Raw genomic sequence first — 288,358 nt, 5'->3', positions numbered from 1 at the left:
CAGCCCTGAGGGAGCAGGGGGGGGGGGGGTGATGGAGAGTCTTTGGAGAAAAAGAAAGAAGAGACAGAGGCATAATAGGCCTCTTGCTGTTGATTTCCTCCATGCAGACCAAATCCACTGCTATCAAGTCGATTCTGACTCAGCAAGCCTGCTGGACGGAATAGAATGGCTCCTTAGAGCCCCCAAGGCTGTAAATCTCTATGGGAGCAGACAGCCTCCTTTTTTTCCTGAGACTCGACTGATGGCTTTGAACCAACCACTTTGCAGTTAGCAGCCCAGTTTGTAACCCGTGATACCACCTGAGTACCTGCTTACTTTCTTGTGGGCAGAAAATGAAAACAAAAAGCTGTCTCCAAACAGAAAGGAGCCACCTAAAGCGCCATTGCTGGTTTGTGAGCAGTCAGCGCTCACAGAGGAGGCCCAGGGTACAACTTTTTCTTGTTCTTTTTTCACCCATTTGCAACTTACTCAATAGAGGTACTGTCCAGGAACCACTGGGGGTAGGGGGGAATGATTAGGATGGGCTGACTTTGGAGGAGGGTCAATAATGCTTACACAAGAGGAATAAATTGCCCTCTTAGCGAAACACAAATCTGACCTCAGCCCCCTCCAAAGAGCTTGTGGAGGAAAGTCCCCCTCGGCTCCCGCACTCTCCAAAGGATCCCGTTTGTTTGCCAAAGTAGCGACAGAGGACTGAGGAGAAGGAAATATAGGCTTTGATGGTGGCTTGGCTGTCCCCACCAAAGAGAGAGACCTAGAATTGTTTTTAATAAAAGTTCTTACTGAAGGAAAATTGGAAACCCTCCCACTTCTCACTCAATGTCTACAAATGGAGAACCTACTTTTAAGCAGCCTAAATGAAGCCTTGGTGACATAGTAATGGTTATGCTTTGGGCTGGGATCTGCATGGTTAGCAGTTCAAAACCACCAGCAGCTCTGCCGGGGGAAAGCCTGGCTTTGTACTCCCCTGAACTGATGCAGTCTCAGAATCCCACAATGGGTCGCTGTGCGTCAGAATTAACTCACTGCAGTGAGAAATCAAGCAAACACCAAGTTTTTGTCACAAGCGCCAAGGAAGTTCAGTGATGATGTTCCAGCTACTGTCTGCCTAGGTCGGATCTTATCTGACTGGGTCTACCTTTGTCCTCCGAGGTGGGAGAAGAGAGTGGTGCAGAATGCCTTACGCTGACTTGGAAACGCGGTGCCTGCGTGAAGCTTCTGCGTGACGGAGTGAAGGAGAGTTGAAACTGTATTGGCAAAAGATTGTCGGTTGGAAGGGGAAGATTACAAGGATCAGATCAGGGATATTATCCTTAGAGCTGTCCTTTATAGACATTCTTAACACGTCCAAGGGCAAATGCAAAGTATCGTGATGTTTTTATTAGGATCTAGTTTATGCAAGCACAGCATTATTCCAAACACAGCAGTGTTTAAAGATGTCTCTGCATACGGTGGATGGGTGTACACAAATAGCACACTTGTCTCAGGCTCTTTAGGGTGCCTTCCGATAAAGATTTCAAAACCAAAAAAACAGTGATTCTGAAGGGATCAGATAGGCCAATGAAATGCCAAGCAGAGCGGTTAGCCCAGGAGGTGGTGTGACTGTGCTTGGGGCTTCCTCCGGGGGTAATCTTGATAGATTTCCTTGAAGGACGAAAGGCAATCACGGGAGGTTGTGAAGAAGTGTGAAGAAAAGTGGAACCGGCCCGGGAGAGACAGAAGTCAGGAAAGTTGCACTGAGGAAGGTGTTTTCATTCACAACAAGGCACCGGCTCCTTGTTCGAGAACAGCCAGGGCTGCCCTCTGAACATTTCATTGAGGAACCACTCCCTGTTCCTGCCACATGCCACAGCCTTGATCTTGCCCTGTCAGACTTCTTCCTGTTTCCAAAACTCCAGGAACATTTCAAAGGCACACAGTGTGAGTCCCACGGAGATGCCAGACTGCCACTTGGATGTGCTGCAAACTGAAACGTGAAGAATTCTCGGGGAAAGGGTAAAGAAAGGGGACGCTGCCTTCAACACTGGAGAGACCAGGATGGAAGATAGGTTGAGAGCTTCACATTTCGATATTTTCCTTTATTAAAGGCTCCTATGATTTTCGTAGCCATACATCTTCACTTTGTCCCATACATTAAGATTTGACATCACGGTGTTGCACCCTCAGGTACCCCAACTTGTCTTCCATGATGTCTAATGTTACCATGAAAAACACATTATTTTGGATTAAGGCAATAGAACCCCAAGAAGTCTTACCTAATGTATTCTTTTCCTAATACTGAAACAAATTACCATACATTTAGTGGATTAAAACAATAAAAATATCTTATCTCATAGTTCCAGAGGACAAACATCTAAAATCAGGCTCAAACAAAGGGCTGTGGTCCTTCTAAAGGTTCTACTGGGGAATCACTGATTCCTTCCCCACCTTCAGAAGGTTGCCCATGTCCCTTGGCTCATGGCCCTGTGAGTCTGGCCTCACTTCTGCCATCACATGTCCCTCTCTAGCTGTCACCTCCCTCTCCCTCTTATAAGGACCCTGCAGCGATGACACTGCCCCGCCCCTGAGATGATCCAAGATGGTACTGCTTCGTCGCCATCAGGTAGATTCCTGGGTGTGCCCAACAGGACTGCTCTGCAGGGTTTTCAAGGGGACCCAGCAGAAGTACAACATCAGGACTATCTTCTGAGGCCCATCTGGGCGGGTTCAAACCGCCAACTTTTTCATTGCTGGCAGTCAAACCATTTGCGCTACCCCAGGGGCTACTAATCCAGATGCATCTCTTCCTCCCTCTTTTTAAATTCGTTGGGATTTAATACATCCAACATATCATTCCACATTTCAATAATGTCGAGTAGAATTTACAAGTGCTACCAGTTCCCTACCATTCTTTTCCACATGACTCCTTGACATCGCCTCATTTTAAACGTGACTGATTTGCACACCTATTTTCATGTGAAACTTTAATTTGCCTTTGTCATATAAGGTAACATATGCACAACTTCCAGAGAGTGAGACGCGGGCATCTTTGCTGTGTTCTTAGATTCCAGTCAGTCTGTCTGACTCATGGTGACCCACTGCACAACTATAAGTTGTCCTGCCAACTCCTCACGGTGGGTGGCTATGTGTGACCCCATTGTTGCGGTCTTGGTGCCCATGGACCTTACTGAAGGTCTTCCTTCTTTTCACTGACTCTCTACTTTATCGAGCATGATGGGCCCTTCCACAGACGGTCCCTCCTGAGACTGTGCCCAAAGTGGGTTAGACTAAGTCTTACCATCGTTCCTTCTAAGGAGGATTCTGGCTGCACTTCTTCCGAAATTGATTTGTTTGTTCTTCTGACAGTCTGTGGTGTATTCAGTAATCTTCCACGCCATTCGAAATTCTTCCAACACCATATTTGCTCAGCATGCAGGTTGCATAAGTATGGGGAAAGGATCTGCCTTTCCTAAACAATTCCCTGTCCTCTTGTCTGTTCCAATAACTGACTCTTGGTCTAGATATATGTTCTGCATGAGCACAATTAAGTGTTCTGGAATTCCCATTCTTCACGATGCTATTCAGAGTTTATTATGAGCACACAGTCTAATGCCTTTACATTGCCAATAAGGCACAAGTAAGCATCTTGCTGGTATTATCTGCTTTCAGTCAAGATCCATCCAACGTCAACAATTCTCACCCTTGTTCCCTGTCTTCTTCTGAATCTGGCTTGAATTTCTGACAGTTCCCTGTTGATATACAGCTGCCACCATTTTTTAAATTATCTTCAGCAAAATTTTACTTGTATGTGAAATTAAGCATGTTATTTGATAATTTTGTTGGATTGTGGGATTATAAAGAGAATTTCCCTCAGCTTTGTCTCCCCCCTAAAGACATACCAAACATTAGAGGCTTTTTGTCAGCATATGGTGGGAGGTCAGATGCTTAGAGACATCCTCCCTGAAGGCAGTCAGTTGATAAACTACAGTCTGGTCCCACCACAGCTAGATCCCGCTTCCTGCTGTTAAGGACAATGGGCTACTTCTCCCTAAAGCCTTGTGACCATTAGTCCTGTTCCTGTAGGTGGGGTTTACACCCTACTGATAATGGTTTCTATGGAGCTCCAGAGACCAGGTCAAACCAGCTCAGTGATGGCCAAAGTTAGGCTACCATCCTGAATCTAGGATCCGCCCTTCTTGTCACAAGTGTGCCCCCAATCCCTCCCCTTCCTATTGTGTGTATATCAGTAGATTGTCCCCCTCTGATTACAACCCCTTTCTGTGACATATGTCTTTACCTGTAATTAGTAGGCTTACACTCCCCTCAGAGGTATATAGGCCTGGGTTAGCAATAAAGAGCTCTCTAGCGCTCCCCTCTTGGCCTCTCATGGTTGGTTCCCCCTCTCCTCTCCCATCCTTGCTCCCCTGTTCCCTTTCCCCTTGGCCTTCTTCCCCTCCCCCTCTCTTCTGCCCTCCAGTCTCTCTCTCCATGTGGACCACCAAGTAGGGCTGAGGTGAGCATGTTACCATGAAATGTGTCTGACTCCATTATTTCAATCTCTCTTCTATCTCTCATGTTCTCTATGATTTTATTATAATCTTCATGTATCTCAACTGTACAATTGCGCCTATCAAACCTGCAATTAGTTGTGAGGGGCTGGCATTTACCCCCACAAAATACCAGCAGGGTCACCCAGGGTAGACAGTGGAACTTCGAGACAGTCCACTTCTCAGGGATTAGCCACTGTAAGCTTATGAATAGCAGTGGGACACTGAACATCTCTTGAAGATCACTATTGTGCCGCCACACCTGGCTGGCCAAATTGTTACCTGGACACACAACCATAAAACAAATTAGCTGTCACTCAGGACAATACATGTATTTGAGGTTCTAGGGTTCAGGCCAGGCATTGTGATGAAAAGAGGAAATTTAAAAAGGGTTATCATATTGAGTATGTCAAGGTCGGGCACCCTAACAGGTGTGCAATGTCAAGAGTGTGAAGATGTGAGAAAGCAAAGGACAGACCCACAGTCACTCCTGCCTCTTCTTTACTCCATCTTTTGGGATGTGCCAAGATTCTTGACCTGGAAATATATATATATATATATATATATATATATATATATATATATATATATATATATATATATATATATACACACACATATTTTAATCATTTTCTTGGGGGCTCATACAACTCTTATCACAATCTATACATACATCAATTGTATAAAGCGCCTTTGTACATTTTTTACCCTCATTATTCTCAAAACATTTGCTCTCCACTTAAGCCCCTGGCATCAGCTCCTCATTTTTAACCCTCCCTCCCTGCTCCCCCTTCCTCATGAACCCTTGATAATTTATAAATTATTATTTTGTCATATATTACACTGTCTGATGTCTCCCTTTACCCACTTTTCTGTTGTCTGTCCCCCAGGGAGGAGGTTATATGCAGATCCTTGTAATCAGTTCCCCCTTTCTATTCCACCCTCCTGGTATTGCTACTCTCCCCACTGAGCCTGAAGGGATCATCCGCCCTGGATTCCCTGTGTTTCTGGTTCCTATCTGTACCAGTGTACATCCTCTGGCCTAATCAGATTTGTAAGGTAGAATTGGGATCATGATAGTGGTGGTAGGGGGGAACATTTAGGAACTAGAGGAAAGTTGTATGTTTCACCATTGCTACACTGCACCCTGACTGGCTCATCTCTTCCCCATGACCCTTCTGTAAGGGGATGTCTCAGTTGCCTACACATGGGCTTTGGATCCCCACTCCGTATTCCCCCTCATACACAATGATATGATTGTTTGTTCTTTGGTGCCTGATACCTCATCCCTTCAGCACCTCGTGCTCACACAGGCTGGTATGCTTCTTCCATGTGGGCTTTGTTGCTTCTCAGCTAGATGGCCGCTTGTTTACCTTCAAGTCTTTAAGACCCTAGAAGCTATATCTTTTGATAGCTGGGCTCCATCAGCTTTCTTCACCACATTTGCTTATGCAACTGCTTTGTCTTCAGCAATTGTGTCAGGAAGGTGAGCATCATGGAATGCCAGTTTAATAGAACAAAGTATTCTTGCATTGAGGGAGTACTTGAGTGGAGGCTCAATGTCTATCTGCTACCTGAATACCAAACCTATAAATATATGCACATAGATCTATTTTCCCATCCTCATATATAAATATATTTACATATGTACATGCCTTTATTTAGACCTCTGTGAATGCCCTTTGCCTCCTAGCTTTTTCCTCTATTTCCTTTTATTTTCCTCTTGTCTCACTATCCTGCTATCAGCCTTTATTTGGGTTACAGTAATTTCTCTCAGTTACATTACCCTTGATCATGGCCTACCAGGCCTTCTACACCCTCCTCACCACTGATTTGGATAACTTGTTGGTCCCTTGTCCCTGGGTTTGTTAACACCACTTCCTTTCCCCCCCCCCCCCCACCTCCCTCTCTCCTTTAGGAGTCTTTTCCGGTCGAGTCTTATGGGATGCCAAGTCCCGGCCCCAAAGTCTATTTTGACATTCCCTGGGGACTTCACTGCTCTATTCCCCTTGCTGTTATGTTGCAAGCCCTTAGTGTTTTGCCTCGGTGTGGTGGGATCAGGATCAGATCGGGCACAATTCCCACACTGTGTCTCCAGCCTTGTCCCCTGTAGGGCTATGGGTCAGTGAGTGATGCCATGTCTCATAGTGGGGCCAGCCATATGGTCGGTCTTCTCTGCACTTTGGCTGCTCTGTGAGGGAATGTTTTTCTCAGGGCTTGGTGAGCCAGGATGTGCTCCACTCTTCCTCCCCCTTCATTTGCTCCTGTGTTCTCTGATCAGACATGTCCCTCTCCCTGAGCTGCAGTTTCAGTGCTGTCCTCTGAAATAAATTCTTCTGGGGGCAAGGGCAGCTGTCCATGTAGTTGGGATTGGGGCCAGCACCTCAGACCCCCCCCCCCACTGGTTCCCTACTCCATGCCGGCATGTTGTATTCCCATCTTGGAGGACCGGAGCACTGGATTGAAGTCTGATGACCTGGAAATATTTTAACCACCCATTTCAAATACTCTCAGTACCAAGGCAGCTGGTTTCCTCCCTCAAACATAACATTCTTTGTTTCCTAATCTGATAGAAGAAGAAAAAGGATATTGTTTGGACCCAAAAAATAAATGCATCCAGAATTTGGCAGAATTAGTCAACAGGGCTTCATCTCTGTTTCTCAGTGTGTGGCCAGCAACCCCGCTGCATCAGAATATCCTTATCCTACTTGTCAAATTTTGGGGGTACAACCCAGGAATCTGCATTTAAGGATATTCTTTGATGATTTGAAAGCACACACACAAAGATTAGTAGTCATTATTTTTCAGTGTCTCCATCTATTTACAGTCTCTCCCAGCTCTTGGCACTGCCCATAAACTATTTGCTCAATCAGTGCCCTATTGCTACCATGATTTTTAGACATGGAATATTGTCAACAACATAAATTCTCTTGTTTAGAGAGGGAAGAAGAGACAACATAATATTTTAGTGCCGGTCTATGATCCCTAACTGAGAATCTCTAAATATAATATATCTTAAGTCCCAACCAACAAAATGAAAATGAATTGATGCACAATTTATTAGAAGAACCAGTTGACCCAAAAGTGCCTTTCATAATTTAACAAACTGACATCAATTATTTTAAAACTTATAAAAAGGAGGTGGTGTCTTGTTCTGGTTTTTGTTGTTGTTGCTGTTTATGTGTGTGTGTGAGTGTGTGTGTGTGTGTGTGTGTGTGTGTGCGTGTGTGTGTGGTGTTGAATTCCGATATTAAGCCTGGCTTTGAAAGAGCGCAGGATAAGAAGGAAACGAGGTATCATAGCATTGCTACCATATCACTGACCACAAATGCACCTGACCATGGCAATGCGCCTCTTAGAAGGTAAAAACCTACAAAGGATAAAAGCCATTTCAACAGGGGACAAAAGGCAAAATATTTGAGAACAGATGTAAAAACAGACTGGGTGTTTATCATTAAAACTTTAAGTAATGTTAACAGGAACGGAATTATTCTTCAGAATAAAAGAAAACAAAATGCCAGTGTAATTAAGGTAGGGTTATTTGCACATGTAATAGTCCTTTATTTTTTACTTTCGATTTATGTGATTTTTGTAATCTTTATACACCTTCACCAATTAGCTGTCTCTAAAAGCCTTCATAAATTGGCTGACACCCTGAAGAAGGCATGAACTTGGGGTTCCAAGTTCCATCGAGTGACCTTCTCTTTGAGAGAAGACAAGCAGGTTGGTTTAGTAATTAACTACAAAAATATTACCAGTATATCTATCTTACAAAAAAATTAAAGTAACATTGCTGAGAAAGCCAAAGGCCCCTTTGATGATCTCCCCAATTAGTCCAGTCGCCTCTCCTTACCCACAGATGTAACCACCGCTTGACTTGAACTGCTGTCTCTCAGACCGCGCTCCGTGTGATTAACATTTGCGCTGAGTATCTTTTTACACATAGTGTCATGGTATGTGTAAACCGTTCGCTTATTCGCTGCTATCCAAAAGGTTAGCAAGTTAAATCCACTCTGGTGTGCCTCCAAAAAGAAGCCTGGAATTCCACTGCCATAGACTCAGCCCGTGGAAGCCCTGGAGAGCACAGTTCTACCCTGACTCACCTGGGGCCACCATGAGTTAGAATCAACCCACTAACAGCTGGTGGGTGAGTGTCGGACAGTACACGGTCTTCTACCATTTGAATTTTCCCCCCTGCAACGTGCCTTCAAGAGCTCTTCCCGTGTATAGCAGTCGCAGCTACCATTTACTGTACATGAACCAGGAGCCAGACAGTGTCTAAGGACTGACTCCTGTTATCTAATGTAGTCCTCACAGAAACTCCTAGAAGTAGGGATGATTAGCATCAGCATTTCATAGACAAGGAAACTGAAACACAGAGAGTTTAAGAAAATACAAAAACAAAGCTCACTGCCCTCGTGTTGCACCCCGCTCACGGTGAATGCACCTCACTGCCATCGGGGAAGTTCTGACTCACAGTGAGCCTGAGGGGCAGGGTAGAACTCCCCCTGTGGGTTTCTGAGAGTGCAACTGGTTACAGGACTAGAGAGGCTCATCTTTCTCCTACAGCATAAATGGTGGTTTTGAACGGCTAACCTTGCGATTAGCAGCCTAACAAGTAACCCGCTAGCCACCAGGCCAAAAACCCACTACCTCTGAGTTGATTTCAACTCATCGAGACCCTGGACAGGGTTTCTGAGGCTGTGAATCTCTCCAGGAATGGACAGCCTCTCCTCTCTGTCCTGGAGCAGCCACTGTTACTGTGCCCCCACCCCACAGTGGGTTCCGACTCATAAAGAGCCACGGGCAACAAGCGCAGCACTGCCCCTTCCCATGCCATCCTCAGAGTTGCTCTTATCTTGGAGCCCGTGCAGCCACTGTGCCGATCCATCTTCTCCCAGGTCTGCCTTGTTTCACTGGCCTTCTCCTTTATTAACCATGATGTCCTTCTCCAAGGACTAGTCTCTCCTGACAACATATCCAAAGTACATGAGATGAAATCTCACTATCCTTGCCTCTAAGGAACATTCTGGCTGTACTTCTTCCAAGACGGTTTTGCCTGTCCTTTTGGCAGTCCCTGGTGCTTTCAATGGTCTTCACCAGCACCACAATTCAGAGGCATCGATTCCTCGTCAGTCTTCCTTGGTCAATGTCCAATTTTCACAGGCACATGGCTGTGTCATGGCTTGGGTCAGGCACACCTTAGTCCTCAAAATATAACATCCTTGCTTTTCAACACTTTAAGGAGATTGTAATATTTTTGTGTGTGTGCCAATATGGCATGTGTAAGAAGATATGGGTGGAGTTTTGCCTGTCAATCAAACCTTTGGAGGTGTAACAGAGAGAAATGGCTCTCTGGAGACTAGTGTCTGTGGAGGCCCTCACCTTCCTGTTGACGAGCCACGGCGAGAACTGCAGGAGCCCTGTGATGTAGCCACTGCCATTGGATCCACAAGACTCTGCCCCCACCAGCCTGTGCTCTTCCTGCCCTCCGCATCATTGCATGTGGCTGTGTGAGTCTGAAGGACTTATGGACTAGTCCAGGACTTATGGACTAGTATCAGGCTTATGGACTTGAGTTGGACTGGGCTGCGATGTTTTATTGGTGTACAATGACTTCTTGATATAAAGCTCTTTCTTATACATATATGAGTGTCTCTGGATTTGTCCTCTAGCCTAACATAAAGGTTTGTACAGCAGCTCGTAGGTTTAAACTGCTGACTTTGCTTGTGAGCAGGCCAAATTTTCCTGACTCCACCACCAGAGTTTAAACACACACAAACATTTTAATTATATTTTCATTTTAAATTACCTTAGCTAAAATAAAGTTAGGGCAATAAGCAAGAAGTCAACTGCTTCAATAGCCAGAGCCTTCAGGTGATACCAGCTTATTAAATAAATTTCATAAATTTCCAATTAACCTTTGTCATGACAGGCATGAAGGAAGCCCAGTAAGTCTTTAAAGTCCAGTTACCATGAGGGTCAATTCAATCCATAAGGATTTTGCATCTTGGCAGCACCCACTTTGAAATCTTACTCCGCCTGCGTTGGAAGACCAATATTGCGTATGGTGTGAAATTCAAAGACTTTGACATATCTCCTGGCGGTCACGAACGCTTGTTCAAAATACAACGTCACATTTTACAGAGTGCTCATTGTAGAAAATGACGCTTCTCACAAACATGGTAAGTCATGCTTGTCCACTCTGCCCGCCACTTCAACCTCCCGATGACTGACCTCGCTGCTCTGCCGCTAATGAACGCAGCCAGGACAGACCCACGCTTAATTAGGAGTACAGCTGAAGGCAGTCTTCCCTTTGATAAAAGTATTTTACAGTACAATAGAATGACACCGAGTACAGACAATAAAAATTATAATGCAGAATTTCCACTTTCTTCAAAGTGGCGGGGCTTGTTTCAAATACAGACAATCTGACTCTAGAAAAAAATGCTCGAACCCCCTCCACAATGACCCGACTATATTCTCAGACTCCAAGCCTCACTGCTATCCAGCTGGTGCCATCTCATCGTGACCTTACAGGATAGCCCCTGTGACTTTCCGAGACTGTAAGTGTTGCTAGGAAGAGTAAGGAAGAGTAAGCCTCAGTTTTCCCCATGGAGCTGGCTGGTGGTTTCAAACTACGGATCTTGCATTAGCGGTTGTACTTATCACCACTACATCACAGAGCTCCTCAACTAGATTCCCCTCACTCTGTTCCCCGGTTACTGTCAAGTCCATGCTGACTGCTCCGGACCCTAGACCTGTGCTCCCTGAGGTCTTCAGTGGCGGGTTTTCAGCAGCCTTTTCTCTGAGGATCCTGAGTGGACTCCACCTCCAGCCTTTCGGTTAGCAGCCAAGTGTGCTAAATGTTTGTACCACCCAAGGACCCCTGACTCCTTTTACCTACTGTATAATAAATACACCCTGGGAGGAACGGGATCCCCATGGATTAGCCATTTTACTACCAGTCATCTAAACTGTCCGATGTTGTCTGAAATCCTAATATTATCGCAAGAATAGAACGTGCACTCTTCTCCGCGCCTCCTTGGACTGAGCCAGCATGACTCCAGAGAGCAGTTCCTCCACGTGAGCCCCTGACCGGCATCATTGAGATCAGCTGGAACTTCCCATCCCAGGTCCACTGAATCAGAAACTGGCATTTCGGCCTGGCCTTCCACGGGATTTGGATGCACGCTTGGGATGCTTGGGAACTATCACATTCGCAGTGCCAGTGGTGAAACTACTAGAACATGGGAAGCTCTTTTTTTTATATCAAAAATTAACCCTTTCCAAAATAGCAAGTGAAAAGATAACATGTCAGAAATATTTGGATTTTTATCTGAGTTTTTTGGACAATAAATAAATAAATTGGAGTGAGAAATCTAGTAAACTTGCCTTAAAAAATCAAGATTAGGTTCAGAATTCAAATATTCTTTCAGCCAATGCACAGAACCGGGGAAAAGTACATTTGAATTTAAATTTTATATTCAAAGATTAAGAAAATATTGACGTTTAGGATCAATTGTGGTTCAAGATCATTGATCTGTGAAGAAACAAAGTGCACAGAAGTTGACTATCTCTTGCAAGTCCACTTGACCTTGTGAGAGACAGAGTAATGATAAGAACTGTGAATCTTTGGCCCCAAACCAGTACACTCAAAGTAGTAGTGTGAATTTGCACTTAAATATAGGGTTACCATGAGTTGAACTCAATTCAATGGTAGTGAGTAGTTGAGTTTAACTAGTATCTTCAGTATATTGAATAAACTATAAAGAAGGAAGGAAAGACACAGACAGCCCTTGACCTCAAGAGTTAATAGAGAATAAAATTTAATGAATTGGCCTTGGAAAACTTCATTTTTCCACCTGCAAAATGGAAATAAGTATATTTGTCTCTTGGACAGGGAATGTAAATTAAAAAATGTGAGATGTGTGGGTAAATACATTTACTTTTTAAAATGCAGCCAGATCATTTCTAAGAATTGTTCAACTCTAGTGGGAAGTCAAGGAGTTACTGTCAGTGAAAAAATGGGGATAGCTTCCAGGGGCCAGCCCTCTGCCCTGATAGTCGTCTCCCACCAAAGGAATGAAGAGGCGATGGGCAACTCCAACAGAGAGGTAGAAGCTCACATTGATGGATAACAAGAAAGAACAAGTTTATTAGCCAATTTATTTACAGTGAGCAATATATCTGTCAAGATACTCAAGTCCTCTGGCTAGCACTGTATCCCCGAATAGGTCAAATCTGCTAAGATGGCAAATGATACTGAAGAAGGCTGCTTGGTGAGGCTGGAATCAGACCTTCAGAGTGAGCTCCGTGAGTCAGGCAAGAGTTGGAGAGCTGCATCTCCGCCCAGAAGTATCAGATTGTGGCCTTAAACCCAGGCAACCTCTTGGGACAGGATTTAGATGGTCCCTGCCAACATTCTGAAAATTTTGCTCTTTCTTGCTCCTTTGGCTGCCCGTTCCTCCTTCTCAATGATTTGTTGTTTCTACTTCAGAGGTGTAAATGGCTGAAATCAAGTTCCAGGCAGGTTTTGTTGCTCTGGGAACCATTAAGATGACTCTCTGTCTTTATCCATTATGTACTGATTGATGGTGCCACTCGCAAGTGAATAGGTTCCCTCACTGCTGTTTCTATCTTACTACTATAATAATACGATAATCAATTCACAAAGTGTCATCACACCAGGCACTGCCAGACTTAATACATTTCTAATAACACAAATAACTAAGGGCACGGTACTTGAAATGACATAAATATTATTTGACTGTAAACAGATCCTTCTAAAATAGGCTCAGTTTAATCTCTTTAATAAGATAAAGTGTATTCCAGAAATCATGCATAAATGATCATTTTATTTGGCAATCCTTATCTTCCTAATTTACACTTAAATGTTAGCTTAACTTTATGCTGTCAAACTTTAAAAGACCTTGAATTAAATGAGTCCAGGCTGTGAAGTTTTAGCACATTAGTCTATGAATTGAAAACAACAACAACAATAATTTCATGTCAAAAGTGGGTTCCTCTCCTCTTTGGCATAAACTCTATTGTAACTCCACCAAAGTGATTGACAACGTCTGGATTTTCACTTTCACTTCCCAGGACACGCTAAGAACCTTATTTCTTCATTGAAAACCCTGTCCAGGCATAAGAGCTTAACCCAAAGCTCATCTTAGCTGTTTTTCATTCAGAATTATAGATGTAAATTATTTCAGAGATTTACAGGGACAGAAGATAGATTTGCAATTGTCTGGAGGGTGGGAAGTGAGTTTTAATGGATATGGGGTTTCTTTTGGGAAAGACAAAAATATTCTAGAATTGTGTAGATAGTGATGCTGGTCGCACAACTTTGTTGACATGCTAAAAACCATGGGATTGTGGTTAAGATTCACTTTTTAAATTTTATTTTAATAAACCATTTTATTGGGGACTCTTACAGCTTTTACATCAATTGTATCAAGCACAGTTGTACATATGTTGTGATCAGCATTTCCAAAACATTTTCTTTCTACTTGAGCCTTTGGTATCAGCTCCTCTATTTTTCTGCTCCCTACCCCACCCTCCCACCCTTGTGAACCCTTGGTAATTTATAAATTATTTTTATTTTATACCATCTATGGTCTCCCTTTACCCATGCTTCTGTTTTTCATCCCCATGGGGGTGGGAGTGGGGGTTGTATATCAACCATTGCAATAGGTTCCCCCTTTCTCCCCCTTCTGCTCCCTACTCTCATTATTGGTCCTGAAAGGTTTATCTGTCCTGGATTCTGTGTGTCAAGAACTTTTATCTGTACCACTGTACATCCTCTGGTCTAGCCAGATTTGTAAGGTAGAACTGGGGTCATGATAGTGGAGGGGAGAAGCACTAAAGAACTAGAGGAATGTTGTGTGTTTTGTTAGTACTATACTGCACCCTGGCTGGCTCATCCCTTCCTTGTGACCCTTCGGTGAGGGGATGTTCAATTGTCTATACACGGGATTTGGGTCTGCATTCTGACCCCCCTCCTTTGTATTGAAATGGTTGTTTGTTTTGGGTCTTTGGATGCCTTATCCGTGATCCCATCAACATATTGTGATCACACAATTTGGTGTGTCTCTTCCATGTGGGCTTTGTTGATTCCCTGATAGATGACTGCTTGTTTAACTTCAAGCCTTTAAGACCTCAGATGCTATATCTTATGATAGCTGGGAATCATCAGCTTTCTTCACCACATTAGCTTATGCATCCATTTTGTCTTCAATAATCTTGTCAGAAAGATGAGCATCACAGAATGCCAAGTTATTAGAACAAAGTGTTCTTGAATTGAGGGAGGACTTGAATAGTGGCCCAATGTCTGTCTACTACCTTACTACTTAACATTTAAATATATGTACATAGACCTATATCCCTATCATTATGTATTAGTATATTTACATATGTACATGCTTATGTTTATACCTCTATAAGTGTCTTTTGCCCCCTACTTCTTTCCTCTACTTCCTTTTTCTTTCTTCCTGTCTCACTATCATGTTCAACCTTCATTCAGTTCTCAGTAATTCCTCTTGGCTACATTGCACTTGATCAAACCCCACCAAGCATTCTATGCCCTCCTGGGCATCATTTTAGATCGCTTGTTGTTCCCTTGCCCCGGAGTTTGTTGGCTCCCCGCTACTTATATTCCACTTCCTCCTCTCCCTGGTCCCACCTGGATCCATCAGTCCCATTGTTTTCTCCTCAGGATTGTTTATCCTGCCTATGTTATATAGATAGACATGAAAATAAAGAGGAAAACTAGCCTATGAATAGTGTGTTAGTCTGGGTACTTTAGAGAAACAAATCCACAGAAACTTATGTATAAGAGTTTTATATAAAGGTTAAGTGCACATCAAGAAAAGTTCCCAACCCAGTGCTGCCCAAGCCCACAAGTCCAACATTAACCCATATGTCTGACATCAATCCACAATGTCCTCCTCCATCTCACAAAACACACACAATGATGCTGACAGCACGAGGAAAGCTGAGTCAATGAATGCATAAGCATCTCAGCACCGGCTGGGGTCTCCACACGGGTGCTCCAGCACCCAGGGCTGCTGCAGGGTAGGTCCATCTGTCTTCTCCTCGGGGTTGTCTTGCAGGAAGTCAGCCTTGCCAGCTGAATCAGGGAACTGGCTAAAGCAGCTGCACCCTGGTCAGAAAGCAAGAGCCCCAAGAACTAGAAAGGCAAGGCTCACTGAGCCATTTATCCCTCTGCCCTTCAACTAACCCCACAAGTGTTTATCGGCCAGGTTGGCACAATAAACTAACTACCTCAAATAGTTTCAGGTCTATCTGCTGACTCTTGTGAATGTTTTCCAATCAGGTCTGATGCAGTGCCAACCTCTACCCTCCTAAGTCAGAACTCTATTTTCCGGACTCCTTGGGGACTTTGTTGCTTTGCTCCCCTTGCTGCTCTGTTGCGTTCCCTTCATGTTATGCCATGATTTGTGGGATCAGACTGGGCACAATGCCTGCACTGTGTCTGCAGCTATCCACTGCAGTGCTGTGGTCACTGAAGGTATGCCGTGTCTTGTGGTGAGGCCGACCCTACGGTCCTCTTTGTGCATTAGCTGCTCCAAGCGGGAATATCCTCCAAGCTTGGTGGATAGAGATGCTGTGTTTTCTCTCTCTCTCTCTCTCTCTCTCTCTCTCTCTCTCTCTCTCTCTCTCTCTCTCTCTCTCTCTCTCTCTCTCTCTCTCTCCTTTCTTTCCCACTTAGTTTACTCCCCAGGCTGTATCTTCAGTGCTGTCCCCTGTAGTGCATTCTTTTGGGGAAGGGGGTTGACATAGTAAAAAGGGTAAGTTTTATAGTGTGTGAATTACATCTCAATAAACCAAACTAACTTCACTGCCTTTGAGTAGATGCCAACTCATAGCAACCCTATAGGCCAGGGTAGAAACTGGCTTGTGGGTTTCTGGGACTATAACTCTTTATAGACGTAGAAAGTATCATTTTGCTCCCACAGAGCTGATGGTGGTTTTTAGCTGCTGACTTTGCAGTTAGCAGCCCAATGCATAACCATTATGCCACCCAGGTGCCAACAAAAATGCAAACTCACTGCCATCTAGTAAATACTGACTCATGGAGATCCTACAGGGCTGGATAAAAATGCCCTTGTGGGTAGATGGATGGATGGATGGATGGATTTTGATGAGTTTTATAAGCCCCCATGAAATGATTTTAAAAGAAAGAGGGGTGGCTGGGTGGGAGGGGGAAAAAGAAAGAAAGAAAGAAAGAAAGAAAGAAAGAAAGAAAGAAAAGAAAGAAATGCCCTTCTGAGTTTCTGAGACTGTAATTATTTACAGGAGTAGAAAGTCTGGCCTTTCTCTCACAGAGAAGCTGGTAGTTTTGAACTGCCAACCACCAAGACTTCAATAGAAAAAATTCATTCAGAATAATAATACTGAATTTGGACGTTGCTCATTGTTATAAAAACACTTGCTCAAATAAGTCTGATTTGAAAAAGACTTTCACCTTTAAAGAAAAGTAGACTCCACATCCGTAGCAGGCAATTGAAGCCATGGAAACCTCTGCAGAAGAGTCAGAAGTGAGAACACTCTGGCTGCCTAGATTCTTTGGAAATTAAGAGAAAATGGCATTATTGACTTCAAAATGGCAAGGTTAGCAATAGTCTATGAATGATATTAAGACATAAAGAATCAACGCCAGGCAGAGAGCCAGGATGGTCATCAGATTGATCCACCCACCACAGTGCTTCAGAATTCAAACCAGCGCAGTGCAGACAGACCATGCATAGGAATAACCTAGATGGCAATAAGATAGACACTCAGAAGACATATACATTAGATTTCTCAAAAAGTGATCCATAACCTGAAATTGTATAAATGGGATCACCTCTTCTGCACTCATTTACATAAAGATCTCAGAAATGCTTTGCTAGAGATGGTAGTGAATGGGGAGGGGTGATATTTGGCCTCAAGCAATAGATATGACTTGCTGCTAACATCATCTAGGTTTCTGACAGGCAGTAACAAGTGTTCTTTTAGCTCTATAGACATGGAGGAGGCAAAGCAAACTACGTGCAGGGGGAAAATGCTGAGAATAACTTTCTCGTTCTCAAACGTCATTCAAGAGCTTTCCAAGAAGTTGATGGAAAAGTCAAATGGAAAAATAATGGATTTTTCCCACAATCTTTGAATCCCACTCATATGCAGAGGCCACCGGAACAGTGCAGAACAAAATAGATTCTACATACCACAGGAATGGCCAGACGAGAGTGGGGGTGGGGAAACCGTCAGGAACCATTTTACTAAATGCAGAACATGTTTCCCATGCCCTGCCCCCATATCTGACACGACCACTGTTAAATACTTGTTATAACACAAACAAGTTTCCTGATTCTAGGAATTCTCCATGTACGGAATCTATTCACTAAATATTGGATAGATTCTGAATGCTGAAGGGAGCATTAAAGGAACATGGCAGGAATACACAGAGTCACTATATCAAAAGGACAGTGTGATAGTCAACTATTTCAGGAGAAGAAAATGACCAGTAACCAATAATATTGCTCAGTCAGACTTGGCTTGGAGATGATTCCAGAAGATCCATCAAGATGACCACCCCAGGAGAACCCCAAGTCCAGTTGGAACCTGTACTGCTGGGTGATGGATGGAAAATGACATTCATGAAACATCTTCTGACTAGTGAATTTGAGAAGTATGTCACCACCTTGGCATTGAGATCCATCCTCTTGTGTTCCCTACTTCCAGGGGACATATGAAATTCAACATGTGGGAGACATTTGGAGGACTCAGGTGGCTATTACAATCAAGCCCTGTGTGCCATTAGAACGGCCAGCGTACCTTCAAGAGTTGCTTACAAGAACGTGCCTCTCTGCCACAGGGACCTGGTGGAACTATGTGAAAGCATCCCCATCACGCTGTGTGGTTACCAAGGACAGAAGGTTGAGGCAAGGTCCATCAGCTTCCATCAGAAGAACCTTCAGTAATGAGATAGTTCTGACAAAAGTAACTACAACTCTGCAAAGCCCTGCCTTTGACTTGCTACGAAACTAACTGGAGATCATGACTTGGGCTTGGTGTCATGCCTGGACCCGGCGTTGGCAGCACAGTAGGAGCATGAGTAAGAGCTTGCGCAGACAACCACTCTCCCGGATGAGGATGATGACCTGTGAGAGAAGGAAGCTGGAGCCCAGAGTCAGAAGTCTAGTGTTACAGGCAACTGTCCTATGATGTCAGTGGTTCAGTGTGTGTAGCTAAGCAGAATGTGCTTGCTAGCTTGGGAATGCTGAAGGAGATGAATGGGCTTGGGAATGCTGAAGGAGATGAATGGGTTTGGAGATGCTGAAGGAGATGAATGGGCTTCTGAATGAGCGTGGCCTGAGGCAATTTCTTTATCATTGTTTTCAAAACAGAGTTTACTTTATATCATTTTAAATCCACTGTGTTTGACTCAGTGAGATTCTTGTAATTTATTAACTATGGGGGGGGGGAAGTCTTCAATTTATAATTCTAGTATATATTACTTAGCTTAAAAATAATAAATATATGGTTCCAGGACCAATGAGTGCTCATTAAGGTCTCAAATAATTCAAACAAATGTAGAAACTCTTTTTTCAGCGAGTGTCCACTAAACAAAATTGGTGTAAGTTCTTAAATTCTCAGTAATTTTTATGTTGTTTTATAGGCATATAATTCATATAACATACAATCTAATCATTTAATCACATTAGCAAGCATCACTACAATCAATTTCAGAATATTTTCTAGCTCCCCATTTCTATCCAGCCTACCCTGCCATGTCCATAAGTAATTATTAATTCAGTAACTATAGATTTACCTTTCCTGGATTTCGTATACAGAAAACCATACAAAACACAAACAGGAAGCAAACAAACACTAATAACCACAAGGACAAAACAAAATAGAGAAAAACCTCAATCAAAATATTAAAAAATGAAACCATTTTAAAATGAGTCAAATTGGGAGATGAATGATATTTTATCCTATCTATTTCTGCCATCATCAATTTTACAAGGCTCTCTGTCTGACGGCAAGGATGTTCACAGGCCTAGACTGTGGTCAGAGGAGATACCAGTGGGGACCCTGCAAGTGGATGTGGGGCCTCCCTTGTCATCCATAGCCTTCTGCTAACCGGGTGTTCAGAATTTAAGCTCTGATACCATTATCTGCTGGAGATTTGGATTTTATTATTTACAATCCTTGGATCACACAGGCTGATGTGCTTCTTCCACATGGACTTAGTTGATGCCTCACTTAGATAACTACTTGTTTAAAAATAAGGTTTTAAGACACTGGACTCTATTCTTTCTGATAGCCAGGCACCCTCTGGTTCCTCTATCACACTTTGCTTGAAGTGGATATCTTTAAGTGATCGCTTCATGAGGGTATTGAGTAGGGTCATGTTAAAAAGGCTAATTTTTCCTAGATTAGGGACATGATTAAGTGCAAGTCCCAACTCCATTCATATATCTATTGTTTATATAGGCCTCTGGTTCATGTTAGAGATATCATTGTCATTTCATGAGAGAGACCATTTTAAGTCATCCCCATGGGGCATAAGGAATTCTATTGATAGTACCATTAATTTAGCCAAAGATATAGAATTTAAAATACTCTTGATAATAGGAAATTATTTGTATAGGAACTTTTCAAGCCACAATACATGAATTGTTGACTTGTACAGATCAAAAGCTTAAGTGACTGAACAATATTTACATGAACAATGAGGGCTGGGAAATAGGGAAAATTTTCAGTAACACTCATTCACAACTGTAGGACCATGGCTTCCAGACTAATCTATATCATAAAAAAGCAAAGAGAGTATTTAAATGGTTGATGTATGGTAGTCCCAGAGCACCATTCATCCTCAAAGCAAGAGATCCAAACCAAAGTTTGGATCACCAATTCCATAGCTTTGGGGTGTCGGTCATCTGCTTCTTCTCACACTAAGGCATTTCAGCCTCAAGGCCAAGGGAGTGTGTCAGTTTCTTTAAATCTGCTACAGTTGAGTTTAAAGTAAAGCCCAGTTCAGTCAGTGAGGTGTCCGCACTGAACGCATCTGGTGTGGTCTATGAAGGATATTGTGAACTCAAAAGGACAGGGTCTAAAATCCCATTTGTCCATAGCACACAGCCAGTACCACCAAGGGCTGGATAGAAGTTAGTTTAAAAATGTGGCAGCCTACTTCCATAAAAAATTACAGTCTGGGAACCCCTGTGAGGCAGTTCTACTCTGTTCTATAGGGTCATTATCATTCAGAGTAGACTCAAGGCCAATGGGTTTATGGATCAAAGTTCCCTCAAGTTATACCTCCTCCCTCCCAAAATGAAAAATCATTTTACAGGCAATCCTCACCACCAGAAATCCCCTTCCCTCCTCATCCTTCTCTCCTTACAGTCTCGCTGAAAGGTCACCAGACAAGTCTCATATTAAGGGCCTTCAAAATGTTTGTGGAAATGTGGAATTGAAAGGTAATGAAATTTTTCATAAACTTAAGTCCCTTTGTACAAAGTCACTTGCTTCCTATTCTGTCTCCTTTCTCCCTGATGCATCTGTAGCTTTCAGCATGCCAAGCACTGGAGACATGCCTCCCCACCCCTGTCCCCCTAGGCCTCCAGTGCCCGTCTACCAAGATCCTCTGAAAGAACAGACTTGCCCTTTCCCTGATTCGGCCTGCCTTCCCCTATGCTGTCCTCTCAAGTGCAACCCTCTTCAGAGTCCTGGCATCTTTGGAAGCAAAGTTTGTCTTCTATATTGGTTTTCTTGACAGATCAAATGCATAAGATTAGTCGTGTCCTCTCTGGGCCTGCCCCTCTCCTCTTAGCTGGGGTGGGAGAGATGGGACCACCTTAATATTTTTGCCCTCTCATCTGCCTTACAGAATTACTCTTGCTACCATCATTGTCATAGGATTACACACAATTCCCTTAACCAGGTTATTAGAATAGAGTGTTCTTGTGTTGAGGGAGGGCTAGAACAGAGGCCCAAAGTTCATCCACTTTCTCCATGTATGCCTGCCTCACAGGGTTGCTGGGAGCTCCAAGAGATGCCTCTATCTGTAGAGGTATTAATTAAATGAAAGTTATTACTGTCAAAATATTTAAGACCAAGGGAGCGGCAAGAAAACAATGCCATAGACAAGGGAGCAACTAGGGAATTAAAATCAACAACCAGGAGGATGTAGAGATCCTGGGGGTGTCAGAACAACAGCAGTCTAGTTGAGAGGCAGAAGGGTGAAAGTGATAGGGGGGAATGAGGAAGGTAAAAGGATGGAGGAAATATCTAGGAAACAAAGCTATGGATAGAGGTATAAACATAGATATGTACATATGTAAATAGATTAATTCATAAAAATAGAGGTATTGGCCTAGCTACATATATTTAGATGGCAATACATTGAGAAAGTGGATGGATTTTGGGCCTCTGCTCAAGCCTTCCCTCAACACAAGAACACTGTTCTAATAACCTGTCATTCTGTGACGCTCACCCTTCTCACACGATCGCTGAAGACAAAATGGGTATATAAGCAAATGTGATGAAGAAAGCTGATGGAGCCCGGTTATCAAAAGATAGAGCATCTGGGGTCTTAAAGGCTTGAAGTTAAACAAGCGGCCATCTAGCAGGGAAGCAAAGAAGTCCACATTGACATCAGACATCAGAAGACCCAAAACAAACAAACAACCGAACAAAAGCATATTGTTGAGAACAAGGTGGGGTCGGAGCAGAGACCAAACTCCACCTGTAGACAACAAGATTGCCCCTCACAGAAGGGTCACAAAGAAGGGATGGATCAAACAGGGTGCAGTAAAGCACCGATGAAACACACAATATTCCTCTGGTTCCTTGAGGGTTCCTCACCCGCTCCCCACCCCTGCCACTATCAATACACTGGAGCATGTGCACAGGTATAGATAAGAGATAAGAGCTCATGACACCTGGAATCCAGGAACACAAATGGAAGTAGTGATACCAGAAAAGTAGGGGGGAGAAGAGGAGAGGAGGGGAGGAAGGGGAAACCGATTACAATGATCAACACATAAACACACACACACACACACATACACACATACACACCCTCCAGGGGGCTGAACAACAGGAAGTGAGACAGTGGTGTAAGATATTAAAATAATAATAATTTATAATTTATCAAGGGATCTCGGGGTTGGGGGGAGGGAGAAGAGGAGCTGATACCAAGGGCTCAATAGAAAGTAAATGTTTAGAAAATAATGATGGCAACATATGTACAAATATGCTTTATACAATCGATGTATGGATTGTTGTAAGAGCTATAAGAGCCCCCAATAAAATGATCTTTTAATAAATAAATTTAAAAGAAAGAAATATTTAAGACCAGATGGGACTAAAGTTCATGACTTAAAAACAGATGCAGTGGGTTTGCAAAGAGAAGGCGGGGTTCCATGTGAAACACTGACGCCAACTAAGTGTGTGAGCTCCAGCACCAGCACTTCGGTCAGTCATTCTAGATGCAGCAGAAATACGTCTACAGAAAACCGATTCGTTTGAGATTGTTGAACGATCTTTGCCAGCGATGAGCCTGTAATAGCTAGTAGAAACTGTTTAAGACATTGCCCCTCAAGGGGCACCCAGCACATGTCAATACTTCTCCGACCTTAGAGATGTCTCTGCTTATAGCACCCTCTTGCATGTATTCCGGGTTGTCCTAATGAAGTTTTGTGTCAATGTGACTGGACCAGGGTTCTCAGTAGTTGACAGTTGGGGTCTCCTCCATGATAGGACCTGACATAATATAAACAACTTCATGATGGGATCTTCTGTGAGCAACCAAGCAGTTGTGGGAAGATTAGGGAGCGTGAAACTCCTTATTTAGATCAACTCCCCCCAATAATGGTGTCTCTAGGATGTGGCCTAATTCACATATTCATGCAGCTGTTCTGGAGAACTTGTTCACTTCTTGATGTCTTGCTGATCTGGATTCTGCATCTGACTCACCAACCTCTGATTCTTGGGAGTTGAGCCAGTAGCACACCATATTACCTGCCAACCCCGGGAGCCATCAAAACCTGACATCTGACCTGCTGGTATTGAACCCCTCTACCTCTGCACCCACCAGTCGTGGCATTCCTATGTCACCTCCCCACTTCCTGGTTCATTATCCCTGGCAATTATGCAAGTCAGGAAAAGCCTCCAGCCTAGCAGATAATCCATGGACTTGAACCAGAATGAATTACCCATTTCCATAACTATATAAGCCACTTCCTTGGTATAAATGTATATAAAGATAGATACACAGATATATAGAAAGAGACAGAGATACTACTTTTTTGTTTCTCTAGAGAACTCAGTCTAACATAATAACCATATTATTCACAGAAGAAGATAAGGAACCTGAATCAGATGATCACATGAGGACTTTTCCAGCTTTGAAACTAATTGACAATGCTTTAAACATAATTAAGTATTCAACATAGGCTAGCAGAAGAGAAAGCACTATTAAGGTCTTGAGACAATTGTACAGTGAGAGAAGTCTCTCCCTAAGAACTTTGTGGTACATAATGCCATGTCAACTTCATAAATAAGTGTAGGGGTGGAGTCTAACCTGCCAATCAGGTCACAGCCTAATGATGCCTCCTTTTGGGCATGGACTTCTCATGAGAATTCTGGGAACTTCCTCTCTTTCTCCCTGAAGGCATGACACACACACTCTCTCTGCTTCACCTTTCCGTTGACAAGTCTCCCTGAGACCTGTGAGAGCCCTGGAGATGCCTCTACGGCCACTGGATCCACAAGACTTTTCACTCACTGGCCTGTGATCTTCCTGCATCTTGCATCATTGGATGTGCTGTGTGAGTCTGAAGAAGGATTTATGAAATAGTATCAGACTTATAGGCTAATATCAGACTTACAGACTTGATCTGGACTGAGCTGAGATTTTTCCCAATATACAATGGCTATTTGATATAAAGCTCTCTCTTATACATATATGAGTGACTCTGAATTTGTTTCTCTAGTTCAACCTGGTCTAACACAAAGTTGCTGTAAGATTTAAAGACTGGGCAGTGTTTGGAGACAAGAACTGGAAGATACACATTTCAGGAGGGAAAACAGCATGAACAAAGGTGCTGAGAGGGGAACATGCAAAGTCATGTGTTTTGCAAGGTTCAGATCTCCTTGATGTCTCTCTGAGGGCTCACTTTGGCCAGGTGACTGTTTGATATCGGACTGTAGTTAATACCGTATATACTCGAGTATAAGCTGACCTGAATATCAGCTGGTGCACCCAATTTTACCACAAAAACTACATTAAAAATGTGTGGGAAAACTCGGCTTATACATGAGTGTGCACGGTATTTTTTAGAATGTCTTTTCAGTCTGTAGCGATTCCTTTCCCTTTTTTGTTATAAAGATTTGTGTAACATATAATTTGACAATTCTCTCTCTCCCACATGTACAATTTAGTGACACTAATTACATGTATCAATTGCAATCATCTTTGCTATCTGTTGCCAACACAGAGACCTCTAGGTTCCCTCTTCCTTTCCATGGGGGTGAGATCCTAATTAGCTTAATTATGAAAACCCTCTGGCCCAGGTGAACCAACAAGATGTGGACCCTAGACCCATTAGAACCAATAAGAAAACTTTAAGATGTTGAAAATAAGACTTAGAAGATCGCTCCAAGAATCTGGGACTGAAATATGACTGTGGTGGTGGAAATCAATTGCCAGGCAGTTGGGCTGATGGCAGAGAAAGCTGGTGCCATGGGAATGAAGAATAAAGTTGGAGTCAGGATCAGAAGCAGTGAGAGTATAGGCTGCGTTTCCCACACCCTTCCAGTGCCCGCTCTAGTCCTTCTTGAGGTGGGGTTGCTTGTTTAGCGTGCAGTTTTGTGAGATGCCCCGACAGCTTTTGAATATGCTTGCTTCTTGAATTAGCTAAAGTTGGTTTCTAGTGCTTCATACCCTGTTGTCCCTGCTGTTCGGTGCTCTTGAGCTGGTTCTGATTCACGGGGACCCCATGTACGACAGAACAAAACACTGCTGGGTGCTGCACCGGTCTCACAATCACTGCTGTGTCCAGCGCGTTGGTCCAGCCACGGTCCCCAGGGGTCTTCCTCTTTACCTCTTGCTCTACTGCACCAAGGATGGTACTCCTGCAGCTTCCAGCAAACAAAAGCCAAACACACTGTCATCAAGTGAGTCCAATTCACGGTGACCCTGTAGGACAGAGCAGAATTCCCCCTTCGGATTTCCTGGGAGCTGGTAGGATCCGGCTGCTAGCCTTGAGGTTAGCGGGCCAATGTATAACCCACTATGCTTCCTGGGATCCTCTCTTGAAACCTAGAGGGTCCTAGATGAGAAAATATCTGAATGAGGTCTATCTCTAGAATCGTGACAGTACCACTGGCAATTTCCCCCTCTGCCGGGCCAGAAAATGAGAATAATACAACTGGCTGTCAAAAGTTGATGCTTAAAAGAGCCAACAGATTAATACAAATTGGAGTGTTAACAGAATTCAGGACTCACTCAATATCTCAATATCTTCAAGACACCAGCGAGACTGGGTAAGGATGGCAAAAAGCGTGAGTTTGTTGTTGAAAATTGTGTAATCTGAAGGATATTTGGAACTTATTTGCAGGACATGGCCCAATCATTAATTTGTTCAATAAATATTTAGTATGTACCTTCTACCTATCAGACACTATGTTAGCACTGGGAACAAAATTGTGAACAAGACAGAAAATCTATCCCTGTATTCTAGTAATGGGGTGGGGGAGGGTGGGGCAGGGATCGATATGTTTAAACATTTTTTAAGTAAAAAAATAAAATTATGATAAATACTAAGACGGAAACAATGAAAAAGTTGACATGGAAAAATACTGGGATAACCAGTTTTAATGATGACACTCAGACAGGGACTTGCTAAGGAGTCGTATTTAATCTGACAACGGAAAGTCATATGAAAGGCTTGTTGTGATGGGGAGCAAGACATATTCTAAGCAAATGGAACAAGTTGAAGATGTCGACAAGGTCATTGAATTGTACATGAATGGAACACAAGATGAGTAAGAGATTGGTATGTTCCTGAAGCCAGAAGAAGGTCGGGGTTAAATGATAGTGAGAAGGAGGAAAGGCAGCCTCAGGTGAAGAGATGCAGACAGATGCCTACAGTGCCTTCCCCCTCTCTACCCCATCTTCCCTCTACCCTCCCGGTATCACCACTCTCACCACTGGTCCTGAAGGGATCATCTGTCCTGGATTCCCTGTGTTTCCAGTTCCTATCTGTACCAGTGTACATCCTCTGGTCTAGCTGGATTTTTAAGGAAGAATTGGGATCATGATAGGGGCGAGGGGGGGCAAGCATTAAAGAACTAGAGGAAAGTTGTATGTTTCATCCTTCAATTGCATATTTTTTAAAGAATGAAATACCAGGATTGTAAGAATACTTATTAACAACCGGCAATAGGCAGAGGATGTAATTTTACTTGCTGAAAATGCTTGCTGATGAAATCAAGGATTGCAGCCTTCTGTATAGGTTCTACCTCAATATAAATAAAACCAAAATTCCCACAGCTGGATCAGTAGGGTAACATCATGATAAATGTAGAAAATATTAAAGTTGTCAAAGATTTCATCTTGACTGCATTCACAAACATTGCTCATTGAAACATAGTCACGAGATCAAAAGACATGTTGAATTACCGTATATACTCGAATATAAGCCAACCTGAGTATAAGCCGAGGTACCTAATTATTACCTGGGAAACCAGAAAAACTGATTGACTCGAATATAAGCCTAGGGTGGAAAATGCAGAAGCTATTGGCGAGTTTCAATAATCAAAACAAATGAAAATAAAATTCCTAAAAATTGAGACATCAGTGGAGTAATGTATTTAAATATTTATTTTAAATAAATGACAACAAGTCCTTTAACATGAGTAAACCAGCACAGTAAGTAGAAAATAGGCTCGACCAAAACAGTAAGGTATCAACAATGATACCTTAAGAGTACTATTCCCTGAGCTCAATCAGCAACCAAGCTAAAATGTAGAGTTAAAATCCTTCAAAACTGGATTCCTCATCATCATCCATATCCCAATGCAGAGCTTCAGCTGATGTGAGGTCATCATAGACGCTGTCCTCACTGAGATCGCCGTCATCACCATCACTGCTGTCATTTTCATACAAAGCATAGTCTTCACTGCCATCCATAGCATTGCTAATACTACATTTCTGGAAGGCATGCCGCACCATGTCTTCTGGAATGTCTTCCCATGCTATTAACTCTATGTCCGGTTTCATGAGATTTCCTCCTTTTGTTAGGCGGGCTTGACCAGATGACATCCATTCATGCCACTCACCTGTGTATAAGCTGAACCCCAGTTTTCCAGCACATTTTTTGTGCTGAAAAACTTGGCTTATACATGAGTATATATGGTAGGTATATCTTCTAAACAATACCTCTTTAAATTGTTGAAAAGCAAGGATGTTACTTTGAGGACTAAGGTGTACCTGACCCAAGCCATAGCATTTTCAGTTGCCTCATTTGTTTATGAACTAAAAAAAATTGATAGATTTCCATTATGGTGCTGGAGAAGAATATTGAAAGTACAGTGGATGGCCAAAAGAACACCCAGACCTGTCTTGGAAGAAGGATAGCCAAAGGCTCCTTAGAAACACCAATGGTAAGACTCTTCCCACGAACTTTGGACATGTTATCAGCAGAGACCAGTCCCTGGAGAAAGACATCATGCTTGATAAAGAAGGGGGGCAGTGACGAAGATGAAGGCCTTCAACCAGATGGATGGAAACAGAGACTGCATCGATGGGCTCATAGATCTGACAATTGTGAGGATGCTGCAGGAGCGGGTGCAGCATCTTTCTGTCGCTCACAGGGTCGCTGAGTCAGAGGGGACTCAGTGGCATGTCGCAATAACCAGACAAAGTACTACTGCAACAAATTTTACTTGCATGCAGTTCTTTAAAGTATCATTTGATAATTTCCACATTCTTTTGGGTCACTTTTATTTGGACTGGGCACAAATGTGAATCTTTTCTGGTAGGTTAATCAGGTAGCTATCTTCCAAGCTTCTTGGTAGAGATGAATAAATGCTTCCAGCCCTGCATGAATAAAGTCTTTCCTATCATCATTCAAGAAAGACTTTAGCAATTTTATTGACATATAATTCACATATCATATAATTCAATGGTTTTAACATATTAAAATGGATTGTGCAATCATCACCACAATCAATTTTAGACATTTTCTTTGTTCTTGCATTCATTATTAGCTCTCCATTTCTTTGCAACCTCCCCTGCATAAACCTAAAAAAAACGATTATTCTGATTACTATCTCATTAGATTTACCTATATGGATTTCATACACAGAAAAAAACAACAACAATTAACCAAATAAAACAGAGAAAAACCTCAATTGAAGAGAAAGTATAAAATAATAAAAAGTAGAACAAATTTAAAAGGAGTCACAAGGGAAAAAATGATATAGTCTTATATTTTAACCTAACCACCTGCATTAATCCACTTCCCAATACACTCTGCCTGATAGCAAGGTTATCCACATTCCTGGTGAACGGCCAGAGGGTGTTCTCCAGAGGCTTAATCCATGTGGGAACCTTGCGAATGCCTTATACCTCAAGAGAATGATAGGCAATGTTCTTATTTGTATTTCTTTAGCTTTTTTGTTTTGGGAGTTTTGTCTGTTTTTATATAGTTCTTGTTCTTGTTGGTTTTTATTTCTGTCATAATATAACCATCAAAGTAAAGCAGAGTCATTAATAACCCATGGACAGGGAGATGCATTTTAAGCTCCTGCCTTTTCTATCCCTACTCCAAGAATGGTTAGCTCCTATAACACGGTCCTACTCGATACTCGCCTTCAGAAGAGATCCCTGAAAATAAGGTAGCTACAGTAAAGTATGGTGAACAAAGCAGATGGTGCCCAGCTATCAATTGCTCTAGTGTCTGGGGGTCTTAAAGACTTGTATTCAAACAAGCAACCATCTTAGCAAGGAATCAACTAAGTCCACATGGAGGAAGCACAAAATCCTAATATGATGAAGGGAAAGGCATCAGAGTTTAAACTGTGAACACCCAATTTTTAGAAGGCTATGGAGGACAGTGGGAGCCCAAAATCCATCTGCAGAGAATCTACTCAGATCCCCTGCAGCCACAGGCAAGGGACTCAAAGAGCCTTGCTATTGGACAGAGATGACTGTAACCTTGATGATGGTAGATAGAACCTCGGTATAATATGGTACTTGGAGAATTGACCTCCCTCTTGACCCAACCTGAATTTGCCCTAGGTTTAACTATTTCTGACTTGTTCCCTGACAGAAATTTCTTCTCTGTGTTTTAAAATATTGTTGTAGGTCTTTTCTTTCTTACTCTTTATTTTTACCTTTATATTATTATTATTTATGTTTCATTTTGGTTTTGTTTTTTATTGTTCCTGTTAGGTTTCCCAGTTTATGAAGAACCAAAGGAGTGGGTGCAGAAACAATACTGAGACAATCTTTTATTGGGGGTGGGGGGGACCGGGAATTGGGGAGCAAACAATGAATGCATGGAAAGGGGGAACCAATTACAAGGATCTACATATAGCCACATCCCTGGACGATGGGCAACAGAAAAGTGGGTGAAGGGAGACATCGGACAGTGTAGGATATGAAAAAATAATAATAATTAATAAATTATCAAGGCTTCATAAGGGAGGGAGGGAAAAAATGAGGAGCTGATACCAAGGGCTCAAGTAAAAAGCAAATGTTTTGAGAATGATGATGGAAACAAATGTACAAATGTGCTCATCACAATGGATGTATGTATGGATTGTGATGAGAGTTGTACAAGTTCCCAATAAAATGATTTTTTAAATGAATGCAGGAGGGAGAAGGAAGCACTGCAACTGATTATGATGGTGTATATACAACTCTTTCTAAAGTGACTTAACTATGGAAGCGTATGATATATGAATATTATATCAAGAAAACTATGGAAAAAAAAGTTGTTATGATGGGTCAAGGAAGAAGAGTGCTTCCTTTGAGAGAATTGCATTTATGTAAATGGTGGGGAACTAATATGAGAAAGGATACTAATACATGTTGTAAAACATGAGGAGTATAATCAATGGCACTGAATTATTCATATATAAGTTATTGAACTGGGGAATGTTTTATTGTGTATATATATGCCACAATTTTTTAAATCATTTTATTTGGGCTCATACAACTCTTATCACAATCCATACATACATCAATTGTGTAAAGCACACTTATACATTCGTTGCCCTCATCATTCTCAAAATTTGCTTTCCACTTGGGTTCCTGGAATCAGCTCCTCATTTTTCTTTTACCCCTCCCTGTCCCTCCCCGCTCTCCCTCCCTCATGAACCCTTAATAATTTATAAATTATTATTTTATCTTATCTTACACTGCCCGGTGTCTCCCTGTACCCACTTTTCTGTTGCCCAGCCCCCAGAGAGAAGGTTATATGTAGATCCTGTGATCAGTTCCCCCTTTCTAACCCCCCTTCCCTTCGCATATTGCCACTCTCACTGCTGGTGCCACAATTTTTTAAAAAATGATTAAACTGATAGCAATGTGTATAAGAAAGAAGAAGATTTCTAAAATGTATTGTGGTAATGATTGTACAACTCTTCTTGATAGGATTGAACTATTGAAATTATATGATATGTGGAAGAAGTGCCAATAAAACATGTATTTAAAAAGAGTTACGGTCCCACTATCATGTTCAGCCTTCATTTGAGTTTCAGTAATTCCTCACTTACGTTGCCCTTGATCAAGGAAATAGAGGAAAGAACTAGGTTGCAAAGGGTATTTATAGAGGTCTAAATACAGGCATGTCCATATGTATATATAAATATATTTATATATGATGATGGGGAAATAGGTTTATGTGCATATATTTATAGGTTTAGTATTTAGGTATCAGATGGACATTAGACCTCTACTCATATACTCTCTCAATGCAAGAATACTTTGTTCTATTAAACTGGCATTCCATAATGCTCACCTTCCCGACACAATTGCTGAAGACAAAGTGGGTGCATAAGCAAATGTGGTGAAGAAAGCTGATGGTGCCCAGCTATCAAAAGATATAGCATCTGAGGTCTTAAAGGCGTGAAGGTAAACAAGCAGCCATTTAGCTGAGAAGCAACAAAGCCAACATTGAAGAAGTACACCAGCCTGTGTGATCATGAGGTGTCAATAGGATCAGGTATCAGGCATCAAAAAACAAAAAAAATCATATCATTGTGAATGAGTGGGAGTGCAGAGTGGAGACCCAAAGGCCATCTGTGGACATCTGGACATCCCCTTACAGAAGGGTTGCGGGGTAGGAGACAAGACAGTCAAGGTGCAGTACAGTAATGATGAAACACAACTTTCCTCTATTCTTTAATGTTTCCTCCACTCCCCCACACGCTATCATGATCCTAATTCTACCTTACAAATCTGGCTAGACCAGAGGATGTACACCGGTACAGATAAGAGCTGGAAACACAGGGAATCCAGGACAGATAAACCCCTAAGGAGCAATAATGAGGGTAGTGATACCAGGAGGGGAAGGGGAAGGTGGGGGAGATAGGAGGAACCAATTACAAGGATCTATATATAACCCCCTTCACTGGGAGATGGACAACGGAAAAGTGGGTGAAGGGAGACATTGGTCAATTTTAGACATGAAAAAGTAATAATACTTTATAAATTAGCAAGGGTTCATGAGGGAGGGAGGGTGGAGGAGGGAGGGAGAAAAATGAGGACCTGATAGGGCCCAAGTAGAAAGAAAGTTTTGAGAATGATGATGGCAACAAATGTACAACTGTACATTGACACAATGGATGCATATATGGATTGTGATAAGATTTGTACAAGCCCCCAATAAAATTATTTTATTTTTAAGTTACAGTCTTGGAAATTCACAGGGGCAGTTTGACCCTGTCTTAAAGAGTTGCAAGGAGTCAGTACTGTCTTGTTGGCAGTGAGTTTAGATTGAGGTTTATATATATATATATACTTTGCACTCATAAAAGTTAATTGTTCTTAGTGCAGGGTTTATGATTAAGTGTGAGCTCAAAATCAAGATATACTGTTTTTGGTGGTAGATAAGATTCCATTCCTCTTAATTGTGCCATTTACTGCCCAGTAAACCTATAGGATTATCTCACTCAAGATAGCCAATAACAGCCCATTTCAGCTCACTTATGCCGAGGCAGCAATCATTTTTCATGACTTCCAATGTTCCTAGAGTTATGCTTTCCATTCCATCTGACAATTACCCATGGATGCTTGCAGCTCTTTCTGCTCATGTTGAGGTAGGGCCCATCCACCAATGAAGGTCCTGCAAGCTGTGCTCCATCCACAAAGGCTGACTCTACTTTGCGAAGGCCACTCTGCCCTAGACATACTTTGAGCCTGAGGGGCTCACTTTCTGAAACTACATCAGACAATATTTTGTTGCTATTCATAAGATTTTCAGTGACTAGTCCCTCAGAAACAGGCCACCTGGTTCATTCTTCCCAGTCCGTTCTGAGTCTGAAAGCTCTGCTGAAACCTGATCATCATAGATGACCCTGCTGGTGGCATAAGGTGCCGTATCACAACAGCATAAAAGTTACCACGGTACGGCAAGCTGGCAGACAAGTGGGGGAACTATTTCTATCACACTGTGTTGATAAAATAAGTCACTAAAGTCAACTTGAACTTCAGGATAAGGGAATTAGGTGCTACCTTTCAACAGAAGAAATATCAGATAATCTGTGCCCCTCTTTGATCAACTACAATACCAAGGCTGCTGGCAAGTGTCCACATTAAAAACAGCATTAAACTATTTTCTGCTAGATTAGATCCCAAGGAAATATCAATGAGAAATAGAAACAAGAATCTGATCTGATGTTTTACAGTATTCAAATGGTAACTTTAGGATGTACTGCTATGGGATGTCTTCCTTTCTCAAGAGTCTCGTATGAAGGAACTGGCCACGGTCGATCCTAATCTTTACTAGTGCAGCGATAAATACAAGATTATGAAGGGAAATCTGTAAAACCTAAGAAAGGAGGTTTTAGAGAAAGTGTACCTATTTCATAGAAGTCTGAGGATTGACTAGACATTTTATATGCAAAGTGCTTAGAAAGTGCCTGGGTATAAATTTAAAAAATCAGAAAGTAACAGGGAGGAGGTATGATGAGATCGAACTCTTATCCAATGCTGGTGGACCTGTAGATATATACAGCCTTTATGGAAATTGATTTGGCAATATCTAAAACAGATGGAAATCAAGCTAACACATGACCCAGCAAGCCCCTTATTGCACCTATACCAAGAAAAGGCAAGAAACAAACCACGGCCAGACATCTGTGCTCCAATGTTCATTGCAGAGCAGTTTACAATTTCAAGGAGTTGGAAACAACCAAAATTTCCATCAACTGATGAGTAGATTAAAAACTGGTACATACATACAGTGGAGTACTACGCATCCCTAAAAAGCAGTGATGGATGCATGAAGCACATCACTGCATGGGAAGAACTGGAGGAAATTATGCTAAGCAAAGTAAGCCAAGCACAAAAGGACAAGTACAACATGAGTGCACTGAGGTAAACTTAAAAATGCAAAAGGGGCATAGAGGAAAACCTACAATATACATACATTCTTGGGGTGAGGTTCAGGTACTATGGCAGGGGCCAGACTCAATCCAGGGATACATACGGCATTCAACTCAAAAGGAGGGGGAAAGAAAGATATGGGGTTGGGGGAACAAGGCACTCAAGGGGAGGGTGTTATTTATAACAGAAGAGGGAGAAAGGGACCAAACTTCAACCAGGTGGGCCAAGACGTAAATACAACATACAACATGCCAGCATGTACCAGGGAACCAGTAGAGAAGTCTGTGGGGCCAGCCCCAATCCCAACTATGTGGAGCCCCTCCCCAGAAGAATGCACTTCAACAAGACAGCACTGAAGCTACAGCTCAGGGAGAGAGGCGCGTCTGATCAGAGCACACAGGAGCAAAAGAAGAGGGAAGGAAAGAGAGTGGAGCACATCCTGGTACACCAAGTCCCAAGGATGATTATTCCTGCTCAGAGAAGCCAATGCACAGAGGCCAGCCATAAGGCCAACCCCACCACGAGACACACCATCCCTCACTGACCCATAGCACTACGAGGGATGACACTGGACACACAGTGCAGGAATTGTGTCTGACCTGACCCCACCACACTGGGGTGAAACGCTAGAAGTGTGTAGCAGGGGGTGGGGCGGGGGGAGGGTGCGGCGGGCAGGGGAGAAGCAAAGCAATGAAGGCCCCGGGCAATACCCAAAATGGACTTTGGGCAGGGCTTGACACCACATCAGACTGGACTGGAAAACACACATAAAGGTCAACAAACAGACCTGGAACTATCTATAGGCTTTTCTTTTGTTGTAGTTGTTTTGTTTTCCTTTGTGGTTTTGTTTTACTTAGTCTTGTTTTTGTGCTTTTTGTGGTCTCTGCATGTCTATCTAGGTAAGATAGGCGGGATAAACAATCCAGCAGAGAAAACAACAGGACCAACAGTTCCATGGGGGACATGGGAGAGGGGAAGGTGGAGGAAAGAAAGGGGAGTGCCAACAAACCCAGGCACAAGGGAACAACAAGTGATCCAAAATTGATGGCAAGAAAGGTGTAGGATGCCTTGTGTGGCTTGATCAAGGGTAATGTAGCTGAGAGAAATTACTGAAACCCAATTGAAGGCTTACAATGATAATGGGACAAGAAGAAAGTAAAAGGAAATAGAGGAGGGGTCTTCAAACTTTTTAAACAGGGGCCAGTTCACTGTCCCTCAGACCTGTTGGAGGGCCAGACTATAGTTAAAAAAAAAAAACTATGAACAAATTCCTATGCACACTGCTCATATCTTATTTTGAAGTAAAAAACAAATGAGGCAAAAATACCCAGCATGCCAGATAAATGTCCTCGGTAGGCCTCATGTGGCCCGCCAGGTGCAGTTTGAGGACCCCTGAAATAGAGAAAATAACTAGGAGGCAAAGGACACTTATAAAGGAAATACAGGCATGTACATATGTAAACATTTATATATAACAATAGGGAAATAGATCTAGGTACATATATTTATGTTAACTATTAAGGTAATAGACAGACATTGAGCCTCTACTCAAGTACTCCCTGAACTGCAAGAACACGTTGTTCTAATAACCTGGCATTCTGTGATGCTTACCTTCCCTGACATGATCTCTGAAGACAAAATGGGTTCATAAGCAAATGTGGTGAAAAAGCTGATGGTGCCCAGCTATCAAAAGATATAGCGTCTGGGGTTTTAAAGGCTTGAAGATAAACAAGTGGCCATTTAACTTTGAAGCAACAAAGTCCACATGGAAGAAGTACAACAGCCTGTCTGTGTGATCATGAGGTGTTGATGAGATCAGGTATCAGTAATCAAAATCCCAGAACAAAAAATCATATCCATGTGAATGAGGGGGAAGGTGGAATGTAGACCTAAAGCTCATCTGTAGATGACTGGACATTCCCTTACAGAAGGGACACAAGGAAGAGATGAGACATTCAGAGCTTAGTATTGCTCAGACAAAACATACAACTTTCCTCTAGCTCTTTAATGCTTCTCCCATGCCACCCCACTATCATGATCCCAATTCTACCTTACAAATCCAGTTTGACAAGAGCATGAGCACTGGTACAGATAAGAACTCAAAACACAGGGGATTCAGGACAGATAAACCCCCCAGGACCAATAATGAGAGTAGCGATACCAGGAGGATCAGGGGAAGGTAGGGGGAAAAGTGGGGGACTGATCACAACAATCTACATATAACCCCCTCCCAGGGGGATGGACAGTAGAAAAGTAGATGAAGGGAGACAGGGAATGGTGTAAGATATGAAAATAATTATAATTTATAATTTATCAAGGATTCAGGAGGCTAAAAGGGTGAAGGAGGGAAGGGGGCAAAGAGGAGCTGATACCAAAGGCTCAAGTAGAAAGAAAATGATGATGGCAACATATGTACAAATGTGCTTGATACAATTGATGTATGGCTTGTTGTAAGAGCTGTAAGAGCCCCCAATGAAATGATTTTTTTTAAAAAGAAGAAAATGACTGGCTATCACAGTTAGTGCCTTACAATATTACTATCATCATCATATTTGATGGACCACTCAGGAACATTTCTAGCCTTAGCTAGACATCAAAGTTTAATTCGGAGGCTGATGTTTAGGAGTGTAATGGAAAACAAGGGGAAGAAGGAAAGCAGTTTACAACCACTTTGACTCCATTTGTATACAAATTACCAACAGTAATTTATTCAGGACTCTCAAAGTACATGCCTTTCATTTCGATCTGTTATGTAATAAAAGCAGTCATGTCACTTTAAGCTCTCAGGTGCCTGTTCCTATGGAAGTCACAGAAATGGTCAAAATTCATAAGGAAGTGATGATCAAGGTGACCATTTTGTGACACGGACCACTTTTCTTGCACTTGCCAGAGTACCAGAGAGTCTAGGTGTACGCACTGCAGCAGGAATAAATCGCTCACCCTCTACCAGCCATCAATGTCCTGGCTTAGCCTAATGTCAAAACTTACCTCGTCTGGCGGGGTGGACAACAGAGAAGTGGGCGAAGGGAGATGTCGGACAGGGTAAAATATGACAAAATAATCATTTATAAATGATCCAGGGTTCATGAGGGAGTGGGGAGGGAGGGGGGAAATGAGGAGCTGATACCAAGGGCTCAAGTAGAAAAAACTGCTTAGAGAATGATGAGGGCAACAAATGTACAAACGTGCTTGACACAGTGGATGGATGGATGGATTGCGATAAGAGTTTTATGAGCCCACAATAAAATGATTTTTAAAAATTACCTCCTTTAGCCAATTGGAAAACAATTCGCTTCTTGGGAAGTGAACCTTCTAGATTCCATTACTAGGTTTCAAGGTTCCACAAATTCCTGTGATTGCTATCATTTTGAATTCCTACAAAGAAAGAACCCTAGCATGATCTGATCGTACAATTTTGTGTGACCCACCTGTTTGGCAAGACACCTGGAGTTGGTTCTAACACGCGCTGGGATGGTTCCCTGCCATTTGCATAGAGTTATTTGCATAGAGTTATTTGCATAGAGTTATTTGCATAGAGGTAGTGTCCATGAAGAGGCAGGGATGCTAGGAGTGCCTGGCAGAGCATGAAGGAGGAGCTCAAGCAGCTCGGGAAGACGGGAACGGTCGCATACATGCATTGTATAGGACCTGAAAACACAGCAATGGACTATTTCCTAGAAGACATGCCCTTTGGGGGGTAATAAAGAAGGCCTTGCTGTGAGAAATATTTCAGAATCTTGACATGAGTTGTCTCTGAAGGTCAATGTTGAAGATGGGTGAGACTGGCATTGAGCTGGGCTCCGCAGCACAGAGGATCGAAGAGGATCCTGGGGTAGTGAATGGGAGTATTTACAAGGTAGCTCCAATTACCACACTGGTAGCAAGGCTGGGGTGGTAATTGAACACCAGGGATCTGTAGCAATCAGAGTGTTGCAAGGAGGGATGATCTATGGAAAATAGACCAGATAATATTTTATTTACAAGCAATAAAAATAAGGGGCTGGAGAGGTGGAATGTAAGTGACTGAAATAATGGAAAACCAGGAATGTCATTAAATGGTTACTCTAATTTCTACAGCGGTAACACATACAGCTAGTATATGGACTACAACAGATCATCACAGCCTCTGACATTTGGTATGTGGCCATTAATCTGGCAAACAAATTTTTCTTAATTGATATCAGTGAAGATGATCAAAGTGAACTTTTCCCAAGGGAAGGTGTGAAGTGCACCATCACTATTGACTAAGGCAGTGGTTCTCAACCTGTGGGTCGCGACCCCTTTGGGAAGGGAGCGAGTGAATGACCCTTTCACGGGGGTGTCCGATTCATAACAGTAGCAAAATGACAGTCATGAAGCAGCAACGAACGCAATTGTATGGCTGGGGGGTCAGCACAACCTGAGGAACTGTATTCAAGGGTCGCGGCAGGAGGACGGTGGAGAACCCCTGCTCTAAGGGCTGTCTTTCCCAATGGAGGCTGACATTCTGCCAAAAATCACATTTGCTCTGCCACCTTGGCAACATCAATGCCCATTAAACCTGGGGAGCAAGAAGTAAAGTCCTTTAGATGCACAAGTGAGAAACACGTGTGCCAGTGTAGAAGCGGAAACAACTTTGGCAGGAGCCTGCTATGTGGGGAACGCTTGTAGAGGTGTAATGACCTGCACCAGGGGAATCCTCGCGAAGGAGGAAACAAGTTATGGTCCCTTGTCATCCTTGCCGTTAGGAAGCAATGTGGTGCTTAGCAGACTGGGCTGAGAAGCAGCACATAAGCACGCGGGAACATAAGTTCCAAGTTTCCGGTTCGAGTGGGGCCCAGAGGAAGAAAGAACTCTGCAGTGCCTCAGACTAAGGGGTAGGCTGCCTGTCCCTTGAGCTGGACACTCCCATGAAAACAATGGGCTGGAGGGATCTGGAGCTCTGGAACAATGCCGGGTTCTCTGTGGCAGAGATGTATCTTCCCTTTGTGGAAAAGAAAAAGAGAGAGAGAGAGAAACTCCGGGCAAGCTCCTGAGCATTGGTAGACCTCGAGGAACCAGGTGACAGGGCTTCGCATCAAGAACTGAACATTGCCAGAGCCATCAAATCAAACCATCGGATGGCTGCAGCAGCAATCCATTGCTTAGAAATTGTGCATTCAGGATCGGGCTTAAGCAAGTTCAGGAGGCAGAAATAAATTATATGAACAGATGGCCCAGACTCCCAGGGCACCTAACTTGTGTTTCATTAACAGCTGTTCCTTAACACACACCTTCGCTCAGGCTCTGTTCAGAGGTGATGTCATCAGTAAATGGACTAAAAACAAAAGCACTCATCCTCCGTTAGTCAATTCTGCCTCACAGTGGCTCTCTAGCATATGTCCGTCAGGCATAAATGGGCCATGTCGGCTGTAAACTCACACTCAGAGGTGACTCTGAAGGACCGTGGTGAAAAGAAAACTTTTCCAAAGGCAGAAATGGGAATGTTGTACTGGCTGAGATTGTCGCTGGTTCGCAGGTGGACTGGTCCTCTGATAGAGCAGGCTTCCTGGGGAGAAGAGACTCTGATCAAGACTACTGAACACGGTGCTATTCCACTCCCTGGGCACACTGCACCTGCTGCCACAGGGACTCAGCCTTCAACCAATTTCCATAAAAAATAACCGAGGAATGCCTTATCTTGAGCCACAAAACCCAACCCCTAAATTTCTTGCTTCAGAGTTTCTCTAAAGCTGTTGGGTCAGGTATGAGTAGGAGAACATTAGAAAAAGCCTTTCTCTACCCCTCCCTTTATTGTCTTACCCTCCCCCCTGACCAGCTGAAAACTCCGTCTCCACCACAGTTAAGGGAGACTCTGGGTCCCCCCAAGAGGGGTCCCCCGTGGAGTTCACCCAGGAGTTCAGGGCTCCCATCTCCCTGTTGGTAAATCCCTCCTGGGAAGCTCAGAATAAACTTCCCCTTTTCTTTCTCTCTGGTTTTTCTTTGTGGTGAACTTAATAAAAGCCCTCGTGGAATGCTCACTGAAATCTCAGTGCCCCTACACATACACCCCCAGAAGAGCAGAGAACTAAACGCCGAGGGGGGTGGGAGCTGGCTGCCCTTAGCCAGTAGAGGGTACAAAATTGACAGATCAATGTCTCTTCATTTTGTCCCAGGAAAAAGCCCTAAAATGTTTTCACAAGATTCCCCCAAAGTGGCTTCTGGACTATTGCCATAGTCACCAGCAGTTGTGGCCAACCCTGTAACACTTTTTGGTGCTGGCTATCCCTTGGTGACATCCTTCCGGGTCATGACAGTCAATTGTGTACATCTATTCCCAGCTCCCCTGCTCAGTGACATCAATTGAAATTGGCCATGGTAGGAATATGTACACCATAAACCCAAACAACAACAACAACTTCACTGCCATTGAGTCCCTGCAGGCTCGGAGTGACCCTATAAGACAGGGTAGAAGGGCCCCTGTGGATTTCCAAGAGTGTAACTCTCTACAGAGTAGAAAACCTGGTCTTTCTCCCTCAAAAGCTGCTGGTGGTTTCAAACTGCTCACTTTTGTTCTGTTTTACATCATTTTATTGGGGGTTCTTACAGCTCTTATCACAATCCATCCATCCACGCGTCAAGTACATTTGTAATATGCTGCCATCATCCTTTTCGAAACATTTCCTTTCTACTTGAGACCCTTGGTATCAGCTCCTCATTTTTTCCTTCCCTTCTCCACCCTCCCTCCCTCCCTCATGCACCCTTGATAATTTATAAATCATTATTTCCATGCACCAACCACTTTCTCTCTTCACCCACGTTTCTGTTGTTCATCCCCCTTGGGCGGGGGCGGGGTTATATGACAATCACTGTGATCGGTTCCCCCTCTCTCCACCCACCTTCCCCCTACCCTCATGGTATCACTACTCCCATTCTTGTTCCTGAGGGGTTATCTGTCCTGGACTCCGTGTGTTGGGAACTCCTATCTGTACAGTGTGCATGCTCTAACCTAGCCGGATTTCTCACTTCATTGATCACAGCCCAACAACGTGTAACTACTATGCCACCAGAGCTGGCATGTGTCACCAATAAGAACGGGGGTTGTTTTCCTTGTTTCCAGAGATAAATATTTATCAACCTACCACCGCTTCCTGTCCCTCTCTCTCCATTCCTCCTTTCCCAACACTTTAATTGCCCAATAAACTACCAGGCCATGAGACTTTGAATCAGGCCCTACCTGCACAGACAACTGAACTAAGACAAATATCTACCCCATCTTGCTATTTTGAAGTTAAGCGATATAATATTGTAGCAATATGACTATCGCCAAACTGTACAGTCAGTACCTATTAAGATGTGCCCACCTTAGATGGTCTAATTCTCCTTAGTGTCCTCTAGTCTTCCAAGACCAAGATACTCGGAATTTCAACAGCCCAAATCCTGAGACACTAAATAAGGTGGGCGTCAGGCTGGAGGTCACAGAGACTTCCTCCAGTCTTAATGACTGGACAAGGTGACCAGGAAAGACTGACAGATGGATGTCAAATTATGGTGTACAGAGGCAGGCTGAACTAGCAGCTTCTTTGAATGGTTTCTTATTCTATCCTTGCTCCTCTGCCCGGAACTACTAGGAAGCCTGAACCACAGCCCCTTCAATGAGGAACACAAAGGACCTGTGTTGACCTTTGGTCTTGCTAGAGAGCTAAGTTCGAGCTCAGCATGTGGCTGGCTCTTCACTCTTCCACCACGCTTTGTGGGTATGTAGGTTTATATGTCGGTGTGAGGGGGGCCTGAGAAAGTGGTGATGGCTCAAACAGTAACCAATAGTCACAGGTAACGGTTTCTTCTCAATGAATTAAAATAAAATGAAATTTAGAGGTCAGTGGACAGACCTGGAATTATGTATGCTTTTTTGTTTGTTTGCTAGTTGTTATTACTATATTTTGTCTTTTTATCCAATCTTTTGTTTTCTTTTTGTTTGGTCTCTGTTATTGTTGGTTTGCCTACTTATATAAGATAGGCATGGGAAGCAAGCTTGAGGAGAAAATAATGGGACCGACGGTTCTGGAGGAGGTACGGAAAGGGAATGGTGAGCAAGCAACGCCATAGACAGGGGAATAACTAGCAAATTAAAATCAACAATGAGGATGTAGAGATCCTGGGGATGTCGGAGCAACAGCAATCTAGTTGAGAGGAATTACTAAAAGACAGAAGAAGGGCGCGCATGATGGTGGGGCAGGAGGAAGGTAAAAGGAAACAGAGCAAAGATCTAGCAAGAGAAGCTATAGATAGAGGTTGATCAGCAATCTGGTTTTATCACTCTAGAGAACCCTGTCTACTACAGAGGTATAATCATAGGTGTGTACATATGTAAATACATTAATTCATAAAATAGAGGTATTGCCCTATATACATATATTTCAAAGGCAATACATGGAGGTAGTGGACAGACTTTAGGCCTCTGCTCATGCCCTCCCTCAATGAAAGAACACTTTCTTCTAACAACCTGGCATTCTGTGATGCTCACCTCCTCGCATGATGGATGAAGACAAAGTGGGTGCATAAGCAACTATGGTGAAGACAGTGAATGGTGCTGGCTATCAAAAGATATAGCATCTTAAAGTCTTGAAGATAAACAAGCGGCCATCTAGCAGAGAAGCAACACGCCCACATGCAAGAAGCGCACCAGCCTGTGGGATCATGAGGTGTCGACAGGAATCAGGCATCAGAAGACCCAAAACAAATGAACAAACAAACAAACAAAAACCCATATTGTTGAGAACAAGGAGGCCTAGAGCAGAGACCCCAAGCCCATCTGTAGACAATGGGACATCCCTTCACAGAAGGGTCACAAGGAAAGGATCAGTCAACAAGGGCACGGTAAAGAACTGATGAAACACACAATATTCCTCTGGTTCCTTGAGGCTTCCTCACCCCCCACTATCATGACCCCAGTACTGCCTTTCACTGAGCGCTAGACTGGTGCATGTGCACAGGTACAGATAAGAGATAAGAAAGAGCTCACGACACATGAAATCCAGGAACCGGAATGGGAGTAGCAATACCAGGATGGTAGGGGGAAGGTGAGGAGAGGAGGGAGGAGGAGGACACCAATCATAATGACTGACATATAACCACCCACCCACAGCCAGGGGGATGAACAACAGAAACCATGTGGGGAGACAGCAATCAGTATAAGATATGAGAATAATTTACAATTTATCAAGGGATCACAAAGGTTGGGTGGGGGAGGAGCTGATTCTAAGGGCACAAAAGAAAGTAAATGTTTAGAAAATAATGATGGCAACATACATACAAATACGCTGGATACACTTGATATATGGATTGTTATAAGAGCTGTAAGAGTCGCTAGTAAGATGATCTTTTAATAAATGAGCCTTTGAACCCTAGACCAAGAGTGACACAAAACAACAGTAGCTGAAGGTGGACGGATGCTCCCTAGTCTCCATTTCTGAAATGCTATCACCAAACCTCTGGGCTACCCTCTGCCACCAAAGCCTGAGAACTGCACTGGCCCAGGATGTACAGACACAGAACAAAGGAGGAATATTTTTTTTTCTTTAAAAAAATCATTTTATTAGGGTCTCATACAACTCTTATCACAATCCATACATACATCAATTGTGTAAAGTACATGTGTACATTCATTGCCCTCATCATTCTCAAAACACTTGCTCTCCACTTAAGCCCCTGGCATCAGTTTCTCATTTTTCCCCTCCCTCCTTACTCCCCCCTCCCTCATGAACTCTTGATAATTTATAACTTATTATTTTGTTATATCTTACACTCTCTGACATCTCCCTTCACCCACTTTTCTGTTGTCTGTCCCCTAGAGAGGAGGTTATATGTAGATCCCCATAATCGGTTCCCCTGTTCCACCCCACCCTCATGTTATCGCCACTCTCACCACTGGTCCTGAAGGGACAGTCCATCCTGGATTCCCTGTATTTCCAGTTCCTGGCCGTACCAGTGTACATTCTCTGGTCTAGTCAAATTTGTAAGGTAGAATTGGGATCATGATAGTCGGGGAGGAGGAAGCATTTAGGAACTAGAGGAAAGTTGTATGCTTCATCATTGCTACACTGAACCCTGACTGGCTCGTCTCCTCCCGCAACCTTTCTGTTAAGAGGATGTTGAGTTGCCTACAGATGGGCTTGGGTCCCCACTCCATACTCCCCCTCATTCACAATGATATGATTTTTCTTCTTTGATGCCTGATACCTGAGCCCTTCAGCACCTCGTGATCACACAGGCTGGTGTGATTCTTCCATGTGGGCTTTGTTGCTTGTCAGCTAGATGGCCACTTATTTACCTTCAAGCTTTTAAGACCCCAGACGCTATATCTTTTGATAGCCAGGCACCATCAGATTTCTTCACTACATTTGCTTATGCACCTGCTTTGTCTTCAGCGATCGTGTAGGGAAGGTGAGTATCGTGGAATACCAGGTTAATAGAACAAAGGATTCTTGCATTGAGGGAGTACTTGAGTGGAGGCCCAAAGCAAAGGAGGAATATTGCATGTGTTCATTTTCCTTCTATATCCCTTCCTCAGATTGCTGCTCCCTGCCTTTTACATCGGCATTATCCTCAGCAGTTAAGATTCCCCAGCTCATACATACCTAACCCTAAATGAATGCATTCAAAGATGACTTCAGCAAGACTGTCTGTCCAGTATAGAAAATAAATTCCATTAAATTGGACATTTAAAACTCTCTACCAACTTATATTACATTTAAGAAAGTCAAAGCATACCAATCCTGGGTTTATTCCACAGCCATTTCAGTCTTTTTAGAAATATACAGCTAGGGAACAAAATGATAGTATTACCTGCAAAGATTTTTCAAGGTCCCCAATTTTCTTTTTTTTTTTTCCAATTCAGACACTGACTTCTGCTGCTTGTCAAGTGTGCTTTCCCTGAGCTTCACTACCTGTCAATCATTCTGGGTCTTTAATTAGGGCTCTTCCAAGGAGACTCTGACATCCAGAGAGTGATGCTGCCACACGGCTCCTCACCCTCGTTCCCGAATCAAAAGCTGTGTCAGCAGACACGGTCCAAAGAGGCACTTCCTAATTCTTGAGGAGATATTTTAAAGGGAAGAGTTTTAAAGTGTGAGTGAGGGAGATGGAGTGTGCTTTACAAACGCTGAGTCGTCATCAGAAGCCAGAGTAATAGAAACTTTAACCTGACCAAAAATGGCTGCCATGACTCTACTTCAGGCCAACAGAAGCTAAATATTGTTCTGCTTATTTAATGTGGCTACAAAGGTGTACGTATTGTCTCCTAAAAAGTATGCAGTCATCAGAAACAGAGCTGAAAGGGCTTCCAGGCACCAGCTGTGACCACAGCTGCTCAGCCTCCAACTTCCCAGAGGAACCAGCATTCTTATGTTGAGCAGGGATTGTTCTCTGTTGCCCCCTGATTCTAAAAAGCCAGTGGGAGCAAGCGGAGGGGTGCAAACAGAAAGAAAGGGCAGGTGGACATAGGGGAGGAGAAGAGAGGAACCAGAAAATGAGAGAGAAGGATTTGCAGCAGGAAGAACAAACGGCAGGTTGCAAAACTTCTTAACCACGTTTCCTATTTGACTAATACCCTGTCTGCCAGTTTTTCATGGTGGCGTGTGTGTTGCTGTGATTCTGGAAGCTCTGTCACAGACATTTCAAATGTCACCCAAATTGACCAAGTTCTAGTGGAGCTTCCAGCTGAAGAATAAACTACAACGAAGGAACTAGCTGACCAGTTTGGAGGATGTAGCCACTGAAAACCTTGTGCACAGCTTCAAAACACTGTCAGATGCTGAAAGATTAAGGAATGGAGGCAGAACATTATCGGAGATAGTGCCGGAGAATGTACCCCTTGGATCGGAAGACTACTGAAATGGGACGGAGGAGGAGCTGCCATCTCAAAGTCGAGTCCACCAGGGTGACATGAAGAGGGTAAAGCCTTCAGGAGCTTCATTGGTTGTAAGGGGCACAACTCAGAATGAGAAGAAATGACTATGAAAATCTACTAATAATTGAAACTTGAAATGTGTGCAGTATGAATCTGGGAAAGTTGTAAGTCATCAAAAATGAAATGGAATGTATCAAGATCGATATCCTAGATGTTAGTGAGCTGAAGTGGACTGGTATTGGCCATTTTGAATACATAAAAAATCACATGGTTTACTAGGCAAGGAATGACACAATCAAGAGGAATGGTATTGCAATGATTGTCAGAAAGGACATTTCAAGATTTAGCTTGAAGAACAATGCTGGCTAGGAAAGGATTATGGCTATCTACCTTCAAGGAAATTCAATCAATACAATAATCATTCAAAGTTATACACCAACCACAAAAGTGAGTGAAGAAGAAATTGAAGAATTCTACCAACATCTTCAGTCAGAAATTGATCAAACATGCAGTCAAGATGCACTAATAATTGTTGGCTATTGGAATGCAAGAGTAAGAAATAGAAGGAATAGTAGTTGGAAAATATGGTTTGATAATAAAAATTAATCAGGAGATGGCATGATAGAATTTTGCAAGACTAATGACTTGGTCATAGAAAATACCCTTTTGCAACACAAACGGCAGTTATAGATGGAATACACAGAAATCAAATTGGCTACATCTGAGGGAATACATGATGGAGAAGCTCAACATTAGCAGTTAAAACCCAGGCCAGGGGCTGACCGTGGAACAGACCATCAATTGATCAAATGTAAGGGAAAGTTGAAGCTGAAGAAAATTAAAACAAGTCCTTGAGAGCCAAAATATAACCTTGAGTCTATCCCACCTGAATTTTGAGGTCATCTTAAGAACAGGTGTGCTACATTGCATCCTAATGACAGAAGACCTGGTGAGCTGGGGGAGGACATCAAGACCATCACTGACGAAGAAAGCAAAAGGTCATCAAAGGGACAGGAAAGAAAGAAGAGGTCAAAATGGACGTCAGCAGAGACTCTGAAACTGTACTCATAATTGTAGAATAGCTTAAGCAAACGGAAGAAATTAAGTCAGGTAAGTGAATAGAAAATTTCAAAGGGTAGCTCAAGAAGACAACGTCAAATATTATACTGAAATGTGCAAAGACCTAGAACTAGAAAACCAAAAGGGAAAAACACACTCAATGTACCCTAAACTGTAAAGAGCTGAAGATAAAATCCAAGCCTTGAATTGCAATGCTGAAAGATTCCATCAGTAAAATATTGAATGATGCAAGCAGCAAAAGAAGATTTAAAAAGAGTACGCAGAGTCACTGTGCCAAACTAACAGGTCAGAATGCAACAATTTCAGGAGGTAACATATGAGCAAGAACCAACAGTGCTAAAGGGAAAAAAAATTCAAGCTGCAGTGAATGCATTAGCCATAAACAAGGCTTCAGGAATTAATGGAACACCTATTGAAATGTTTCAACAAGCTGATGAAGCACTGGAAGCACTCACTCATCTATGCCAAGAAATTTGGAAGAAAGCTACTTGGCCAACTGACTGCAGGAGAGCCATATTTGTAGCCATCCAAAGAAAGGTGACCCAATAGAATGTGCAAATTATAGAACATTAATATCGCATGCAAGTAAAATTTGGTTGGAGATCATCCAACAACAATGGCAGCAGTACACTGACAGGGGGCTGGCTGCCAGGTTCAAGTCCTTTGTTGTAGTCATTGTAACACTCCATCTGGCTGAGGGCCTGCCTCTTTGTCACCACCCCTCCACTTTACCAAGCACAATGTCCTTCTCCAGAGACTAGTCTCCCCTGATAACACGCCCAAAGTATATGAGCCAAAGTCTTGCCCTCCTTGCCTCTAAGGAGCACTCAAGCCATACTTCTCCCAAGACATTTATGTTTGTCCTTTTAGCAGTAAATGGTGCTTTCAATAGTCTTCTCCAGCAGCCATTCTTCTTTGGTCTTCCTTAGTCAATGTCCAAGTTTCACAAGCACGTGAGGCAATGGAAAATATTCTGATTCCCATCAGGCTCGCTTAGTTCTCAAAGTAACATCCCTGCCTTTCAACTGCTTTAAAGCGGTCTTATGCAGCAGATTTACCCAATGCAGTGCATTGTTTGACCATTGCTTCCACAAACATGGATTGAGGATCCCAGCGTGGTGTTTAGATTGGAAGCCTCTGCGTACCTAGTTCAGGGTTGTAAAAGTAGTCTAAAAACAGAGAACAGGAAGCGTGAACAACAAACAACACGACATCAGTGCCATCGAGTCGATTCCAACTCATGGTGACAGGAAGAGAATAAGATAGAAATGTGTACATGAACCAAAAGAGCTGTTTCAGAAATGAGGCAAATGCCACCATGTTTCTTGTATATGGCCTCACCAGTGTGCGAATGGGTGTGCCAGGGCAAGGGATGGAAGCCCAGCTAGGAACCACCCTTGCGCACCAATAACGACTTGGAAGACTGCCATGTCGCCAACTTAGCTGAAAAAGCCATCCACAAAGCAATGATTTCTCTCCCACTTTGAGCTCAGCAGCAAGACACGGAAAAGAAATGCCAGGGCCTCTACTGCGTTGCCTGCCCTATCCTCTCCAAAGCAAGGGGGACCTACCCCTGCGGTACTGAGATGGATGGATGGACTATACATGCTTCCGAATGTGGAAAGTAAAAAGTCTATAAATGCTGTCCTCAACACTTAGTAAAGTACAAATTCATTATAGAATTTCTGTCATGGTTTCTACTACATAAAAATCACACACACTCCAGAAGGGAACAACACACACACACACACACACACACACACAAACTATCCTCTACGAATATCCAATTATAGGAGTGGTGAAGTTTTGAAACGATGGCTTTCTATATTTCCCTTTTTCCTGTTTAGAAGTTACAACATTAAATTAAGAATAAATCAAATGAATGAAGCACTGTTTAGCACTTGGCTCTTCAAAAAGTAGCTCATTCCATCTTTATGGTGGAAATGAGGCCAAAGCAGATGCTCATGGCTCCTGCTGGGCCTGGGCTTAGTATCAGGGCCAGCATCGTTCCCATCCAAGCAAGAGACAGTAGGGGATAGGATCTCGGGATGGAAATGTGACAATGTGATAGAACCAGGACCAAGCATCCCCAGTATGTTGACTAGTCAGACCCCATCGTCTCCTGTTTCCGAGCTCAGAGCCATCACAACGGCCAGGGAGGCCTGAGGGTTCATCGACCTCTTTTCTTCTAGGACTCAAGCAAAGCTATGACCTGTTTTACATTGAGAGACGTGTTTCATCAGCCAAAGCCTTCTTCTGCCTGAGTCCGCCTGGCCGTGACAAATCTATTGCTGGATTCATGCTACATTTTGAAGTAGTCACTCTCTGAACACTGGCCTTGACTTAATTAACTGCTTACACCTCTGTGACCTCTTCTATGGAAATCCACATCGAACTTTGTGGTTTGGGGAAGACTGGATGTCCTTCCATACACGTCTGTCTTTTAGAGACTTTCGAATTACAGACATAAATAATAGTGCTCGCTGTGTACCCAGGATTGTGCTAAGCAATCCCATACACTATCTTATTTAATCATTCCTGTGACATCCATACCCCAACCCCTTCACCTATTCTAGCCCCTAAGTCACTGAAAATTGCTAAATTGGGAATGAGGGTAGATACAATTTTCTCTGCTTTATCGATGAGGAAACAAGAGCCTATGTTTAAAATTCTGCCCCGAGTCACATTAAGCAACATTTCAGGATCTGAACCCTGGTCTTGAAAGCGCAAAGCTTGTCCTCTTAACCAGGAAGCTTGCCCTGCCAGGAGTGAAAGAAACCATCGGTACTGGACGGGTGGAGAGCTGAGCCAAGACTTTATATTTTTGTTGTGTGTAATGTTTCATTGTCTAGATGCTCTGGACATGGAAGAGATCAAAAAATTAGTTTGTAGCTCTTGTTTCTTACGAAAAAATGTCACCTCATGAACAAAAGCCCCGGATCCAAAAGGCATTGAAATCGGCCAGGCCGGCGGAGGATTCAGCCTGGCAGGGAGAAGGGGTAAGAAGTCTCATCCTCAGGAAGGGAAATGTTAGGGATGTGTTCTGGCCGACTAAAGCCGCAGATGCTCCCCAAATGCCCTGGGTTGTCCTCCCCTAGGAAGGAAAGGGACTCCCTTGCCTCATCCCTGAGGGTCTATTCATCCCTCAGAACGCACGTCTGTAAATAGCCTGGGTCCCCTCCATCTGACTAGCTGAGTCTTCGTCCATCCTGGCGTATTGGCTGTCAACAAGGCTCAAAGGGAGCGTGGGACAAACAAAATGCCACTGGTACCTCCTCGGACTCACTGTATAGACACAAGCTCCCGGCACCTAGAGGAGGGCGCCCGCTCTCCCCGCAGCCCTCAGCAGAACTGTGCACGTGGCTCCGTTTCATGTGAGTCATAGCTAACAGCGCTGGGGTGTGCCCCAGGGGTCAGACCTGGTGCCCAGAGCTTTGCACGCACCATCTCACATAGTGCATCAAATGTACAGCGCCCCTCTGATACACAGCATCTCCGTTTTACAGGTGAGAAAATTAAGGAGCGAGCCTGGGAATACGGAACTTGACGCCTCGTGTCCATTCTATTTCCTGCTCTGCATTGTTTTGTGTCCCTAGGAGCATGGCTTCTGGGACAGCACCCACAAGGGCTTTTGCCCTCTGGCCCTCATAGCGCTTAGCCAGTGCAAGGTACGAGTTGGAGATGAAAAGTCAGGGGAAGCCTCCCTCCCCCCACGTCTCCTGGCCGGTCCATTTGCTGGTCCAGTTGCTGCTTTCCTCTTGGTCCCCAATTCCAGCCCAACACTCTTGAGCTCAGGTAACCCTGCCCACTCTTCCTGTCCCTTCAGGAAAATGGGGGTGATAAAGGTTTCCACGCTCCTAGCCTCTGGGAGCTTCAGCAACCTCCCCCCACCCTCCCCATCACCTTAATCTTCTCACGCCTCTGAAAATAGTCCCTTTGTTAACCTCCCTAGTTCAATCCTACCAGTGCTCTCCTGCCTGCCAGCAGCCTCCCTGAAGCAGAAACTGCATTTCTCGCTCGGGTTAGCACAGCTAAATATGGGAAAGCCGGGATTAGGAAGCTTGGCAGTCTGACTCCAGAACCCATATTTTAAATCACTATCTGCTTGTGTTAAAACACGAAATAAGGGCACCCAGGTTAGGGGGGAAGAGTCTACCTCCTGCTTTCCAATCCTTTCTCAAACATTGTCACTTAGGCAAACATGGCCCATAAAAAAACACAACCGTATTGCCACCAGGTCGATTTTGTCTCATATCAACCCGAAAGGACAGAGTAGAACCGGCCCCTGTGGGTTTCCGAGGCTGTAAATCATCAGGAAAGCAGAAAACCTAATCCAGAATAGCTGGTGGGTTCACATAGCCCATCAGGTCGTCAGAGCTCCTTGAACATGGTCCGAAGTCAGGGCTATCTTGGGAGACCTACTTTAATCTCAGGTCCCCCTCATTTCTGAATCAGAAGGGCCAGCCACTTAAGAACAACCTGCCCAAAAGCCTATGAGACAGCAGAGAGAGTCTTCTTCTAATCCAGGCCAGGGCTGTTCTCACACTCGTCACCCAAAAATTTGCCAATCATAATCCCCCCAAGGGATATCAGTAAGATCCCCCCACATGGCCTCTTCCTTGCACTAGGCCACCCATCCACCCCACCTCACCCCACCCCAATCCATACCCTGTGGAAGTCCAGCTTGAGCATTTGTAGTAAATCACGTTACTAAATACAATGGGGCAGGGGTATCTTTGCTGGTTCCTCCTTTCCAGTATCACAGGGTTCGGGTAAATTCAACATAATCAACCATCATTGCATTCAGCTTCAAGTCACATGGACGCTCTTGCCCCTTGCTCTGTGCACACTGTGTGTTAGAGGAAAATCCATATGATTCAGATGAGAGCAAAAATTCTGAATTCTGAAACATCCAAAGACAGAGTCCGGTCGACCAGAAAGAGCCCAGTACGCAGCCTGAGAACTGTGTTCAGCTCTAGTCTTCCGGTTGTGGGGCTCTTGCTGAGCATTTACTCCTTAGCCTACTATTGTCACACACTGTGGTTAGGAGTCATTTATTTGGTCCTGACTGCTTGCTACCCCATGTACAACAGAATGAAATACCGTCTAGTCCTGCGCCACTTCAAGTCATCACTATGTCTGAGTCCATTGTTAAAGCCACTTGTGTCAATCCATCTCGGCCAGGGTCTTCCGCTTCTTCGCGGTGCTCTACTTTATCAAAGTAATGTGTGGTTCTCAAGGTGTGTGTGGTCTCTAACCAGTAGCATCAACCCCTTCTGGGAGGCTATTAAAAGTATTTTTAAAGCCCAGGAAAAGACCATGGGTCGATCGTGGAGCAAGCTGTCAATTGCTCATAGTCAGGTTTGATTTGAATCTGAAGAAAATTAGAACAAGTCCAGGGGAGTTAACGTACATAGTACAACCTTGAGTAACGTACACAGTACAACCTTGAGTAACGTACACAGTACAACCTTGAGTATATTCCACCAGAGTTTGGAGGTCATTTGAAGAATATATTCATTTAAAATGTTGAACACTAGAGACCAAAGACCTGAACAGTTGTGTGATGACATCGAGAACATTAGACATGAAAAAAGAATACAATCATTTAAAAGACAGGTATGTCTATCTGTTTATAAAATCCAGGAGAAGTAAATCTATAGAGACAGTAACTGAATTCATGGTTTCTTGGGAGTCTGGCAGGGAAGGTTGGGGGAATGGGGAGCTAATCGCAATGAGTACAAGAAAGAGGAAAATGTTCTAAAATTGATTATGGAGATGATTGTACTACTCTGGATGTGATTGGACTATTGAAATGTATGATATCTGAATTGTATGCCAATAAAACTGTTAAAATAAAAAGAAAAGGCAGGGGAAAACAGACCAAAATGGATTCCAGAAAAGATTCTAAAACTTGAGTTTTAAATATGTAACTGTAACGGATGGAAGAAGTGATGAAAAGAACTGAACAGAAAATTTCGAATAGCATATCAAAAAACAAAGTAAGATATTATCATGATATATGCAAAGGCCTGGAATGAGAAGCCCAAAATGAAAGAACACCTTGGCATTCCTCAAGCTGAAAGAAGCGAAGAAAAAATTCAAGGTTTGGCTTGCAATATTGAAGAATTCTATGGACAAAATGTTTCAGAGATATAAATAAGATTTTCATAGCTCTGAAACAAGACCAGTCAGACTGCTCCTTTGAAGCGCCTTTGTCTTGCATACTTTAGACATGTGAGGAAAGACCTGTCCCTGCAGAAGGACATCACGTTTGGTAGAGTGGAGGGACAGGGAAAAGGAGAGCCCTGAGGGGATGGACTGACACCATGGCCGCAACAATGGCTCAGACATAGGAACAGGTGTAAGGACAGTGCTCGACCAAGCAATGTTTCATTCCGGTATGCGTAAGGTCACTGTGGGTCAGAACCGACTCAACGGCACCTATAACAACAACAACAATGTAGACAAAATACCCAGTGCCATAGGAAGGCGCAAAAGAAGGCGGAAGAAAGACACCGAGTTGCTCTACCAAAAAGAAATATTTGCTGTTCTAACATTTAAAGAAAGGGACTTGCCATCAAGGACCAGCCGCGTGAAAGAAGTCTACGCTGCACTGAAGGCATGAGTGGAAGCAAGGTTCCAGCCCTGTTGGCATAGTGCTCCTGTACTGGGCTGCTACGCACAAGATCAGCAGTTCAAAACCACCAGCTGCTCCACGGGACAAAGAGCAGGCTTTCTACTGCTGTAAAAAGTAACAGTCTTGGAAACTCACAGGGACAGTTCTAGCCTGTCCTGTGGGGTCTCTGTGAATTGGTATCCACCTGATGGCAGTGGATTTGAGGAAATGACGGAATGTAAATGGAGATGTTTCGGCAAATGGATGCCACTCTGGAATCACTCATCAGTCTAGGCCAAGAAATTTGAAAAGACAGCTCCCTGGCAATGGGCTAGTAAGATCCAGAGTTGGCCCATGGCAAATAAAGACAATCTACTCAGCGACAGCGGGAGGGGAGAGGGAGCACTAGAATGGATTGTGATTGTGTAACTCGTCTTGGAGGTGATTTAACCATGGGAGGGGAATGATCTAAAAATTTGATGTGGGAATAATTGTACAATTCTCCTTAATATGACTGAATGATTGAACTATTGAATTAAGTGATATGTAAATTACTTATCAATAAAACTGTTGAAAAAAGAGAAAGATGATCTAACAGGATGTGGAAAGTATCAAGCAATATCACATGCAAGTAAAGTTTTGCTGAAGATAATTCAAAAAAGCAGTGTAGTAGAACATAGACAGGAAACTGCTAGAAATCCCAGCCATATTCAGAAGAGGATATAGATTGAGGTGCATCATTGCTGATATCAGACGGATCTTGGGTAATAATAGAGAATACCAGGAAAAGGTTCACCTGTGTTTATTGACTATGCAATGGCATTAGACTGTGTGTGTCACAAAAAGTTATTGGTAAGAATGAGGATTCCAAAGCATTTTATAGCATCCCTGTGGGACTTACACATAAACCAATAAAACATGGGACACTGGATGATTTGAAAACAAGAAAGGGTGTGTCAAAACTGTATCCTTTTGCTATACATATTCTATCTGCATGCTGAGTCAATAATCCAAGAAGCTGAATTCTATGAAGAAGCGAGCAGCATCAGGAGTGAAAGAAGACTCGTCAACAACTGACAATGTGCAGACGACTACAGAAATCAGAGGACCTGGCGAACTTAGTGATGAGGATGGAAGATACAGCGTGCAGTGTGGATGACACCTAAACATAATGAAATTTAAAAGTCTCATAGCGAAACCACTAAACAACATCACAGCGAATGAAGAAAAGATTGAAGTTATCAAGACTTTCATCTTACTTGTATCCACGATCAATCCCCATGGATGCCACAGTCAAGAAATCAAAGAAAGATTGCATTGGGCAAATATTCTGCACAAGATTCTTTAGAGTGTTAAAGAAAGTAAGAAAAGGTGTCATTTTGACGACGAAGGTATGCCTGGCCCAAACCTTGTTATTTTTAGTTGCCTCACATGCATGTGAAAGTTGGACAGTGAATAAGGAAGGCTAACGAGGACTTGATGCAAGCACACCAGCCTGTGCCACCATGGGGCATCCACAGGATCAGAAGATCAAAGAGAAACAATCATATGATTGTGAAGGATAGGGGTCAGACCCAAAGCCCATCTATTGATCTCTGGACATTCCCTCACAGAAGGGGTGACTCATCCAGGATGCAGGATAGCACCGATGAAACACACAACATTCCTCCAGCTTTATAAAGCTTTCTCCCCCCACTATCAGGGTCCCAGTTCAACCCCACAAATCCTGCTAGACTTGAGCATGTACATTGGTACAGATAAGAGCTTTCCACATACAGAATCCAGTACAGATAAACCTCTCAGAAACAGTAATGGGAGCAACAATTTCATGAGGGTATGAGATGGGAGGAGGGAAAAGGGAAGTAGGGGGGAGGGAGAGGGGAACTGATAGTAATGACGGATGTATAACCCCCAGGGGACAAATAACAGAACTGTGAAGGGCGACATCAGATGGCATAAGATATGAAATATATATATATAATTTATTAAGGGTTCACGAGGGTGGTAGGGTGGGGGGGAGAGAATAAGGAGGAGCTGATATCAAAGGGATCAAGTAGAAATAAATGCTTTGAAAATGATGATGGTGGCAGCATCTGTACAAGTTTGCTTGATATAATTGATTTATAGATTGTTCTAATATCTGTAAGAATCCCTATAAAATGATGAATAATTTTTTAATAAAGATGACTTGGTGCTTTTGAATTGTGGTAATGTTGAGAAATGTTGAATCTACCATCGATTTATAGCAGAAAGAATAAATCTCTCTTCGAAGAAGTACAACCAGAATGCTTCTTAGAAGCAAGGATGGCGAGACTTCATCTCACACACTTTGGACACATTATCAGGGGAGACCAGTCCCTACTAAAGGGCATCATGCCAGGTAGAATAGAAGGTCAACGAAAAGAGGAAACCCCTCCACACGGTGGGCGGCCATGGCACAAGCAGCAATGACTGTGGTGATGGTGCAGGGCTGGGCAGTGTTTGGTTACGCAGTACATGTTGTCACTATAAGCCAAAAGGGACTCAGCAGCATCTAACAAAGAAACAATTGGTCTCAGCCAGCCCTACCTTAGGGCCCAGTGATCTCTGATTTAGGAAGCCCTCCTTTGGTTGAGGGATGCTAATTTGAGAGCTAGTATATGAACCCTAGTCTGTGCTCGCTACTGGGGGCGCGAAGGGTGGCATGGTTTGCCGACCATGAGTTCCTAGCTTTAGATGCCCAGTGGAAAGAACCTCCCGGCAAGTTCTAAAAATACTGCTACACGGCACTTAAACCAGACCATTTCAAGTAGAACCTGATGCAGAGGGAAACAGTGGGAGTGGGGAGGGGGGCTGAAGAGGTGTGGAGCTTGTGCATAAGTATTTCTAAGAAGCTCGGGAAATTTGAATGTGCAACTAGGTAACCACGTTTAGGACCACTATGCTAATGATAGGGAACTCTTCGAATGTAGAATGTGAAGTACTAGCATCACAAGATGGTTTTCCCTCCAAGTTCATAGGAAAACTTACCAATAAAGAGGAGAAAGGGTAATCATCTCAGAAAGCAAGAAAATATTTTATAGTATCTGAAACTGATCCATGAACACTTCCAGGGCAGGTAGGTAGTTCCAGAAATGAAGGTCAGCATGCATTCCATGCCATTTTTAAGAAATAGAAGCTGGAAAATCCAGTTAGTCCAATACATGGTTGTTATTCGTTGAAGTTGAGTTGGCATTGTTCAGCTGAACAATACATTGCTTGGTCCGACACCACCTTTACTGTTGCTGAAATAATCAAGTTCCTTCCATGGTTACTGTACTGAGAGTGCTTTCCAACCTACAGGGCTCATCTCCTGGAGCTGGGTCAGAACATTCTGTTGTCATTCATGGGGGCTCCACTGATGCCTTTTCAGAAGTAGATCTCTCTTTGTGTGAAGTCAAAAGTAGTCTGTCTTGTTCCTTGGGAGTACGGCAGGAGAAACAGGGCTCCGATAATAATGAGTACAAGAATACAGGAAATGCTCTAAAATCTGCTCGTGGTGGTGCTTGTACTCTTTCTGATGCGAATCAACTATTGGATTGTGTGGTATGTGGATTATATACCAATAAAACTGTTTGGGGGGAAAGTAGTCTGTCTGAGGCTGAAGCTCTGCTAACACCTGTCTGCCATGGGTGAGCGGCCCTGTTGGCGTTTGAAATACCAGTGGCAGATCTTGCAGCATTAGAGACGCTTGCAAACCTCAAAATGTAGCCTGCTCATAATTAATAAACCTGGAGGGAAAGAAGCTACTTTGGAAGAAACCATCAAAACAAACAAACAGAAAGCCTTATAAATCATGCAAAGGCAAGTCTCTATTTGTCTGCCACTGAAATCATATTAAAAACCCCTAAGTGTGCAGCTTCTATTACCCCTTTCCTGTGGGGGCGTAGTGATTATGAGTTGGGCTATGATCCACAAGGTCAGCACTTCAGACCACCAGACACTCCATGGGCGAAACACGGGGCTCTCTACTCTCGTAAAGAGGTATAGTCTCAGAAACTCACAGGGACAATCCTAACCTGTTCTATACGGTCACTGAGTTGGAACTGACTTGATGGCAGCGAGTTTAGTCTTGGATAGTGAAGGCAACCAAAGCATGCATCCGTGTATTGACTCATTCGTTCAGCAAAGAAGTACTGTATCAGCATATCAGCCTGGTGTTGAGAATACATGAACCTGGGAAACAAGGCACACATGTTCCTTCCTAAGTAAATCCAACAAACTCACAACCATCGAGCCCACTCTGACTTATAGTGACCCCAGAGGTAGAGCAGGGGTGCCCCTTTGGACTTCAGAAACTGTACATTTTTATCTGAGCAGAAATCTTCCTCTTTCTCCCCAGGATCAGTCGGCAGTTTCAAACTGATGAGTTTGTGGTTAGCAGCTCAATGGGGAAGGCATTGCTTCACCAGGAAGGACTCCTTTGCCTCCTGAGTAGGGATTAAAAATTGTCTTTTCTCATGTATCTCCTTATATAGCATTCTTTGGTGGCTGATTTTCTCCCCTAGAGCACCAACGCCTTTTGACTGTATTGTAAACTCACTGCCACTGAGCCCATTCCCACTCAGAGGGACCCTGTAGAACAGGGTAGAACCGACGCAGGGAGTTTGAAACTGCACCGTAACTCTGTATGAGGGTAGAATGCCTCATCTTTCTCTCTCAAAGGGTCTGGTGGTTTTGAACTTTAGACCGTTCAGATCTCAGCCCAGTTCGTAACCACTATGTCACCAGGGCTGTTGTGTTAGATGGGCTTAATTCCTCCCAACCCTCCCGGTGTTCCCCAGGGTTTCCCCAGCGTGTTTCGCCTGGACCCCCGGGGCAACTATTTCACATTCACATCTTTAGAGAGTTTATTCCCTGTCCTGCCTTCCTCCATCTCTTTTATTCCAAAGACTCCAACTTTGTCATCTTTCACCCAAAATCTTGTCAGACTGCTCCAACTGCCTGTTAGTGTTGTTGTTATTGTTAGGTGCCATTGAGTGGGTACCAACTTCTAGCAACCCCGTGGACAACCACACAGAGCAGCGCCCAGCCCTGGGCCATCCTCCCCGCTGTTCGTATGTGTGAGCCCATGGCTGCAGCCTCTGTGCCCGTCGGTCTTGGCGAGGGCCTCCTCTTGGGTGCTGCTCCTTTACTTTATCCAGTCCGACGGCCTTCCCTCGGGAGTGGTCTCTCCTGAGAACATGTCGCAATCACAGGAGACGGAGTCTCGCCATCCTTGGCCCTAACGAGCATTCTGGCTGTACTTCTTCCCAGGCAGATTGGTTTGTTCTCTGAACAGCCCATGGTACTTTCGATAGTTACAGCACAGCTTTGGATGCTCAGAAAAAAACACATTTGTTTTATTTGAATGAAGGAAGGAATCACTTATCAAAATGGCTGAGTGTGACGAAATAGTTTCTTTGAGAAATTGTACTTTGGCTCTTCTTCTTACAACTTGTCTCCTAAAAACATGCTTTTCATTCTATTTTATTTGTGAGCTGTCTCCTCCCTTTTAATGAAGTTACTTTCCAGTTATTAGCAGCAAGCTGATAGAAGGTTTCCCGGAGAGTGGCCAGGAAGACGTCGAGACCGGACTCAAATCCCCAGCCATCACGTCCACTCCAACTCAGAGCAACCCTACCTTTATGGCAGAAAGGAGTTGCTCCGTCGAATTCTGAGCCTAAATCTTTACCACACGCAGCCTCCTCTTCCCCGCACGGAGCGGTGGTGGATCAGAATACCAGTCTTTCAGGGAGCAGCCCAGCACTTAACTCACCACCACCAGAGCGCCTTCAAACCCAAACCGAAGCCACAGCCATCCAGTCAATGCCAACTCATAGTAAAACTACATAGGATTTTCTGCGGCTGTAAATCTTTAGGGGAGAAGATAGCCTCAACTTTCTCCTAAAGAGCAGCTGGGGAGTTTGAACTGCCAGCCCCGCAGTTGGCAGTTCAATGCTTACTCAACACTGTCACCGGGGGTCCACAGGCACGTTGACTTAGTTACTCTAACCCAGTGGTTCTCAACCTGCCTCATGCCGCAGCCTTTCAATACAGTTCCTCATCTTGTGGTGACCACCCCAACCATAAAAATTATTTTTGTTTCTACTTCATAACTGTAATTTTGCTCCGGTTATGAATTGGGCGACCCTGTAAAAGGGTCCTTTGACCCTCCAAAGGTGTCGCGACCCACAGGTTGAGAACCACTGCTCTAACAGGTGCTTTGAGATGGAGGGACTAGAAAGAATGACCCATAATCCCTTCCTGCTGCTAATGGACACTGGCTACAACCCTAGCCAGGCTGCCTACAGACGCCAGAATTGCTGACGATGAAAGCTAGGGCTTCTCTTCAAAGCTCACTGCCACCATCATGCTGACCCATAGTGACCCCCTGTGGGTCTCAGAGACTGTAACTGTTCACGGGAGCAGAGAGCCCAGCCTTTCTCCCAGGCTTCTCTCGGGCAGAGGAATATGGTGAGACGAAATAGAAAGAAGACACCCAAAAGTACTTGCATTGCAAGTCATTTTTAGAAAGCTACTTATCCACGTCTCGGTCTATGTTGTGATTTTCTGTGGTAGAGTTGGCTTTGGCTCTCACCCATGTACAACAGAACAACCCTGCCTGGACCCGCAGCATCTTCTTAATTATGGATCTGCCCAGTTCATTTGTTGTGGGTTCTGCATGTCCTGAGTGCCTTCCAACTTAGGGTGTTTGTGCTAGGCTGGGTCCGCAAGAGAAGTAAAGCCGGTGATGTGTGTGTGTGTGTGTGTGTGTGTGTGTGTGTGTGTACAAAGAGAGAAGGGGTTTTATAGCAAGAAGGTTGCTCACACGGGTGCAGAAGTGGTTAAGTCCAGAATGGTTCAAGTCCATGCGTCAGATGTGAAGCTGCAGGCTTTTCCTGACACACATAACTGCCTGGACCGACACACCAGGAAGCAGAAAGACCACAGGCTTTTGGAGGCAGAGGCAGAGAAATTCCAAGTCAGTAAGTCAGGCCCATGACTGCAAAGTCCAGTGAATTCAAGGTGATCAGTCAATATGGCAGGCCACATATAGCTCCCAAAGTCAGCAGGCAATATGGTAAGTCAATGAGCCAGAGGTGAGATCTAGACCAACAAGAAGGGGAGAAATATTGCTTGCAAGTCAGCTTAAATAATAAGCCACACCTAGGAAATTTCCTTTCAATTATATCAGGGCTATGGCCTAATTACGGGGGTAGTGCTCTACCCTCATCTCCCCAACTTTGTGGATGCTCACAGAAGATCCATCATTGAGTTGATTAAATTATGTTAGATCACATCATGGGGAGGGGTGGGGGGCTCAACTGCCAAACTAGTGAGAATTCCGGCCCAGCCAAGTTGACTCAAAAGCTAACTATTGCGGAGTTCATTCTATATTCTTTTGTTGCCCGTAAGGGTCTTGTTGGCTAATTTTCAGAAGCAGACCACCAGAACCTTCTCCTAGCCTACCCTTGACAGAAACTCCACTGAAACCTGTCCACCTGCTAAATTCTTATGGTATTTAGCAGTGGTATGCTATATTCTAGAATCACAGAAACATATATTCCTGATTTTTTAAATGGAGATAATATGCCCACCTCACTTGACTAAATACGTCAAATGTTTGGCACGCAGCAGTAGCTAGCATGTGTTCATTTCCTTCTTTTTCATGGCCTAACATTGAACAAGTCCTCAGAAAAATGTCCTGACAATATTTCTTTTTGCTCTAAAATATCCCGACCCCTTCTATTGACTTGAACATAAGTCAGCTCATTACTTCAACTAGGTAACTTATTTCACCCACTCTTCTGTCTTTAAGACTCTTACATGTATAATTTTATACCTTGGGGACCATTCATCATTATTTTGATTAGGACTGGATGATTTGACACACTGTAGTCCACCTTATCAGATACAATGGAATATGTTCACGGCCTGCACTTCCTTTACTTTAAAATAAAGTAGTTTGGCTAAAAATGAGATCTAAGAATCCTTCCAGCTCTAAAATTGCTATATCCTCTGGTTACAGAATTTCTAACAAGGAAGCATGTGGCCTAAATGTGTCATCTTCGTTATTAGAGATATCATAGCACTAAATTGGGCTCTGATGTACTGAAATTCTCCTGCAGTTGAACGCCACATCACAGTTGCTTCCCTCACTTGGTGTCCCCAACTTGTCTGCTCTATCTTAGTCTACATTCTCCAGAAAACAGAACCTGAGACGAAGGCTTAAAACACAAGCAGTTTGAGCATGTGATCTCAGGGAACAAGATGCATGAATTGTGATCCAGGAACAGGATGAGCAAAGATGCACTGGCCAGTTGCCCCCTGTTCTGAGTGGCTGGCTCTTACACCCATAGGATTTCTTGGGAGTCTTACAAACTGCATGTCTACAAAAAGAAAGACCAGAGCTTGTGTGTAGCAATCCCCCTTCTCACTGGTCAAGGGTGGTCCCTGCATAGGGCAACTCCCCACACTAATAAGTTGCACATGCCAGAGCATTGACCTGTTTCTTATGGGGTACGCTAGAAATGCTCTGGTATCAGCAGAGTGAGGGGGCTCAGCACATGCTACACTCTGTCTGGCTGCACAGGGATAAAATTAATTGAAACCTACAGAGACTGGGTTATCCCCACAGTGGCATGAACAGGAAGATTTGGAGTGGCACCCAGGCAGAATCTGATATAATCCAGCCCTTACCTCCCACGCCCACTAAATTTAATCTATCACAGAGCCCCCTTCAAGAGAGGAGCCAGACATGATCTTTGCAAGCACTTAATAGAACAGGGTGTGTGGAACAAGTTCTAGTTGCTCCTGCTGCAGCTGGTCCCAAGGTCATAGGAGGAGTCTTCATCTCCCTCCTCCACAACCCATTTGAGACTTCTCTCGGCCTTGGACTGCATCTTGGCTGGTCTGAGTTGCTTTCTTGGAGGGTGACCAAAATTTTATTGCTGCAGTGACGGAGCCTCCATGATTGGTTGCTATATGTGCCGATTATGCCAATTATCACCAAGACTGTAGGCACCAGGAGATGCCCCTAGTAAGTCCCCCCAAGCTCTCTAGATAGTCCTCTTTGCTCACTGGGTTATAGTAACACTAACATCTCATACAATCAAAATCTAACTACCTACCGAATCTAGCACCTCCATTCCCCTCCCAGCAATCCACTGGCAGGAGGAATCAAAAAAAAGCTAAGTAGTCTCAAATTTAGTGATATCCTTACTATATATGCTGGAAACCAGGGTATATTCCAGCAGAGAATTAAAACTTATGAGAACAGAGAACCCAAATCCTACATGCAGACCATATATGAGAACCACCAAGGATGCAGTGTATGGTCTCTCTGCGTTGCTGGTTTAGTGCATATATGAAAACTCAAAACTCACTGCCATCAAGTTGCTAATGACTCATAAAGAGCCTACTGGACAAGGTAAAACTGACCCTGAGTTTCTGAAACTATAACTCTTTACAGGGAGTAGAAAGCCCAGTCTCTCTTCCAGGGAGCAGTTGATGGTTTTGATCTGCTGACCTTGAGGATCGCAGCCCAACTCGTCCTCACTAAATCTCCAGGGCTTCCAAATGTTCGTGAAAGAATGGAACTAAAACATATGCACTTTTTTCCCACGAATTTTTGAAGCCCTCATACACATCATCCTGGAGGACAGAGCCCTAACCGATGGATGTTGACCCTGAAGTGGTTATCAACTTTAACTTGGGTCATTCAGTCCATTTATTATGGTGTCTACTTCTGGATAATAAGGAATATGGTATGGCTAGTGGACATGAGCCCTTGTTCCTATCTCCTCTGCCATAAAGTGAGTTCCCTGGTCCGAGGCAATATTCTGAAAGCGCTATGCCAATAAGCACCTCAAAGAACTCAAACTCACTGCCATCGAGTGGATGCTGGCTCATCGAGACCCCACGGGACAGGGTAGGACTGCCTGTGTGGGTTTCCAAGCCTCACTCTTAACAGGAGTTGAAAGCCTCATCTTCCTCCCTTGGAGTGGCTGTTGGTTTCAAACTGCTGACCTTGTAGTTAGCAGCCCAACGTGTAACCACTAGGCCACCAGGGCCCCCCCAAGAGAGCCAGCGTTCTTGGGTGATGTTGCTAGCGGAAGCACTAATGGAAGAAAATTCAAATCCACATCTACAGAGCATCAACTGCAAAAGGGACGAATTACCAATCACAGCCAAAGAAGAATTCTGATGAAATCCATTTGCCTCCAATAAGTGGTTGGTTTTCTTAACATTGACTTGACTCAGCTCCCACGTGACCTCCTGTCAGTCAAGTACTTTGTACTCTGGGATGCCAGTAAGGTCCCACCGGCCACCCACACCATGACATCAGAGCAAACCTGGGCAGGAAGCAGATGCAGGTGGTGTGTGCCACATGAGGTGCTGTCAGGTTGTACCTGTGAAGCTGGTGAGCACCTTGCAGAACCGATTGCTGCTGTGGGAGGCTTGGGGAAACGGTAACACGAGGGAGTGTCTACCACACTCTCTGTCAGGGGTCTGAAGGTCTCTGTATGCCCAGAACCATGCCAGTGCATGCCTGATGTCCCACCATAATTCCCAATGATGTCCCCTTTAGCTATCGAATATGTCCCAGTTTAGACCATAAGTAATAGATCATATATACTCGAGTATAAGCCAACCCAAATATCAGCCGAGTCACCTAATTTTACCACAAAGATGACATAAAAAATGTGCTGAAAAGCAGCTTATACACGAGTATATATGGTAGTCACAACTCTCTCACATACACACACAGTGAGAGAAAAACGGGGGTGGGGGTGGGGACAATTCCCAATAGAATTCCTCTTCAGTTGCTTTCCCTTTTTTCTCACTGTTCTCTGCATTGGGGCAAATGCAGAATTGACCAAAAGTAAAGAAGTAACCCTTCTACTACTAAGTCTTAAACCATAGAACAGAATTTGTGCCTCAAAGATTTTGCTCTTGATATACTTATTTTAATGAAGTTTTGTTTTCCTCAGCTTATTCTGGGGCTAGAAACTGACCAAACCCTTCTTGGGGATAGAAAATGACCAGTCACTCAGTACCAAGTGCCGTAAGGAAGCCCTGCCATTCTGGGAACCCACGGTACGTGAGCAGAGCCAGGCCCCGCCCACTGCCATGGAGTTGATTCCGACTACGTGACTACAGGGCGGAGTGGAAGTGCTCCCGAGGCATGTTTCCCAGGCGGTCAAGCTTTCCAAGGAGAAGCGAGCCGGTTTAGACTGCTGATCCTGCAACCCCAATCGGAACCTGCCACACCACTAGCAGAACTTTTGTTCGCAGGAGAGATTCTTAACTTTTAAAATGCGGCCATTAAAATAGGATTGGCTTGCTCATGACAGGGCATCAATACTACCTCACCAATGTTCTTCTGGCTTTTATTCCAGAACCAAACAAAAGTGCTTATAAAATGGAAAATGATCACTGTGGTAAATTAGAATTTATCAGTAATTATGAACTACATCTCCAATGAATGAAAAAGGCTAACTTAAATGCTGAGTACTGGGAATATCTGTTGCATATTACTGACTGAAACAAGGTCCTGACACGGCCACCACCCTGTCACCCAGAACGGAAGTCAGCATGCAGTCTCCTCTCCAGGCCTCAGCTTAGAGGCCCTGGTTGGGACTGGGCCATCACCACAGTTGAGTGTAGGCTGATGGAATAAAAGTAAAGTATTCAAAATCAGAATCAAAAGCATGGTGACAGACCAATGCTAGATGATTTCCCTTAGAGGCAAGGATGGCCGGACTTCATGTTGCACACTGTGGACATACTGTCAGGGTACAGCAGTCCTGGAGCAGGACATCGTGCTTGGTAAAGTGGAGGGGAAGCGACAAAGAGCAGACCCTCAAGGACACGGACTGACCCCGTGCCGATGGGTTCAGGCCCGGAAACCATTGTGAGGATGGTGCAGGACCAGGCAGGGTTCCGTTCTGTCACGATGGTCAGAACAGACTCGCTGGTACCTGACAACAACATAATTTCCAGAGCATAGAAAAAATCAGCACATTACTTTTCATTTTTTGTTTTCTTTCTCAGATAGAGGGGCAGGTTATTAACAACCCACCATTTATTTCTTGGTCATTTAGGAGGCTGGAAGGTCAAATGCTGGGCACTGACTTTAGAGGAGGCTTTCTCTGTCAGCCCTGAGGGAAGGCCTTGTCTCTTCCGTATATCACTTAGGGTTGTTTCCGTTTCTGTTGTAGAGGGGAATTATTTATCACAAGTGAGATTTCTGCCTTCCACAGAACCACGGGTGACCTAGGAAGACTACCTTATGGGGTTTGGGTAAGAATTAAGTAAGCTTGTAATGCATTGTGTACAGTACCCAGGCTGCACCAAGGGCTCAACAAATATTCATGACTTGTCACCATATATTGCACATTGGAATTTTCCTAGAATTTCAGAAATTCACATTTATCTAAGACAACACTCGTCTACTTAACCATTGGCCCCATTTGAACTTTAGAAAGACCCCTGTCATTTATAATCAAAGTGCAAATAATTTGTTTATTTGAAATGTTTTTCCAGATGCCCTTGACTAAGCCCTACCCTGGAACATACAGAAATGTGGCCAAACACCAGCCTGTGTGATCCTGAGGTGTCGATGGGATCAGGTATCCGGCATTACAGTTCGACAAAAAATTGTATCATTGTGAATAAGGGGAGTGCAGAATGGAGACTCAAAGCCCCTCTGCAGGCAATTGGACATCCCCTTGCAGAACGGTTGTGGGGAGGAGACAAGCCAGTCAGGGTGCAGTGTAGCAACAATGAAACATACAACTTTCCCCTAGTTCCTAAATGCTTCCTCCCCACCCCACGATCATGATCCCAATTCTACCTAAAAATCCAGCTAGACCAGAGGATGTACACTGGTACAGATAGGAACTAGAAACACAGGGAATCCAGGAGAGAGGATCCCCTCAGAACCAGTGGTGAAAGTGGGAGGGTGGAAGGAGGTGGGATAGAAAGGGGGAACCGATTACAAGGATCTACATGTAACCTCCTCCCTGGGGACAGACATCAGAAAAGTAGGTGATGGGAGACGTTGAACAGTGTAAGACATGACAAAACAATAATTTATAAATTATCAAGGGTTCATGAGGGAGGGGACAGGGAGAGAGGGGGGGGGGAATGAGGAGCTGATACCAAAGGCTCAAGTAGAAAGCAAATATTTTTAGAATGATGATGGCAACAAATATACACATGTGCTTGACACATGGATGGATGTGTAGATTGTGTTAAGAGTTGTATGAGCCCCCAATAAAATGATTTTTTAAAATGTGTCCAAAAGAACATGTTCTTTTGTTGCATATATTTTTGCCAAAATTGAAAAAATATTACACGAGTAACAATGAGTACAGGAAAATGAAAATGTTCTAAAATTGATCATGGTAAAGATCAGACAATTCTTCTTGATATGGTTGAACGGCTGAATTATGTGACATGTAGATGAAGTGCTAAAAAACTGTAAAGAAAATAAATCATAAAGATCATGGTAAAGCAAAACAAAAAAGCATGTTCTTCCCAGTGAAGATTCCATCTGCTTGCCAAGTGGTTGGTTACTCCACTCTTTTAATTTAGTAACATTTTGTGGACAGTAGTTTTGGAGTAAACTTCGTATGCTTTATCCATGTGCTTTATTTAATATTCTACTACATGCAAGGAATTTGGCTGAGCGTAGACTAGTGGAGCTGTTTATAAAGGTGCTGGCCAAATGCACTGCAAGTTTTCCTGAAGTGTTTTCAAATATACTTAAATGATGTCTACAAATACCTGGGAGTGATACAATAAACACATTATGTAGTGGAATACAAACCTATCTGATCAGCCTGCACCAGATGCAGCGACTTTCATCAGAAGATATGGGCAAGGACTGGATCAGAAGGTTCCGGGGAAGAAGACATGGGGAGACGGGGCATGAAAGCGGTGGCTCCCCTTCTGAGCAGCAGGATGGAGAACAACAGACACAGGGAACAAGTGCTCGTTTAACTTACCAAATTACAGCGAGTGTAGACGATATGTTTTGACTCTGAAGACACAGCATAGCAATTAGAGTCAAGCGAGGTGAACGGAACAAGCCACTACAAGAGGTGCCCCATACTATTACGTGTTGTCTACTCTGGTGGCTAGCCAATCATACTATGAAATCTTACCATCTTTCTTCTAGACTATGTTAAAGAGGGAATGTATTCTCTAATTCCCCAAGGCACGCTTGCTCATGGGAGTTGTGTTTGTGGGAGTTGTGTTTGTGGAGAGTCTTCCCTCAAATACATCTGCATGACACCTTTGGAAGCATCTTGAGACAACTGAACAGTCATGGCCAATCAATGCTCAATGAGTCTTGTTAAGGAGAAAACACAGCTGGCTTATGATATCCAACTGCAGGGTCTCCCAAGCTTTTTCTTTTTTTCATTCCTCTTAAAACAACCAGGGTAAATTGTCGGCATGTAACAAAATAGCATGCAAATTAGACTCCTGATTTTATGTAAAAATAAAGTACTATATACAGCATGTCATAAATACACCGAAAAAGAGAGTAGGAAATATAGGCCAAAATGTTAGCAATGATCATCTCCAAGGGGGGACTAAAGGGCTAATTATTTTCTTTTATGATTTTCTGCATTTCTTCAATTCTACACGGTTGGCACTGAGGTCCCCCTGCGTTGATATGGCAACCGTGGGGAACGTGCTATATTTTTCATATGCTAAGGAAGGTGAACTATTGCATGACCGTCCATGACAACTGTCAAAAGGCCACAGAAACCACTCAGCACCCAGGTGGGGGCCCGCATTGCTCATAAAATTGTCCAGCCTGCTCATCCACATCTTGGCACTATCCTCTACCAGATCAGTGCTGAGAGAGAGGGTTCTTAGATTTGTTTTCAAGAAAAACAAGATGCTGAGCTTTGATTACCTTGTAAAAGAATTAGAAGTTATCTTATTAGCCTTTAAAAATGAAAAGAGCCAACAGATCTTAGACAGTAATTCTTCCCTAGGGGTTAGTCAAAATAACATAATTACCTTAAGGCATATGAAGGCTTTCCCCAGATGTTTAATTTCTTTCCTATTACATTTAAAGTTATTTCTTTTGCACCTGCTATGAACAGCCTCTGGGAATAATCCACATCTACCCACACTTTCTAGAAAGGTAAGGCTGTCTACACATTTCTGACTGAATTTGGATATGCTGGGATGCGATAAGGTCAGTCTCTCCAAAAGTCACAATACTAGGTTCCATCATATATAGAAGGCCTACAATGGAGATCCCCTCACAGAGGGGTTCAGGAGAGGAGATGGGTTAATTAGGGTGCGAGGTAGTACCGATGAAGAACACAGCTTTCCCCCAGATCCTGGATGCTTCTTCCCCCCAACTACCATGATCCAAATTCTACCTTGTAGGGCTGGGCAGGGCAGAGGTTGTACACTGGTGCATATGGGGGCTGGAGGCACAGGGAATCCAGGGTGGACGATACCTTCAGGACCAAGGGTGTGAGGGGTGATGCTGGAAGAGTGGAGGGCGAGTGGATTGGAAAGGGGGAACTGATTACAAGGATCCACATGTGACCACCTCCCTGGGAGAGGGACGGCAGGGAAGGGGAGGAAGGGAGACTCCAGATAGGGCAAGATATGACAAAATAACGATGTATAAATTACCAAGGGCACATGAGGGAGGGGGGAGCGGGGAAGGAGGGGAAAAAAAAAAGAGGACCTGATGCAAAGGGCTTAAGTGGAGAGCAAATGCTTTGAGAATGATTGGGGCAGGGAATGTATGGATGTGCTTTATACAATTGATGTATGTATATGTATGGACTGTGATAAGAGTTGTATGAGCCCCTAATAAATTGTTTTAAAAAAAAAAAGAAGGCCTAAAGGTAAACAAGCGGCCACCTAGCTCAGAAGCAACAAAGCCCACATGGAAGAAGCACGCCAGCCTGTGATCATGAGAAGTCAAAGGGATCAGGTATCAGGCATCATTAGAACAAAAAATCATATCATTGTGAATGAGGGGGAGTGCAGAGTGGGGACTCACACATCTGCAGGCAACTGGACACCCCCTTACAGAAGGAGCTCAGGGAGGAGATGAGCCAGTCAGGGTGCGATGGAGCAATGATGAAAATACAACTTTCTTCTAGTTCCTAAATGCTGTCCCCCGCCCCACTATCAAAATCCCAATTCTACCTTACAAATCCGGCTAGACTAAAGGATGTACACCAGTACACATAGGAAACAGAAACACAAGGAATCCAGGACGGATGATCCCTTCAGGACCATTGTTGAGAGTGGCGATACCGGGAGGGGGAGGGACAACAGAGAAGGGGGTGAAGGGAGACGTCGGACAGTGCACGATATGACAAAATAATAATTTATAAATTATCAAGGGTTCATGAGAGAGTGGGGAGTGGGGAGGGAGGGGAAAAATGAGGAGCTGATGCCAGGGGCTTAAGTGGAGAGCAAATGTTTTGAGAATGATGAGAGCAACGAATGTACAAATGTGCTTTACACAACTGATGTGTGTATGGATTGTAATAAGAGTTGTATGAGCCCCCAATAAAATAATTTAATAAAAAATATATACATAGAAGGCCTTATCAGTTTTAATCATTGCTTTTGTTTCCCCCCCCCTCCCCTCATCTCCACATCTGGTCAATCCCAAATCCTACTGACTATCCCTGCAGAACACCTCAAGAACCCATCCCAGCCCCTACACATCCTTCATGCAAGCTTAGTGCAGGACACAATCGTTTCCCACTGGTGTGGCTGCAATGGCCTGGGACTGGTAACCCTGACTCAAGTCTTTTAACTCCTTCAATCCAGCCTTCCTGATCACGTCACTTGTCAGCATAATACCAGGTATGTTTTGAATTGTGCTCCTCCCCCGATATATCTAACCCTACCTATTAATTTGAACTTCCTTAGCATCATGGCCTTGGAAAACTCAATTAGTAAGCATGTTATCATACTGAAGTTTCCTGGGCCCTAGTCTGATATGCCCAGTGTCCTCATGAGAGGAGACACAGAGATGGTCCCAGTGTGAAGATGACTATGTAAAGGTGGAGACAGGTCACGAAAACATGCTGCCACAAGCCAAAGAATACTTGGGGTCGCGGCAAGCTGAGTATCAATTGACCAGAACATGAGGAGTATGGGCCACTTCCAGAAACTAGAAAGACCTCTACCCTGTGTCCTCCTTATGCCCTGAGTCAATGTTCCAGTCTCCAGAGCTAGGACACAACCTGTGGTACTTGTTTCTAGCAGGCCGAGGAACAAGTAAGGTACCCTTCTTTGACTTCGAATTGCACTCAAAATAAAGGCCAACTTCATTGGCATGACCTAGAAGCCTCTCCAGGATCAGCCTCCTATCCACACTGTGTATGCCTGCACCTCCGCCCCGTGCCCCTCTTCCCTAGTGGAGTCAGCACCCCAGCCACACCGACTGCTCCACAGCTCCTCTGATCACCCGCGACTGGGTGCTTGCACACGTGGCTCCTCTGGCTAGAAGGCCCGCCTACTCTTCCTTTTAACTGGCTAATCTCTACTCATCCTTCAGGCCCCGCTTGCTCGCTGTTACCTGCAGGGGAGGAACGTATGGAATAGGCCCTTCTAGCCACAGTCTTTGTAAATCCCATCAAATGAATGTTTACTGAGGAATCTGGGGGTGGTGAGAGATTGACAGCATTGTGTGATTTAGCTGAGTGATTGTTAGGTTAATTTATTGCCATCCATTGGGGTATAAAATGAGCCATCACAAACCCAGGAAGGGGGATAGCCCCTACCAGCGAGAGAGAGGGGAGCATATCGGGTCCTTTGGGATCCCTAGATCCCTGAACATTGACCCCACCCCCCACCCCCTTGATCCAGGGGGCAGCCGTGACACCAGAGCAGTGATAGCATCGGAACCGAGAACCAGCGCAGGAGAGAACAGCCTCCTTCCCAGCCCACAGAGCAAGCAGATTGCTTTCAGGCAGAAGGCTGGCTTGCGGAGTGGGGTATTTCCCAGGCATTTAATTGGGGAAGTCAGAGCTGAGTGCCTTCAGGCTTATGGCATAATAGCATGCCCCTTGAGAATTTATCGGCAGCCCTCAGGGAGCTCTGCAACATCACCTGAGCGGGCAGAAGTCAGGCCAACAGGCTGAACACCTGAGAGAGGGAGGGCTCATGGCCTTCAGGCACAGCGGAGAATAAGCTGTCCTGATTGAACTACATCCTGAGTGCTTTGCCTAAACTGTAACCTGTTCATTTCCTTGACAGACTCCATGATCAGGCATACTGCCTAGGCTCTGTATAGTGATGGCCATGAATTGTTGAACCGGCCGAGACGGCGAGGACACTGTGGAGAAGTGGTGGGTGTCAGACTTGGGAAGGAAGGTTAGAGGGGGAAGCACGTCCGACCTCGGCCTCCTAGGAATTGGTCTTCGGCAGCTGAAGCTCATGATGGCAATTTGCCTTCTTCCTTGGGACGCCATCTGTAGGGAACTGCGTGTCTCCCCACCCTGGATTTAAGCCATGAATTTACTCTCGGTTTCCTGCCATACAAATTGCTCTGAGGTTTTTCTGCCCTTTGTCTCAATTCCCGCCAGAGGGTGGCTGCCCTGACCCTTGCTAGGATTGGTGCTCTTTCACTAGCAGCTGCTATGCTCATTGGTCAATACATCCCGGATGGCATCTCCCCCAGGCTCACCAGGAATGCTTCATTAGCATACTTACCTGTTTGATCAGTTGCCCACCATCCCTTCCTTGTTTGGAGATGATGCACGACTATTGGCTACCTCAGCTGTACCTTATTTTACATGTGACGTAATGATGCCAGCCCCTCGCTGGCTATTTAAGCCTCTGCTCTCAACTCAATAAAAGGAGGCTTGATCAGATTCCTGTATTGTCTCCATTTCTCACGCCCTTGCCCATCTTCATTCCCAGTCCCTCTTTCAGGTGTCCACGTTCTTGATGTCCCGCCGGACGGGACAGCCATCCTCACCAGTTTTTCCCCCTACACCTGCGGTGAAGAAGCGTGGTTACGTGCTCCTCCCCAGGGGCCCACCGTGACCCCGTGAAGAAACTGCCCATCTGCTCATCTGTCTCTTTGCGACCAGTTCTTTGAGGGCATGGTCTACATCACACTTTTCTTCTCCAGCACTTAACACAATGCCTGACACAAAAGCATTAGATGAATACTGATTCAGTCAAAGGCAACAATACAGGCATCAGGCAGACCCTGGCTAGCTAATGAGATCTGGTCCTACCTGTGTCTTTAAGCAGCATTTGCAGGTGAGTCTGAGCAGGGCCAATGGTTATTATTCAGACTTTGAGGCAAGGAAAGAGTGACTTGGAGGCGTTTCAGCAGTATAAAAGCTGCCCAGGCAGCAAGTGAGGTGATTGGGATGAAGGTTTTGTTGGCAGTAGGCGCAGTCGTGTTTAAAGTACAGGCAAACTTACGTAACACTCAAGGGAAATCGGAGTTGTCCAAAAACCAGACGCTCCTAACCCGGAGACTGTCTGTACTCTTGGATTACCAAAGATAGAATCGAGCTGTTCTCATTCGCCTGTACACAGACCTCTGGGATTTGATTGGGGAAACTGCATCAAAATCATTTCGGATTTCTTCTTTCTTACCTAAAGGAGGAAGTAAAATTATCATTAGACGTTTTACATCAAAATTTCTTTTTGGAAGAGAAAGTTTTGGTATCCAAATATCCTTGTTTTGAAAAGCTGTACTTTTATGTTTTCCTAAGCTTGTGTATTTTATATATAATGTTTCTAAATGTTTATAAACAATCCTTGGAACGCTCCAAAATTAAGACGTATTTGACTGAGCTTGAACAAATTTAAAGTAGCAAAGTGTCTTTCATTTTCTCCTCTCTCTCGGGCTTCAATTCCATAAGGAATGTTCTTCTGAGAGAGGGCCATTTTCTTGGACAGAGAAGGTGAAGGCAAAATAGGTTTGTGTAGGATTATGGTCCCGTCAGTGCTAATGATGTTCTTCATTTGAATTCTTCTCCGCGTCTTGGTCACTTTCCCAAGCTTGAGTTCATTCGGAACTCTGCCCCCGCTAGCGCTTCGTATGGAACCCCCGAGTGGTGTGAACAGTTCACTGCTCCATGACTAACGAAGAGGCCGTCGGGTTGCATGCTCCCAGAGGTGCCTCACAGGAAAGGTCACAGCCATTTGAGACCCACCAAGCACACTTCTATTCTGACACACCCTGGTCACTATGGGTGGCAGTTGGATTTGGTGTTTTGGTTTAGCACATTCTAATTGGTCCATCTTTTATATCTGCCTTTTCCAGCAACATAAATAGTGACTGTACACATGAACCTCACTAGATGGAATCACTGGAATCAAATTGACTACATCTGTGAGAAGAGATGATGGAGAAACTCAGTATCAGTAGTCAAGACGAGCCCAGGGGCTAAATGTGGAAGAGCCCATTAATTGCTCCTTTGTAAGTTCAGACTGAAGCTGAAAAAAAAAAATAAAGTCCACAGGAGCCAAATACAACCTTGCGGTTCTCCCACCTGGATTTCAGTAACGTCTCAAGAAGAGATTTGACTCATTGAACACTAATATCAGAGGATCTGAAGAGCTGTGGGTTGCCTAAAAAACGTCCTACATGAAGAAATCAAAGGGTCATGAAAAGGACATGAAAGGTCAAGTGGGTGTCCGAAGAGTCTGAAACTTGCTCTTGATGGCAGCGAAGCTAAAGCAATTGGAAGAAATAATGACATCAAAGAGACGAACAGAAAATATCCAAAAGTAGTTCGAGAAGGCAGGATGAAGTATCATAAAATGTGCAAAGTCTTGGGACTCATAGAGCAAAGAGGAGGAACCTGCTCAGCCTATCTTGAGCTACGAGAACTAAAGAAAAAGAATTCAGGTCTCCATTTGTTACATGAAGATGCTACGGGCAAACATCGAACAGTGCCACTGACTGCCACTATGGATTCTGACTCACAGTGCCCCTACAGGACCGAGTGGCACTGCCCGTGTGGAGAAACCCTTCTCTTCTTCCGTGCAGCCGCAGGGTCTCAACTACTGGCCGTGCTGACGATGGTCAGCAGCTCGCCTCCACCCCAGGGCTCCTTGACCCATGCAGGAGCTATCCAAAGAGGATCCAAGGAAACCCAGATTGTACAAATCACAATCAATTGATACGATTCAATGACCAAACCACTGAATTAAATGATATGCAAATTACTTCCCAAAAAAAACTGTTAAGAAGATGTGGGGTGGGGGAAAGAATGCACAGAGCCATTGTTCCAAACAGAACTGGATGCCATTCAACCCTTTCAATGGGCAGTATAGAAACGAGAACTAATGGTACTGAAGGAAAAAGCTGTACGGAAAGCATCAGCACAAATGGGCTCCGGGCAGGGATGGACCATTTCAGTCGGTGGTGAAGCACTGGAAGCACTCACTGGCCAAAGGCAAGAAATTTGGCTACTATCAACTGGAAGAAATCCCTATTTGTGCCCATTCCACAGAAAGGTGACCCAACACCAGAGCGGGGAGACTAACAAACAATATCGTCAGTATCATGTGCAAGTAAAATTTGGTGGAAGATTAATTCAAAAACAGTTGCAGCAAGACCTCAACAAGGAACTGTTAAAATGTGAAGCCGAATTCCGAAGAGGACATGGCGCGAGGGACGTCCCTGCTCACATCAGCTGGATCTTGGCTGACAGCGGAGCCTACCAGAAAGATGTGTGCTTGTGTTTTAGGGACTATGCAAGGGCATTTGACTGTGTGGACTGCAGCAGGCTAAGGATGGCATTGAGAAGCTGAGCAGCACGGAGAAGGAATTCTAGAACACTTCACTGTGCTCAGGTGAAATTGGGACATGGACCAAGAGGCAGTAATTCAAACAGAACCGGTGACTACTGCATGGTGTAAAGTCAGAAAGGTGTGAATCAGGGTCCTATCCTCTTACCATGCTTACTCAGTCTATATGCTGAGAAGCTGCACTAAATGAAGAAAGTGGCATCGGGATTGGAGGAAGGCTTCTTAACAACCTGCGATAGGCAGATGGCACCACCTTGTGAAAGCAAGGAGAAACTGAAGCCCTTGCTGATGAAGAAGGGGCTGCAGCCTTCCGAATGAATTACAATTTCAACTCAATGTAAAGATTCTTTACTTGTAATTCTTTAGAATGCTGGAAAAGCAAGGATGTTACTTTGAGGACTAAGGGGTACCTGACCCAAACCATGGTCTTTTCGATGGCCTCATATGCACATGAAAGTTTAACAACAAATAAAAAATATTGCTGAAAAACATATATCTGAATTATGGTTCTGGTGAAGAACATTGAAAGTACCATGGACTATCACAAGACCAAGCAGATCAGTCTTGGAAGAAGTGCATCCAGATTGCTCCTCGGAAGTAAAGATGGTGAGACTTTATCTCGGGTACTTTGGATATGTTGTCAGGAGAGACTAAGCCCCAGGAAAGCACAAGAAAACCCTCAATGAGTTGGATTACACAGTGGGTACAAGAGTGGGCTCAAACTAAACAGTTGTGAGGATGGCCGGGACAGGACAGTGTTTTGTTCTGTGGTTCACAGGGTCCAACTCCACGGCCCCTAATAACAGGGACACTGATAACCCGTGTCCACAGCACTAACTATGCCTGTGGATGATTGGCTCCCTCGCCCCAAGCTGTAGGAGGGACGCCACTGTTCCTCCTCATGACAAGGACATCTGGAAGCACGGAGGAAGAGGTGCACTAGTACTCCAATTGCTGTCTTAGTTTCTGATATGTCGAAATCTAGCCTGAAAAAAATAAAGCGCCAGCTTTCACTGCCAGTGCTGAAACCACTTTAAACAGCTTCCAAACTTTGCTTTAAAGATTCCCCACACACTTTTGACCTCTGTGAGAAAACCAGGTGTTTTTAAGCAAGTGTTTCTGGGAAACTATTTGAGGCAGTTTAAGAGCTGACGCCAAGGATAGGCATGGCTAAGGAAATCTGTTACCGTGGGAGACTAAAACTCCAAATATTGCACATAAATTAAGCTAGGAACTACAAAAATATTATGGGAAAGGAGAAGCTAAAGTGGTTTAAGAGAAAAGTATTGCCTTCTGATTGGGGGGCCTTCTCTGTACCCCGCCTCTGCACTCTTTCTAGCAGCTTCACCCTTTTCTCTCCCCCTCACTATGGTCAAGTGTGATCGATTACATTACCCAACAGGAGATGGCTCTATGTCCACAAGACCGCTCTTCTCTAAGAAAAACTGTTTTCTGATAGGGCTCTACTACCTGGGTCCTCAAAAGAGGCCTGGTCGTGCAGTGGTTACGAGTTGGGCTGCTAGCCAGAAGGTCAGCAGTTCATAACCACCAGCCGCTCCTCAAGAGGAAGAGGAAGGGCAGTTCTGTTCGGTCCAATAGGGTCGTATGAAACGGAAACCACTTGATGGCAGTGAGAGCTGTGTTCTCAAACTCGCCACAGAATGAGAACCTTCAGCTCCTCCCGCTGCAGGTTCTGATCCAGCGGAATCCGACTATTTAACCAAAGGTCCCCCACCCCAAGTTTGGGAAATACTCTCTCTTCTGCCAAGAACGACACAGAACTTCTGATTTAAGGGGGAAGCTTCTAACAGTCTTTCCATGTTTGTGATTCACTGTTCAATGTTTTAAACTTGGAATCACCACCGCGCATCTGTTACCGCTAGTTTGTCAGACTGCGGAGGTTCGTGTGTGGCTGTCATGCCAAGGAGTTTGCCACCAGCATCTCAGCTCCCAGCAGGGGACCGGTTTCAGCAGAGCTTCCAGGCAAAGACTAGAAAGAGCAGCGTGGTGGTGTACTTCTGAAAATTCATCAATGAAAACCCCAAGGAACACAATAAAATGCAATCTGCTTTAGGGCTGGAAGATGAACCTCGTGGTTGAAAACACTCTAAACACACGGGACCACAAAACTAACACACACACACACTCTCTCTCTCTCTCTCTCTCTCTCTCTCTCTCTCACACACACACACACACACACACACACACACACACACACACACACACACACCATCCAGATGGTCCCAATCCAGGCAGCATCGTCAACTTGACAACAGTTAGAGTTGACTTATTTGTAATGTTCAGCAATACGACGATAAGCACCCTCTTTTAAGAGTAATTGATAGGGGAACAAACTGACAAGCGCAGCTTGAAAAACTAAGTAAGAAACGCGGGAGTCCGTGAGGTGCTAGGAGTTGAAGAAGAGCAATTCTGAAAGAACACAAATGGCGTCACAATGTGAAGAGTGTAATTTCCAAAACCTTCCAGCCAGTGAGTGGGTATCAACTCCTTGGGACCCTACAGGCCAGGGCAGAACTGCCCCTGGTGGTTTCTGAGACTGTCACTTTATCAGAGTGGAAAGCCTCATCCTTCTCCCAAAGAAGGTAATCAGGGTCACAAGACTGTCTGCATGAAATTGGTGAATTGGTCTCTGGCCTGTTGTGTGCTTATCAACAACCAAAATAACTATAAAATAATGGTCCCAGCTGTCAGTGCCATTAGTACGGCCCGTATGCTGCTGAACGAGGTGGCCCGTTGTGGATTCTTGCTGAACTTGTCAAGAATACAGCAAACGATGGGGCCACCGCTCACATTCGCTTACTACTCACCGAAGGAAAACTTACAGCAATCGGCTGATCTTAGGAAAGGAAAGCATACCTTACCCAGTGTCGGGTGTTCTCTGCTGGTGAAAGCTCAAATTACTTAGGCCTGGCAGGATTCTGAATTCTGCTTTTAAAACCTAACCTTGAGTTTAATTGCCAATTGCTAACGTCTATTTGCACACCTCTCTTCAACAATTTTGCTTGTTTATGTACATCTCTTGGCAAGAGTCATATTTGATTTTAAAAAGGCATTCTATTGAACCAGGCATTTTATGAAATGGACTCAAAAGGTTTCTCTACTGGTTTCCTGAGCCCCCAAACCAAACCGAACCCACAGCCTGAGTCAATTCTATCGACCGGGGGTTCCGAGGCTGTCGATCGGTAAGGAAGCAGGTAGCTCATCTTCCTCCCACGGAGCCGTTGAAAGGTTGAGACCACCAACGATTTGGTTGGCAGCCCAGCACTTAACCCTCTGCACCACCTGGCCTCCTTTTGGTTCCCTCGAGGTGATGCTTAAAATTGTATGATTATCATAGGTGCACTGAGCAAGGCAAGAAATTGTGTTGAGTGAGATCCTTCATTTGACAAACCAATAACAAATTATCTTGATTAACCAGCTATTCCCTGATAAGCTTGTTTGGAAAGAAAGCCTTGGAAATTGCACTGCTTCCTTGCAGCTCGTGTAAAGGGCACTGAGGAGAAGAGAGGGGTCCAGGGCTTGCAGTTCCAGTGGGTTGTGTCCCTGGTTCTTCCCATGTATAACCTTGAAGAATCCATCGTTTCCCTTCTCCATGCCAATTCTGTCTTCTGTCATATGGGAATCTGGCTAGAAAGAAATATACCCTGACAGGAGAGCAATGAGAAAAAAAAACACACAAAAAAAACCAAGCAACTTGTCTTGAATATAGGATTCCTCTAGAAATACTCTAATAAATGGGACTACGTTGATAGTAACATATATTCTTCCAAGAGAATGACCCAAAACCCCTACCCCAAAACTCAACTTACTCAAGTCTCAGGTGCAGGGAATTACATCCAAGGTAAAGAAGTGATCTATCATCTAGCATCCGCATCGTGCAATCTCTGATCTAGCATCATCTAGCATCCGCATCGTGCAATCTCATTTCCCATGTGCTCCGGGCTTACTATGGTTCTGGGGGTGGAGCCTGCTTTTCCCAAACAGCGTCTCTTGATTAAGTAAATGCCAAGTAAGGACCAAGAATAGGCCACTCGTGGCCAAGAAGCACAAGTGTGGGAAGGCAACATTCTTAGTGATGCAGATGGGAGCCACGCAAACACAGGTGCACAGATCCAGGAACTCCTCTGGGTGTTGACCTACCCTCATTTCATCTCAATTTGTTTGTTTGTTTGTCATTCCTTCTTGACAGAGTCAAATAGTACTAAAGAAAGAATGTCTCACTGACAACTATCCAAGACTGCTGCTGGATCTGTAGGACTCAAGCATACGATTTCAGAAAGCAAATAAATATACATTAAGATTGAGTCAATTTAATGCATTATCATTTCTGGTGCGGCTTTTTCTCTTGCCAGGAATGAAGCTAAAACTAAAAGCAAAAAACAAAACGGGGAGCTTGAAGTACATAATGCAAGATACAAATAAATCTAAGTAATGTGCTGAGACAGCTTCTTGACACCCGCCCCCCAAAAAAATAGTTTTCGTTCCAAATCTGCTGTCAGTTTTGATGCAAAAGCAGTGCTTCCTGCCGCTCGGGCCCACGGCTCCAGGTGCTAGCGGGTGGTCATCAGAAGGGGTTGTCTGTGTCCAGGTTTCTATTGCCCATTCAAGCGTCCCTTGTTGGCTAATCATGGGTCTGATTGTTACCGGGAAGCCCGACCAAGGAAGAAGACACCGTGGAAAAATACAAACTATTTACTTAGTCTAACAACTCCTACTGAACAACACGTGTGCTGCATACCTATGAGTCATTGCTCACGGGTGTGGAAAGTTCATGACATTAGAAAACCAAACACCGGGTGTTACATTGAGTACACAGCATGCCCCTTCTGCTCAATACAGGAAAAGTACCCAGCAGACAAAGGAACGGAGATGTGCAGAGACGTGGCAGCCAGTCCTTATTCTTTTTCTGTCCCGAAATGGAAAATAAAATCATAGCGTCATCGACTATCCCAGCAAAGCTTTAGTCCAATTCAAAATTCATCTTCGGAGCTGTCAGCTAGGAGCATCACTCGGTCTTGCATGCTGTTGAATTCTCGCTGCTACAGAAAGAAAACAGAAAAACCTGATTAAGCTCTGACACAGAGCAAAGGGCCCCCTTGAGAAGACCCCTAATAAACGAAGGTGAGGGAGCAGCTGGATTGCTAATCCCAATCACGGGGCATATGGATAGTTTTCATGCACCATTAGTCCCCAGAGGCGTTATTAAGCAAATTAGATAAGCAAATAACCTTCTGACACTGATTAGGTCTTGCTGCTGTGGGTTCCATACCTTTCTCTTATGCCGTTTGAAGCCATTTCTCCTTCGGCGATTCATAACCTTGATGCTGTAAAGCGCTCCCAAGATGAACAAGGCTCCAGCTATCCCAACGCCTACAGGCACCAGCATCCCAGACATGTAGCTAGCCTGCACAGAAAGGAAACCGTGCTGAACGGAGCAGCACCCTGGGGTTCTCGCTCCTGCTGGGCTGCAGCAGGTTTGTGGATGCTTTGAATCCTCCTGTTTTGCTTTGATGGACACTAAAACACAGCATTCTGCTTCAGGCAGGGATGCAGGAGCGGTGAATTATTTAAGGTGGCTCTTCTCGCCAAAATCTTAACTCTCACCAAATGACCTTTCCCTACATGGGTCTGGTAAGACAGAGGGGGAAGATGCTGACAGGACTCACAGGTGAGTGACTGGGAACAGGATTTCCTGGAGTGCCATCTTGCTGTGTGTAGATTGAACCCTTTGAGAAGCATAAAGAGGGATCCCATTACCAGCCAGAGGCAGGATGGAGCAAATGCTCTGCACAGGGATTCTCCTGGATCCAGCAAACAGCTATACCATCAGAGAAGCAGCAGCAGAATCAGAAGCCAGAGCTCGGAACAGAGGGATGGATTTCCCAACCCATGGAGCAAGTAAAGATGCGTGCTTTTGTGCAGGCGGCTTGCAGAGTAGGGTGCCTCTGGGCACTTAATTGGGGAAGTTGGATTAGCTGTCTTACCAAAATGGAATTGGCTACCTTTGGGCTGAAGCTGAGTGGAATAAGGTGACTCTGGCACTGGATTCCAGGGGTTGGGTTTCCTGACCCAGGGAGCTTGAACTGAACGCCATTGGATTGAGTGGTATGCCCCTTTGGACATCCATTAGTCGACTGAAAGAACTCAGTAACATGTTCTGATCAACAAGTCAAACCTGAGCATTTCTCACTGGCAGGACAACTTGTTGACTTCCTTTATTAACCCTTTAATCATGAATTTTGTGAGTTCTTTGTAACCATCACAATTAATATTAGAACACAGAGAAGTGAAATAATTAAGACCATACAAGGGAGAAGACATCACAACGAGGTGGGATTATTATTTGACATTTCAAACTTGGAGTAAATCAGCCAGACCTAGTGGCACCTCCCAACCCCCCTGCATGTTTACACTGGCCCATGGCAGTTTGGGTGACAGCTATATATTTTATACAGGTGGCATAAGCTTCCAAATGCTAGAACTATTCAGATGTTGTCATTAGGAAGAGGTCAGGCTGAGTGGTGGTCAAAGGAGTTGATGTGTCTCTGGAATCCTATGCTGCTTTGAGGGCAAAAGGGCCGCAGCATGAATTATTGATACAATTGTTCCCCACCCACACCTCTAAAGACTATATGTTGACATCCCAACCTTGTTTCTGTGGATGTAATCGTGTTGGGAAATAGAGTTTTTCTTCTTATATGAATAAGGTCATCTCAGTGGACTCACATCTGATTTATAAAAGACTGTCAGAATGGTCAAGGAAGACCGTCAACAAGCCCAGGAACTACTGACAAGAAAGGAGTGGACAGGATCAAGACCCTGGTTTGGGCTTTCAGCCTCCACAAACGGGAGAAACTGACTTTCTGCTTCTGAAAGTCTCCCACTTGCCATCCTTGTGCTGTAACAAGCCTGGAGCACCATGCCCCCGTGGGTGGTCGTCTCTCTCCTGCTGAGTCAGCTGCACTTGAGAAAGGAGAAGAGAAAGTGCTTGTAAACGTTAATAGGTGGACGCTCCTAGAAACAGCCGGGAAGAAAAGATGAGAAAAGAAAGGAGAAGGCTCTGCAGACAAGGCAGGAAAGCAAGGCCAAGGAGAGAGAGCGTGTGCACATGTGTGGGTGAATAAAGGTAAGTGAAAAGGGACAGATCTTCGCAGGGGGCAAGAGCAAAGCTGGGGCTGGGAGAGAATTTCCAGTGTTCCAGCCTCAAGGAAGAAAAGTGGAAAAGAAGGAACAAAGATTGTTACCTCTGAGAGAGATTGGAGTGTCCCCACTGTCTCCAAAGCATCAGTATAGATAGCCAGAGGCTATAGGCAGGTATGAATCACCACACATCCCTGGACTCAGGATCTACCCTTGAACTTGGGACAAAGCCATCATGCTAAGACGGCACCCTGGTCCTTGGCCATGTGACACTCACATGTGTCAGAAAGAGCTTCCTACCAAGGAGTAATTATAATCAAGAAAGCATTCCAGCCCAGTCCAGCTCAAGGCCCAGGTCCCTCTTAGAGACTCACGCAGCCACATGCAAAGATGCAGACTGCAGGAGGATCGCAACTGCTGGGTGAAAGTCAAGTGGATCCAGGATCGGTGAAAATAACTCAGGGCCATGGCAGCTCTCAGGGTGCCCAAAAGCAGAGAGGGAAAGGCAGAGAAACGGAGGTCCCCCTGGCCCTCCTTATGAGGCCACGCCCACAAGGAGGCACCATCAGGCTGTGACCTGATGGACAGGTTAGAGACCACCCCTACAACTTTCATATAGCTTCAAGTTGACATGAAAGTATGTAACTACCACAGCCAGTACGTATGCATCAGTAGACACCATGTAGTTTCTGAGACGATGAATCTTCACTGGAAGAGATGGCCTCTTCTTTCTCCCGGGAGTCGCTGATGGTTTTAAACCACCTACCGTGTGGTGAGAAGCCCATCACTTAACCCATAGTGCCACCAGGATTCTTTTAAACTAAAAAAAAAAAAGCTACCAAGTTGATGCTGACTCATCAGGACCCTATAGGGCAGAATAGAGCTGCCTCTGTGAGTTTCCAAAACCGTAACATGTAGAAAGCCTCATCTTCCTCCCACAGAGCAGCTGGTGGGTTCAAACTGCTGACCTTGTGGTTAAGCAGGCCAATGCACAGCCCACTACACTTCCAGGGCTCCTTAGACAGGAATTATTTAGGAGAAGTCGTGACAGAGCATGATGCTATTTGAGTGATTGAAATTTCTGATGTAGCCCAGACTATTTCTAGTATTTCAGAAGCAGCAAAATCAGGGACAGAGAATAAAAATTTTCTGAGAAGTACTGGACTATGCAGGCTGTGACGTGTTGCCAACGTTACGAGAAGCAAGCCAAAGACCACAGGACTAGACCTTACCAAAAGTTCACTCTGGTTCTGCCTCCCACGGTCTCGCTGGGGTAGACTGTGGACGTTTCTCATTTATTTGAGAACCATGGCAGTGTTCAGCAGCATACTAAGTGGTTTTCCCCAAGAAGCAAAGCCCAGTCATCTTTCAACAAATTAAAATGCCCTGCAGAGAACTAAACCTCTTCTAAAACTCTCCCAGATCTACTGAAGCCTCATAAAATCTCTGTAGTTTTCCATGTGGAAAGATGCTGGAAAGAAAGTTGTAGTGGTCTGACCAGAACTGTGAATTTTTTTTTCTTTCTCGAAATCACCATTCCCAGTGCGTGGAGGCATGTATGTCCACGTTGAAATGTAACACACTTTGAGCCCATGGGATATAAGCTTGACAGATGTGTACATCCAACGGATGATATTCAAGCTTCTAGATCAATTTACCAACCCCTGTGTGAGCTTCCTGCTGGAACTTAACCCCACACCATAACATTTATAAGAGGGAATGGTGGTATCTTAAATGATGTTGGGCTGCTTAACTACAAGGTCAGCAGTTCGAAACCACCAGTCTTAGAAATGCCCATGGACAGTGTTCCCGTCCTAGAGGGTGACCATGTGTCGGCATAGACTCCACGGCAGTGACTTCGTCTTGGTAGTTATCTCCCTGGGTTCTAATATTCATTGCAATGGATACTCAAAACTCAAAGACAAAATTCATGATTAAAGAGTTTATTAAGGAAGTTAACAAGTTGGAATGCCAACGAGAATGCTCAGGGTAGCTGTTTACTAGGATAAGCTACAAAGTTTCGGGTCTGCTAAATAATGCCCCAAGGGGCATACTACTCCGCCATAAACCTCATCCGGAGGCCTTCAGATCGAGCTCTAGTTAAATGCCCACAGGCACCCCACTCCAGTAAGCCTAAACCCAAATGCACTCAGCTCCCTTTCCAGGGGTCAGCAAGCCCAGCTTTCCCAATTAAGTGCCCAGAGGCCCTCCACTCCACAAGTGTCCTGTACCAAAATCTTTACTTGCTCTGCGGGTTGGGAAGTTCACCACTCTGTTACATGTTGGCAAAATTCACCACTCCTGGTTCCATCGCGGCTCCTCTGATTGTATAGCTGTCTCCGGATCCAGGAAATTCACTGCGCAGGACCTAACGTCCAGAGGGCATGTGCCATTCCTGGCACTTGCAGGTAGTGAGATCCCTCTTCCTGCTTCTCAGAGGGCTCATTATATATATATGGCAGGATGGCACTCCAGGGATTCCTGTTTATAATTATTCACAGGCGAATTCCATCAGTATCTTCCCCCACCTTTCACCAGAACATTAAATAATTCACTGAGCCTGAAGAAACTCCAAAAAGTTTGTAAAATTCCATGATCTTTTCATTCATTCTTCCATGGATTTTCTAAGCCCCTTTTATTCCAAAATGCACTGCTCTTCCCATATTTCTTATTTGCACATTTAGACTTCTAGGTGTTAAATCATGGACATTTCATTAAACTTCAATTATCATTCTTCTCTCCTTTTGACTTTGTCAGTGTGGGGGGGAGGGAAAGGGGTTGCGCAGCATTTGCCTATGCTTTGAAATGACACATAAATTACAAGATGGGAACAAAGCAACCTAATCCTCCTCAAATGTAATTGAACTGTTACTCTTTTTCAAACCTGACAAAGAAAATAAGCTCTTCATGTAGAATTGTTTATAAAGAAATAAAAGCAAGAGAGCATGCAGATATCTGTAAGTTATCAAGTCCCCATCGTCACTTTCTCTGGTTCATCCGTATGAGATGTACAGGTGAGTCCAGGTATGACAGTCTGAGAAGAATTCGACCAGGAAAGCACAACTACAGTCTCATCAGGAGGAAACTTCCAACAAACCTAGCATTCTACTACATTTTTTTCATTCTTTAAACTTTTACTGCCATAAAAAGACAAAAGAAGGCTAGAAGGAAAAGTTTCTGATTTAAAGAAACTAAATAGACATGTCGGCTAATTTTCTTAGAGTTATCTAGTTTCTAGACTAGATCCTGAACTCGAGGGGAAAATGCTTTTATTAAGACTATACTAGGTCATTGGGAGCCAACCTCTTGAATTTTTATTATATGTTTTTCTGATTTTCACTATATGAAACTCAGGATTGATGGAACCTCTAGGGACAGCAAGTAGAATAAGGGTTTCTGGAGGGGCACAGTGGGGGCTGCGGGGAGATGGGTAAAAGGGAGCTGATGTCAAGGAGTTCAGGAAAGAAAACAGTGTCTCGAAACCGATAATGGTAGCAATTGTATAATACTGCTTGATGTGATTGAATGATGACATGATATGTCTGTATTAACTCCCAATAAAGTGGCTTTAAAAAGGAAAATATACATACTGGGTCTACTGGAAAAAAAAGAGAACCAGATTATATTATACCAATACTAATATGGATGCTAGATAATAGTTAATATTAAATAACTCTGCATCAATGCTTAGCTCACTCACCGCCATTGAGTCAATGATGACTCATAGCGACCTGCTGTGGATTTCTGAGACTCTTTACGGGAGTAGAAAGCCCAGTCTTTCTCCCATGGAGCTGCTGGTGGTTTTGAGCGGCCCGACCATGCAGTTCGCAGCCCAACTTGCAAGCACAACACCACCAGCACTCCATTAATGCTCATAACTGTATTATGATTTGGTAACAGAATCTCCCTATTCGTCGAATAACCTGATGGCACCGTGCTTACACATTGGGCTGCTACTACAAGGTCAGCAGTGTGAAACCACCAGCCGCTCCTCAGGAGAAAGAGGAGGCTTTCTACTCCCCGAAGTGCTACAATCTCAGAAACCCTCGGGGCAGTTCTACTCCGTCCTAGCAGGTTGGGATCGACTCTCTAGCGGTGAGGATTTTCTGGTGCTGGTTTTTGATCCTTAAGAAAGACACACTGAGATATTTAGTGATGGATAATCACAGTGTACGCAACTTAGTCTCAAATCATTCAATGAAAAATTGAGAGGAGCAGGCAAAAACATGCAAAAAAATGCAAGTCGTGTAAAATGTTAACACGCTCATATGGTAAAAGATGCACTCTTCCTACTCTTTTTATTTTGAAATCTTTCTATAAACATGACCCAAATAAAAAAAAAACTCCCTGCCAACAAGTCAATGCTGACACGCAGCAAGTCTATGGGAAGGCAGAACTGCCCCTCTAGGTTCCCGACACTGCAATTCTCCACACGAGTAGAACGCCCTGTCTTTCTGCCCCAAAGTGGCTGTTGATTTGGAGCTTCTGACCTTGCAATTGGCAGCCCGATACGCAATCACTATGCCACCAGGGCTCCGAACATCTTAAAATAGAGCAAAGTCCAATATTGTTAGACATTCTTATTTCTCTTTAGATTTTTTTTAATGTTTGATTGCTTTAGAAAAATATATTTGTTCAGAACGTCTATTTTCAAGAAAGTCTAGGAGAAACACGCCATACACTATAATGCTAAAGTCGGTGGAATGAAGACGGTGTCCCTAGGATTCCTGTGAAATGAACCATGTTTCTGAACTTGACTATGCATCGGAATCACCTGTAGATCGGGTTACACACAGACCTTTGGGCCCCTCTCTCAGAGTTTCTGAACGTGTGAGTTTGGGGTGGGCTTCAGAACTTGATCTCTAACAAGTTCCCAAGTAATGCTGATCCCAACCACCCACTGACAGCCAGTGTAGTGAAGTATCGTATAGTCTGGTTCATTCTTTTGTCTGAATGCTTACATAAAGCTAGAAGAAATACAATGTTCTGGTGACATAACAGGACTGGTCATCCTTTCATAACTAAAAGGATTAAACATCTTCATTCTCTGAAGAGAAATTCAGAGATTAAAAAGATGTAGCAAGAAGTAGCCTCACCAGCTTGGACATTTCACCAGGAAATGCCAATGATGCCCTGCCCCCAATCACCCTTCCCAAACAACAGTCCTGCAAAGTGACCGGTACCATGCTGAAGAACCCATTCCTCGGGGCACAGACCAAGAGGAGTGCACTTCCCCACAGCAAAGGTCAGGAGGCCAGAGGAGACCGAGGGAAGGCTGACTGGAAGCAGGGAGCTCAATGGTCACTTGAAGAAGAGGACACAGCCAGAGAACTTGGTTATCCATCGCCAGTGGGACTACAAATGGTACGACCACTGGGAAAAGTGATGGCGGTGCTTTTTCACAATGTTGGAAATGGAAATACCACATGACCCACCAAACCACCCACTTCGTATAGGCCCTAGAGTCGCGGTTCTCAACCTGTGGGATGCAGCCCCTTTGGGGGAGTTGAACGACCCTTTCACAGGGGCCGCCCAATTCATAACAGTAGCCAAAGGATAGTTATGAAGTAGAAATGAAAATTTTATGGTTGGGGGGGGTCACCACAACATGAGGAACTGTATTAAAGGGTCGCAGCCCGAGGAAGGTTGAGAAGTACTGCCCCAGGGAAATAAGAGCTACCATACGAATAGATAAATGCATGCCCATGCTGATCCCAGCACGATTGCAAATAGCAGGCTAAGTCAGTAACAGAAGAAAATAACGGTGCAGACAGACCCACAACGGAATGCTGCACAATATTAAAGACTCGGGATGCAGCTGCAAAAACGCTTTGCAGCATGCATGAACCTAAGGGCATGATGCTGAGGGCAATAATCAGCCACAAACGGACAAATATTGGCATGTGTCACACGAGCCTGGGATTGTGAAAAAGTCCAGAAAACCTTTCCAGACTAGAAGAAGCCATCTTTGAGGGCTGCCAGGGGCGGGAGGCGGGAAGGTAAACTTCTGGCTTGAAATGTGTTAACCTGGGTGAAGGGGAAGACAACATCCCATAAGAAGATAGTCAACAACAAAAACGATGGAGGGGAGGAAGACATGGAGAGGATGCAAAAGTTCAAGGCAACAGATACACAATCCTGCAATAGTGGTGATCTATGCGCAAATACACACGCTGAACAGGATGGCAGGGAGAGGGAGGAGCGCATACACACCAATATATATAGATTTGACAGAGGATATCTGTACATATGTATTTAATATTGCTGCAAATATATTTCTGAATGTGGTAGTACATACAGGGACAGCTTTGATATACCCAACCCCTTAGGGAATGAGCAGCTGGGCCTGGGCATTGAGAACCACGGTCTCAAACAACAACAACGTCAGTTGGCATAGCATAGTTCACGAAGACAAGGTTCTATATCCTGCAACTAGGGTCGTAAAAGCTCATGAGTGACCACCTAGAGCCCAACTATTGGTCTTTCCTTGTGTGGGAAGAGCAGTGAAGAAAAGGGGAGCTACATGGAAAGAGTGAGTCTTTTGCATTAATAAACCACGCAAACATCAGCCTCCACAACTCTCAGACCAGAACCAGATGGTACCCGGCTCCCACTACCAACTGCTCTGAAAGGTAACAGGTACACAGTCCTGGATAGGGTGGGGAAAAGTGTGGAACAATGCTCCAAAGCATAAGAAGACCAAGCTTACCAGTCTGATAGAGATGAGTTGAACCCCCAAGACTATGACCCTTAGTCCCCTTTCAATCTGGAAATGTACTCGCCCCTAAGGTTCAATTTTCAGGCAAACCATAGACAGCTCTATTAGGGGACCTGTAACTATGGCACACTGGGCGTTTGTGTGGCTTTTCCACCCAGAGTCTTCCTAACGCCCACCAAATGACTGGGTAAACACATGCAAACAGGATGTAGGGGACTTTGGTTAGGGGATTGGTCGATTGTGCCATCACATTAGGTATAAAATGGGGGAACCAGAATGGGGACTCATCAAGCTAGATGATCACACGGGGAGGGAGTGCATCCTGGGTAGACCCCAAGACGCCTGCAAGGAAGTGGCAGCGGAAGCAGGGGCACTGAGAGTACAAGAGAGAGAGCCATGGGCTTCCAAACTCACAGAATGAATAATGCTAAGTGCGTTCAGACAGGAGCCTAATTTTCAGAGTGGAGTGCCTGCCCTCTGGGTATCTATCAGCATTAAAGGAGCTTTTTAACATTGCTTGAGCAGAACAGAGGCTACAGGGCCACAGGGCTGAAAGGCTGAGCACCAGAGAGAGGCGTGCCTGTAGGCACTACTGAGAAGAAGCTGTCCTGACCAGAGAACCGCTGTATTCTGACCACTTCTGATCCTAAATTGTAATCTGTTAGCTTCTCCAATAAACCCATAATCGTGAGGATGGTCTATGAGTTCTATGCAGCTGTTTCATCGGAAGATTGAACCCGGAACAGAAGGACCATGGGAAAGAGCTAGTGCAAGAGCTGGTAGAGGTAGAGGGTGGAAGTACGTCTGCCTCCGGCCTCAGAGGAACTGGCCTTGGGCTGATGGGATTCCCCTTCCACCTTGAGTACTCAGAGGAGGTCAGACCCTCCAAACCATTCTTGCAAGGACGCCTTAGAATAACCAGTCATTGAAAGCAAGGGGCCAGCATTTACCCAGGGACAAAGTTCAGAGGGGTAAGAAAATATCTCAGGGTAGAAACAGGAAACCCAGAGAAGTGGGATTGTCAGTGTAACAGAGTACAAATTGCAATCAATGAAGTGAAACAAAATGTGTACGGATGACTGAATAGAAGACTGATCTAAGTCACAATAAAAAATTCTTTAAAACTAAATATGCTAAATTCTACTACGCAGAAAAACATGTGAGGAGAATTCATAATTTTACTTGAAGTAGAATGTTATATGTTCTTTTCCTTTATTCTTTACCATGAAGCTGTTATAAAAGAAATATGAGTCAATCAAATTTGGGAACAATTGACCCTGAGCCAGTGGTTCTCAACCTTCCTAAAGCTGCGACCCTTTCATACACTTCCCCATGTTGTGGTGACCCCCCCAACCATAAAATTATTTTTGTTGCCACTTCATAACTATAATTTTGCTACTGTTATGAATCAAGTGACCCCTGTGAAAGAGTCATTTGACCCCAAAGGGATCGCAACCCACAAGTTGAGAACCGCTGCCCTAAGTAGTCAAAAATATATGGACCGCCATCAACAGAAGTGTATTCTGAAACCAGTGAGTTGCCGGTTACTCATCATCTGGCAAATGAAAGGATTTCCATGCAACTAAAACCCCAGTTAAATCTAAGCAGGCTACAGTAATGGACTCTGACATAGGGCACAGCAAGAAATCCAGCACTCCATCAATATTTGTAGGGGTAATTAATTTTAAATTACATGATAACCCACAGCGCAAGGACGGAAATGCAAGGGAAAATGAAGAACTTGAGCCTGGAAGCCAATGTTGTCAAATCATTATGTAGGTAACAGAAGTAAAACAAGAGGGGGAAAAATGTTTTAGCATTGGCCATTCCAGAAAGGTCAGCTTTCCATAAAGGTCAGCTTATTAGCACGTACTAAGTTGTGTCACTATAAAAGTCTACATAAAAATAAAATAATCTCTAAGGGCAAAGCTCAGGTCTTCCGTGTTTTCGGCTGACATTTCCTGTGATCTAAGGATGCCTTATCTGCCCTGAGACCTTGAGTGTTGCGTCAAGTCCATCGGCTGTGGCTTTGAGTCAAAAGCATCACTGTCTTCCCAAACCCAGTCCTCGCATAGCGACTGGGCCTAAGAGACCCTCACGCTGGCACGAGAAGTCTATTGCTCAGATTCTCTAAAGGAGCCCGCACCTGGGGATATTGGAGATACTACTCAGCTGAGCACACAAGAGGTTGCCTTTATGAGCATGAATGGTGCCCCAAAGAAGCCTGGGTGGTGCAAACGGTCCACATGCTCAGCTGCTAACCGAAGACTGGAGGTTAGAAAGCAGCCACGCAGAGGTCCTGTGGAGGAAAGGTTAGGCTCATACGCCCAACAAAAATCAGTCAAGGAAAACCCGATGGAGCACCCCTGTATCCCGACACACCAGAGCACCGATGATGATTATTATTTGTTGTTGTTGTTGTGTTCAATAATAAGACATGTAAAGGGAAGGTTTTCTCTCTTGCTGGGCACCTGGAAGTAGCCCTGTATATTTGGCTGCATTATCACAATCAAAATAATATCTCTTGTTTGACAGAGCCATGTCCTTTAGAATAGATTGGAAGGAAGAAAATGTTCTTACCTTGTCTTTCAGTTTTTCCATCCAGTTTCTCACTAGAAAAAAAGAAGAGAACGAAGTGTGAAATGCCAATCTGTGCTTGTATTTCAGAGTATTATGTTAACAAGACAACCCGATGAAGGTTCCATTGTACGAACGACAGTCAAAGGACCCATAGCATGAACAGGTGTCAGGAAGGGTCTTGTTTATGCTCTTTCTTTAAGAAGGCGGCAGGTAGCACAGACCTGACCCTCATCACCATGTGAGGAACAGAATGTTGTTGTCTGCCAACTGCTTTAAGGGAAAGTCTGAAAACGGAACATAGAAATCACCTTTAAAATATCAAGATTCTTTTTTTAATCTAACATTTTTTCTTTAGCTTTATTTCCCATCTTTCTCAGTGTTAAGCTGCATAGGTGTGTGCTCCTTGAATCGGTGGCAGAAAGCAGAGATTGATACAAGAAAGGGCAATGGGCAAGCTAAGGCTGGCCTCACTGGCTCCTATGGGAACCACCTGCACTCACATTTGAATAGAGAGATCGGACCAAAGGCAAGAACGGAAACATGTTTCTGAATTATGTTTATCTCGTAAACTGTAGCATTCTCTCACTGTGAGAAATAAAAGCAACAATCAAGTCATATTTATAAACACAACTGCAAAGGTACACATCCGCAGTGAAAGCTAATATAGACCAGGATCATAACCATGTAAAAGCACCTCTGTCAAGTGTGGAAGCAGGGTCCGGAAAATGAAAATGTGTTAGGATGGCGATGCTCAGGATTGTTTGAGATTGGGGGTGGAGTTGTTCCCCCTGAACTGCCTGTCAAAGGCATGCTTATGTTTCAACACAATGAAATTTCTTTTTTTTTCATTTTTTTTAAAGCACAAAAAGGGATAAAAAAAAAAAGACAAGCATACCTTCATTTTTTTTTACTCTTACCAGGCCAGAGAAATTTGTTTTTGTATTTCAAAGATCATGTTATCGGGGGCTCTTACAGCTCTTATACCAATCCATACATCAATTGTATCAAGCATATTAGTACATATTGCCATCACGACCCTATTGGACAGCACACACTGTTCCTACTGGTTTACAAGGCTATAAATCTTTACAGAAGTAGAAAGCCTCATCTTTCTCCTACAAAATGGCTCGTGGGTTTGAACTGCTGACCTTGCAGTTAGCTGCTCAACCCGTAACCCTCTATGCCACAAGGACTCCTTTGGAATTACTAAACTCTTACTGCCAACAAGTCAATTAGACGTCTTTAAATTCCCTTTCCTCTCTGGGAGAAAGGCTGGAAACCGATTGGTAGACCCCAAAATGGGTAGACTAGGGGTCATCAAACTTTTTCTTAAAAGGATCAGATAGTATTATTTTAGCCCTTATGGGATGCGTAGTCTATGTCAAAATTACTCAGCTTGGCTCTTGCAGCTCAAAAGCAGCTCCATATAATATGTAAACAAATGGGGGTCCCAATAAACTTACTTTATGAACACTACTAAAATTTAAATTTCATATCATGTTCATGTCACAGATTTTTCTTACATCATTTTAAAATACTAAAATATCATTCTTTGCTCACAGGCCATACAGAAACAGGTACCCAGCTTTGGCTGATGGTCAGTTTTGCTAACTCATGGCATAGACTTACTTGACCCAAAATGTTGGCATCTCCACTTACAATCGGCACCTGGTAATAATACATCTGACGAGAGTGCTGCCTGGCAAAGCACCCCATGTGTATTGCATCCTTTGATCAGCTAATCACTAGCAAACACAGGGGGCCCCCAAAAAGTCATGGAGAAATTCCATTGTCTATCATTCCATTTTCCACAAAATGTTGAAGTCGCCTCATATGAGTTTTTTAAAGGATAAGATGAGGACGTTGAGAGTCAGAGAAGCTAAGAGACTGGGCCATGATTGGCCAACAAATGAAGTCACTAGGAACTCAAATGATGATCAGATTTAATGACCCATTGAAATTAGAGTTACCATTTCTTTTGGTGATCTACTGTTCTTGAACTTGCTCAGGTTGGCAATGTGGCTCTCCTATCTCCTTCAGTTCCAAGTCTCAATCTCCATGTTAACTCTGAGAAGGTCACCAAGTTTGCCCCTGTCTCATTACTCCTTCTGTCCCTATTGGGGTTCAGGAAGCAGTGGCAGTGATCAATCCGCATAGGATGGAAGTAATAAGGAGGTCACAGAGGAATGTCCTAGAGCAGGCATCCTCAAACTATGGACTGCTGGCCACGTGTGGGCCGCCGAGGACATTTATCCGGTCCTCCGGGTGTTTTGTCCTGGTTTTTTTCTTTTTTACTTCATAATAAGATATGTGCAGTGTGCATAGGAATTTTTTCATAGTTTTTTTAAAACTTTAGTCCAGCCCTCCAACGGGTCCGAGGGACAGTGAACTGACCCCCTGTTTAAAAAGTTTGAGGACCCCCTTTAGCCTCGAGAATAATGGCAGGCATTGTGACTCTCTGAGTGAGGCCATGAAAAAGTGAGGTTATTTCCAATTTGCTAAATGACTTCAGAGAAATTAATGACCCTCTTGAGCCCCTGCGTCCTCATGTGAAAAATCAAGATGGTAACATGCCTTCATAGTTATTGTGAGGATTAAAAATAAAATGCAAAACATCGAGTCTAGTAGTTGATGTAGAGAAACAAGAAAACTAGGGTGGGGGAGGAGAAAGAACAGCAAGTGAAATGTGACTATTTTTAACAAGTGTCAATGAAACCAAAGCCATAAATTTAAATTCAAGCAATAGGATGATTCCAACGCATTCGTTCATTTTAAATATCTACTAATTTTTTAACATAACTCTCCACACTGTCAGTCAATTAGTTGTTAGAGAGAACCATCCCTGAATTCCAACACATAGCGGCCCCATGGGGCAGAACTTGCCACTAGGGTTGCCTTGACCCCAACCTGTACAGAAGTCTCCATCCAATCACAATGCTGCCTTTGTCTTCATACAGTCTAGTTGCTCGGGTTCTTTGGTCAGCATGCAGATTGTGATATGCAGATGACCAAACAAGGATTTGAAGCACTTTTGGAAGAAGATCAAAGATGATAGTCTTCAATATGAATTATACCTCAGCATTAATATATATATGTATATATATATATATATTTGTGCTGAAAAACTCGGGTTATACACGAATATATACGGTAGTTCATAGATTATGGCCCTGCTAGAGACTCATCCTTGGTAAGGAAACACAGAAGATATGGGTGCTAGAGCAAGGTATGGTGAGAAAATTAGATGGTGCCAGGCTATCATATAAAATAGCGTCTGGGGTCTTAAAGGTTTGTTTCCAAAAGAGCAGCCATCTAACTGAGATGTCAACTAAGCCCACATGGAAGAAGCACACCAACATCAGTGACCCAAGGGTTACAAATCATACAATCCAAAGGCGAAGGAGGAAATCGTATCAGAGCTCAAATTGTGAGAATCTGGTTTGCAGAGGCTATGGATGACAGTGGGATCCCAAGATACATGTGTGAGATCTACATAAGAAATAAGCCTCTGGTCATGTCTCTCTATCCAAAATGGAAAGCTAGGAATACACTGGTTACCAAACAGAGTACATTGGCGAGATGACTATAGGAGATCAAAATGATAGACCTGACTGGCACCGTTAAAACCTTGTTAGTTGATTCTTTCCATGCACACTGGGACTGATACGATTTGTTAGTTTATATGTTGTTTTTCTTCTTCTTCATATTGGAGTTTAGCTCCGGTGGATTTTGTCATTGGAGAGAGCCCTCTTGAGTTCTATGTTTTTTTTGGGTTTGGTGTATGAAAGCCAGGCAGGGTCGATACCTCTATAGAGACAGCAAGTAGAATAAGGGTTCCTGGGGGTGGGTGGGGGGGTGTAAAGGGAGTTTATACCAAGGAGTTCAAGAAGAAGGAGAACTTTTTGGAAACTATAGTAGCCATTGTACAATATTGCACGATGTGTTGAACCCTGCATTACCTCCCAATAAAAAGGACTGGGGGGGGGGGGCAGGGGACAACATTCTGCTGAACAGAGAAAATACTGAAGTTGTCAACAATTTTATTTTACTCGGATCCACAATAAGTGCCCAGGGAAGCAGAAATGGGAAAAAGCAAGCAACATATTGCATGGGCAAATCGGCTGCAAAAGGCCGATTTAAAGTGTTAAAAATCAAAAGCACCCTGAGGACGAGGTTGTGCCAGACCTAAGCCTTGGAACTTTCAGCCACCTCGTGTGCATATGAAAGCTAGACTGTGAGTAAGGAAGACCAAAGACATTTTTATAAATGTTAATTATGTTATTGAAAAGGAATATTGAATATACCATAGATTGTCAGAAGAACAAAGAATCTGTCTTGGAAGAAACAGCCAGAAGACTGCTTACAAGTGAGAATGGTGCCAATTCCCATCGCTTACTTTGGACTTGCTGGCTGGAGGGGCGAGTCCCTAACGAAGGACATCATGCTTGGTAGCAGGGAAGGATGGGGAAAAAGAGGCACACGAGATGGACTGACACAGTGGCTGCAACAATGGGCTCGAACATACAAGGGTGGTGGAAGGCACAGAACTAGGCAGTGTTTTGTTCTGCTAATCACCGGGTTGTAAGAGTCAGAACCCAGTCAGGTTAACAACAACAAAAGAGGCCTGTCCCCAGGGCCGTGTCGTGCAGAGCTGCCGTAGGACCACCAGCCTTTCTAGCAGAGGAGCATTTAGTGCTCCGTCATCAGAGGGTAGGGCATCAAGTCTGAGAAATGTATGACAATGCAGAAATGCAGGGACAGAGTGTAAGGGACGCAGCAACAAAACCAATGACTGGGACAAAGGCCTAACTTCAACCTTAAAGCAAGATGTTTGGAATCAGAGAACAGGCTAAGTGCTACAGAAAGAATCGAGCCAGGTGGGAGCCAGGTGCTGCGGAGGAGGCAGGCCACGACAGGCTCTAGGCAAAAGTCACCAGCCCTGAAGGTGTAGCTGATTACTGAGAGTGATGGGATCAGGGTCGCTTGGAGGAGAGGAATGAGGCAAAAGCCAAACCCGAGTTGGCTGCATCCAAAGGTTTTTGTACTGGAGGAAACTCCTTACAAAAGAAACATTTGAACTTGAGCCCTTATCGAGTCAAGCATCTGAGAAAAGTTCAGACTGCTGTTCTGGATAACTCACTAGTTGTCCACAATAATTCTCTTCGGGGCAGAAAGAGCCAGGAGGTGTGCCTGTGTGCTGGCGGTGTGAAAGCGTGAGCCATGCTCTGTAGCGGCCAGGAGGACCAGACCTCATCTCATGTGCTCTGGACATCTTCTCAGGAGAGGCCAGTCCCTGGAAAAGGACATCATGCTTGGTAAAATCGAGGCGCAGCGGAAAAGAAGATGGCCCTTGATGAGATGGCCTGGCACAGTGGCCGCACCAACGGGCTCAAACATAACCATTGTGAGGGTAGCATAGGACCAGTGGTGTTTCTTTCTGTTGTACGCAGAGCTGCCAAGAGGGAACCACCTGCACGGAACAAAGAGCTCGGGGGCCTGCACGTCACACTTTGCACCTCTTGGCCCTGGCTGGTGCTTCAGACATCATGGTTTCCTTAATTCAGTAAATGCTCATTGCTTCTTGGTGAATCCTCAGTCTTTGAGTAAGCATGACCCTCCTTTATGAGGATTCTATGTACTTCCAACAAGACCTACAGGATGCTGTAAAGAAAAACTTGATACCATGATCATTGGAAGCCTAAGGAACTGAAGCTAATAAGACAGTGCACAAAGCAGGGGGTGGGAGGAAATCAGAAATGAGAGCTGTCAAGTAAAAAGAAGAGGTTATTTATGAAGAGAGAACTAACCATGGTTATCTTAAAAAGAGACCCAGAATGATCAGAGGAGTACGAACTGGTACAGCTTTTTGGAGGTGGGGGTTTGTAATAAAAAATCAAACACTTTTAAAAAGTTTAAAAAAATTTTTAAAGCTTAAAAATCGAAAATAACTTTTTTATTCTAATACATTATTTTATTGGGGGTGCTATTACAGCTCTGATAATCCTCACATCATAAAATCAAAAAAACTTTTATCAAAATTCTAGAGGAAAAGCATGTATCTTAAACAGTCAAGTCATGAATGTGCCCACAATTTTATTTAGGTGATGTTAGCTGTAACAATATTATATAAAAAAAGCCTTGAAATAATAAATAATACTTAACTATACAGGGTGGGTTGAAACACTCAGGGAAAACCCGGTTTCAACTACTCCTACAGAATGGAGTATTATTTCAAATGTAACATTATTTGAGGAAGTATATTGAATGGCATGGTGCCTGTTCCTATTTTATTCCAAATTAAAACAAAAACAGCACGTGTATAATGTGAACCCAAGTTTGTGGACAAAATCAGTTTGCATACGGGGCAGTGAACTCCAGTTATGAGTGATGGAAGCAGGTGAAAAGAGATCATGGTCAACACAGCTTAATCAACAGCATCACTGTCATGTAAAAAGTTGACGTGACAAAAATGTAAGCAATTATCAGAAATGCTATGTGAATAGGAAAAATCAAAATAATGTACATAAAATATTAATAACCAAGCTCGTCAATAGACGATACACCTATGGCTGATTTTTCTTTTATTCTCGATGCTTTTAGGATTTTCCAAATGAATTAACTTCTTAAGACTATTGTTTTAAGTTCTAAAAAATCAGACTGGAACCTCTAAACCTCGGCAAATCCGAGTTAACGGCAGGGCAGATTGCTGACGATGGGGGAACAGGGCTGAGGCCTTTGCATGCATGCGGAGCTACAGTTTTCCCTCCAGTCCCACAGATCCTGGCTCCTGGTCTTTCTCAAGCACAGCCTTCTAATGAGGAGTCTGGTCTGCATCGACTAGGGAGAGAAGCACATGGAAAAGAAAGCCGGCGTCGATTATTAAAAGCAGGCCTTCCGAAAATGAAAGCAACAAAGACTACGGGACCGACGCCACAGGACCAAGTGTCCACGTAAACAGCCTCATCTAGGCTGAGACGGGAAGAAATGGACGGCGCCCGGTCACCTTGGCCTCAATAGCAGGTCCTGGATAGAAGGGGATGAAAACCTAGAATAAAAGCAAATTCCTGAAAAAGGCCACCCCTGGTAGACCAATAGAGATTAGAGGACCCCACGAGACTACTGCCCTAAGACAACCCCTTGACATTGGAACTCAGAACTCCAGCCACCACTGGAAATCCCTTTTCAGGCAAAAGACAGACTGGCTCATAAAGTAAATACTATCAACTGTGGGATGTGTGCTCCGCAACCTGATCATCTAAATGATGCCACGTGGAAAGCACAGCTGAGAGGGGACAAGAGGACGGGTGCGCCCGACTAAAGGAAGCAGAACAAGCAAACGAGACTCGGTAGAACGCGGACCCACTGCCAAAATGTACAGTATCATGGAGCACGCTGTGTACAAATTGCGAAATGAGGATTTAATTTGCTATGTCAACTCTCACCTAAAACATAAATATATTTTTAAAGTAGTCCTTTCCTTGTGCCCACCAGCGCCCTCTGGAGTGTAAGTGTCCCAGGCTCAGCATTGGCCACAACAATCGCCTATTTATTAAAAACCTAAAGGACCCTGGTGGCTTAGTGGATTGCGCCTGAGGCTGCTAACCCACAAAGCTGACTGCTCAAGACCACCAGCCTCTCCACGGGAGGAAACGAAGGCTTTCCACTGCTGTAAAGAATTAGTCTTTAAAAAGACAGACAGAGAGAGCAAGCAGATCTCCGGGTCTTTTTCCTATGTGTATGTGTCAGAATTAATGATTTAATATTAGAACACTATCATTCATTTTAAATATCATTAGTCTTGGTAACCCACAACTAGTAGTTCATTGGAAAACAAATGCAAAAAAATGGCTTAAAACTACTGATAACTAGTCTCAGCCTTTTGGCTAAGATCAAATGGAAAAAACTGGTAAAATAACATTTCTATATATCATATCAGTGGTATATATGATTTTTAATAGACTATAGCTGAAAAATGTCCCAAACATCTTATTTAAAATGGTACTTTTAATTTTCCTTTATTTGCAATATCAAAGCTTTATTGTTTTTCTTAAATCCTAACATATACATAAGTAGATGGTATTATCCCCATTTTCCAGATGAAGAAAATGAAGCTTACGTACTGAAAACTACATAGCTAAAAAAGTAACAGAGTTGGAAGTTTAGGCCTTTATGGCTCTAAAGCAAATATATGCCTGCTCAGGACACCTGCTGGTCACTTTCTGGAGGGGTGTGGACAGGTTGGCCAGGTAACAATGAGCCCACAGCAGGGCATACAAAAAAAGCAGGTGAGGAGGAAAAATTAGCTCATCCCTCCGTTCTTCTGACTCTATCTTCTTTCCCTATTGTCTCCTCTCCTCTCCTCTCCTCTCCTCTCTCTCCTCTCCTCTCCTCTCCTCTCTCTCTCTCTCTCTCTTCCCCTCTTCCCCTCTCCCCCTCTGTGTGTGTGTCTCTGACTGTCACTGTAATACTACTGTGGTTTGTGTTTCTGTCTCCTCACTCTCTGACTTCTGCTTCCATTGTCATAATTCCCTCTCGGACACTGCTGTCTCCCTGTTAAAAGGACTCTTGTGATATTTTCCTTGCCTCGAGGTCCTTAACTTAATCACCTCTGTGGAAGTGAAATATTCACAGGTTCCAGGATTAGGATAAAGACATTTCAGAGGGGGAAGGTCTCAGAAACTCACAGAGGTGGTTCTACCCTGTCTTACGGGTTCACGATGTGTCAGAATTAACTCAATTCTAGTAAGTGGGCACCCCTTACCCCTGACACCATGGCACCCCTGAGTGTGATCCACACTGCAGCAGGGGGCCTCAGCAATCTCCACTCATGAATGCCCTTTATTGGTTTCCATCCACCCTCCCTGGCCTCACCACATTTTCTGGGATCATTTCCCAAATAAACTCCTTGCACCTTAATCCATGTCTCAGAGTCTGCTTTCAGGAAGCTCTGAAACACGGTAACGTGGTTTTCTCTGTATGAAATCCATCGAGACCATCACCAGAGTACTGATTCCTTAGGGTTCTGGCGAGGAGCGCTAGTGGCAGAGTGGTTACAAAGTCAACAGTTTGAAACCACCTTTCCACTCAAGAAAGACAGCTTTCTACTCCCATAAAAAGTTACTGTCTCAGAAACCCACTGGAGCAGTTCTACCCTGTCCTGTAGGATCATGATGAGTCGGAATTGATTGGACAGCAGTGAGGTGTTTTGTTTTGTTTTTTCTTGGTTGGAGAATGGCAGGGGAAGTTGGGGCTGATGGGGGAGCTAATCAGCACAAGAGTGAAGAAAACGTTCTAAATTTGACTGCAATGCTTATTGTGATCAATGTATTTGATATGTTTAATATATTTATATTTTAATAGGTAAGTCATTGAATTGTATGGTATGTGAATAAGGTGCAAAACCAAAATCAAAGCAAACCCAATGCCATGCAGTTGATGCCGACTCACAGGCACCCTGCACGAAAGGGCAGAATGCTGAAAGTCCCAGTTTTCTCGGAGGAGCGGCTGGTGGTTTCGTGCGGCGCACTGTTCAGCTAGCAGCCCGACTGCAGCCACTCTGCACTAGAGCTCCAATTAGATGCCAATAGAACTGTTAAAATAAGCAAATAACACTTTAAAGACCTAAGCCATAGTCGAATCCTGCCACTACAGAGGCAGGCCCATCCTTTGCCATCCCAATTTTACTTATTTTCTGCATCGGAAAGATAAATTGAACAAATAACTAGGCAAGGAAAACACGCAAATTGGCCAAGTTCAGGGAAGAGGCCCACTCCATATATCTAAATTAAAGAACTTCAGAATACCTGGATTTATAAAATATCTTTTCCATATAATATATGTATAATATACTTCATAGCTGGGTTTGTTTATTTCATATTTGACTTTGAAAGAGTTACTTACATACAGACTACAAACAAACACATTGTCAACATCATATGCAGCTTTCAATAATGTACAACACTTGATATTTATTTTTTATTTTAAAAGGACAAATGTGCACCTACATTTTAAAAAGAAAAGAAATACACAAACAGTTCTTTGCTCAAAGCATGTGCAAGCGTCGGTGAAAGCATATTGTCGGAGCCAAAAAATAAATGGAAACCATCTCCTTTCCTTCTTTTGCTACTTAACCGAGAAAGAGAAACGCTTTTCCCAACTTACGTAACACACTGAAGAATAATAAAACCCATCAAGATATAAATATTATCTGGATATCATTTTAAAGCTTGAAATCTGGTAACTACAGGTTATTTTCTAATGGTGTTAAATTTACCTGCTTGAAACCACACAGGATCCCTGTCTATAATCATTAGCTCCTCAGATAATTACAGAACAGCAAGATCCCAATGAACAGAATGGCCTACTTCTTTGCAGAGGGCTAAGTGAGCAGTAATTGTGCATCTAAGAAGCAATTAATTCGGAGGGCTCTGTACTGATACAGAAGAGGGTACAAAGAACCCGGATGTCCTAATCTTCACTTCTAAGTAATATTAAGAATTCCTTGAGTTAACTGCAAAATTGATAATGGTCCTATATACCTTCTGGGAAGTTGCAAAGAGAATACTTTGTAATCAATCGCCCGACTTGCTGGGAGTCACTTATTAATGCTAATGGTATTGATAAGCTATCAGCCAGGCCATCACCGCAGCAACCCTTGTAGAGAAACACGAGGCAAGACGCAGATATATGCCTGCAAGGAAGAACAAGTCAAGAAAAGGTTCCCTACGAAAAGAAACAACCCAGGAAGCCACAGGCTTGGGTGAAGAGGAGGCAATATACAACAAGAGCTCAGTTAAGAAAAAATTATGGAAGTAGGGGAGCCACTGGGAGGTTGGCAAGAGTTAAACAGAGGCAAATGCTATTGTCTACAGACTCCTACAATAGTGGTATTCTGTGAGTAGTCACTCGGATAGGCTGCACAGGTGTGGGAGGGAGAGTGGGAGTATTCCCACAAATACACACAGGTTTGGCAGAGGATGTTTGGATGTGCTGTACCTTTGCTGTAAATACATCCATGAATGTGTTGGGACGCCTAGGGATGGGAGGGGGGGGTGGTGGCAAAGCTATGAAAACTTCTTAGGTATAAACAAACCCCTAAGGAAGTAACTCGCTGGGCCTGGGGGCTCAGGACTGTAGTCTCAGGGGGATAGCAAGGTCAACTGGCACAACATAGTCTACAAAGACAATGTGCTACATCCTGCTTGGGGAGTGGCAACTGGGTTCTTACACGTTTGTGAGCAGCCATCTAAGGTGCACATGTTGGTTTCTCCTCAGCCAGAGAAAAGAAATGGACACCAAAAGATACGTGTCACCAATCACTCCACCTGACGTCATGGACCACGCAAACATGGGTCTCTACCAGCCCAGACCAGAACAACCAGATGGTGCCCGGCTTCCACCCCGACATTAGAAGGTCCTGGATAGAATAACACAGAAATATGGAACAGAACTCAAAATCACAAAAAATAGACCAGGCTTCCAGGGCAGATAAAGACTGGTGAGACCTCCAAGACTCCAGTCTTCAGTGACCTCTCCGGTACAGAAATGAACTCACCTCCGTATTAGAATAATTCACTATTTAAGATCAAAGAGGCAGCAGTACCCAAGGACAGTACCCAGAGAGTTAAGAAAGTACCCAGAGAGTTAAGTACCCAGAGAGTTAAGAAAGGAGGAATAGAAACAGAAAGCACGTCATTGAAGGGATTGAAATGAAGGAGTTGAAACAAAATATGTGTGAATTGTTGAGTGCCAACCAGATGGTCTGCTCTCTGGACCTTTATCTAATTCACAGTAAGAAGTTCGAAAAAGAAAATAAACCAGGTCATCACCACTCATGAACTTCTATCGGATGGAAGCACAAACATGCCGCACGAGGGTGGTAGAACATATTCTGTGAGCTCCCTTCTCTGCCCGACAGGGGAAGCGTGTTATACAGTGTTGTTTCCTACATTTCCCTGGCCCTCCCTTACACACGGCAGCAGGGAGAAACACAGAAAGGAAAAAAACAAAAAACACTGCTTGCTTTCCAAGAGTCCGTTGAAAAGGCTGCAGAGCATTTTTCTTGATTGTATGGTTCTGACACTTAGCTATATGAGGTCACCACTGGGGACCTGCAAGTCCCTCCAGCTCCGTCCCCTGAGGCCTCTCCTCACACTCAGAAGGTCTGATTGCTAATCCATTGGTGAAAAGGAAAACCGTTTGCCCTTCATGCTTTGTTTTGTAGAAAGCTTACTGCTTGCAGGTCACCGTCAGCAGGCTTCCTGTGGAAAGCCAAGTTTGTGTGTGCTGCTTGCCAAACCTGCTCCATCTGAAACCCATCATGACAAATAGATCTGAGGCCTTAGCAAGCATAAAGTCTACCCCCCCTACACTCAGTCTCTCCCTCTTCAGTCTGATTTTTACGTAAAGTGACAGACTATCAACTTCAAGACAAGTCCCATTCGTAATAAGAGGCTACCCCTTAGCCCCATCTTTATCTAACATTGGGCTCCCCACTGCTAACAGTCCCCAACAAAGCAAACCCACTACCAGCAAGGTGATTCTGACTCATCGCAACCCCATCTGGGTTTCCGAGGCTGTAAATCTGCACAGGAGCAGACAGCTTCATCTTTCCCCCTCGGAGCAGCTGACGAGCTTGAACTACAGACCCTGGGGTTCACAGGCGAAAGCCTAATACACAGCGTCACCGGGGCTCCGTCCATCGTTAAATGTCATCATTGAATCATAGGTCTCAGACCAAGAAAAAAATTGGCGCGTGACCTGGGGACTTTGTGAGGTCTCATGGGTTTCCATGGCCTGAAGCCAGCATTTCTGACATGATTCCACTGCACCAGCATGAAGCCCTCGCTTTGGGCCAAGAGATGAAATCCGTTAGGCGTTGAGAGTGGAAGGAGTGCTCAAAGTGGTTTTGAAGGCCGCTTTGGGGTTTGTTTTCCAATAGTCCCATTGATCACTTCCAAGTGCTTCAATGCCCACGCTAATGGGGAGTCCTGAGCCGCCCTCGCCAGAGAAAGGAAGGCCAGCCTGGGTGAAGAGCGCCCGCTCGGGAGCAGGGCTTTCTTAGCTACTACCGAGATGACTGCAAAAGAAAGTTGCCCTGAGCGCTTGATCCTTCTGCAAAGAGCCTGAAGGCCCTGCCAGACCACCAACGGAGAGCAGGTCAATAACCTCAGACTTCACCTTTTCCCCAGTTTAATCCCTTCAGCAAGCTGTGCAACTACACGAGGGAAATGTTTTATTAAGGCAGTAGAGCCGGTCTCAATTTCTTTGTTCTTTAATCATTTCAAACACACTTCTGTGTCGCCAGCTTCTGGAGAGGCGAACCCCCACCCCCCCGCCCTTTGCTGTTTACTTGTTTTCCTTCGTTCCACGTGAACTTCTCTTTCACGGGAGGTCGTTTTCCCATAGGACTCTGACCCACACACCCTGGACGGCAGAAGTGCCACTACACCTGAGCAGTTCTGTGTGGGCTTGTGCTGCAGACCCGGGAGCACCCGTCTGGAATGGGGTTGTACATGGATTTCTTGCATCATGAAACCTACTACACAATCCGTGCAGATACCTGAGGGTAGAGCAAGTGCAAAGGCCTGAATACGGGGAGAATCGGGTGTGATGGAGAAATCCAGGGAGGATGGCGAAGAGGAGGAGTGGTTTTTGCACCCCAGCATATCCAGTACAGCATATTGGGCAGGATGTACATTTGTTACGTGAAGGATCAGAAATAGGATCGTGTCATAAGAAGAGAGGAAGAAGATACATGGAATGAGCGTCGGTAGCATGGCATGACCTGTAACTGATCAAATAATGGGGAAGGAGACCCCAAGATTTAGAACCTGATGACTACAAACTAGACATCCTGAGTTCACAAATGGAAGGAAAATAAAAGGAGAAGGGTGCTTGTGAAGAGAGAAAATAATGAAAAAGTATCCAACATTGCGTACAGTGAGTATTGGGGCTTTAAAGGACCTGCAAGAATGACTACTTCAACCATCCCACAGAGCTACATTGAAGCCCTACGGTGGGCCAACTTGGCCCTCGGGTTAGAGAGATGAGCAAGACCATCCCCCTGCCCTGAAGGAGCTCACAGCCTTTGGGTTTCCCCTAACTTCTCCGAGAAGTCTCCTCCGTGTCCACACTCTTCCACCCTAGACTGAGGCCTGCACCTACCCCAACCCCAATCAAGATTTCAAAGCACATTTCTCTATGTAAAACTGTGAATTCGGCATCTACCAAAAGTTAACTACTTGCACTGAGAAACAACACCTCAATAAGCTACGTTTAACCCCTTTTCCACCTTGGCTTAAAACATTAAAAAAAAAAGTTTGTTTTTTTAACTGCATACATACCACACTGAGAAAATATAACACGTTGTTTTGCATGTTACATGTTCGTCAGTTCTGCTATTCAGTTGCAAACGTTTTGCGAGAAGGAATGCTCTCCTATACATTTTTCTCTTCCCAATAACACCTGGTGCAGAACTTTGCACGTATCTAACCCACTGCCATTGAGTAGATTTCAAATTGCCCTATGGTTTCTTTTTCTTTCTAACATGGTAATACTTACACCTACGTCAGGAAGTCACAACAAAAATAACTGAGTCAACATGAATGTACCAGAATTTGGCCAGAACCAAACGCACTGTCATCGAGTCAGTTCTGCCTCATAGCAACACCCCGAGGGTTTCCCAGCCCCTACATGTCGTTACACACAGCTTCATCTTTCTCCCTCAGAGTGGCTGGTGACTTTGAACTGCTGACCTTGCAGTGTGCAAAGCAAAATGTAACCCTCTATACTACCAGAGCTGCAAAACACGTAGCAGATAGTAATATAATAAACAGTGGCTGTGGCTGGGGTTGTGTTGTTTTGTTATTAAATGCACAGTCTCCTAGGAAACCAGTCAAAATGACTTAACCTCACAAGAAGGTAGATGCAAGTACATTCACAATATCCAGTTCTCTTTGCTAGAAGGCGAGATTAAGAAGTTATGTGAGCCATTCTAGAAGCTGGGTAAGTAGAACACCACAGAGATGGGGAAGAGTAGAAGGCGCATCCACACATACTCCACGCATCCTGTCTCAGACACCACTTTGGCCCACTAGAACCACCACCAACAACCAACACTGAATTCAAGTCAGGCTAAGTGTCTAGAAAAGGAGAATTTTTATATTAAATAAATGATTTCCAACCTAAGATTACACAAGCTAACAAAATTATTTTTTCTTGGTGTCTGTTTGTAGGCCTGGCACTGGGGCCGTTTGGGACACTGATTCAGAAAATTGTGTTGGATAGGCCACATCGCTCTAGTTTCTTAGATATGGTGTTCCACTATATTTTCAGCTATTAAGTTATACTAATTTATAAAGTTACCATCCTAGTTTTAAATAAAAGAAGAATTAAGACCCACAAATTATATGTAAGAAGTATTTGAAAAAGAATTATGTGAAGGGACTTCCAAGGGAAGTTGGTTATGCATTGAGGTGCCAACTTTAAAGTCACTCTTTCGAACCCACTTTGCAGCCTTTAAAAGACTTAAAGGCTTGGAAAGCCGAAGGGGGCGGTTCTTCTCTGTCCTGTAGGGTCACTGGAGTTAGACTCGATTAGGAAGCTGAACAGTACATAAAGAGACCACAAGCAGGCTACCGCAAACCAGAACACTGCCAGGGAAGAGCAGAAAGAAGAAATGGAAAAGATAGATATGTGGAAGGTGTGGGGGCCGTTTAGAATGAGGAAAACGTAAGACTTCATAGCAACTTTCATAACTATTTCATTAAAATTTTCTTCAAATTATGCAATAAACATTTAGGACATATTTTAACATATAGAAGTCAATGAATAATTCATGTTAAGTTTTTCAGAGGTGAAGTTGACTCCAAGCTTCTTTATAAGAAAAATGCTAACTTTTCTTTTAAGAGTTTCCGTGCACAGGTGAAGAAGTTGTAGCACCTAATAGTGAGACTGGAACATTTTAATTTTAATAAAGGGGTTTGAACTCTGACAGACTCATTTTGAGTTTCAGAACATTTGAATCTCTATTTTTTATACCAAACACTATCACTCCGTCGATGACTCATAGCAACCAAATAGGTAAAGTGGAACTTTTTCTGTGGGTTTCTGAGACTGTAAATCTTTATGAGATCAGAATGTCTCATCTTTCCCTTTCAGAACAGTTGGTGACCTTGAATAGCTGACCTTGCGGTTAGCAGTCAAACAAATAAACCATGGCACCATCAGGGATCCTTATTTAATGTACACGAATTCTTACTAGTGGCCACTTTTAAAGATAATACAGTGGAACGGCCTGCTATTCAGTTCCTTATAAAGGTGAAGTGCTACTTGGGGAACATTCCGAGTCCATGTGATGTGTACTATTCAAATATACCTTTGGATCAAAGGACCCCGTGTGAACTATAACTTGACCTAAATAGTTAGTACAACACAAGCGACTTTAACTAAAGCCAGTGTGCACAATCTCTAGCTCAGGCTAGCTGCTACATTAAAATATCCTGATTTTTTTTAAATGGGTAAGCAGAGTAAAGAGTGTTACATGGCCTGTGTTCTTAAAACCAGAGCTGGTAAGAGAAAACGTATCATTTTTGGAATCAGCAGGTCAAATCTACCCAGAAACAAGGCTAACACCAAAATGTTGTGTTGGCCAGTGTTAATTATTTCTCTGGAGTAATGGTAACATATAGGGTCCACGGCTAGACAAGAAGGGGAGCAGAGGAATCAGAAGCAAAGCCACACCTGCAATTTCAATTCCCTAGATTTGCATTCAATTGAAAGAAGAATTCGACACATTCCCAATCTTTATTGAGCACCTAATAGCCGGCCAGCAAAGCCCTGGTGGTCAAGTGGTGAACTGCTCAACTAGTAAGCAAAGGGTTAATGGTTCAAAGTCCACCCAAACACTCCATGGGAGAAAGATCTGGTGGGCTTGGAAACCCGATGGGGCAGTTCTCCTCAGTCCTCTAGGGCTGCTATGGGTCAGGACCAAGTGCATGGGAGTGGGTTGTTTTAAATTAGACAATAGGTTGCTCTTGTTAGTTACTGTCAAGTTGATTCTTACTCCCAATGACCCCAAATGGTCAAACTGTTCGGTAGGGTTTTCAAGGTTGTGACCTTTCAGAAACAGTTTGCCAGGCCTCACAAGGCATCCCTTGTGGGTTTGAACCTCCAACCTTCTGGTTCAGAGTCTAGGACTTAACTGTTTGCCCTTCCCAGGGACTCCTGGATGCTAGGTACTGTGTCAGAATCGTATCTATAAAGGCTTGTATATTTCTGAATTAAAATGAAGGCTGCAGTATATATCTAAGAGAGGGAGGGAAATTGAATTTTTTTTCAGCAGACATAATTAAATCCCAAAACTCTGAGCATCGATTAGTCACTAGAAGTGAAAATCTGATTGTCCCAGAGACTCGTTTCCCTACACACAATTTTATGAGTTGCCTAACTAAACATGGCCCTGAATTAGCCATCAAGCAAAATGGATTTATTTTTACCTAATACCAGACAAACTCTGAGCCCATTTACAAGTTTCTTATGAAGAAACAGCCCGAGAGTTTTTCATTTAATTGGCAATATAACTATCTACATTATGAATGTTGGGTTTATTTCCTCTTAATGTCGAAGTCGAAGGACCATTAAGGCTGCAGTCAAGTTACAAATGTACACTAAGAGAGCTTCACTTACTAAAGTTCACTTTCTACGGGAGTCAACATCATAAAGTAATATTGTTCTAAGATTTGCATGAAATATCGTGTTCACAGAGAGCATTGGCAATTGGCTTCAGAGAACTATAGCTACTGTGAGCATTTTTTTGTAATTTTTTAACAGTTCATACATATACATACATCAATTGTATAAAGCACATCTGTACAGTCTTTGCCCTAATCATTTTTTTCTCCTCTTTTCTTTTTTTACATTTTATTAGGGACTCATACAACTCTTATCACAATCCATACATATACATACATCAATTGTATAAAGCACATCCATACATTCCCTGCCCCAATCATTCTCAAGGCATTTGCTCTCCATGTAAGCCCCTTGCATCAGGTCCTCTTTTTTTTTTCCCCTCCCTCCTCATTCCCCCCTCCCTCATGTGCCCTTGGTAATTTATACATCGTTATTTTGTCATATCTTGCCCTATCCAGAGTCTCCCTTCCCCCCTTCTCTGCTGTCCCTCTCCCAGGAAAGATACTTCTCAAATTTTAATGGGATGTATGGTGGACTCACAAATTCAAGACCCAGTCACCCACAAAGAGCCAATAGAAATTAAGCAAAAATTACTTGAAGAGTCGTGTTTGCCTGTATTTCCCCTCCCCCACCATATCCCCCAACCCATGCTTCACCTCTGGGACCCATGTGGTGCGGTGGGTGAAACATTGGGCTGCTAACCAAGACTTGTCCTTCGAGCCCACCAGCTGCTCTGCGGGAGTGAAATGAAGTACTCTGCCTCTGCAATGATTTACAGCCTTGGAAACCCAAGGGAACAGTTCTACCCTGTCATGTAAGGTCCAAATCAACTCAATGGCAACTCAACACCGCAAGACTCTCCTGATCCCCAGGGAGAGCTTCCTTACAGGTGGTATTTTTAAAAGGCATCCTGAACCATGTCACTCTCGACTTAAAATCCTTTCAAACCTTCCAATTGCTCCTGGGGGGGGGGGGGGATGTAGACTTCTTAATGTGGTTTACAAGGCCCTGCATGACTTCAGTTCTCACAATAAGCCATGTGAACCCCACCTCCAACCCTTCACACTTCCTTTAACCTCTGTCTCCATTCCGGCTTCTCCCTACCAAATCTCATTTATTCTTCAGACCCAGCTTAAATGGTCCTTCTCCGATTGGTCGATGGGCTCAAGGGTGGCAATGACCTTGACGGATGATAGGCAGGGTTTTAGTTGGTTGTGCAGGGGGTCACGATGTCACGATGAGCTGGAAATGAGTCAAGAGCAACAACCACGAGGTCTGCTCTGTCTTCTACCTTGAGTCCCTTCTCTCCTGAGAAGACCCACAGCAGCCGGCTTTCTTATGTCAGTAACATAAAAAATGGAAACTAAACAACTGTTCTGATTTAATGACTCTCATGCATGTTAGCTGACAAACTAACAAAGAGCAACGACTGTGTCTTACTATCATGCAGCCCCAGAACCACATGGGGACTGGCTGGCAGAGGACACTATTTGTTAAGTAAACTATTCCTAGCCATGGTGATATATACTCATGAGGACTGAGGAAGTTAATTGTGCCAAGCTGGCCAATAAACACAGGTGGGGTTAATTGAAGGGCGGAGGGATAAATGGCTCAGTGAGCGTCATCTTTCAAGTTCTTGGGTCTCTGGCTTTCTGATGGTCCCACCAGGGTGCAGCTGCCTTAGCCAGTTCCCTGCTTCAGCGGGCAAGCTCATTTCCTGGAAGACATCCCCAAGGAGAAGCCGCATGGACCTACCCCGAAGCAGCCCTGGGTGCTGGAGCAGCCATGTGGAGACCCCTGCCACCGCTGAAAGGCTTACACGCTCACTGATTCGGCGTTCCTCCTACAGGCGGCATCATAGTGTGTGTTTTGTGAGATGGAGGAGGACTTTGTGGATTGGTGTCAGACAAATGGGCTAATGTTGGACTTGTGGGCTTGGGCAGCACTGAGTTGGGATGTTTTCTTGATGTGCACTTACCCTTTATATAAAACTCTCTTATACATATGAGTTTCTCTAAGGTACCCAGACTAACACAGGGATGGTGGCTATCATACCCATATATTTGGAGACAAATGAAGAATAATATTATTTGGACAGTGTCATGAATGTGATCCTACTGATACGATCTAAAGCTGGGATTCTTAATCACTGTGTGCGCCCCAGAGGCCTTTGCCAAGCCTATGAAGACTACAGATCTCTTCTTGGAATGCTTCTAAGTGAATTTAATAAAATACAGAGCATTTGAAAAATTATATTTAAATTCCATGACCAAATTGTTCTTCAAATGTAGCAAGACGATACTGACTGTGACTCTAGGTGTATCTAGTCGTCAGACAGAAAGGTCTAGTGGCAGGTTTGAACAATTGCCATCATTTCGATGTGATGATGCGCATTTGGAGATACCTGTGACAACTACAGTGTGGTAAGAAACTGCCTGGTGACAAAGACACACAGTTAACACTATTATAACGGACTACATTCATGATTAGACAAAAGGTTGAAATCTACTTAGAAGCTCATGGCAATAAGGATGCAATATTTACCATCTAAGATTCCTGTGGCGTACATGAAATGCTCCGCTCTTCGGCTCTCGGGAGCATAGCTGATTGACAGTCTCATCTGCCCCCCAGCAGAGTCCACGTTCCCCCTGGCCTTTCCCAGGCAAGAACTCAGGCCCGTTCATGCATGGCAAGAGAGCACGCTGATGGGTAAATTTGGGTCAAGCCGTGATCAGCCGGGCAAGAATCTTCTTAGAAGATTGCTGGTGACATCTTTTCCTGCCCAGTCCTGGATCCTACCCAACCTTTTCACAGCAGCCCGGTCTGCAGTGCCGTCCGTAGACTCCCTTTGACTACTTCTGCTCTCCTATCCTTCCCGGAGGTGTCTCCCAGCAAATCTCTCTCGTGTAACCCCATCTTCCTCTGACTAGCCTCCCTTACTAGATTGCATTAGCTTATTATGGAACCTAGGACATAGGGGGGTGGGGGTGGGTAGACGTCTAATTAAACAACATGATTTGCAGGCTACTCAAAGACAGAACGTCCCACTCTTAGGTCTGAAGACCCCCACCCATGACTCAATGCTTTGGATGGAATGAACACATTACAGCTTACAGGAGGAACTAATGTACTACATCAACCCAACTCACTGTCACACCATCAGTTTCCATTCATCGTGTCCTTATGTAGGGTTTCTGAGACTGGAGGTCTGTGTGGGAGCAGACAGAGTGGCTGGGGGCCTGGAACCACCAGTCTTGTGGTTAGTACCACGAGGGCCCCTTAACAGACTACATGTCCAGATAGAAGTTAAAACTGCAGAGCAGACCCTGAGGAAACAGGGATAATGACAGGGGTTTTTATTCTATCTTCCTCATTGAGGCACTCACTTGTTCAATAGGTATGTGTTGGGTACTTACCAGATCCCAAGCACAGAGCTCAGGAGCTCATGGTCCCGTGTCTAAGGCGTGGTGGGGGGGGGGGGGGTTGGTGAGAAAGGAATGAAGATTGTCTGGAACATAGAGTAGTCCCTTCCTCCGACTCTTTATCCCTTCTCAACACTTTGGGGGTTTTAGGCAGAGGAACAAAAAAGTACCACTAAAGCAAGACAAGAGAACAAAGAGGGGGCTGGTAAATAAGAACAGAAAAATTAAGATGAAATAAACAGAAGCATAACTTGTGGTCCTACTGCGCACCTGGAGAACACGGAAGAAATATGTCTTAGAGGCCAAAGCAGAACCATGCCTTCCCACCTGGCCCTCGTCTGATTCTACAGGACTCTTGGCAGCAAGTCTAACTCAGTTGTCACGGGCTGCTCCAAGGACCTCACCGTGGTATGTCACATGGTTCTGGGGGGGATGCCTCCTACATTTCAAATCCATTTTTGGAAAAGACAACGCAGTCAGAAATAGAAAGCCTCTGTGATTGTCTGTGTGAAAAGAAACAAGGGAATCTCTGTTTTCCAAAAGTACGGGGCTCTCACCACAGTCCCCCTCTCCCGCCTCCCTGCTTCCAAGAATAGCGAGTGATCCCATGGGGCCCATCCCACCGCAGGGCGCCTGCTTCACACAACTTGACTCCACGCGCAAGCTGGACCGGCCCTTGGGCAAACGGCAGCCCGGGGTTACAGAAATCAACCTGCGGGGGGACTTCAGTGACCTCGGCCACCTCTCTGTTCCTCAGGCACGATTGAGCTGCTGAGACCATCTAGTTCAATTCTGACCCCGGTCTGTTACATTTAGCACTTTTCTTCCGAGAACACTTATTGACACTGCCTCGTAATTCTCACGACTCCCAGTGCAAGCCAGAAAGGAACATTGCCCATCCTCTCCGTGATGAAGCTGAGGACACAGAGGCCAGGAGTAAGAGGAAGGCGGGCCGGCGGCCGTTCGAAGGAGCCGCCCACCTGTTGCTCCGCGGACTCTCCGAGGGGGCTGTGCTCTAATGCGGATCTGCAGGCGCACGCAAGCCCGAGTTGGGCAGCTCCAAGAGACAGCTCAAGAGTCTGCATTTGTCACAAATTCTCCAATTTTGGTAGCCTGCCTAGCAGGAACTGGCTCTTTTTCCTCCGATCGTTTTACTGGCATGTAATTTACATATCACACAATTCAATATGTCGACCCCATCAAGGAGAGCTGTGCGAGCAACACCACAATCCGTTTGCGAACATTTTCTTCGATCGTGTATTCATCAATATTAGCTCCCCACTTCCCCCCGGGCTGCCGTGCCAAACCCCCAAGGGGCCGTTCATCCAGTTACTGTCTCTGCAGACTGACGGCTCCTGGATATCCTATGAACATTTAAAACAAACAACAATAGCAACAAAAACTAACAAGAGGAACAAAGTAAAACAGATAAAAACTCCCGATGCAAAGAAAGCAGATGTACCATGAGAATATCTGATGCCAGGTGTCACAGGGAAAGCAGGGGAGGGCAGGGGGTGGGGGGGAGTTGGGGAGTAAATCATGCAGGTGGAAGCACTGGAGCTGAGTGTGACTGCAGAGCTCATTTGGGGGCTAATCAACATGGGGGGAGGGAATGCTCTAGGATGGATGTGGTGATGATGGGCAATTCCCCCTTGATGTGTTTGAACGACTGACCTGTTCGACTCTATGATATGTGGATTGTGAGCCAATAAAATTGTTGGGGGGAAAAGAAAGAAAACAAAGCAGAAAATATTAAACCCTAGAACAAATCTAAGTGGATAATAAGGGAGATCAAATGATAAGGTGCTGAATTCTAACCCACCTGCATCTGCAACAATACACTTTCAATGCAGTCTGCATATTAACAAGGTTCTTCACATCCCTGGCCCATGGAGGTCACAGGGGGTTTCTCAGGGGCTTAATCTATGTGTATTTCCCGTTCACTTAAAAAAAAAACGGAAACAGCTTTAAAACAGGTCAACAGGGAGATCAAATGATAAGATATTACATTGTGACTTAATTACATCTGCCTTCATAGATTTTACAGTGTCTCTGTCTGATAGCAGAGTTGTTCGCACCCCTCTACTAGGATCAGAGGGGATTCACTGGAGGGGAACTCCGTGTGTGGACTCTGCAAATGGATTGTGCACTCCCTTTGTCATCCGAAACCATCTGCCAGCCAGGTGTTCACAATTGAAGCCCTGATGCCATTCCCTCCTTTACATTTGGATTACATTACAATCCTTGTATCACACAACCTGGTGTCCTCCTTCCATGTGCACTTAGTTGACACCCCACTTGGATGGCTGCTTGTTTGAAAACAAGCCTTAAAGACCCCAGGCACTGTTCTTTCTGATAGCTGGGCACCATCGAGTTTCTTCACTTCACTTTGCTACAGTACTCCTACCTTCAGTGACCTCGTCATGATGTCAAGCATCACGCTGGACTAGGTCATAAGAACTAATTGTCTAAAAGTGGAGCTGGAAATAAAGGCAAGCCCAGTATCTATTATACATGTATGGGTTCTATATGTCTCTGGCTCACCTTGGAGACAACATTGTCATTCTGTGTTAGAATCACCCACCTGAGGCATTGCTTCCACTGCCATCAAGTCAATACCGAGTTATAGTGACCCCTACAGGGGAGGTTAGACCTGCCCCTGGGAGCATGAACTGGCTTTTAAGGACCAGTGAATAATCTAGTCTTTCTCAAATTAGAGACAGATATGGACTGATACCTTTAACAACAGAAAAATTCTTATTGGCTACTGGTGCTAGCAAATTATTTTATTATAGAATTAACTAAATAAATACATGCATAAGTACAGGTAGAAACTCCTTATGCTTGTAGCTCTTGCTTATGACTATAAAACCGAGAAAAATACATAAATTAAATAGAATCCCAATTAAACTCAGGTTGACACCCCCAGTCAGAACATGACCAAGCACTGTGGCGCTGTCCCTGACCACCACAGGTTCCCGGAAGTGTCACCCCCTGACCGATCTTCTCCCCCAAACCAGTTAGCTCAACCTTGGGACAACCTGCCTCCCCCCGAGACTAGGGGAATGAGCACAATGCAAATGCAGGCTCACTTATCATGTGGAATGCTCGGCTCTACAGGGTCACCCCAACAATCTAGCAGACATTTGTCCCAATAAGTGTATCTTTCATCCAAATGTGGGGGTGAAATTTAAAATGTTTCATGGTAAGCCTGTGAGTCCCCTTCCATAAGCACTACTTTAATTATCTCCTTCCTGACTGAGTCTTCTGAACCCTGATACCTGATCCTGTCGACACCTCATGATCACACAGGCTGGTGTGCTTCTTCCATGTGGGCTTTGTTGCTTCTGAGCTAGATGGCTGCTTCTTTAACTTCAAGCCTTTAAGACCCCAGACACTGTATCTTTTCATAGCTGTGCACCATCAGCTTTCTTCACCAAGTTTGCTTATGCACCCATTTTAACTTCAGCAATCATGTCAGGAAGGTGAGCATCACAGAATACCAGATTACCACAGGTCTGTCTGAATAGGACAGGCTGGATGAACTATCTGGATGAAAAACAACGGGACCGACAGTTCCGGGGGGACTTGGGGTGGGGGGTAGGGGGGGTAAGGAAGTGGTGTTAACAAACCCAGGGACAAGGGAAAAACATGGGACCCCAAAGGGTAGAGAAGGGGGAGTGGCAGGCCTGATGGGAAATGATCAAGGGTAAGGTTGCCTAGAGAAGAGGTATACTCTAGCCCAGGGGGCGATGAAGCATGGTAGTAGGGCAGGAGGAAGGTCAAGGGAGATGGAGGAAAGAGCTAGGAGTCAAAGGGCATTCATGGAGGTCTAGACAAAGACATGTACATGCATATATATATAGGAGGTTGGGGAAATAGATCTTTGTGTCGATATTTATAGGTCAAGTATTAAGGTGGCGGAAGGACCTTGGGCCTCTACTCAAACACTCCCTCTATGCATGAATACCTTCTTTTATTAAATTGGAACTCTATGATGCTCACTCTCCCGACACAACGGCTGGAGCCAAAGTGTGTGAACAAGTAAATGTGGTGAAGAAAGCTGATGGTGCCCGGCTATCAAAAGAGATAGTGACTGGGGTCTTAAAGGCTTGAAGATAAACAAGCGGCCATCTAGCTCAGAAGCAACAAAGCCCACATGGAAGAAGCACACCAGCCTGTGTGATCGAGTGGTCCCAAAGGGATCAGTTACCAGGCATCAAAGAACAAAAAATCATATCATTGACTGCACACCTCCATGATAGGATCGCTGAAGACAAATGGGTGCACAAGCAAATGTGGTGAAGAAAGCTGATGGTGCCCGGCTATCAAAAGAGATAGTGTCTGGGGTCTTAAAGGCTTGAAGGTGAACAAGCGGCCATCTCGCTCAAAAACAAATAAGCCCACATGGAAGAAGCACACCGGCCAGTGCGATCACGAGGTGCCCAAGGGACCAGATATAAGGCATCATGCAAAAAAAAAAAAAAAAGATATGTGTGTGTATGTATGTGTATATATGTGTATATGTATATATGTATGTGTATATATATATTATATTAAATGAAGGGGGAAGTGCAGAGTGGAGACCCAAGGCCCAAGTGTCGGCCAATGGAGATCCCCTCATAGAGGGGCTTAGGAGAGGAGATGGGTTAACTAGGGTGTGAGGTAGTATTGATGAAGAACACAGCTTTCCCCCAGATCCTGGATGCTTCCTCCCCCCAACTACCATGATCCGAATTCTACCTTGCAGGGCTGGATAGGACAGAGGCTGTACACTGGTACATATGAGGGTTGGAGGTACAGGGAATCCAGGGTGGATGATACCTTCAGGACCAAGGGTGTGAGGGACGATGCTGGGAGAGTGGAGGGCGAGTGGGTTGGAAAGGGGGAACTGATTACAAGGATCCACATGTGACCTCTTCCCTGGGAGAGGGACAGCAGAGAAGGGGGGAAGGGAGACCCCGAATAGGGCAATATATGACAAAATAACGAGGTATGAATTACCAAGGGCATATGAGGGAGGGGGGAAAGGGGAGGGAGGGGCGGGGGGGAAAAGAGGACCTGATGCAAGGGGCTTAAGTGGAGAGCAAATGCCTTGAGAATGATTGGGGCAGGGAATGTATGGATGTGCTTTATACAATTGATGTACGTATATGTATGGATTGTGGTAAGAGTTGTTGGAGTCCCTAATAAAATGTAAAAGAAGAAAAGAGAAAAAAAAATGATTAGGGCAAAGACTGTACAGATGTGCTTTATACAATTGATGTATGTATATGTATGAACTGTGTAAAGAATTGTATCAGCCCCAATAAATTGTTAAAAAAAAAAAAAAAAAACAATAAACAAATTGCAGGACCGCAAAAAAAAAAAAAAAAAAAGAATACCAGATTATTAGAACCAAGTGTTCTTGCATTAAGGGAATATTTGAGTAGAGACCCAATCAATCCCCAGTTGCTACCTTAATACTTAACATTTAAATATATGTACATCAGTCTATATCCCTATTGTTATATATTAATATATTTACATATGTGCATGCTTATATTTATACCTCTATAAATGTCTTTTGCCTCCTAGTTCTTTCCTCTATTTCTTTTAACTTTTCTCCTGTCCCACTATCATGTTCAACCTTCATTCGACTCTCAGGACTTTCTCTCAGCAACACTACACTTAATCAAACCCCATCAAGCATTCTACGCTCTCCTCACCATTGATTTTAAATCTCTTATTGTTCCAATGTCCCTGGGTTTGGGCAACTGCATCTTTTATCTTGCATCTGCTAGGCATTTAAGTGACCTTTGCCAAACTTCTGACACATTCTAAAGATAGAAAGGTATTAAGCTGCAGCCAGTTGCTATGAGCTCAAGAAGATGAAATGGTTATGCTATTTGATAAATGTCATATTTTTTAAAAAGCATATTTGGATATGGTTAGTAGAAATCAGCCTAAAAGGAAAGAGGCTTGGGGGGGGTGATTATAAGAGATATCCCTGTAATTATAACAAATATTGATTTCTCCTATCCTTCAAATTATCTGAAGTCCGCTTCATGTTGGTTTTCTAGAGAGAACTTGGTATACTTACTAAGGACAATTATTTTAACAAAAAAAACCCAAAGAATGAAAAGCATAAAGAAAGTGTTGGAAATAAGAATTGGAAGGGAAAAAAAGACTCTGTAAGAATAAACATCAGGAGAACCATAAGAGAGACGTGAGACATCCAACAGACAGAGCCGCGAGAGCAAAGAGAGGAATGATCTTTTTAAGTAATTGACTGCCATGGAGCAAGGAGGAAGCCATTCAAATGAGACTTGGAAATACGTTGTGACCATAATTAAACATGTCACTTCATAAATTAAAAAATTCAACTGATTGGAATTTTGATCACTCAAAAAAGCAGTAAGCCTTCCTGCAAAGAGGAAAAGAAACTTGAGCAATTCTAGGAAAAACGGTGCCTCAGAGAACAGATGATCTTTCACTGCTGCAAGACACACTTGTTTCTAAACTATAAAGAGCATATCATAATCAGAGATACTCAATTTCAGCTCTCTCATTTTCCCCTCATTTTTCAAAAGGGCCTCTCTTCCAGGCTCTGACAGCAGTGAGATTTTATATATGATGAGTCTGGCACCAATAGTAGTTTCTATTTTAGGTTACACAGTAGAAGCGAAGATGTAGACCCACATAAGCCAAATGCTTTGAACCTTAATAAGCCCCCATAAAGTTGTAATTCAATGCAACTATTTACTAAGCATGTTACACAAGTAGATACTTGATGCTGATTGGGGGGGTGGGAGGGGGAACAGTAGAAAACACACAGAGATGATCAGGAAGATCAAAACACAGTCCCTGCCTTCAATGAGCTTAAAATATCACAAGGAAGTCCCTGTGAGCATTTAGATCAGATAAGTCCCCATGATAGCAGTGCTTCTGATCCATCTCGGTTCACATAGAGAATGGAAACGACCCAATCAAACCTGAATTTCTCAGTCACTGGTATCCAGTGACTGTCCCACGTCCCACAGCATGTCATTCATCTAGACATTGGCTTCAAGTATAGCATTTTCCAGACGGCTTTCCAGATATATTTTGCTCTTCCCCTGACCAGGCAGACGTAGCTTGCTAACTACTCTTGTGCAGCACTGTGTCTAATCTTGAAAATGAGTACTATGGAAGCGGGCAATGTGGTAGGCCAGGTTGACTAGAGAAACAAACCCAAGGGCACTCATGGATGTGGAAGAGAAGCTTTATATCAAAGAGAAATTGCATATTAAAAAACATCCCAGCCAGATCCAGATCAAGTCCATAAGTCCAATATTAGCCCATAAGTCCAATACTAATCCATGAACTTCAAACGCATCCAGCATATGCAATGATGCAAAATGCAGAAAGATCACAGGCTGGTGGGAGCAATGTCTTGTGGATCCAATGCTGGTGGAAGGATCTCCGTGCTGGCGTGGGTCTCCATGTGGCTCCTCTAGCTCTCCTGGTGTGGCTGTTCAAGAGGAAGGTGAAGGGGGGGGGGCCTCTAGCAGAGTTCAGCAAGTCTCTGTGTGGCTTGTCCACAGGAAGACCAAGGCAGAGAGAGAGGAAGTTTCCAGAATCCTCATGAGAAGGCCATGCTCACAAGGAGGCATCATCAGGCTGTGACCTGATTGACAGGCTAGACCCCACCCCTTCACTCTTAATACCCTCAAGTTGACTGGAGATTATGTAACCACCACAGGCAACAACAAACAGATCCTTCTGCTAGGTCTGCAGAGACTGGAGTTGAGCTTTTGGTGGCTTTACTCAGAGTGGGTTCAATCCAAGAGGATCCACACTTCTCACAGGCCTATCTTCACACTTTCCAAATGCAGGCCTGCCTTCCCTCGTCTACTGGACCTACTGCTGTCCAGTGACAAGTAACACCCATGTGAGAGACTGCATTCTTCCTGGTTGAGCAATCCGTCATTCAAATGAATCTTCTATTTCATCATTAAGAAAAAAATCAATTTTATATTTAGGTAAGACCTCAAAATGAAATAGCCCAGAGTGGCCGCTCCTGAGGCCATGAGCCTGGAGGTAAGGGACACACACCAGCTGAATGGTCAGCGAAATAGATACCGAGTTGAGTTTACTGAGTCTTCCCTCATTGGGAGATCTGTTTGCTTTGTTTTGCTTTTCAAATATTGGGTAGGTTTGTTGGGAAGAAGGGAGCAGACCTGGGTAGGGCACCGGGCATAAGTTGCTTTACTTGATAATGACATCAGTACTTGGGGGCAGCATGCCACAAACAGGACTGAAGGCCACAGATTGAGGACAATTTTATAATAGCTGATGTGAAGTGAGTATCATTTCAGGTTACGCCAGGCAGCATTTCTTTAGGAGCGCCAGTGTGGCTGATCAAACACCCATAGCGGATCCAAGACTCGGCAACTCTTTACTTGGGAGTGGAAGCTCTAAGAATCCGGGGTTGAAGTGGTTAAGTGGTTGACTGTTAGTTAAACCACCAATCACTCCACAGGAGGAAGATGTGTAAAGATTTACAACTTTCAAAAGCCCCATTGTACATTTCTACTCCGTTGTAAATGGTTGTTATGAATCAAAATGACTTCGGTGACAGCAGGGGGCTGGGCTGGGCTGGGGGGTTGTTTGGTTTTTTGAGGGGCGCACTTATAGACTAATGATAATCGCTCTTGTTTCTGCCAGATGAAAAACCTGCAGGAAAGCGGCCGTAGGTCAAGGCTGTGGTCTGAAAAAGCTGCACTGGCGGAAAACGGAAAAGAAGCAAATCGATGTCTAAAACTAGTTGGTGCCTCTGGAAACCAAATTAGTAGACCGGCCTCGCCACCGTGAAGGCAGTCATATATCCTAAGCACCTTCGGGCTCCCCGAGATGGATCTGAATGGGAAGCCTGGCAGACGCTGCAAATCTCCGATGTAGGAGCCTATCTTTGAAAAGAAACAGCTACGTGGCGGCCACCTCGGCTCCATCCTTCCCTGCCACGCCCCGTTGCGCTCCGACGACAGTAACAGTAACGTGGGTCTGGGATTGGGTCCCTTTTACTTACGGTAGCTCGCCCACCGGCCGGAGTACTGCATCGTGGAGACGCGGCACCTGGTGGCCGGCGAATGGGTCACAGACGCGGCAAGGAGGGGGCTCGCGGCCGGGCAGAACGCACGCGCGTCACAGCGCTGCCTGTTGCCCCAGAATTCCAACGCCCTGGATTGGAGGCTAAGCTTCGGGAGGTGTTAGAGGAGATGGGGGTGGGGGTATGGGGGCTTTTTTATTGATCTCTTTGTAAATTGCGATCAACATGTACAAGCAGGCGGCCTACGGCGTGTACAGGACGGCCACAGAATATTACTCAGCCAGCAATGCGATGGGGATGCTGCCCTAAGAGGGAAGAGCTATCCAGAGCCACTGAGAAAAAAAATCCATCATCCGTGAGGCCTGATGGCCTTTAAGAGCCACGGGCAATTCCCAGGCAGATGCTCCAACCAGATAATTTATGGGAAATATTCTTTTCCTTGGATGATCTTTTTTTCTCCATGAGAAGAAAATAATCCTTTCGGTCTTAAGGACACGAAGGAAATACAAGTTACCTTATTGTTAAATCTCATTGTTTCCAAAGGGCAAGATTCTGCTCACCAAAGTTGCTCAAATCCTGGTGGTGCACTGGTTCCATTAGCTGGATTGCTGACTGAAAGGTCAGCGGTTCAAACCCATAAAGATCACAGCACAGAAAACTGAGTGGGCAGTTCTCCTGTCTTACACAGTCACTCTGAATTGAAATCAGCTCCACAACAGAGATAGATGCTCACCGTAATAAGTTGATCAAAAAAGGTGGCTGGGTCAGGAGACATTCCAGGATCATGGTTTGTAATATTCACTAAATGCTAGGGAACTCTTTGCTCCGACTTCCTCCTAAATTCTCTGCCTGAGAACCACTGCTATGTATGTGTCTTTATATCCAACTTAATTGAAGCTTTAAAAGCATACATAAAATGTATACCTATAAGATGTATAGTACACTGTTTGACCCTTCCAAAAAGCTATATGTATTTACCTTTGCTACAAATATTTCCAGGAATGAGATGACGCATACCAGGGACACAACGATGGATATTTCTTAGACTTAATCACATACCTCCAGGGAAATGAATCACCGGACCTGAAGTCTTGGAGAACACCATGGTCACAGCATAGTTTGCAAAGACTACAGCCTACGTTGGTGAGTCATGACTGGGCTCTTTTTTTTTTATCATTTTATTAAGGGCTCGTACAGCTCTTATCACAATCCATACATACATCAATTGTGTAAAGCACATTTGTCCATTCATTGCCCTTATCATTCTCAAAACATTTGTTCTCCACCTAAGCCCCTGGCATCAGCTCCTCATTTTCCCCTCCCTTCTCTCTCCCCCCTCCCTCATAATTTATAAATTATTATTTTGTCATATCTTGCCCTGTCTGACGTCTCCCTTTACTCACTTTTCTGTTGTCCATCCCCCAGGGAGGAGGTCACATGTAGATCCTTGTACTCAGTTCCCCCTTTCCAACCCACCCTTCCAATATCACAACTCACACCACTGGTCCTGAAGGGATCATCCGCCCTGGATTCCCTGTGTTTCTAGTTCCTATCTGTACCAGTGTACATCCTCTGGTCTAGCCAGATTTGCAAGGTAGAATTGGGATCATGATAGTGGGAGAGGAGGAAGCATTTAGGAACTAGAAGAAAGTTGTATGTTTCATCATTGCTACGTTGTACCCTGACTGGCTCATCTCCTCCCCAGGACCCTTCTGTAAGAGGATGTCCAGTGGCCTACAAATGGGCTTTTGGTCTCCACTCCGCACTCCCCACCTCATTCACTATGATATAATTTTTTGTTCTGATGATGCCTGATACCTGATCCCTTCAACACCTTGTGATCACACAGGCTGGTGTGCTTCTTCCATGTGGGCTTTGTTGCTTCTGAGCTAGATGGCCGCTTGTTTACTTTCAAGCCTTTAAGACCCCAGACGCTATATCTTTTGATAGCCAGGAACCATCAGCTTTCTTCACCACATTTGCTTATGTACCCATTTGTCTTCAGCAATAGTATCAGGGAGGTGAGCACACAATGATATGATTTTTTGTTCTTTGATGCCTGATAACTGATCCCTTCGGCACCTCATGATCACACGGGCTGGTGTGCTTCTTCCATGTGGGCTTTGTTGCTTCTGAGCTAGATGGCCACTTGTTCACCTTCAAGTTTTTAAGACCCCAGATGCGATCTCTTTTGATAGCCGGGCACCATCAGCTTTCTTTACCACATCTACTTATTCACCTGCTTTGTCTTCAGCGGTTGTGCATGACTGGGCTCTTAAAAGCTATGAAGTAGTCATCCATGGTGCAATTATTGGTCTCTCCCAATTCAGAGGACAGAAAGGTGATAGTTTTGAGGAAATACAGCCAGAATGCTCCTTTGAAAGGAAGATGGTAAGATATCATCTCACATACTCGGGACATGTGATCAAATGATACCAGTTCCTGGAAAGAGAAAGTTCCTGGTAGAGAAACAGTGGGGGGGGGGGGGGCGGGGAGAGGAAGACCCTCCACAAGAAGGATTAACACAGTGGCTGCAACAATGGGCTCGAAGCTAGGAACAATTAGGAGACAGTGCAACCTCGGGTGCTGTTTTGTTCTGTTGTACATACCGACACTATGGGTCGGAATCAACTCAATGACATCTAACAACAACTACAAGGTTTGGAATACAAAATTAATGGGAGTGAGGTGACAGCTGTGGCTGGTCCAACATCACCACCCCATCTTTACATTATTAAAGTTCCACCAGAGTCCCAGACCATTATTCCTTCTCCCTTGCTTTTATCGCTCTAAATCTGCTGTATATTATCATCTCCTCCTTCAGCATCAATTCCCACTCAATTCTGATGACTGCAGAATCGATAGCTCCATTTCAGCCTCCCCTCTGAGCTCCAGACATCTCTCCCTCAGTGTTTCTCAAGCACCTACAACTCCACAAACCCCGAAGTGAACTCATGATCTAACCCCCTTCTTGTTTCTCCTCCCCATCTCAGTAATGGCACCACTACCCACCCACCCAACAGCACCAATCAGAAACCTCTGGGTCAACTTTAATACTTCCAGCATTTCCTCCAAAGCGCCACGCGACCACCAAGATCTTTTGATTCTGCCTCCTAAATAATGCTTGAGTCCATCGCCTTTTCTCCTAGTTCAAGTCAAAGCTGTGTTTCCCTCCTGCCTGGTCTACAGTGACAAGCTCCTCACTTGTTGCTTCCTTGTATCTGCTCTGGCCCCACTTCTACTCCGTTTTTCCCTCTTTGCATCACTTTCTTTACAGGATATCTTGTAAACAGCGATGCGTATATAATGCAAATAGCATTTTGAGAATCCTTCCATGGCTTCAGTTCACCAGCCTCCACGCACCTCCTCTGGACTCTGGGTACACTGGCCTTCGTTCAAGGCGTCAAAGAGTTCTTCCTTCCTCCAGCGATTACCCTTCTATTTGGTGTGACATGGACTAAAATGTGGGTGTCTTGGGAGCAGTCACTGGGTCTGGGAGCATGCTGAGCTGTCTGCAAAATTCTCTGCTTGGGTTCCCTAACTTTTTCCGGAAAGTCTGTTTAGTTGTACTGCTGATCACATCAGTCACATCATCATCCTGTTGTGACAGCCATGCCTGTGCACGTATGTAATGTTTTTCACTTCCTTATGCCGCATAATGTTTACAAATGTGTTTCACGCACTGTCGTGAGCTGTAAAATCTAGAAAGTCAAAAGATTCAGCATCTCAGAACTAGAATATTGAGAAGCCGATGCTTGGCCTTATAACCCTTATGTACTTCACTGTCATCAAATTGATTCCAGCTCATGACAACACTATGAAACAGGGTTTCAGAGACTGGAACTTTTTACAGAAATAAAATATCCTCATTTTCCTCCCACAGAGAGGCTGTAGGTTTCGAACCTACTGACTTTGTGGTTAGCAACCCAACTCGCAGTCCACTATGTCACTATGACTCCATCAAAAAACTGCCACCTTGGTACCGGTAAGAGCTCTCGACACATGGAATTCAGGACAGATAAACCCCTCAGGAACAGGAGTGGGAGTCGCGATATCATGAGAGTAAGGGGATGGTTGAGGAGAGGGAAGGGGGAGAAAGGGGAAACCCATCACAAGGTTGAATATATACCCCCCCACCCGAAGGGCATGAATAATAGATATGTGGGTGAAGGGAGACAATGGACAGTGTAGGATACGAAATAATAAAAAGGAAATATAGCTGATCAAGGATTCATGAGGGTGGGAGGGGTACAAAAGGAGCTTATATCAAGGGCTCAAGTAGAAAATGTTTTGGAAGTGATGATGGCAACACATGTACAAATATGCTTGATATAACTGATGTATAGAATATTATAAGAGCTGTTAGAGCCCCCAATAAAAATGTTTTAATTGCCACCTATCTGTGGTTGTTTGTGTGCCGCTGTAGTATTAGACGTTATGTCCATGGTATTTCAAATACCAACAGGGTCACCATGGTGGGCGGGTCTCAGCTGACCTTCCAGACACAGGAGAAAGGTCAGGCCACCTACTTCCCAAAATTAATGAATGAACACCTTGGAGATCACAGCAGAATACTGTCCATCTTACTTACGCTGGACACATCAGGAGGAGGGATCCCCCAGCAGAGGACAACATCATATTTGGTGAAGTAGGGGGCCAACGGGGGACAGAGTGTGGAAGCATCTCGGTGAGATGCAGTGACACAATAGCTGCAATGACAGACTCAAACATCCTGGTAATTGTGAGGATGACAGTGTGTTTTTCTGCTGTCAGAGCCAACTTGACAGCAACTAATGACAGCACTGTTAAAAACACCTAGACACTATCAAGATGCGGTGTCTCTTCCACAATCTCCAGTTCTACTATCTCCAGGTGAAGAAGCTAAAACACCCTGTCAGTCTGGGTTGACCAGAGAAACAAATCCATAGAAACTCATGTGTATAAGAGAGTATTTTCTATAAAGGGTAATTGTACATTAAGAAAACATCCAAGCCCAGTCCAGATCAAGTCCATAAGTCTAATTATTAGCCCATAGGTCTGATACCAATCTATAACGTCCTCTTCAGACTCATGAACACAGGCAATGACGCCGAAAACAGGAGGATCACAGGCCAGTGGGTGGACAGTCTTGTAGATCCAGTGGTGTTGTAGGCATCTCAGCACTGGCAGGGGTCTCCACGTGGCTTCACCAGTTCCCACAGGGTTTATCAGCATAATGCCATGTGTCTTATCAGTACAGTGTCATCTCAGGGAGTGAGCCTTGTCAGTAGAAAATCTCCCAGGGAGTGAGCAGAGAGAGAAAAGATGTCTCCCATCTCCAAGGAAGAAAATACAGGAGTGAATTCCCAGAATTCTCTAGGGAAGGCCATGCCCACAGAGAGGTCTCATTGGCTATGACCCAATTGACAGACTAGACTCCACCCCTTCACTCTTAATCCTCTCAAGTCTCAAACTGACACCAGATTAGGTAACTACCACAAAAACACAAGCCAGAATAACTTGTCCAAGGGCATTGGGTGAGGGGGAGAGCTAGGAATGAAACCTGACTCTGTCAGACCCGAGGCCCTGGTCTGGGAGAGCACGTGTGTGTGGACAAAGCCCGGCTGTGACGCCATCAGAGAAGGGCATGGGGGCACTACGCAAGCTGGAGTTGATGAACACATTAGCCTTTGGCTCACTTCTCAGGTGGAAACTGGCACAGCCAAGGCCACTCCTCCTGCTCCTCAGTTTCCTATGTTGACCAATTGCCTGGTGAGAAATCCTATAAAGCCTTATTGGCATGTGTAATGAAGAGTGCTAAATATATTTTCCAAATAAATGTTTTAATTAAGAATAATTTTTTAAAGAGTGAGAAACCTACAAAACTCTATGATTTTTCTTCTTCTTTTCTCCGCTATATAACCTCCAAGGATATGCTTCCTGTTTTCCTCAAAAGACTTCCAAGGTCAGCAGTATTACATAAAACCTTTCTGAGGAGATTTGAGCATAGAACACACACGACGCTGAAAATCCAGATACAAAATTTCGCATGTGACCGTTTAAGTCCTTTAGTTCATTTGGGTTTGTTCCAGGACAACCAATTAGACGGTGAGGTCCCACCTGCCCTGGGTCAAACCACGGGGTGGGAGTCACTGTCTCACTTGGACTGGGATTCCATGAGAGGCACAGCTTTGCTGCCACTGCTAAATGGGGGAAACGAGGCCACCCCATCCTCCGTGGCTCCGTCGCAAGGGCGGCTGGGGCTGCCCAGAGTTCGAGGTCTGCTCAAGCCACGTGCTAACGTGGACATCAATGTCCTTCGTGATAATGGCTGACACAGACTGCTCAAAGGGTAGCATGCCACGATCTGTCTTTGCTATGAGGAGTAAAAAGTGCAAAGGAAAAATGTTGCCAATAGGCTCCTCTTTGAGGCTCCATTTCCTCTCATGTTAATTCTGGTAGAGGCTACAAAGGATAGCCAATGGCTGATCTTTCCACTGCCACTGAGTCAGTTCCAACCTATAAGGGCCCTGCAGGGCACAGCAGCGGGTCCCACAGGGTCCCCAAGGCTATAGTCTGCAGAGAAGCACACTGCCACTTACCTTTCTCCCATAGAGCCTGGTGGGTTTGCACCACGGGCCTTCTGGTTGGCAACCCTTTTGGTTGGCAGGTGCTTAACCCCTGTGCCACCCACGAGAGGGCTTCAAAAACGCCCTTGACTCTCCATTCCATCGTACCAACAACTTTATGAAGTCCCCTCGTATGCAAGTTCATCCTCCACTTAGTTCTTCAGACAAAGAGCGCCTTCGGTTAAGATTTTTCCATCTATTTAACAAATAGTTGTAAAGGCTTATGAAGCACACGAAAGGGTGCCAAATTCCCAGGCAGTGATAAAGTGAAATAAACAAGTCCTGTTCTGCACTTCAGGATCTGACAGTCTTGAAGGGATTATATATGCAAATTGATTCCCTATGAAGCACTACAATTTTCTCATATTTAATTACTTCATAGCAGAGGATCTTTAAAATGCCAGGTCAATAGAAAATATTTCTTGCACCCTTGCTCAAAGCTTGGCCCATAGACCAACAGGCTCTCACCTGGTCACCTGGAGAGTACGCAGAGTCTCAGGCTCCAGCCTGCATCAGCTGAATTAGAATCTAGATTTCCACCAGATAAATTCAAATGTGCACTACAGTCGGGGGGTCTAGGGGGCGCTGCTTTACCTTATTTGCCCCTCAAGGCACTGCCTGTTAGTAACAAATTTGACTAAATGGCTTCAAAACAAACTCAGACTTTTACAAAATAAATGCTTACCATACTATTTTCTAAAGTGAATCTCATAGGGATTTGTTTTAGGATTTAAATGTACAATGTATGATCCAAGAGCTCAGCAAACACCGTGGTCCTGCATTTTGATATCCTGTCAGGATGCTGCTCTGTCCTTGAAATGCGGAAGGATTTAAGAGTGTATCTCTATGCATTGGAGTGGGAATATTTTCTTCCAAAGCTTAATATGTGTGAGGTTGACCTTGCAGAAGCCACCAGAGGAAATGGAAACTTTTCTCCGGAAGTTGAACTAGAAGATAAAAAAACTTTTAGAGGGAATGTCGCCAGAGGGAACCAAGATGAGATTCCTCCCAACCTCAGAAGAGCTGCTGAGTCATAGAATTACAAGACACAAGCATGGCAAAGACCTGGGAAAATCAGTCTCTCTATATATACCTTTCTCCACTGAGCGCTTGCTGAGTCACATTTATCAGCCAACCAACCCTCAATTCCTTGAGATGGTCCACAGACTGCTGTGAGGGCAGAAAGACACCCCAGGCCCTCTGGCAAGGTCAAGGTTTAATGGAATGTAAAACCCTGGACAGCGGTATAAACTGGGTCCCGTGAGATGCACTCTCAAGAGGTACTTAGAGGGCAAGAGAACCCACAAAGGTCAGAGGGCTTCACGGCACTAGAAGTTGTCTTGGAGATCATCAATTCACAGTAAAGGAAACCGAGGTCAGTCCCGGGGCTTAGATGTTTGGGCCAAGGTCATAATGCAAGTCTGTGGCTGAATCAGAACAAGAAACCCAAGTTCCTAACTCTAATCCCTCTATCAGACCCCACTGTCCCGTGCAAGGATTGGGCTTCCTGGAGTTGGGGTCTATTGTCATGTCCACTCTTTATCCACCAAAAGTCCTTCTTCCCTTCTTTTACGGCAACAGCATTATGTCTGGGCACATGCTGTCCATCTGTCCTCGTGTTCTGGCCTCTTTCACAGGGAGGTGTGGCCCTATGATCATCCCTGGGATGTTGGTAGAAATGATATCTGGGTCTTTCGGGGCCTGCATCCTCAGGGCGTGAGGCGCCCTTTCACACTCTCCTTGCCCTTGACAACTGCAATCTCAGATGTCATGGACAGCACCAGAGTAGACGGCAGGGCAACCAGATGAGAAGAAATGGGGATCTCTGAATGACCACATGGAGCAACGGAGCCACCAGCCAACCTGGGAGACTTCCCTCCAACGTTGACATGATATATACATTTCTCTTTTCTTTAAACCACGGAAGGAAGTGTGTGTCTCTCTGTCACCACAGCTGGGTCTCCCCCAGACCAAGAGGTTCTGAAGGTTAAGTGAATTTGCATGGAGACATCACAAGTAATCTGATGCTTTCCCACTTTCATACGAAGTAGCACTTCGCATGAACTCCTTAACCTAGCTCGGGGCTCTGTATACGTAAGTGGAAATAGAGAGGTTCTTGTGGGGAAACATACACATCTTGCGGGGCCTGTGTAAGGTGCCGGACCATTTGTTACATCAGACATTCCATTTGTGTGCACATTACATTATGGGTCCTCCAAGCAGCCCTCTGAGCGAGGTGTTCTCCTTACCTTCCTCCCACTTATAACTGAAGAAAACTAAGGCTGAGAGAGATTGGGTCCTATCATCAACTGGTGCTGAGTAGATTTGAAAACCAGGTGTGCCTGGCTCTGAAGCAAGAGCTGTTTTTTCCTGCTGTAACTGGGTGAGCCTTAGACCCAAGGAGGGCAAACATGTCTTGGACATGGTGTCTGGAGACTAATTTCTGGAGAAGGACATCCCGCTTGGTAAAGCAGAGGGGCAGTGAAAGAGAGGAAGGCCTCAAGGCGACAGAGAGGCACAGCGGCTGCATCAGTGGGCTCTGGATTAGGAACCGCTGGGACCGTGGCGCAGGACCATGCAGTGTTTCCTGCTACTGTGCACGGGGTCGTAGGGGTCAGAACCCAGTCGATGGCCCCTGACAACAACAACATACTCACATTCTAAGTAAGGAGTCCTGGTGATGCTGTGAACAAGTCCTCAGCTACTGACCAAACCGCTGCGGTTCTAGTCCGCAATCACCCCCCAAGGAGGAGGCGGCTGCCAGTGCGCCCCCGTGAGGATTATAGCTTTGGAAGGCCTGGGGGCAGAGTTGACTCTCTCCTATGTAGTCGCTAGGAGTCAGAAGTAACTCAACAGAAATAGATTTATATCCTAAGTTTGTGTGTGTGTGTGTGTGTGTGTGTGTGTAACAGAGATGAGTGAATAAAACAAGTGTGTGTGTGTGTTTAACAGAGATGAGTGAATAGTGTGTGTGTTTAACAGAGATGAGTGAATAAAACAAGTTGTGTGTGTGTGTGTTTAACAGAGATGAGTGAATAAAACGTGTGTGTGTGTGTGTGTGTGTAACAGAGATGGGTGAAGAATAAAACAAGTAAAGCCGCTAAATGCAGTGACTGGAACACAGGGATTTTCAAGACAATAACTCTGCACAAGTTATCTAGCTTCCCAAAGCCTGAGTGTCCTCAAGGGTGAAGTGCATCACGTGAACCAGCGTATCTGTAAAGACCTTGGTCTGGAGCAAATCCAGGAGGTGAGAGCTGTCGCTCACTGCCACCTTCACAGCCACTCTTTCACGCTCAAATCAACCTCTTGCCAGAGAAGTTGTGCTCTGAAGGAGCAGTCCCATATGAAAGCTTAAGCAAATGACATCAAACGTGCATAGGAGGTCCAAACTCAAGTGCACAGAGATCTGGTTCTTTCTTTTGCTTCGGCAAAGGAAGGCACTACTAATAACTTACAGTCTTGCTCATGAAGCAATAAAATTAAAGAGAAAAATACACAAATGCTGTATCATAGGCCACAGAACGAAGAAGCTTTGAGAAGAGCCATCAACTTCGCAACTCAATGCCATCGAGTCAGAGGGACAAGCAAAAAGACTCAGGAGCCCGCTCTCCCCCCACACAAAAAAACCCAACAACTTACTGCCATCCAGTTGATTCTGCCTCATATCAATCTCATATAAGGTTTCCACCACTGGAATAGATAGACGCCTCTTTCTCCTGAGGAGCAACTGGTGGGCTTGAACCACCGACCTTCGGTTAGCAGTTCAACCTTTATCTGCAGGACCAGCAGGATTCAGAGAAGAGGTGACCAATTCTTACAGAGAGGATCCGTAAATGGTGCGATAACATGGTGACAAGAAGCAGCCCTGGTGGCGTCCTAGTTTGGGCTAGGCTGCTAATCTGAGAGTCATCGTTGGAAACCACCAGCCACGCCACCAGAATTCCACTTTCTTTCTTTCTTTTTCAAATATTTTACTCTATCATTTTATTGGGGGCTCTTACAGCTCTTAGAACAATCCACACACCATTTGTATCAAGCACATTTGTCATCCGCTGCCATCATCATCTCCAAAGCATTTTCTGAGCCCTTGGTATGCGTTCCCAGAGCTCCACTTCCTGCTCTCCTGAAGGGTTCCAGTCTCAGAACGTTACGTGGGTGAACAGCGCTGCGGGCCTGGTCCTGTACGGTCACTATGAGCTGGAATTGACTCGGGGTCACAGAGCTGAGTTAATGAGCACAGTAGCAAAAGGAGAGAGAGCGGACAGTTCAAAGTCACGCACATCTCTCATCACGCTTGAGGGACACAGAAGGGCCTGAGGGCGGTAAGTGATGGTTGGCGAGAGCTGCATCGGCACGGGGTGAGGCTGAGCATCATCAATAACAGGAGAAAGCTGCATAAAAGATTCAAGAGGCCTTTCTGGTCACTCATGCCTCCCAGGCTACAGATAAATCTGAGCGGAGATGTGCTGAGCGGGCTGCTGAACGCCACACGCTCGGCCACTCTGCCAAACACTGTCCGTCCCAAACTGGGAGGGACACGATTTCAGAAGGGTCCTGGCAAGGACACGAGATCTCGCCAAACAGCGAGCTCGCATTTCAACGTCAAGGTTTACAGCCAGGCCTTTACGTTCAGTGCGCATTTCCAAAGTCCAGGGGATGTAGATCCAAATTTTCTCTTCCACGGCTGCCTGGCGATCAGGTTCCAAATGGTCTATTGGAGATGACTCAACTAGCCCATAGAACACTCCTCCTCTCAAAGGAACTCTGGAAATACCAACTGACACCATGTCACTCACCAAAACTGTGCCACAGAAAATGCTCAGAAGCCATGACTTCCTCTGTAGACGGCAGGGGCACGAAATGACCGACCAGCTGGAAGCTGGTGGGCTTTGACCACAGCCAGGAGCTGCTCATGCACAGGAAAAAGAAACTGTAGTATGCCTCATTTTTCCAAAGGAGCATCCTCCAGCGTGTGCAGAATATAAAACGCCGGATGCTGCATTTCACGTGAGTCCCTGGCATTTCACGACAGACTAGTGGCTGCAGCGCCAGCTCTGAAGCAATTGAAAAGTTGGGCAACAGGATCTGGTTACCGTTTTAAGCCACGTTGTCAATACCCCGAAAACAAAGTGAGACTCGGACACCCTCAAACATCAGACCAGCCTAGAATCTGCACGGGGCGAGGCATGTTTTCCTATGAAGTCTGCCAGTGAGCACCCACTGTAATCGATACTGGTTTTTGAATCTGCGGTCGTGTCATCAGACAGTTGACGGGTTCCTTCTGACTTTTCCCGAGCTACCTTCCATTCGCTCGTTCCACTTGTCTGCCCACACTGCGACGGCTGAGTGTTCATCTCTAGGGTCCCCTCGCAAAGGCAGTAAAAGCAGCAACAGTGAGTCAGCTTTGCTGCTGTCTCCTCGTAACTCTTAGTCACCGCTGGGGAAGAGCTTGTTCTTGGCTTTGTACCCTCACTACACTCATCCGCCTCTTTATTCGAACACCATGGGACAAGCTGGTCCAAATTCTAACAGGTACACTGACTACCACCAGGAAAGCCTGGTCAAGAACTAATAGGGGCACTATGTTGCTGTTGGCTACGCTCACGTCATGAGCTGCCCCATGATCACAACACAACAAAACACTGCCTGCTCCTGCACCAGCCCCTGTGGCTCACGGGATTTTCATTGGCTGGTTTCTGAAAGTAGATTGCCAGTCCTTTCTTCCTAGTCCCTCTGTATCTGGAAGCTCTGTTGAACCCTGTAGAGCATTGTAGCAACACTGACAGATGGGTAGTGGCCATACATGAAGTGTCTCTGGTTGTTGGCATTATTCGGTGCCATTGAGTCAGGTCTGAGTCACGGCAACCCTAAGCACAAAAGAAAAAAAAAAAAACGACCCTGTTCCCTGCCATCCTCACACCTGTTATGCATGAAGTGCATTGCCTGGGAATTAAGGAATCAACCAGTTGCCACTTAGTAGCTGACGGGCCTCTAAACCATGATTTGCTAGCTACACACTGCAGCATCCATGAATCGTGGCTCCAGACATGGCTGAAAAGGAGTAACTGGGCACCTGTGACAATGGCCTGACATATCGTTCCCAGAGCATCGAGCCAACTAAGCTCTATGAAGAGATGCAAACTAAGATGAGTGCCAGGAATATTTGAGCCAGAGTGTCATTTAATAAAATACTTCTCTGGCTGAAAAGGGCCACTGTTCTCAGAAACAATCAAGACCAGGAGGAAAAGGTATCTCCAGGGTGTTTGTGCTGGCACCGAGCTTCTCACAGAGCATGCGCAGCAAATGCACAAGGGAAAGATGTTTTCAGAGTTCCCAGATCCCCAACCTGCCTGCGTTTCTCTAATGGTCACAGGCAACTGCGAGCTGCTTATCTGTTCACTTTATTTCCCTCTCTCCTCCCTCCCCGGGTCTTTCCCATCTGGGTCCACTAATACGGCATCGACCTGCCTCGATTCCCAAGCCAATGGTGACAACAACAGCCCCTGCCTGAGCTCCTCGCCACCATTTGGTGACAACATTACGTTGCGAGTCACGGTTCAGATTCCATGCGGCGGGGCAGCTTCCTACGGCTCCTCCGAGACTCGCCCGGACAGGAAAGGCTTGGGGGCCAGAACAGCCTGTATCAGCCCTCATGCTCTAATCTCATGAAGGCGCACCTGAAAAGATCCACCGTCTCCTTGACTGTCATCAATTGCCAAGTCTAGGCGCAGAGACCTCTCCTGAACCCTAATCTACTGGGGTTTCAAGCTTCCGCTTTGACATCCTGCCTGGTTGAGTGGCTCCGCCAAAGCTTGGTTCTGACACGCCACCCACAAGAACATCCCTGGTGAAGCCACGCATGGGCTTCCCATTTCCCATCACCTTGCTCGTCCCATCCCACCGACTGCCTTAGACCCAGTCGTTTCGGCCATGAGTGCTCCCCCGGCGGCATCATTCCCCAAAGCCAGAGCCCGGTGAGCCTTTTCCCAAGGGGAGACCCTCCCGGAGGCTGTAGAAGAAACAATGTGTCGTGAGGGCCATGGAGCCGGCTTCGGCCCATAGCGACTTGATGCAGCACAAGCACGACCCGGCCGGGCGCCATCCTCACAAAGAGCGTGAGCTCTGGGCTGCAGCCAGTGTCGCTCCGTCTCGTCGATGGCCTTCCTCTCTTTGGCGCCCCTCTACGTGGCCCAGTATGATATCCTGCTCTGGGACCGGTCTCTCCGGATAGCATGTCCAGAGCACACAAGAAGAAGTCTCGTCACCGGAGTCGTGGAGAAGCAGGTGGACAATTCCATCTCAGGCTGCAGTTAAGACGGTGTAAGAGTTGGAAAATGGGGCAGGCAGCAATCAGGCAACTAGGGGCCAGTGTGACTTTGGAGCGTGGGACTGTGCAGAGCGCTGGAGCTGCGTTCATGTTCATCGCCCTAACAGCAGCCACCGGGATGTTGAGACCATTTCGAGGACAGAGTTGCCCCATCGCACACTACTCACAGGAGCTGTGGGAGGCCAGCAAGACCACTCATGAGCAAAGAAAAGGTCCTTAAAAAGACAGGAAATAAGGAAACGTTCAACGTGGATGTCAGAAGAGACTCCGAGACTTGCTCTTAATCGCAGAGTAGCTAAAGAACATGGAAGAAAGAATGAAGTCAAAGGGCTGAGTTGAAAATTTCCAAGGACTACTGACTTGTATGATATGTGGATTATGTGCCAGCAAAAGTGTAAAAAGAACATTTCAAAGGGCCCCTCAAGGAGACAAAGCCACGCCATGATAATGAACTGTGCGAAGACCTAGAGTCAGAAAACAGAAAGGGAACAGCAGGCTTAGTCTCTCTGATTCTAAAATCACTCAAGAAAAATAAGTCAAACCTTGAGTTGCAATCTTGAAAGAGCCTATTGGCAAAGCACTGAATGATGAAGGAAACATCAAGAGAAGATGGTACAGAGTCACTGTCCAAAAAAGAACTTGTCAACATGCCACCATTTCAAGAGGCAGCAGATGAGTGAAAGTCAATGGTGCAGAAGGAAGAAGTTCAAACTGCATTGAATGCATTACTCTAAAACAAACCAAAAAAGCCAAACTCAATACCATCAACTCAACTCTGACTCAGGTGACCCCCTGTGCATTGCTGAGACTATAACTCTTTATGGGAGTGGAAAACCCAGTCTTTTCTCCTGCGGAGCTGCTGGTGGTTTCTAATTGTCTACCATGCAGATCCCAGGCCCACTTGTACTCGTTCTACACCACCAGAACAAGGCTCCCAGAATTGATGGAATACCAATTGTGTCAGCAAGCTGATGAAGCGCTCACTCTTCGATGCCAGGAAATTTGGAAGACAGCTATTTGTCCAACTGACTTGAAGAGATCCATATTTGTACCCATTCCAAAGAAAGGTGATCCAGCAGAATGCTCAGACTGTAGAACAAAATCATTGATATCACAGACAAGCAAATTTTGCTGAAGATCATTCAATAATGATCGCAGCAGTACATGGCCTGGGAATTCCCAGATATTCGGGCCAGGTTCAGAAAAGGATGTGGCAGGATAAACAATCTGGAGGAGAAAACTAGGGGACCAATGGTTCCAGAAAGACTTGGGAGATGGGGAGGTGGGGCAAAGAAAGTGATGTTAACACACCCAGGAACAAGAGAACAACAGGTGATCCAAAATCATGGCGAGGAGGGTGTAGGAGCCCTGGAAGGGTTTGATCAAGGGCAATGTAACCGAGAGGAATTACTGAAACCCAAATGAAGGCTGAACATGATAGTGGGACAAGAGGAAAGCAAAAGGAAATAGAGGAAAGAATATAAGGCAAAGGGTATTTATAGAGGTCTACATACAGGAATGTACAGATATACATATATTTATATATGATGATGGGGAAATAGATCTATGTGCATATATTTATAGGTTTAGTATTAATGGACATTGGGCCTCTACTCAAGTACTCCCACAATGCAAGAACACTTTGTTCTATTAACCTGGCATTCCATGATGCTCACCTTCCTGACACGACCGCTGAAGACAAAGCAGTTGCAAAAGCAAATGTGGTGAAGAAAGCCGATGGTGCTTGGCTATCAAAAGATATAGCATCTGGGGACTTAAAGGCTTGAAGATAAACAAGCAGCCATCTAACTGAAAAGCAACAAAGCCCACATGGAAGAAGCACACCAGTCTATGTGATCATGAGCTGTCAATAGGATCAGGTATCAGGAATCAAAGAACAAAAAATCATATCATTATGAATGAGGGGGAGTGCAGAGTGGGGACCCAAAGCCCATGTGTAGGCAACTGGACATCCCCTTACAGAAGGGTCGTGGGGAGGAGACGAACCAGTCAGGGTGTAGTATAGCACCGATGAAACATGCAACTTTCCTCTAGTTCTTTAATGCTTCCTCCCCACCACTGCCATGATCCCAATTCTACCTTATGAATCTGGCTGGACGAGAGAATGTACACTGATCTCAGAGCTGGAAACAAAGGGAATTCAGGACAAATAAACCCCTCAAGATCAATAATGAAAGTAACAATACCAAGAGGGGAAGGGGAAAGTGGGGCAGAAAGGGGGAACTGATCACAATGATCTAATAAAGCCCCCTCCCTAGGAGACAGACAACAGAAAAGTGGGCGAAGGGAGATGTCAGACAGTAGAGGACATGAAAATATAAGCATAATTTGTAAATTATCAAGGGTTCATGAGGGAGGGTGGGGGAGGAAAGGGGGAAAATAAGGAGCCGATACCAAGGGCTCAAATAGAAAAAAAATGTTTTGAGCATGATGATGGCATCACATGTACAAATGTACTTGACACAATGAATGAGTGTATGGATTATGATAAGAATTATTGGGGCAGGGAATGGGCAGATGTGCTTTATACAATTGATGTATGTATATGTATGGATTGTGATAAGAGTTGTATGAGCCCCTAATAAAATGTAAAAAAAGAAAAGGAAAAAAAAGAAAATGATTAGGGCAAAGAATGTACAGATGTGCTTTATACACTTGATATATGTATATGTATGGATTGTGATAAGAGTTGTATGAGCCCCTAATAAAATGTTTTTTTAAAAAAAGAATTGTACAAGCCCCCAATAAAATGATTTTTTAATAAAGAAAAAAGAAAAGGATGTGGAACAAGGGATATCATTGCTGATGCCAGATGGATCTTGGCTCTAAGCAGAGACTACCAAAAAGATGTTTACTTGTATTTAATGGACTGTGCAAAAGCATTAGACTGTGTGGACTATAATAAACTATGAATAACCTTGGGAAGAAGTGAAATTCCAGAACACTTCATTGTGCTCATGAGGAACTTGTACGTGGATCAGAGGCCGCTGTGAGAACAGAACAAGGGGACACTGCATGCCTTAAAATCAGGAAAGGTGTCAGGGTTGTACCCTTCTCACCATACTTATTCAATCTGCAAATCATCAGAGAAGCTGGATTATATTAAGAAAAATATAGCATCAAGATAGAAGGAAGACTTATTAACAACCTGTGATATGTAGATGATACAACCTTGCTTGTTCAAAGTAATGAGGAATGGAAGCACTTTAGTGTGGATTAGCATGGATTAGCCTTTCGTGTGGATTATGGCCTTTAGTGATTGCAGTCTTTAGTGTGGATTAGCATGGATTAGCCTTTAGTGTGGATTATGGCCTTTAGTGATTGCAGCCTTTAGTGTGGATTACAACTCAATGTAAAGAAGACCGAAAGCCTCACAACTGGATCAATAGGTAACACCATAGTGAATGGAGAAAAGACTGAAGTTGCCGATGATTTTGTCTTGCTTGGATCCACAATGGAAGCAACAGTCAAGAGATCAGAAGACATATTGCATTAGGTACATCTGCATTAGGATCTCCTTAGAGTACCAGAGGCCAAGGATGTTACTTTGAGAACTAAGGTGTGCCTGACCCAAGCCATGGTATTCTCTATTGCCTCATATGCCGGTGAAAGTTAGATATCGAGTAAGGAAGACCATAGAAAAGTCAATGCATTTGATTTGTGGTGCTGGAGAAGAATATTGGAAGTCCTGTGGGCAAACTGATCTGCCTTGGAAGAAGTAAGGCCAGAGTACTCTTCAGAGGCAAGGACAGCAAGACTTTGTCTTACATACTTTGGACATACTGGCGAGAGAGACCAGTCTCTGGAGAAGGACATCATGCTTCGTAAAGTGAAGGGGCAGCGAAGGAGTGGAAGGTCCCCAACAAGATGGACTGACGCCGTGGCTACATCAGTGAGCTCAGGCATAGAAACAATTATGCGGGTGGCAAAAACCCAGCAGCGTTTCTTTCTGTTGTGCACAGGGTTGCTATGGATTGCAACCAACTCCGTGGCATCTATCACCACCAATGCACCAACTCACTGCCATCGAGTTGATGCTGACTCATAACGACCCTGCAGGAAATTACAGTACTGCTCTTGGGAGTCCTGGACTAACTTTACAGGAGTCAAAAGCACCCCCCCCCCTTTCTCCTGGTGGTTTCAAACTTGTCACCACTAGGACACCAAGGCTCCTTCAAAGGCCCTCACTCACTGCCATCAAGTCCCTGCCGACTCAAAGCGACCCCCCTGTGAGTGTCTGGAACTATCTGTTTACAGGACTAGAAAGCCCAGTCTTTCTGCACCACCTGGGTTCCTCACGAAGGCACAGAGACGTTCATTTGCCCAAACTCACAGCTAGTGAGGAGTGCAGCCTAGGTTTGAACCAGGCCCTGAGACGCCAGTCTGCCGTCTTAGCCCTGTCTGGGAGGTAGGTGAACGATCTAGGCGAGAATAGCTTCAGTGGACTAGTGTGATCCAGCCAATCGGCAGCCCGGGGGAGAACAGCAAGAAAGCAGAAGCGAGAGGAAAGCCTGGGTTTGAGTGGGCGTGGGGGGGAGGGAGGGTTAGAGACAAAGATAGTAAAGATGAGTGATGTGTCAAACACCTTTTAAAATAGCATTTTATTAGAGATCACGAGGCAGGTAGGTGGTCATGGTTCTCTCCAAAGAAGCAAGAAATCTGATGCCCTGCCTCCCAAGAACGGCTGGCCAGGCTTGACATGTCACTTTTTGTCTTCAGCTTGATTTAATGAGTTGGAGAAGGACGTGGCCTCAGAGCTTCTACCGGGAACATTCTGATAACATCTATGTGTCTCAGCCTCCTCCCCAGCCCCATCTCTCGTGATCAATAAGAAAGCAGAATCGATATCTATGTCAAGCTGCCCGATTAACTTTCAGTCACACTGACTGACAGAGGTAAGCAGTTAGGCAAACATGCACACCAACAAACAGAAACGTTCCACCTGGCTGGAATGTGGTCTGGTTTTCTATTGGTATTTGTATACTCAGAAAAGCAAACGCACTGCCATCAAGTCACAGCTGACTCATAGCGACCCCCTGTGGGTACCTGGGGCTGTACCTGTTTACAGGACTAGAAAGCCCAGTCTTCTCCAGTAGAGCTGCTGGTGGTTTCGAACCGCCAGCCAAGTGAATTGTATCCCAATGCATAACCACTACATGGTAGTCTAAAAATTAAATGGACATCATGTTTGGTAAAGTACAAGGTCAGCAAAAAAAGAAGAAGATTCCCCAATGGGGTGAGTTGATCACGTGGCAGCAACAGTGGGCTCACACATAGCAACGGTGTGAGCATGACCCAGGACCAGGCAGTGGTCCGTTCTATTGCATACATTGCCGGGATGGGTCAGTATCAACTCAACGGCACCTACCAACAACACCATTCAAAACTTTGTTTGCAATCCTTCATTCTCTATCTTAGGGAACTAGGGCAAGGAAGAAGCTGGGAATACCCTGATTCGCCAAAGGAAGACAACCTGGTATAAAGGATGGGCATACATCCTCCACCCAACTTTAATCCCAACAATTAGCTATACTTACGCAATAATAGGTCCACCCAACACTCAAAGCACTGACATTAAATGTTTACTTTAAAAACCTACAACAGGATCTGTGATCCTAGGAAGAAATTGCCACTTATAACATTGATTTGTTCCTAAACTTTTCCCAAAATATTTGTTTAATTTTTGCCTATTCCTCCTTGACTAATTTAGCCGAATTTTCTAAGATGAAAACCAGACATTAGAAATGAGACTTTTTCATTAGAAACAGGCAAATCTGGGGAGTTTAAATAGCTAAAGTGCTCACCTAACTAAAAATTGGGTGGTTTGAGTCTGCCCAGAGGCACCTCAAAACATAAGCCTGGAGACTTCTGAAGTATCAGTCACTGAACTCTGACACACATGGGGTCACCCTGAGACAGCTTGGCTTGATGGTGATTGCTTTTCCTCAGGAATAAGCCACAGAGAATAGGCAGAGCATGATTCGGTATTTCTAACACCATGTGTCTCGCTGTCTTTGCCCTGTAAGTCATTCTAGTTGTATTGGCTGACGCATTGAAAGTAAAACAAGTATTAGAAGTGAAGAACTCGCAGGCAAGGCAGACAATATCGACATTACCAGGGAACAGGGCTGTTCTTAAAATAAATAAATATATGACTACTAAAATTCTTACATGGATATTCTATTCAAAATAAGCAATTCAAAGATGATCCTTTAATATCTATACTATTAATATAACTCAAGACTTTTAGGGAAAATCTTTCCCTATGTTTACCACCAAGTCTGTGTAAAAGATTTGAATTCACTTATCCATTTAGCAATTATTTATTTAGTTTCTGCCACGTATGGAAAATTGTGTTAGATGTCATTGATTTGTATGTTTGTTTGTTTTGCTTTGTGAAACATTCCATAGTAATTCAGAGCAAAGTCAGACTCATATTGTTATTGAAGTTGTGTTATGACATTTGGGATCAAAAAAGTGTTTCACACACACACAAAATATGTTGTCAACCACAGTGTAGTTCATTCTTTCTGCAGCCAATAGAGCCCCTCAAGGTTTCCTTTCCTGGTTTGTTTTGTGTTTCAGAATAGCCCTGCCTGACATGGATCTCATAGAATGAATTCTTATCAAACAACGCCATCGACATAGAAGAATCCCCTCATTGCCTATGGGGTGATTGCAGCCATTCCCGCCCCTACACTTAGGCAGAGCCACCAGGCAGCATCACGAGTCATTAACGTCCTCAAAGAGCATGGAGGTTTTCCCAGTTTCCTTGACAAGCTAAAGCAAATGGTGAGTCTCTGCACTGATACTTTGCATCACTGGAAGTATACATACAGATTCTAAAAGACAAGGTGGGCGTGGGAAGAAGCTCCGTGAGGCGTGCACCTGCCCGCGTAGTCTCACCTTCACGTGCTAGGCACGAAATCAAGGCCGCCATCGTAGCTACCTTCAGCGTGAACCAAAACCCAAGCTCACTGCCATCAGGCAATGCTCACAGCAACCCCGGCGGGTTTCTGAGTCTGTGACTATTTACAGGAGCGGATAACCCAGCATTTCTCCCGCAGAGCTGCTGGTGGTTTCAAACTGCCGACCATGCAGATCTCCTCAGCCCTACAAGGAACCAGTACCCCAACAGGGCTCCCCGCCTACAAGAGTAAAGCGAAAGAAAGAGAACCCAAGAAGGCTTTGAGGGGTTCAGGAAATATTTTTGAAACCACAGGGAGATCACTTTTCCATGGGGGGGGGGGGGGGTGGAAACAAAAGCAAGTGTTACTTATAAATGTTATATTGCCTGAACCCTAAGAAATCACTGATTATAAGGTTCGTCGTTGACATAATATACATTGATATGATTCCCATGATTTCAGAAACATTGAAATGTGAATATAATTTGCATGAGAATTTCAAAACACACAGTAGCCAGATGACAGAAATACTGTAAGTGTTCACCAGCGGCTGAGTGGATAAATAAAATGCGCTCCTTGCATCCAATGGGATAGTTCTCAGCCAAAGAGAAATGAAGACCTGACACATGCTCTGACATGGCGAAAGCTTGAACACGGCATGCAGAGTGAAGAAAGCCACTCAGAGGAGCCCACAGATACTGCACGATGTCAGAAATACGGAACATCTAGAGTGGCAGACTGATGGACAGAGACCAAAGTTTACTAGTGGTTGGGACTAGGGGAGTCATTAGTTACGAAGCAGTGAATTACTGTTTATGGGATGGAAATGTTGGCAAGGATTACTAATGGAAATTGCACAACATGATTGATGTAAATTGCACATGTGGAAAACATTAAATCGGGGGTAAAAAAAGGAAATATAATTACAAATAAAACTAAACACAGCTACTAAAATGTTGAAAAGACAGGTTTTATTTGACTAATCTTTAATGTAATTTAGAATGCCTGCTATAAGTGGAAAAAATTAGTGTTGACGATGAAAAATGTATAAAGATAAAGTTTTGCTAGGTGCCTTCGAGTGAATCCCACCTGACAGCTGCTCTGGGACGGCAGAATGAAGCCCTGCCACTCAGCCGTCCTCCCGCTCCTTCCTGTTGGAACCCCCTGCTGCAGCCAGCTTGGTCAACTAAGGCCAGTCCCACCCCCAATTTCTTCTGAGTAAACCGACTGTGGGTGATTTTCCCCATCTCTTTGGAATATTTCAGAAATATAGCAAGATGGCGTCTCCACTCCCTTCATCTCTCTTGTGCCTTCCCAGCTTCTCCTGGTACGAAGAGGTCTTTCTAGCCTAAAGCATCAGAGGTAGGCTATGGAAGGTAAACAGAGACGTGTTGGGTTATGTAGATCATTCACACTGGAAACTTCCTTCTTTGAAAATGTATAAACCATCCAAACTTAGGAAACAAGAGTGGGTCGCATCTACTGCGTCCTAGGGACTTTTCTGGACCCCAGGAGACAGCTGTGACTAAGCAAAGTCTGTATCTTCGAGAGACATCCCCCCAGGGGGAAGGGAAGAGGCCAGTGCCAGTAAGCAAGGAGAAACAGGACTGATGGCTCGGCTCAATCACGAGCCCATGGAGGAAGTGGAGCCCTAAGAGGAGAACACAAAAGAGCAAGGAGGCAGGAGACCCTGAGGAAATGGTAGAAAACCGCACCAACCTCCCAGCTCCGGGCCACTCTGTGGTCTGCTCCAGGTCAGGAGTCTTTCAGTTAATGCGTGTAGCCAGACTGGGCATCCTGCCGGCATGACATATTTTACCCACCGTTTTACTTTGAGCATACACTGCTTCACAGTCAGAATAAACAAACAAACAAACAAATGGACTGACATTTACCCCTGCCTTCCTCGCTTAAACCACGGAAGCGAGTGGTTTTAATAGGTGACCGACTTGGTAAAAATAATCACTTTATGGAAATGCACAACAAAAATGAAGCATTCCAAGAAGGTGAAGTTTCCCTTCGGGTGAAGAAACAGGGATGAAGTGAGGAAGGGCGGCGTGACGTTTCTCTTTAGAAACACTGGGTTTCCCAACTCCTAATGGACGGCATGTCATTGAGACTGCATTTGAGTGGACAGAATGACTTCTCTTCTCCGAACGGTCACAGATGTGACAGTGAGCGAGGACTAAGAAGCAGCAGGAACATGAGGCAAGCAGACACTAGAGAAAGGATCTTATCCGTGCGTTCAGTTCCTTTCCATCATTCTCGCCCGGAATACAGAGAGACGCATGCAAACGAATCCTAAAACTCTACTTCCTGCATTTAAAGCTGATGGGGTGAGTGATCCGTTAACAGCACCACCGCGCTGGGGAGGTTGGGGGAAGCTGTAATTGCTGATGCTTTTGCACCGAAGGAAGCAGGAGCGTCCGGCCTGCCGTAAAGATCGCACATTAATGACCATGTGGTCTGGAGCAATTGCCTGCCCTTGAGTTATGTGGCGGCCTTGAAGGATGAGCTTCTTTCCTCCTCTGAAAACAGTATCACCAGGCTTGTCATGATCAGATAGCATCCTGGGTGCCTTGCTCAGCTGAAATGATGACATTTCACTCGCCTTAATGATCCTCCCGGACAACTAATTCATTTGGGAATGGCCCTAATGATTTGTCATTGAGGGACACAGAAGTGAGTTTCTGAGAACTAAGAAAAAGAGGCAGGAACAAGTCGTGTTGAACAAACACCCCCCGCCCCCTTAGTTTCTCAGTCAGCTAGCATTAGGAGGGAAGTGCTCCAACTATTGGACTTGAAGCAACACAGCCAAGATAAAGATATCAACTTTACAGTTAGAGAACACTTTAATGATCTAGTCCAAAGGTGCCCTGGCCATCCATTTTAGGATCTACCTGGAGACATCGGGAGCCCTGGTGGCGTAGTGGCTATGCAATGGGCTGCTAACTGCAAGGTCAGCAGTTAGAAACCACCATCTGAGCTGCAAGGGGTAGGCAGGGCTTTCTACTTCTGTAAACAAGAACAGTCTCAGAAACCTAGAAGGGCAGTTCTAGCCTGTTCTGCAGGGTTGTTATGAGTAGGTATCGACTTGATTGCAGTGCGTTTGGCTTGGTTGGTTGGTTGGTTGGTTGGTTGGTTGGTTGGTTGGTTGGTTGGTTGGTTGGTTGGTTTTACAGGTATTAAAATCCTTACTTGGAGGATCGACTTTCAGGTTGGCATGTCACCTGGCTGACATTTCCACTGAGATGAGATACATGGCAGTGCCGTTTCCAGCCATGCATGCATGTAGCATATATCCATTCATCTAGCTGGTCACTCACCAACCATTTATTAAGCCCACGGGATGCAGGAAATCCCGGTGCTGCAAATGTTTCATGTGTTCAGCTGCTAAACGAAAGGTTAGCCGTTCAAATCCACCCAGATGTCCCTCAGAAGAAAGGTCGAGGGATCTACTTCCAAAACTCGGCCATTGAAAATCCTAGGTAGCACAGTCCTACTACAATACACCTGGGGTCACCAGGAGTCAGATCCAAGTCGACAGCAATTGACAACAAAACGCATGCTGTGTTTTAGCGTAAACCCAGGGAGCACAAAGACGGACGAGGCATATTCCTGCCTTCAGGTTGCTCACAACCTTATGAAAAAGACCAACAAGAAGCCACTCCAACCTGTCAAGTCAACCCTGAACCCTGGGGGTGGCCCCAGGGGTGACTAAGTAGGACTTCTCCATAGGGTTTTCTTGGCGGAAATCTTGACAAATGCAGATCCCCAGGCTGCTCTTACACAGCCCCATCGGATGCATTTGTAATACCAGCTTTCAGGTTAGTAACCAAGGGTAAAACATGTGCACCTCCCTGAGTCTATAAAGAAGGCAGAAATTAACCCATGCAATATAACTATTTAACAAATATAACCCTAAGAGCAAAGGACTGTAGAAGTATTATGTCAGTCTGGGTAGACTAGAGAAACAAACCCATGGACACATATATGTGTAAGAGAAAGAGATTTACATACAAGAGTAATTGAATATTGAGAAAACAACCCAGCCCAGTCCAGATCAAGTCCATAAGTCCGATATTAGCCCATAAGTCCGATATTAGCCCATATGTCCGATTCCAATCTATAAATTCCTCTTCAGACTCACTAAACATGCAATGACGCCAAATGTAGAAGATCACAGGCCAGTGGGTAGAAAGTCTTTGGATACAGTGGCACTGGAAACATCTCAGCGCTGGCAGGGGTCTCTGCACGGCTTTTCCAGCACCCAGGGCTGCGTCAGGGTGGGTCCACGTGTCTTGTCAGCTGCTATGTCTCCCAGGGCGTGAGCAGAGAGTCTCTCACCTCCAAGGAGGAAATATCAGAATTCCCAGAATCCTTAGGGGAAGGCTATGCCTAGCTAGACTCCACCCCGACATGCTGAATCCTTAAATTGCCAATTCTATAACTACCACAAGTATAAACAAGAAAGTTATCAGCTCATGAGAATGCTCCCGAATTAAGATGCCATTTGAGGCAAGTACTGAAGAATAAAAATGCACTGCACACACGACAGAGAAAAGTGAGAAGGACATTGCAGACAGAGGAATCTAGATGTGAAAAATATTGGAAACCTACCCAAAGGTGCACACTCACATTGAAAGGGTTCCAAGTGGCCAGGATTTGAGGGACAGAGACGGTGAGACGTAGCAGCAAGTTAGGTTGGAAGGTAGGCTTCAGGCCATAGCTTCAAAGGTCATGCATAGGAAACTCACTTGGTCCAAGTACTAATGAGTAGCCATGACACAATTTTAAGTGAGACCCGAAGGAGCCCTAGAGGGGCAATGGCTACACATTTGCATACGACACAAAAGGTTGACCGTTCAAGTCCATCCAACTGCTCAATGGGGAAAAGGCCTGCTAATCTGCTTCTGCAGAGATTAGACCAAACAATCCTATTGAGGGGCCATCAAAGCACAGCAAGTGGGAGAAATGGCTGTGTGGCTAACCGTCTTCATTAATAACTGCCACCCCTGCCAAGAGACCAGAAGGATTGGTTGATGACTAGCTACCTTTAATGAACATTTTGATCATAGACTCTATAGAAAAATCTTGATCAAAATGAGCAAATGCAGAACAGAATGTCAAATTCTCATAGACTCCAGACCTTCTGGAACTAGGGAAGGTGAAATTAGTGTTGTGAGATAAGCTTCTTTTTTTTTTTTAATCATTTCATTGGGGGCTCGTACAACCCTTATCACAATCCACACATACACCCATTGTGTCAAGCACATTTGTACATGTGTTGTCCTCATCATTCTCAAAACATTTGATAAGTTTTAAACCTTAAACCAAATCCCATGAGGTCTTCTTAAAACCAAATAATAAACAGAAAAGCAAACCATCATCGAGTCGATCCTGACTCATAGCAACTCTACCAGGACAGAATAGAACAATATTTCACAGGATTACCAAGGCTGTAGACCTGTATGGGAGCAGACAGCCTCCTCTTTTTCTTACGGAGCAGCTGGCAGGTTCAAACTGCTGGCCTGGTGGTTAGCAGCCCAATGCATAATCCACCCCTTCACCAAGGCTCAAAAGGAAATAACTAGTTAAAAAAATGTCTCCATTCCAGAAGACCCAAAACAAAGCAAAAGACATACTGTTGAGAATTGGGCGGGGGAGGGGGTACTAGAAACCCAAAACCCATTTGTAGACAGTAAGACCTCCCCTCACAGAAGGGTCACAAGGAAGGGATGAGTCAACCAGGGCACAGTATCCCACCTATGAAACACACACTATTCCTCTGGTTCTTTGAGGCTTCCTCACCTCCCCCTCCTCACTCCCCCACTATCATGACCCCAGTCCTACCTTTCCGTTCTGGCTACACCAGAGCATGTACGCACAGAATCCAGTTCAGATAAACCCCCCAGGTACACAAATGGAAGTATGAAATCAGGAGGAAGGTAGGGAGAAAGTGAAGGGAGGAAGAGAGGAAAGGGGAATCAAAGTGGAAGACAGTGAAAGAAGGGAGGCTGGGTAAGGGCCTGCTACTATAGTTTGGGCAAAAGATGAGGCAAGGAAGACCAGGCAGGAGCATGAGTTCAACCATCACTTAGGAGAGAAAATTAACAGGACTTTGCCAGTGGGCGTGGTCACTGAGTGAGACTGAAAAGAACTAGACAATGAATGTTCCCAACAGGCTTGGTATCCATGCAACTCCATAGGGCTTAGCCCAAAGAAAAGACTGCCTTCTCCCTTATTCTGGGGCTCTCTCTTCTCTGCCTCTCCGGCACGCTTTCTTTGCTTTGTGTCACAATTATGACCCTTCAAGCCAATTCTCACTCTCTACACGGTTATGGCTTTGAGGTCTTAGACATCTTACTAAGGAAAATGGACCTCAGTACCCTTTGCTCCATACCCAACGCTGTGGTTTTCCCTAACACACACACACACACACACACACACACACCACACCACACCCCACCCCCAGGAGGCCTACACCCATTGCCTCAACCACTGCTGGGGCAAGTCAAGCAATGAGACCGGTAGGGGAGGATGCTGATTCAGAGACAGGTCTAAAGAGAGGAAGATCAAGTTTGGGGAGCAAGCGTGCGTGCTGGGTTTTCAGTCGGCTGCAGATAAAGTGGCTCACCCGAGCAGCAGTCCCAAGCCTTGGCTGCACATTAGAACCACCTGGAGAGCTTTTTAAACTCTCTGCTCTCAGCCTTTACCCCAGACCAATTAGATCAACATTTCTTGGCGTGGAACTCAAGCATGAATATTTTTACATTTTCCCAAGTGATTACAATATGCATTCAAGGTTTAAGAAAATGTTTGCTCCTGGTTTTCGAACCTGAGCACACATACTGGAGGACTTATTAAAATACCGGTAGATTCCCAGGCTTCAAGCCAGAATTTCTTCAATCAGTTTAGGGTGGGGCCCAGGTGATGCTGATATTGTTGACCCAGAGATCACACATTGTGAGCTCCTGCTGCAGATGGAGATTTCAAGCAAGCACCTTGGAAACATGAAACCAGTGCTCAGAGAGGAAGGGATTGGAGCTGTAGATTGGCGTGTCAGCCCGGGTAGACTAGAGAAACAAATCCATAGACGATCATATGTGTATAAGAAAGAGCTTTATATACAAGAGCAGTTGACTGAGAAAACATCCCAGCCCAGTCCAGATCACGTCCATCAGTCCAATATTAGCCCATATGTCTGATACCAATCTATAAATCCCTCATCAGACTCACGAGATGCATGCAATGACACCGAATGCAGGAAGATCACAGGCTAGTGGGTGAGAAGTCTTTAGATACAGTTGGATTGTAAGCACCTCAGCGTTGGCAGGGGTCTCCAGGTGGCTTCTCCGGCTCCATTTGGCTCCATCAGCTTCTCTCCATGTGTCTTCTCCACAGGGATGTTTCACAGGGAATGAGTGAGTGTGTGTCCTGCCTCCAGCGAGCTATTTACCTCCAAATAAGGTCATCAAGCTGCCACCTGATTGACAGGCTAAAATCCACCCCTTCAACTCTTAATCCTCAAATTGACAACGGATTATAAACTACCACAATTGGTAAATGCACAGGGTGGTAGAGGAACTTGTTGGGCTGAGTGAGATCAAAAAGAAAGGACTTGGAGCCATGAGGAAAGGAGAAGACAGAGGTCGACGCACGGGTAAATAGCAATGCTTATGGGATAGGCAGGAGAAGAGGCCTCAAAGTGGACATGAGGGAAAATGCTTATGAAGACAGCAGAGAACCCCAGAATAGAGAGTTAGCAAGAAGACACAAGAAGAAAGGGTCTTAGGTAGTTAGTGTTCGCTAACAGTCCTCGAAGCACTTGCTGATAAAGAATAAGGCCTGCAGCCTTCAGTGTGGACGACAACTCGATGTAAAGAAAACCACAATCCCCACAACTAGATCAATAGGCAATGGAGAAATGGAGAAAAGATTGAAGCTTTCAAGGATTTCATTTTGTTTGGATCCATAATCAATGTTCTTGGAAGCAACGTCAAGAAATCAAGTCACCTACTGCATTAGGCAAATCTGAGAGTAAAGATGTCATGTGTGTGTTTTATATAAATGATTTTATTGGGGGCTCTTACAATAATCCATACATCAATTGCATCAAGCACATTTGTACATATGTTGCCATCATCATTTTCAAAACATTTTCTTGCTATTTGAGCCCTTGGTGTCAACTCCTCTTCGTCCCCTTGTGGGGGTGGGGGTGTTATACGTTGATCATTGCAATCAGTTTTCCCTCTCTCCCGCTTTTCCCCCAACTTTCCGCTTACCCTCATGGTATCGCTACTCCCACTATTGTTTCTGGGGGGGGATTTATCGTTCCTGGATTCTGTGTGTCAAGAGCTCTTATCTGTACCGGTGTACGTATTCCAGCCTAGTAGGATTTGTAATGTAGAACTGGGGTCATGATATTCGGGGGGAGGGTGTTGAGCATTAAAGAAGTAGAGGAATGTTGTATGTTGCATGGGTGCTGTGCTGCACCCTGGCTGGTTTGTTCTTTCCTGTGGCCTTTCTGTGAGGGGATGTCCAATTGTCTACAGATGGGCTTTGGGTCTCCACTCCAACCCCGCTCCTTCATAGTCATACAACTGTTTGTTTTGGGTCTTCTGCTGCCTGATACCTGATCATATCAACACCTCATGATCACACAGACTGGTGTGCTTCTTCCATGTGGGCTTTATTGCTTCACTGTTAGGTGGCTGCTTGTTTAACTTCAAGCCTTTAAGACTCTAGATGCTATATCTTATGTAATAGCCAGGCACCATCAGCTTTCTTATGTACTCATTTTGACTTCAGTGATTGTGTCAGGAAGGTGAGCATCACAGAATTCCAGGTTATTAGAACATAGTGTTCTTGCATTGAGGGAGGACTTGAGTAGAGGCCCAATGTCCATAAAGATGTCCTTTTGAAGACTAAGGTACACCTGGCTCAAGCCATGGTATTCTCAATCACCTCTTATGCATGTTAGTTCCCCAGGGGAACTAACAACAGGAACCATGGGGAAGGGAGACAGCGTTTGGTGTATGGTATTAAAATAATAATAATTTATGGATGAACCCCTCAGGACCACCGGTGAGAGTGGCGACACCTGGAGGGAAGGGGGTATACAAAGGGAGAACCGATGTCGAGGATCTACGTGTAACCTCCTCTCTGGGGGATGGGCAATTGGAAGGTCGGTGAGGGGAGATGCTGGACAGTGTAAGATAAGATAAAATAATAGTTTATAAACTATGAAGGGCTAAAGGGGGAGGAGGAGCGGGGAGGGGGGGGAGGAGAGGGAAAAAAAGGAAAACGAGCTGATTCCAGGAGCCCAAGTGGAAGGTGAATTTTGAGAATGACGAGAGCAACAAATGTGTAAGGGTGCTTTACTCAATTGATGTATATACGGATTATGATAAGAGTTGTATGAGCCCCAATAAAATGATTTATTAAATTAAAAACACTGAAACATGATAATTATACAATGCTGCTTGACATAACTGAACTATGGAATTATTTGATATCTGTATTAGATCTCAATAAAATGGTTTTTCAAAAAAAAGAAAAGAATTTATAATTTATCAAGGGGTTAAAGAGGATGGGGAGGGAGGGTAAACAGGAGCTGATACCAAGGGCTCAATAGAAAGTAAATGTTTAGAAAATAGTGATGGCAACATATATACAAATATGTTTGATACAATTGATGTATGGATTGTTATAAGAGCTACAAAAGTCCCCAATAAAATGATCTCGAAAGAAAAAGGAAGACCAAAGAAGAATGGATTCATTTGAATTATGGTGTTAGTGAAGAAAACTGAAAGTACCAAAGACTGCCAGAAGAACAAATCTGTCTGAGAAGAAGTACAGCAGGTGCTCCTTAGAGACAAGGACGATGAGACAGCAACTTATTTGGGGCATGCTTTCAGGAGAGACCAGCCCTGGAAAAGGACATCATGCTTAGTAAAACAGAATATCAGCAATAAAAGAAAGCTAAAGACCTTCAGCCCCATGGATTGTCACAGTGGCTGGGACAGTGGACTCAAACATAACAGTGATTTTGAGGATGGTGCAGGACCGAGCAGTGTTGTCCATAGACAGGGCCACGATGAGTTGAACCTGACTTGATGTCACCTAACAGCAAGGACGGATCTGAAAGCCATTGAGAGATCAAGGAAGGTGATTGCGGAAGAGTGTGACCTAAATGATGAAACCAGTTGCTGTTGAGTTGATCCCAACTCCTGGTGAGCCGTGTGTGTTGGAGTCAAACAGTGCTCCCAGAGGTTTCCAATGGCTGCTTTTTCAGAAGGAGATCACCAGGCCTGCCGACCAAGGTACCTCTGGGTGGACTTGTGTCTCCAACCTTTTGATTAACAGCCAGGCCCTTTAACTCTTTATGTCTACCAAGGACTTCTCGTTGGATTGTCAGATCAGAAACTTAAGAGTTCAGTAGCATGAAGGTAGTAATAGATTAAGGGCTGAATGAAGACACAGGAGTAGAAATAACTCACAAGAAAGGTGAGAGAGAGTGGAGAGAAGCTAGAGGTGCTCTTCCTCTCCCTCTCAGGAACAGCGAAAGGAATAAGGTAGGTAGGGATAAATTGAAAATGGAGTTAATGCTGAGTATAATTGATCAGGCAATATCCTCAAAGAGGAGGAAGAAGTTCACCATTGATAGGATCCCGATCACAAATAGAAGGATTTGATTTGAACAGATGGTGGGTACCAAAGAAGGTAAACCCAGATACATCACATGTATATGGGATACATAGACACATAGGAAAATAATTCCACGTATTAACATCAGACTCCATCCAAAACTCCTTTATTTAGATGAGAAAACAAAGACTTCACGCAATTAAGAGAGTTGCCCAAGTCCACCATATATGAGGGTGAGTTAAAAGGTACTGCCACAAAAATCATAGAGCCCTCTACTAAGGTTCTATAAAAAAATATCAAAACATAAATTGGTTGTTTCTTGACATATCCTCCCTCTAGGTCTACCTATTTCTGAAAGTGGTGTTTCCAACTCTCTAACTTTCCCTCGATGAATTCTGCACTCTTCTACTTCCGCCATGTCTTTTGGCATCTTTGAGGGACTTTTCAGTGATTGTTGGTGTCGGGAAACAAAAGAAACCTGAAGGGGCAAGATCAGGTATGTCGGGTGGATGAGGTAGAGTTTCCCAGTGAAATTTACACAGACAGTCGGTCGTAACTACCCTCGGAGAATGGGCACTTGCATTGTGGTGGGGGACGACTTCCTCGGCACAATTCTCCCAGCCTGTTTCTCACCAAAGCAAAATTTCTCACCTATTTTTTTTAAGCTTCTTCCCATCTTCTGTGTCCTTTGAGAGAATCTATCGAGATGACCCCCATAGGATCCAAAAAAACAGTCACCATAACCTTATGAAACAAACTATTCCGACAAGTCCACCTCAGGAGCCACTGTGTTGACGGGGCTCTTTTTGAAGGCACCGGAACAAGACCAGGACAAATGTAGGACAGAAAGAACTAGGCGAAAGCCAACCTCTGATGCAAGAGACATGTTAGAACATGTTTTGTTTGGATAAACCCTGTACCTGTGTGAGCTAAAACCCTAGTCGGGAAACTTTTTTACTTACCCTCGTAACTAGTAGCAAAACCTGGGTGTAAGATGTTTCCCCGGGCACATCCCACAGTAGTCCAATGTCCCCATTTACAAATGATGACAAAACCAAGCACGTCAATGTCTGTGGTGGTTACATAATTTCGTGTTAATTTGACAAATAAGTGTAGGATGCAGTCTAGCCTGTCAACCTGGTCACAGCCTGGTGACGCCTCCTCAAGGCCTGGCCTTCTTCACGCAGATTCCGAGAACTTATCTTTCTCCCCGCAGGTGGGCCACACCCTCTCTCTGCTCACTTTCTAGCTGTTAAGAGTCCAAGCATCCTCAAATTGAGGCCCGCCGAGGACATTTATCCGGCCTGCCGGGTGTTTTTGCCCCGTTTGATTTTTACTTCAAAATAAGATATGTGCAGTGTGCATAGAAATTTGTTCATAGTTTTTTTTTAACCGATAGCCCGGCCCTCCAACAGGTCTGAGGGACAGTGAACTGGCCCCCTGTTTAAAAAGTTTGAGGACCCCTGGTTGAGACACTTGGTGAGCTGGAGGAGCCACGTAGAGGCCCACACCAGCGCTGAGATGCTTCCACCACCGCCATTGGATCCACAAGACTTTCCATCCACCAGCCTGTGAACTCCCTGCATTTAGCATCATTGCATGTATATGTGAGTCTGAAAAAAGATTTATGGACTAGGATTAGACGTAGGGGCTAATATTGGATTTATGGACTTGATCTGGACTTGGCTGGGACTTTTTTTTAATCTACAATTACTCTTTTATATACAGCTCTTTCTTACACATATATGGGTGTCTCTGGAATTGTTTCTCTAGTCAACCCGGCCTAACACAACATCCAAATTTCCTAAAATTCCGCCCCCCGAGTCAACTAAGAGAACCTATACAGAGCTATGCTTTTCGCTTTTTTCAAGTGTCCAGATCTCAGCCATTAGTGTTTTAGGCTGGTGTGCTTGAACATCTGTTCCCTTTATTCCCGGGGAAAGAGCCGGTGAGATCAATGGACAGCAGTCATTGGCTGTAGGACTTTGGGAACAAATTGAATAAAAGTGAGTACAGGCCTCAGCATTCAGAAAAAAGAATAAAGAACTTATCTTGACAAAGTTTTAGCTGAAAAGGCGAGAAGAAAAATTGCTATGGATTCATCAAAACACATTTTGTAATCTATGGAATGTAAAATTGAGTGTAAGCAGCAGCAGTTTGGTCTTACCCTGCATTCCACATTCACTCCTCACTGAGGGGTTTATTTTAGATGAGGTTACAAGACAACTTCGGGTTCTGTTAGGAAAATCACATCCCTGAAGGAGGCACGCATGTGTCTCTCGTGATGGGTTCAACCAGCCAACCTTTCTGTTAACAGCTGAGCACCTTCACCACTGCACCATCGGGGCTCCTAACCTGATTTTGCCCATCCAACAGTCAGTATTCATGACTCTTCATAGGTGAAATTTGGAATTGCAAAATGTAATTCATGAGTCACTGTAAATACAGCAAAAGCTGAAGAAAGTTACTTTGCATTTCTTAACAAACAAGTTTGTTTGTAAGGACTACCTGTCTACTCCAGATGTCCAAGGTTGCATTCACTAGGCAGTTGTTTGCTGCCAGCCAAGTCGCGTGGCTGTTACCAAATTGGCTCCAGATTGTGTTTTTGGTGGACTTGTTGACTCCCTGATAGAACCTGAAGATCTGTACCTCATTGAGAGCAAACACCTTGGTGAAGAGTGAACAGAGAAACCAGGGTACAAATAACCTGCCTCTTAGAGTCAACTCTATCTTCCATAGATTACCAAAAACCAGTCTTTAAAGTGTTCAAAGGCAAGAATGGCACCTTGAGAATTAAGATGTGCCTGGCCAAACCATGGTGTTCAATCACCTAACATGCAGGACGCTAAACAAGGACTAAAGAAGGCCCAACCAGAACTGATGGCTTTGAATTACAGTGCTGGGGAAGCATACTGAACATCCCATGGACTGCCGGGAAAATGAGGATCTGTCTTGAAAGAAGTCCAGCTATCAAAAGATGTAGCGTCTGGGGTCTTAAAGACTTGAAGGTAAACAAGCGGTCATCTAGCTCAGAAGCAGCAAAGCCCACATGGAAGAAGCAAATCAGCCTGTGCAATCACGAGTTGTGCAAGGGATGAGGTATCAGGCATCAACAGAAAAAAAAATCCTATCATTTAGAATGAAGGGGAGTGTGGCGTGGGGACCCAAAGCCCATCTGTAGGCAACTGGACATCCCCTTACAGAAGGGTCTTGGGGAGGAGACGAGCCAGTCAGGGTGCGATGTAGCAACGATGAAACACAACTTTCCTCTAGTTCCTAAATGCTTCCTCTCCCACTACTCTCATGATCCCAATTCTACCTTACAAATCTGGCTAAACCAGAGGATGTACACAGGTACACATAGGAACTGGAAACACAGGGAATCCAGGACAGATGATCCCTTCAAGGACCAGTGGTGAGAGTGGCAATACTGGGAGGGTGGAGGAAAGGTGCGGTTGGAAAGGGGGAACTGATCACAAGGATCTACATATAACCCCTTCCCTGGGGGATGGACAACAGAAAAGTGGGTAAAAGGAGACATTGGACAGTATAAGATATGAAAAAATAATAATTTATAAATTATCAAGGGTTCATGAGGGAGGAGGGAGTGGGGAGAGAGGGGGGAAATGAGGAGCTGATGCCAGGTGCTTATGTGGAGAGCAAATGTTTTGAGAATGATGAAGATAATAAATGTACAGATGTGCTTTATACAATTGATGTATGTATGGATTGTGATAAGAGCTGAATGAGCCACCAATAAAATGACTAAAAAAATTAAAAGTAAAAAAAAAAAGAAATCCAGCCAGAATGGTCCTTAGAAAGGAGGATTTAGTCTCACCTGCTTTGGACATGTTAAAAGGAGGACAGGAGGAACTTGTTCTTGGAAATGAACTTCATGTTTGGCAATATAGAAGGTCAACAAAAAAAAAAAAAGAGGAATGTCCTCAACCAGACACGTGGCTGCAACCATGGGCTCAAAGACAGCAGCAACGGCGAGAACGGTGCAGGACAGACGGTGTTTTCATCTGTTCCGCCCACAGTTTTGAAGAGTCAGAATTGACTTGATGGAACCTAACAAGAATACAGTCTGTGCTGATATAATAATCAAGACGATCTAAGTAAGATGCCCAAGAAGCTCGCCCACATTAGACCTTGCGTAGCTTCCAATGTCTCAAGGAAGAGTTAGTAACAGTAACATGAATCATGGTTAATTTTTTAGATAATTCAAATCATCATCCAAACCAAAACAGAGGAAGAGTATTCAAATTGTATCTCAAATGGCGCTGGTGCCAGAGAGCTAAACTGGGCCGGGAGGAGGTTAAGTGGAAGGTGGGGGAGTGGTCCAGATCCTGGTTCTGTCATTTATACACTGATGTATGATCTAAAAACCAAATAGATAAATAAACTCACTGCCATCGAGTGTATGCTGACTCATAGAGACCCTGTAAGACGGGTGGAACTTGGAAACGGAGTCTCCAAGGCTGTAACTGTTTACAGGAGTAGAAAGCCCATCATTCTCCCTGAGAGGAGCTGGTGGTTTTGAACTGCAGACCATGAGGATCTGTATGGCTCATCATTACAATCCTGGGGCCTGGCCAGTGCCTCCCACACGCAGCTGCTCTGTTGAATGAATTGATAAATGAATGGATGATGGAATACAATGGCCTGTAGCATAAGTCTTTTTTTTTTTAGTGTTCTAAAGAGATGTGTCTGTTACTAGATTAAGTGATTTTTATTTTAAAAAATAAGCAAGGATTTGAACTTGAGGTGTGGAAGAAAACTGGATACTCTCTTAATTTTAAGAGGTACTGGTGTACACCCAGGATAGATGAACCTATAAAGACAACAACTGGGGGGCAGAATAAGGGTTCCTGGGGAGTGCCGTGAGGGAGGTGGGGGTGCTGAAGGGGACCTGATAGCAAGGAGCCCCGAAGGAAGAGAAGGTTTTGAAACTGATTTGGGTAGCGGTTGTACAATACTGCTCGATGTGCTGCAGCTATGGAATGGTATGATGTCTGGATTGGCTCCTAATAAAATGGTTTGGAGAAAAAAACAAATAGACACTGGCGTTCCTTTTCTTTCCTCCCCAACCCCCCACCCAAAAAAAAAACCAAAATAAACCCTCTTGGTAGCGGAGCTTTCCTGCAGTTTTGGTTGACTGTGAGGACACCTACTGGTGGGTGGGAGGAAGCTCCATTTTTTCACTAACTGGTTCCAAGCGCTCAACGCTTAAAAAACAAACTCATTACCTAGACTCCAGGGGGCACTGGGTCCCTTTTTCTTAAGAGCTGTCTTACTGGGGACCCCCAAGAGCTAAAAGTTCATGGCTGGAGTAGGAGGTAAATCAGAGCCCCAGCAGCTTGCCTTGCCGCTTTCTTACCGTGCCCTCCCTACCTTGCCCGCCTGCTGGCTACCTGGATCAGCAGTACTATGTCAACTACCGGGCCTGTGAGGTGTGGGTGTGGGTCCATGAGCTTCTACAGACTCCCTTTCTACGTAATCCATCCCTTCGGGCCATATTACAACAACTCTAAAAGTTGAGTTGCTTTGCCCTTTTGACAGTCAAGAAAATTGAGGCTCTAAGAAATTAAAAACATGCCCAGGGTCAATGACAGTAAAACCAAAGATGTGAATTCAGGGCTTCTTGACACCAAAATCTAGACTCATAACCGCCGCGTGGCATCATTGCTAATGCTGTGCGTGCACTGTTCCCTTGACTGTGGCTACTACTTCACTCACTGGTACTTTCAGAGCATTGTCCCCCAGCCTACAAGACAGCCTGTCTCCCATTATAGCTTTCTTCCCCATGACTCAAAAAGCTCTGCTCATCACTTCTGGCCCAGCAACACAACTGATTAGTGGCCAAATAGATTCCCCGCCGAGGTTTTCTGGGATTTGACTCCCGGAGGAAGCACCCCTAGACGTGGATTCCTGAACATACCGCGTGCTCAGCACGCTGGTTTTGCACCCCCTTGAGCACTGCCTGGCTCCGTTCTCCACCATGGCCACTGCGTGCACCTTTTCCATCCCGGTGAGGCCGTGAGAGGATGGAATGTGTTGTGGAAGAGAGATGAGTCCAATCCAGGCTAGGGGTTTGGAGCAGACGCTTCCTGCCTCCTGGCTAGATGCAGAGTCCCTGACCTAGGAGATAATGGTGACATTAAGTAGGAGGGCTTAGGACCTTGAGGGACCATTGGGTTTTTGCAAAGTGCAAGAAATAAATCTTGAGTTAAAAAAAAAAAGAACTCACAGCCATTGATCCTATTCCAACATGACTATGACCCAGTAGGACAGGGTCAAATTGCACCTGTGGGTTTCTGGGACTGTAACTGTTGATGGGAGAAAAATCCTCCCCTTTCTCCCCAAAGGCTGAATTAAACCACTGGGAATTTAGAGCCATTTGTTACTGGAACTGGCTTTCCCTGATACTTTCTAATTTAACCAAAATCTACCATTCGAGTTTTGTTTTGTTTTTAATTTAACAAGCTATTCTTTCAACATACAGATACTTGTCAACAACGAGGAACAATGAGTTGTTCTCATTTTTAGTGTGTAAGAAAAACGGTAAAGCTTCAGAATAAGAAGGGAGATACTTGGGTCTTATTGCAATGGAGGGCTGGAGCTTCTGGGGGTTATGAGTCTTCTAGGGCTCGGCACCCTCCACTGCCTTTGCCTATTATTTATAACACTTCAAGAAGATACCTGAATGCAGCACAGCTGGCTCTTGGGGAGCCTCCAGTTCAGCTCAGAGTGAGACCATAGGACAGAACAGGGCATCCCCGCCCGGTTTCCACGCTGTAACCTTGACGGCAACAGGCCACCAGGTCTTCCTCCCTCTGAGCCCAAGGGGGTTCCCACTGCCAACCTTCTGGCTAGCAGTCAAACTCTAATTTAACCTTGTGCCATGGGGCTTCTTTAATTTTTGTCTAGACGAGCAGATTGTCCCCCAGAAGGACAGTCTTCCTCCCTGGAAAAAGCAATCACCCTTGCACACATTTCCTAAGACCTTATCGCGACACCCTTGTTGCACGTTTGGCTGCGAACCACAAGCTGTGCAGTTTGAAACCACCTCTTTGGGGGAAGGCGCGGGCTTTCCACTCATGTGAACAGTTACAGTCTCGAAAATCCCCAGGAGCAGTTCGACCCTGTCCTCTCAGTTTGCTATGAGTCTGCATGGATTCGATGGCAGCGAGTCTGGTTTTTGATTTGGGGTGGGTTTTTTTTTTTCATCTTTACAGAAGCAGCTCTTCAAGGAATGGCTGGGTGGGTTCAAACCACCAGCCTTTCGGTTAGCAGAGCTCTGCTGTGCCAACAGCACTCTAGCTTCGTATCAGTGTGGTTTCGGAAGTTTGACCCTGAACAGAAAAGCCTACCTGGAGCAACATTTCCGCCTCCCGGGAGGCAGGGCACTAAGGTACAAGGCCTTGGTCCTTGCGGATGCACAAATGTTTTATCAGCTTGCGACGAACAGGCCCAGGTGGAGAGTCACCTGTGCCGAAGGAAGTTGGAAGTCACCAACATTACCTGGGGTCTTTACCCCCAAGGAGTCATCCATCTGTTTCAAACAGTTGCTGGCCTCTTTCAACAAAAGCAGCTAGAAAGTTCAAATCCCATTATTTCAAAAAGATTTCAGCCCTGCAGAAAAATTGAGGCATGGAAGGTATAAATCAAAACAACCTTAGCTGCAAGCACTCCTCTGTTTTGAATTCCTTCCCCAGGTATGTCTGTGAACTTCATTTTTCAGCTTTCTCACCTGAATTGAATTGGAGCCCCATTGACCATATATGTTGTGTCAGATTCTAAGGGGAAAAAAATCTTTCTTTCCCATAGAGTGATGATTTTCTGAATTGGAAAAACAGGAGACTGTGGTTATTAATTCTCAAATGCTAAAATGAAATGAGAAAGTTCACTGATTCTAACCTTACCTGATCCCTAAGCTTAGCTCTGATGTTTCACATGCGGTCTTGGGGAAGTTTTACTGACTTGCTCTGTTTTCTGAAGTCCTAGAGTAAAGTGCCTTATTTCTCTGACCCAGATGAAGTATAACAACATTTGGGAGACTCCAACTATTCCAGATCTTCCACTGACGGTCTGTAACATTGGATGAAGAAAGGCCTGGTGACCTTCCAAAATAAATGAGCCACTGGAAACCCCTGTGGCGCCCAGGTCTACTCTGGCCATGTGGGCTGGTCATGAGCCTGATCAGCCAGACAGCGACTGTTTTAACCTCCTCTCAAGAGAGAAGGTCACTGTTTGAACAACTTTCTCAGTGTTGTTTTACCACAAGTGGAGGCTTTTAAGCATTATCTTCGTTTACATGTCTCCATATATATAGATACTTGGAGAGGATGATTTACACTTACTTTCTGAAAATCGTCCACCTAATATTTCCTCTGGGTTCAGTCACAGAAGAGCCAACCAAATGTTTTCACATCCTCACAATCCTCCAACTGAGTCTACAAGTGCAATCTGATTGCGAAGAAATTAGCTTGAAGCGTTCTCCTCAGATGTAATGTGCCTTATTAATGTTCCTATGCTGATGAAGAGATTATTCGGGGGGTTAGTTCCAAGATTCCTTTCTTCTTTCTAAAGGAAAGGTGACTGCTTCATATTCACATAAGAAATGCATTCCTCATAAAAGGCATGTGATTTCCCTCCCCCCAATTTTCTAAGTCAACAGAATTTAATTGCGAAAATATAGATAAGGGATAGAGCTTCTGGGAGGCATTTAAATCTAGCAGCAGGATGAATAATTTGGAGCTGAGATATTTGGGATTTGGCTTCAAGAAGAATCTTCCTAATCAATAAATCCAAATGTATTTTCAGTGCACCTTACAAACAGGAACCCAGTACGAAGGCCGTCCCTCAAGGCATGAAAGATAAGAAAAGTGAACTTTTTTCTTTCTTTCAAAGCAGGGCCCTAAGGCATTTCAAATATCATGTCATAACTATCAATCTGCTGCAGCCAGTACGGAGATACAAAAACCAATGCCAAACCTGTCACTGCTCGGTCGATTCTGACTCACGCCAACACCATACGTTACATTCCATTTTTTCACTACCCTTTGAAATCCCCATTTGTGTGTGTATGTGTGTGTGTGTGCGTGCGTGCGTGCGTGCGTGCGTGTGTGTGTGTGTGTGTGTGTGTGTGTTTTCTAAAATGTGAAGTTATAAGACTTGGGGGGTTGGGGGGATAGCCTCAAAATGCTGTCCAAGGTTTATGACAAAAACAAAACCATGTAAACCCACGGCCACAGAATCCAGCCCAATTCAGCACAGTGACCCCAGAGGAGAAAAAGCCTCTTCTTTCTCCCACAAAACAACTCACTGGCTGCCACCAAGCCAATGCTGGCTCGTAGCGACCCCTGTGGCTTCCGAGAGTGTCACTGTCTATAGGAGTAGAGAGCCCAGTCTTTCTCCCTCGGAGCTACTGGTGTTTTCGAACTCTTGACCATAAGAATCACAGCCCAAAGTGTAACCACTACACCACAAGGGCTGCTCACAAAGCAACTGGTGGGTTTAAACTGCTGACCTTGTGGTTAGCAGCCCAGTCAGGACATGGCCAGCTTTGCCACCAGGGATCTTCAGGACCCAGAGGCATGCTATAAATGATTCACTGCGAAACGCTTTGTAGTACGAGCCCTCAGTAAAATGATTTTTTTTAAACGAGAGCAAGGCTTTGGAAATATAAAAACTACCTTATATACTTGAGTATACGCTGACCTGAATATCAGCCAAGGCACCTAATTTTACCACAAAAACTGCATTAAAAATGTGCTGAAGGGGCCAGCCCCAATCTCAACTACATGGGCAGCCACCCCTCCCCGCAGAAGCATTTACTTCAGAGGATGGCACAGAAGCTGCAGCTCTGGGAGAGGGACATGTCTGATCAGAGCGCATGGGAGCAAATGAAGGGAGAGGAAGAGAGAGTGGAGCACAGCCTGGCCCACCAAGCCTTGAGGACAATATCCCTGCTCAGAGCAGACAATCCACAGAGAGGACCATATGGCCGGACCCACTAGGAGACACAACATCCCTCACTGACCCCATAGCCCTACAAGGGATAAGCCTGGAGACACAGTGTGGGAATTGCACCCGATCTGATCCCACCACACAGAGGCAAAACACAAAGGGAGTGCAACAGAACAGCAAGGGGAGCAGAGCAAGGAAGTCCCAAGGGAGTACCAAAAACAGACTTTGGGGCCAGAGTGTGGCACCCCATCAGATTCCACCGGAAAACACTCCTAAAGGTCAACAAACAGACCTTGAACTATTTACTTTTTTTGTCGTTGATTTTTTATTGTTGTTTTCTTTTCTTTTGTTGCTTTGTTTTGCTCTGTCTTGTTTTTTGTGTATATTATCTCTGCAGGTCTATCTAGATAAGACAGGCAGGATAAACAATCTGGAAGAGAAAATAACAGGACCAATGGTTCCAGGGGGACATGGGAGAAGGGGAGTTGAGGGAAAGGACGTAGGTGTTAACAAACCCAGGGACAAGAGAACAAGTGATCTAAAATTGATGGCCAAGAGAGTGTAAGAGGCCTGGTAGGGCTTGATCAACGGCAATGTAACTGAGAGGAATTACTGAAACCCGAATAAAGGCTGAACATGACAGTGGGACAAGAGGAAAGTAAAAGGAAATAGAGGAAAGAATTAGGAGGCAAAGGGCATTTATAGAGGTCTAAATACAGGCATGTACATTTGCAAATATATTTATATATAATGATGGGGATATAGCTCTATGTGCATATATTTATAGGTTTAGTATTAAGGTAGAAGATGGACATTGGGTCTCCACTCAAGTACTCCCTCAATGCAAGAACACTTTGTTTTATTAAACTGGTATTCCATAGATGCTCACCTTCCCAACACGATCGCTGAAGACAAATGGGTACATAAGCAAATGTGGTGAAGAAAGCTGATATTGCCCGGCTATCCAAAGATACAGCATCTGGGGTCTTAAAGGCATGAAGATAAACAAGAGGCCATCTAGCCTAGAAGCAACAAAGCCCACATCAAAGAAGCAGAACCGGCCTGTGTGATCATGAGGTATCAAAGGGATCAAGTATCAGGCATCAAAGAACAAAAAAATCCTACCATTGTGAATGAGGGGTAGTGCGGAATAAGGGCCCAGAGCCCATCTGTAGGCAACTGGACACCAACACGGGAAATCCAGGACAGATGATCCCTTCAGGACCAGTGGTGAGAGTGGCAATACCAGGAGGGTGGAGGGAGGGGAGGGTAGAAAAGGGGAACTGATCACAAGGATCTACATATAACCCCCTCCCAGGGGGACGGACAACGGAAAAGTAGGTAAAGGGAGACATTGGACAGTATAAGGGATGACAAAATAATAATTTATAAATTATCAAGGGTTCATGAGGGAATGGAGGTAGGGAGGGAGGGGAAAAAATGAGAAGCTTGTACCAAAGGCTCAAGTAGAAAGCAAATGTTTTGAGAATGATGATGGCAACAAATGTACAAATGTGCTTGACAAAAAAAGGATGGCAACATATGTACAAATGTGCTTGATACAATGGATGTATGGATTGTAAAAAGGGCTGTAAGAGCCCCCAACAAAATGACTTATTATAAAAAAATGTTTTAAAGTGCTGACAAACTCAGCTATACACGACTATATACAATACTTTAAGTAAGTAGCGAGAACCACAGAAGATTAAAACAAGTGAAGTTCTTCCTGCCACTAGATATGTAAGCTTAGTTACAGTTATTAGCATGTGGAAAGACCTCGGTTCCAAATGGTTACTGTTTCCCCCCTCTGCACAGCCCTCCGGTCAAGTTGCTCCCCAGCAAGGTTATACAGGTACTACTGTTTGACTGACAGAGAATGATCTAGCAGCTCCACCCCTGCTCCATCCCATCGACCAGCAACAGCCACCATCTGGAAAAGGGATCTTCTTGAATCACCAATGGTCCTCAAGGGTGGGAGCGGGATGCTGTGGGGCACCCAAAAAAAAGATCCCTTCCAAAATCAGCTACTGCAGGAACAGGAAACGGAGCGAGGACAACAATAATTACTAGAAAAGAGGGATGGTTAATGTTGTCAAGTTGACCAGCCCTTGGTCTGCAGTAACTGAGCTGAGCACTGGTCTGATCACTTTCCAGAATGCAGCCAACCTGGTGTAACATCAAGTCTTTGAGAGAGGTGCTCCCCTAGGGTACCGTGAGCCTCCAGACGGTAAGTAGATATTTGGGCGGAATTTTCGGTTTCGTGGCTTACTCGACACTCTTCCCAATCTATGGATTTGAGACTAGCCATCTCCAACCCCCTCTCCCCACCCGGTCCCGGGACTGCATGGGTCCCAATTCCATTCTGGGTACAGTCTCACCCTCTGTACCCGGCCCCTCCTCACTCCTCCTCTAGACCCGTGTGTGTGTGTGTGTGTGTGTGTGTGTGTGTGTGTGTGTGTGTTTCATTGACTCTATTTCTCTAGAGAACCCTAAGGCAAGAAGACAAGGCGCTTCAAAGCGGAAGACGTGCCGGGAGTTGGGGTTACCAGAAAAGGCTTTGGGAAGCGCGTGGCATGCACAGGGGAAGAGCTGAGAAGGTCGTTCCAGGAAAGAAGGGGAATGGGAAGAAGAAGAGAGACGATGTGGGTCCGGGGATGCAAGCCCAGTGAAGGCAGCAGGTGCCGACAGAGCAGGCATCAGAGAAACAAGCAGGGAGCCAGGCAACAGAGGGGTCATGGATGTCCTTGAATATATTAGGAGGGTACAGTACATTTTTTAAATGCTTCTGATCCTTGAATTATTGAATCTCTTAGTTACTTGACCGAAATCTCTGATTCTATGTTGTAGCAATTAATCCCCCTGTCACTTGCTGAGTTGCTCTGCTGCTTTGCACCCACCAACCGTTTGAATTCAGAAGCAGCTTTGGCTTCCTGGCACACCTAAAGTGCCAGAGAGCCTGCGCCCGGCTTTAGGAGCTCATACAGAACCTACTACTGCAGGAATGCTACTGTCACCTTCAGAATCAAGAGGCCCTACCAATCCGAAGAGTGTTATTTTAACAAAGACTGACTTGCCATCTTGCCACGGGAACATGCCCGGGGTGGCTTTACGCCCGAGGGGGTTGCCTGAGTGCCCCGACACACTACATGATGTGACTCAGCCTTACTGTGGCTACACAGGTAGTCTGGCTGCCCCTCGCCTTCACGGCACCTCTCACAACGCTACAGTGTGGGCCCCCAGGTCAGAGCTGACTCTCACTCCCTTCCTCAAAGACAACTCAGCAGGAGGAAAAGGACTGGGCGACTCGGGTCAAATGAATGGCTACGTGACACTAACATCTGCGTTCAACGTGCATCTTGAGAATAAGGAATTCCAAAAGCCTTCCTTGGGCTGCCTGGGATTCCTGGTGCAAAGGTCTTATAAACTTCAATGGGAAATAATTATCTATCAGTTTGATCTGTTTGTTGTTGTTTGTGTTTGTTTGTTTTAATTATCACCAAAGGGACATTTGCCCCAAACCAAAGACAAGTAAGCAGGGAGGGACTGAGAAACTGAATGAATGGAAATGAAGGAAATGGAGAGAGTGCTGACACACTGAGGGGATCACAACAATGGGACATGGGAAAATTATGTATGGATTTTTGGTGGGAAAACTGGCCTACTGTGTAAGCGTTCACCTAAAGCCCAATAAAAATCACTTTATCACAACCCATAAAATTATCCCTGCCAAGGCAATCCTTTCCTCTCTTTAACATTTCCTATGTTTAAGGAACACAATGCTCTTACTGTAACCAACATATAAAACTGCTCATAAGAAACGTCATTAATTTTAAAATAAAAGGAAGGATGAGAAGAATTACATTCTTCTCTGGCCACCACCTGATGTTCTTCAGGTTTGACTGTTGGTTCATAGGCATTTCTGTAGTGTGTAGTCTTTCTTTTTTTTAAGGTGGTTTTATAAAAATTTTTTAATACCTAACTTTGAAAAAAATTCCAATTTGGGGGTCTTAATAAATGTTCTCCGTAAATTGCTTGCAAGTTGGGGGTTCATTTTTTTAAAATCATTTTATTGGGGGCTCATATAATTCTTATCACAATCCATACGTACATCCATTGTGTCAAGAATATATGTACATTTGTTGCCATCATTCTCAAAACATAGTATGTAGTCTTTCAAAACACATCTGTAAACATATTTGGAACTAGGGATCAGAAAGAAAGTAGATTCATTTTTGTATTTTCAACTTAATTATAAGCTACTTCATAAATAGGATTTAAGGTTCCCAACAAAAATGCATACAGCTGGAATAAAAATGTAAGATTAAATCTCAAGAAATACGTATATCTGCAACCAACTAAAATCCTGAGTTACTTGAATGTTGTATCACAACATACAAAGAGGCCCCAAAAAGTTCATGGAAAAAAACAGCCAAAGAAGATTATGGAATTTTTCCACAAATTATTGAAGGCCCTGCCAACCCTAAAAATCCCCAACAGCAACTAATCTGCGAGTATTTGTGATAGGTGCCAGGGAAAGAGGGGTGAAGAAATAACATAGTGGATTTATACAGCAGCTTCCTCTGAAGACTGTATTCCTCTGATAATTTTCGTGAATTAAGGGGCAGCAAAGATGATGATGTTTAATTGCAACTCTGGCAACAGGTGTCTGCCTAAGGTGAGCGAGGAGGTGTACAGCCACATCTTCTGCTTCTCTTGCCTAGGAAAAGCATTCATCCAGTTCTTTGCAAAGAGCGAGTGAATGACATTACACTCAACTCTGGGAAGCCTGGGTGCCAGCTGGAGAACAGGAAGCAACGCAGGGATCTGGCAGGTCCTTACCCAAAGAAATGCACACCAGAGAGATGCTTATTCATCCCAGATCCAGGACTCTGCGTACAAACCTTCACGGTCCAGACTTAGACATCTACATGCTACCGTAGACTCTCTGGGAAATAAAGAGTGACAGCTGACTTTAAATTTGATCTCTATTTGGCTGGAATAACCTGAAGTTAAGGGGAAAAAAATCAAACTCATTGCCATCAACTTGATGCCAACTCATAGTGCCCCTGTCGGACAGAGTAGATCCAAGACTGTCAATCTTTTATGGGAATAGAACACTTCCTCTTTCTCCCGCAGAATTGGACTGTCAACCTTGTGGTTAGTGGCCCCACAGGTAACCCACCAGGCCCCCAACTCCTAGCCCCACTACTGCATCATGGTCATTGTGAGTCGAAACTGATGGCAATGAGTTTTTGGAGGCACGTCATTAGATCTCTAGATAGCATAAACAATTTGCAGTCAGGACTGGCCATTTGAATTCACCCAGTTTTGCCATGGAAGAAAGGCCTGGCCCGCTAAGATTAAAGCCATTCCAAATTCAATGTTCAGTGAAGCACAATTCTCCTCGGACTCAGCAGCTCTGCTGTCATCAGGGACCCACCCTCTTCCCAGCTGGCTGCAACGCCCAGCTCGGTGTGTTGATGTCCCCACAAACACTGGCCTCCTTATCACTGCAATGGCTGCAGCACTTCTGGGGATCCCCACGGGTCATAATTAGCTGGATTGGCATGGATTTTTCAGGTTTACATGTTACTTGTCTTTTTTATCAATCAACTCACCTAATCCTAACTTGGGATTTTCACCCCTCACTTCTTCCAGCCCTATTATGCCCACTCCACAGTCGGACATTCCTAGAGCAAGACAAATTAACCTTTACAACTCCAAAGATTTTTACAGCAATATACATGCGACAGTGCAGAGAACAGACATGGTGCGGATTTGAGGCCATGAATCTACTGCTTTGCCTTGGGAAGTCATCTAAGTTTTCTGCTTGTGCTGCTTCATGGGAAAGGAGACTAGAAGCTATTCAGAGAGTTTGCATTATTTTTAGCCAATCCAAACAACCCACCTCAATCTGTTCACTTTTAAAAGCTTCCACGGGTTTGAGCATTTGCTTTGGCATATTACTCATTTTATAAAATATGTAACAAACTATAAATAAATTAATCCCTTTAAAAATAGGAAGAGGCGAGTGGTCAATTAGTGTTATACTAAATAGGAATACCTCTTCTTCATTATTCTTTCCAAGTGTTTGGTGTGTCTAAGAAGTTTTCATAACTCTGACCTGAGTGGGTTCCACCACATTCGTGGGTATATTTGCAGCAAAGCTAAATATACATAAATATATCTTCTTCAAACTATGAGTACTCATGGATATACTATCACTCACCCACACATGGTCAGCTTACATGTCTACCCAAGCATCTACTCATAGTTCATGCATGGTTGTGTATTTAACAGTACATATTTCTGTTGTCTTTAATTCTTGCAAACCTTCAAGTGTCTTCCCCTGCCCTCATCCTTTTTGTCAATCTTCCTCTAACTTCTCAACCTTCCTAATGCCGTGACCCTTTATACAGTCCCTCATGTTGTGGTGATCCCAAACTATAAAATAATTTTCATAACTGTTATTTTGTTACTGTTATGAATCAATGTAAATCTCTGATAGGCAGGATGTATTTTCATGGCTACAAATTGAACATAATTAAAACAGTGATTAATCACAAAAACAGTATGTAATTATCTATTGTGAAATATTTATTTCTAATGACAAATAAATGAAATTTTGTCTTGAAGCATGGTGTAGCATGGGTAACAGTCTTCAGGCTGGGTACTCATATGTGGGCATATCTGCATATGGGCAGAACCGCCTGGAGATGGATAGAGGAGCAGTGTCTCAGTTCCTAAGACCATCGGAAAGATGTGTTTTCCATGGTTGTTTGACCCCCCCAAGGGGTCATGACCCACAGGTGAGAACCGCTGCTCTAGCTGCACGTTGCCTTCTCTTTTGCTCAAGTGAATACTTCTCTATCCCCTAGACCATGACTTCTCCTTCCACCCCAAGGACCATCAAACGTCTTTGTGAGAAAACGTTTTCTTCACTTTTGAGAAGAGTGGTCACAATATGAACGTATGAGGATGGGAGTGCTCAGTACGGGTCGGCCCCTTCTGCCAGCTAAGGCCCTCCACAGGGTAGAGGAGGTCTGTTATCTGGGGTCAAGAGCCTGACCTGGAAGGATTTGTGCAGCTCCGAAGATGGCTGCGATCAGAGTGTGCGTCCCTGCAAAGGAGCACTTTGGGGCCGTGACGGCAGTTGAGTGCAAGGCAGGTAGGTATGGAAGGAGTTCTTGTCCAACCATGGTGGCTGCCAACCGGCCACATGGTGACCTGTGCTTCCTGCTGTTCCTGAGATGAGCTCTCGTGCCTCCAGACACAGGAGTGGCAGGTCTGCCGGACGGGCACCACATCCGCAGGACACAACTCTGGCCTCACATAAAACAGGGCCCTGCAGGATACAGGGCAGGAAGAGAGCGGCATGACCTGCTGCTGGTGCTTGATCAGTCTGGCCACTTCTCTGGTCGCCGGAAGGGGAAAGGGACCAAGGGAGGATCCCACCTTTCTTGGCTGCCACCAATATGAGTTCGCCGTGCCACCAAGGGCAACAATGATCACAATTCCCTCTCCGGCTGCTTTTGTTCGGCTTCTCCTAGTTGGTGCTCGATCTGCTTCTCTGTTCTTTCCTTCGAAACTCAAGATTCCAGGATTATCAAAGTGTCTGTTTCCTCTCGTGTCCAGTATCTTTGTTGTAGAGGGGCTGGGGATGCGTCTGCCTAGCGCCCCCTGCTTGCCCGACAGGAGTACCTTTTGAAGAATCTCCACATTTGCATTTTGATTGATTCGTTAGGGAGGAGGACAAAGACAAACCTGTTTTACAATTTTCCCATTCTGATCACAGCAGTCATAACGCTCTGCTTTCTAAGATGACATGATTTGTGACGTATGTGTTGAGATCCAGACGTTTCAACAGCAAATGTAACAAATCACCACAGACTTGGTGGCTTAAAGCAAAGCAAGTTGATTACTTTGGAATTCTTGAGGTTCTGAGTGTACAGTGAGTCCTATGGTGCTGAAACAAGGTGCCAACAGGTCCCTTTGGGAGGCTTTCACAGAGAATCCACTTCCCTGCCTTTTCCAGCTTCTAAAGGCCACTCACATTCCAGGACTCATGGCCACATCACTCCAATCTGCTCCCACCATCACAGCACCTTCTCTGACCGCCGGCTTGCTTCTTACAGGAACCTCTGTGATTACAACGGGCCCACTTAGACAATCACCTCAATGCCCTCAATTTAATCACACGGCCACGTACCATGTGACATGGCTAATTTCGTGTCACCTTCACTAGATGGAGGCTCCCAGTTGCTTGACCAAACAATAGTCTAATTCCTGTTCAGTAATCCAGCCGAACCTAAAAGAATGTAGTCACTTTCATCAGCTGATGTAGGGTGATTTACTCAGTCAGTTGAAAGGGTCTTGCCGTGGAATGTGTTCTGCCTCCATACTGCAAACAAATATGTTGGTGGACTCACTGGCTCTCTCTCCTCACTTTATCCTCTTCCTGTCATCTGACTTAAGGATCTTGGATCCAAGTCTGTAGCAATCTCCTGCCTGCTGTCTTAGCTATAGATCTGGGACTTGTCAGCCCCACCTCACCACCACCACACACACAGTACCATGAGTCAAGGGCAGTCTTCCATTTCTTGCCTCATCTATGGACTTTGGACTTGCCAGTCAAGAAAACCTTGACTCAGACCAACCTAATACAACGCATTTACAGGTTCTGGAGATTGAGACAGAAATATCTTTGAGGAGCCAACTTCTACCTACCACAACGTCCATCACCAAGAGAGAAGGTTTTCCTCCATTTCACCTGACCTGAAAAAATTTAAAAACAACACAAGAACAAACTCACTGCCGTTGACTGACTCTGACTCACAGCAACCCTAAAGAACAGAGTAGAACAGTGCATGGGTTTTCCAAGACTGTAACTTTTTGTTTTCAATAATTTGGGGGGGCTCATACAGCTCTTCTCAGAATCCATACATCTATCCATTGTATCAAGCACATTTAAACATTTGTTGCCATCATCGTTTTCAAAACATTTGCTTTTTACTTGAGCCCTTGGTATCAGCTCATTTTCGCCCTCCCCACCCTCCTTCCCGCTCTCATAAATCCTTGATAACTTATCATTTTTCTCATGTCTTACACTGACCGATGTCTCCCTTCACCCACTTTTCTGTTGTCCATCCCCCTGGGAGGGAGTTAGATGTAGATTATTGTGACTGGTCCCCCCTGTCTCCCCCCACCTCCCCCAAACCCTCCTGGTATGCTACTCTCATTATTGATCCTGAGGGGTTTATCTGTCCTGGATTCTCTTTGTTTCCAGCCCTTATCTGTACCCATGTACATGCTCTGGTCTTGCCAGATTTGTAAGATTAAATCGGGGTCATGATGTGGCAGGCGGGGAAGAAGCATTAAAGAACTACAGGAAAATTGTATGTTTCATTGGTGCTATACTGCACCCTGACTGGCTCATCTCTTCCTTGTGACCCTTCTGTAATGGGGTGTCGAATTGTCTACAGATGGCTTTTGTGTCTCCACTCCACACTCACCCTCATTCACATTGATGTGATTTTTTGTTCTGTGTCTTAGATGCCTGATACCTGATCCTATCAACACTTCGTGGTCAGACAGGCGGGTGTGCTTCTTCCATGTGGGCTTTGTCGCTTCTCAGCTATATGGCAGCTTGTTTATCTTCAAGCCTGTAAGACCCCAGATGCTATATGTTGTGATAGCCGGGAACCATCAGCTTTCTTTTTTTTTTAATCACTTTATAGGGGGCTTGTACGACTCTTATCACAATCCATACATATTTCCATTGTGCCAAGCACATTTGTACATTTGTTGCCATCATCATTCTCAAAACATTTACTCTCCACTTAAGCTCCTGGCATCAGCTCCTCATTTTCCCCCTCCCTACCCATTCTCCCTCCCTCATGAATCTTGATAATTTATAAATTACTATTTTGTTATATCTTATATTGTTCGACATCTCCCTTCAACTACTATTCTGTTGTCCATCCCCCAGGGAGGAGGTTACATGTGGATCCTTATCATCGGTTCCCCCTTTCCACCCCACCTTCCCTCCACCCTCCAGGTATCACCACACTCACCGCTACTCCTGAAGGGATCATCTGTCCTTGATTCCCTGTATTTCCAGTTTCTATCTGTACCAGTTTACATCTTCTGGTCTAGCCAGATTTGTAAGGTAGACCTGAGATCATGATAGTGGGGCGTGGGGAGGAGGAAGCATTTAGGAACTAGAGGAAAGTTGTATGTTTCATCGTTGATACACTGCACCCTGACTGACTCATCTCCTCCCTGCAACCCTTCTGTAAAAGGATGTCCAGTTGCCTACAGATGGGTCTTGGGTCCCCAATCTGCACTCCCCCTCATTCATAATGATTTGATTTTTTGTTCTTTATGCCTGATACCTGATCCTTTCAACACCTCATGATCACACAGGCTGGTGTGCTTCTTCCTGTGGGCTTTGTTGCTTCTGAGCTAGATGGCCACTTGTTTATCTTAAATTCTTTGAGACTCCAGATGCTATATCTTTTGATAGCTGGGCACCATCAGCTTTCTTCACCACATTTGCTTATGCACCCATTTTGTCCTTAGAGATTTTGTCAGGAAGGTGAGCATCATGGAATAACAGGTTATTAGAACGAAATGTTCTTGAATTGAGGGAGTACTTGAGTAAAGACCCAATGTCTGTCTGCTACCTTGATATTTAACATATAAATATATGTACATAGATCTATATCCTTATTGTTATATATAAATATATTTCCATATGTACATGCCTCTATTTAGACCTCTATAAATGTCCTTTACCTCCTAGTTTTTTCCTATATTTCCTTTTACTTTCCTCTTGTCCCACTATCATGTTCTGCCTTCATTCAAGTTTCAGTAATTCATTTAGGTTACATTGCCCTTGATCAAGCCCCACCAGGCATCCTACACTCTCCTTGCCATCGATTTTAAATCACTTGTTTTCCCCTTATCCCTGGGTTTGGTGACACACTCTCTTCCTTTCCCCTGCCTCCCCTTCTCCTGTTTCCCGCCCCCCGACCCATTGATCACAATTTTCTTCTCCAGATTGTTTATCCCACCTATCTTATCTAGATAGACATGCAGAGACAATAATGAGCAGAAAAACAAGACAGAGCAAAACAAAACAGTGACAAAAAAGGAAAAGCCTATAAATAGTTCCAGGTCTGTTCCGGTTGGCCATTAGGAGTGTTTTCAGTCGAGTCTGAAGGTATGCCACAACCTGACCCCAAAGTCTATATTTGATATTCCCCAGGGACTTCACTGCTTTGCTCCCCTTGCTGCTCTGTTGTATGCCCTTAGCGTTTCACTGTGCCTCCAGTGTTGTCCCCCATAGCACTGTGGGTCAGTGAGGAACATCGTGCCTCGTGGTGGGGCTGTCCCTGTGGTCCTCTCTGTGCATTGGCTGCTCTGAGCAGGACTACTGCCCTCAGAGCTTGGTGGGCCAGGATGTGTTCCACTATCCAGCCTTCCCTCATCGTTTGCTCCTGTGTGCTCTAATCTGACGGGCCCCTCTCCCTGAGCTGTAGCTTCAGTGCTGTCCTCTGAAGTGCATTCTGAGAGGTGGATGTCCACGTAGCTGGGATTGGGACCAGCCCACAAACCTCTTTATCAGTTCCCTACTTCACGCTGGAAACTATACCTCTTTATGGGAATGGAAAACGTGGTCTTTCTCCAAAGTGACGGACGGTTTCAAACTGCCTACCTTGTGATTAGCAGCCCTCAGTGTGACCACTACATCACCAGGGCTCCCGAGGTTTAAAAGCTGTACCAATGAATACTGATGGAGAAGCAGTTACTGGTTTTAGTGCTGTATTCTAGGAGATGGTCTTATCCTTCCAAGAGGAGGATGGGTCGCTAATCAAATGCTAGACCCAGATACGAATCTGACACAATCTCCTTCAGTGAGAAAAAGAGTTGGAACAGCCCCAAAGATCCATTTCTGATTTGGGTTCCCAGAAAACCCACAATGCTAAAAGCATGTAGACAAAATAAATTCATTGGGAAAAGAAGTTAAAAGATAAGAGCCACCAGGGATGTAGTGAATGAGAGGAAGAGAATATACACTTAACAGGAAAACTAAAAATAGCTCAAGCCTTGGCTAGAATACTTTGAAAAGCGTAACAAATCACAAAATTGGCATCACTAATGGAAGAAACATTAGCCGTGAATGGAGGCTGGGGGGAGGGGCAGAGCTGGAAGGGGGCAAGGGGCAGAAGAAGGCGAAGTAGAAAAGAGCTCCATTTACTTTCCTCTTGTCCCACTGTCATGCTCAGCCTTCATTTGGGCTTCAGCAATTCCTTTCGATTACATTGGCCTTGATCATGCCCTACCAGGCCTCTTACACAAGAGGAAAGTAAAAGAAAATAAAGGCAAGAACAAGGAGGCAACGGGCATTTATAGAGGTCTAAATAGAGGCATGTACATATGTAAATATATTTATATATGATGATGCGGGAATAGATCTATGTGCGCATGTTTATAGGTTTAGTATTAAGGTCGCAGATGGACACTGGGCCTCCACTCAAGTACTCCCTCAATGCAAGAACACTTTGTTCTATTAAACTGGCATTCCATGATGCTTACCTTCCCGACACAATCGCTGAAGACAAATGGGTACATAAGCAAATGTGGTGAAGAAAGGTGATTGAGCCTGGTTATCAAAAATAAAGTGTCTGGGGTCTTAAAGACTTGAAGGTAAACAAGCGGCCATCTAGTCCAGAAGCAATGAAGTCCATATGGAAGAAGCACAGCAGCCTGTGTGATCATGAGGTGTCAATGGGATCAGGTATCAGGCATCAAGGAACAAAAAAATCACATCATTGTGAATGAGGGGCAGTGCGGAGTGGAGACCCAAAGCCCATATGAGGCAACTGGACATCCCCTTACAGAAGGGTCGCGGGGAGGAGATGAGCCAGTCAGGGTGCGGTATAGCACCAATGAAACATAATAATTTTGTCTACTTCTCTTGTTCTCTAATGCGACCCTCCCCCCCATTATCATGATCCCAACTCTACCTTACAAAGTCAACTAGACCAGAGTTTTGACACTGGTACAGACAGGAACCGGAAACACAGGGAATCAAGGACAGATTATCCTTCCAGGGCCAGTGCTGAGAGTGGCAATACCGGAGGGTGGAGAGAAGGTTGGGTGGAAAGGGAGAACCTATTACAAGGATCAACATGCAACCTCCTCCCTGGGGGATGGACAACAGAAAAGTGGGTGAAGGGAGGCCGGGCAGTGTAAGACATGAAAAAATAATAATAATTTATAAATTACCAAGGGTTCATGAGGGAGGAGGGCAGGGAGGGAGGGGTAAAAATGAGCTGATACCAGGGGCTCAAGCAGAAAGCAAATGTTTTGACAATGATGATGGCAACAAATGTGCTTGACACAATGGATGTGTGTATGGATTGTGATAAGAGGTGAACAAGTCCCAAAAAAAATGATTTCTTAAAAAAAGAAAGAAAAGAGCCCCGGTGGTCCAGCGATTAGAACCCACGCTCAGCTCAGCGACTGCAGCCTAGGAAGCCCTAGGAGTTTCCTGACGTTGACTCAAAACGCAGCATGTCCAGCACTCCCTCATCATCGCCCCACTGTGCCAAACTCACCTCCCTTCCTCTATCCTGGATCTCCATCAGAGGCACCACGATCGCCCAATTCCCCAGCTAAGAAAAACAGAAGTTGTTAGGTAGCTTAGCCTAGGGAATTGGGAAGTCCACTTACGCATGCCCAGGAGAGCCAGCAAAGGACAAAGCTGGATTTTCCCACCGGTGGATGCAGATGGGATTTACACCTGGAGCAGCCCACCTGGGCCAGGTGACTGCAATTCGGCCAATGGGATCGACCGGGGTCGCTCACCACGCCTCCCCCCCCCCAACCCTTAAGAAGGCAGGAACTGGTCTGGTCGTCTTCGTGGGAGGAGAGAGATCCTCGCGTGACCTGGGGCAGTCTCTGCCAGGCCGCATGGTCAAAGGAATCCTAATGGGTGCCGCATAAAACCTGAAACTTCTTCTAACTCTCATTAAATTCACTTGGATCACGAGCCTGGCTTCGGCGTGAAATCTTTCTCCTGCGGAGTCAAGGACCGAGGCTGAAATCTAGCCAGAGAGAGAGACCTAACAAAGTCATTCCCAAGTCTCTCTGCCTTTCTCCAAAATCTGGCACTAAAGCGTCATGTATAAAAGCTCTCAGGTTGGCTCCTTGCTCCCTCTGCCTCACTTTGGGACTTAATTCATCCTGTAAATCAATGGCCTTTCCTCTCTCCTATATTGCTTTCCACCCCTTCCCTCCCCTCCCCACCCCCTTCCTTCCTTATCAATCACCGGAAGGCTTCCCTAAAGGATAAGTTAAAGCCTTTAGGCATTCAAAGTCCTTTGCATGCAGGGCTCACCTACCCTCCCAGGCGCATGGGCTGTCCTGTGTCCTAAAGCCTGTTTGGGCCTGCCTAGACGGTTCTTTCATCATCTGGGGTCGCTATTAGTTGCTATCAGCTCAGTGCAGTGGGTTTGGTTTTTGAGTGAGATCATTTTCTTTGCCCACCCACCAGTGTGTGTCCTGTCCCTTCATCTTTCCATTGCTTTTGCACATGTTCTTTCTTTGGACCCCTACCCCACCCCCACCCCAAGCTATCTCATATCATCTATACATCCTACAAGTGCCAACTCTGACCATTTCCAACTACAGTATATGACAACCCCACCCCTGTTTCCTCTCTGCCTATAGCCTACTTTTTTTTAATCAGCTTTTTATTGTGAAGTTGATGAAGGTTTAGTGAAGACATCAATTTTACATTCAGTGACTTGTACACATTTTGTTTCTCTCGTTCACTGTAATCTCTTCAATGTAGCATCAGTCATCTCACCTCCTCTGTGTTTCCTGACTACATTTCTCCTTCTCCCTCAAGCCTTCTGAACTCTGTCCTTGGGTAAATGCTGTTGCTTGGTCCCGGGCGGGAGAAGCTGAGGCTTTCTACCCTGGTAAAGCGTGAGTGTCGGAAACCCACAGGGCGGCTCTGCCTGTCCTCCAGGGCTGTGCTGAGCTGCAATGGAATCTGCTTGATACTGAGTTTGGCTTTTGTTGTTTTTAATCCCAAACGGTCACTTATTCTAAGGTGTGCATGTGTGACCAGTGTTATTGTTCTTATCAGACCTGACCAGGGGGAAAGGAGGACCTGATGCCAAGGGCTTAAGTGGAGCGCAAATGCTTTGCAAATGATTAGGGCAAAGAATGTACAGACGAGCTTTACACAATTGATATATGTATGGATTGTGATAAGAGTTGTATGAGCCCATAATAAAACGTTTTAAAAAAAAGACCTGACCATTGTTGGGCTGAAAATTGAGCCACAGGGTCAGTTCCAAACCCAATGGGTAATCAAGGGCCAATGTCTTGGGTGCTCCATCAGCTCTAAATAACCAGCAAGCCTGATCTCTTTCATAATTTTAATTTTGTGGCTTTGATTTTCATCACTTCTCTTTCCTAAGAACAGCAAAAAACCCATGGCTGCACCTCTGAAGGTGCAGCAAAAAACCCACGGCTGCACCTCTGAAAGTCCTAGTAGCTTATTATCCACTTGTATTACTACAGACTTCACTCAGCCTGCACAGAAATCTTTGTGAAAGGAGTTCTAAAGTTAAAAAAAAAACAACGCACTGCCTTGTTTATCTCTGCATCCCTAAACCAAAAAACCAAACCCACTGGCATCCAGTTGAGTCTGGCCTAGAGGATAGAGGATAGAGGATAGAGTAGAACTGTTTCCTTACTGTTTCCAAAACTGTAAATCTTCAGGGAGCAGACAGCCTCACCTCTCTCCCACAAAGGGTTTGAACCAGCCACCTTGCAGTTAGCAAACCAACACTTAACCCACCAGGGCACCTCTCTGTGTTGCCAGTGCTTGCAGAGCGCCAAAAGGATGGTAGATGTTAAATTAGGTTTTCTAGCTAAAGAAATTACTCGTCTAAAGGGCAGTTCATCAAGAGATCCTGTAAAAGTAGAGATGATGGCAGCAAATACCCCCATTCCTGTTTCTTCCATACTAAAGATTGTGAAAAGAATTCCATGTTAGATCAAAAGCCTTGAAAGGTTTTACTAAATGTAGTCTGAGCTTAAAAACAAACAAACTTGTTTTAAATTACACAATCATATCATAAAATTACTGTAATTTGCCCCCTTCAAACTTGCTTTTGTGAGCTCACCCTTTCTCACTGCTGATTCAAAAAAATGATCTTTAAGAAATCATATGTAACAAGATTCTAAATTGTAAGTTTTCAACTGAGGTACAAAAATAATCTAGAAAACACTTTTCAATGAACAATCCAAAAACTGGTTATATGATGCTGGGACCTAATTCTTGCTATATTGAAGGATCGAGGGGCCTAACTTTAGAGGCAAAGGGTTTTAGAAAAGGGGTTTCTCTGGAGAAGAGGTGAGTTTGCCTCAAGTCAGGAGGAGGATGTTTCAAGAAAGCACTCAGACAGAGGTCAATGCATGGCTTCTACTGAAAAGTCCAAGAAAGAGTCGGACTATGGAGTGCCAAGTTGTGGTCAGTCTGCATTCCCAGAGGCCGTCACTGCAAATGTGGGCCATGCCCAAGAGGAAGTAAGCATGGGGATGTCTGGGCACAAAGGACTGGAAGGAGGCTGTGTGTGCTTGTGATGAGAGCAAGTAGAAAAGGCCTAAGACCAAACCAGACTCCTTAGGAGTCAATTCTATATCGTTTCAAGACTGTAAATCTTTATGGGACCAGACAGCCTCATCTTTACAGGCACAAACAGCCTCAGCAGACAAGCTGGTGAGTTTCAACCATCAACCTGGCAGCTAGCAGCCCAACCATGACTCCATCATGCCATCAAAGCTCCTTAGAAAGGTGTGGAGGTGGTCAAATGCTCACCAAGGAGTGGGGCAGTGTTTCCTGTATAAATTCTAAACAGAGGGCAACAATAGACACTTGTTTTAGGGCCGCAGTCCATTCATGCTGCATATTTGGTCTATCGGTTACACGCATCATCTTCTTCCCATGTAGAGACCTTCCTAAACCTTCAACTGCCCCCTGCTGGGAAGACAGGTGGGATTCCTTCTAAAGATCGGGTCAACATGCTCTTAATGGGTAGCTGGGAGACTGAAGCCTAGCTATTTAAGAATGTAAATAGGAGTGCATTTAAGCAATGAATAACTTTTCCACAAATAAAGTACCCATAAACACAGAGAATGCATTTGTTTAAAGACTGATGCCAATGAAGGAATGTCAATGACTCTTACCCAGGCCCTGATTCTGCTGCTCCCACTTGATGGCATCTGGTACCTGGTAGGTGGCTCCCTCCAATGGGCCCATGTTTCCCAGCTCTAGGCCAGGCTCCTGGGATGTGACACCAGGGGGTGTAAACCCAGGCAGCTCAGTGTCACTGTCGAAGCTCTCATCCAAGGCGTCTGCATCTTTATCTTCCTCCTCTTCCTCCTCCTCATCCTCGTCCTCTTCATCTTCCTCCTCTTCCTCCTCATCTTCTTCTCCCTCTAGGCAAAAAGAAAACAGAGTGGAAAATTAGTAAGTACTGTGAATGCAGGCTCACACAAACGAATCTTTTGACATGATTAAAATGTTACAAAATAAGCATGGTCAGTCTGTTTAGAGACATGTCATGGTCAAAGTTGAGCACTTTGAGCTTTGTGGCTGTATCATAAACTTTCAAAATCATTGTTATGTCACATAATGATTAGGTATCGTGTTTGTTGGGAGTCAAAGTTCAGGTAATATAAGTGGTAAGTAAAGTCACACTGGCAAGAGTAGGAAATATCCCTTCTTGAAGGTTTATCCGTTAGCGAGCACACTGAACTCTTCACAAACTGAAAGGGAGTTGTTCCAATTCCTAGAGATATCATGAAACAAGGCTAGCCATCATCTTGGCATGATGTTCCGTCTCCTTCCTCGCCTGTGACTGGAACTTGGAGCGATGTTAAGTGGAAAGCACACAAATTCCCTCTTGGATCCTGTTCTCCTTACAGAGAAGTGACCCCAGCACCTGGGAACAAGTGCATCAACTTCCTCAGTCCACCCCTGGAAGGAAACGCGGTATTGATCCAAGACAGCAATGCAACAACTGGAAATACCACTATGAATGCCTTCATCGACGAGGCAACGCTTATGATGGGCCATTCTCAGTGCCAAGTAGACAGACGGATGTGGACTCACAGTGACCCTGTATGACAAACCAGAATTGCCTCCGAGGGTTTCTTAGCCAGTAATCTTCCCAGGAGCGGATCGGATTGTTACAGCCTTTCTCCCATGGATCTCCCACCTTTACAGTTAATAGCTGAGCATCGAACCAATGTGCCACCAGGGGGCTGAGCAAGCCATGTTCATTTCTTTCCGAGGAAGAGGAATTTCGTGGCCCAACTTCACCACGAAGACACCCCCGAATTCCCTGCTGGGAGCCACCAGGCTTAGTGAAAACCTATTTTCCTTTTGGTTGCTCGCCTTGGTTCTCAGCACAGCATTGTTACAGCCAGAAACTCATCAAATGGTTGAGGAGAGACCAGAAGGACAAAAAACATTCAAGAAAGTGGAAACTCCAGGAGACATCGAGGTCAACTGGCATAACATAGTTCACAAAGGCTAGGTCCTACTTTAGGAAGTCAGGGTCTTAAAGCTCGTTAGTAGCCATCTCAGGTACAACTGTCGGCCTCTCCCATGCAGAGCAAAGACGAGTCAAGAAAACTGCAGACACATGGAAACAGACATGAAGCTCAACCTCCACAGCCCTACAACCAGCAGGACTGGGTGGTGCCTGAGTACCACTGCTGGCTGCTCGAGAGTGGATCATATTTGGAGTGATCCCATTGTAGAAAAAAAACTCAAAATCATTAGAAAATAAAAGATTAGTTCTGAGTCTGAAAGGCTTGGAACTAAAATCAACTCAATAATTCAATTTTCATTGAAAAAACAGACAGATCTAGAAGCAGAAGTGAGATGTAAATAATTTAAGAGCCGGCTCACTGCCCTAATGACTTTACTGAAAAGTTCATTATTTCATACAGTTAATATTTAAGAGTTATAAAAGAGGTACACAGGGTAGATTATGTTATAAGAGTTTTAAAACATTAATTAAAACATATTAAATAATACCTAACAAAAAACAATAAAACATTTCAGATATTTCCATACTGGTTCTTGATTGGCATCTTCACTTGCAATGTTCTTAGCTTGTCCTCGAGCATCAACAGCTATGTGATTTATCCTTAACCATCTTTTCTTTTTTTTTTCCCACCCATCCCATTAACCATCTTTTCACTGTAGGCGTAGGATCCCATTTTTTTAGAACTAGGTCCAACAGACCATTGTCATTGTGTTTGATGTATTAGAAACAGGCAACTTCCCTTCTCTGAACGCATTATGTTCATCTGTGGAAGACCCTCTCTGCGTCTGCTGAACGGAGAGCACGTGTGCTGACAATGTTGTCAGCTCTTTGAACACTGTCAGGAGTCGCATAATCCACTCACAGCACGTCATGGGAACTAGGGGCGTAACACAAAGCTGAAACATGACAGCATGTCGCCCTCTGGCTGTCTGGGACTTTCTTTTCTTGACGTTGTATGTTTGTTTACTGAAATAACAAACACGAACGGAATAAAAATGGAGTATCTCATCAAAAGTATAATGAGTCTTATGAAAAATGGATTAAGTAAATATTATTAGCATAGTTCCGTCTAATTTTTCACACCTTTGGTGGAATGACCACTACGATGGTGCTTAGAATACATTGTTGCTCAGAAGAATCTTAAAAAGAATAAGGAGTGCATATTTGTGCTAAGATGCCCAGCTGTCCATTTTAGAGAGAACCCCGATCACAAGTGCACTGGTTTTTTAATCACTTTATTGGGGGATCGTACAACTCTTATCACAATCCATACATACATCCATTGTGTCAAGCACATTTGTACATTTGTTGCCATCATCATTCTCCAAAACATTTACTTTCTACTTGAGCCCTTAATATTAGCTCCTCATTTTCCCCCTCCCTCCCCACTACCCTCGCCCTCATGAACCCTTCCTAATTCATAAATTATTATTATTTTGTCATATCTTACACTGTCCAACTTCTCCCTTCACCCACTTCTCTGTTGTCCCTCCCCCAGGGAGAAGGTTATATGTAGATCCTTGTAATCAGTTCCCCCTTTCTACCCCACCTTCCCTCTACCCTCCAAGTATTGCCACTCTCACCACTGGTCCCAAGGGGTTCATCTGTCCTGGATTCCCTGTGTTTCCAGTTCCTATCTGTACCTGTGTACATCCTCTGGTCCAGCCAGATTTGTAGGGTAGAATTGGGAGCATGATAGTGCAGGGGGAGAAGCATTTAGGAAGGTGAGGATACGGCGGTCCTGAACATCAAGACTTCTGAACGTTATTTTCAAGGTTCTCAACCTATTTGTATAGTTGCTTAACTGGTCTAAATGCAATATTAATGCCTTTAAGTATGAATCTATGCCAAAGATCACCTTGGTTTTACTAAAGATGACTTAGAGGAAAAGTCAGATTTGCTCTACCAGTTCTTCCGGTGTTCTGAGTCACTGGGTTACACTTTATGCCAGATGTGCTCTTTTGAAATATTAGTGCTCGAGAGACATTTGAACAAAGGAAAAAGGCAAATTAAATCCCTGAATGATTAGTTATGTCACCTCTAAAAGATTACATTTATAAACTACAGTTTGTTATATGCAAATATTTTCAGCCTCTTTTGTTCTGTTTGAAACAATAGAGTGCATTTGTATAAATAAAAAAGAAGAAGTAGAAGAAAGTTTCATGTTTCATTGTTGCTACCCTGTACCCTGACTGGCTCATCTCCAAGTGCACTTTTAACAACCAGTTCGCTGAACTCAACAAAAATTAGCTATCGGTCTGGTGAACCAGTGCAAACCTGCTGAATCCCACCACTATCCCCCTGAACATTCTTTAACTTGGTAGGACTTACTATCTGCCATTATTCCAAAAATCCCATTATTTGAGTACCTAATCGTTCCAGACTCAGGGTTACAGCAACTGTCTTTCATTCATGGAAGCAACATTCTACTCAGATAGACAATGAGCAAACAAACAGATACAAAATAGACCTACAACGTCATGTTACCTGTGATTAAAACTGCCAAAGACTGAGAAGTAACAAAACCCACATGGAAGAAGCACACCAGCCTGTGTGATCATGAGGTGTCGATAGGATCAGGTATCAGGCATCAAAGACCCAGAACAGAAAAATCATATCAATGTGAATGAGGGGGAACGCGGAGTGGAGACCCAAAGCCCATCTGTAGACAATTGGACATCCCCTTATGGAAGGGTAACAAGGAAGAGACCAGCCAGTCAGGGTGAAGTATAGCACCGATGAGACAAACAACTTTCCTCTAGTTCTTTAATGCTTCCTCCCACCACCCCCACTATCATGATCCCAATTCTACCTTAAAAATCCGGCTAGACCAGAGAATGAACACTGGTACAGATAAGAGCTGGAAACACAGAGAAACCAGGTCAGATAATCCCTCCAGACCAATAATGAATATAGCAATACCAGGAGGGTAAGGAGAAGATGGGGGGGAGGGGGAACTGATCACAATGATCTACATCTAACCCCCTCCTAGGGGGACGGGCAACAGAGAAGTGGGTGAAGGGAGACAGCAGTCAGTGTAAGAAATGTAAAAAAAGTTATAAATTATCAAGGGTTCATGAGGGAGGGGGTGGGAAGGGAGGGGGGAAAATGAGGAGTTGATACCAAAGACTCAAGTAGAAAGAAAATGTTTTGAGAATGATGATGGTAACAAATGTACAAATGTGCTTGACACAATGGATGTATGTATAGATTGTGATCATTTGTATAAGCCATCAATAAAATGATCTGAAAAAGAAAAGAAATTAGGTGGATTACCTTTTATTTGGAGGATGGTCTATAAGTCAAAAGGTCAAAAAGGAAGCCTTTTATTTAGGTGTGGTAGTTACATAATTTCACATCAACTTGATAAATGCCGTCTATACTCAAGTATAAGCCGACCCGAACATCAGCCGAGGCACCCAATTTTACCACAAAAACGGCATTAAAAATGTGCTGAAAAACTCGGCTTCTACACAAGTACATAAGGTAAGTATAGGAGTGGAGTCCAGACGGTCCATTAGGCCACAGCCTAATGACGTCACCTTGTGGGCGAGGCCTTCTCATGATGCCTCTGGGAACTTCCTCTCTTTCTCCTGGGAGACGGACCACACATTTTCTCTGTTTCACCTTCCTGCTGAGGAGAGGCACTCATAGAGCTGGAGGAGCCACGTGGAAACAAGGCCAATGCTGAGATGCTTCCAACGCCACTGGATCCACAAGACTTTACCACCAGCCTGTGTTCTTCCTGCATTTAGCACCATTGCATGTGCTGCATGAGTCTGAAGAGGAATTTGTGGACTAGTATCAGACTTATGGGTTAATATCGGATTTATGGACTGGATCTGGACTGGGCTGAGATGTTTTCTTTATTACTCTTAATTTCTTAATTACTCATTACTCTTTGATATAAAGCTCTTTCTTATACATATATGAGGGTACCTGGATTTGTTTATCTAGTCAACCCAGGCTAACACATTAGGCTTTTGCAACTCAGAGATCAGTATCTTCTACAAGAAATCTAGTGACGGGGGATAAAAAGGAAACAGTCTCAAGGAGGCTATTGGCGCAACTGGAAGCTTTGCAAAAATTATACTCAAGACGCAGGAAGTGAACTTGCAGCAATCTGAATTGTCTAAAATAACAATAGTCAGAAATACAAAATGGCAGATAAAATGAAAATTGGATGAAGTGAAATTTTAAAAACATAAATGTACCCTCAAGATTCGCATTTATCACTGTTTCCTGGAATTCATCTTTACAGTAGTGTGTGTGTACATGTTCTTAATTCTGCCAAGAGCTCCTAAACTACAAATGTAAAAAGAAAAACCAACTCATAAGTAAATATGTGAATTATACATCCTGGTCATGTGTACTTGTTCTATTGCCAAGTCTTTTATGTGGGTCATTAAAAGTGTATTGAACTTGAGAGTGTTTTTTGAGGAGAGAGTAACATTCTGTGAGGCCTTGTCCACAAATGCACACAAGATACATAACTGGAGTTGTGATTTTATAAAATTATTAGAACAGAAATAACGATCTAAAAGTTTGATATTTTTATGACTTAAAAATGTGATTCTTTAAAATAGTTTGGTTTTGGTTACTCTGGGAATGGGCATTTTCTAAAAATATATAATATTTTGTGCTTTGAATCTATAGTCTGTATACATTCAAACATACATTACTTATTCTGTTGGGTTTCAACAGAATGGAATGTTTACAAGCCATTAAAATGTGGTTAGATTTTTCAAAAACCCTCAACATGTTTACCAAATTTTTTCCAAGAGGATTTTATAACCAATTTAATGTACTATTTATCAGAGTGTGAAAATAGGACAACTGCTCATGCAATTTTGTGTAGGGACTCTTTTGTAATGCAGTGAGTAGTTCCTTTATAAAAGTGCCTGCCGATATATTTTGATAGCTAATCTTTTATAAATTCTAACGTGGAGTCTTAATGATGATCTTAAATGCTTATATAGCTGGTTTAGTAAAAATAATAAATTTTTGTAACTCAATTACCATTTTGTATTAAGGAAAGTTTTCAGATTGGCTAATATCTGAATCATATACACTTTAGGTATCAAGTTTCTCTAAAGTTCAAAATTGCTGTCGGTACTCCGGTGTTCAACTTCTGTATTCCGGTTTGTATATACTTTGAACTGTATGACAAAGCAACTGTGTGTTCCTTACATAATATTATGTTTCATATTGTCTCTTATGAAATTAAGACAGTTGATATATTCTTTTCTTTAAAATAATCCATTCTGACTCATAGCAAACCTGAAGGGCAGAGTACAGCTGCCCACAAGGCTTTCTTAGCATGTAACCTTCACAGGAAGAGATTGCCAGGTCTTTTCTCCTACTGAGTAAGCTGGTAGATTCAAGGAGCCAACCTTTCAATTAGCAGTCAAGTGGTTCAATATTGTGCCACTAGAGCTCCTCTTCCAGAGAATAACCCACACACTGCCATCGGATGGCTTCTGACTCACAGCAAGCAAACTCAAAGCCAAACTCACTGCCATCGAGTCAATGCCGACTCGCGATTCTATAGCACTCAGTAGAACGCCCCCTGTGAGTTTCCGAGACTGCAACTCTTACAGGGGTAGAGAGCCTCATCTTTCTCCCTCAGACAGGCTGGTGGTTTAGAATTGCTGGTCTTCCCAGTCGCCGCTCAATGGATAACCAGTACACTACTAAGGCTCCTGTACTCATAGCAACATCACTGCTGTTTTAGATGTGAAGATCGGGAAGACTTCTCTGTAAGGCAAAGTTTGAACAGAGACGGTACTATAATCCTGAGTGCTCCTATTGAACTGAGGCCCATAATTGCAGGCAGGAGAGCATTCTGAACAGCAGAAAGAGCACAAGCAAGTGTGTATGCTTGTTGTACTCAGAGACGGAGTGAGTGGGGCCAAGGCAGGAAGGAGCGAATGATCAGGAATAAACTAGGAGGGGTAGCAAGGGCTAGGCTAGATCACAGAGGCCCTTTGAAGCCTTGGCAAAGCCTCTGGCTTTTATTTTAAATATGACATTGGAGATTTGGAGCAGGAGAGGAATATAACCCAATTGTTTTTAAAAGGTGGCTCTGGCTAGAGAACAGACCAGCGTAAGAAAAGAAGCTGGAAGACCCATGAGGAAGCTGTTTCCAAGTGCAGGCAACAGATGCACTTGGAGCAGTCGTGCTGAAAGGGGCGACGGGCTGCAGATGAAAGCAGCTCTCGGATGGAAAGGGTGATGAGGAAATGAGCTGAGGTGGATCACGAGGTTTCAGGCTCTAGCAAAAGGGAAAAGTGTTAGACGGTTGACTAAAATGAGATCAGAGGAGAAAGAGCAAAGTCAAGAACGTTATTTGACATAGGCTACTTCTGTGGTGGCGATGCCTGCGACAGGCAGATACCATGATGCCAGTGTAGAGGAAGGTCAGCGCTCGGATAAAAACTGGAGACTCATCAACACGTAACTGTGTAAAGCCTTGGGATTGGGTGAGATCAGCAAAAGAGAAAGCGGTGCAGGGCCAAGTCTAGAGCAAACCAACATCTCGAGTTGGCCAGCAGAGGGAGCCCCAGCAGAGGAGACAGGAGCGAAAGTGGGGTCAGAGCGTGATGGCTGGCAAATACAGCTTTTCTGAGAGGCTGAGACGGAGACTGACCCTCTGACTTTGACATTTTGGAATTCATTCATGGCCTTGGCAAAAGCTGTTTCTGGGAAAGGCTTGGGACAAAGACCAGATTGAAGTAGTATAAGAAAATATTTTTTAAAGGTTAGTAGATAAAGCAAATGTGCGTGTGTGTGTGTGTATGTGTAAATTTATAAGACATTTAGCTGAAAAGAGATTAGGAAGTATGCATGCAGCTGAGGCTCAAAGGCAGAGTGGGAAAATAGAAAAAAAATCACAATGTCCTTAACAGTTGCTGGGTGGTTGCTAACCACAAGGCTGTGGGTTTCAGGTAACCCAGACACCTGGGAAAGGGGCGTGGTGATCTGCTCCCCAAAAATCAGCTGTTGAACACAGTTCCACTCTAATGCACACGCGATGGCCGGGATCTGGGTCCACAGCAACTGGTCAGTCCAAATTTATTTATAAGCTCATGAATAAGGTGGTAAAGGGGAATTTTGACAACAGGAGAGAGGGGACAACTGTGGCAGCACTGTCCTAGGGCAGGTGTCGTAGGGCACAGTGGTCACCCATGTGGACGCATCATGGCTGATTTGGGACGAGTAACTGGATTTCTCTGTGCCTGTTTCCTTATCTGTAAAACTGGCATTGTTCCTACCACAAAGGGTGAATGGAAGGATTACATTAGGTAACATACAGAGCACTTCGAACTCAGTTAAGTGCACCCACTGCCTTGAGGCAGTTCAGACTTATAGTGACCCTACAGGACACAGTAGAATGGCTGCTTGGGGTTTCTGAAGCTGGAAACCATTTTGGAAGCAGAAGGCCTCATATTGCTCCCGCGGAGAAGGGGAGTAGATTTGAACTGCCAACCTTTCAGTCATCCCACAGCACTGCCAGGGCCCCTTCGCCAGGTCCACAGTGGCCACTACACACTGGAAAACCGAGCTGGTTCCTGACTGACAGCAACCCTGTAGGACAGAGTATACTGTGCCCTTTGGGTTTCTGACACTTTAAATCGGGGGTCCTCAAACTACAGCCCGTGGCCACATGTGGCCCGCCGGGTGTTTTTGTCACCGCTGTCTGTCCTGCTTAGCAGCCGACTCATCCAGTGTGTGTAGGAATTTGTTCATAGTTTTTTTTTTAACTATAGTCCAGCCCTCCAAACGGTCTGAGGGACAGTGAACTGGCCCCTGTTTAAAAAGCTTGAGGACCCTGCTTTAAATCTTTACAAGAATAGGCAGCTTCATCTTTCTCTCGTAAAGAGCCCCGGGGATTAGAGCCCCAGACCTTTTGGTCAGCAGCTCAAAGGGTAACCCACTACGCTGCCTGAGCTCCCGGCCATCACCCAAGGTTGGTTGACTTATTTACTACTACTGGCAGGCAGGAGATGCAATCCTGCGCGCAAACTGAAGGACTGGCTCAGACACACCGTCCACTGCAGCAGGCGGGAAGGCAAACAGCAGGCACGCATACAGGGAGGTGGGCAGACTTGGTGGTGGGAAGGTGCGAAAGTTATCTTCTCGTTGCTTCGATTTCTCAGTCAAATTAGAAACGAGGGGGGGGGAGAAAAGTGCGGGGAGTTTGAGGCGAAAGGACAGCGTGTGGCACAGTCATCTTCGAGAGTAGGTGAGCGAGTTATCACAGAAATGCGCAGGAGGGCCGGGCGGCCCGAGGGTCCCGCGGGAGGTCTGACATCATAAATGTAACGGGAGAGCCAGCGAGAGAGCTGTGTGTCTTTCTGCCGCCACGTTCAGCTGTGAGGGTGCAGGCGCGGAGCAGAGAGAGCAGAGATGGGCGCAGGAGAGCCCAGCTGGGGAAGGGTAGCTGACAGGGCAGAGATGGTACAGATGGACCTGGGTCCCTGATTAAAGAGAACTTGGAGGCTATTTGGACAGAGCAGCAGTGGTGGGATCAGTGGATTAGGAGGAAGCTATTGGGGATCCTCTAGTCCTCAGAAATGGATCGTGGATGCAAAAGAATCTTTCTTTACTTCTGAAGTATCCTGAAATTGCCTTTAGTCCCCTTTGCTTCCCCCACTAACCTAAATGGTTTATAGTTGACGGGATAATTGTGTTAGTGTTACACAGATTCCCTAGGGCTACACGGGCAGAGTCATTAAGCCCCGGGTTTTCGGTTCACTACTGTACATTGTTCTGAGACCATGACTACCCATCGAAGACGACATCTACTTGGTCCTCGATCCCCTCCATTAATTCCTCCTCTTGAAAATATACAGTTATAAAAAAGTAAAACAGGTCCCCAAAGGCCTCTAACAGCATCATTTTGTCTCCCCAAGATAGGGCTGCACCCAAACTAGTTTGCGCCCCCTTCATCGGGCTTGGAAGACATTGCTAGGGTCTAGTGTTTCCTGAGACTTCCCATACAAATCCACCATGATCGGCCCTCCCCTCCCCTTATCTTCTTCCTTGTCCTGAAATGCCCACATTGAAATGTCTTCCTCGCGCCAGACAATAAAACTGGAGAGTACTCTCTCCACAACCACTCCATGGAGTAGTATACAACTGCTCTGCAAAAGATTGAGGGATTTTGAATTACATGTGGGGTGCAAGAACTAAGCCTCCAATCTCCAGGTGCTACCGATCCCCACTCTTCACTTCACAGCTACTTATACGATTAAAGACGCCGCGGCAGAAGAAAGGAGTTCCCGCAGCGCCACAAAGAGGGTGGGAGGCATGGAAGAAACACACCAGCCTGTGTGGCCACGAGCTGTCGAAGGGACCGGGCACCCAGCATCAAGGAACAAAAAATCATATCATTGAAAATGTGGGTGAGTGCAGAGTGAAAACTCAAACCCCATCGGTAGCCAACCGGACTCCCCTTACTGAAGGGTTGTGGGGAGGAGATGAACCAGGCAGGGTGCAGGGTAACAACAATGAAACATATAACTTTCCTCTAGTTCTTAAATGCTTCCTCCCTCCACTATCATGATCCCAATTCTACCTTACAAATCTAGCTAGACCAGAGGATGTACACTGGTACAGATAGGAACTGGAAACACAGGGAATCCAGGACAGAAGACTCCTTCAGAACCAGTGGTGAGAGTGGCGATGCCTGGAGGGTGGAGAGAATGTGGGGTAGAAAGGGGAACTGATTACAGGAATCTACATATAGCCTCCTCCCTGGGGGAGGGACAGCAGAGAAGAAGGCGGGAGAGACGTCGGACAGTGTAAGATATGACAAGATAATAATAATTTATGAATTATGAAGGATTCATGAGGTAGGGGGAGTGGGGAGGGAGGGGAAAATGAGCAGCAGATATTAAGGGCTCAAATAGAAGGCAAATGTTTTCAGAATGATGATGGCAACAAATGTACATATGTTCTTGACACATGGATGGATGTATGGGTTGTGATAAGAATTGTACGAGCCCCCAATAAAATGATTTTTTAAAAAGAAAGAAAGAAACTGGAAGAAAAAAAAAAGAGGGTGAGAAGAAGACAGGCTTCATACGAGTACGAGTCTTACAGTCGAGCCTCAGTCTCTCATGGTTTTTTCTGCCAGTGAATTGTCTTACTTCCCAGCAGCCTTCACTTATTTTGTATTTGTTCAACAACTTGAGTAGTGTGTCTGTCATCTTACCCTGGATGCAGGCCTGGAACAAAAGAAAAACTCAGGCTCATCTTTCCTCATTAGCGAAATCAGACATTTTATAGGAGCTTGACTGGGAGATGTAGAAAAATCCTGGCTAAAGGAAGGGTAGTTCTGTCCTCTGTTTAACACCAGTGACTAGCACGGTTCATGGCAAGCTGCAGTGCTCAGTGGGTAGCGGCTGAATGAGTAAATTAATTAATCAATGCATAAGTAGTGAGGTCGCTGCAGGTTCTTAACAACTAGCTAGATCTCGTTTAAAAGCATTTAGTGAACAACTATCAACACCTTCCTGGCTAATCTTGAAAGGCACGGACCAACAGGCACAAGGTGGACTCGCGGTTGAGTCATGTTCCAGTCAGAAAAACTGATGAGAAGGTCACTTCTCTCTCAGCCAGCCTCTTAACTAGTTGCACCCAAGAGAGGTAACGGAGTCACGGATACCTTTGAGTACAAAGGACAGTGGCTCATCAGAAACGCTCAGCAAATAAAACAGTGCCCCAAACAGTCATAGGATCCCCAACCGCCCCCTAAAACAAATGAACCAGTGAAGGGAAGTGCTCACGTTGGGTTCTCATGTGTGACAGATACACCTCACAAATCAACACCCAGGGGCCAGGCTCAAAGACGTGCCTTTGTCCTGAGAATCCCTGAGACAACACGACAGCCCCAGAGGGAGGGCTCTGAGAGTTCAGAGTTTGTTCTGGAACAAAAAGTGCACCCTGCTAACTTTTTCCCGGGTTGATATGAACAGATTGCTGCATGATATCACCCCAACAGTGATGCGCCAGCAATGCAAAGGACAGTAACAACACTTTCTGAGAAGCCACCCCAGTTGACGGGCAAATCTGCCCCCTCCCCCCACCTTCCACCACCACAGTGCACCCGTGTCACTCCCTAACACATGAGAACACACTATGCAAAGTTCCCTTTGGGCACGTGCTCAGCCAGCATCTCCTTGAAGAAGGCCACCCTTGGCCTTCAGGACACACCAGCAGGTACTACCTGAGGTTCCTGGCCATGGAGCTGAAGGATTTCCCCATAGGATTCTTACCATGTTTGAGTGTCTGCTCGCATGTCCACTGTCAAGAATTCTGACACCTTCTAGCGCACACCCGGTTTCAAGTGTCCACCAAAAACTGACCTTCAGTGTCCTCACAGTAGACAGCGCAGCATGCGAGGAGAACTAGGTCATGAATCAGTATCCAGTGGTTGTGCTTGAAGTGGACTGAAAGATTAGAAATTAGAACTGTGAAATGTTACGTGGAAAGGTCAGTGAACAGTGCCAGTTAGCCAAGAGACACTCAGTAGTATTGAGCAGCATGCCCATAGCTCAACAAAGACCGATGTCCTGTTGCACGTGGCAGGGGCAGAGTATGCATGGGCAGTCCCCCGCCTGAGCCAATTTTATCTGTCTGGTCACTCTCTGATATCTATTAACAGCTACTTCATAACATATAATCCCTTGATCTTACATCAACCTTTTCTTCTAAGGAACACGAAATGCTGGGGGGAGTGCGGGGGGAGAGCTCTGAACAGTACTAGCTAAGCCGGGGAAAGTTCTGTCTGTCAGCTTTGCTTTACTTGCAGTCTATTTAGCTGGTGAAGTAATTGCCTGGAGTAAACTAAAATGGACTTGTTCAGATCCAGAACTTCTAATTCCCCAGGTCAGGGGTCCCTGGGTGAGACACATAAGTACTTGCCTACTAGCCAAATGGAATCTCTGAAAGGTGCCTTGAAAGACAGGTCAGGCTCACTGCTGCTGCAAGGCCAACACCTTGAAGCCCCATGGAGTCGTTTAGTTCTTCTCTGCACACAGGGGTCACCGTGGGGAGGAAATGGCTCAAAGACAGCTAAGATCACAGATCGGTCTGTCTTGATTACTCATTGGAAATGCTCCTGCCTAAAATTCCCAAAAACCAAGAGTCTTCATTTGGTTGGGCACGAAGGTCAGATGTTAACTCCCAACAAGATCAAGAGAAGGTACGGGCGAGGCTGAGCCCTGTCGCCACAGCCTGAGAAGTCTCCACTCTGCTACCAGGTCCCTTCGCTGTTCAATAGGCAGATCCCCCCAAAGGGGCTCAGCTTCCACACTTGTGTTTTTAATCACAACTTAGACGACAGGGTCGCTGTGAGTCGGCACTGACTCGATGGCGGTGAGGTTCGTTTGGGGTGTTGTAGACTGCCTTAGATTTCTGCAAGACAGAGCATCCCGGAGTTGAAAAAGAAAGGCCCCCGGGCTGAGAATGTGTCCTCCCAACAATGGGGGGTAGGAAGGCCCAGAGCGGCCGTCCTCGCTCCTCGCCACAACCTGCCTATCACGGACTTAAACAAGAACTGGTCTCACCTATACCTTCCGCCTCAGGGACAGGACGAATTCGGATTCTTAGTTTTTGCCTACTCATTAGGTTTAAGGGCCCAGACTCTTTTCAGGGGCTTTTCAAACCAATTAAAAAGTGAAGAAGAGGCGGGATACACGGAAGGGTGGGGGTCAAGGAGAGGGGTCCCCTAAGGTCACTCAACAAGAAAGAGAAACAAAAACTCAGCGCCATCTGATGGAATGCGTTACCCGATGGACGGCGAACCACAAAACCAGCAGCTCCAGCCCGCCGGCCACGCTGCGGGAGAAACACGCGGCTTTCTGCTTCCGTCCGTGAAGATGTTCCAGCCTCGGAAACGCACAGGCCAGTTCCGCTGTCTCCACAGGGGTACTGCGAGGTACCAGGCAGAAGACTCAGCCTAGATCCCTCCTTCTCTCGCTTCCTCTCTGCAGAAAATAGCCATGATCTCTCCCAGAGGATGAGCGCTAAAGGAAACACTTGTTGTCATGTGGTTCCCTGGCACCGTATCATCAAAAGCCACTGTGGCAAAATGATCCCCACCGTGCAAACCGCCGCTGATGCCCTACGCAAGGAGCGGCTCTCGTTCTCCCGATGCTTCTCCGTCAACTGGAGCGTCCAATTGAACGAAAAAGCTACACCTGTCTTGACCATGTGAAGTGAATTTCCAGCAGCTGGCTCCGGAGATCAGAAGGGGCTCAAGGATCCCAGAAGCTTTCAGGGAAGGGGTGGAGGGGAGACGACAAAATCCAGCAGCAGCTCAGGACATTAAGCTGATTTAAGAGTTGATCGAATCTTATTATGTTTCTAAAGTCTGAACTAGTCCCACAGCGCAAGGCCTTACCATCTTTATCAGATCATATTACATACATACAAGAGAATTCATGTGCCATGTCTACGCGGTCTCGCATAATGAAATAAGCCGCAGAGAGCCCATCATTCAACGTCAGAACGGCAAAGGGAGCACTGCTATCGCATCCGTCGGCGTGGTCCTCTTCTACCTCAGTTCCTGCTTCCTCGGAATGCCGCACGAAATGACCGATGGTCACAGCAATGACTATTCTGGAACTTGCTGCGTTTTCTACTCCAACTGCGTACGTTACATGCATTTCCTTGTACAGAGCAGAGCGGTTCATTGTCAGTGCCGTGTGGTGCTCCAGGCGCAGATACCTCACACTGCCTTTTCACTTCCTTGCTTGCTGCCATCTTTCTTGTAGTTCTGTGCAGTGCTCCATTGACAAGCTTACACCCTTAGAAAGAGACGTACCCACAAGACATGCACAATGTCATGCCCTGTTTTTCTTTTGTCCCCTTGGTTCCCCCAATATCTTAGTCATTTTTTTTACTAGAAATTGAGACAAACTCTGTCACTTCTTCTATTGGCTCCATAAGGATTTTTTTTTTCAATCTTTCATCTATTGAAACCTTTCGTATTTGATGGTGTTATGGTCAGTTTTTCTTTATCTGAGGTCCTGGGTAGAGAGTGCGCAGATCAAGTGCCTGTCTTTGCTGCAGACTCTCAGTCATGGTGCTTGTTTTCTTGCTAGTACATGAATCCTTCATTATACTCTCATGTTTGCTTCCTTTTTTTAAGCTGTAGGGAACCTATGGGTCTTAATTGGGCAAATGTTTTCCCTGAGCAGATTTAGATTCGCTTCTATGGGGTGTCAGGATTTGATATCAACCTGGAACTACTTTGATCTCCTTTTAAAGACAAAGGCATAAAGTGAGCTTTTGATTTAGGTCCCAAGTTCAGACTCCTGATTACTGATACCACTATTGGCCCTAGTATACCTTTGCCTTTCATATTTATTTAATGAAACCCAAACCCATGGCCATCAGGTCAACCCTAATGCAAAGCAACCCTGTAGGATAGAGTAGAGCTGTCCCCTGTAGAACTCCCAAACCTGTAATCTCTGTGATAGCAAACCTGTAATCTCTGTGATAGCAGCTCTCCCTAAAGCAGCTGGTCAAGTTCAATCTCTGCTAGCAGCCAGGCGCTTACTCAGGGCACCCCTGGGACTCCCTCCTTTCCTTCAACACGACAGTAAGCTCTCTGGAGCTGGTCTTGCTTTTCACAGCTTCAGTTACCAGCAGCCCCCAAACTTTTCCATTGTTTGTCATTGGAAGCAGCACAGTGAAACCTTGTACCATCCCACCCATCTCAGGGCCAGCTTCCTGCTAGTCTGCTGGGGCTGGGCATGAGCCTGGAAGACACAGTTGGATGCGTGGTGGCGCCCTACCCTGCTGGCATCTGATGGGTGAATGCACCCTGCGTATCTGTTCTATGTGTGGATAGGGAAAAGCACAGTGGACACAGGGTTTGGATCTATCCACGGCTTCCAGCATCCATGAGGGTCTTGCAATACATCCTGTGCATATCAAGGGGGAGAGGCCTGTGCTCTCTTTGAATTAAAGGAGTATGATGACAATACCCTGTCCTGCAGCTGGTGAGCAAACTAAAGGACCAGACACATAACTACCCTCCCATTTACTGAATATTACATGATCCTTCTTGAGCCTCTCTTACCAAATGATTGGTATGTGTTTGGGCCGGGGCCGGACTAGGCAGCCCCCATCTCCTCTCTGGCTCCTCAGGAAGATAGAACTTCAAGGCCCCCATTTCCAGCCTCTCGGGAGGATAAATGACCTATTGAAGTATGCATCTTCTGCCCCAACATTCCAAGAAGCTTATCTCTCCAGACCAAGGCTGTGCAGCCCCTGTCCCAGCTCTCCAGGAAGGAGGCTGGCAAACAACAAAGGCACTTCCCATGCTCTCATCCTGACTGCAAGCAAAAAATCTCCCTTCTTGCTGTCAACGTCTACCTCCCTAGCTCGACCCCTATATACCTCCCACCGCCTCACCGACAAGCTGCGATTTCCCTGACCTAACTTGTTGGGTCTCAGAACCTGCCCAGGAGCTCAAGATGCTCCTGTCCCTTTCTCTGATCTCCCGTCCCTCCCAGGAGCTCTTTCCCTACCCTAATAAAGCCGCTCTTAACCTCATGTTCTTTGTCTCAATCTTATCTTGTTCAGTGTCTCGGTGTTGACCTCTCAGCAGGTTCTCCATTATCCTCCACAAATCCAGCCCCACTAACATTGAGCTGTCTTAATAGGCAGAGCCCTACAGTGATACTAGTCAGTGCTACAGCAGCGGTTCTCAACCTGGGGGTCTCGACCCCTTTGAAGGTCAAATGACCCTTTCACAGGGGTTGCCGGATTCATAACAGTAGCAAAATTATAGTTATGAAGTAGCAATGAAAATAATTTTATGGTTGGGGGTCACCACACATAAGGAACTGTATTAAAGGGTCGCGGCATAAGGAAGGTTGAGAACCGCTGCTCTAGAGTCTAACTCTTGTTCATTACACAACTTACTTTAGATTCAGATGAGAGCTTCTCTGTGTTTCTTTCTGGAAAATGAAACTACAGCCATGCTGTTTGACTTCTCAAGGATGCTATAAAGAAAAACACGAAAGCTACACTACTAAGTTATCCATATAGTCTAAGCTATCAGGAATAAAACCTTTCTCTGTGACAACTTAGTAGTCTTAAAGAATGTTTGCTTAAGCATGTATATTCAAGACTTGTATATGCAAATCCATATGCACTCTAAAGGGCAATGAGAGGTTGATTATTGATTTTGTCTAAGTATATACATAAGTGGATTTTCCCTTTGTGGTTTTACTGTATCATACCTGTGTCCCTTAAACTCCTTGAAGGCAGAGATGCTGTCTTGTTCAGCTTTGAGGCTCCAGCCCCAGGATCAAGCACTGTACCTCACATTAAAGAAGAATTCAATCTATGTCGATGAAACAGAAATAAACTCAACATCATCGCACCTTGCTCTTCAAAAAATGTAGCGATGCTTTCACAGAGCCCTGCTATAATTTGTAAGCGGCTCAGGTCATGCAATGGTTAAGCACTAAGCTACTCACTGAAGGGTTTGAAGTTCCAGGGCTCATGAGGGAGGGGGGAGCAGGGAGGGAGAGGAAAATGAGGAGCTGATACCAAGGGCTCAAGTAGGAAGCAAATGTTTTGAGAATGATGAGGGCAACAAATGTACAAATGTGCTTGACACAATGGATGGACGCATGGATTGTGATAAGAGTTGTACGAGCCTCCAGTAAAATGATTTTAAAAAGAAAAAGAGGAAAGTCCTCAACAAGGTGGATGGGCACAGGGCCTGCAACAATGGTTCACACATAAGAGCCGGTGTGAGGAGGGCACAGGACTGGGTGCCATTTGGCTCTTTTGTGCACAGGGTCACGATGGGTCGGAACTGACTCACGGCAGGAAACAACAACAGAGACAAGCAATAATACAGCTAAGTGCTTATTCATGATGGGGCCAGGTTGTTCATTCCAAACCAGAACCAGAGCTCTGTTCTACTAGCTTGTGTTGCTCACCAGGGCAAGCTTTGTCGAGGAGAATTGTCCCTGTTTCTCTTTCCTGCCCCCTTTTAAAGTTAATTTCATGAACCCCAAAATCAAATCAGTTACCATCATGCCCATTCTAATTCATGACAACCCCTTATGTTGCTGAGTTGAATTACATTCCATGGACTTTTTTAAAAGGTGACCTTTGGGAAGCAGACCTCCAGCCTTTCCTTGAACATAATAACAGCATTCAGGATGTCACCGGACCGGGCAGCATTTTCTCTGTTGTCCATGAGGTCATTATGAGCTGCAACGAACTTGACCGCCCCTAGCAACAGACAGCATGGGGAGCAGACAGCCCTGTTTCCGTTTTTTTTCTTGTTTGGGGGAGGGGACTGCAGAATAAGAGAGAGCAGCAACAAGGCCCCTGGCCTGGCCACCTCTCCTCCTCTGGCAAAATCTTGGCAATTCTTGACACTGGTTTTGTAAAGGAATAGAATAAAGCTATTCCGGAGATGTCAGTGTTGTAGGAGGTACAATGGCTGAGAAACAAAGGTGCTGGTTAATCTAGGCAGACCGGAAGTAAACCTTGCAAGAGAAATGTTAGGTTTACAAGTCCGTTGATTTTCCTTTTTGAACCTTATAAGGCCACGCAATTGATGCATTGTGTGGTTTTCTAACCTTTTTCTTTCTTGGAGCACAGGACTGCATTTAAATGTTAAAGCCGACTGACAAAGCAACGTCATGGTTAGCAAGACCACCACCACCATTGCCATCGTGTCAACCGCAACTCCTAGCAAACCTACCCAACAGTACAGAACTGCTGTAAATCATCACAGGGGCGGGGAGCTTCATCTTTCTGCCATGGAGTGGCCAGTAGTTCAAACCACTACCTTGAAGCTAACAGCCCGTGTTAACCCACTATGCCAACAGGGCTCCTTACAGTTACAACAATAGCCGGAGAAAGGGCAGCTGATAATTCTTACACGAATTTGTCCATTCATTGCTAAGGTTCATAATTAACTTGTACTTCAAAGCAATAGAAGCTTCATGATTACCCTAGGAAAAGGATACACATATACATGCTTAAATCAGTTCTTGAAAAAGCATGCCCTAATTGTCTGAACCTAATTCTCAAATAACCTTTGAAGTCTGCACCATCTACTATGCGGTCCTAAGCTCCATGTCTGTTACAACAACTGTAAGACCATACACACGTGGAAGGCTCTCCTTGAGTCGGTCCCCTCAGGGGTTCTCAGCCCTGGAGCACAAGCCGGATGAATCATTCTGAGCAGAGCCTTCCTCCTGGGCTTCTGAGTAGCCCTCTACACAGACACGGGCACAATTTCATATGAATTGGGTGTCAGCCCGAGTCCCTGAGCCTTGTCTACTGTTATTAAAAACTATGCTTAAGAAACAAATCAGCAGGTATAGCTGTAGCCCAGGTGGGGACGGAGCATGGTAGTGGGGCAGGAGGAAAGTCAAGGGAGATGGAGGAAAGAGCTAGGAGTCAAAGGGCATTTATAGAGGTATAGACAAAGACATGTACATGCAAATATATATATATGAGGATGGGGAAATAGATCTATGTGTCTATATTTATAGGTTTAGTATTAAGGTGGCAGAAGGATCTTGGGCCTCTACTCAAGCACTCCCTCAATGCATGAATACTTTTTTTTTTATTAAATTGGCACTGTACGATGCTCACCCTCCCAACACAACTGCTGAAGCCAAAGCGGGTGAACAAGTAAATGTGGTGAAGAAAGCTGATGGTGCCCAGCTATCAAAAGAGATAGTGTCTGGGGTCTTAAAGGCTTGAAGATAAACAAGCGGCCATCTAGCTCAAAAGCAACAAAGCTCACATGGAAGAACACACCAGCCTGTGTGATCACATGGTCCCGAAGGGATCAGTTATCAGGCATCAAAGAACAAAAATCATATCATTGTCTGCACACCTCCATGATACGATGGCCGAAGACAAACGGGTGCATAAGCAAATGTGGCGAAGAAAGCTGATGGTGCCTGGCTATCAAAAGAGATAGTGTCTGGGGTCTTAAAGGCTTGAAGGTGAACAAGCGGCCATCCAGCTCAGAAGCAATAAAGTTCACATGGAAGAAGCACACCAGCCTGTGCGATCACGAGGTGCCAGAGGGACCAGGTATAAGGCATCATCATGCAAAATATATATATATATATATATATATATATATATACCATAGTGAATGAAGGGGCAAGTGCAGAGTGGAGACCCAAAGCCCATTTGTCGACCACTGGAGATCCCCTCATAGAGGGGTTTAGGAGAGGAGATGGGTCAGTCAGGGTGCGATGTAGTACCGATGAAAAACACAGCTTTCCCCCAGATCCTGGATGCTTCCTCCCCCCAACTACCATGATCCGAATTCTACCTTGCGGGACTGGATAGGGCAGAGGTTGTACACTGGTGCATGTGGGAGCTGGAGGCACGGGGCGTCCGGGGTGGATGATGCCTTCAGGACCAGGGGTGTGAGGGGCGATACTGGGAGAGTAGAGGGTGAGTGGGTTGGAAAGGGGGAACCGATTACAAGGATCTACATGTGACCTCCTTCCTGGGAGACGGACGGCAGAGGAGAGAAAGGGAGACTCTGGATAGGGCAAGATATAACAAAATAACAGTCTATAAATTATCAAGGGCTCATGAGGGAGGGGGGAGTGGGGAGGGAAGGGGAAAAAAAAAGAGTACCTGATGCAAAGGGCGTAAGTGGAGAGCAAATGCTTTGAAAATGATTAGGGCAAAGAATGTACGGATGTTCTTTATACAATTGATGTATGTATATGTATGGATTGTGATAAGAGTTGTAAGAGCCCCTAATAAAATGTGGGGGGAAAAAAAGAAATCATCCAAAAGATATAGCATCTGGGGTCTTAAAGGCTTAAAGATAAACAAGCGGCCATCTAGCTGAGAAGCAACAACGCCCACATGGAAGAAGCACACCAGCCTGTGCGACCACGAGGTGTCAACAGGATCAAGGATAAGGCATCAAAGAACAAAAAGTCATATCTTTGTGAATGAGGGACAGTGCGGAGTGGAGACCCAAAGCCCATTTGTAGACAACTGGACATCCCCCCCCCCCCCTTACAGAAGGGTCATGAGGAGGAGACGAGCCAGTCAGGGTGCAGGGTAGCAATGATGAAACATAAAACTTTCCTCTAGTTCTTTAATGCTTCCTCCCCCCACTATCATGATCCCAATTCTACCTTACAAATCCAGCTAGAACAGAGGATGTACACTGGTACAGATAGGAAACACAGGGAAACACAGGAAACACTGGAAACACAGGGAATCCAGGGCAGAAGAACCCCTCAGGACCAGTGGTAAGAGTGGCAACACCGGGAGGGTGAAGGGAAGGTGGGACGGAAAGGGGGAACCTGTCACAATGATCTACATATAACCCCCTCATGGGGGACAGACAACAGAAAAGTGGGTGAAGGGAGACATCGAACAGTGTAAGACATGACAAAATAATAATAATTTATAAATAATCAAGAGTTAGTGAGTAAGGAAGTTAGGGAAGGAGAGGGTGAAATGAGCTGATACCAAGGGCTCAGGTAGAAAGAAAACATTTTGAGAATGATAGCAACAAACATACAAGTGTGCTTGACATAATGGATGGATAGATGGATGAATTGTAATAAAGAGTTGTATGAACCCCCAATAAAATTATTTTTAAAAAAGAAACAAACTAGGCAGGAAACTAATTAGAAAAAACATATTTGGTCTTACATGTCTACAGAATAATTTGCTGCCAGTGTGGGTGGGTGTGTTATCTATTCCTCAACTCTTTGGAATTTGTCTCCACATTATTTCATTGATCACCACTATTTTATGTAACATGGTGGCTGTGGGTTAGGCCCTGGGTTACTAACCACAAGGTCAGCAGTTAAAACCCAGCAAGTTCAACAGCAGTCGGTGGTGGGCTCTTTATGGAAATATTAATAGAACAATGAGTATGGATATATTTACAAATCTGTACTCACACACACATATAGGACATATACAACCATACATACCGAATCTCTGTGTCTCGTGATACTTTTTGTTTTCTACCTTGCAATTCTATTATTTCTTCCTTCTTCTCCTGAGAGGTCAGCTGTTCAAACCCACTGGCCCCTCAGTGGGAGAAAACTGAGGCTGTCTGCTCCCATAAAGAGGTAAAGCTCTCAGGAACCCTATATTGGGTCACCATGAATTGGAATTCTCTAAATGGCATTGGGTTTGGGTCTTGATCATCTCCCAAAATGTAGGCTCCCTATGCAGCAAGATTCAAACACAATTCTTCTTTGTATAAACGGGCTTCAAAAATTTCCTGGAAGAATTCCATTACCCTTTCATTCCACTCTTCCACAAACTGTAACAGAATCACCAACGTCATGCTAAGTGCACACCTCACTGAACAAATCCATACCACGGTTGGGGTGGGGAGAAGGGACAGTGTCTTATCCTTCCCTAGCATATTTGGCAATACATTATTAGGAGTTCTGTGTGTTCATACTAATCAAGTTACCTAATTAAAAGGTTTATTAAATTCCCATTGTTTGGACACACTAGGCATCTGGAGAAACAAATTCAGGATTTACATCAGTCACCACTAAAATCAAAAGGGGTAACTCTTCTCTCCACGCCTTCCCCAACCAGTTGCCCTCAAGTCAACTCCAACTGTAGGAGAGCCCATTCGTACAGGGCACAGCCCCATAGGGCTTGCAAGCCTGGGTCCCTCGGCAAGTGGATTGCCAGACCTTTCTGCCCAGTCATCTCCAGGTGGCTTTGGATGATCCATCTCTCAGTTGCCAGTCGAGCATTTAACTGTTTGAGTTAAGGTCATCTCGCCCAGGGATGACATTCTTTCCCCCATCTGTGTGTTATTTAAGTGGCTGTCATGAAAATAAAAACAAAAGCCAAAACTGGTGCTCTGTCTCTACATAATGAAAGTGAGCAGCCTTAATCTCAGACCACAGTACCAAGGGTAGCAGTGGATGGTTCAAGTGCATCACAGTCCACTTGGCCTTTCCATCACAGACCACAGAGCAGCACCGAAGATAAGTCATGCCAACTCCATTTTCTGCAGATGGCCTCGAGAGCAGATTTTCCAGGACTCTTTCTCATGTACCCATGCACCTTCGCTAGATGACATCATCTGAATTGAAAAGTCACTTGAGAATTGTGTGTGTGTGTGTGTGTGTGTGTGTGTGTGTGTGTGTTGGTGTGGGTTGCAGGGAGAGAAAAGAAAAGTGCTTTCTCAAAAAGAGTGCTTATTTGGGAGGTGCCCCAAAAATTGATTTTGTGAATTAAGGTGCAAGTTGTTGATAGCATACACTCTTCCCCTAAAAACTGCATGAGCCCATTTGTATTCTCAGTGGAGCTATTAATGAAAAATATTTAAGACGTCTCTCGAATACATTTCCCAATTCACTTCTGATTGACCAATGAAAGGGGTGATGCTTTCTGGCTGCGGTATCAGCTGAGGCCACCACACAGCTGAAAAGAGCCCTCCGTTTGGAGAAGGAAGGCACACTTTGCAAACAGGACTTGCTCCTCTGGCGGCCCTGCTACCAGCAGAAAGGATCCCTGGGAGAGTGACAGAACTAAGAGCCCCAGATAAGAAAGAAAAGATAACACCGCTATCTCTTCAGAAGAGGGGATCAAGAGACACATTGAACAGATGTTGGAAGCCGCCTCAGAGGACCTCTGTTCTCATGCAGAAAACAGTCATGACTTTTATTGAAGATGCACACGCACACACGTGCAGGAAAATGGATGTCACTGCAAGAGATTAAGAACAAGCAACACACACACACCAAAAAATGAACAAGCAACAGGGCTCAATCTGACCCCACCCCACCGAGGAAAACACTAAGGGCATGCAGCAGAACAGCAAAGGGAGCAGAGCAAGGAAGTCCCAAGGAGTACCAAAAAAATAAACTTTGAGACCAGCGCATGGCACTCCATCAGACTTGACCGGAAAACATTCTTAAGGGTCAAGAAACAGACCTTTAACTATTGGCAGGCTTTTCTGTTTTTGTCATTGTTTTTTGTTGTGCCTGTTTTGTTTTTTTGCTTTGTTTTGCTCGTCTTGGTTTTGTGCATATCATTATTTCTGCAGGTCTATCTAGATAAGATAGGCTGGATAAACAATCTGGAGGAGAAAACAATGGGACTGACAGTTTCAGAGGGGCATGGGAGAGGGGTAGGTGGAGGAAAGTAAGTGATGTTAACAAACCCAGGGACAAGGGAACAACAGGGATCCAAAATCAGTGGCGAGGAGGGTGTAAGAGGCCTGGTAGGACTTGATCAAAGGCAATGAACCAAGAGGAATTATTGAAACCCAAATGAAAGCTGAGCATGATAGTGGGACAAGAGGAAAGAACTAGGAGGCAAAGGGCATTTATAGAGGTTTAAATACAGGCATGTACATATGCAAATATATTTATATATGATGATGGAGAAATAGATCTATGTGTATATATTTACAGGTTCACTATTAAGGTCACAGATGGACATTGAGCCTCCACTCAAGTACTCCCTCAGTGCAAGAACACTTTGTTCTATTAAACTGGCATTCCATGATGTTCACCTTCCTGACACGATCACTGAAGACAAAGTGAGTGCATAAACAAATGTGAAGAAAGCTGATGGTGCCTGGCTATCAAAAGATATAGCATCTGAGATCTTAAAGGCTTTAAGGTACACAAGCGGTCATCTAGTCAGACGCAACAAAGCCCACATGGAAGAAGCACACCAGCCTGTATGATCACAAGGTGTCGAAGGGATCAGGTATCAAAAAAAAAAAATCTTATCATTGAGAATGAGGGACAGTGCAGAGTGGCGACCCAAAGCCCATCTGTAGATAACTGGATATCCCCTTACAGAAGGGTCACTGGGAGGCAGTGAGCCAGTCAGGGTGCAGTGTAGCAACAATGAAACATACAACTTTCCTCTAGTTCTTTAATGCTTTCTCCCTCCCACTATCATGATCCCAATTCTACCTTACAAATCCAGCTAGACCAGAGGATGTACACTGGTACAGATAGGAACTGGAAATACAGGGAATCCAGGATAGACAAACCCCTCAGGACCAGTAAGAGTGGCGATACCAGAAGGGTGGAGGGAAGTGGGGTACGGACAATGTAAAACATGTAATAATAATTTATAAATTACCAAAGGTTCAAAAGGATGGGAGAGGAGGGAGGGAGGGGGGAAATGAGGAGCTGATGCCAAGGGCTCAAGTAGAAAGAAAATGTTTTGAGAATGTTGGCAACAAGTGTACAAATGTGCTTGACACAATGGATGTGTGTATGGATTGTGATAAGAATTGTATGAGCCCCCAATAAAATGATTAAATTTTTTTTAAAAGAACAAGCAACAGAATAATGGCTGCTTTCTGCCTGGCTGGCAAAAAGGTCAAACATTTCTTAAACGTTAAAACCCAAATATAAAGATAGTCAAACTGGCCTTCAAAATGCAAGGAAAGGAAATAATAATAATCTGTTAAAAAAGGGGCCGGGGGAAGTACACCAAACAGTACGAAAGATCGAGGTTGTTTTCTCAAGTGAACCCTGACTTCTCTGCTGGAAACACGATTTTGAAATCTCTTTACAGGGGAGCACTGCCACACTATTTTCCCGGGAGCAGGTGATCAAGGGTTTTCTACGGAGGAACTGCTGGGGAGGTCCCACCTCCGACCTTGGGTTCGCAGCCCAGTTCTCCGGCACGGGCCAGCACGGGCTCCCTTCTGTAAAGGCTCACCGCATCAGGAGCTGAACAGTGTCCCCAGAAAGACTTGTTGAAATCCGAAGCCCTGATACCAGGGAATGGGACCACGTTTGGAAATAGGGTCTCTGGTGCTATTAGCTAAATGGCCATGAAGTCCCGCTCGATGAAATCAGAATGCAGTCTGACAGCTCGCTGCCAGAGCATTGCTTCTGACTCGTGGCAAGCCCAGGGCTGCCCAGGGTAGGAGGGTGCTCCGTAAGGCTTTCAATGGTTGGGGTTTTGTTCAGGTGTAGATCACCCAGCTTTCTTCTGAGGCATTTGGGTTGCCTCGGGAGAGATTTGAAGCATTGAGTTTTGGTTAGCAGATGGACAAAATAACCATGTGCACTACACAAACCAAACAAACAGACAATAAAACCCTCACTAGCAGCAAGTCAACCCTGTCTCACAGCAACCATCCGGGATGGAGTGGAACTGTCCCTGCGGGATTTGAAGACTGAAGACCTCCTCCCGGGGAGCCGCTGATGGTTTTGAGCTGCTGACCTTGTGGTTAACAGCGGAACACATAGCCCAGTATGCCACCAGGGCTCGCTTAATGCCACCCAACCACCTGCAGCACCCAGGGACCCCCGTTTATTATCCTTTAACGGCTAACCAGAGCGGGAATTCCCACACGGGTCCTCTCTCTTCTTAGATGCCTGGTGTCTTACAAGAACCTGGCACTTTGCCGTGTCCTGATACAAGGGGAGACAGAGACAGAGGGAGGACGGCCAGGTGACACTGTAGACAGAGTGATGTGCAACCATAAGTCAGGAAGGTCCAGGGCTACCAGAATCCACCAGACAAGGAAAGAGGCAAGGAAGGCGCTTCACCCAGAGTCTCCAGAGAGACCATGCCCTGCCGATCCCGCACTGTGGAACATCTAGCCTCCCAAAGGGCGCCCTGGTGCCACAGTGGGTAAAGTACCTGGCTGCTAGCCGGAAGGTTAGCAGTTCAAACTCATTCGTCAGTCAGTCACTCAGGAAAAGGGTGTGGCACAGTTAATTTTTTTCAACTGCTTCGGTAAAGATTACAGCCTTGAAGAAACTGTAAGGCAGTCTTGCTCTGTCCTATAGGGTGGCTATGGGTCAGATCTGACGGAGTGGCAGGGATTCAGAACTGCAAAAGAATAAATTTCTATGATCTTAACCTACCCAGTGCTACGCTGCTACAGCAACACAGGAAACGTTAAAGCTTGCCTCGGCCTGCCAGAGAGACAGAAAGGAGGGAGCAGGCAGGGGTCTGATAGATATCATTTGGTCTCCTTCTCGTCCCTGAGGGCGTCCTGCTGCTGTCGTGGGTTACGGACTGGACTGCGCAGTCAGCAGTGCAGAACCCCCAGCCCCGCTGCCGGCCAAGCAGGAGGCTTTCTACCACAAATGAGTCCGTTTCAGAAACACAGAGGCAGTTCGGAAACACAGACCCATCCTATGGGGCCTCTATGAGTTGGAGTCGTCTTGATGGCAGTGAGTTTGGAGTTTGTTATCCCTCAGAGTAGTGGCTCTCAACCTCCCTAATGCAGCTCCTCGTGTTGTGCTGACACACCCCCCGACCACAAAATCATTTTCGTTGCTACTTCATCACTGTCATTTTGCTACTGTTATGAATCGGGCGACCCCTGTGAAAGGGTCGTTTGACCCCCAAAGGGGTTGCAACCCACAGGTTGAGAACCGCTGCCTCAATGGTTAAATAGGCCAGTGGACTCCGGGATTTCCACACTGGTCCTCTTTCTTCTTGGTGCGTGGTGTCTTGTAAGACCATGTCACTTTCCCACATTTCAATGAGAAAAATATCTTATTCCCTGGAAAAATGTTCCTGTCCACAGGAGAAAAAAGATATCAAAGTAATAGATATGTTCGTGATATAATTAAATAAACGGAGACTCTCATGCCATTTGCCAATGCCCCACAGAGATGAAAGTGTGAGTGGCAGTGTGGGGCAATGAATCATTTTCACAGCCTTGCTCCCCACAAATGCCCACCTCCTGACGAAGGAGGACTAAGCAAACGAAGTCTTTAGGGCTCTCCATGGGAACTGGATAGTTTGCAAATAACACAAATAAGGTGCACGGCAACCTTATGAAGATAGAGACATGCAAATACGGTGTACGGAACCCTAATAAGGCAATTGGTCAGCTTTGCCATCCCACTAGGCTTGAAAGGAACCATGTCACAGAGGTGAGAAGGAGGGGACCGCACGACCACCACCCAAGCAGAAAAGGGAACCCAGTGCATCCTGTGAACATGGGGTCCCTGCCCTGACAGACAGACAGAGAGCTCCAACTCTGCAGGAGGCACAAGACAGTGAGAAGGAGTGGCAGAGAAAAGACAGCAGGGGGACCAGGGGGCCAGTGCAATTGGTCGCCAAGGCTGTGTAGCTGTTTACAGCAGCAGACTGCCCGGTGTTTCCCCTCCAAGGCCAGTGGGCCTACACTACCGGCCATTCAGTTAGCAGCTGAACACATTACCACTACGGCACCCGAGCACCTATTTAAGAGAAAAGATGCACTCCAGTTCAAAGTCTTGCTTAAATCCAACAACCTAGCAGAAAGAACATTGTGACACCCAAACTATCTTTCAAAAGACATCACCAGGATCATAGCATGAATAAAAAACTGACAAAATATATTCTAAAAAGAAGCTGAAATTTAATTAAATAAAAGAATGAAAACTCTGGGGTTATCTTGGGTGCATCAGGACAACGCTATCATATTGCAATAGAACGACCATCAGCAACTACATTTACTAAATGGTCATCATTTCACAAGTGTGGATTATTCATATATATAGATAATCTTCTCTAATAAGGAGTTCTAGTGTTGTAGTGACTACCGCCTTTATAACCAGCAGCTGCTCCAGGATTTCCCATTCCTGTAAACAGTTCCAGTCTCAGAAACCACCAAGGAAGTTCTTCCCTGTCCTATGGGGTCACTTGAGTCGGAACGGACTCAAGGGCAGTGAGATTTGCTTCCGTGAGCGCAGCTGGATGAAGCTGTTCTAACTCAAATTAAGTTGGGGAAACCAGCTCTTTGCGGATGGCATCAGGTGAGCCAACAGCTAATATAAATCCAGTCCTGATCTTCATCTGAAATGTAGCCGCTGAGCCTGCTTTTGATCCGTTCCTTAAGCCAGTACTCTACCGCGGGGTTCTCCACCAAAGCAAAAGTGAGCTCCCTGGTTGTGCAGTGATTCTGCTCTTGGCGATGCCGTGTCTGACCAAGTGGAGCTGCTCAGAGCGTTTCCTTGGCTGTAGTCCTTATGAAAGCAAACCACTAGACCTTCCTCCTGCGGCACTCCCAAGTGAGTTCAAACCGTCACCGCTCAGATTAGTAATCAAGCACAAACTGTCTCCGCATCCAGTGGCCTTGGAATTAGACCCTTAACATGTCACGTTGCTCTGTCACCGAACTGCCAGCGTGACTCTGCACATCCAGAATGAGGTCTGTTGCAAACTAACAGAACCATCCACCTTCCCTGCCAGGGTAATTGAAGAAATGGGAAGTTACTAGAACATCCTTTATCTTTGCTGCATCAAACAAAGCTAGGTCAGTGCCCACGGGATGTCCTGTCTTTCTAAACTAGTCAGAAACTGCACTACAAATCTCCGGGCAAGGGGGACCTGCTCCCAGGATGCAGAGTGCTGTTCACCTGCCAAAATGTGGATTCATTCCACGACGTAGGAGCCCTGCATCCAGCCTTCTTGCTTGGTGATGGGCAGCTGTGCCCCAGGGATCACTGTCAGCCGCAGAGCCAAAGCCCCACAAAGTACAGTGTGGCAGGAATGACCCCATCTAAATAATGAGCAGATGCCACAGAGACCAACATCCTAACCCAGAGAAGGGAGGGAGCGAGGGAGAATTAAGGACCAGAGCCAAGTTATTAAAATGTAAGCCACCTTCAAACTTGAACTCAGAAAAACATGGTGGGGAAACGCAAGTTTTCCTTTTACCCCAAGAGTCTCAATCCACCTCTATTGAATCATCAAAGGCCCTCACTGAAATTGCTGATGCCCGTGACAGAATGGAATACAGCCAATGCAGTGTACGACATACAGACTTCTAAAAGTTTGCGGGAAGACACAAGAGAGGACAGAATTTTTCCATGACATTTCTGAAGCCTCCTGGCTTGCTTTTTAAGATGCGCTTTGAATTGGGAAGTAGCCTATTATATACATTTTACCACAATGTTTAAAATTATTTTTTAATTTCCACCACCACCAAACAAAGCCAGGGTTAGCAGCCTCTCCACAGTGACTATGTCGGGGTCTCTGGGCATGGGGACGTTTTCAAAGATCCCCCAAGGTGATGCTCATACACGAACGACAGCCGAACACCACTGGTGGTGGCTGCAGGGTGGCAAACTTTTCCTCCAGGGGCCATATCTAAAAGCCTAGGCTCTCTGAGGCCGCAGTCTCGGTCACAGCTACTCAGCTCTGAAGGAGCGTGGCTGTTTCAATGCAGCATTATTTGTGATCACTAAAATTTTAATTTCATATAACATCTCAAGTGTCACAAACCTGTATTCTTGTTTTGATTTTTTTTTCAGTCATTAAAATTACAAAAGCCATTCTTAGCTTGTAGGCAATACAAGAACAGATGGCAGGCCAGATTGGGCCAGGTCCTAGTCTGCCCACCCCTGAAGTACAAATACAGATTGGACACACTTCCCTAATCTTTTCTCGAAAACAACACTTGCTCAGGGTTACGGGTTATATTGTATCCCCAGGAAGTTATGTTGAAGCCCTAAACCCCAGTACCTGTGAATATGGCCCTGTTTGGAAATGGGGGTGGGGGGTGTTTTATGTTAATGTGGCAGAGTAGACTAGGTCTTAAAGTCAATTCTTTCTGAGTGACGTTTATTAAGAGGCACAGACACACAGGTTAGGAACACCGACAAGCCGAGGAACACTAAGGACTGTCAGCAGCTACTAGAAGAAACAGAGGCAAAGAAAGGCCTTTCCTTCGAGCCAACACCCTGAATTCCAACATCCAGCCTCCTGAACTCTAAGAAGACAGATGTCTGTTCTTCGAAGCCGTCCCCGTGCAGTGCTATGGTTACTGCAGTACGAGCAAACCAAGACACAGGGATTCAACTGGTCCTGCAAAAGGTCCCCTTCAGAGCATGAGTACCTTCAGATTCAAGTTGGTCCAGGCCATAGGTGGCAGCTGTACTGACACGACTAATGGACGGACGGATGGTGCGTCTCTCAGAAGCAGGCAACGCCGGCGAAGCGCTGACCATCTGCTCCATCCCTCCAGGGAGGGTGCCCGGTGGGTCCGAGACCGATGTGAACAGCTCCTCACGTGGTCCTGTGACGCTGTCCACTATTTCTGAGGGAGAAAAAGAAGGCACGACTTGAGCTACGTGATCAACAAGTCTGCTGCTGTGAGGTGCCATCAAGTCGGTTCTGACCCATAGCGACCTGGTGCACAATAGAATGAAGCCCTATGCAGTTCCCCATGGTTCCCATGACTGAGCCGGTGTTGCGGGCATGGGACCAACCCACCTCCTGGAAGGCCTTCCGCTCCTCTGCGGCCCCTCTACCCTGCCTAACATGATGTCCTTCTCCACAGACCGATCTCTCCCCACAACATGTCCAAAGATCACAAGGTGAAGCCTCGCCATCCTTGCCTGATGTGCAATATCGGTTATGCGTTATGCATAACACAGGATGTGCTTTCACTTGTGATGCGAGACATAATTCCTCGAGCCGATATCTTCTACACTCACGCAGCAAACCTGGCACTGGGGCCATCGCCGCTTCCCCGCCATATTTACCTAAGCCAACAACGCTCTCCTCCCAAAACAGCACGCTGCCTCAAATCAGAAGGTTTAAATCTCTATCTTCCATTCGTTCTTTTCACAACAACAAAGATTTTGCAAAGTTTTGTACAATATATTTTTTAATAAATTTAACAAAATATCAAAGACTGTTTTCAAAAACCCAAGTGGCGTTCTCAAAATCAAGATAAATAGCAAGAGTCTAGCTCTCTGTCAGAAATGTGTTCAGTTTCAAAGCAGCCCAATTTTGCCCTGTGTGTCCCCAAGGCTACAGCCGCAGACCACTGTAGTTTGCAGGTGCAGTTGATCATAAGGATCTCTTGAGCTAATTGTTAAGATGTAGATTCTCATGCTTTCCACAAACCCCAACTCAGCTGACGGAGGGTCTTATTGGCAAAAAAACCTCAGACTGTATTTTTTAAGTGCCCAGGATATGGACCTACAGGCTCTCTCACACAGTGCTTGGGGGCGTATGAATTGGTGCGACCACTTTAGAAAACATACGCGCTTCACTTCCTAAAGCTGAACATGAGTGAGTTCACTGCTGACATATACTTATCTACCCAAGAGAAACGCTAGGAAAAGCATGTAGAAGAATGCCCCCAGTCATATTCAAAATAGGCAAATCTGGAAATTACTCAAAATGAACACTGGACTAGATGAATACACTGCAATCATTTTGTATTACAATATAATACAAAGTCAAAAATGTCCCTCGGATAATAATTATATCTTTTTATGAAGTTAAGCAGAGCTATAGTTTTAAGATGCATCCTCTTAAGAGTAAATACACTCCACAAATCCAGTGCCATCCAGTCAACATGGACTCACAGAGACCTGAGAGGGCGGCTCCCCAGAGTTGCCAAGACTGCCACCCTTCACAGGAGCAGAGAGCCTCACCTTTCTCCCTCAGACGGGGCGGGTGGGTTTCAACCAGTGACCTTGCTGCTATCAGCCCAGTGCGTAAGCCACTGCACCACCAGAGCTTCCGAAGACAAAATGTAGATGCAAGAAAACGAAATGAAAAGGAATTCAAGGATAAAGCTTGTGAACAGCCAGCTAAGATGCAGCTATTGGTTTCCCATGTGCTGAAGAAAGAAGAGTGATGAAAATCAAAGACACGTGAAAATCATTAGCCCACTGGACTAACGGACCATGCAAAACTCAGTCTTCCTGACCCCGAGACCAGAAGAACCAGACGGTGCCTGGCTGCTCCTACCAACGGCTCTGAAAAGGATCGCACTGCAAGGTCCTGGACAGAGCGAGAGAGAAATGTGCAACAAAACTCAAAACCATAAAAGAGGCCAAGCTTGCTGGTTGGGCAGAGGCTGGTGGGAGCACAGGGCTTCAGTTCTAGAACTGAACGGACACCATGATTCGATTTTCAGCCAAGCAACAGACAGGTCTAAGGTAAATAACACCAGCGAGGTACACACACCTGAGAATAATCATCCATTTGAGATTAAAGGGGCAGAATTTACCAAAGGACAACGGTTCAGAAGGTTAGGAACAGGAATCAGGAAACACAGGGAGGAAGTGATGTTACATTGTTTCTTCCAATCACTGAGATGAAACAAAATGTGTACAAATTGTTAGGTATAAGACTAGTGATCTAAGCCCTCCTCTATCTCCTAGTAAAAAAATTGTGGGTTTTTATTTCTTTGTTTTCTTTAAAAAAGGAAGAAGAAGAAGAGGTAGTCCAGGAAATGATAAACACATGATTCAGGATGATGGGTATCAAAGAGGAAGGGTTGAGGTGGGAAGGCTGATGAGATGGCATGTAGGCTATTGACAAGGTCCTACTTTTTGTGAGGGAGAGGAAGGAGTGTAAGGTATTTATTACATGATTAAAAAAAACAACCAACAACACAGTAAATAATTAAAAGCAAGCCACACTTGGATTCATGAACACAGGCACGAGGTCCAAAAATAAGAATACAGACATTCCTCATTATTCTTGGTGTCCATCGGTGCATATTTACCTGCTCACTAAAATTTATTGGTGTCACCTTCAAATCAATACTTGTGACACTCCCTGTCATCCATGGCGACGTGCAGGTGCAGAGTAGTGAAAAATATGAACCAACAGCACACAGTGGCTGCTGAGATCAATCCAAGTCAGCCAGGTTGTCACTAATGCAGGCTTCAAGGGGACTTAGTAGAACGTAAATACCACAAATAATGAGACTCGACTGTACTATAGGGATTTTTTTTTAATAACCAAGTGATTCTGATTGAGGATCTCTCGATCTTTATGTCAGAGCTTTTGGTGGCCTCCTGTAAAAGAATGCCCTTTGGAAATAATCTTTCAAATCCTTAAAATACCCTAGAAAGCAATGTGACTTAGGTGTTTTCTAGTGATGAGTAAACCAAGGCTTAGGGAAGTGAAGAAACTTGCTGGAAGTCACAATGGGTCATGCTGGAATTCAAACCCAGGTCCTGCTATTTTCACCTCACTCCCATCCCCACCCCACCCCCCTTTCAACTCCTCGTAGCCAGAACCGCACATTAGGAGGAAATTCTAAGGTTCGTCTGCACAGGACCCGCTGGTAAGCCATCCAGAAGTTTTCCTTGGGAAATCACCTCTTGTCCTTTTAGGCTATGCCACATACCTCCAAATGCTAATGTGTCCCCTATCTGTCCTGCTCACCCTCCAGATGAGATGTGTATGCAGCCCAGCCACTGACAGGGCCATCTGCCTCTCATCCCAGTCTTTGTCAGCTCACAGAAAAGATCCACCCCCAAAGCACAAGACCAATACCCTCCTCACTGACCTTGCCCAGAGGGCGTGACTTCGAAAGACAGAGTCAAGGCAGTGGTCGAAACAACGGCGTCCAGAGGCTCCGACCTTCGTGAGAGCTGAGTAACACCAGGCCCACCCGACATGGGTGACGGCAGCTCTTCTTCCTCAGGCTCACCGTTCTCTCTGGTAACCTCCAGGGTAGAAACCTGCTCCTGTGTCACCAGTGGTAACGTGGCTTCTGCTTCTTGACCAGCTGCTGCCATCTCTTGAGTAATAATGTCTTCAGAGGAAGAAAACAATATCTTAAAATAGACAAAATCTTGATACCTTAAGAACTCACTACATCATTAATAAACTGGAGAAGGGGGTTGGCAGACAGCTATTTCAGGGAATGGGAAGGGAAAGAGATCTCAGAATGAAATACCAGGAAATAAATGTGTTCACTGATGTTGCTTCTAGCGGTAGTGAATCAATGTCAGACACACATAGAAAAGTTCATACAAAAGACAAATAAAATAAAATTCCAAACAAAATAGGCAGATCAATCGCTGAACTACCTTTCAGATGTATTTGAATAGCAATATATGATCAGTGTTATGAAACACAACTAAGTTGCCTGCAGAAATTCTCAGAAGCATCTATATGTAATAATTTTAATATCTGCATTTCTCAAGAATGAAGTGAGCATTTTACATAATAAGGAAAATAATTATAATCACTAATGTGTATTGAATTTCTCTTAGGTGCCACACAAGTTTCTATCACAGGCCATGCCAAGGGCGTGGTGTGCATTATTTCATCCTCCCATATGCACTATGTATTAATATCATCCCACAGTAACTGTGTACCGTTGTGATCAAGAATGCAGGCTAGTTGAGAATGACCATTATTGAACGTTTTACCCTGTCTCCAAGCCTCATTGTTAATGCAAAGTCGTGTCCAGTCACCTAAGTGCTTCATCTGTAGGAATCAGCAATCCACAGATTTTGGTCTAAACAACTGTCTTATATACATATATGTTCTTTGTCTTGACAGTGTTTTGAATTCCATGTCATTGGCTAAATTAATGGTAAGCTCAGTAGAACTACCATATGGGGACAATTTATAATGTCCTTTGACAAAAGAATGATGTCTTTAAAATAAACCAGGGGAATATATAAACCATAGATATATTAATGGATGTTGAACTTGAACTTAATCCTACTCATAAGCTAAGAACAGGGAATTTGTATGACATGGCCCTGCTCAATACCTTCCACCATGAAGTGACCACTGAGGATATGGATGCTATCACCAAGTGTGGTAAAGAAGCAGATGGTGCCAAGCTATCAGAAAGAATAGTATCTGGGGTTCTTAAAGACTTGCCTTAAAATAAGCAGCCATCTAAGTGAAGCACTGACTAAGTCCACCTAGAAGAAACACACGAGCCTGTGTGATCTAGGAATTATAAATAATAAAATCCACACCTAGAGGGGGAAATGGTATTAGAGCTTACTTTCTGAAGACCCAGTTTACAGAAGACCGTGGATGACAGTGAAAACCCAAACCCAGTCGCAGGTCCCTCGTGGATTACGCCTCGGTGAATCCGCTCTATGGACCAGAGATAGGACAAGCCTCATTATCAGACAAGGTCCACTGTCACGCAGATCGCTGCAGTTGTCGTTTGGTCAAAATGTGACTTTGTCATTGATCTCCCTCTTGATCCAGTGTGTAATTGCTGAACTCTCATGTGATTGAACTGTGTGATGTATTGACTGAATGTTGGTGAAACTGTTAAAAAAAAATCAACAAACTGTTTTTAATGTAGGCTGTATGGGGGATCAGGAGCACAGTCTAAGAGGGCACCAAGGTCAACTGGCATACCACAGCTACAAGGCAATGTTCTACACCCTCATCTGATGAACGGCAATCAGAGACTTAAAAGGTCATGAGCAGCCATCTAAGGTACTAATCCTGGTCTCTCTTCCTCCAGAAGGGAAAAAGAGTTATGAAAATCAAAAGGCACATGAAAAAAATTAGTCTAATGGAGTAATGGACCCTGCAAACACTATTCTCCGTAACCACGAGACCAGAAGAACTAGCTAGTGCCCAACTCCCACTACCAACTGCTTTAAGAAGGATCACATTATCAGATCCTAGATCGAGTAAAAGAAAAATGTAGAACATAACACCAAGTCATAAAAGAGATCAGGCTTACTGGTCAGCGAGGCTAGCAACCTCCCCAAGATTATGACCAGCAACCTTTGTGTTAGCATCACCAACCACTTAAGATCAGTAGAGCAGCTTTTACCCAAGAACAAGGTTCAGAAGCAAGTTAGGGAGAGGGGAAGCGTGGAGGTTCTAGGATCAATTTGTCTTAGTCTGAATTGTGGCAGCCATTTATTAGCTGTGTGACCTTAAACAAATTACCTGGTATCTCTGGGCCTTACGTTTTCGCAGTTGTAAAAACTGAGGGTAATGGTATCTAGCTGAGTGAGATTATCACGATGATTAAATTAGGTAATCCTTATAAAACATTTAGTTCAGACCTGGTACTCGATCAATATTCAACGGGTAAAGAGAAACCTGTCAAGGTCTGGTGACCCCATGTGCATCAGAGGAGCATGGCCCCCTAAGGCTTTCAAGGGCTGGTTTCTTCCGATAGATCGCCAGGACTTTCTTCTGAGGCATCCCTGAGTAGCCTCGGAGCTCCTATTTTTTGGCTGGAGGCCAATTGGCCTAATCATCTGCACCATCCTGGGGCCCCCAATTACTGGACGTTTAGCTATTCCTGTTAGGGCTGTTGAACGAAGCATGGCCTCGCCCCAGGTTTCTTTCAGCTGTTTCTATATCCCTCTCTTACGGAAGAGTGACTTTTCAAGAAGCCAGGGTGACTTAACCAGGTACTTTACCACCATGTAACTGACGCCTGGTCAACTTGGCGTTGCAGAAGGCGTGCATTGGTTTTCGTTTTGCTTTGTTGTTAAGGATATACCCCGCAAAGCACACACCAATTCAACAGTTTCCATTCACGTTATGCAGCATCCTCAGCCGCCTGCTCTGAGTGCTTCCTCCCTGTGAACAGAAACTCGCCGCCCACGAAGGGTCCCACATAATCTTCTGAGTTACTGCTGTCACTTTGAGCCCACCAAGACAGCTCTTAACAGAGCATCGAGCTCAAGGCAGACGTTTTTAACTAGTGACCCGAAGAAGACTTCAGAGATATTTTGGGTGTCCGTTTTATTTTTTTTTAATATTTTTGGGGGGGTGTCCGTTTTAAAGATGATCTCAGGGCAGCAACACTAGGTTTCACCCAGCGCTGCATTTGTTTGTACAAAGGAAGGAGGGATGCAATCAATCTGTGAGGCAATCTGCATGGCTATCTGGGAGGGGCCCACTTTCTTCACCCCACTAATACACAAGTGTAGACTTTTTCTGAAGATCAAGGTTTGCTTCTTCTTAGGGAGAGGCTATGCTAGAACTTTCAAATACTGAGTCACTGCTAATCCTACTGAATTCCTGGAAGGCCTGATAGTATCTTCCTATCTCAAAACACTAGCTCTAGATACACAGCACGTTAGCAAGTCCAGTGAGTTGTACAATGAAAAGTAGCAGCAATCCAGGAGTACGTAGAAAGTTTTCGCCAACCATGGAATTCACTTTAGAATGTTTACTTTTCTTGTAAAAAGTATTCTTTTTCTTGGGAACCATCCAGTTTGAACTATTTTTACTTTTAATTTAAGAAATTTCTTTGGCATTTGATGGGTTGATCTACATGACTACAGGGCAAACAGGAACAAGGAGTGTACACGTGCTTCATAGTTGTACCTCAAAACTTTATCTGATTTCTTTTCTTTCTCTCTCTCCAAAAAAGACTGGAAATCAGAGCCTGGATCTGCTGTCCTCATTTGTATCTCCAGCTCTGCCTGCTACAAGATGGTGTTGATGCAGTGTGAGTTCTCTGTATCGTCCTCATTTTTAAAAGCATAATAAACACTTTTGAGAATAAATGCATAACTACTGTTGTAGACAGGGAGCCCTGGTGGCATGGTGGTTACACATTGGACTGCTAACTACAAGGACAGCAGTTCAAAACCACCCGCTCCTCAGCGGGAGAAACACAAGGCTTCCTACTCTAATAAAGAGTTGCAGCCACCAAACAGAAAGCAAATGTTTTGAGAGTGATGAAGGCAACAAATGTACAAATGTGCTTGACACAATGGATGGAGGAGTAGATTATGATAAAAGTTGTACGAGCCCCCAATGAAATGATTTAAAAAAAAAACACGTTGTAGCCTCAAAAACTTACAGAAGCAGTTCTAACCTGTCCTATAATGGTCACTATAAGTCAGCAATGACTTGATAGCAGTGAGTTGACGACAATCACAATCTTTTACACACCTGTGGACTTGAAGACAAAAAATAAATGAATAAAGGGTAAGAAATTACTGTATAGTTCTCTCTTTGCACAGAACGTTGAAAGGCTGATTTATCTAGACAGGGCAGAGGGCCAAACTAGAGAAATTCCAAACTGAATGGAACAAAAATTGATTCAGCACCTACTATGTGCCAGGTATCATGCTACATGCTGGGGATGAAAAGAGGCTGTCTGTTCAAAGGTTGTAGCTAGTGAGAACACTGCGCATGAGTGCTGAGCACAACAACAATCAAAGAATCAAACCCATGTTACCTTTTAGGCTGAGAAAAGGAAAGCCAGTGTAAGTCTACAGTCGCTGGATGGTGCAAACCGGGATGTGCTGGCGACTAGCCTACAGGTTGGCAGTTTAAATCCAACCAGAAGGGCCTCAGACCAAAAGTCCTGGCAATCCACTTCCAAAAGATCAAAGCCACGGAAAAGCCCATGAAGCACAGCTCTCCTCTGAAATGCATGGGATTTCACCTCAACCGCAACTCTGGGGGAGACTGCTTGTTCAGACACGACATAAAAACCCGAGATTTCCTTGTTCAATGAAAGATTTGCTATTCTACGGCTTGATGATGCCAGGGACACCATAAGGTTTTATAGAAAACTGAAGTTACCTCCTTATTCTGCCATATCTCATGCCTTCCTAGTCTTGGGGGCCCAATTCTTCATGTCATTTAAAAGCCAACTTCTCTAGAAGCATCTATGAAAATGCACAGGGCTTCAAAATACACCTTTGAATCTTTCAAAACTGAACTGAGTATGTAAAAACCTACCTTTCCGTTATTATTTTAATTTAATCTTAAAAATACTTTTAAATGCATTCCTAACTTGATAATTCCATTAATTGTGATCCTTGACTTAACAAACTCATGGAATTTATTCCTAAATAATTTGGAATGGCCACAAGCACATTCCACTATGTTCTTCCTTGCATTCCCATGATCTGAGCAACGACACATAATGCAAGGAAAACATTATCCAACAGCAACAGATCTAAGGCCTGCCAGCTTACAACCCTCACATGAGGAAAAAGCAGAGGGGGCAGGGCCAAGTCTGCATACTGATCTGATCTACCCCGACTGGGTATTCCTGTCTTTGTCTCTAAGTAAAATTCTCTAGGAGAAAACAAACCCAAGACCTTAGAGGTTACTATTATATATATATTTATATATATATAACACTTTGTTACAAGATAGATCAGGGATGTATTTTTACTACAATGTATAAATACGTATTCTACATCTTTTTTATACCATTTACACTTACTCTTTTACCATTTACTGTTTATACATGTTCATAGTAAAATGTTTGAACAGTTAGTCTGTCATAGGGTTTTTCAACCTCAGTACTACTGAAATTGTGTTAAGGTAAATTCTTTGTTGGGGGGCGGTGGGGGGGGTTCTATGCATTATAGAATGCTCACCAGCATTTCTGGGCCACTAGATGCCAGTAGCATCTAAGTTGTAATAACAAAAATGTCTCTAGACATTGTCAAATGTCCCCTGGAAGACAAAATTGTCCCAGTTGAGAATCCCTGATTGATATGCAAAGGTATACGTGGGCATCATTTCTACATAAAACACACATTTATTTGTGGACTTTTGCCTTTCTTTGCACTCTGTGAGACTTCTCTCTCCATGATCACTTAAAAACACAAAACCAAATGGAAGCGTTCCCTAGTAAACATCATGTACGTTTCTTTTGCGTTGGTCTGCTTACCTTTAAATGTGTTTCCCAGTGGGTGGGAGGCCTCAGCCTCATATCCCGAGACGGGAACAGTGTTCTCTAAGGAAAACGCGGCATCCTGGGCTGCGGTGGTCTCCGTGAAGCCTTCGGCGGCGTTCAGGAGCAGACTCCCAAGGGAAACGTGCCCGTCCTCCACCGGGCTTGTGGGAGTGAAAGAGCCCCGATCTGTGACGGCAGCAGATCTCTCAGCCCCACGGACTACTGGCAGGTCTGATCCCGTGTAGCTTTCCCCGTTGGGCAGCCCCTGAGCCCTGTCGGCAGCCCCTGTCGAAGGCTCCGTCCCATCCACACCGCCACGGGTCACCTGTGCTGCCTGCGACGTTTCCATTCTCACCTGGGCCTCGGTGTCATCTCCCAGGTGTGGGGCCCTTAGGTGACTAACACGCGCGAGTTTGGTGTCATCCCACTCATCACCTAAGGCAGAGGCCGTGGCAACAGCGGCGCTGCCACTGGCGGTGGCTTTGGGGGCTCCAGGCAGGCTGTCGGTTTGTGGCTCGATGCTCTGAGGATGCTGGGAGGATGCAAGAAAGTACTTGGTGGCCGTAGCCTGGGTGTCATCAGCTGGCCTCGTCTGTGAAGGCCACTCTCGGTCCGGTGCAAGACTTGGGGGCTCAGGGCCAGCAAGAAAAGCCACCCGATGCTCTGTGGGACCGTCAATGCTTTCAGTCCTCAGACTGGTGGTTAAAATGGCATTACGATTTGCATCGGACGACGGTGAAGGTCCCAAACTCACTTCCTCCTGACTTTCTGATGGAAACATCTGCCCCTCCGAAGACTTCAGCAAACCCTGTGTTGCTTCTGTGGTCACTTGTACCAGGGGCAGAATGTCGGTGCTGCCGACGGGCTCCTCTTTCTCATCGAGGTTCAGAGCGGCAGGTGCACTGACGGCGAGCACTGGCTTCGGAAGTCTGCCTTCAGGAGGCGTTCGCTCTGGCTGGCTGGAACTAAGCAGTTCTTCCTCTTCTGTGGGGACCCCCGACTTGGTGGGAGTGTAATCAGTGGGGTCATTAGGCTGTGTAAGCTCTGCTCCTACAGGATGGGTCCCTTCATTGGCAGGGGAGACTTGACTTAACGATGTGGCTGAGGGTCTTCCTGGCCCTACCGTCGGATCCTCAGAGAGCACTGGCTGCGGTGTTTGGGCTGAACTTCCGGATTTACTTCCCAGGCCTTCTATTTCTGTCCTCTCCAACTGCCTGTTCTCCGCCCGAATATGCCTTATCTCCCTCCTTTCCATTGTGGGAAAGGCCAGGCATTGTGTGGAAAAGTTGAGAACGAGGAAGCTACAGAAAGCCAGACAAATGTGCAGGACAATTGGTCTGCTCATAGCGGAAGACGAATGTGAACATAAATGGGCCGACTTGACAATTCCAGTCATCGAGTCCTGCAGGAAAATAAAGCACGTCAAACTGTCATACACGTAGTTACTTTCTTCTTTTGAAATCCATTCTAAACCTGCTGCTGTTGAGTCATATCTGATTCCTACAGACTCTACAAGAAGAGTGCTGTGGGTTAAGCATTGGGCTGCTGGTTCAAACCCACCAACTGCTCTGCTCGAGAAAGAGGAGGTTGCCTGCTCCTCTAAAGATGCACAGTCTCAGAAACACGATCTACATTGCGTCGCTCTGAGGCGGAATAGACTCGGTGGCAGTGCCTTTAGTTTTGGGAATCTTTACTGAAGCCATTGGCCACTTCCTTCTCCCGTGAAGCTGCCGCTGGTTTGAACCACTGATCTTCTAGTGAGAAGACAAGTGCTTAGCCGCTGTGCTCCCAGAGACCCCCTCTTTAGGAATGAAGCCCTTTAAATCAACTCCGAAAGTAAAATAATCTCCCTGACTTCATGCTGAGAGAAGGCAGCTAACAGAAGCTGTTTGTGCTATTTCTTCATACCTTTGAGACACGGATAACCCAATTCATTTTTCCCTGATGAATTTTGCAGCGGATTTAACCTGAAGCTTCCTAGATAAGAATACATGTCGTTCAAGTACTAAGTGCATTGGGTTACTTACAACACGGACTTGAAATAAACTACCCTTGAAGTCGTCTTTGCAATATTCTCTCTTAATTCTTCTATCAGTCATATAGCCAAATAGCTACAGGAATAGCAAAATGGTCAGGATATAGAAACTAAATCTTACCCACTCATTCTGAGACCCCAAGTCCTTTTAAAAATGTATCATTTATTAAATAAGCTACCTAATGCCAGTTGGAAGTCTTAAAAAATACACAAATGAATTCCAATTAAGACACTTCCAAGTGTTTAACTCAGAAGCATTTCTTATTTGCAAAAACTATTAAAAATGAAGGTAATATTTCCACCTTTTCAAAAATATTAATAACTGTACTTGTGGGGGGGGGATAAAAAAAGCTTTTGAAAGAACCAAAACTACATTTACTGGATAAGCATGATTGTACAATTATGGCTTCTTCTTTTTTAAGTACTCACACTCATTGTAATTGCACTAGAGCTTAAATTCTAAAGCACTTGGTTTGTAGAAAGTTGTAGCCTACAGTGGGCACCCTAACCCCATGTTGAATCTTGACATAGTTCCAATGCCACTTGAGTTCTCAGTTACTTCCTCGATGCTTGCTGACCATTAAACAGCAAGGTGACTAAGCTTAAGGAGCCTTAGTGGAACAATGGGTTTCGTATTTGGCTGCTAACCACAAGGTTAATGGCTCAAATCCATCAGCTGCTGACAGGGGAAAGATGAGGCTGTCTGCGCCTGTAACAATTTATAGTCAGAATCAATTCAAAGGCAGTGAGTTTGGGTTTGGTTTATGGCTGACTTAGGCAAGTCCAAGACATGCCCAGGAAGAAGCTGCTTGTCCCCAGAAAGAATTAACTAATACGTAGAAAGTGTTCACACAAAGAACTAGGTACTTCTCTGGGCATTTACCCAAAATAGCCAATCAGAAGCATATTACCTAACCAAAGTTTAAGGCTGGAGGTCCTGATACTGTTCTGTAGCCTCCTGATGGCTATGACTTCGGGATGCATAATCACGAGTCATACCTTGACCAACAAGCAGATGGTGAAACCATAGAACCAATCCAGTAGCCTGTGGTAACCATATCCCAACCATGGTCCTTTGCCCATTTCTGTAGTCTCGCCTGCAAGAGCGAGGAACTGTCTTGCCATCAATCATGATCGTGTGATGATGACCTTTGTCCTCTATCATATATCATGAACACTGTGATGGTGAGGCCACGATGCTTTAGCTTGGCAACTGCGTAAGATCATAATTACGTAGCCCTAATATAATGAAAGGTGATTAGGATGGGATGCAAAGGGAGTCTCTTCGTGGTTGTGGTCTGGATCAAATATTAGTTTATATCAAACATCTGTCCAGGCAAAGCTCTTCAGCTTTCTCCTTGCATCTGGCTTTCGTCACCGACCTCTGGTTCTTGGGTCTTGGGCTAGTGGCCTCTCATAAGGCCTACCAACATTGGGATTTGCTGTGAATCCAACAGCAAGCTGTCTGACCTGCTGATCTTGGGTTCTTCAGCCTCTGCAGCTCTGTGGGTTAGGGGAAGCCACCAATCTGGTGTCTGACCCACAGACTTGAGACTTGACAGACTCTGCAAGCATGTGAGCTATTTCTTTTATGTCAATCACCAATGATCCATATAGATCACTGAGTTTGCTTCTCTAGAAAATTCAGCCTAAGACAAATACCATGAGTGTCTGCTGGTTCCTCTGTATTGTCTGCACATAGATGGTTTCCTCATTCAGTTGATTATACTTGTTTTGTCTTTGTCCTCATTAAGGCTTACCAAAAGGGTCTATGTAGAATATATCTGAATCTAGGGTCTTTTCCCCCTAGCGCACAACTAAGACTATATTAAAACTACTAATTTCACATCAGAGCTAAGATTTTTCTTCTCTTTTTAAAAGTCTACTTTTCTGTGTAACACTTTTTCTAGTTCCCAACCTCAGAAATTCCTTTATATGTTCCAAGTTTTCTAGAAAATTAAAGCTAGAAATTAAAATTCTACCCCCAAAATACTCTTATGCCAATTACTTGATATGGCTTCTCTAGAATTTCTCTAACTCCCACCAAACAAGGTGGGACCAAACAGATTGGGTATATTTCCTTTTTTCTTAAAGAGCCTGGGTAAAAGAAGGTAGGCCATCATACTGATAAGATTATATGATTCAGTCGTGAGTTATTGTTAACAGAGCTCATGGTGATTGTAAAAACTTAGCACTCTAATAGGAGGATTGGTTGGTTTTGCCCTCCTGGTAGGTATCAGATAATCCATCTTAGACATAGGAATGAGGATATCACTACCACTAAGAAGAAGAAGAAGCAAGAGTGGAGCATATCTGTTGTCTCCCAAGATCTCTGCATGCTGAGCCTCCTCAATCCAAGAGTCAGCAAGCTATGACACCAGAGGGGTGACAGAGCAGCAGCAGCAGCAGCAGAACCAAGAACCAGAGCAGAGACAGAGCATGAGATTCTCAGCTCAGGAAGTAAGACTGATTGTCTTGCAGAGTGGGATATCTCCAGGTACTTAAATCAGAGGGACTAGCTTCACCAAAACACAGAGCTACAGCCAAGTACCTTCCAGCTAAAGTTTACTTAAGATCAAGTGCAGTGCCTTTTGGTTGTTTATCAGATTGTTAAAAGAGCTTTGTAAAATTATCTGAGCAGGGCAGAGACCAAGAGGCCAAGAACCAGAGCTAGGTGAGCCTGTGGGTATGGCTGAGAAGAGGCTGTCTTTACCCAAGTACAGTATCCGTGGTGTTTCTGATACTGAATTATAATTTCCAAAATAAACTTCATAATCATGAGTATGGTCTGTGAGTTCGATGTGATCTTTGCACTGTAGAACCCAGCAAAGATCGAAGGGATCAGATATCAGGCATCAAAGAACAAAAAGTCCTATCATTGTGAATGAGGGGTATGCGGAGTAGAGACCCAAAACCCATCTGTAGGCAACTGGACTTCACCTTACAGAAGGGTCGCAGGGAGGAGATGAGCCAGTCAGGGTGAGATGTAGTAATGATGAAACATACAACTTTCCTCTAGTTCCTAAATGCTTCCTCCCCCACACCACCACCACTATCATGTCCCAATTCTACCTTACAAATCCGGCTAGACCAGAGGATATACACTGATTCAGATAAGAACTGGAAACACAGGGAATCCAGGACAGATAAACCCCTCAGGACCAATAATGAGAGTAGCCACACCAGGAGGGGAAGGGGATGGTGGGGTAGAAAGGGGGAACCGATCACAAGGATCTACATATAACCCCCTCCCTGGGGGACGGACAATAGAAAAAAGGGTGAAGGGAAACTTCAGACAGTGTAAGACATGACAAAATAATAATAATTTATAAATTATCAAGGGTTCGTGAAGGAGGGGAGGGAGGGAGGGAGGGAGAGAGGGAGGGGGAAATCATACCATGGGCTCAAGTAGAAAGCAAATGTTTTGAGAATGATGAGGACAACAAAGGTCCAAATGTGCTCGACACAATGTATGTATACATGGATTGTGATAAGAGTTGTACGAGCCCTCAATAAAATGATTTTTAAAAGAAAAAAAAAGAACTGAGCAAAGAAGCAGAGTGCCTTGGGAGGAATAATTGGCGTCGTAATTGGTGGAGGAGGAAAGAGGGTAGAAGCCTCTGCCTCACAGGATCAGCCCTGGGCTGATGCTCAGTGGGATTCTTTTTCCCTTGTGAAGTTAGACCAGATGCCGCCCCGTGCCATTTTCATACCTTGTCTTTGGGAAAGGTCTACCTTCTTTCTTTCATGTCTAAACATTAAACCCTCAAAGTGCAATCTGTGGTGTGCACATTGAGCAATTCACTAAACTTCCATGGGCTATTCCATTTAGACAGAAAAGCATAAGTCCTTAGTGCACGGCCTAGATGCCTGGTAATAAAAGAAAAGTTAATTTGTTTCCATGAGAAAATGCATTGGGCTTTACCTAAAACTCACCTCTAACCCTTGGACTTATGGCTGAAACTACTAGCCCAAAATCAAAGAACTGGACTTTGAAGCAGACGTTGGACTTGGGTTCGAATCTCTTTCCCTGAGAGTGCCCAATGAATGGTGGCCCAGAACTGCCATTCACTTACTAGGTCGTTGCCCTCCTTGCTTTATTATGACATGTATTAATCTAGTAAATTTGGCTCTGCTGCTGGGAAAGAATATCATTGGAAGATGTGCCCTGTCACCAACCTCATTGTTTGTGTAGTGTGGTCACTAAAGGGTTTATCTGTACAAGTCAGCAATTCATGCATGACAGTTCCCAGCTGGCCTAGGCTCCTGTAATTTCCCTTTCTCAACAGTGTTTTAAACTCTATACCATTGGCTAAACTAATGACACTATCAATGCACATTAGTTATGCATGGGGCTGCTAGCTGCAGGGTAAGCAGTTCAAAACCACCAGCCAGCTCCACAAGAGAAGGATGAGGCTTTATACTCGTGTGAAAATTTGCAGGCTTAGAGATTCACAGGAATGTTTCTACTCTGCTTTTAGGTATTGAGTCAGCATTGGTTTGATGGCAGTGGAAGTGGTGCTCCAGGGGGATGACTGGTAATGTTCCCTAACATAAAATGACAATGATGTGTCTAAGGTGAACCAGTGACACAACTAAACCTTAGATGCATGAAAGGATTTTGGGTCTGCACTTAATTTTAGCCCCAATCTATGAACAATTAGTTCTTTTGACATGGCCCACTTGATGCTTGACCTTATGAAGAGAGCTCTGAGGAGCTGGGGCTACAGCAAAGAGTAGGGAAGAAAGTAGATATTGCCTGGCTATCAGAAAGAACAGTGTCTGAGGTCTTAAAGGTTTGTTTGCAAACAAGCAGCCATCTAGGTGAGGAATCAACTAAATCCACTTGGAAGAAGCACACCAGCCTGTGTAATCCATGCATTGTAAATAATAAAATCCAAATGTGAAGTCAGGAATGGTATAAAGCTAAATTGTTTTCAGAAGGCTGTGGATGGCAGTGGAAGCCCACAATCTGTTTGCATCTGCAAGTGGATTAAGTCTCCAGTGAATCATAGTTGAGGGACGTGAAGAGCCCTCTTATTAGGCAAAGAGCATGGTAAAGTAGGTCAGAGCAGACATGGTTGGGTCAAAAGGCCTTTGATAGATCTTTTGACCTATTTTAAAGCTGTTTCAGTTGGTTTGTTTTTTAAGAAAATGAAAGGGAAATCCACATGGCTTATGCCCTGGCGGATCCTCTCAGACCATGGCCAAAGGACATAAATAGCCTTCCTGACATACAGAGTGCTTTAGAAAGTGGATTGTTGCAGATACAAATAGGTTAAAATTTAGCAGCCTATCATTTGATCTCCCTTATGATCTATTTAAATTTGTTCTAATTTTTGATGTTTTTTGCTTTCTTTTTGAGGGTTTTTATGTTTTACTTCATTATTGGTGTATAGATTTTTGTTTGTTTGTCTGTACTGTTTGCCTGTATACGGAATCCAGGACAGGTAAGTCTATAGAGACAGGAACTGGATTAATGGTTCCTTCAAGGATGGCAGGCGAGGCTGGGGGACAAGGGGGGCCTAAAAGCATTGAGCATAAGAATGAAGAAAATGTTCTAGAACTGATTGTGGTGATGATTCTACAACTCTTCCTGATGTGACTGAACTATTATATGTGAATGATATGATAATAAAACATCTGGGGGGGACGACCCTATGAAGCACAGTTCTACTAGAGCTGTGTTCCACGCCATGAGTTGGACTTGACCATGACAAGTGTCCACCTAAGATGAGCCACGCAGCATCCCAATTCATACACTGGCAACAAGTCACGTTTTGGCCTGCTGCCTCTGCTGTTTTGCTTCTTTATAAATGACTCAGTAGGTGAGTGAGTGAATGAGTGAGTGAGTGAGTGAGTGAGTGAGTGAGTGGCAACTGTCAAACCCAGTGTTCACTCTTGATGGAACTGCGGGCAGATTAACCGTGGATGCTGCATTTATCAGGGTGAAGATACGTGAAAGCCATAGAATCCCATGGCTCATTTCCATCAGATACTTGTCTTTTCACAACAAAGATTTTGTTTTTCTATTTAGTAAAATCATACTAAACATCCCAGAAGATGGGTAATAGGGCCTGGACTCTTGGCCAACATGAGCCCAGGCTTATGGATAAAGAGCTGAAAACTCCAGGTCATCATGAGTCGTTGTAAGTTTAGAGGAATGTAGATTGGCATCGAGAAAATGGTCCCAGAGTGCGAGCTTTATTGTTGTCTACATTTATGATGTTTCACTGGACAAGTCCAGTAATCTTTGAAATCTTTCTACCGCTGTGGTTTTACAGCCCCGTATTCCACAGACATGAAGCACAATACAAATACAAATGTTTGCCTGGTTCCACCATTTTCCCATCACATCGGCAAGACACCCAGATGATTGAATGAAGGCTGCATATTCTATTTATATCATGGAATCATGTGGACTGAGAAGAATTTTATGAGCAAAACAAGATTGAAGGCAAGGAAGGGGAATAAAGATTTAATAAAGCTCTGATGGCCTTTATGAAACCAAAGACTTCCTTCAAGGTTTTTATTTTCATGGAGAATATTGAGTTTTCACATTTTTGTGAAGAGAAAATTCTGCCATTGCTCTAAATGACATTCCTAGTGTGATTACGTGCCAGCCACCTGCTTTCCAAATCCAATTACAACAGATAGAGTGAGCGACCAGCCTTTTCCCGGCCTGTGTATTGCAGGCACATGCTCCTTCTCAACACTCTTCAGAGCAACTCCTGAACTTTCAAAAAAGAAAGGACAGCCTGAAGGAGCCGCATCACACAGTAAATCAGCAACTCCGAGAAAATAGCAGATGACCTTCACGTTCTGTACCTTACGCTCATTTTTCACACTATGGCCTGTACACAGAGCCACGATCTGAGTTTGGTAGCCTACACTGGGAGATGCGTCAGTGTAGAGCGGGGGTGGGAGGGAAACAAAGGATTGGTCATTGTGATCGTATGGCATTAATTCTATACCCACAAAAACATCTGTGCTCCTGTGTGAAGAATATGGGTCTTTTCATTTTTCCTCAGCATTATATTCTCAGCCTGGCAAGTGCCCGGCAGAGAAAAGACGCAGAGAAGACATTGGCTGAACAAACAGATGAATGTATACAGCCTGGCTTGCTTGCGGTGGGGAGTGGAAGAAGTAGACATTTCATTGTTTATTATAGTTGTGCACCTTGGAAATTATCTTAAATTAACTCAATCATAAGAACACTTAAACTACTTTTTTCTCCCCCTGAGGTGTTGGAAGCTGATTTGTGTTCACCGCATCCTTTAAATAAAATTAATTCAGATAAACAAACTCTTACCAAGATATGACAAAATAACGAGGTATAAATTACCAAGGGCACATGAGGGAGGGGGGAAAGGGGAGGGAGGGGAAAAAAAAAAGAGGACCTGATGCAAGGGGCTTAAGTGGAGAGCAAATGCCTTGAGAATGATTGGGGCAGGGAATGTATGGATGTGCTTTATACAATTGATGTATGTATATGTATGGATGGTGATAAGAGTTGTATGGGTCCCTAATAAAATGTAAAAAAAGAAAAGAGGAGAAAAAAATGATTAGGGCAAAGACTGTACAGATGTGCTTTATACAATTGATGTATGTATATGTATGAACTGTGATAAGAATTGTATGAGCCCCTAATAAATTGTTAAAATTAAAAAAAAAAAAAAACTCTTACCAAAGTACTCGCTGACAGCGGATATTAGCTTCTCGTAGCTTAAGAAGCATACAGTTCCAGGCAAATTAGCAGCACTTTGACTTTCATTCCTAATCAAGGTATCCCAATGGCTGCAGTCCCCTGAACAAGTGACTGCATTTCTGCTGCCAGGGCGCAGATAAAACTGTTTGGCCAAGCATAATCCTTGACAGTCTAAATCGAAATAGTCCAGGATCTGTCTCTTTGTCAACTTCAAGCAGAATCAAGTTTCAAAGACAAATGAAAGACAAAGGTTTTTTTTTTTTGTAATGCAATCCTGGCTGTCGTGTTAGATTTCATAACCAGATTTTTTAAAGTCTCGGTCAATATTTTTCCCAATAAAAGATGTATTGCTATTTCAGTTGCTCCCAAAATGAAGGCACAAAAGGGAAACCTGCATGTGGAAACATTTCCATCCATGGCAAACTGGCATTTCCTTTAAGAGTAAGACAGACCCACAAAGGAGTGTGGACAAAGCGGAGACCCAAAACCCACCTGTAAGATAATTGGACACTCCCTCACAGAAGGGCCACGTGGAAGGGATGATAAATCTAGGGAGTGGTATAGCACTGATGAAACACATAATCTATCCTCTAAATCTTTAATATTTCCTCTCCTTACTATTGTGGTCTTTGTCTTACCTCATGAACCTTGTTGGACCTGCATATGTTCATTTGTATAATTAAGAGTGTTCGACACAGGAAAGCCAAGATAGATAACACTTCAGAAACAGTAATGGGAGTAATGATTCCCTGAGCATTAGGGAAGGGGAGGAGAGAGGAAGAAGGGGAGCTGATAGGAATGTGGCTGTATAACCCCACTCAAGGGGAATGAATAACAGAATTGCAGGTGAACAGATACACTGGATGGTGTAAGGTAAGGCAAAAAAGAATAATAATAATATATAATAATAAGGTTCAGGGGGGTGGAAGACAGAGGGGATCAAGGGGAGTTGATATCAAATAATTCAAGAAGAGATAAAATGTTTTGAAACTGATCGTGGCAGCCATTGTACAATGATGCTTCATCTAACTGAATTATGGATTGTTATGATATCTGTAAGAGCTCCCAATAAAATGATTAATAAATAAATAAATAGATACCCCAAAAAGAAAAGAGTATGCCAGATCCAGGGACCCACAGAGTCGATTGATGACCAATTTCCTTACTCTCCCCTTTTCTCCTACCAACACAGGAACAAGCTACAATGGGGGAAGCAAACTTGCTAACCTTTGATTCTCATTGTCTACTGGAATTTCCCATTGAACACCTCAAACACTAAGCCCTCATCATTATCTAATGGGCATCCCTTCCTGTTCTTGGCACTTCCTCTTCCATAGGGTTCAGCTCTAGCATCCACTGGACCTCTTCTTTCAAGCTAGATCCAGCTTTCTATGGGTCCTCCCCGCCTATTTCTTGGAACTGTCCCTTCTGGTCCCCTCACTGGATGGTTTTTATTTTAATTGCCTCTTAGTTGATAACCATATCGACACTCTCCTCTCCAATCCATTTTATTCCATCTCGATTTTTTTTTAACTATAGCATCATATTTTGGTTTTTTAAAAATAATTTTATTGGGGGCTCATATAGCTCTTATCACAATCCATCCATAAAGCCATTGTATCAAACACATTTGTACATATGTTGCCATCATCCTTGACAAAACATTTTCTTTCTACTTGAGCCCTTGATATCAGCTCATTTTTTCCTCATTATTTCATGAACCCTTGATAATTTATAAGGTTTTTTTTCATGTCTTACACTGACCAATGTCTCCCTTCACCCACTTTTCTGTTGCCCGTCCCCCTGGGAGGGTCATATGTAGCTCATTGTGATAGGGTCTTCTGTTCTTCCCCCACCTTCCCCTCCCCCTCCCAGTATCGCTACTCTCATTATTGGTCCTGAGGGGTTTATCTGTCCTGGATTCCCTGTGTTTCCAGCTCTTATTTGTAATTGTGTACATGCTCTGATATAGCCAGATTTGTAAGGTAGAATTGGGGTCGTGAAAGCAGGGGGAGGTAGCATTAAAGAACTAGAGGAAAGTTGTATGTTTCATCGGTGCTAAACTGCACGCTGGCTGGCTCTTCTCTTCCTTGTGACCCTTCGGTAACGGGATGTCCAATTGTCTATGGATGGGCTTTGGGTCTCCCTCCACCCTCCCCCTCATTCGCACTGATATGATTTTTTGTTCTAGGTCTTTGATGATATTTATTCTTAAAGGCAAAAGTGACAACCACAACCAAATGGCTACCGGTTGTGCAGTGCTGACTTGGTGCCAAGTATCATAAGCACATTGGGTAAATTATCTAATTTGGTCCTGACAATAACCTTATGACATCAGTACTGCTATTATCCTCATTTTTATGATAAAGAGGATAATTATAGGGGATTACTAATTTGGCTGTGTTTTAATGTATTTCTGCCAAACGTCAAACTCTCTCTGCTTGCCTTTGCTACTACAACTCTCTGCCTTCCCACACACATCGTAGTGTCTCCAAACATACAACTGTCACACTCCTTCACTCTAGCACAAATCCACACTAGTGGCTAGAATAAACATCAAGGCCGGTCTGGTCATATTGCCTTTCTGTTCCCTACTCATCCCAGGTTCTGAAGTTTTGCCCATGGCACTGTGCTTCCCAAGATGCTACTTTGTTCTTCCTGCCCCCCAACACCCCACACAGGTCTCAGCCCATTCACTGACTGCGGCCACAGAAACTGGAAATGCCTGGACCCTCTCTTCCCACCCTTCTCCCAGCTCCTCCAGCACACATCATCGTGTCTGGAAGTCTCGTCACCTCAAATAGGATGATGTTTCTTGCGGGCAAACACTGGTCTTTACGTTTCCTCAGGCTGCCGTGTCATTGTAAAGACAGGTAGGCAGAGCCGAGGTGCTCGGTAAATATGTACTTTACTGATGTGAAGTGAATGTAAATAGGCAGTGGAAAAGGTGAGAAGGGTGTTCAGAGTCTCCATTTTGTATTGTCTCAGATTTTCAGTGACATGTCATGGTCTACATACGTGTCATTGCATGTTTGGTTCAACCCCTAGCCTATTTTAGCCCATTATTCCATGTGTCATTTTAATAATAGTAGGAACTTTTGCAATTTCATCGGTGCGCTATTTTTGGTTTTCAAAATTATCATGCACCCAAACAGAGAACGCTCGATCTGCAGGAACGGGTCTCACTGCTTCTCGTGGACTTATTTCTCCATTGCCATTCTCACCTTCGAAAAGTCACCTACATGACTCTTCCTGGCTGAAGAAAAGAGCAAACTCTTTTCCTTCCTGGTGGCTTAAGAAGCCTGTTCCCATTTTGTGCTTTTTGTGATTCCCCAAGGATAAAGTAGCTGTTATCTCGTGTCCCCACCCCCTAACTTCTTTTTTAAGCATTCCTGCTGTCGTTATGATTACAGTTGAGCTTATCGAGACTCTGACCCTATTAGCCCTGCGTGGCAAACAGCAGGAATATACCACATCTCTGTGCACGGGACTCCTGACAACTGTCACTGGCTGGTTATCTTGATCTGGGGTCCCATCGCCCTCCACCATAACTGAAATAGCCAGAAAGACAGAAGCGTGTGCTACGAAGTAGAGTGGGGGCTGGGGGCTGCGGGGAAACGGAGTAACCACAAAGAAGTTCTCGGTCCCCCACGCCACCCCGGGAAGAAACAGGCATCAGTGCAGACAGCAAAGAGGGTAAGTAAGCTGGGTCAAGACAGTTACTCTGGCAACCATCGGCAAAGTGCTTTCCTAGCCTGGATCCCTGTGGACTCCAACCAGGTTCTAGATGCTGAGCCTGCAAGCTTCATTCTCTGAAATTTAGCAGTGTAGACAAATGGACATGTTGTTGCTTATCACCTCGAGCTTATCCTGGTGAGAAAATTTAGCCTTGGAGTTTAAAGACTCGATTCATGTTCCAGCTCTCCCTTGGGCAATGTTTCATTTTCTCACAGCAAAACGATTTTTTTTTAAAGTATGCTATTCTTCACAAAATAAAATGCTCACTATAGTTTCTCCCAAGGCTGCAACAGAAAAAACTTTTCAAAAGGGATAGCAACCATGAAAGAGATTTGAAAATGACGTCTCGGTCTCGTACAGTGTAAGACATGGTAGGTGTGGTGCAGGAGCCTGGTGGCACAGTGATTACTCTGGGCTGCTAACTTCAAGGTCAGCAGTTTGAAACCACCAACTGCTCCCTTAGGAGAAAGATGGGGCTTTCTGCTCCAGTTAAAGGGTCACAATCTCACAGGGGCCTTGTACCCTACCCTAGATAGGGTGGCGATGAGTCAGCATCAACTTAATGGCAATGAGATTGGAAGGGATTTTTGGACGTCTGGTGCTGACGTGCATTTTCCTCCAGTTACAGAAATCTAAGAGTCTGAAGGAGCCTTAACACTGGTCGCATTTCGCCTCTTGGATATCCCTCACTTCTCCGAAAGGGAAAGTGGCCCTGGACATTCCCTGATGCCTGCAGAATCCTGTCCTGATCCATCCCAGCTCCCATCCATCCATCAGACAGCCTCTTTCAATAAGCCCATTTGATACTTCAATGTCTGTTCTTTATGGTTCACAAACCTCATTTGCTTGACAAGATCTCTTAGTACACACTGGCATTTAAAGGAAAGGTAATTTCCAGGTAAAAATTTGAAGGAACAAACACATCTAACATTTCAAGCTGAGACTGGATTCTGAGGCTTCTCTTGCCATTGTCAAGTACACACAAAATAGGAAAACTGGAGAGTGACCACATATCTTAAATTGGAAATGTGTTTTCATTTTAAGAGACTAACCCGATTTCTCCCTAAACATCCATTTGCAAAAAAAAAAGAAAAGAAAAACCTTCTTTAGCAAAAACACAACTCCACACAAAACTATTTCGGGCACATTTCCACAGAGTAAACACTGAACTAAGGAGGCAGCTTCAAAACACTCTTGGAAAAAATTCCAATAGCTTTGTATTCCATCTTCCCATGAACTGTTGGCAGACCCCGGTCAGAGCTGAACAGTCGAAATGGTCTTTGGCAGGCAAGCCCCATCTGTGCCATCTTAATCCCATACATATATTTAGTATGGAAGCGTTTCTGTAATGCCAAGTCCGGCAGGAAACCCTGGGATATATGGCAACATGCCTTCCATGGAAGCAAGACAAACCCACATCTCCCTAATTGGCTCTGTTGCTGGAGCTCCTTAGAAACCCAGTGACTGGGGAATTTTGTGAATAAACGCAATCAATATCAAGTCGGCTGAACAAGTGCACGGCTCATTGTTATGACAAATAAGCAACGTCCACCTTAGTCACAACAGTAGGTCATATCACCCTACAACCTCGACTTCATGTACCGGCGGCAGTGCTCTGATACTGAGAGAAGGAGCCGGTTCTTAGTTCCTACAGTGGAATCTGCTGGGCAGGGCAGGGAGGTCCGTCACTGACCCTGGAGATACTTCCCAACATCACTGGTGATCAAGGCAACACACGAAGCGCATCCGAGCTCCACGGAAGGCATTGTGAACCCCTGCCCCTTAAGTTTCCGACTAAAACTTGCTGGCGCTCTGCTCCACAGCCATTCTGCACCGAGAAGAAGCGCCTGGATTCTGGTAAACATCTGCTCACGAACGCAAAATCTTCCCATCTTTAAGGACTCAAGACCCTTCAGATCCTGTATTTTTGCTCACTTCAACTGCTTCCCCTCACATGCTTGGAACATACACAGACTGGGCTCTCTGGGCCACCAGCATGTGCCGGCTGCAGACGGGCAGCTCCGGGCAGCGCCTCCCCACCGATCTGGGGTCCCAGGCAGAGCGCCCCCCCACCCCCCTCCGGTCTAACCTGCAGGCCTTCTTTCGAGTCAAGTGACCTTTCCGGGCAGCAGCCTCCAACCAAACCGACCCCGGGCAAGTCAGCCAGGTCTGAGCCACGAGGCGAGAACCATCCCTGCGCTAAACACTTGGTTCCCTGCAAAGTAGCAAAACCCATTTCGGCGGCCACCGCAGCCCCCACTCGCTGCTCGGCGCCGGGGCAGCCCGTGGCCCTGGGGACACTGTGATCGATGGCCCAAAAGAAGCCAAGCGTGGTCTTCGGGAACTTCTTCGTCACCGCAGTCGGACTGGGCGGGGAGGGGGCGAAAGAGGCCCCTCCACAAAAGGCGCCAGCCCCGCTAGCTCCGCCAGCACAAAGGCCCGCGCGCCGGCAAGCGCCGGGAGGCTGCGCCGCAGCCAGGAGCGCGGCCGACGCCCCGCGGCCTGCCCGCCGCGCCCCGCGCCCCGCGCCCCGCGCCCCGCGCCCAGGCACAGCGTTCCGCCGGGGCCGCGGGGCGCCCGCTGGGACCGTCCGTCTAGCCAGGCGCCCCCTCGCCGCCCGGGGCTCCGGCTCCCGCCCTGCCCGCGCGCCCGCGCCGTCGCTGCCGCGGCTCCGGGGACAACACCGCGGCTGCGCTCACCTGTGCGCCTTCAGCCGAGCAGCGCGCGGAGGGGAGCGGCGGCGCGGGCGCTCAGCATCCCCGCGGCGGCAGCGGCGGCGGCGGCGGCTTCCTCCGCGGTCTGCGACGCCGGGGGCGGGCGCTCGGCTTTGTGGCTTATTCCGAAGGCCGCGGCCACGACTGGGGATTGGGCAGCGGGAAGGTGCGCCCGCCCAGGCTCGGCCGCCGCGGACTCCCCTGCCCGTCGCCCCACGCCCCCTCGGCGCCGGCTGCCCCGCCTCCGCTCCGGTGGGGGGCCCGGCCGAAGGGCGCGCGCCAGGCGAAGGACCAGGGGCGCCGGACGCCGGAGCGCAGCCCGACCTCCGGAAACACCCCGTCGGGAAGCCCCCCCCTCGCAGCCTGCGCTTCTCCGCCCTGATGGAGAAGGGACGGGGGCACCGCTTCCGCAGGGAGACCTCGGTTTTCTCTGCTGTCTGGTGGAGCAAGGGCACCCGGCCAGGCTGCGGGATCTTCTTGGGGGGCCATCGGCACAGCCTTGCCCCTCGTAGAGCCCCGTAAAAGAGCCCCACTGGAAGTGCCCCTTCGCATTTTGAGAAGTTGAAAGTACACGCTAATAATGAAAAGTCCACTTGGTTGAGCACTGACGGGTCAGGCATCTAAAGGCCTGTGCTGGCACAAACTTACTCTTGGTAGGTGCAATGTTCGCTCACTTCTTTATCCGCTTCAGCAATGACCGTACTGCTGTCATCGGGTGCCATCAGGTTGATTCCGCGACCCTAGAGCGACCCCGTGCACAACAGAACGAAACGCCGCCCTGTCCAGCACCATCCTCACAATGGCTCCTGTGTCTGAGCCCATGGCTGCAGTCGTGTCAGTCCATCTACTTGAGGGCCTGCCTCGTTTTGGCCGCCCCAACACGTTACCAAGCTTCATGTCCTTCTCCGGGCACTGGTCTCTCCTGACCAAGCTGAGTTTTAACATTTTACTTCCATGACATTTGTTGGAAATGGCAGTCTTCTCATAAAAAACCCAGTTCTGTAGGATGGTTAGGTTCTGAACTCACCCACAAAGTATCTTCTGGCTCCAGTGCCCCTAAATCAGAGAAGCCGTCTGAGTGCAAGTGCTAAGAGCAGAGGAGGAGATTCCTGCTCCTTTTACTCTTCGGGCTGCTCTTCACATCTACTTAACAAATACACGTGAAAGGGTCACCCTTTCTTTGGCATCTTCTTGCCTAGCTCTCTGACACTCTCTCTAACATCTTAGTCTTCTTGTATCAGCCGCATGATCTGCTAAGCCCACAACAGAACTCTCCTCCCAGACCTGCTGGACACTGGAAATTATCCAGTCTTCAGAATGACTCTCCTCCCACAGTATAATTCCTATCTCCTATTTCAAGACAAAGAATTTTAGCTATGCAGAAAAAATAAAGTAAACTTATTGGCACTGATTTATCTCTTATCCTCCCCCAATAGTCTCCAAGCTAATTAATGCAAACGCAAATTAGGCCCACCGCTACAATGGGTACATGGCAGTGTAAGACCTTCCGCCCTCCCATCCCACTACTCCCACCATCAGGGAAGGTTGCACTTTCAAATAAAAGTCAAATCAGTAAATCCACATACAACGGATATATTAGCCTTTTATGAGGCATCAAATGAACTGAGAACGCCAAGTTGAAATTAACTCAGTGCAACGGGTTGTTTGTTGTTTTTGTTGGGGTTTTTTTTTGACATAGCAAAGAAAAATAGAATACTTTTTTTAAAAGTGTATACCTTGTACAATATTTGAGACACACATATTACAATTTATTTGTACTATAACTGGCCACCCTGTATTTTATCCGGCAGTATTATAAGGCTGGCAGTATTATAGAGTTGTATGTGAAGCAGAATTCCCAGTCCTGTTGATGAAAGCCTTTGTACCTGAAGGGATTTGGTCATATGTGGCAAAATTAAAGTAACCAACATTAAGTGATGGGAATAGCAGTATGCATTCCAATACTACCCAGGGGAGAGCCTTAGCAAAGTAGCATTATGGTGTCCTTGGCAGGGCCAAATTTGAGTAGAGATGTTCCACTGTGTAGCAAATAGGCTGCTTCATTCTGACTCCCACATACCAAGAAACTAACTACCCATCAGCGTGAGGGCTCATGTGTCCTGCCCCAAGGATCCTGCTGAAATGAACCGTCCTGCATGCATGACACAGTGTCTATGAGACCCTAAGTTGAGTCATTTTATAAAAGGTTCTTAAAAAACAGATGGTGAAAAAAAACAGATGGTGAAATATCCTATTTGCAGAGGATGTCTCTTTTTTATTAGAAATTAAAACAGTAACAAGAACTTGAAACAACAAACCAAAATGAAATGACACAGACACACACAAAAAAAAAAAATCTTGGAAGGCTGAGTTCACCACGGAATGCTCCAAAACTGTCCCTATATTTCGGTGATAGTCTCTCCCTTCAGTTTTGAACCCTTTTAAAATTCCTACCTTGATACCAAGGCCCCCAGTAATGGAAACATAAAAAGAGGTGCTGCTATGCAAAACTCAAAAATAACCACTGCCTTCTAATCGATCCTGACTCATAGAGACACTGTGCTGCAAGAGTTTCAAAACTTCATCTCTATGGATATAGATCGCCTCATCTTTCTCCTATGGAACAGTGGTGGGATTTGAACCACCAACCTTGTGATTTAAGTTCTGGGCTGCACAATATTGTTTTTCCTTTCTGACATTCCCAAAAGTTCACAAACAGGAGCTTTTCAGCATCCCCCAGTGGTCTCTGCTCAACTGTACCCCTATTGGGGACCTCCTGATTAATTTTGTTTTTTTAAATTGACATTCCCAGTAGCAGACTTCATATAAAATAGTATTGCTGAGTATGTGATACTCATCCTGGGTATTCAATAACTATTTTATAATGATAGTGAGGATGGTGTGAAGAGAATGACAATGATTTTAGAACCCATGTTATTAATTCTGATATATGTTTTCATTGTATCCAAAATGGTTATAAACCTCAGAATAGGTGATGCTACCTTCCTTGAATTACTTCACTGCTAATGATCTCAGATTTTCTCTCCTGCTAAATTATGTCTTTAATGAACAAGTTATGCAGAAGGCAAGTAGATGGAATAAGCACAATAATAAACATGATTCTTAAAAAAATAAATAAAATTAAAATAATTCTTTAAACAAGAGATGGGAATAGGCAATTTTCATATAATGTAGTTAGTTATCTTTCATTTCTAACACAAAAGTCCACTTATTATAGATTAAATTATGTCCCTTAAAATATTTTATATTAAATGGGTAAGAAATAGTTTTTCAACAAATGAGTCTAGCAAAATTGGACTTCCGTTTTCAGAAGAATGAGACAAAACCCATGCCTCACTCCCTGTACAAAAACACTAGAACTATAAAGATCAGCAAACAAAGAACAGGGACAAACTTCAGGGGCCCAATAAAACAGAAAGGAAAACATGCACACACAGACAACAAAATAGATGACTGGGACTTCTGAAAAATAAGACACTTGGTGCTTTAAACAATTCTTAAAACGAGAACTCATAAACGAGGGGGAATTTTGGCAACAACATATCAGTCAAGGGACTAATCTTAAAAAAGAGAAGAACCCAGGGGGGAGAGGGACCAAAGAAGAGCTGATGACCAAGAGCTCAAGTAGAAAGCAAATGTTTGAGAATGATGATGGCAGCAAATGTACAAATGTGCCTGACACAATCGATGTATGTATGGATTGTGATAAGAGGTGTACAAGCCCCCAAGAAAATGATTAAAAAAACAATGATGGCAACATATGTACAAATATGCTTGATACAATGGATGTATGGATTGTTGAGAGCTATAAGAGCCCTCAGTAAAATGATCTTTAAAACAAAAAAACAAAAATAAAAGAGAAGAACCCAATTAAAAATGACCAAAGGACTCAGACCAATACTTTATATCTGAGGGGCAAGGGATCCGGAGGGGGTTTTGTTTGTTTGCTTTTCCATGGAATACTTTTATTTATTTATTTAGTTCCTATTATATCCTCCTTATTTTTAAACGTTTTATTAATGGCTCATACAACTCTTACCACATCCATACATACATCAATTGTGTAAAGCACATCTGTTCATTCATTGTCCTCATCATTTTCAAAGCATTTGCTCTCCACTTAAGCCCTTGGCATCAGGTCCTCTTTTTTTCCCCTCCCTCCCCGCTTCCTCCTCCCTCATGAGCCCTTGATAATTTATAAATTATTATTTTGTCATATCTTGCCCTCTCTGACGTCTCCCTTCACCCCCTTTTCTGTTGTCTGTCCCCAGGGAGGAGGTCACATGTAGATCCTTGTAATCGGTTCCCTCTTTCCAACCCACTCACCCTCTACCCTCCCAGTATCGCCCCTCACACCCCTGGTCCTGCAGGGATCATCCGCCCTATCCTCCTTTATTATTTATCCCCACCACCCCGCATCCCTCCTCTCTCCCTTTATCCACCCCGATCCCCCGCCTCCTCGTAGTCAACAAAGTTTTGTCTCTTGATGTATAAACCATCTCTTCTCCTTTGTGGCTTGTGACAATGATGACAGTAAATAGTTATCTTTGTGACACTGCGTTTGCTGAGCGTAATATTCTCCAGATTTGTCCACGTCTCATGGTGTTTAAGATCATTATCATTGCTTCTATCAATGTATAAGATTTCATAATATGAATGTACCACAGCTTGTTTGTCCATTCTTCCATCTTCAGGGATTTTAGTTGTGTCCATGGTTTCGCTATTGTGGAAGTGCTGCAATAAACATAGGTGTACATGGGGGGAAATGGGCAAAAGACAGGAACAGACAGCTCACCAAAGAAGACATCCAGGTGGCCAATAAACATATGAAGACATTCTCACAATCACTACCCCTCCAAGAGATTCAAATCAAAACAATGATGCGATACCACTCACCCCAGATTGAAAAACAGTTTTAAAAAGCAGAAACTAACAAATGCTACAGAAGGCACAGTGATCGGCACCCTCCTGCACTCCTAGGGTGGGGGGTGTGTGTCGTAAAACAGTGCCACCACTATGGAAAGCAGCATGGCATTTCCTCAAGCCGTTAGGAACAGAAATGGCATGTTGTGACTGTTGTTGTTAGATGTTATAAAGTCAGTCGTGATTCACAGCGACCCTGTGCACAACAGAAGAAAACCCTGCCGGGTCCTGCCCCAGCCTCCTGACTGTGCCTCTGCTTGAGCCCCTGTTACAGCCAGGTGTCAACCCCTCTCCTTGGGGCCTTCCTCTTCTTTGCTGCCCCTCTGCCAAACAGGATATCCTTCTCCAGGAGCCGGTCTCTCTCCTAGCAACACGTCCAAAATAGGTAAGACGAAATCTTGTCATCCTTGCCCTTAAACAGCACTCTGGCCATCCTTCTCCGTGTAACCCGACAGTTGTACTACATTGGTATGTACCCTACAGAAATATGGACCATGGCACAAGCAGGTACATGCATATTCATGTTCATCACGGCACTACACACAATATTAAAAAAATGGAAACAACTTAAATGCTCTTCCGTAGAAGAATAGATAGACTTTTGTACATACACACAATGGACTACTACACATGATTAAAAATAATTATGAATTCTGGCATGGATGGACTTGGAGGACATCATGCTGAGTGATAGTCTATCACAAAAGGGCAAATACTGTATAAGACCAATATAAAAAAAATCAGGAAAAGGTTTTCATGCCAAATGAACTAGACTTTGATGGTTAGCAGGGCTGGGAAGGGAAAGGGAAGTCACAGTAGAGGGCAGGCAGGCAGGCATTTGGATGAAGGGGGAGACAACGCCCTACAAGAGAGAGGCATAGGCAAGCACAGAAGGGGCGGACAGAGGAAACTATTGGGAAGTTTGGTAAAGTGTTTAAGATGTTGAAAGCCAAAACTATGGCCTGATATGTAAACTCCCACTTAATTTACCATAAAATATGTTAGGTTTTTTAATGTGTTTTCAATCTTAATACTTTTTCTTGTAAATATAATACCATTTGGAAATGAACTTTTCTTGGTTGTGCTATGAGGTCATATCCTTAGAGTGTCTTAAATCAGTCATGGTAGAGCTATACAAAGGGCAGAGTGGACACAGAAGCAGGCTTTCAGAAATGCAGGGAAGGAAGAAGCTGCGTAGAGATTTCCGCGGAATGCCAAGAAAAGTTGAAACAAGGGTGCCCCCCACCCCCACCCCCCAGGACTGATGGTCTTCCCCGGAGCTACACACTCCTATTTTCCTAAACTCCCAAAGCTTTGTTCCTATGGTCACCCATGTTTGGTATTTCGGTTATAGAAAGGAACTAAAAGCCAACCCAAACTCACTGTCACGGAATCGATTCTGATTCATAGAGTGTGTTTCTCCAGGTGGGACTAGAGAAACAAATTCATAGACACTCATATGTGTGTAATAGAGAATTTTATATCAAAGAGTAATTATATATTAAGAAAACATCCCAGTCTAGTCCAGATCAAGTTTATAAGTCCAATATGTCCGATATCAGTCTATAAATTCCTCTTCAGACTCATGCAGCCATGCAATGATGCTGAATGCAGGAAGGTCACAGGCCAGTGGGTGGGATATCTTGTGGATCCAGTGGTAGTGGAAACATCTTAGCACTGGCGTGTTCTCCATGTGGCTCCTCCAGCTCCCAGACTCTAGCTGCCATCAGCCTAGCTCTATGTAGTTTGTCTGGAGGAAGACGAAGCAGAGAGTCTATGTGTATCTGGCGGCCACTGAGCCAGTTCTCCATGGCACATCCAAGTGATGTCATCAAGCTGCGACCTGAATGACAAGCTAGACTCCACCACTCCAAAAGTTGACATCAAATTATGTAACTATCACAGAGAGACCCTATGGAACAAGTTATAAATGCTCCTTGAGGTTTCTGAGACTAATTTTTTTAATTAAAAGATCATTTTATTGGAGGCTCATACAGCTCTTATAACAGTCCATACATCAATTGTATCAAGCATATTTGTACATATGTCGCCATCATTATTTTCTAGACTTTTACTTTCTATTGAACCCTTGGTAGCAACTCCTATTTTTACCCTCCTGCCCCTAATGACCCCTTGATAAATTATAAATCATGAATATTTTCATATCTTACCCCAACCACTGTCTCCCTTCTGTTGTTGTTGTTTCTGTTGTTTGTCCCCCTGGAGGGGGTGCGGTGGTTATGTGACGATCATTGAGATCAGTTCTTCCTTCCTCCCCGCCCCACCCCACCTCCCTCCTACCCTTCTGGTGTCACTACTCCCATTCCTGTTCCTGGATTCCGTGTGTCGTGAGTTCTTATCTCTTATCTGTACCTGTGCACATGCTCCAGTCTAGCCCACAGTGAAAGGCAGGACTGGGGTCATGATAGTCGGGGGTGAGGAAGTCTCAGGAGCCAGAGGAATATTGTGTGTTTCATCAGTGCTTTACTGTGCCCTGGTTGACTCATCCCTTCCTTGTGACTCTTCGGTGAGGGGATGTCCCATTGTCTACAGATGGGTTTGGGGTCTCTGCTCTGACCCCCCTCGTCCTTAACAATATAGTTTTGTTTGTTTGTTTGGTGTCTTCTGATGCCTGTTACCCTGTCCTGAAGACATCTCATGATCACACAGGCTGGTGTGCTTCTTCCATGTGGACTTTTTTGCTTCCCTGCTAGATGGCCACTTGTTTAACACCAAGCCTTTAAGACCCCAGACGCTATATCTTTGGATAGTTGGGCACCATTAGCTTTCTTCATCACATTTGCTTATGCACCCACTATGTCTTCAGCAAAGTGCCTGGAGGGTGAGCATCACAGAATGCCAGGTTGTTAGAACAAAGTGTTCTTGCATTGAGGGAGGGTATGAACAGAGGCCCAAAGCTGAGCCTAATTTTTTACGGGAGTAGACAGCCTCATCTTTCTCTCAAGGAGCAACTAGTGGTTTCAACTGCTAATCTTGCTGCAGTCCAATGCTTAGACCACTAGACGCCACTATATTTCTGTTATACTAGTATTAAAATCTTATCATGAAAACATATGGCTGAATTCCTCTTGCCTCTCCTCTTTCTTCAAAAAAACCTATCATAACTGGAGAGGCAGAATAATATATTTCATATATCCCCTTCTTTAAATTTTACTAGTTTCCATAGTATTCTTTTTATTAACTGTTGTATTTTTTAGACTCTGAACTTTCTGATTCAGTTCTAGCAAATGGAATTCTGTCTGTTGCCTTGAACACGCCAGATAAAAAAGAAAGGCTACTAAAGTAGATACAGAAAGAAACAAAACTTCTAAATCGCACAGTCATTTAAAAGAAACTTTTTAGATAAAGCCAGAGGCTGAAAACATTTACAAAAAAAGAAATATTGTCCTTCTTTTTTCTTTGTATAGCAATGAAAATATCCTTTTAAAATGTAAGAATTCATTTTAGGGTATTTAAACATCAAAGATCTAATGTCTCCTGTGGGATATACCCTTTAATTCTAAATGAACTGGTTGTCATAACTATATTGAAAATGGCATATATAACTCTAGAAAGTATATAGAAAATGTTTTTATATTATCAAACAGAAGAGTTTATGCTCTATCTTTGTCTCTTGTTTATATGACCAAGTAAATAAACCAATGACTCTGAGATTCCTATCTCAAATAAGAGTTATGAGCTATCTGCCATTGACATCGTGGTGTACGTGGCTGCAAAGACAGATTATTCCCCTATCTCTCCTCCTATTAAATATAGAATTAAAGTAGCTTTCTCTACCAGGAGCAGCAAAATGCAGACTCAAGAAGTACCCAGAGGAAGTTCTTAGAGACTAGAATAGATTCATGCAAGTCGTTATAGTCACTCTTTGGTTGGAAGATAAATTCTAGTCTGACTAGGTTATATGCTCCTGATGAAACATCAACAAGAAAATGATGGGGATAGTTCTAGATGTGGGGAAATGACCAGATACATTTACTGCAGCTAATTTATTACTATCTATCACCCAATATATTTGCTTATATTTCTTTTAAAGACTGACTCAGATGTTAACATATGTTCAGGATATATGAGTATGTTCAATTTGTAGCAAGTTGCCAGTAAGACAAAGAACAAGATACTGTTAATGGAGATTTTCTCCATTACCAAGATAGTGTACTTGTACCTTATAACCAGAAAGAGACCAACAATTTAGACATTGCTTTGCCAGTGCTCGGATACAGCATGAACATCATTGCCAAGAGAAAAGGACTTTTTTTCCCCAAAACCATTGCATTGGGAGGTAATGCAGATGTCATATCATTCCATCATTGAATCACATCAAGCAGTATTGTACAATTGCTACCACATTCAGTTTCAAAACATTCTTCTACTTCCTGAATTCCCCCTTTTACCTCCCCCCCACCAACACACACACACACACACACACACACACACACACACACACACCAGAAACCCTATTCTACGTGCTGCCCTTATGGATTCATCAGTCCTGGGTTTCCTATACAGAAAAACAGAAAACACGTAACACAAATTCAAGAGGGTGACCCCCAATGACAACACATCTGAGATAAACCCCAATATGAACAAACAGAAAAATGTTGAAAACCAGATCAGGCCTCACATACATCAGAGAGCTAATCAACTGACAAGGTTTTAACCGTTTAAGTCAGGTTTGTCCCTTTGATCTTCTATAGTCATCTCTCCAATGTACTCCTTTTGGTAACCACTTGCCTCCCATCCCTCTATTATGGACAGAGGGAGCTCATTGGAGGCTTATTTCCTAGGTAGATCCACTGTCATCCATCGCCTTCTGCAAAACAGATTCTCACCATTTAGGCTCTGATAGTATTCCCTCCTTCAACTTCGGATTATATGACTGGCAATCCTTCAGTGACTGCTGTTGGTGTGTTTCTTACATGTGGACTTAGTTGACATCTCACTAGATGGCTACTTCTTTGGAAACAAGCCTGTAAGACCCCAGACACTATTTTATCTGAAAGCCAGGCACCATCTAATTTCTTCACCACACTTTACTGTAGCACCCCTATCTTCTGAGTTCCCTTCCTGAGGGTGAGTATTGAGCAGGGCCGTGAGTTAAGAACTAATTGTTTTTAAAATGAAGCTACGATTTAGTGAGAGCCCCAAACCCATTCCTGGATGTGTGTGTGTGTGTGTGTGTGTGTGTGTTTTTTTTACTTTTATCTGCCTTTGGCTCCCTTCCAAAACCTCTTTGCTTATTTATGGTCAAGAGTCTTATGGATTATCCCCCAGGGCAAGATGATCTTCTCTTAATATTGTCTTTGATTTGCACCTGGGACTCATTTTTTAAAGCCCTTTTGAGAGAGGGGTATTGGGCCAATGGAAGCTAACTCCCTATCTCTATACCTCAGTGATTCACTTGCACAGAATCCATCCTTTTGTAGCTGGATGTTATTTACACAAACAATGGGGGTTAATTGGGATTTTCCACATAGTATCTCACTGATGCGCCTTCTGGAGCATGCCATGGGCCTAGAGATACAGGATCCAGTGTCCCAGGGTTCTACAACTCCCAGCCTGCGTCCCCAGGATGTACCCAGAAGCCAGAGTCAATGTTGCCTCTTTGGTGCTTACCACCAGGGACGCCCTCTCAGTAGGGTCCCCAAAAGCATTTTCAGTCATTCGTTCCCACAACTGCAGACTAGTCCTCCTGCTTTTCCTATCAATAGTCATGAATTTGTGTTCTCCTGAACGTGTTTGTTCCCTTTCCCCTCTCCTGACTTGATTTTCCCATCAGTATCCCTCATCCCTCTGATAGGGCTGTCCACCTGTCCACGGGGACCTCAACATAGCTTTGCAAGGCATCCACTCAGTAGACAACATCCCCTTCTCCTCCCTTAACAACGTGATGCCAACAGGCACGAGACGCTCTCCAGCAAAGTGACCTTCAAGACACACACCTAGAGAGGCTGGGGTGGGGTTCATTGGCACCGGTCAGGCTCTCTGCTGGGCTATCTGGCCACCTTGGCCAGCAAACTGGATGTCCTGCGAGCAGAAAAGGACTTCTAATCTTAACACTCACCTCCTGCTAAATTATTTGTCACTACAAATTCTGCATAATTCTTCTGGTCAGGCAGTGTCATATGACAGCGGAATTGAGTTTAGGTGGCACTGCTATTATTAAGTTATGCTATGGATTAAATTGTGCCCCCTCAAAATATGTATTGAATTTCTGGTTGTCATCCCTGTGGATGTGATCCTGCTCCAAAATAGGGCTTTCTTGTGTGATTGCTAATGAAGCCATGGCCGGTGTGGCTGAATCCTAGACCTACTCATGTCTGCATTACAGAAAAGCTCAGATTAGACACAGAAACACACCCTGGTGAAAGATAGATGCCAAGAGCAGCACTGGGTAATGAAGACAAGTGGATGAGCATTAGATCATTTAATGTGAGATAGGTATTTACTAAGGAGCCCTGGGGGGCTAGTGGGTAAGCATTGTGGCCTGTTAACCACAAGGTCAGTAGTTCAAAACCACCAGCTGCTCCACAGGAGAAAGATGAGGAGTGACAGTCTTGGAAACCCACAGGACCAGTTCTTCCCTGTTTTATAGGGTAGCTGTGAGTTGGCATCAATTTGATGGCAGTGAGAACGAGAGTGTGTTTTCTTTGGCATTGAGCTTAACTCTATGGTTAATTGAGCAACAGATAGTTTTAGATTTGGGTGTCTGGTGTGCAGAAAGATATATAATCTCTCTCAACTTTCCTCTAAGGTCTTAAATTCCATTCTGAGGAAAATTCAGTTACATATATATAGAAAGCCTCACCAATTATATATGATATAAAATGTCTCTTACATGCCTCTTCAAGGACCTAAAAGTTCTGATATTCATCATCTTTTTCACAGTACTACTACAGAGAGGAACTATTTAATAAAGCATTCATGGAAAACCCATGTCTTTGTACTGTTGGCACATATTATGTAACCAGCTTCTCTCCCCCAAAAGTTGTAAGCTTTTTGAATGAAGGCCATGTGTTTTATATAGCCTCACATCCACCACACCGCCTACAGCAGTTTCTTAACATAGCAGCTGCTCCAAAAAGTATCTGTTGATTCTCTAATTTTATGGCCGGAAGCTCAGTACCAAAATAAATATATAGCACATTAATGCTGACCACTCTACAACGCTGATGGCCTACATATTCCAGACTTATAAAGGACAGAATCTCAAATCATCTCATACAAACTGGGGGGATACTTTCCAAAGTAAGTGACTCTGAGACTCGGGATCTAAACATTTTGTTGTAGTCTGTTAGAATTAGTTCATCTAAACTTGCCCTTATCCTGTCCAAAACCAGGGGCTCGTCTAACCACAAGTCTGTGATCGTTTTGGTCAAATGTACATCTACTTCTTAAAGAAAAGGTGCACATGAACTAGAGATAACTTGTGTATAAGATTTTTTTCCCCAAAAAACTGCTTGAAGCAGAATCCAGAACTCAAATTCCATCCAAGTCAAAATCTTGTGATAGCCAGAACACAATGCTATGTTTCAGTCATTCTTTCTCAAGGCCTACAATACAGACATAAAGATGCACTTTGCAGAATCCATTCAAAGCAATTCCTCTCTACCTTGTTTACAAACACAGCCTCAGGGAAAAATATTTCCTTTGGAATCAGGATGATTGAAAGCATGTCGCATACAGAGGCAATGATTTACTTTTGGACAGGTCTGAAGTGTGAGGCATCACTGCAAAATAAAAAATGAATTTGTCTCCAAAAGATTGCCTGTGAGGATAAATGGCGTAATCGCAAACTGGCCTTTCCTTTGTTTTCTGGTTTTGCTTTGAGGAGTTTCTGGACGTGGTTTTCAGGCAGAGTGGCATGTTTTGTTTTCCTTCCATCGCTCGCTTTGCACGAGGTGTTTTAAGGCCCTTATTCCTGCAGACAATGCTCATTTTATGACACTGTTCTCAGCAGGCGATCTTACGTGGATGAGCACTCTTCACAGTGGCCATATTCTGCTCAGTTGGTCCATAAATCAAAACTTTCCCTGTAGTCTCTATTTTCCCTTTAACCTCTACTTCTATGACTTTCTTTCTTTAACCTCTACTTCTATGACTTTCTTTTCCTGCACATCTCTTTGCTGCCTACATTCTAAATTGTTGCTCTTGGAATTTGAGGTCTTCTGACATGTGTTCCTTGTTCTTGTTTCAAAATTCCAAGCCTGAGCAATTTACGGAATCAAAAGGTTTTAGATGTTGACGTCTTTCATATTTCTATCTACCTGGAAGGAAGGAAGGTGGCAGGTATGATGGGCATTTAAAGGGGAAAACAAAGAGACTGGAGAAAGTTAAAAGATGGGAAATGGAACCGTTCCTTCGTACCAGAAAAAGAAACAAAGGCCTTGTCTTATTTATCTGGTGCTGCTACACGATGCAATGCCACAAGTGGATGACTTTAACAAACAGAAATGTATTCTCTCAAAGTTTAGGAGACTAGAAGTCTGAATTCAGAGCACCAACTCTAGGTGATGTGTGTGTGTGTGTGTGTTTGTGTGTGTGTGTGTGTGTGAGCTCTAGGGAAACTTTGTGTCTCTTTTTAACATCCAAGGGCCCAACATTACATAGAGATCATCATATATCATGACATCAATCTTCTCCTGGGTCTAGCAGGTTCTCAGCACAGGGACTCTAGGTCCAAAGGACTTACTCTGCCCCTGGCTCTTCTTTTTTGTGGTACTGAGGTCCCCCTATCTGCTCATGTCTCTCTCGTTCATCTAAGATAAAAGCTTATGCAGTATACAACCCACGAGACTCCCCCTACATAGGATCAGGGCTGTGACCTGAGCAAGAGTGTCGCATTCCATCCTAAGCCCCTTACAACTGATCACATCATATCACGTTATAGGAGATGACTACATCATAGAGAATTATGGTCCAGTAAAATTGACACATATTTTGGAAGGTCACAATTCAATCCATGACAGATAGTTACTGCCAGCCTCTTCCTCTTTCCTCTCCATTTCGGCCTCCAGACCTCAGAGCCGGAGACTGCTGAAGAGAGAGATGAGGTTTGTAACTCTAGATTGGGAGGAACAAGGCAAGTGAGAAAGCCAGGGTTGGAAAAGAGACTCTGCTTTCTAGTCTCCTGTAAGGAGAGGCTGGGAACCACAAAGAAGTACGCATTCGTTGAAAGGTTGAGACTTGAGACAACCACAGGGGGCCTTGTAGGACATATGTGGTGATCTGCTTCTGAAAGGGCACAGCCATGGGACCATGCACCCCTGGGACCCTCGTGATTCAACAGCAGCCAAACATGACAGCCTTCTTCCGGAGCAGACGCGCGCGCTACTAGACTACCGTGAGGGAGTCCAATGGGGAGCTGATGAGTGAGGTGCCTGTGAGATGCTTTGCCCTCTGGAGAGCCAATGGGGATAAAGGGGAACCAACTCTTAGTTTGTAAAAGTCCACCACACACTGATACAATCACCTGAGTTATTACAATCGTTTAAAACCTTCTGTGTCAGTTGGTACAAGACCATGATCCCAAGCTGTTTTCCAAGCCCTGCCAACACCCCTCTGCCTCCTCAGCCTCAACTCCTCTACCCACTCCCTGCCATGGCGAAGGGATGGAGAGAGAGAGTACCTGGTTCAGGTGGATCCCTCTTCTGACTGCTATGTTTCAGATCCTTTCATAGCCATGCAGAACAGCGGCATGGTTCCCAGGTGACACGGGGAAGATTTCTTTGAAAAAGTCTCATCCTCTATCTAGCGAGTCCACAACTACCAGTTGCTGTTGAGTCTGTTCCCACTCGTGGTGACACCCAGAAGGTCAGGCCAGAGTGTGCTTTGTGGCATTGTCGTAGCCTGACATTGCAGAAGTCAATCACCAGGCCTTTCTTCCGAGGTACCGCGGGATGGACTCAAACCTCCAATCACTCAGCCGCCGGGCGCCTTCACGTGTGTAACCCCCAGGGACTCCCAGAGGGTCCATAAATGGCGCTTTGTACATAGTGACTCTCCTTAATTGTTGAATCTGACCCGGCTTTTAACTCTCCAAAACCAAACTCGCCACCATCGAGCCATCCCGACTCATCGCGAGCCTATAGGGCAGGGTAAAATTGCCCCTGCGGGTTTCTGAGCCTATAACTGTTAGTTTGTTTTTAACTTTTATTAACTGCTATTATTTTAAGCTTTAAATATTCCCGAGTCATACAATTTTGCTTCTTCCGTTTCTTCTGGGAGATCTTTCTCTTCTGTGCCACCGCCTGCTCTGGTTTTGGAACACATGTCTTTTCAGTAGGATCACCAATGTGGCAGGGGAGCTCACATAGGGATCGATCTGAACGAGAGCTCTGTAAGTCCGGTGGCGCATCCGGGGGGCTTTGCTCACCTGGATGTGCCCAATGACCAAAGAATTCATATCTTACGTTCAGCATGGCTCTCTGCATTTGTAAGCATGTGCAGCAAAAATTTAGCATTCTTTTGGGGCCACCGACCCTGGATCCAACCCCACTGTTTGACCTGGGCACACCTACCAACTCCCCCATTGTAACGTCAGAAGGGCGCAATGCTACTACAAACTGATGTCTTTGAAATAGTTGGTCACTTGTGGACATGCACACCGTTGATGCCCTGGGCAGTTTCCCGGGTGTTCTTGAAGGGGACCCGGATATTCAACCCTCTTGATTTGCAGGATTTTGTAGGGTCTTCCGGGTCAAGTGAGTAGCGAACCATTTGGACGGATCACCTCGGGCGGCAACAGGAAGAGGAACCTGTACCTCTTGAAGGGAGTCAGAAGCTTCATCTTTCCCCTAAAGAGCAGCTGGTGGTTTCCAAATGGGGACCACTGCACCTCAGGCTCCTGTTGACCTTGAGCTCCGTGCTTTCTAAAAGCCGAACTTGCTAAACAGACTGCCTCGATAGAGCCTCTGCCCCTTCACTGAGGGAACCACCGAGTGGTCTAGAAGCTAAGTAGAAGCCCTGTTTAGGAACCAGGAGTGTGTTGTTAGCTTCAAAATAGGATAATAGTCGTTCTTATAATGTATGATTTGGGAGAGGATTAAAGAAGATACCGTGTAGTGTCCTTAATACCGATTACCCGTTCTATAAATAGGAACGGTCATTTGAACAGAGTGAAGATCAAGTTGAAGAGTGAAGATCAAGTTCAACTACAAAAGCTGGCAGTTCTTGACTAAGGATTTTGTTTTGTTTTGAGGAACTTTCTGAAAACAGAAATGAACCCATTAATACTCTCACTCTTAAATAACAGGTGTAATGGAAAGAATTTTTCAAGAATGGAGTTTTGAATGGTAGTTTTGGCATAACTTTATAACATTTTCTTGAAACTTCACCTAAGAAATTTCATCAATAAACCTCTTGGATTTAACTAAATAATCAATACTATATCCACTTGGAACTTCCTAGTAATGCCGTTTATCTTTCCAAAATAGAAACATTTTTAAATAGGTAGAAAATACCTTTAAATTTGTTGAGATTGTGCTATTACTTAGCTAATTTAGCATTTTATGAAAATGCACTTCATGAGAACCAATTAGACTTTTTGCACAGCTGAAAACAGACTGAATGGTCATAATGCCTGGGCTGTTATAGACACTCAACAAATTTTTCTCCCCTGGGGATCACAAGCACTTTAGAGCTGTATCAGTCTATTTCTCACCTGCTTAGATTTTATCAAATGAGACTCTGGAAATGCAAGAGATCACCCAATCTCAGGGAAAAGCCCATGCAGGAACTCAACTCTGCAGTTTGTGATCGCAGGCGCTTCCTGGATTTTGACTTTTTGGTAAATCAAAAAGTATTACTACTAAGCCAAAGCAATCGTTATTAAACAAAATTATCAAAATGTGGAACAACTGTTCCTCAACATATCCCCCATGTGAGTCGATGTACATATCTGGAGGAGGTGGCTCCATCTCTCAGAACCTTCCCCAATGACCGTCTCTTGCTATTCGATATTGTGGACCATTTTGAAGCATCGGTTTGGGCATCCTCTCGGGACTCGAATCAGGCTATTTTCAAATGCTCTTTGAGTTTGGAGAACAAAGGGAAGTTTGAAGGGACAAGATCAGGGTTGTAAAGGGAATGGGGTAGAGTTTCCCAACAACATTCTTTTAAGATAGCCTTTGCCACCCTTGATTAAGCAGTTGCATGATTATGAGGGGGGGGGGGGCGGATTCCTTGACACACTTTTCCTGGCCTTTTGCTCACCAATGCAGTTTTCAAATTTATCGAAACTTTTTCATAGCAAGCCCCCATGTTAGCCGTGTGTCCTTCACGAAAGTCTATCATGATTAGTCCAGTCGCTGTCATCTTTTAGCTGACCTCTCTGCCCTGAATTGCCCAGCAGATCCTCTCCGGAGTCACTCTTTGGGCTATACCTTTTGGGGAAGGCGTCCAATGAGACTAAGGCAAGTGCGTGACTGAGAGAACCTGTCCACGGTCACCCCCGATTGCAGAGGCATGTGCGCACATGTTTTGTTTGTATGTTTCATGCATGTATGAACTGGAACCCTCATAGCAAGACTGTTTTACGTATCCCCTACAGCACTGTTTTCAGTGGGATTACCTTGTTTCAAAGAGAGAAAAACCTATTGAATGGCTTGACCAAAAGATCTAGTTTTACAACTAAATATCATAATCTGTGGAATCCTGGAGTGAAGCAAGAAACTTACAAAAAAAAACCCCTCAGAAATTGAAAGCACGAAAGAATGTATGGAAAAACTGTGAGTGAACTAGTTACTGAGAGTGCCCCAAGCTATCAGCCAGCAAGAATGGAACCCAGGGCTACAACCTCAGAGAACTGCATTTCTCTGACCACATGAATGTGAAGAGGAGACTAAACTCCAGAAAAGAATGTCGTCCATCTGGCATCTTTGTTTTGAGGTTCTGAGTGCAGAACTTCTGACCAACAGAACCTGGACTTGTAGACTACAGCACTACTCATTAACACAAGGGTATTCTTTTAAATCACTAACTCTTGGTTGCACGGGAATAGAAAACCAATCTATTATGCCCTTCCTGAACCCTTCCCCAGCCTGTGCCTGAGCACTGCGTCACCAGGGGTCCTTTCTGGTGGTTTCTGGAAGTCCCTGACTGTCGCTGGCTTGAAGACACATTACACTACTCTGTCAGCATTTTCACATGGCTCTTACTCTGTTATGATCCACACAGTTGAAGGCCTTAGCTTTCAACTGAGAAAAATGGGAAGCGTAGAACATTTCATTGTGCTTATGGGGAGTCTACACGGATTGAGTGGCAGTTGTTCAAACACAACAAGGAAATACTACCTGGTTTTTTAATCAAGAAAAGTGCATATCAGCATTGTATCCTTCCACCATACTTGTTCAATCTGTCTGCTGAGCAAATAATCTGAGAAGTTGGATTATATGGAGAACAAGGAATCAGAATTCGATGCCTTCAATGTGCAGAGGACACAACCTTACTTGCTGAAAGTGAGGAGGACTTGAAGCATTTGCTGATGAAAATTAAGAATTGCTGCGTTCAATATGAATTACAACTCACTCTAAATAGAACTAAAATCCTCATGATTGGACCAATGGTTAACATCATGATAAAGAGGGAAAAGATTGAAGTTGTCAAGGGATTTTATCTTGCTTGGATCCACAATCAATGTTCATGGAAGCGGCAGTCAAGAGATCAAATGACACAACATATTGTGTAAATCTGCTTCACAAGACAGATTCAAAGTTTTGACAAGTAAGTAAGACTTAAGCCAGTGTATTTTCCACGGCCTCATATGCATGTAAAAGGTGGATATTGAATAAGGAAGACCAAATAAGCATTAATATATTTGGATTATGGTGCTGGCAAAAAATATATACCATGAATTGCCCAAAGAACAAACAAATCTACCTTGGAAGAAGTACAACCAGAAAGTTCCTTAGAAATGAGGATGGTAAAAAAGAGGACCTGATGCAAGGGGCTTAAGTGGAGAGCAAATGCTTTGAGAATGATTGGGGCAGGGAATGTATGGATGTGCTTTATACAATTGATGTATGTATATGTATGGATTGTGGTAAGAGTTGTTTGAGTCCCTAATAAAATGTAAAAGAAGAAAAGAGAAAAAAATGATTAGGGCAAAGACTGTACAGATGTGCTTTATACAATTGATGTATGTATATGTGTGAACTGTGAAAAGAATTGTATCAGCCCCAATAAATTGTTAAAATAAAAAAAAATTAAAAAAAACCACTAGCTGATCCCAGGAGAAAGATGGGTTTTTCCTCCCATCAAGAGTTACAGTCATCATGCAAAAAAAAAAAAAAGATATAAGTGTGTGTATGTGTATATGTATATATGTATGTATATATATGTATATATATATCATATTAAATGAAGGGGGAAGTGCAGAGTGGAGACCCAAGGCCCAAGTGTCGACCAATGGAGATCCCCTCATAGAGGGGTTTAGGAGAGGAGATGGGTTAATTAGGGTGTGAGGTAGTATCGATGAAGAACACAGCTTTACCCCAGATCCTGGATGCTTCCTCACCCCAACTACCATGATCCGAATTCTACCTTGCAGGGCTGGATAGGACAGAGGCTGTACACTGGTACATATGAGGGTTGGAGGTACAGGGAATCCAGGGTGGATGATACCTTCAGGACCAAGGGTGTGAGGGACGATGCTGGGAGAGTGGAGGGTGAGTGGGTTGGAAAGGGGGAACTGATTACAAGGATCCACATGTGACCTCTTCCCTGGGAGAGGGACAGCAGAGAAGGGGGGAAGGGAGACTCCGGATAGGGCAAGATATGACAAAACAACGATGTATAAATTACCAAGGGCATATGAGGGAGGGGGGAATGGGGAGGGAGGAGGGGAAAAAAAAGAGGACCTGATGCAAGGGGCTTAAGTGGAGAGCAAATGCCTTGAGAATGATTGGGGCAGGGAATGTATGGATGTGCTTTATACAATTGATGTATGTATATGTATGGATTGTGGTAAGAGTTGTATGAGTCCCTAATAAAATGTAAAGGAAAAAAAAAAAAAGAGTTACAGTCAGAGAAAGCCACAGGGGCAGTCCTATGCTGTCCTACAGGGGCACCATGAGTTGGGCTCCACCCAGTAGCACAGAGTTTGGTTTGAGTTTTCTCTCCACAAAATACCAAAAATGCAAAGAAATGGAGCTTGTAGAGATTATATTTGGCACTGTAACTTGACTCCTTTATCTATAAAGTGTACATTAATCATAACTTCCACAAATACTGTGAGAAATAAACCAAGAAAGAAAGCACATGTTTATTTTATAAAAAAAAAAGAAATGAGGATGGTGAGACATTGTCTCATGCACTTTGGACATGTTGGCAGGAGAGACCGGTCCCTGGAGAAGGACATCACGATTGGTAAAGTGGAGAGGCGGCTAAAAAGATGAAGACCCTCGACAAAATGGATCGACACAGTGGCTGCAACAACGGGCTCCAACCCGACGGTGTGAGGATGGCCCGGGCCTGGGAAGTGCTTCTGTTGTCCGTAGGGTTGGTATGAGGGGGAGTCAACTTGCTGGCACCTGACAGCAACCTCCTCATTCCCAGTAAAGGAGCCCTGGTGGTATCGTGGGGTAAGAATTGGACTGCCATGCAGCAGTTCAAACCCACCAGCTGTGCTCTGCTTCTCTGAAGACTGACAGCTTCTAAAACCCATTGGTCCAGTTCTCCCGTTTGTATGGTTGCTATGAGTCGGGACTGACTTGATGGCAGTGAGTTTGGAGTGAAGTATGCAAACGGACAACAAATACGTGAAAGGATACTGAACATCATTAGCCATTAGGGAAATACAAGCCAAATGCCACAATGAGCTATCACCGCACACCCCTAGGGTGACTATGATGAAAACAGTGGGAAATGGCTGGTGTGGGTGAGATTTAGAAAAATTAGGATTGTTGTCTATTGCTGATGGAATTGCAAAATAGCACAGTCAGTGTGGAAGCAGTTCCTCTGCAAGTTATAAATAAAATTATCAAGTGAGCCCGAAGTGCCCACTACAATTGAAAACAGGGATGCAAAAAGGTTTTGTACACTGAAGCACCATTCACAACAGCAAAAAGGTGGAAACAGCTTAAATGTCTGTATGGATTGAATCGTCTCCCACCCACTCCACCCCACCCCCGCACCAAAATATGTGTCAACTTGGCTCGGTCTTAATTCTCATTGGTCCCTATCTAATGATGTAATTTGGCAGTTACATAATGTAATTATGTAATCATCCCCCATGATGTAATTAATTAGTTGTAAGAGGATTAGAATAGGGTGAAACACCCTTAATCAGGGCATAGCCCTGAGCTGATATGAGGGGGTTTGTCCTGTGTGTGACCTGCATCACTTTTTATCTTACAAGAGATAAAAGGAAGAAAAATTGAACAGAGATTAGAGGGACCTATTACCACCAAGAAAGAAGAGCCAGAGGTGAAGCACAGCCTTTGGATCTAGGGACCCTCCTCTGGGAACTTCCTCAACCATGGAAGATTGATGCTAAGACACATGAAGATGCCAAGCCAAAGGACATGAGAACCTCCCCCCAGAGTCCGTACTCGGAAGCTGTACTTCTAGTCTCCTAAACACTGAAAGACAAATTTCTATTTGTTGAAGCCATCCATCTGAGGTCTCTGTCTTTAAAAAAAAAAAAGGTTTTTTATTGGGTGCTCGTACAGCTCTTATCACAATCCATACATATATCCATTGTGTCAAACACATTTTTATATTTGTTTCCATCATCATTTTCAAAACATTTTTTCTACTTGAGCCCTTGCTATCAGTTCCTCATTTTCCCCTTCCTTTCCCACCCTCGCTCCTTCATGAACCCTTGATTATTTATAAATTCTCTCCCACCCTGCCTCATGAACCCTTGATTATTTATATATTTTTTCATGTCTTATATTTACCTATGTCTCCCTTCATTGTGATCATTCGGATCGGTTCCCCCTTTCTCCTCCCACCTTCCCCTTACCTTCCTGGTATCACTACTTTCATTGTTGGTTCTGAGGGGTTTACCTGTCCTAGATTCCCTGTGTTTCCAGCTCTTATCTGTACCCATGTACATGCTCTGGTCCAGCCGGATTTGTAAGGTAGGATTGGGATCATGATAGTGCGGGGGGTGGTGGGGAGGAAGCATTAAAGAACTAGAGGAAAGCTGTATGTTTTGTCGGTGCTATACTGCACCCTGACTGGCCCATCTCTTCCTAGTGACCCTTCTGTAAGGGGATGTTCAATTGTCTACAGATGGGCTTTGGGTCTCTCTCTGATGTCTTTGTCTTGTAGCAGAACCTGATAACTAAATGTTCTCAAGACAAATGTCCATCAACAATGAATGGATAAACAAAATCTAGTATGGACTACATGGGAATATTCCTGAACCCTAAAGAGAAATGAAGACTTGAAACATGCTGCAACACGGATGGGTCTTGAAAATACCCTGCTTACAAGTCCATCATAAAAGATAAACATTGTATCATTTCACGTATGAAATGTCCAGCATAAGCAAATATATATCGTGTAAAGTTCATTGGTGATTAACAGGGGTGGGGAGGAGAAGGTAGCAGGGATCTATTGCTCGTGGGGGTGAGGTGAGGTTTTAAGTGTGTGTTAAGGAGGATGGGCAGGTTCAGCAATGGGTAGTGGCGGTGCACGCAGCACTGACAACACGACTGATGTCACGGAACTGTACATGTAAAGGATATTGAAGTGGCAAATATTTTGCTACACCATTGCCACAATTTAAAGCAATCCTTACAAGGTTCAGTGCTTGGGTAATTGGGGTATTTTTAGATTAAATTGAATTGGCTAAATTAAAGTTAGAAGTGAACTTTGTTTCTTTACAATAGTTTCATATATAACTGGCCTTTAAATTCTGATAGGATAGAAATTGCATTTTACCCTCCCCATGATGCAATCTAGGAAAAATTTTGTCTAGAGCAGGCAAATATTTTCAAAGTACAGGAGCATCAGGATCCTATAGATTCTTTTTCCTTATAGGAACTTAGTTATGCTATGGGAATTTTGACAAAGAGCCCAGTATTCTCTAGTATAATACTCTCTTAAATAGGATAACCAAGAAATTTAACTGTATCAGCCTGATAGGAAGTGGATTTCTAATTTCTGAGAGTATCAAAAATATCGTTAGTCAATAGTCACACATTGCACATCATCACGGCATATGCCCTGTGGCACTTTTAGGGCTGTCTCAACGTGTTCTTAGTTTTGCTGATATGAGTGTGCAGCCCTAAATCACATATTTCACTTTCTTTCCTCCACAGAGTGATTACCAATAAATGAGAATATAAAGTAGGTGGGATGAGATACTTCATATCAGCACTGGTAAGACATCGCAAAGGTTCAACCACACGAGAAGTGACTTGGTGGCTCAAAACACTCGGCAAAAGGGAGTAGAAATGAAAAGGGGAAGGCAGAGAGAGACGCATGCACGCCTGGAACAAGTCAGGTCACCCCCACCTGCGCCACCGGAGGACAACCCAGAACTGATGATCACATTGAAAAGCAGAAACTTTAGAGCTAGTTCACACCCATGTCTTGCTATCTACCAGTTGGGCAGGTTGCCCTACCTGTCTGTGTATGTATTTTTAAAAGAGAGAGGTGTTAAAATAATCACTTGCATTAAATGCCATCTGCAAGGCACACTGCACAACACTCGCAACACTACAGAGGCCTGTTATGAATTAAGTGGTCCACCTTATCCCTAAAAAGAGCACGTGGAAGGCCTGCTGAAGGCCTCGCCCTCCGTACCTATGATCGTGACCTTCTTTGGGAATCATGTCAGTTAAGCTAATAAGAAGTCCTACGTGGCATGGAGTAGGCTGGTGCTAACCCAGTGAGAGCGGTGTGCTCATAAAAGAAAAGACCCAGAAAGAGATGGCGGTTCAAGAAGACCTTGCGATGATGGAGGCAGGGACTGAAGTAAAGCAGTTCCAACCCAATGTATGGAAACGATCCCGAAGCAAACACGAGACAAAGAGGGATCTATTCCTGGTGTCTTTATAGGGAGGATGGTCCTGTGAGCACTTTGATTTAGGATTTCTATCCTCCGGAACAATGAGACATAAATATCTGTTGCTAAGCCACCCAGTTTGTGGTCCTTTGTCATCGCAGCCTTAGGAGATGAATACAAGGCCTACCACTGTTAGGTCCTTGTCCCTTCCCCTCAATAGACAGCAGGGAGCTTGGAGATAATGGGATGTCCCAACGGAAAGTGGGCAGAGCCCAGGGCCAGGGAATCCAAGAGAGGGCGAGCTATAGAAAATAAGGATGGGCTGTGGGGTAGAGCTGCAGTATGGAGTGTACCTGGAATGATAAATGGAGCCAGAAACAGGAGAGCTGGGAGGCACCAAACACCTCGAGATCAAGTGGATAAGTAAAAGGATTTAAAGGTGGAGTATATAAAAGCGGGCTTCAAAACATCTATAGAAAATTCCATTTTCCACAGACTTTGTGAAGTCCCTTGTACATTGGGAAATGTCTGGAAGGTGAGGAGGACAGGGAATTAGAAAGGGGCTCACGATGTGTGGAGAGAGAGTGCTCCCAATGAAACACTGAGCCATGACAAGTGAGCCTCTGTCCTTAAAGCAAAGAGCAGGGACAGTCTCATCAGAGGGAATTGGCAAGGCAGGGGCTTGTGACCAAGCAAAGATCTAATTATCAAAACTGGGCTATAAAATGGGAACAAGGTCAGAGCTAGGTGACAAGACCAGACCAGAAGCAGCAGCTGCCACAGGGTGCTGAGTCACTGTGACCCGAGGCTGAGTCAGCAGAGGATTGACCTAGAGCTCCCTGGATGATCCCCTGATTGTTCCCTGAGACCCAGGACTGGCTGCGCAGGCAGAGGGAAAACGGGTTTCAGCCAGGAGTCGGGGAGACTAAATGCAGAGATCTAAGCCAGGCATCAGAGGGCCGTGATTAGAGGGACTCCTGCAGCCTGGAGCTTGCTGGCCAATAGCAGAGCCAAAATTCTTTCCCTTTGTAGGCTTATGGTGTTATTTGTGTATTTGTGCTTCACACTCAGCGGGGCAGCTTGTTAAACAGTAAAGGCAAATGTACGGAGAGCAACCATAGCCAAGGTTTTCAAGAGGGAGAGAAGTGGGAAAGAAGGAATCATTATTAGACGGCACTGAGCTCCTGGGAAGATGATGGAAATGTTTGGAAATGGGTAGTGATGATGCTTGTATGTATGTCGAATGAACATAATTAATGTTACTAAATTATAAATGTAAAAAATACTAACTTGAAAAATAATTGTTACATTTACAGTAGTGCACGCAAAAAAGTAGTGACTCACTTCTGATAAAAAATGAATAGCAGGTCCAAACTATTTTAAGTGATTTAAGGATTTGCAATGTGCTCTCCCACTTTCACAATGTCTTGATTCAAACACACAGGAAGGGAAAAGAACATTGTTATTTGAAATTTACATATATATACATTATATATATATACACACACACACACACAAGTGTATATATACAAGTGCATCTGATGCACACCAAAGTTGGAAACCCAGTGATTTCAGTTCTGAAATTTAGAAGGACCCCCTTCCTCACCTTGGCCCTGAATTGATGACTTGCTTTCATGACCTCACTCGCATGAGAAGGTAACTAGTCTCTAATAATAATCTGGAACTTAAGCTCTGAACTAGGTTCACATAGGTTCTTAAGCTGTCAATTTCCCCCCTTCCCTCTGTCACATTTTAGATAAAATTAGGAAAACAATGCAACCCACAAAAGGTAATCAGTGTTCTATTCATGTTGTTGGTACGCATGTGTGGTAGTTGGATAGTATGTCGACTCTACGCTCCTGGCAAGGGGGAGCGTGTAACCTGCAGTTAAATGGCAGCTTGATGACATCTCCCCGGGGGGGTGGCCTTGGTATAAGAGCAAGATCAAACAGAGACAATTCCTCTCTGCCACTTCACCTTCCACTTTACTGGGACTTCCTTGGGACTCGGTGTCAGCATCCAGGGGTTGGCCCCAAGTGGGCCTCCTGACCCTGAGAGCCGTCGGCATCCTACCTGGTTGCCATCAACCTTGGAGCCACATGGATTCGCAAACACTGGCTTGAGATCTCCCTGCTTCCAGCTTCAGGTTTAGGATCATTGGCCTGCAGCTATGTGAGTCTGAAGAAGCGCCCAGCTAGCATGAGACCTATGGGCTTGAGGTGAAACAGGCAGGAGCATCCTCTTGATGCAAAGTTGCTTCTTGATACAAAGTTCTTTCTTGTCCACAGATGCAGATGCAGGTCACTGGTTTGCTTCTCTAGACAACCCAGCCTAACACACCATCCATTAGAACAAAGGCCTCATTTTCAAACCAGAATGTATTGAGGATTTTTCTATTCTGAACCCTGGGTGAGGTGTTAAGGGGTTCCTACTCTCTGTAGATGTAGAAAATAGTTATCAAATAGAGCTCCAAGCAATGATGACACAACACAAGAAACGCTATCAATTCCCCTGGTACAGAAAGCTGCAAGAAGACAAAGGAAAAAGAGATAAATTCTCATGAGGAAGAAGAATTTTTCCATTTAGTAAAAAGGAAGGCAAAGAAGGACAAATAAGGAAGAAAAACATGAACAAAAGCATGAGGCAAGGGGTGTTATGGAAATATCCCCACGACCATTGCAGTGTCTGTGTGCGTGAGTGTATGCGTTTGCATGAGAGAGAGAGAGAGAGAGAGAGAGAGCAGAGATGGGAGCGGAAAAGACCTGAAACCTGGAGGTAAAGGAAGGTAAAAGTTACCTAAATAGCTTATGATCATCAGTTCATTCACCTGGACAGATGCAAAATTATACATACATATACATTATAGCTATATTACATATTAGAATGTATTAGAAGTTATTGGGGAAGTGGAATTAAAAGATAGTGGAAATTTTTCCCAAACTAGGTTGAAAGGACTCCTTTCTTGTGGGGGGTGGGTGGGAAGGAGGGTTGGTTTCATAACCCACTTCCATCAGGTCAACTCTGACTCATATGGTTTCTGAGGCTATAAATTTTACTGAAGCAAATAGCCTCATCTTCCTCTCACCGAGCAAGTGGGAATGATAGGGAAAAAAACAATATTTGTACATTTTTTCAAATTTACATATTGTATTCATATATGCATATATACATATATACACTGCTAAGCATATGTCAACATAGACACAATGGTTGGAAACTAATGAAAATAATTTTTTCCTGCCTCAGGGAAGCTATTCTTCAGAAATTTGAGAGCTAAATCTTACAACATTGTTCTCTTAACCCAGTCAAAGAAAGCCTCTTAATAATTTAAGCAGAAAGCCCACCTCTTCTCCATAATTAGGGCCTACATGTTGCTGCGGCTTTGTTCTTTCAGTTGCAGAATTACTTTTATGACTGTAATTTCCCCAGCCCACCAGCATAATCACACTAAGATAAGAACTTATTAAAACCATGAACTTACAAGAGGCAAAAGAAGTTCCACTAATTCTATGTGTGAATGAAATACAGGATGGAACTTCAAAAAGTCCTTGGAAAATACAAATAAAAAGGTAATGGGACCTTCCATGAACTTCTTGATAACTCCCGTGTGTGCGTGTGTATGTGTGTGCATGTGCATGTGTGATCAAAAAGAACATTTTGAGATCTATTTTGAAATGCAATGCTATGATAGGATGATTTTCATAGGACGTAATAAAAACCAGTCAAGATAATAATGATTCAAATTTATGCACCAGCCACTAAAACCAATGATGAAGACACTGAAGAATTATCCCCACTTCTACAGTGAAATGTATCATCAAGAGGCATTGGTTATTACTGGTGAGTAGAATGAGAAAGTGGGAACAAGGAAGAAGGATCAGTAGTTGGTAAATCTGATTTTGGTGAGTGAAAAATACTAGGAATTGCATGATAGAATTCTTCAAGACCAGTAACTTCTTCGTTTTAAATAACTGTTTTTTAAACACTGTAAATGATGGCTATTATAAATGTGGACCTTGGCAGATGGAATATACAGGAATCAGATCATCTACAGATGAGGAAAGAGACGTGAAGAAACTCAACATTATCAGTCAAGACAAAGATGGGGACCAACTATAGAACAGAAACCATCAACGGTTATACACAAGTTCAGGTGGACGCCGAATAAAATGAGAATTTCCGGAGAGCCAAAACATGACCTTGCACATTTCCCATTTGAATTTAGAGACCAGATGAAGCACAGATTTGGTGCATTGAACACTAATGAACAAAGTCCAAATGCACTGTGGATGATATCAAAAACATTATTCATGAAGAAAGATAAAATCACTAAAAAGACCTGAAAGAGAGTAAAGACCAAAGGGAATGTCAAAATCGACTCCAACACTTGCTTTTGATCACGTAGTAGCTAAAGAAAGTGGAAGGAATGATGAAGCGAAAGGGCTGGACAGAGAATGTAAAGGGCAGTTCAAAAAGACCAAGAATTATAAGATATGTGCACACACCTGGAGTCAGAAATCCTGAAAGGAAAAACAGCACAGCTGCAGGTGAAAGAACTGAGGGAAAAATTCAGGCCTCGATAAGAAACACTGAAGGATACTATGGGCAAAATATTGAATAATGCAAGAAGCATGAAGAAGATTAAAGGAATTCATGAAATCACTATCCGAAAAAGAACTGGTTGGTGTTTACATTTTTCAATAAGTACCATATAATCAAAAACCGATGGTTTTGAAGTAAAAAATCTAAACTGCCCTGAAGACATTAGTGAAAAACAGGCCTCCAGGAATTGACAGAAAACCAACTGAGATATTTCAACAAACTAATACAGTGTTGGAAATGCTCCTTCATCTATGGCAAGTCATTTGGACCAATTTCAAACAAAGGTAATCCAACAGAATGCAGGTTATCAAGCAATAGCATTAATTTCATACGCAAGTAACATCTTGCTGAAGGTAATTTAAAAATGGTTGCAGCAATACATTGACTGGGTGCTTCCAGAAATTGTATCCAGATACAGAAGAGAACGTGATGTTTACTTGTGTTTTATTAACTATGCACTGGCATTTAACTTTGTGGGTCATAACACACTATAAATAACATTTCGAGGAATGGAAAGTAAAGAACGCTTTATCGTGCTCATGCAGAATCTGTACATAGACCAGAGGCAGCGATTAGATCAGAACAAGGGGCTCTTGAATGGTCAACAAACAGGAAATGAGTGTGTCAGAGTTGTATCCTTTCACCACAGTCATTCAATGTGTATCCTGAGCAAATAGTCCGAGAAGCTGAAATACATGAAGAAGAATACAGATTAGCATTGGAAGAAGACTCATTAAGAACCTGTAATACGCAGATGACACAGCCTTTTTGCTTAAAGTGAAGATGACTTGAAGTACTTATAAATATCAAAGAATATCTCCTTCAGTGTAGAGTACAGCTCAGTGTAAACAAAACTAAACTTTACAAAAAGAAAACTAAAATTTCCAAAAATGTATCAGTAAAGAACATCACGGTATGCAGAGAAAAGATTGAAGTTGTCAACTCAAACAACGTATTGCATTGGGCAGGTCTTGGGCAAAAGATGGTTTAAAGTATCACTTTAAAGACTAAGATGCACCTGCCCCAAGACATGGTATCTTCAGTCACCTCGTGTGAAAGCTGGACAAGAAGCCAGGAAGACCAAACAGTAACTGTTGAATATTGAAAGGACCATGGACTGCCAAAAGAACAAACATCTGTCTCGGAAGGAGAGTCAGGATGCTCCTTAGAAGTAAGGAAGGCAAGACTTTATCTCACATACTTTGGACTTACTGTTAAAAGGGAATTTTCCTTGGAAACAGACAGCCTGCTGGGTACAGGAGAGGGTCATAGAGAAAGAGGAAGACTCTTTTATTATGAATAAATCATTTTATTGGGGGCTCTTACAACTCTTATGACAATCCATACATCCATTGTTTCAAACCCATTTGTACATATGCTGTCATAATCATTTTCAAAACATTTTCTTTCTACTTGAGCCCTCAGTATCAGTTCCTCTTTGTTTCCATCCCTTCCCCACCCACCCACTCTCATGGACCCCTGATAGATTATAAATTACTATTATTTTCATATCTTACACCATCCGCTCTCTCCCTTTGCCCACGTTTTTAAGAGGAAGACTCTTAGTGACATAGATGGACACAGTGGCTTCCTCGATGAACCCCCACATAGCAACAGCTAGGAGGACGGCGAGGACTGGGAAGGACCTGGTTCTGATGTATGTGGGGTGCTATGAGCATCAATTCGTCAGCACCTAAGCACGGCAATTTCTGAAGTGACTATTTCTGAAGTAACATATTCCAAGTCAAACAGAAACTTAAACTTCAGAATAAGCACTGCCATTAAATCAATTCCAACTCATATGAACCCCGTAGGACCGAGCCAGACTGCTCCTTACGATGTCCGCTCTCTGGACCTTCCAAGTCTGGGTCTTCTGTTATGGAAACCTTTTCTTGATTTCTTTTTAACAAGAGTGATCTCACAATATTTGTCCTTTTGTGATTGACTAACTCCCCTCAGTATATTGTCTTCCAAATCCATCCATGCATCCATGTCAAGAAACACTTCACAGTTCCGTCATTATTCATAAAAGATGTATAGTATTCCCTGGTGTGTATGTGCCAGAGGTTACTTATCCATTCTTACACCAGTGAGCATTGACATCGTTTCCATCCTCTTGCTAGTGGGACTAGTGTTCCTGCACCTGCTCATCCTGTGCCAGATCCACACCAAGTAGAGGGATGGCTGGATCGTACGGTATTTCTATTCCCTCTTGTTTGAGGACGCCTCATACCACTTTCCATAGTTTTAAAGCGCGGAAAGCAGTGTGTAAGGTTCCAGTCTCTCCTTACCCTCTCCAGCATTTGTTACTTTCTGGGGTTCTCTTTTTCACCTTTTCTATCAACACTGGTATGAGATGGCATCTCATTGTTTTGATTTCTATTTCTTGGATGGCTAGATATCATAAACATTTCTTTATATGTTTGTTAGCCATATGAATGTCTTATTCAGTAAACTGTCTATTCATATCCTCTGCCCATTTTTGTAGCTACACTGTTAAGATGGTTTTTTGAATCAGTTTTATTGGCATATAATTCACATCATACAATTCAATAGCTCTATCACATCAAGAAGAGTTGTACAATCAGCCCCACAATCAGTTGAGAACACCTTCTTTCTGCTGCTCATTGTTGTTAGCTCCCCCGTTTAACCCCCATGCGCCCTGCCGTACCCGAGGAATCATTAATCCAATTACTATTTCTGTATAGTTACCTATCTTGGATTTCACATCCAGAAAAACAATTTTTAAACTAACAATAGCCAAGTAAAAAAGATAGCCTCAATGGGAAAGAAAGCTGAAAATATTAAAAACTGGAACAAATTTAAAATGCATCAAAAGGGAAGATCGAATGATGTGTTAAGTTTTAACTGTATCGACAATGATCCACTCTTCAATGCCTTCTGCATGATAACAAGGCTATTCACACCGCTGGACAATGGTCAGAGGGGATTCACCAGAGGCCCAATTCAAGGGGGGACCCTGCAAATGGATTTTGGGCTTCCACCTTCTGCAAATTGAGTATTCACAGTTTAAGCTCTGCTACCATTCCCTCCTTTTGATTTGGATTTTATTATTTGTAATCCTTGGATCACATAGGTTGGTATGCTTCTCTGTCAGTGGTTCTCAACCTTCCTAATGCTGCGAGCCCTTTCATACAGTTCCTCATGTTGTGGTGAGCCCCCAACCATAAAATTATTTTTGTTGATACTTCATAACTGTAATCTTGCTACTGTTATGAATCGGGTGACCCCTGTGAAAGGGTCGTTCAAACCCCGAAGGAGTTGTGAACCACAGGTTGAGAACCACTGCTCAATGTGAACTCTGCCCATTTTTAATTGGATAATTGGCTTTTTTCTGGTTGAAGTGTTACAGTTTTTTATAGATATTAGAAATTAGTTCCTTTTCCAATATACCATTGTCAAAAAATATTCCCCGTCTGTGAGTTCTCTTTTTCCTCATTTGGTAAAGTCATTTGATGCATATAAGTGTCTTCATCTTAGGAGGTCATAGTCGCCTATTTTGTCTATTGCCGTGTGTGTTTCATTATGTTTGATAGTGTATTTATGCAATGTACGAAGGCCCTTAAGTTTGTCCCTAGTTTCTTATTGATGATCTTTATATTTCTAGCATTTACATGCATGTCTCTAATCTAGTTTTAGCTCCCTTTAGTATAGAGTGAAGCATAAATCCGGTTTCATTCTTCTGGAAATGTAAAGCAATTTTGCTAGCTTGTCAGTTTGTGTGGAGCAGACATCCTCGCCCTTCTCCCACAGAGTAGCTAGTGGTTTGGAGCCCCGAGCCTTCTGTTAGCAGGCCAACACCTCGCTCACTGGGCCGCAGGGCTCTTGGTGCAAAGAAATGACACCAACATGTGCCAGAAAAACCGTGGTCATTTTTTTATAACTTTGCTTGTGGAAGGATGTTTTACATATGATCATTAGCCTAGAAGATGCAAAAAGAGTGACAAATTAGTTCACATCTTAAAAAGTCTTTTGTTAGGTGAAGTCCGTTTTCAATTCACAGGGATAGAGTTGACACCCGTGGACAGAGTAGACATTCTTCTTAAAGTGTCCAAGGCGGTCACCTGTGGAAAGCAGAGCACCAGGGCTCCTCCCACGGAGCACTTGAGATTAATAGGCCCAGCTGCTGACCTTTTATTGATTTGGTCTTGGGAACCGTTTTCCTTATTTATTTTATTGTGGTTTGGGTGAAAGTTTACAGAGCAAATGAGCCTTCTGTCTTCGAATGATGCAAGCAATGCCACTCCTCTTTCACTTGTATTTTACAGCATAATAGACCACATGCTCGACGTTACCAATTCCTAACATTAATGCCAATTCCCTAAAGGTAACAGCACCCTTCCCACTTCCTCGCTGGGTTCTTTGTTTCCATGCCTCCTTCCTGCTCCTCCTCGTCTTCTGAGCTGTATTTGAGTAAATGCTTCCCAGTTGGTCTCCTGTGGCTGGTTTCCAGAGGGAGGAGGAAGTTCCCCACCACAGCTATCTTCACTTCTAGACCTAGTGCTTGGCTGCTTCATGGATGTGCAGAGGTGGGTTCAATTCCAGGCTTGCAGGGTGTTTAATGACCACAGTGGGGGGTTCCATCAGTCTCTAATAGACCAGTTAGTCTAGTCTTTTTCACAGCTTTGAATTTTGTTCCACATTTTTCTCCCATGATGCCAAGGACCTTGTATAGTGCTGATCTGAGTAATTGCTAGTGGCAGCTGGACACGCCCTCGCTTTGTTCTCAGGGCCATGGAAGCTGTGATCCACTAGTTCTTCGGACTAATTGACACCTGCGTCTGATTTCATCACTCTTCTTTCCTCCAAACATGGGTGAAATCTAATTTTGAGATGACTATACTTTGGTTCTCATGGACTTGTTTTAATTTTCTTTAAATTCAGCTTGTACATCCATGTGAATAAATGATATGTACAGATATTATTCTAGCACTGATATTGTTGTGCTTCAGGATGGATCTTGAAATGTTCTTTTTAATGATGCATGCAATGCCATTCCTCTTTCATTTGTATTTTACAGCACAGTAGAGCACATGCTCGACGCACGATGGAACCCTGTATGAGGATCCTGGTGGCCTAGTAGTTATAGTAGGGCTGCTAACCACGAGGTCCGCAATTCAAAGCCACCAACTGCTCCACATGAGAAAGATGAGACTTTCTACTCCCACAAAGAGTTACAGCCTCAGAAACTCACCAGGGCAGGACTACCCTGTCCTATAGGGTCACCATGAGTCAGAATTTACTCGAGGGAAGTGAGTTTGATTTTTTTCATTGTTTCTTTGAGACTATGTGATATGCACATATTCGTTTTTTGTTTTGTTTTGTTTTGTTTGCAGAGATGCAAAAATTTTATCTAAGACTACTTTCCCTTAACAGTCCTTAGAAATATAATTAAGTCTGTTATATATGCTCACCACCATCTTTCAATAGCTATATCATATTCCATTCTATGACTATCATTTTCTAATCAGATTCATTTTTTTACATCATTATATTAGGGGCTCATACAACTCTTATCACAATCCATCATCCATCTGTCCATCCATGTGTCAAGCACATTTGTACATTTGTTGCCATCATAATTCTCAAAACACTTTCTTCCTACTTAAGCCCTTGGTATCAGTTCCTCATTTCCCTCCTTCCTCCCCCACCCTCCCTCTTTCATGAAGTACAGATAATTTCTAAATTATTATTATTTTTTCATGTCTTACCCAGACCAATGTCTCCTTTCACCCACTTTTCTGTTGTTCATCCCCCAGGGAGGGGGTTAAATGTTGGGAAGGTGAGCATCATGGCATGCCAGGTTAATAGAACAAACTGTTCTTGCATTGAAGGAGTACTTGAGTAGAGGCCCAATGTCCATCTGCTACCGTAATACTAAACCTATAAATATATGTACATAGATCTATTTCCCTATCATAATATAGAAATATATTTACATTTATACATGCCTGTATTTGAACCACTATAAATGCCCTTTGCTTCCTAATTCTTTCCTCTTGTCTTTTTCCTTTCCTCTTGTCTTACTATCACGCTCAGCCTTCATTTTGGTTTCAGGATTTCCTCTCAGCTACATTGCCGTTGATCAAGCCCTACCAGTTCTCCTACACCCTCCTCGCTATCAATTGTGGATCACTTGTTTTCCCTTCTCCCTGGATGTGTTAGCACCCACTTCCTTTCCCCTGCTTCCCCTTCTCCCAGGCAGCCCCCACCTCGAACCATTTGTCCCATTGTTTTCTCCTCTAGGTTGTTTATCCCGCCTCTCTTATCTAGATAGACCTGCAGAGATATGCTCAAAAGACAGGACAGCAAAACAAAGCAACAGAAGAAAATAAAACAAAACAAAAAACCAAATGACATTAAAAGAAAAAAGCCTGTAAATAGGTCCAGGTCTGTTTGTTGACCTTTAGGAATGTTTTCCAGTAGAGTCTGATGAGGGTGCCATGCCCTGGTCCCACAGTCTATTTTTGGTATTCCCCAGGGACTTCATTTCTCTGCGACCCTTGCTGTTCTGCTACACACCTTTAGTGTTTCATCTCAGTGTGATGAGGTCAGATCAGGCACAATTCCTGCATTGTGTCTCCAGTGTTGTCCCCCGTAGGGCTATGGGTCAGTGAGGGATGTCTGTCTCATAGTGGGGTTGGCCATATGGTCCTCTCTGCATTGGCTGCTCTGAGCGGGAATATCGTCCTCAGGGCTTGGTGGGACAGCATGTGTTCCACTCCCTCTTCCTCCCCCCATTTTCTCCTGTATGCTCTGATTAGACATGTCCCTCTCCCTGAGTTGTAGCTTTGATACTGTCCTTTGAAGTGAATTCTTCTGCAAAGAGAGGGGCTGTCCACGTAGTTGGGATTGGGGCCAGCCCCTCAGACCTCTCTATTGGTTCCCTGCTTCGTGCTGGTATGTTGCATTCACATCTTGGAGCACCGGACTGAAGTCTGGTCCCTGTGGAGATATAAAAAATACCCTCCCCTTGGGTGGGTTAGTGCCCTGTGCCCCTGCTATCCTTGTCTTTTTAAAATCAGAATCATTTTGATGACTTTTAGGTTATCTATAGTTTTTTACAGTTATCAAAAACTACAGTGCAGGTGTGTGTGCGTGTGCGTGTGTGTGTGTGCATGTGTGTGGAGAGAGAGAGAGAGAGAGAAACTTCAAAAATTTTGTGGAAAATGGAATTAAAAAATCATGGAATTATTCCAGGTGTTACAAAAGTAAGGAGTGAGGGTGAAAAAAGCTGATGGTGCCCAGCTATCAAAAGATATAGTGTCTGGGGTCTTAAAGGCTTGGAGATAAACAAGAGGCCCCTAGCTCAGAAGCAACAAAGCCCACATGGAAGAAGCACACCAGTCTGTGTGACTATGAGGTGTCGAAAGGGATCAGGTATCATGCATCAAAAACAAAAAATTATATCATTGTAAATGAGGGTGAGTGCAGAGTGGAGACCCAAAGCCCATTTGTAGGCCACTGGACATCCCCTTTCAGAAGGGTCTCGGGGAGGAGACGAGCCAGTCAGGTTGCAGGGTAGCAACGATGAAACATACAACTTTCCTCTAGTTCCTAAATGCTTTCTTCCCTCCCACTATCATGATCCCAATTTTATCTTACAAGTCTGGCTAGACCAGAGGATGTACACTGGTACAGATAGGAACTGAAAACAGGGAATCCAAGGCAGATGATCCCTTTAGAACCAGTGGTGAGAGTAGAGGGAGGGTGATTTGGAAAGGGGGAACTGATTGCATATGACCTCCTCCCTGGAGATGAACAACAGAAAAGTGGGTGAAGGGAGACGTCGGGTAGTGGAAGACATAATAAAGTAATAATATTTATAAATTATCAAGGGTTCATGAGGGATGGGGAGCGGGAAGGGAGGGAAAAATGAGTTGCTGATATCAAGGGCTCAAGTAGAAAACAAATGTTTTGAGAATGATGATGGCCACAAATGCATAAATGTGTTTGACACAATGGATGTGTGTATGGGTTGTGATAAGAGTTGTTTGAGCCCCCAATAAAATGATTAAAAGAAACAAAGTAAGGTGTGAGGAGGAGTCACTACCATGGATGATCGTGAACATTCCACTAAAATGAGGGCTGAAGGTAATGTTTCTGAGGGCTGATCATGGGGGAATGCTCTCAGTGTTCTTCCTGCATCACTGCAGTGAGGAGCGTGATGTCGAGAAGGAGAACTAGACAGACTGACGACAACCTGTGACCCAGGTAGATCCTACCGTTCTCACTGGAAAGGAGCTTGGGAACGGCATTCTTGAGTGGGGACTCCTGGGGAAATGGTGCCCATGGAGCATCACCCGCTGTGTGCTCCCTTGGCTAGATCAGAAAATCAAGAGAATGTGGCTGGGAGCTGGAGAGCCAGAGCAGGCCCGGGACCCACGAGCGGGCCGGAGATCTGGAGCAGACCTCTTGTCTTCTGGTGGCTGTGGCCACTGAGCTGAGGCAGTCTCTGAGGGCATCTTCAGCCAGCGGCAGCAAGGTGGTCAAGCTGCCAGTCTTCACCTTCCAACTGCAAACTTCAGAAATACAGCCCTGAGGGTCGGGGAAACGGTGCTCGGAGGGCTGGGTGCGGCCGGGGGGTGGGGGAGAGTGGGGGAGCTGATAGTATTGACAACTGTATAACCCCACTGAGAAGAGTGAACAACAGAATTGTACGTAAATTATATATTGGATGGTGTAAGATACGGCAATAAATAAATAAGGGTTCCCGGAGCTAGGTAAGGTGGGAGAGGGAGAGAGAGGGAGAGGTTAAAGGGGAGCTGATACCAAGGAGCTCAAGAAGAAGGAAAATGTTTTGAAACTGATTGTGGTAGCCATTGTACAATACCGCCTGATGTAACTGAACTGTGGAATGCATTGCTATCTGTAGGAGCTCCCTATAAAATGATTTAAAATTAATTAATTTTTTAAAAATTAGCGAAATTTTCTATGCCCATTTTGAATATATATTCAAATGTTTGGATATAAATGGTATATACAGAACATATACTGCAATATGCATTTTTATATATGGAGCGAGAGAACCCTGGTGGGGCACTGAGTAAGCCCTCAGCTGTCAGCCAAAAGGTTGACCATGTGCATCCACCAGCAGCTTCGGAGGAGAAAGATGCTGTATTAGATAGGGTTCTCTAGAGAAATTAAGCCAAGACACTTATGATTTTAAACATATATATATGAGGATAGATACATACAGCACGAAGGAATATAGCAGCTAATTCGTCCACACAGCAGTACAGAGGGCTCAGTTCAACTCACTTCCGTGGAAGAGTTAATATACTGGAAGTCCTCCAACTCACAGCGGGGCGGGGGGCGGGGGCGGGTGAGGTTGGGCTGCTGGGTCCAAGGTCAAGGAAGTAGAAAGCTCAGTCTTCCATAGAGCAATGCAGACAGTTCGCTACAGGCAGAAAACAGAAGGGTGGGTCACCAACAGTCAGCCAGATGACAAGATTCGACAGTTCCAAGCTCAAGCAATGTATACACCAGCAACGTGATGAAGCAGGTCTCAAAGGAACCTCAAGGTCTAGTGACACGATCCACGGGTTGGGTGTCCCATGGGCAGTGTAGCTCACAAGTTGAGGCAGAGAACTAGCTAAGGCAGGCACTTGCTGGTCCCATCACCAGAGAGCAAGAGAGAGAGAGGCAAGGTTTGCCAAGCCATTATCTCTTTTCCCTCCCATCAAACTGTGACCCACATGTTCTTACTGGCCAGGTTGGCACAATAAACCTACCTATCACAGATGTGGTGATCTGCTTCAGTAAAGATTACAAGCTTACTGAAAAATAAATAAAAGGAAAGGGATTGCAGCCTTGGAAACCCTGCGGGACAGTTCTACGCTGTCCTATAGGCTTGTTAGAACTTGGAATCAACTCTATCTCTAGCAATGAGTTTGGGACTTGTTAGTTTAGGTATATATAGATATAGAGTACATTTCTATAGGTATAATTACTGGGTCAAAGGATATATATATGCAATGGAGCCTCATAAGTTATATTGGTTTACACTCTGTTGGTTTCTCCCCATAGGATGAGAAGGGGCGTGAAGAAAATCAAAGGCTCACGGAAACCATCAAAAGACTAGAGGGTCACCAGAACCACACCCTCCTCTGCCCTGTGACCAGAAGCACTAGATGGTGTCCAGTTACCTCTGTGAACTGCACTGATCAGGACCATCAAAGGCCCTGGGTAGTAGGGAAATGGGGAACAAAATTCAAATCCATTTAAAAAAGCAAAACAAATCCACTGGTCTGATGGGCGGGTGGAACTGGGATGCAGGTGAACAGGCAGTCACTTGAACAAACAAGGGGACTGCTTGGATTAAAGTAAGGAAAGGTGTGGCTCAGGGTTGCATTCTTTCACCATGCTTATTCCATCTGTGTGCTCAGCATGTCATGTGAGAGCATCAGGATTGGAAGAAGGCTCATGAACAACCTAGGACATGCAGATGCTACAGCGTTGCTTTCTGAAAGCAAACAGATTGGAGTTACTTGCTAGTGAAGAGTGAAACCTATAGCTGTCAGTGTGGATTACACCTCCAAATAAAGAACATAAAACTCCTCACAACCAGACCAATAAGCAACAGCATGATAACTGGAGAAAAGACTGAAGTTGTCCAGGATTTCATTTTATCTAGCTCTATAATCAACACTCATGAAGGCAGCTGTCAAGAAGGTAAATGACATATCGACAGGGCAAACCGGCTGCAAAGGACCTCTCTAAAATGGAAAAAGGAACGATGTCACCTTGAAGTCCAAGGTGTGCCTGACCCAAACCATGAATGTCAAAGTGGAACAATTAATTAGGAAGAGCAAAAAAGAATAAATATTTTAAAATGATCATGTTGACAAAGAATATTTTAAGTACCAGGGGCTGTCTGAAGAACAAATAAACCCCTATTTGAGAAAATACAACCAGAATGCTCAGTGAAATTGAGTGCAGAGAGACTTGCTCTCACCTACTTTAGACATGTGATGAGAAGGAGAAGTAGAGGTCATGCTTAGTAAAGCAAAGGGCCAGAGGAAAAGAAGACGGCTCTCAAGCAGATGAAGTGACACAGTGGCATGGTTGCGACAATGGGCACAAACACGGCAGTGATTGTGAGGATGGTCCAGAACCGGGCAGCGTTTTGTTCTGTTGTACAGATAGGGTCACGGTGAGTTGGAACTGATTCAGTGGTACCCAGAAACAACATAGGTACATAGAAAATACCTGGAATGTTAGCAGTTTGTTAGAGGAGATGATGGCCGGAGTAGAGAAAGAGTATGTGTTATGCATTATATTTAATTCTATAAGGATTTAGTCATTTATTGCATATGGCTTAAATAAATAAATAAACTTTTTTGCATGTTGAGTATTTTATTATTATTTGGGATTTAATACATATAACATATCATTCCATATTTCAATCACGTCAAGTAGAATTATACAATTTCAATTGCTACCACAATCAGTTTCTACCCATTTTTTTTTCTGCATGGACTCCTTGATATCATCTCCCTTTTAAGAAAAAAAAATCTTTACAAGTGTTTTTATCCCACATGCTCAAAATGCTTGAATATTGTCAAAAACTACAAAGCATGTTTGAACTTTTCCAGAAAAAATTAAGTCGCAGTTAGGGGAAAAGGACAGTTGCTTATGCGTTAAAAGCAAAACTTCGCTTCATTTGATTTTTTTCCCTGCCCTGCTTACCAAACAAGATATAAACATTGAATCCTAATTAGCTGATAAAATTAGAAAGACATGCTACCCCAGGATGATATGCTTAATGATATATTTGCACAGTGATGAATGTTGTTGGGTAATTGCACAAGAAAACTATAGTCAGGAAGAAGTATGTGTCATTAATTAACATTCACACATTGAAATAACTCATTTTTTGTCCTTTTTCTTCCTGGTTAACTTCTCTCTCTAGATGTTTATCTCTGTGTCGCTTCTCAGCCTTTTAACTAAGATAAAATGTAGATGTTTATCTGTGTTTTATAGATTATTCAAAGGCATTCAACTGTATAGCCCCATATAAATTATGAACAACCTTGCAAAGAATAGGAATTCCATTTGTGTTCATGTAGAACTTTGACATAGACAGAGGCAGCCATCAGGACAAAACAAGGAGCTACCGTATGGATTAAATGAGGAAATGTGTGTGTCAAAGTTACATCTCTTCTTTTTTTTTTTTTTCCCGCCCGCCTCCGCCTCCACGCATCTCTTCATTACATTTATTCAAGCTGCGCAGTGAGCAAGTAATCCGAGACACTGGGTTAATTGTAAAAGAACACAGCATCAGGATCAGAAGAAGACTCGTGCACAGCCTGTGATATGCAGACGGCACACTCTTGCTTGCTGAAAGATTTGCGTTGCTTACTAGTGAAGAGCCATGTTTACAGCCTTCAGTGTGCATTACTCCTCAACATAGGACCATAGAAATCCCCACACTAGACCAATAAGCAATGCTGTGATAAACACAGGAAAGATTGATATTGTCCAGGGTTTTGTTTTATTTGGATCCAGCATCAGCCTTCATAGAAGCAACAGTCAAGAAATCAAATGAGGGACCACAAATTTGATTTTAACACTCTTTAAGTTCATATAAATAACGTCATACAGTATGCTCAAAAGAGAAAGCAATCCAAGGAGGGTTGCATTGTGGAAAACTTCTGCAAAACATCTCTTGAAAGTGTTAAAAAGCAAAGATGTCATTTTGAGGACAAAGGTGTGCCTTAATCTAGCAATAGTATCTCTGATTGTCTCATATGCATGAAAAAGCTAGATAGTTAATTATGAAGAAGGAAAGAATTGATGAAGCCTAGCTTATGTACTTGGACAAGTTATCAGGAAGTACAAGTCCGTGGAGAAGGATATTAGTAAAATAGAGTGAGCAAAAAGGAAGACCTTCCATTAAATGACAGGACTGGATTAAGGCATATGAGGACCCTAGTCTTTGTGGCGTCCCTTCCTCTGCTTACTTGTGTGCTCTAATCGGCCATGAGTCACATATGTGTGTATTTGTGAAGGAGCGATAGCTATTCACGATGTAACTTATCTTTAAATGCAACTATAATGCCAGTGATTGAATATACCACTATATATACCAGCTTAACAGAATGAGATTAATTGGATTTAAAAATTTTATGGATGCAAGGTACTAGGATTTTTCCTACATATCACATTTTCTAAAAAAAAGAATATTCCACATATTCTCCAACAACTAAATGAGTCAGTGAATTTAGTTGTTTCAGCAATCAACACAAAATCTATTAATCTCCACAATGGAAAATTGACTTTTACCAGTTTTTCTTTATATAGCTCATATTTCAATTTTGATCTTTCAAGTTTCAGTTGTCAATTTTATCCTAAAAGAGTATAATGCTCAAGAAAGGTATTCTCTATTACTTAAAGCAAGTTATTGTTTGTTTATAAGAAGACTTCAGGGAACATTTTTGGTTTAAAATTTTGAAATTATCTCATGGCAATAGTTTAAGGGTCTGTCCAGTCTTTATGACTGTGTTAGTCTGGGTTGACTAGAGAAACAAATTCATAGACACTCATAGGTGTATAAGAAAGAGCTTTATACACTGGGGGAGTGCAGCGGAACAGCAAGGGAATGGAGCAGCAAGGTCCCCAGGGAATGCTGAAAGTGGACTTTGGGGCCAGGGCATGATGTCCCAACAGACTGGACTGGAAAACACTACTAAAGGCCAACAAACAATCCTTAAACTAACTTCAAGCTTTTCTTTCTTGATGTGTTTTGTTTTGTTCTTTGTCAGTGGTTTATTGTTGTTGTTTTGTTGTACACTGTTGCTTTGCTTTCCTCTGTCTTGTTTTTGTGCATGTTATTATCTCCACAGGTCTGTCTAAATAAGATAGGCTGGATGAACTATCTGGAGGAAAAACAATGGGACCGACAGTTCCTGGGGGACTTGGATAAGGGGAGGTGGGGGGGTAAGGAAGTGGTGTTAACAAACCCAGGGATAAGGGAACAACATGGGATCCAAATTGGTGGTGAGGTGGGAGTGGCAGCCTGGCAGGGAATGATCAAGGGTAACATAACGAAGAGGTATAGCTGTAACCCAGGTGGGGACAGAGCATGATAATGAGGGAGAAGGAAAGTCAAGGGAAATAGAGGAAAGAGCTAGGAGTCAAAGGGCTTTTGTAGAGGTCTAGACAAAGGCATGTATATGCAAATATATATGAGGATGGGGAAATAGATCTATGTGCCTATATTTATAGGTTTAGTATTAAGGTGGTGGAAGGACCGTGGGCCTCTACTCAAGCACTTCCTCAATGCATGAATACTTTCTTCTATTAAATTGGCATTCTATGGTGCTCACCCTCCTGACACAACCGCTGAAGCCAAAGCGGGTGAACAAGCAAATGTGGTGAAGAAAGCTGATGGTGTCTGGCTATCAAAAGAGAGAAGAAAGCTGATGGTGCCCGGCTATCAAAAGAGATAGTGTCCGGGGTCTTAAAGGCTTGAAGGTGAACAAGCAGCCATCTAGCTCAGAAGCAACAAAGCCCACATGGAAGAAGCACACCAGCCTGTGCGATCGCGAGGTGTCAAAGGGATCAGGTATAAGGCATCATCATCAAAAAAAAATCTTACCATAGTGAATGAAGGGGGAAGCGCAGAGTGGAGACCCAAAGCCCATTTGTTGGCCACTGGAGATCCCCTCACAGAGGGGTCTAGAGGAGGAGATGAGTCAGTCAGGGTGCGAGGTAGCACTGATGAAGAATACAGCTTTCCTCCAGTTCCTAAATGCTTCTCCCCCCCCCCCCAATACCATGATCTGAATTCTACCTTGCAAGTCTGGATAGAGCAGAGGTTGTACACTGGTGCAGATAGGAGCTGGAGGCACAGGGAATCCAGGGTAGATGATACCTTCAGGATCAGGGGTGTGAGGGGCGATACTGGGAGGGTAGAGGGTGAGTGGGTTGGAAAGAGGGAACCGATTACAAGGATCTACATGTGACCCCCTCCCTGGGGGACGGACAACAGAAAAGGGGGTGAAGGGAGACACCGGATAGGGCAAGATATGACTAAATAGTAATTTATAAATTATCAAGGGTTCATGAGAGAGGGGTGAGCGGGGATAGAGGGGAAAAAAGAGGACTTGATGCAAAGGGCTTAAGTGGAGAGCAAATGTTTTGAAAATGATGAGGGCAAAGAATGTACTGATGTACTTTATACAATTGATATATGTATATGTATGGATTGTGGTAAGAGTTGTATGAGTCCCCAATAAAATGTTTAAAACTTTTTTTAAAAAGATAGCATCTGGGGTCATAAAGGCTTGAAGATAAACAAGTGGCCATCTAGCTCAGAAGCAACAAAACCCACATGGAAGAACACACCAGCCTGTGTGATCACGTGGTTCCGAAGGGATCAGTTATCAGGCATCAAAGAACAAAAAATCATATCATTGGGTACACACCTCCATGATACGATCGCTAAGGACGAACGGGTGCATAAGCAAATGTGGCGAAGAAAGCTGATGGTGCCTGGCTATCAAAAGAGATAGTGTCCGGGGTCTTAAAGGCTTGAAGGTGAACAAGTGGCCATCTAGCTCAGAAGCAACAAAGCCCACATGGAAGAAGCACACCAGCCTGTGCGATCATGAGGTGTCAAAGGGATCAGGTATAAGGCATCATCAAAAAAAAATCTTACCATAGTGAATGAAAGGGGATGTGCAGAGTGGAGACCCAAAGCCCATTTGTTGGCCACTGGAGATCCCCTCACAGAGGGGTCTAGAGGAGATGAGTCAGTCAGGGTGCGAGGTAGCACTGATGAAGAATACAGCTTTCCTCCAGTTCCTAAATGCTTCCTCCCCCCCAACTACCATGATCCGAATTCTACCTTGCAAGTCTGGATAGAGCAGAGGTTGTACACTGGTGCAGAAAGGAGCTGGAGGCACAGGGAATCCAGGGTGGATGATTCCTTCAGAACCAGGGGGTGAGGGGTGATACTGGGAGGGTAGAAGGTGAGTGGTTGGAAAGAGGGAACCAATTACAAGGATCTACATGTGACCTCCTCCCTGGGACAGACAACAGAAAAGGGGGTGAAGGGAGATGCCGGATAGGGCAAGATATGACAAAATAATAATTTATAAATTATCAAGGGCTCATGAGGGAGTGGGGAATGGGGAGGGAGGGGAAAAAAGAGGACTTGATGCCAAGGGCTTAAGTGGAGAGCAAATGCTTTGAAAATGATTAGGGCAAGGAATGTACAGATGTGCTTTATACAACTGATGTATGTATATGTATGGATTGTGATAAGAGTTGTATGAGCCCCTAATAAAATGTTAAAAAAAAAAAAAGAGAAAGCTTTATATACAAGAGTAGTTGAATACTGAGAAAACATCCCAGCCCAGTCCAGATCAAGTCCATAAGTCAGACACCAATCTATAATGTCCTCTTCAGACTCACAAGACACATACAATGACGCTGAATGCAGGAAGATCACAGGCCAGTGGATGGATGGGAAGTCTTGTGGATCCAGTGGCAATAGAAGCAACTGAGCACTGGCAGGGGTCTCCACATGGCTTCTCTAGCTCTGAGGCTCTGGCTGCCATCAGCCTATCTCCATGTGGTTTGTCAACAAGAATGTGTCACAGGGACTGAGCTTGCATCCTGCCTCCAGAGAGCTATTTATCTGCTTAGCGCCTCCAAATAAGGTCATCAAGCTGCCACCTGATTGACAGGCTAAACCCCACCCCTTCACTCTTCATCCTCTCAAATTGACAATAGATTATATAACTATCACAATAACTCCAGAATGTCTTGATTCCATGAGAATCTAAAATTCAGTTTTGTACTTCCCAGTGTTAATGAGGATTCTTTTCTAGATTCTGGGATCAAAATTCAGTGATGGGTGTGAGGCCCCATCCAGTTCTTCTAGTTAAAGAGACAGCTTCACAGTGCACCGCCTCCTCCAATTCCTAGTGCTCCTTCTTCGTCTGTTGTTCCAGGAGAAGGCAGACCAATGGCTGTGTCTTAGATGACTGCTCCCACGTTTTTAAGAATAATCCATGACTTTTTTATAGTCATAATAAAGTGCCCTGGGTAAGACACTGAGACTTAAGGAACAAGTCTCAACAGCTTAACTCTTCTTTCATTGCTGGTTTAACTGTTCATGATTTTTTATTGCTGAATAGGATTCCACTCAATGGCTGTGTCACATTTCATTTATCCATGAGCTAGTTGCTTCATATGCCCAGTTTTTGCTTCCATCTTTACTCTTAGATGATAAGGCATAGATGGATAGTTTTCTCTCCTCTCCGAGGAGGCTGGCTGACAACTCTAGACAATGTGGCTTTTCATTATCCCTAACGGTATAGTTAGACTCTGCCAAATGCATTGGCCAGTGAGGATGAAGACATTATGATTAGACTGAATCACCAGACCAGTGTGGCTCAAATATTTCCAAGACCCAGGCAGCTTTGACACCCAGGACATACACTCCACACACGACCACATTGTTGCCAGTGGTTTAGTGGCTACCAGTGGCCTGTGATCTGCAGAGTCAACAGTTCAAAACCACCAGCAGCTTCATGAGAGAAAGACTGGGCTTTCTATTTCCATAAACAGTTACAGTCTCAAAAACCCACAGGGTGTCTAGGAGTCAGCACTGACTCAGTGGACAGTGAGTCTGGCTGGCATAAAGGACAGTATCACAAAACAAGAACCATGATGACGAAAGTATGCCCTCTTTACAACACTTCCCAGGATAGAATGACGCTCTTTTTAAGGGACCCCAAGGAGAGAAATCAGATAGATTTTTCTTATGCCAAAATTGGAACGAAAAGCTGTCCTGAGATAACAATTTCTTGTGTCTGTGGGTCCCACAGTGGGTGATACCATCCCCTGGGTTGGGAGGGGGACTGGAGTGATCTGGAGTGGGGGAGGGGCTGCAAAAACAAAGACCCACGCTTTATCCTGGTTTATGACTATAGAACAACTTTTTAACTGCCAGGGGGTACTGAGTGATTTTTTTTTCCGCAAAAGGGGTGGCAGACCAAATAAGTTGGAGGACCTGTGTCCTCTATGCACTGATGCCCAGGGACAATTAGCAACCCTGTGGCTCCAGTCTAAGTGGCATGTTTGCAAAAGTGGCATGTGCCATTTTAACAGAATGAAATGAATCGGATGGTCACTGATTGGACATACACCCAGGGGGTTATTTTATCTTGTTTATGCTTTTTTGACTTTCAAATAAAAAAATATGTACAAACTAGTAAACCCCTAGTTTACTAGTTTATAAACTCTCACCTCATGACCCATCTGCACCATCTATAAACCGATTGACTACCTTGCCCCGTATTGTTCTGATGCCAATCTCAGCTATCAACATAATTTTATCCAGAGATATGTTACCATACAGCTCTAAAAGAAGACACTCTACGCTTACTGTAACAGCTTTCTATCCAGGCCCCTATCAGCTGTTCCTATGACTGGGATTTATGACAATAAGCCCATATGGCGGAAGCACCCCTGGGGGATAAGGCCCTGCAGGAGAGGAGCTCAGTGGGCATCCTGTTAGGATACACACGATCACATTTCTTCGCGTTGCTAGTGGTCTTGTCAGGCGAAGATTCAAGGGGCTGAAAGGAATGCCACCTAAGCCTAGGAAACATATGCCATGTGGACATTACCAGATGACTCTCCTCTCTCTGGCTATGAAATGACTAATTAACTATTTGTAGCTGACATGTGTGGGCATTTTCTCAGAAAAATGGAATATCTTTCTCTGGCAGAGCACATTGATTAGAGGCATAATCTAGACAGTCTAGGAATAGTTTCTCAAAGCAGCACAAATCACACCCTTCCGTGCACTGTTTAAATTTAGATGTATCTTGTCACATTTATTTGAAAGGTTCGGCTCTAGAGGTTTTTTCCCCTTCAGGAGTGCCTGATGTCCACATTCATAAGTCAGCTATCATCCCGCTCAAAAGCCTACGTGGGGTAATAAGAAGCACGATGTCAAGTTCTGACATCTACTGGCCAGTTGACCTAATGCAAGCTGTGAAACCTCCCGGGGAGAGTGTCATTGTTGACTGCCCAAGAATTGTGGCACTTAATGAGAAGCATCTGTTTCCTTATAGAGCTCAAAGCTGCCATTAGGCTTTTACACTGTAACTGTGTGTTTTATATGATCAGGGAACGATTACTACTGTTAGTTAAAGAGGAACTTTCTACAAAAGAACAAATAATTTAACAGTAAATCTCCAAAACCAATCTTTTGTCTTTAGCAGTATTATTTCCTACTGTGATCTCAAAACCATATGGATCGTATAATAGAAAATAATGTGCCTTCCATCATTGCCTTGAAAGTAAATAAGAACTAAAAATAGCAGAGCTCTAACTGATGACACTCTTAAGTAATTCTAGTTTAAACGTATTTAAGTCAAGTGAATCCAACCCTTTTAATTTGTTGTAGCCTCTGGGGCTAAAATGTCAAACTTTTTTGCTTGGGACTAACAAAAGAATCTGATGAGAGGAACATAGGAAGTTACATTCTTGCTTTAGTGACAAAACAAAAACACAAATCCTTAGTTGCAATCCCAAACCTCATGCTAACGTAAAGAGTGAATATGCTGTGATGCTCACCTTCCCGACACGGGCTGCGGACAAATGTGAGGGGGAGCTGCTGATGGGAAGAAAGAAGCAAAGGTAGAACAGTTTCAAAGGTATGTTTCAGAGCTCCGGGGAGGGAAGGGAGAGCAGAGAAAGGGACGGGAGCATGAGCTCCCGGGTGAGGTTCACGGCCCCCAGTTGGGGCCCGTGAAGTCACACTGTCCAGGCGAGAGGTAGAGAGTTTTAGCCTGGGTTTGGGGGGAGGACGTAGCTGGGGAATTTTCCACGGCAAGTTTGTTGTCTGCAGGTCGGGAGCTAAGCAACAGTGTACAGTTATCTGTAATGGTCAGTCTTCTGCACCTGGGTCTGAAGGCCACCGACGAGGAGGAGGAGGAGGGGGAAAGGAGGTCTGGCCTCTCATAGGGTCCTTGGACCGTTTTCATCAGCTCTATCTCCTCACCTGCCTGCCCTGCTAACGCCAGCTTCTGCCTGACAACAAAATGGGTGCATACGCAAATGTGGTGAAGAAAGCTGATGGTGCCCGGCTGCTACAAGATACAGCGTCTGGAATCATAAAGGATTGAAGTTAAACAAGTAACTATCTAGCAGGAAAGCAATAAAGCCCATGTGGAAGAAGCATACCAGCCTGTGTGATCATGAGCTGTTGACAGGATCAGGTATCAGGCATCAGAAGACCCAAAATAAACAATCATATCAATGCAAATGAGAATAGGAGTGGAGACCCAAAGCCCATCTGTAGGTAATTGGAAGGGTAACAAGGAAGAGATGAACCAGCCAGGGTGTAGTATAACACTGACGAAACACACAACATTCATCTAGTTCAGCGGTTCTCAACCTGGGGGTCGCAACCCCTTTGGGGGTTGATTGACCCTTTCACAGGGGTTGCCTGATTCATAACAGTAGCAAAATTACAGTGATGAAGCAGCAATGAAAATAATTTATGATTGTGGAGCACCACAACCTGAGGATCTGTTTTAAAGGGTCTCTGCATTAGGAAGGTTGAGAATCACTGCTCTAGTTCTTTAATGCTTCTTACCCCCTCAGTATCATGACCCTGAATCTACCTTACAAATCTGGCTAGACCAGAGGATGTACAGTGGTACAGATAAGAGCTCGGGACACAGGGAATCCAGGACAGAAAAACCCCTCAGAAACAATAATAGGAGTAGGGATAACACCAGGGTAGGAGGAAGCTGTGGGGAGAAAGGGGGAACTGATCACAAGGATCAACATATAACTCGCCCCGCACCTCAGGGGGTTGAGCAACAAAAATGTGGCTGAAGGGAGACAGTAGACAGTGTAAGATATTAAAACAATAATAATTTATAATTTATCAAGGGGTCACAAGGGTGGGGAAGGGAAGGAGGCAATAGAGAAGCTGATAGGAAGGGCTCAAGTGGAAAGAGTTTTGAAAACAATGATGGCAACATCTGTACAAATGCGCTTGATACAATTGATGTATGGATTGTGATAAGAACTGTAAGAGCCTCTTCGCCCTCTGTTTCTCTGTCATCCTGAGTGTGGTGGTGCTCCGACTTCACCATATCGTCTCATAAGGCTTTCAGGATCAAGAGATTCCTGGCCAAGAAACAGAAGCAGAATCGGCCCATTCCCCAATGGATTTGAATGAAAACTGGTAATTAGATCAGGTACAACTCCAAGAGAAGACACTGGAGAAGAACCAGGCTGGGTCTGTGAGGAGCCCCTGAGGGAGGGCACACACGGCCGCATTTTCCCAGGCTCACATCGTGTTGTGCTGAATTAAGACTTTGTCCCCATCTGATCAACTGAACTTCTATTGGCAAATAATCTGGTTTATTCCTTGTTTTTTTTTGCTTCCTCATCAAATTTAACAATAAATAACGTAAGGCTGTTGGTTGGTGAAAAAAAGAACTGTACCCCAATAAAATAATTTATATATATATTTTAAATGAATATGGAGAAATCAGAAAACTCTAAGTTTTCCCATCCATATGCAGGCAACGCAGGAAAACAATTCATAATAGAACATTCATGGGCCAGGAGGTGAGTTGAGCAGACAAATACTGTCATACTCAGTGTGTCCTTCATTAAGATACTTACTATTGAGTCAGTTATCTTTTCCTCTATAAGTACAGACCTGGGGCAGCGACTGGGGCAGCGACTGATTCTGGCGCTGATGATTTGGAATCTGGCCGTCCTCTTAGTCAGCAGTAAGTCTCACTGAGTAGTTCTACAGAAAGGAAGACTGGGCTAAATCAGCCAGAACGTGTCCTGACCTTAGCAGAGTCCTGGTCCTATTCTCTAGGGGACACACCACCATAATCCTAGCTTATTGTGAGCAGCTCTGGC

General features: G+C 44.4%; 1 protein-coding gene across 2 annotated transcripts; it reads right to left on the bottom strand.

The window, feature by feature from the left end:
- Window positions 1–80,228: 80,228 nt before the first annotated feature.
- ARMH4 (armadillo like helical domain containing 4) lies at window positions 80,229–238,033 on the bottom strand. 2 transcript variants are annotated; one of them, XM_075530529.1, is made up of 8 exons: window positions 237,877–238,033; window positions 221,691–223,098; window positions 215,598–215,846; window positions 212,172–212,372; window positions 180,939–181,190; window positions 91,990–92,021; window positions 80,821–80,955; window positions 80,229–80,590 (listed from the first exon to the last, which is right to left on the bottom strand). In XM_075530529.1, the coding sequence occupies exons 2-8, from the start codon at window positions 223,090–223,092 to the stop codon at window positions 80,522–80,524; spliced, it is 2,340 nt and encodes a 779-aa protein (XP_075386644.1). In that variant the 5' UTR covers window positions 223,093–223,098; window positions 237,877–238,033; the 3' UTR covers window positions 80,229–80,521. The 2 variants fall into 2 exon arrangements, with proteins under 2 accessions (XP_075386644.1, XP_075386643.1); XM_075530528.1 differs by lacking the exon at window positions 237,877–238,033 and adding an exon at window positions 237,267–237,394.
- Between the last annotated feature and the right edge of the window lie 50,325 nt (window positions 238,034–288,358).

The sequence above is a fragment of the Tenrec ecaudatus genome, chromosome 14, assembly GCF_050624435.1.
Source record: "Tenrec ecaudatus isolate mTenEca1 chromosome 14, mTenEca1.hap1, whole genome shotgun sequence".
Classification (NCBI taxonomy): domain Eukaryota; kingdom Metazoa; phylum Chordata; class Mammalia; order Afrosoricida; family Tenrecidae; genus Tenrec; species Tenrec ecaudatus.
This window is presented reverse-complemented; position numbering and strand designations above follow the sequence as displayed.

Coding starts and splice junctions, on each gene's coding strand:
- ARMH4 (XM_075530529.1), bottom strand. CDS start 223,092: ATGACTGGAATTGTCAAGTCGGCCCATTTATGTTCACATTCGTCTTCC. Junction 215,847..221,690: donor ACTGGGAAACACATTTAAAG/GTAAGCAGACCA, acceptor CTTCCTCTGAAG/ACATTATTACTCAAGAGATG. Junction 92,022..180,938: donor GCAGCAGAATCAGGGCCTGG/GTAAGAGTCATT, acceptor CTTTTTTTCTAG/TGAGAAACTGGATGGAAAAA.